Source organism: Procambarus clarkii, chromosome 40 (genome assembly GCF_040958095.1).
Source record: "Procambarus clarkii isolate CNS0578487 chromosome 40, FALCON_Pclarkii_2.0, whole genome shotgun sequence".
Lineage (NCBI taxonomy): Eukaryota > Metazoa > Arthropoda > Malacostraca > Decapoda > Cambaridae > Procambarus > Procambarus clarkii.
Window position 1 is genome coordinate 29,555,609 of NC_091189.1, and position 246,787 is coordinate 29,802,395.

The following is a 246,787-nucleotide window of genomic DNA, read 5'->3' on the forward strand; positions in this document are numbered from 1 at the left end:
ATAACATTACACTACTACCCTCCCACCTCCCAGGAAAATTAAATGGGGTTTGTGATGCTCTTTCCCGCTTACAGACGCTGCCGCCCTTGTTCCTGCGAGAAGCAGGCCTCGCCGAGACGCCGACAACAGTTCCTGCGCACCTCCTGCCCTGCAACTTCACCCTGCAACTGTGAGGACCCTATTCAACTCCCTGCAGCCAGCGACGAGGCGTACTTACAGGGCTAAGTGGGTGGAGTACGCCGCCTACGTCTTGGCAGGGCGGCAAGGAGAATGCCCCTTCGATGCTGCACCTCCGACTCTGGTGAACTTCCTGCAATCTCTGCTCTCGCGGGGCCTGGCTTACCGCTCTCTGCACGCATATCTAGCGGCCATCGCCTTCGTCTGCAAGCTACACGGTAGGAGGGACCCAACTCGGCACTTCCTGGTCACCCAACTCCTCAAAGGGGCACGTAACTCCGCACAGCGGGCCCCTGCGCGGCGTCTCCCAGTGACGAGGAGCCTCCTGCATCGCCTGCTGCGGGCACTGGGAGGCGTATGTAACTCTGCCTATGAGAAGTCCTGCTACAGGGCGCTCTTCTCCCTGGCTTTCCACGCCTGCCTACGCCCGGGTGAGGCGGTTTACGTGGACCATGGACGACACACGCTCAACCTTGAGCAGGTATCACTTACGACGGCAGGAGTAGATATCGTCTTCAACACCTACAAGCACAGTGCAGGGCGCACGCCCACCCTCTCCCTGAGAGCGAACCCTTCCAGCAAGTACTGCCCGGTTCGTGCCCTGTCTAAATACTTTAATCTCAGGGGCCTGCGCCCGGGGCCCATATTCAAACACGCCGCAGGCGCTCCTGTCACCAGGCGAGATTTCTCCAAGATCCTACGCTCTGCCCTCTCGGCGCTAGGCTTGCCTCCAGATGACTACGCGCCGCATTCCTTCCGTATCGGCAGGGCCACTCAGCTGTCTCGGGATGGGCTCGCCACTTCAGAAATAATGGCTGTCGGCAGGTGGAGGAGTAGCGCTTTCACATCCTACGTCAGGCGGGACGTTGTTGCTCTGCCACTTTGAGTGCCTCACGCGGCCAGCTGGCACTCGCCCTTCGGGGGGGGGTCCGGCCGCTGGCCTGCGGTGGGGGTGCAGCGCCGGTCCCCAAGTGTCCCGCTGTCCGCAGCTAATACTTTGCCCAGTCTAGGTGCTAGTAAGCCCTACTTGTAGTCAACCCCTTCTCCTTATTCATTAGGTCTTACCGGCCTCTTGGTCGGGTACATTATGTGTTATGTGGTCTCTCACTTATTAGTTACTCTGTGTCCTGCCTGTTATATCCTAGTGTTATATAATTACTCACATTTGCATTCGGCCTTAATTCTAGTACCAGTTAATGCTTTACGTTTCTGCAGAATTAGTTCCATGTCACTATAGGCTAAGGTCTCATAATTACTACGGGTGTACCTTTTAAGTTAAACCTAGTCCTCGGACTTGCAATTGTTACTGTTAATTCTTACTTTATATATTTACATGTTCTGCAGAATTTAATCTTCAATAAACTTTAACGCCCCATGCTGCCCGTATCTTTCTTCCCCTGGACAGAAAATGGTCACTGCTTGCTTGATTGCAAGCGGGGATGTTTCTGGCGGGGGAGAAGGAAACAATTGCGCAGCGCGTCCCGCGGCGTTGCGCGGGCAGTTTGGGGCCCCTATAAATACGGGCGCACAACGGGGCTCTGCCCTCACTCCGCCTACCCTCGCCGCTGCCCTCGCAAAATCCCACCCTCCACCCCTTTGCAAGCGGCTGCTTTTGTACCCTCGTCATGCTTTGCACAGCGTCCTGTTTGTCTCCCCACTGCTGTGGGAAGGGGGGTGCAGCGCCGGTCCCCAAGTGTCCCGCTGTCCGCAGCTAATACTTTGCCCAGTCTAGGTGCTAGTAAGCCCTACTTGTAGTCAACCCCTTCTCCTTATTCATTAGGTCTTACCGGCCTCTTGGTCGGGTACATTATGTGTTATGTGGTCTCTCACTTATTAGTTACTCTGTGTCCTGCCTGTTATATCCTAGTGTTATATAATTACTCACATTTGCATTCGGCCTTAATTCTAGTACCAGTTAATGCTTTACGTTTCTGCAGAATTAGTTCCATGTCACTATAGGCTAAGGTCTCATAATTACTACGGGTGTACCTTTTAAGTTAAACCTAGTCCTCGGACTTGCAATTGTTACTGTTAATTCTTACTTTATATATTTACATGTTCTGCAGAATTTAATCTTCAATAAACTTTAACGCCCCATGCTGCCCGTATCTTTCTTCCCCTGGACAGAAAATAGCATTGCTTACACCTCTTGCCTTAAAAAAATTCTATTTTCGTAAAAGAATTCGTATTTTCATGTCAATTTAGTGAACGGGAGCCCGCTCCTGTTTTGGTGATTTATGTTCCTCCATCATTAACTATACCCTTACTTAAATCACTTGTTATATTCTTAGTCTTTCAATCATGACGCGTATTAAGACTTGCCTCATTTATTCCTCAAGTTATTCCTCTGTTACGACCTTGGGTTCTTCAGTGGAAACCAGAGGTCAAAATTTAACTAATTAAGCTACATTAGAGTAGGAAATCACAACCCGATGTGGCTTTGTTTGTATATCTTCCCTGCCAGACGTAAGACTTCTTGTTTCTCAAAGAGCATTTAAAGACTGAGCAGGGGTTGATTATTAAATAATAACATAGGCACCAACTATGCTTACTATTACTTTCTAATCATTTGTAAAGTAAACCTGAGTAAACTTGGTATAGGGCTGCGGTACGATTAGTTGAGCAGTCTGCCGGCAGCAGGCCAGCTGGGCGGGAAGGAGAGGAGACCCGGTCTTCTCTGGTTGCTGGCTGTGGTGAAAGGATCTACTTCCTCCTTCCTCTTCGTTTCCTTATTTCTGTGTCTTGTTCAAGATAAGTATATTGAGCACATCATTATTCAATATCTGGCATACTCATGTTCTATGTGTAGGGTATTATATTTTGTGTGTAGTAGGTGTGTTTAGAGTTTATATTACTAGTTATTCTAAAGGGGGTCCCATTGGAACCACATGGTCCCCTACCCTAAGCTGACTCTAACTTCAAGTTATTCAGTAGTAGAGCTTTACCCTAGCTTGTGTTCAGTGTAAAACCTTGTATCCTGTCTATGTGGACCAAGGCTTTTAACGTAAGGTAGTGTGGTAAAGTTATTATTTACACTACACTATTTGTAGTGTAAATTACAGTGTAGTAGTAAATTACACTACACCACGGAGACTAGCAGTCTCCGTGGTGTAGTGGTAAGACACTCGCCTGGCGTTCCGCGAGCGCTATGTCATGGCTTCGTATCCTGGCCGGGGAGGATTTACTGGGCGCAATCCCTTAACTGTAGCCTCTGTTTAACGCAACAGTAAAATGTGTACTTGGATGAAAAAACGATTCTTCGCGGCAGGGGATCGTATTCCAGGGACCATAGGATTAAGGACTTGCCCGAAACGCTACGCGTACTAGTGGCTGTACAAGAATGTAACAACTCTTGTATATATCTCAAAAAAAAAAAAAAAAAAAAATTATTATTATTAGTATTGGTGTGAATGTATATGGGGGGCTGCTAGGGGTTAATAAATAAGTACATGAATTATAGGAGTATCCCTTCTTCCTGTGTGGGAGTGCATTGATCAACCCTTAGACTGACATATATGGTCTAGTAGCAAGGTATTATTACTGTGGATAGTTTATTTTGGGGGCCGGGCCTTTCAGCTCTCCCATATTTGATACTCTGTCTTCTAACTACCCTTACCCTTTAATAGTACCAGTTTCCCCATAGCAAGACCACAATTATTTATAACAAGTGGTTGGCCAGTCCGGGAGGAACTTTATAAATGTAAATAATTAGATTCTTGAGTGCCAAAACTAAAATTTTTTGTTTTCCGCAGAACGGTTGTGTGCTAGCCTAGGGTCCAGCTCATCTAGCAAAGGACATTCTTGCACTGACTGGATCCTTTCACGATTAAGGTTAGTGTGGCCTTGTGTTAGGGGCCGTGCAAATTTTTTTTTTTTTCCAATTTTTATTTTTTAATTTTTTTTTTTGGCTGGGAGCTAAAATTATTAGTGATGTCATCTGAAATGCAGAGACTGGCAAAGGAGCCTTCAGCAGTAGAGATAAAGAAACTTACCAAGTCTAATTTAGTATTGTTAGGCAAGGAATTTGGCCTAGAATTAAATGACGTGGATAAAAAGTGGACTTTGGTGAATTAAATATTACAGCATTGTATTGATGAAGAACTATTGGCAAGTGATAAACCTTTATGCCAGCCTAGCCAAGCAGAAATTGCAACTCATAGGGATAGAGAATTAGCTTTAGAGTTAGCAAAAATAAAATTAGAGGAGCAAAGACTCAAAACCGAGGAGGCTAGAATTAGAGCGAATGCCACTGGACCTCCATATATGCCGGGGATTCAAACCCCAGGCATTATGAGAAAAAGCATAATTTGCCTGAATTTTCCAAGTCGGACCCTGAAAGGTTTTTCAACCATTTTCAGAGATTGGCCATGTCCATGAACTGGCCAAAGGAAGAGTGGGTGAAAATCCTACAGGGAAGACTTAGGGGTAAAGCACAAGATATTTTTATAAACATGCCTGACGACAAGTGTTTTGAATATGATAAAGTCAGGGAACGTATTTTGCGGGCATATAAAATTACTCCTGAAGCTCACCACCAAGTTTATCACAACCAACTGCTCACTGAATTTGCTAATGATCAAATTAGATTGTTTGATAAATGGATTCGCTCGGCTAAAGCCGAAACATACGAGGCACTCAAGAATACTTTGTTAATCGAACAGTTTATAGATAGTATGCCAGACATTGTAGCTCAGTATATTAGAGGAAGAGTAGAGGTAAATTCTAAAATAGGGGATTTGGCCAAGTTGGCAGAAAACTACTAATTGGTGGGCAAAAGGCCCAATAAAAATAATTATACCCCACAGAGTAACAAAACTTATACCCACAGCCAGTCCAGACCAGCTCATTCTAACCCTTTAACTAATGCACCTTCTGTTTCAGACATAACTAACCCTGTTAAAGTGTCTAGCCCCACGGCACCTAAGGGTGAACCGAAGGGTAATTCTGTTAGTAATACCTCTTCTCCCCGACGTTTTTGTGGTCATTGTAAACGTCCAAACCACACTATTAGCCGTTGTTGGCAACTGTACCTGGAAAAGAGACCCAATGCTCTAGTTGTGACACAGGGCTTGAGGCCTTCGGAAGGGTTAGGGAGTAAGACCTCCAACCCACAGTGGTTGGACTTGCTTACCCCATTCTTATCGAAAGGGAGACTACTTTTGTCTGAGGGTTCTTCCTGGAAGGATGTGGTGATCTTCCGAGACACCGGTCCCATCCAGACTTTAATTTTAGAGAGTGCGTTGCAAGGTGCCAACACTCTCAACACTGGAGAGGTGGTACTGGTCGAGGGTGTCACTAGTGATACTCGAGCAGTACCCCTCCATAAGGTTACCCTGGAATCTGATTTCCACAAGGGTGTTTGTACAGTCGGAGTCACTTCATACCTACCGTTCCCTAATGTTGATGTAATAGTTGGTAATGATTTAGCAGGGGATAAGGTAGGGGACGCCAGACTGCCTATTATGTTGCCTACCCCTAAGGTTTGCCTGGATCCACCCGCCGCAGAGGATAATGTTGTGTACCCTGCGTGCGCGGTGACCAGGTCTATGGGACTTAAATGTAAGGGCAGCCCTGTGCTTGCCAAGGTGGTAAATCCCGAGGACACGAGGAACTTTCCGAGTGGTGAAAACCAAGTGGACCTCGCGGACACATTCATGGCCCGACTCGATGACGTGGCTGAGGACATTGTGGAGAGCCTGCCACCGCCATCTACCGAGAGTAGTGGGGAGGTGGAGGAGAACACTGTTGAGCCTCGGCCAATGGCATCTGACCAAGGCCTAGATGCCTCCTTGAGTGAGTTACAGAAAGCTGACCCCACTCTTGCAGATTGTCATGAGACAGCCGTCTCTATGGAGGAAATTGTAGACGCAGCAACTGGGTACTATTACAATGATCGGATTTTGATGAGAAAATGGAATGGCACTCACCATACCAGCTTAGTGGTTCGCTATGGTGAACACAAATGTAGATACTTATATATAACGTGTGTATAGTGAGAGCTAGATAACAGCAAGAGGAGTAGGTTGGGAGCCGCCATTTTGGTGAGGGAGGAGCGTCGTCTGCACGACTTGGCATGGTGTTTACTGATGGCCACTATGGTCTTTGGGTACCATACCAGCTTATTTGTTCAGGTATGGTGAATAAAACAGGTAGATACTTATATATAATGTGTGTATATAGCGTAATAACACCACAAACAATATTGTTGGAGGACAAATATTTGTGAGTAGCTACGTCTTTCTGCCTTTACTCACCATACAAGCTTGGATGTACAGTTATGGTGAACAAAACATGTAAATACGTATATATAACATCTGTGTATAGTGAATAAATACAGAAAGAGTATTGTGGGAGATGAATGAGGGTGAGTGAGGTGGTGTTGAGGGAGTGGCAGTGAGTGGCTCGCTGGTGTTTGTCGATCATTCCTCGTTGCTTTTTGACTCACAAGACCAACTTAGTAGTTCGTTATGGTGTACAAAGCATGCAGATACTTATATATAACCTGTGTATATAGTGTAACAACAGCAAAACTATTTGTTTATTGTTTTATGAACATAATAATTGAATCACTAATATGCACACCATAATTTTGAGTACAGAGATGGTTCACACATTTTATAATATAAATATACCACAATTCACTGTAGGGAATAATATTACTGCAAAAAAACTAAGAAAAAATCAATCAGAGACATTGAAATAATTAGGTAATAATATATTTGTGGCAACTGATGTCTGACAGCTCGGGCGGAGTAGACCTCGTCTGGTGAAGGCTCTGCCAACACCCCTTTTTTGCCACACTTCCCTACCCTATTGCGGCTAAAATATGCCACCTACGATTTTTTTGTTATTTTTTCTGTGATCAGGGAACAAAAATGAACACTTCTATAAGACGAAAGAATTTTTTGGATTTTTTGTTGTTGTTGCGCCTGTGGGTGTGAATTCCATTTGGGCCCCTAGCGGTTTGAGGGTTAAATGCTAAAAAGTGTCATTTTGCCCAAGGCACAGTAACGTACCTCAGTTATGAAGTGGGCCAAGGAAAAGTGTTACCTCGGCAAGATAAAATCAGTGCCATTCTGGAGTATCCAGTACTAAAGTCTAAAAAGGACGTTCAAAGATTTATCGGTATGTGTGCGTACTATCGACGCTTTTGTCAGAACTTTTCCAGTGTTGCCACTCCTCTCACAGACTTGTTGCAGAAAGCCGTTAAATTTAAGTGGTCATCAGACTGTGCAGAGGCATTTAAAAATTTGAAATTTATCTTAGCTTCCGCCCCAGTGCTTGCTAGTCCAAGGTTCGACCGACCGTTTAAAATTCATGTCGACGCGTCTGACTCGGGTGCTGGTGCAGTGTTGTTGCAAACTGGGGATGATCAGGTGGAACACCCAGTATATTATTACTCTGTGAAATTCGACAAGGCGCAACACAATTATTCAGTGGTAGAAAAAGAGGCGTTGGCGCTAGTGTTAACATGTAAAAAGTTTGAAGTTTACCTCACAGGTAATATAGTGGAAGTGTACACGGACCATAACCCACTAGTCTTCCTGACTCAGATGAAGGGGAAGAATAAATGCATCCTCAGGTGGGCGTTGTACCTACAGGACTTCAATCTTTCCATTACCCACCTTCCGGGGCGACTCAACGTGATGGCCGACGCTCTGTCCAGGTTGCCGGAATAACATTCATCTAGGCCACAGGAAGCCATTTACCAACTGTCATGCTTTAGTTATTTTTTTTTTAGTTCTCCTGTGACATTAAATATTCCGTGTCCAATTTATTTACTTCCCTGTTTTTTTTTGTGTGTGTATGTGTTTTTGTTTTTTGTTTTTCAGAGAATTCCTTTGTACTTTTCTTGCAGAGAAATTGTTGGTTTTGATTGATCTTTTTTTTTTTTCTTAGATTTTCCTTTTTATTCTCTGTATACTCTTACAAAAAAAAAAATATGACTACTATTCTAGTAGTCACATTTTTTTTTTCTCTGAAGGGGGGAGGAGTGTTACGACCCTGGGTTCTTAATTTTGACCTCTGGTTTCCACTGGAGTTATTAAACTTCCCTATAGTACAGTTGAACGCATCACGAGCTGAAATTGTTTGTATCTTCCCTGCCAGACGTAAGAGGTACTATTCTTGTTTCTCAAAGAGCATTTAAAGACTGAGCTGGGGGTTGATTATTAAATAATAACATAGGCACCAACTATGTTTACTAATACTTTAATCATTTGTAAAGTAACAATACGTTGCATAGGGAAGATTTTTAATGTGCTTAGCTGCACGATCAATTAGGCTCCTTCCGGCACCACCACATGCGGGAGCCTAAGCTGGTCGCTGGGAGCGTTCTTCTTCTGGCTGGCGTTCCTGGGGACGAGATCTACTCTGTGGCTGCACCCCTACTCTCCTCCCTTCTCCTCTTACTTATTTCCCTTACCTTAAGTTCCTGTACTATTAAGTTAAGTATGGTGTTTTAAGTGTGCCTACTCTGGTAGTAACGATTGGTGAGACCTGGGGGTAGTATTTGCCAGTGTTTTGGGTACCCCTAAGTGTTGTGTTTTGTATTAGGGTACCACGTGGTCTCACTACCCTAAGCTGCATCCAGCTTCAGTGCTTATCCAGTAGAACTTTACCCTAGCTTGTGTTCAGTGTAAAACCTTGCATCCTGTCTATGTGGACCAAGGCTTTTAACGTAAGATAGGGTGGTAAAGTAATTATTATTATTGTTATTGGTGTGAGTGTATATGGGGGGTTGTTAAGGGGTTAATAAATAAGTAAATTAGAACAGAGTATCCCTTCTTCCTGTGTGGGAGTGCATTGATCAACCCTTAGACTGACATAGTCTAGTAGCAAGTTATTATTACTGTGGATAGTTTATTTTGGGGGCCGGGCCTTTTAGCTCTCCCATATTTGATAACTCTGTTTTCTAACTACCCTTACCCCTTAATAGTACCAGTTCCCCCATAGCAAGCCCACCATTTTTTATAACAGTGCATAATAAATGAACTAAACTAACCTATTATAATATAGATATTTTAATGGGTGAAGGGAAAGGAGAAGAGAAGAGAAGAGAAGTTTTCAGGAAAATAGGAAGACTTTATAATTTACCTCATTTATTATATACTCCCATACCCATCTTGTGGGTGTTAGTGGACCCCATACCCATTCTATGAGTGGTAGTAGACCCCATACCCATCCTGTGAGGGGTAGTGGACCCCATACCCATCCTGTGGACGGTAGTAGACCCCATACCCATTCTATGAGCGGTAGTAGACCCCATACCCATCCTGTGTGGGGTAGTGGACCCCAATGGTTGTTTTGCAAGTAGCCCTTTTCACTAGTACAGTGAAAAGTACTTCGTTATATAATTTTCAGAGAGAAAGCGACAGGATGTTTGGAGAGGAAAGAAAAAGAGAGATGTATGAAGGGCGGAAGGAGAAAGGAGACAGGTGGTGAGGAGACAGGTGGAAAGGGGGGAGATGTGTGAGGGGGAATGTTTGCGGAAGATGGAGAAGGGGTATTTAGAAGGGTAAGTTAGAGATGGGGACAACTAAGGCGCATCATTGAAAAGCAAATGAGCATCATTGCAATAGCAGGAGCCACGCACATCTTCAGCCTGCGTTGTTGAGACATTGTCAGTTAAGCGATGTCCAATAACAGTATCTTCGGTATTTAAGCGATACCTTTAAAAATACTGGAAATATTGGAAGATATTAATCCCCTTGTACAACGCACACAAGAGGCAACAGCTTCAAGCTCAACAAGTGGCAATATAAAATAGAGAACAGGCGATTGTTTTTCGCTCATAGTGTAATAAACCCACGGACCTACCCACCCGCTGAAGCCGTAAATGCCAAGACATTACTTCCGTTTAAAATTAAGCCGGAAAAATCCTCAGGTATATGAAGGATGTGGGAGGCCTTTGATCAACCGCCGACTTCCTGCCCCGTCGAGACCATCTGTGGTCGCCCTCAGCCAAATTCACGTAAAACATGTATGTGTGTGTGTATTAAGTATTTTGATTTATTATTTGCAGGATTTAGGTGTTAACTCTTGGACCCCGCCTTTCTAAGCGTCGGTTGTCTAACGTACCGACTCTCGGCCTCTTTTCCTCCATCATATCTAAACAACATATATTTTTATCTAACACACACATCCCCAGGATGCAGCCTGTAGCAGCTTTCTAACTTCCAGGTTCCTATTTACTGCAAGGTGAATAGGAGCATTAGTGGGTGTGTATGTTACAGGCGAGTGTAGGTGTAAATGGGCAGTGTAGACATGGCCTCTGATTTGAAATACAAATTGGAGATGTTTCTGAAGAGGGGGACAAAGAAACAGTTGCGCCCTGTGCAGATGCACGGGAAGCCCGGGGCCATATAAATTCCGGGGCAGAGAAAGGCTCCCTCTCTCTCCACCCGACCGTCGCAGTACTCGAAACGTCAGCTGGAACGCTTCAGCTGGGACTTCGCGACCAGCGGCCTCCCAGGCCGCTGATTTATCCAGACGTGTTGTCTGCCCGGTGTAGCCCGGATGTCAATGCGGCCTACCAGGCCGCTGGTTTATCCAGACGTGTTGTCTGCTCGGTGTAGCCCGGGAGTCACGGCGGCCTCCTAGGCTGCTGCAGGTCGCGAAGTCCCAGCTGAAGCGTTCCAGCTGATGTTGTGCCTATTTTCACTCCTTTTCATTATTGTATTTGGTTGTATTTACCTCGGCTCAAAGTGTTAATCCCGTTTCTCTAACGAGTTATAGTCCAGCTTTATTTTGAGCATACTTTGTTTTGCAATTTATAATTAGTTATAATTAATTATAGTTATAATTGGTTTATAATTTTATTATGTACACCATTTATTTACGATTATTCATATTAATAATCTATTACATTGTTAAGCTTCTTTCCAACGACGTCGTCCCAGCCGGTGTTGTTCCTGCAGAGGATGGGCCAGCTGGTGGCTCGGCCAAAGCTGTTGCAGCGGGCGCCCTCACAGACTCAGCTAGTTTCAGCAGACGATGTTACAGCTGCTAACGCCCCAGTTCCATGTTAGGCTTCCCGGCAGCCGATGCTTCAGTCATGAAGCTCCAGCTGAAGCGTTCCACCCGACGTTGCGCCCATCAATTTATCACTCTTTTCAGTTTTGTAATTCTCGCTTTCCCAGCTTCATGAATTGTTCCCGTTATTTTCTATGACAGTTATATTCCAGTCTTTAGCCTAAATTGTCTTGCAGCTGGCCTTCTACTTACCACTAACGTCTTCCCTGGTGGCCAGTTGCCGCTATTTTCTGATCAGGGGGAGAAAGATACTGGCAGTATGGGGCTTTAAAGTTTATTGAAGATTAAATTCTGCAGAACATGTAAATATATATAAAGTAAGAATTAACAGTAACAATTCTAAGTCCGAGGACTAGATTTAACTTAAAAGGTACACCCGTAGTAAGTATGAGACCTTAGCCTATAGTGACATGGAAACTAATTCTGCAGAAACCTAAAGCTTAACTGGTACTAGAATTAAGGCCGAGTGCAAATGTGTAGTAATTATATAACACTAGGATATAACAGGCAGGACACAAAGAGTAACTAATAAGTGAGAGACCACATAACACATAATATACCCGACCAAGAGGCCGTAAAGACCTAATGAATAAGGAGAAGGGGGGGTGACTACAAGTAGGGCTTACTAGCACCTAGACTGGGCAAAGTATTAGCTGCGGACAGCGGGACACTTGGGGACCGGCGCTGCACCCCCCTTCCCACATGCAGTGGGGAGAAAAGGGAGACAACTGTGCAAAGCATGATGGGGGCACAAAGATAGCCGCTTGCAAAGGGGAGGTGGGAGGGCTTTGCGAGGGCAGCGACGAGGGCAGGCGGAGTGAGGGCAGAGCCCCTCTGTGCAACCTGTCCTCTTAAAAAGAACGTCACTTCTGGCCGTTTGCCCGTATAGCCGAATTTGGACGTAATTTGAAAATGAAAAAAAAATGAAAATAAATTTGGGATTTTTTTTTCAACAACAGTAAGTTAAGGGTCCTCTGATAGGTTAGGTGGGCAGGAAATTCTCATAAAGTTTCAAAACGTTAATTTAAAGTGTCCTCTTATAACCTCTGCGCGTACGCTGGACGACTCAAATAGAAAACGGAACAGAACGTCACTTTTGTGAGTGGATTTCATTTCAAATTACGTCCAAATTTAGCCATAGTGCGCATACCAGCCAAATGTGATGTTATTTTTAAGAGGACGGGTTGCTCTGTGCCCCCGTATTTATACGGCCCCAGACTGCCCGCGCAACGCCGCGGGAAGCGCTGCGCAAATGTTTCTTTCTCCCCCATCAGAAACATCCCTGCTTGCGAAGCAGTGGACATTTTCTGATCAGGGGGAGAAAGATACTGGCAGTATGGGGCTTTAAAGTTTATTGAAGATTAAATTCTGCAGAACATGTAAATATATAAAGTGAGAATTAACAGTAACAATTCCAAGTCCGAGGACTAGATTTAACTTAAAAGGTACACCCGTAGTAAGTATGAGACCTTAGCCTATAGTGACATGGAAACTAATTCTGCAGAAACCTAAAGCTTAACTGGTACTAGAATTAAGGTCGAGTGCAAATGTGTAGTAATTATATAACACTAGGATATAACAGGCAGGACACAAAGAGTAACTAATAAGTGAGAGACCACATAACACATAATGTACCCGACCAAGAGGCCGTAAAGACCTAATGAATAAGGAGAAGGGGGGGTGACTACAAGTAGGGCTTACTAGCACCTAGACTGGGCAAAGTATTAGCTGCGGACAGCGGGACACTTGGGGACTGGCGCTGCACCCCCACCGCAGGCCAGCGGCCGGACCCCCCCCCCCCCCCCGAAGGGCGAGTGCCAGCTGGCCGCATGAGGCACTCAAAGTGGCAGAGCAACAACGTCCCGTCTGACGTAGGATGTGAAAGCACTACTCTTCCACCTGCCGACTGCCATTATTTCTGAAGTGGCGAGCCCGTCCCGAGACAGCTGGGTGGCCCTGCCGATACGGAAGGAATGCGGCGCGTAGTCATCTGGAGGCAAGCCTAGCGCCGAGAGGGCAGCGCGTAGGATCCTGGAGAAATCTCGCCTGGTGACAGGAGCGCCTGCGGCGTGTTTGAATATGGGCCCCGGGCCCACGCCCCTGTAATTAAAGTATTTAGACAGAGCACGGACCGGGCAGTACTTGCTGGAAGGGTTCGCTCTCAGGGAGAGGGTGGGCGTGCGGCCTGCGCTGTGCTTGTAGGTGTTGAAGACGATATCTATTCCTGCTGTCGTAAGTGATACCTGCTCGAGGTTGAGCGTGTGTCGTCCATGCTCCACGTAGACCGCCTCACCCGGGCGTAGGCAGGCGTGGAAAGCCAGGGAGAAGAGCGCCCTGTAGCAAGACTTCTCATAGGCAGAGTTACATACGCCTCCCAGTGCCCGCAGCAGGCGATGCAGGAGGCTCCTCATCACAGGGAGACGCCATGCAGGGGCCCGCTGTGCGGAGTTACGTGCCCCTTTGAGGAGTTGGGTGACCAGGAACTGCCGAGTTGGGTCCCTCCTACCGTGTAGCTTGCAGACGAAGGCGATGGCCGCTAGATAGGCGTGCAGAGAGCGGTAAGCCAGGCCCCGCGAGAGCAGAGATTGCAGGAAGTTCGCCAGAGTCGAAGGTGCAGCATCAAAGGGGCATTCTCCTCGCCGCCCTGCCGAGACGTAGGCGGCGTACTCCACCCACTTAGCCCTGTAAGTACGCCTCGTCGCTGGCTGCAGCAAGTTGAATAGGGTCCTCACAGTTGCAGGGCAGGAGGTGCGCGGGAACTGTTGTCGGCGTCTCGGCGAGGCCTGTTTCTCGCAGGAACAAGGGCGGCAGCGTCTGTAAGCGGGAAAGAGCATCACAAACCCCGTTTAATTTTCCTGGGAGGTGGGAGGGTAGTAGTGTAATGTTATGGATGAGTAAGAGCACTGCCAAGGGCCTGACAATTTGCATTAGTAGGGGGCACCTAGCAGAGAGTGTGTTGAGCACGTTTACCACTGCACTGTTGTCCGATTTGCACACCAACCTCTTATTGGCCAATACCGGGGCGAAAAGTGCTATACCCATGAAGAAAGGGTAGAGCTCGAGCAAAGCAATGTTGAGCCGACCCCAGACCTGCGGCCACGTTCCCCTGAACCAGGCTGCCCCTAGCGTTAGGCCATACCCCTTGGAAGAAGCATCTGCACACATTGAAAGTGAAGGGGCGTTTCCCCATCCGCCATCTGGGGGAAAGACTGTTACTCCATTGAAGTCAGTGAGGAAGGAGCGCCAGGCGACGAGATCCAGCTTAGCCTCGGCGTCCAAATGGCATAGGCGCGAGGGGCGCTGAGGGCCTTGCGTAAGCAGGTGCAGACGACGCAAGAAGGCCCGGCCGCCCGGGATTACCGCGGTGGCGAATTGCAACTTGCCAATGATTGCCTGCAGGTCCCGGAGGGGGATGCGCTCCAGACTCAGCGCGACTTCCACTGCTGCCGTGTACTTCGTTCTCGTCCTCTGGTAGTCTTGTTTCCATCCTTTGAGCGTCAATCTCCAGCCCCAGGAACGTGAGGCAGGAGCACGGGCCCTCTGTTTTGTGAGGTGCCAAGGGGACCCCCAATTGCTCGCAGAGGGCAGTGAACACCCTCAGGCTTCGCTGGCACTCGTCGAAAGTGAAACTGACGAAGAGGAAGTCGTCCAATACCTTCACAACGTCGCGTACCCCAAACTTCTCGGCGAGGATCTATTGCAGGGCACTGGAGAAGGTCTCGAAGATCCGGCAGGAGGGGGCGGCTCCCATGCTGAGCATCTTCTCGTAGTAGTACTTGCCCCATAAGAAAACCCCAGGAGATGGTAGTCGCTCGGGTGTACTGGGACGATCCTGAAAGCTTCTGCGATGTCGCACTTTGCCAGGTGAGCCCCCGGGGACCGGCTGACAACCATTGTCACCGCATCATGGGTAGACTGGTAGGTGACGGACGTCAATTCCCGGGGGATGTTGGCGTTCACACTGTCAGGGGAGTAAGGGTAGCTAAGGTTGTGCAGGAGGCGGTACTTGCCCGGCGTAGACTTCTCCCTCAATGCTATGGGCGAACACTTGAAATTCTTGAAAGGGGGGGCTTTGAAGGGGCCCGCGATGCGTCCTAGACTCAACTCCTTGTCGAGCATGGGCCCAACGATGTGCGGGAGGTCCGTCGTAGCCTGAGGGTTGCGTGAAGTGAGGGGGGTTCGCACTCCTTCAAAGCCAAGTAGGAACCCCCCTCTGAAGCCCCCCACGACGTAGTCTCGCAGGGGGTATCCCACCAGCAAAGCATCAAGGGCGTCGGCGTCCACCGGCGTTGTTACTGCCGGCGTTCTTCTTAGCCTTGTCCTGTGGTTGTCTTCGTGGGCGCTGGTCATGGGTGGGTCCGTCGTGTGTGTGAGCTGGGGGGCACATGGTGTTGGCCGGGTGCCTCCTTCGGCAGCACGGGCAGTAGTGCAGGAAGGAACATGAAGTAAAACTGCAGCCGGGTCCTCTCGTGTGGTAGGCAAAGCAGTAGCCCGGGGGGAGCCCTGTGGCCCGGGCGCTAGAGAGGGTAAGGGCTGCCGGCCGACCTGCCTCCTGTCTGCCTGTCTGAACAGCGACGTGTGCGACGCGCTGTACCGAGCGGAATTCCAGGTCCAGCCTGTAATCAAGCCAAGAACAGTCCGACCTCTCCTTGTCCCATCTGAAGGCCTTGTCGTACCACATCCAGTCGTTTTTAAGGGTTACCTTCATGGTCTTGACGTAGCGGGTGTAGGTGAGCAGGGCCTGAGCCTCGGCCGGGTGCTTCTCGATGTAGATCGTATCATAGATGTCAAAGCCGTGCGCCCACTGGTCTGGCGTCAGGGGCGGCTGCTTCTTACCAGACGCCTGGGGGTCAGTGGAGGGCGCGGGGCGTGTCTCGTAGGGTCCTGCTTCTCGCTCATGAGTGAGCAACTCCCTGAGGTCAACATACTTTTTAACCCAGATCTTTTCCCGGAGGGCCTGTGGAACTTGTACGCCCAGGAGTGGGATGGTGGAAGCCTGAGGTGCCCGAAGGTGTCCCAGCCAAGGACTAGGAGGAGTGGAAGAAGCGCTCACCCTGGGAGACTCACCATAAGAGGACGGGCTGGAGGAGCTGGCACGGCGCCTCGACGTATGCCCCCTGGCCCTGTATCGAGGGCGACGCTCGGAGGGGAAGGGCGAGGGGGCTGGGGCGGCCGGGGGAAAGGCCTAGACGAAAGGGAGGGGGGGGGGGTGCCGCACACAGGCGCGCCCGTACGGGCGCAAGGCAGCCCGAGCCCCGACGTGGGGAAGCCGTGGCGCAAAGCCACGTGGATTAGCACCCAAATAAGGGAACAGGAAGGGCAGAACACAGCCCAGCCGTGGGCTCCACGGAGCGCCGTGCCACGTGGCAGCACGACCAGGCGTGTGCCCCGTAGCAGGCCCGGGCGAAGGGCCGGAACCTGGCCACGAGTCGTCGCCAGTGACGACGCATGTCGGCACAGGGAGACCTGACCCCTGTCTGCGGGGTCAACATGCGGCCCTGGGGGACAGCCCAGGGAACCCGGCAGACCGGCAACAGGGAACACCCGAGGGAAAAACAGGAAAGTCGCAGAAGCACGCCCTGCCGGCCAGGCACGTGACGACCCGGCAAGGCATGGGCCCCAAGGCGGGGCCCGCCATTGGGCCGCCCACGCCTGGCCACGTGTTGCCGCCGCCAAGAACATGTGCCCCGGGCGTAGGACCGAACCTGGCCACAAGCCGTCGCCGACGGCGACACATGTCCTCAGACAAGGAGAAACCTGGCCCCCTGGGACAGCCCAGGGAACCCGGCGGGCCGGCAACAGGAAGCCCCGAAGGAAAGGCGGGAAGGACGCCGAAGCACGCCCAGACGACCAGACACGTGGTCAATGGCGGCGAGGCATGGGCCCCACGGCAGAGCACGAAGGGCGTAGGTCCCACCATGCCTGGCCACATGGCGACGCCGGCAAGGGCACGCCTGGCCGCCGACGGGGCCCCGGGCAGGGCGCGCGCCTGGGCACGCCACGCTGCGGGGCCCCCTGGACACGTACGGGAACGGCTGGACGGTGCCCCACCTGAGAGGAGACCGAACGCAGGCCACTAGGGACGCGGCCCGGCGCACGCCGACCCTAAGCCAGCCACGCGAACTGCACGGCACGGGAGCGCCCGACACGGGGCCAAGAAGGGCGCCCCAGTTCTCCCGGGAACTAACAGCAGAGAGCCCAAAGGACTAACTAAGGCGGCACACATGTACCGCGAGGGGATGGCGCTTGGCACACGCCGCACTGGGGAGGTGCTGACTAGAACTGAACAGAAAAACCTCACCTTGGGGTTAAAAGTGTAGGGCCCCATGATGTCCGTGAGAGAGAGGTCAGGTACCGAGGCAGCTGGCGTGATGTCCATCTCGTGCGAAGTCGGGCGGCCGGGGAGTGGTTGCGAGGGCAGCGGCGAGGGCAGGCGGAGTGAGGGCAGAGCCCCTCTGTTCCCCCGTATTTATACGGCCCCAGACTGCCCGCGCAATGCCGCGGGAAGCGCTGCGCAAATGTTTCTTTCTCCCCCATCAGAAACATCCCCACTTGCGAAGCAGTGGCCATTGTCCTCCCTTTATCAGATGTCGATGCTCCAGTCGTCGATGTCCAGCTGCAGGTGCCCAGCTCCGATGCACCAGCCGCCAAAGGTAGGATATGCAGTTCAACATGCGGCAACGGTCGTTAAGTTAATCCATTATTTTGCACAATTTTGACTATTGGTGTTTGTTATACACGCTACGTTAATGTGGGTTTAAGGTCCAGGTACTACCCACGTGCATAATTCTTTAACTTATAAAACCCGTGCTTATTGTTTTTGAGTTATTAACTAAGCCAGCTAGGTTGTGCTAGTTGCTGTGTCACAGGCCTCATGCCTCTTGCTTCAGTTTCCCTGGCTTCGCATTTACCACTAGCCTACTCACTTTATTTCCGCTCAGGATGCGTTGTCTTGTTGCATGTTTACTTTTACTGTGTTTACAGTATGTGTGTTTAACTTTTGCTTTGCCTTAAGTTATTAAGGAAAGTCAGTTAGGATGTGCTAGTCGCGGTGTTACGGGCCCTTGTCTCCTGCTTTAAGTTTCTGGCCCTGTATTTATGTTTAGTTTCAGTTCAGTTAGTAACAGTTCCCGCGCACCTCCTGCCCTGCAACTGTGAGGACCCTATTCAACTCCCTGCAGCCAGCGACGAGGCGTACTTACAGGGCTAAGTGGGTGGAGTACGCCGCCTACGTCTCGGCAGGGCGGCGAGGAGAATGCCCCTTTGATGCTGCACCTTCGACTCTGGCGAACTTCCTGCAATCTCTGCTCTCGCGGGGCCTGGCTTACCGCTCTCTGCACGCCTATCTAGCGGCCATCGCCTTCGTCTGCAAGCTACACGGTAGGAGGGACCCAACTCGGCAGTTCCTGGTCACCCAACTCCTCAAAGGGGCACGTAACTCTGCACAGCGGGCCCCTGCACGGCGTCTCCCTGTGACGAGGAGCCTCCTGCATCGCCTGCTGCGGGCACTGGGAGGCGTATGTAACTCTGCCTATGAGAAGTCTTGCTACAGGGCGCTCTTCTCCCTGGCTTTCCACGCCTGCCTACGCCCGGGTGAGGCGGCCTACGTGGAGCATGGACGACACACGCTCAACCTCGAGCAGGTATCACTTACGACAGCAGGAATAGATATCGTCTTCAACACCTACAAGCACAGCGCAGGCCGCACGCCCACCCTCTCCCTGAGAGCGAACCCTTCCAGCAAGTACTGCCCGGTCCGTGCTCTGTCTAAATACTTTAATTACAGGGGCGTGGGCCCGGGGCCCATATTCAAACACGTCGCAGGTGCTCCTGTCACCAGGCGAGATTTCTCCAGGATCCTACGCACTGCCCTCTCGGCGCTAGGCTTGCCTCCAGATGACTACGCGCCGCATTCCTTCCGTATCGGCAGGGCCACCCAGCTGTCTCGGGACGGGCTCGCCACTTCAGAAATAATGGCAGTCGGCAGGTGGAAGAGTAGTGCTTTCACATCCTACGTCAGACGGGACGTTGTTGCTCTACCACTTTGAGTGCCTCATGCGGCCAGCTGGCACTCGCCCTTCGGGGGGGGGGGGGGTCCGGCCGCTGGCCTGCGGTGGGGGTGCAGCGCCAGTCCCCAAGTGTCCCGCTGTCCGCAGCTAATACTTTGCCCAGTCTAGGTGCTAGTAAGCCCTACTTGTAGTCACCCCCCCTTCTCCTTATTCATTAGGTCTTTACGGCCTCTTGGTCGGGTACATTATGTGTTATGTGGTCTCTCACTTATTAGTTACTCTTTATGTCCTGCCTGTTATATCCTAGTGTTATATAATTACTACACATTTGCACTCGGCCTTAATTCTAGTACCAGTTAAGCTTTAGGTTTCTGCAGAATTAGTTTCCATGTCACTATAGGCTAAGGTCTCATACTTACTACGGGTGTACCTTTTAAGTTAAATCTAGTCCTCGGACTTGGAATTGTTACTGTTAATTCTTACTTTATATATATTTACATGTTCTGCAGAATTTAATCTTCAATAAACTTTAAAGCCCCATACTGCCAGTATCTTTCTCCCCCTGATCAGAAAATAGCGGCAACTGGCCACCAGGGAAGACGTTAGTGGTAAGTAGAAGGCCAGCTGCAAGACAATTTAGGCTAAAGACTGGAATATAACTGTCATAGAAAATAACGGGAACAATTCATGAAGCTGGGAAAGCGAGAATTACAAAACTGAAAAGAGTGATAAATTGATGGGCGCAACGTCGGGTGGAACGCTTCAGCTGAAGCTTCATGACTGAAGCATCGGCTGCCGGGAAGCCTAACATGGAACTGGGGCGTTAGCAGCTGTAACATCGTCTGCTGAAACTAGCTGAGTCTGTGAGGGCGCCCGCTGCAACAGCTTCGGCCGAGCCACCAGCTGGCCCATCCTCTGCAGGAACAACACCGGCTGGGACGACGTCGTTGGAAAGAAGCCTAACAATGTAATAGATTATTAATATGAATAATCGTAAATAAATGGTGTACATAATAAAATTATAAACCAATTATAACTATAATTAATTATAACTAATTATAAATTGCAAAACAAAGTATGCTCAAAATAAAGCTGGACTATAACTCGTTAGAGAAACGGGATTAACACTTTGAGCCGAGGTAAATACAACCAAATACAATAATGAAAAGGAGTGAAAATAGGCACAACATCAGCTGGAACGCTTCAGCTGGGACTTCGCGACCTGCAGCGGCCTAGGAGGCCGCCGTGACTCCCGGGCTACACCGAGCAGACAACACGTCTGGATAAACCAGCGGCCTGGTAGGCCGCATTGACATCCGGGCTACACCGGGCAGACAACACGTCTGGATAAATCAGCGGCCTGGGAGGCCGCTGGTCGCGAAGTCCCAGCTGAAGCGTTCCAGCTGACGTTTCGAGTACTGCGACGGTCGGGTGGAGAGAGAGGGAGCCTTTCTCTGCCCCGGAATTTATATGGCCCCGGGCTTCCCGTGCATCTGCACAGGGCGCAACTGTTTCTTTGTCCCCCTCTTCAGAAACATCTCCAATTTGTATTTCAAATCAGAGGCCATGTCTACACTGCCCATTTACACCTACACTCGCCTGTAACATACACACCCACTAATGCTCCTATTCCCCTTACCTAGAAATTTCCTAGGTTAATTTCTAGGTTATACCTAGTTCTAATTTAATAATAATCTAATTTCTAGCTACTACCCAAAATCACTTACGTCCTCTAATTACTCAACACAAAGCTGCTATTAGGACAATATCCAACTCTGGCCCCAGACATCACTCGGTACCCCTACTCAAATCTCTGAATATGTTAGACATTAAGTCACTGCACATTCTCTCATGTGTATTATACATATATAAAACGCTAAACTATAATGCCAATCCTGATCTCAAAAGCTTCATAGAAGGTTGTAACAGAACCCATGAGCACTACACCAGAAACAAATACAGTTTTGATATTCCTAGAGTACGACTTAATCAAACTAGAAATGCTCTACAAATCAAGGGGCCCAGAATGTGGAATGACCTTCCCAACCATATTAAAGACTGTACCTCTCTCAACCAGTTTAAGATAAAAACTAAACACTGCCTAATAAATTTCCTGTAACCTACCTTACCCCTCTGTTGTCAACCCATGTCTGTTATTTTTTTTTAATGAACACTGTTTGTCAACCAATTGTATTTGTGCTGCTTTTCAGTCATGTTCCCCCTTTTTTTTATCTTTATTTGTATTTGTTCTCAACACATTTTGTTCTTTATGCTCAATTAGTATTAAGTTCTAGATATTAATGTTTTTCCTGCCCGAAACGCATTGCGTAATAGTGGCTTTAGGCATTGTATGTACTAGCTCTATCTATATATTGATCCATTAATGTAACATCACTTGTATGTATGTACCTTACCTGAATAAACATATTTATATTTATTTATTTATAATTACATTTCTTCTGCCATTAGGTTTCTGCAGAACGTGTTTGCCATGTCATATGCTATGCTTACTACTAAGGGGGTACATTTTAAGTTAATTTAGTCCTCAGACATGGACATGTTACATTTGTTAATTCCTACTTATATTATTTACATGTTCTGCAGAATTTAATTTACTAATAAAATTTAAGCCCCAATCGGCCTGTGTCTTTTTCCCCTTGGTCAGAAAATACTACTGCTCTTGCTTGTCACGCATTACAAGTTTCCCAGAGTTTTGTAACAAACTTTCCTAGTTTCCTGTGCCGTTTTGTGCAACAATATTGAAAAATGGCATACGCTGTGCACGATGAATGTGTACTTTACATTGCTGAAGTGGAAGACACAAATGAAGTGAAAGACGGAAATGTGGAAGGCAACATTCACGAACAATGTGTATGTTATGGATGCCGCAAGGAGGTGAGATCGTCAGATCATGCAATGCTGTGTGCAATATGCCAACAATGGAGGCATAGACAATGTGGTACTGGAGTTTCTAGTGAAAAATACTATCGTTTACGTGAATCAATATTAGAGGAAACAAATTTCCTCTGGTGTTGTCCTGATTGCTCTACACTTACACTGTATGAAGATGACACGTCCAGAGAGATAAATTTAGCAGAAGAAGCAACAAGTAAGTACGAAGCATCTTTCACGGTAGACCATCCGATAGAGCATGTCGCTGTTGTCCAGGACACGTCTATCCGAGACGAATTAATACCATCAACTCTGTCACAAGACGCCCCTCTTACCTGGGACATAATTCCAACAGGCACGAGGCGTGGGAAACCAAGACTACATAATAGTGACGGATATACATATGCTATACGCAAGGAAACGGTTTTCGCGACTTGCTGGTGGTGCAGTATTCGACAGAAGAGCAACCGTTGCTTTGCCACAGTCATCCAACATGGAAAGGATTTCAAGCAAGGAGCCAATTGTCACAATCATTTGGGTGATCCAGGTGCTCTAGCAACGACCAAGGTTACTGTAGCTGCCAAGGAGAGCTGCAAAGCAAATCCCTTAATTTCAGCAGCATCTGGGGGACAACTTGGCTTTATATTGTAACGGTTCTATTGTTACGTAAAGTATGGTGACAAATAAACACAGACACTAAGATACTATATATATATTTGGTCGAATATACAGAAGTACACAGGTGATACTTTGGTGTGAGTTGAGCGCACTGAGCGTCGGTACAGTATCTCGCAAGTGTCTGCTCTAGACCACACTTGAAAGTAGACTCTGGTTAATGTTTGCTATTCTGCTGCTTATATGCCCGGGCAACGCCTCACCTCATTCATCTCCAAAGGTTGACAGGAATATTAACAAAGCATTTGGAGCGAGTATATTATTGAGATAATCTACTCGCTACAGAACTCCCCCTCCCAGGGGATGAAAGGAAAAATACTTGATCAAGGAACTTAGCTGGTCGGTGAATTGTACGCCCTGCTCGCGTTACATAACCATCAAAGTTAACTTCCTCCTCTTCGCTGATGTCATCTAACTGGGGTCGTAGGGTGGGAGGTCGCACAGGATTGTCCGTCGTCGTAGGATCAGGTTGTGGTGTGGCTGGTAACTGGGGTTGTAGGGTGGGAGGTCGTACAGGATCGTCCGTTGTCGTAGGTGGCGGTGCTGCTGGTAACTGTGGTCGAAAAGTGAACTGCGTAGTCGGCGGATGTGTCTCTGGATTTAGCAGTGTCGCAGACGTTTAAGACGAAGCCTGGAGCAGAGCAGAGAGCTGAGTGAGGCCGGAGTCGTGGAGCTCTATGTGGGAGAGCGTGGCGGCTCGATTGAGAATTGTGAGTGTCTGAACTCGGGGAGCGAGAGCGTGGCGGCTCGATGCGGTCGTAGTCTGCTGTCTGCTCTGTGTCGAAGCTGTAGCGTCTTGGGTTTATTAGGACTGTACACGCCGAGTACTACATTGTTGACTGTAGAAATTGTAGTCTGGTACCAAAAGATGTAGGCAGTGTGTGGACAAGCTCGGTGTAGCAGGAGAGAAGAATATGCATAATTGTTGCGTCCTTGGGTCGCTGGTGGAGCATTTAGATCCGGGGCGGATGGGCTCGGGCACCAGGACATTAGGAGGTAATGTAGGCACGTAGTTAGGACAACGAGGTAATCACATCTAGAGCTGAATTATCCTGAAGGCGACGAAGTGTCGGAAACGCAAGCTGTAAATCCTGTACTGCGCAAAGGGCTTGAGTCGGCCGAGTATCAAAATGCAGTGAACGTGTAGATGAATCTGATGACAGAGCAGCTGTCGTGGGCGTAGGACAAGCAGTGCCCTGGCAGCGACGGAGAGTCGGCAGGACAAGCTGTAGAGCCAACATGATGTAATCCTTGATGAGGCTGTCAGATGAGTGAGTAACGATCGTGGAGCAGCAAGCCGTAGTAGATGAAAATGCAGAGATGGACGCGACGAAAATCATAGCTGTGGCGAGGGTGTTGGCAGTGTTCCATCACAGCAAACAGTAGCAGTAGAGGTCCAGTGAGAGTCCATGTTGTAGTCCATCGTGGCTGGGTATCGTCGAAACTCTCTGGGGTCACCAATGTAACGGTTCTATTGTTACGTAAAGTATGGTGACAAATAAACACAGACACTAAGATACTATATATATATTTGGTCGAATATACAGAAGTACACAGGTGATACTTTGGTGTGAGTTGAGCGCACTGAGCGTCGGTACAGTATCTCGCAAGTGTCTGCTCTAGACCACACTTGAAAGTAGACTCTGGTTAATGTTTGCTATTCTGCTGCTTATATGCCCGGGCAACGCCTCACCTCATTCATCTCCAAAGGTTGACAGGAATATTAACAAAGCATTTGGAGCGAGTATATTATTGAGATAATCTACTCGCTACAATATATTTTAATCCCCTTACTGTACCGTGAGGCGTCCCTTGTAACCTTGCAATACCAACTGGTTTCTGAGCTAAAGCTCAAGTCCAGTCGCCGCAAGGGCAATAAAGAGAAACAGGAACATTTGTGGAAACTTTGGGACCTTTACGAGGAAAAACAGATAGGCACCTCACAGTTCCTTAAGGAATGTTCACGTTTTATCCCAGGAAGTTCCTGAACTAGAATTAGAAAAAAGCAGTCTGTTTACTGGTTGTTATTTTACTTAAGTTAGTTGTAAATGATAATGTAAAAATAGCCACTATTCACTGAGTATGGGGTGCATAATAAATTAGCCTCCTTCGGGGGCGCCTTGTTTCTAAACGTGTTAGTCTTAAATCCTTTAATCTCAAATCTTGCTACAATGTATCTCTTATATTAACACTTTCCGGCTCTTGGCGAATGTAAAAAAATAAAGAACACTGTTTCCCAAAAACGGTGGGTTTTCTGAGTGGAAGAAAACGTATGTCTGGAAGCCGACTTTAACCGCCCCAAGCTGCGCGCGCATTGACCCGAGGTTATATAAACCGGGACGGAGACGGCGTGGGCCCCTTTCCCCAAGCCAGCAGCTGCTCTTACATAACCAGGCCAGCTGGCCTGCGGTGGGGTGCAGCGCCGGTCCCCAAGTGTCCCGCTGTCCGCAGCTAATCCTTTGCCCAGTCTACGTGCTAGTAAGAGTAAGGAACCCCTTCTCCTTAATCCTTCTCCCGCTGGCCCTCCCGGGATTGGGGGTGCTCCGCCGGAACCCCCAAAGTGATAAGCCTGCAGATAGCTAAGAAATATTCCCATGAATTGTAATTAGTCTAATTAATGCAACTTTCATTTACTACCTATGGATGTAGTTATTAATTGTAATTGATCTCTACTTTATCATTAAGGATTATTCATTATAATTATTCCTTAATACTTTATTGTTATGCACTAGTCAATAATTATTTATCATTCATCCTAATTAGCTATTTGATGCATTAAAAATAATTGCTTATCATTATACTATTTGTTATTATTATTATTATTTATTATATAATAATAATTTTATCTATTAATTTGTTATTTATTACTTTATATAATAAATTAATTTATATAATAAATTAATTTATTATATATTAATTTTATATATTTATTATTTACCATTATAAAATAAACAAGTCCCCAATCTGAGCACGTTTTCTTCCAACCTCAGAAAATGTTATGTACTCTCGCAACCCAATGTACCTTCTTGTATATAAATAAATAGATTTCAACTGTAAGGGGGTATGGTTTGCACCTTGTTATTCTAATAATGGATAAATAATTCTAATAATGTTATTCTAATAATGGAAGCGCTAATTATATGAACAAATGCCATGTATTTATTCAGACGAGAACAACAGCGAACACAAACCAGCGCATATACGAACTGAATGGTTTGTATGTACAAACTTCTCAGTGAACGAAGTTGTTTCTAGCCCGGTATCCGAAATTGCAGTAGACGACTTGACCAGTCCCCGGCAAGGACTTGGACGTCCGTGAGCCGTAGCTGCCCCTAACCCCACTACCACAACAACAACAGAGGCCCTTGTTTATTAAACGTTATGCTCACCTTTGCACTATGGGTCCATTAAAAAGAAATGGGAAACTTGGAAACATGTCCGATATAAAAGCAGAGAAATTGATGTAACGATGACCAGATTAAGGCTGGGACACACCAAACTAGCAGCACACAGCTCTAAGTACAGAACAGACATCAACGAACTCTGTACTCACTGCCAGGTGCCTGAAACAGTCGAACACTATCTCCTGCACTGCTTCCGACATTATAGTGCCAGAGTAAATTTCAAACAAGTCTTTATCGCACTTAAAATACCCTTTACCATCGAGCATATATTAGGAGGCGGTGACCACTCGTCACAAGAAAAATACCAAATAGTCAGAGCACTGGCTAAATATCTCCAATCGACCAACAAATTGGGTCACATCTGACCCGCGCCACATTTATACCTGGCGCCACCAACAGCTAAACACAGAAAACAACTACCTCGTCGCAACACCAAGGATCAGCTGACGCCATAAACACAACACACCGCCCTACGGTGCGGCAAGTCTCCCTCTAACACACACCTCTGTTTTAATCACCGTTCCTCTATCTACAGCACAAAGCAACAAGCACCTTGGTAGCTCCGATCGTCTTCAACATAAAAGCGTCCAACAACATCAGTACTGGTGCAGTCATCGGGAGGACAAACCCTTCATGCAAACTGCACCTACTATCAACAAGAAGAAGAGAAAGAGGAACTTTGGTGTTGTACAAAGAACATTCTCCTCTCAACCAAGGTAGGACGAGTTCTCCTCATTTGCAAACGTTCTTCATTGCCTTTGATAGCCATATGCTAGCCATATGCTGTATTGTGACTACCAATTTTTGTCAACTACCATTCAAGCTGTCATTGCAATCAATCTTTTATTGTTTCTGCTGTATTGTGCCTACCAGTTTGTTGTCAACTACCATTTTAAGCTGTCATTGCAATCAATCTTAGCTACCTATGTGCTTTAATATACTGTACCTACAATTTTCTCTCATCTTCTTTTTTTTTTCATTTCATGTAATCGGTTATCATTTTTTTGTCTATAAATTTTGCAAGTATTTACCTCCTTAAAATTTTCTTAGATTAAGGACCTGCCCGAAACGCTGCGCGTGCTAGTGGCTTTACAAGACTGTAATTACCATATTTGTATCCTCACATTCCTTATGTACATTCTTGTATATAAATAAATAAATAAATAAATAAATAAATAAATAAATGATAATACATCCGAAGATAGGAGTGTTTTTGGAAATAGCAGGGGGTCCGTCTAATTACCACAAGCTACCACAAGCTACACAAGCTTCACAAAGCTTCCTGGCAATACGTTAGTAATGAATAAATATGATATGTTAGGTTAGGCTAATGTTAAATATGGGAGTGTCTGTACTATGGGGCCTAGTATTATCTGGATGTAGGGGCAATAGTAAGCATTAAGAGTTATCAAATATGGGAGAACTAAAAGGCCCGGCCCCCAAAATAAACTATCCACAGTGATAATAACTTGCTACTAGAGGGTCCGTCTAATTACCACAAGCTACACAAGCTTCACAAGGCTTCCTGGCAATACGTTAGTAATGAATAAATATGATAGGTTAGGCTGACCTAACCTAAACTAACCTAACCTAACCTAACCTAACAACCAAACCAAACCAAACCAAACCAAACCTAACCTAACCTAACCTAACCTAACCTAACCTAACCTAACCTAACCTAACCTAACCTAACCGACGCTTGGATCATCGACTTTATTTGGTGTCACCAGCTCTTTATTTTTGTCTAATTTCTTAATAAAAATATACTTTTTCAGATTAAAATTATGTTTTCTCGTGTTGTACATTCAGCACCAACATTATAATGAGTAAATATATCATATTTATTCATTACTAACATATTGCCAGGAAGCTTTGTGAAGCTTGTGTAGCTTGTGGTAATTAGACGGACCGCTATTAGACCATGTCAGACTAGAGGTTGATCCTAGCACTCCCACACAGGAAGAAGGGATACTCCGTTACTACTTACTTATTTATTAACCCCCTTAATAACCCCCCATATACATTCACACCAATAACAAAAATAATAATTACTTTACCACACTATCTTACGTTAAAAGCCTTGGTCCACTTGACAGGATACAAGGTTTTACACTGAACACATGCTAGGGTAAAGTTCTACTAGGGAAACACTTGAAGCTAGAGTCAGCTTAGGGTAGGGAGACCACGTGGTTCCACTGGGACCCCTCTTTAGAATAACTAGTAATATGAACTCTAAAAACACCTACTACACACAAAGTATACTACTCTACACATAGAACACGTGTATGCCAGAAATTGAATAATGTACACAGTATATACTTAGCTTGAACAAGACACAGAAATAAGGAAACGAGGAGGAAGGGTAGGTGGATCCTATCCACCCAACGCCAGCTCAGAAAAAGATGGAGTCTCAGTCTCCTTCCCCCCAGCTGGCTCGCTGCCGGCAGACTGCTCAACTAATCGTACCGCAGCCCTATACCAAGTTTACTCAGGTTTACTTTACAAATGATTAGAAAGTATTAGTAAACATAGTTGGTGCCTATGTTATTATTTAATAATCAACCCCAAGCTCAGTCTTTAAATGCTCTTTGAGAAACAAGAATAGTCTTACGTCTGGCAGGGAAGATACAAACAATTTCAGCTCATGATGCGTCCAACTATACTATAGGAAAGTTTAATAGTTCAATTTTGACCTCTGGTTTCCACTGAGGAACCCAGGGTCGTAACAGCTAACCTAACCTAACCTAACCTAACCGAAGCTTGGATCGTCGACTTGATTTGGCGTCACCAGCTTTTTATTTTCGTCTAATTTCTTTATAAAAGCATACTTTTTCAGATTAAAATTATGTTTTTTCGTGTTGTACATTCAGTACCAACATTATAATGAGTAAATATATCATATTTATTCATAACTAATGTATTACTAGGACGCTTTGTGAAGCTTGTGTAGCTTGTGGTAATTAGACGGACCGATAGCAGGGCACAGTGTCCCATATCATGTCATTTCTAAGATATTTAAGATCAAAGTACACGATATCAGACCAAATAAACAAAGGAACTTAATAACAATGAACCACAAACGCAGGGAGGAACTAAAGCTTTCAGAACCACAAACGCAGGGAGGAACTAGAGCTTTGAGACGGTCCATCTAATTACCGAAAGCTACCACAAGCTGCACAAGCTTCACAAAGCTTCCTGGCATTACGTTAGTAATGAATAACTATTTATTTATTTATTTATATATATACAAGAAGGTACATTGGGTTTGTGAGAAGACATTGAATAGTACAGTATTTACAATCTTGTAAAGCCACTAGTACGCGCAGCGTTTCGGGCAGGTCCTTAATCTAACAGATACAGTAATTTTAAATAGGTAATTTCTATCAGAATTGATAAATGATAACAAATACATTGCAAGAGAAAAATAAGATGAGAGAGCTTAGTAAGTATATTAAAGCACATTGTTATATTAAAGCTCTGATTGATTACATTGACACCTTGATTGGTAATTTAAACAAGATTAATAGACACCATACAGCAGATTGACAGCACATATAAGACAGCAATGATCACAATGGTAAAGATGCTCAGATTGGGTGCATAAAGATTGGGAGACTGGGTAGCAATAGATACAGATAAACAAGATTAATAAACACCATACAACAGATTGGCAGCACATATAAGAAGACAGCAATGATCACAATGGTAAAGATGTTAAACAATAATAAACACAATACAGCAGATTGGCAGCACATATAAGAATACAGCAATGATCACAATGGTAAAGATGTTCAAATTGGGAACATAAAGGTTGGGAGATTGGGTAGCAATAGATTTATTTATTTTGCTATAGATTTATAGCAATTTGCCCGAAACGCATTGCGTAATAGTGGCTTTAGGCATTGTATGTACTAGATCTATCTATATATCAATCCATTAATGTAACATCACTTGTATGTATATACCTTACCTGAATAAACATCTGAATCTGAATCTGAATCTGAGATACAGTGCAATTTTAAGGCAAAAGGTGAAAAACTATGAAGATGAAATTAGGTACTTTTTAGTATTGATTTTGAATGATGTAAAAGTTGGACAGCTTTTCAATTCAATAGGGAGTGAGTTCCATAAACTGGGTCCCTTTATTTGCATAGAGTGTTTACACAGATTAAGTTTAACTCTGGGGATATCAAAGAGATATTTATTTCTGGTGTGGTGATAATGGGTCCTATTACATCTGTCCAGGAAGAGTTTCAGAGCAGGATTTGCATTTAAGAACAGGGTTTTGTAAATGTAGTTGACACAAGAGAATTTGTGGAGTGAGATTATGTTTAGCATATTTAGGGAGTTAAACAAGGGGGCTGAGTGTTGCCTGAAAGCAGAATTTGATATTATTCTGATAGCAGATTTTTGCTGGGTGATGATGGACTTGAGGTGGTTTGCAGTGGTTGAACCCCATGCACAGATACCATAGTTGAGATAGGGATAGATTAGTGCATAATATAGAGAGATGAGATCAGAGTTAGGTACATAATATCTGATTTTGGAGAGTATACCAATTGTTTTAGAGACTTTCTTAGTTATGTGTTGTATGTGGGTACTGAAGTTGAGTCTCTTGTCTAGGAATAGGCCAAGAAACTTTCCATCATTTTTATTGCTAATGTTTACATTGTCTATCTGAAGCTGAATTGCATTGATATTGCATTAAAGCTGAACTATGATATATTTACTCATTATAATGTTGGTGCTGAATGTACAACACGAAAAAACTTAATTTTAATCTGAAAAAGTATCTTTTTATAAAGAAATTAGACGAAAATAAAGAGCTGGTGACGCTAAATCAAGTCGACAATCCAAGGTCAATGTTGTGGAGCGACTTATCCAAGACAGATTGTTGCTTGGAGAGTGTTTGCTGGCATATCAGCCTCTTGTACACACGTCACAGTTCTCTGCTCAAATTGTCACAAATTGAAATAATGATATAAACTACAATAATGCATATTTACAATAATATTTAGCATAAATAGCCAGAAAACATTGAAATTGTATTAAAAAATAGGTGTCTGGAAGTGAAATTAACTCCATGGGACAATAGTTTTGTTATATAGATGCTGATGATTATTCGCTGGTATGCGTTCGCTACTTGTACTACTATGTACATGTACTTATTTACGTATCCAGAGCTTAGTTCAGAGTAAAACCATGTGTTTCCAAATTCTACATTACATACCATCATTATAATAGATAAATGTCGTATTTTTTCATTACTTATATAATGCAAGGAAATTTTGGGGTATGATTAGGTAGCTATGGGTGGCTTTGGATAAACACATGGACTCACTCTGGGTGTGTGTGTAGAGCCGCACACATTAGCCAATCAATTGTGTAATTAACTTGCATTCATATTAATAATATATTCAATAACATCATTATAGGGGGTAAATATGTCATATATCTTCATTACCTGTGTAATGCTAGAAGGCCGGGGTAGCACTGGGTAACTATGTATAGCTTTGGGTAAGTACATGGACCCACTCTGGGTGTGTGGAGAGCTACACACCAGCAAATCAATTGTCTAATTAACATGCATATATATTCTAATTAACCTTCAAGATTTATATGTCAGAAGAAAGTCAGAGATGTAGCCATTACTGTGACTACATTTCAAGTAGTATATATAATTTACAATTTTTTAATTATTTCAATTTGTGACAATTTGAGCAGAGAACTGCAACGTGTGTACAAGAGGCTGATATGCCAGCAAACACTCTCCAAGCAACAATCTGTCTTGGATAAATGTACCCAAATAAAGAGCAACATTAGAAAAACTTGGAGCACAATTTCACAAATATTGGGATCAAAAAAGATTTTAAATAACAAACCAACACTCCTGTCCAATAACGATGGTCAGCTTTCAGCCTCTGATTCTGCTATTGAGTTCAATAGGTTCTTCTCTTCCATTGGGTCATCCCTTGCAAATGATATTCCATCTTCCAGTACTGATGTTAAGGACTATCTTACAGGTCTCTGTACCTAAAGCCTATTAATTCCACCGACGTCAATGAGATAATCCTTTCCCTTAAAACCAAGTCTAGTGCCCTTGAGGAGATACCAACTTTAATTTACAAAAAAGCCTCCAGATCTTTAGCCCCTGCTATTGCATTGCTCTTCAACAAGTCACTTGAACTCCAAACCTTTCCAGATATTCTAAAAAAAAGCGAGAGTAATCCCTGTACACAAATGTGGTGATCTCACAGATGTTAACAACTACAGACCTATATCAATCCTACCTAACTTGTCAAAAATTTTTGAAAAACTAATCTACAAGCAGCTTTACTCTTATCTAGCCAAACACAATATACTTAGCTCTTGCCAATATGGCTTCAGACCCAAAAAAAACACTAACAATGCACTTATTAGTATGATTAACTTGATTCATGCAGCTCTTGATAAAAATGAATTCCCTGTTGGGTTATTCATGGACCTGCATAAGGCTTTTGACACTGTCAACCACCAAAACCTTCTTCTTAAATTACATCATTATGGAGTCAGAGGACACTCCCTGCAATACCTCAAATCTTACCTTACTGAAAGGCTCCAGCATGTTTCTGTGAATAATTCAATTTCTCCCACCCTACCCATCAACATTGGTGTTCCTGAGGGCAGCATACTTGGCCCTCTCCTCTTTCTCATCTACATTAACCCTTTAAATGCGCGGCCTATAAATATGACATCCCCCCCAGTGCGCAGGAAATGAAACCTTGGGAAAAAATAATTTTTTTCTTTGGAAAATGTCAAAAACCCCTCCCTGTATATGGGTATAGCAACGCAAGTTCGAAATTGTACTTACTTTGGCTGCTATGGGGTCCGAAAGGTGGGCCGTGACGTCATAATTCCCCGTGCGCCAGAGCAGTATGCTCCCAGGGCGGGGCGCGCGAGTTGCCGCGAATATATTTTTGCACATTTTTTGCGCACAGTTCCAAATACATTTTATTTGTTTTTACATGTTAACACTTTCGCGCTCTCGGCGCTCAAAAAAAAAACAATACCCCAGATGCTTTCGGCACTTCGCGCGCCTACGCGGTAAGACCGAAAAGTGTACACTCTTTTGACTGTCCTGACAATAATTGAAGGCGCACGTATTTAAATTTGGTATCGCTGTGTTCGCAATGAAATTGTCTATAAGAGCATACCTATAAAATGCCGCCCAAGCATAAGGAGTATCAACACCAAATAAAAAACTATGCAGATCACTCGCCGAGAGCGCCAAACAGCAACAAAATGTTTCCACTCTCTTAATGGTTGCGAAGCCTACAGTTGTCCTACATCGCTGATTTTGGTATCATTGGAATCGCAATAACATTCTCTACACGGACATATGCATATGAATGTTTAATATAGTTAATTGCCCACCCGCAAGAGTGTGTGAAGTGGAGAGTAGTTAGCCGCGAGCGCACTGGCGAAAACACAGGGGGGAATCATGCTTGGAAAATTTATACGTTTCCTGACCCTACTTTTCTATGTACGTATTTCTTTTTTATACCAATGTGTTCGCAATAAAATTTTCTATAAGATGAACTGTATAACATTTGTACAAAGCATGTGTAAGAGAAGCGCCAAATATAGAACCACCTCGCTCAGTATGCGTTCGTGGCAGAAACGAACGCATTGTTTTCGTTCGTTTGATGTTTGTCATGCTTATACTTGTTGAAACATTTTATAATTTGTATGACAGTGATCGCAGTAAAATTCCCTACACAGACATATACATAACACATACAAATATTTCCCACGTGTTGGATATATCAACGGCTAAAGGGAACCCACTGCCACACGCTCGCCACACCCCCAAACATACTTTGTGTATTTTTTTTTTACTCATAGAAGTTTATGTGATATAATATTCATTCTGGTAACAAAACATTCGCAAATAAATTCCCTACAAAACAAAAGTATCCCCATCCATTTCGGTTAAAAAATGGAATTTATAGAAATATTTTTTCGATGGACGAGAAAACTCGGCTCTTATGCGGAATCGTAAGAGAAAACGGCGACGAGTTATCTCTAATCTAAAGCGCGAAAGTGTTAATCCTATGTACAGTATAATGAGCATGTACACTATATTATGGCAGTAAAACATCTGTACTGTCCCAAGACACTGTGTTACGTGCATGACACTTGTGTACACATATGTTGCACATATTTACCATGTATCATGCTAATTTATCTATATATACAATCTTTTTACTGACTATACACTGTCACACACTATATACATTCACCATCAACACACTCAGAACACCGCGAGTGTGAGCAGCCACACCCAGCCAGCCCTCTCTCACTCCAACATCTTACTCGCCAACATTGCTCCTCCCACCATACTGTTATTGTATTTATTACACAATTTACACATGTTATATATACCTATCTACATGTTTTATTTACCAGAACTATGCAAGTAAGCTGGTATTGTGTCCAAACAGTACAGTGGCCACCATACACTGCATGACAAATCAGACAGCAGACGACGCCACAATTACGACGTCACCTCCCTCACCAAAATAGCTCCTCACAACATACTCCTGATGCTGTTATTACACTATTCCACACACACTGTATATACCCATGTACATGTGTGTTCCCCATAGCGAACCACGAAGCTAGTATGGTGAGCAAAACAAGAGTTACTGCCACACAGTGAGGCTACCTCAATTCTCTCCCTTCCTCCCTCCCTCACCAAAATTCCTCCTTCCTACGCACAACGCTCATTATAACCACAATCCTGGTCACTAATACCTGTAAATGAATAATTGACCACAAGTTTATTTTGAAAAGGAACCTAAATAGTCGTTTGAAGGTTCCTACATGGACGAAATAATGCTGTGGTGCTGTGGCTAGCACTGTGAACATCGTGAACAGCATTGAATCACTGATATTTGAGCATTGTACCCAGTCATTATCACACTCGGGCTCTTCTATAATACTATCATGGCTAAATAAAACAGATTATATATATATTTTGACAATATTAGGCGATGCTGTGGTCACATGCTGAACAGCAGTGCTGTGCGCTCATGCTGCGAGCTCCAGCCTTGGTTGCTCACTCACTACTGAGGCTCTGGTACCCGGCAATGTGGACCATGATTTTTTTTAAATATGGCATCTGTTTACAAGAGCCCTGAGGAAGCTGATGTGAACCCCATGTAGCCGCGGGAGTTTTGAATGGAACGTGAAAAATAAAAACACCCGGAGGCGCGTTGCGCACCTGAAGCCTGGGCCTGCAGGCGCGTTGCACAGTTAAAGGGTTAATGACCTTCCAAATGCCTCCCTACACCTCAAACCAATTCTATTTGCTGACGACACAACCTTCATATACTCCAGTCCTGACCCCCTTGCTCTAAATGCCACAGTAAATACTGAGCTAAATAAAGTCCATCTTTGGCTAACTGCCAACAAACTCACCCTTAACATTGACAAAACTTTCTATATTCTGTTTGGCAATAAATCTCAAAATAAACAATACCCAAATTTGTAACAAATTAGATGGCAAATTCCTTGGCGTTCTCATTGACCACAAGCCAAATTTCCAGGGACACATTCTAAATATATCAAAAAAGTTTCAAAAACTGTTGGCATTCTTTCTAAGATCAGATATTATGTACCCTGCCCTGGTGACTCTCTATTACTCCCTCATCTATCCATATCTCAACTATGGTATTTGTGCTTGGGGTTCTACTACCCAAAATCATTTACGTCCTCTAATTACTCAACACAAAGCTGCTAATAGGACAATATCCAACTCTGGCCCCAGACATCACTCGGTACCCCTACTCAAATCTCTGAATATCTTAGATATTAAGTCACTGCACATTCTCTCATGTGTATTATACATATATAAAACGCTGAACTGTAATGCCAATCCTCACCTCAAAAGTTTCATTGAAGGTTGTAACAGAACCTATGAGCACCACACCAGAAATAAATACAGTTTTGATATTCCAAGACTTAATCAAACTAGAAATGCTCTACAAATCAAGGGACCCAGAATGTGGAATGACCTTCCCAACCATGTTAAAGACTGTACCTCTCTCAACCAGTTTAAGATAAAAACGAAGCACTACCTACTAAATTCCCTGTAACCTACCTTACCCCTCTATTGTCAACCCATGTCTTTTTTTTTTGTAAACGACGCTGTTTGTCGACCTAATTGTATTTGTGCTGCTTTTTCAGCCATGTTCCCCCCTTTTTATCTCTTTTTTTTTTATTTTCTCAACTCATTTTATTCTTTATGCTCAATTAGTATTAAGCTTTAGTCATTTAAGTTTTTCGTACCCGAAACTCTTTGCGTAATAGTGGCTTTAGGCATTGTATGTACTAGCCGTATCTATAAATCCATCATTCTTTGTAAAATCTCTTGTATGTATGTACTTTACCTAAATAAACATTAATTTATTTATTATGCGAACAAGCCTGAATGGTCCCCAGGACTATATGTGACTGATTATTTATTATTTATTTATTTATGTGAAAGGCATTGTATGGTTAAATAAGTAATACTACATAATCGCCGGTATTCGGACACATGAACACTACATTCAATGCCATCATTATAGTTGGTAAATGTCATATTTCTTCAATACTTGTGTAATGCAAGGAGGTTTTGAGGTATGACTGGGTACAGTAGCTATGACTGGCTTTGGGTAATTAGATGGTTTCGCTCTGGGTCTGTTTCTAAACTTTGTTTAGTCACTTAACAGGAGTCATAGGGAGCGTGAGCATGGTGAGCATCATAATGCAGTCCGAGGTAAGCTAAACAATTGTGTTATGCACCAGAAGAAATGTTAAATACCTTTGTTTTCCATTTTTTTATGTTTGTAGTTGGATAGAGTTTTGTGATATGTGTAGTGCGAGATGTGATCATTTCTGTCCGGGCAGGAAAGAAATGGTTTCTGTTTCTTATCACCTAATGCTCTTGTCCACCTAGCAGTAAATAGGTACCCTAGGAGCTACCTTATTGTTGGGTTGCATCCTGGGGAGTCAGTAAATCGACCTTGTGGGGAGGAGGGAACACAACACAACATAACATAACATGTATATTTACACTGGCTGCCATTTCCCTGACACAATGAATTATTATTATTATTATTATTATTATTATTATTATTATTGAATGAAAGTGAAGAAAAGACCCAACACATGTTTAAGTGTAATATTAAATGAAAATAACGGTTGTCGATTTGTGGAACCAATTACCGCGTAATATAATATAATAGGCGGATCCCTTGATTGTTTCAAGTGTAGGTTAGACATATATATGAATGAATTTGGATGAATATAAATAGGAGCTGCTTCGTATGGACCATTAGGCCTTCTGTAGTTTCCTTGATTCTTAGGTTCTTTATTTACTGCATAAAACCAACATCTTTTACCAAGGTGCTGTATACAATATTTTGAACAAAGATTTTTAATTCGTAAGAAGAAATGAAAAATGCTGCAGAGGGGTGATTGGTTAACTGGGAATACGAGAAGAATAGTAGGTGAGAGCAAGCACTTTAGTATGAGGGTTAGAGCCAGGGATTAACCGAGTCTGCATGACGAGTAGTCAGAGCAGTTTTTTTTTATGCGAATACAGGCTGTGGAGGCGGAGCATGGAATGTATTCACCTAGTTGTGCTTGCGAGGTTGAGCTCTGGCTCTTTGGTCCCGCCTCTCAACTGTCAATCAACTTGATGTACAGATTCCTGAGCCTATTGGGCTCTATCATATCTACATTTGAAACTGTGTATGAAGTCAGCCTCCACCACATCACTGCCTAATGCATTCCATCTGTTAACTACTCTGACACTGAAAAAAGTTCTTTCTAATGTCCCTTTGGCTCATTTGGGTACTCAGTTTCCACCTGTGTCCCCTTGTTCGCGTACCACCTGTGTTAAACAGTTTATCTTTATCTTCCCAAATCAATTCCTCTGAGAATTTTGTAGGTAGTGATCATGTCTCCCCTTACTCTTCTGTCTTCCAGTGTCATGAGGTGCATTTCCTGCAGCCTTTCTTCGTAACTCGTGCCTCTTAGCTCTGGGACTAGCCTAGTGGCATATCTCTGAACTTTTTCAAACTTTGTCTTGTGCTTGACAAGGTTCAGGCTCCATGCTGGGGCCGCATACTTTAGGATTGGTCTTATATATGTGGTATACAAGGTTCTGAATGATTCCTTACACATGTCTTTTGATGTGGTAGTGTGGTGTTCATGGTGTATGTGTTTGTCACCTAAGGTTTTCCAGTATATATTGAATGCTTGTATATTTCCTCAATGATGGAGGCTTTTATTGTTGTGGTAGTCCTGCATTGGTAGCTTTGGGCAATTAGATGGACCGAGTCCTGCTAGTGTGTGTTGAAAACGCATTTTAGTGCTTGTGTTGCTGTTACGGCCCTCTCGGGTCGCAACCGGGTTCTTTCTCTGATGTTGTTAGAGGTAGGGTATCCGGCCCCAAGCTAATAGTGGCTTTCAAGGGATGTGATCCGTAACGCAAGTAAATTAAAGGGGAAGGGAAATAAAGGCAAAAACTTAATAATATAATTATTACCGTCACCATAAATATTATATAAAAGGTTACACAGGGGGGGGTTAAACACTATTATATACAACGTAGTCTTCCTCTGAAGACTCTGGACGTTCACGGTGCTCAACAAGGCTAAGCTCTTAGTCCTCTTGTGGCCTTACGATGAATCCTTCGATTCTCTTGAGTCTACCCTGGCCACAGGCCAGCCAAATCACAGTTCCACTGGGGGCACCGTTGTGGAGGCCTTCAACCACAAAATCCAGCCTGTAGCTGGCAGGTTCCAATCAGCAACGCTGGTTAGGCCACTCCACGATCGATACTAAGGTCGCGTAAGGTCCTAATCTCCCTAGTCAGGAGCCTCGTATGATCCCACAGGTCACTCTCCTTTCCACAACACCCCACTGGTTAAGCGTCTCCACCAGTCAGTCCCGGGTATGACAATCCCTCAACTGCCACTTCACAGGCAGGCTAACACCACAGGGGGCGACTCACAGCTGCTGCAGCAAATACTTGGAGACAAGACGGCTGCCTTGGGTAGACTGATCCAACTTCCATTACAGCAGTCCCAGGTTGACTCTGTAATCAGACACGTCATCAGTAATAGGGACACCATAGGGCACCTCACTTACAGGCTTAGACACAAACGCCCACCTATCCACTCCATAGATGGCGTTGCTGTCTAAGCTCCACCTCACCAGAGGTCAGCAGCGGCTGTGTTATGAGCTGATCAGGACGGGAAACTAGCCCTTGTGGCCAGTATTTCCTGTCCTCACTTGATGGCGCCGTCCATTTGGAGGGGGTTTCGGGAGCTGACCCACAGATGGCGTGGTCGTCACTGCTCCGGGCTCGGACGCTGGACTCGGGTCCGTAACAGTTGCATACATTATAGTGTCATTTGGTTTGCTTTGGCTGGTGGGGGAGAGTGCAAGTGGTGAGTGATGAATGGACATATTACAGCTACGTATAGGTGTATCTTTGTATGTGTTTGCACATTTGTTAGTCTGTATGGGTATTTCTGTGTGATAACGTAATTTGAGGCGGTGTATGTGTGTATTCTTAGGATTTTGCCAAGTTGAAGTCCAAATAACTGTTGTTAGTTTGGGCTACTAATGCTAGACCCAGTAATTCTCCATGGGGAGCCACAAGTCTGGCAATGCCATTGTTTTCCTCAATTAGTGATCAAATAATTACAGTACAGTTACATTTCAGATAGTAAATTATATATTATTTATGCACATATAATGTAATGAGTGTAAGTGACAGTGTTGTTGAACAGACCACCAACGGAAGGAGGACTGATCAAACTGGGGCCCCTGGGGACGTTGATCTGCGTAACCTTGGAAAGAAAAAGTAACCGCAAGGTAAAGTAATCCTCCCCAGGGGCGATAGACTTCCCAACCTTAATTGTCATCTTTATGTTTAACATTACCGTTCATGTTTAAGAAATTGACTATTGACTGGGAACCTCAAAAATTGCCCGATTTGACTGAAAGAATCTGCAGTGTTTCAACGCTCCAAATGCTAGATCTGAGGAGGGCGTTACATGGAGAAGGTAATTATGTAATTTCATCCAATTTAAAAAGAATGTCGCTTTTGGCCGTTTGCCCGTATGGCCGAATATGGACGTAGTTTGAAAATGACAAAAAAATGAAAATAAATTTGGGATTTTTTTTTTTTCAACAACAGAAAGTTAAGGGTCCTCTGGTAGGTTAGGTGGGCAGGAAATTCTCATAAAGTTTCAAAGTGGTATGAAAAACGTTAATGGAAAGTTTCCTTTTCTAAGCTTGTCGAGTAAGCCAGACGACTCAAACAGAAAACGGAACAGTACATCACTTTTGTGAGTCGATTTCATTTCAAATTACGTCCAAATTTGGCCATAGCTCGCATACGAGCGAAAAGTAACGTCATTTTTAAGAGGCTGGGTTGATTTCTGGACTGCCAGAAAGCCTACTTTGGTACTTTGACACAGTACCACATAAGAGACTAGAGCACAAACTGGAAATGCAGGTAGGAGTAAAAGGGAAGGTACTCCACTGGATAAGAGAGTACCTAAGCAACAGGACACAGCAAGTCACTGTGAGAGGTGAGGTCTTGGAGTGGCGAGGAGTCACCAGTGGAGTCCCACAGGGATCAGTCCTTGGACTTATACGGTTTCTGACATACGTAACATTCCCAGAAGGAATAGACTCGTTCCTCTCAATGTTTGCTGATGATGCAAAAATTATGAGGAGGATCAAGACAAGAGGAAGATAGTATGAGGCTACAAGATGACCTAGACAAGCTGAAGGAATAGTCCAATAAATGGCTACCAAAGTTCAACCCAAGTAAATGTAAGGTAATGAAAATAGGAGGGGGAAATTAAATGTTACGGCCCTCTCGGGACGCAACGGGGTTCTTACTCTGATGTTATTAGAGGAAGATATATATCCGTTCCCAAGCCAGTAGTGACTATCAAGGGACGTGATCCGTGACGCAAGTAACTTAAAGGGGAAGGGAAATAAAGGCAAAAACTTAATATAATATATTGACCACCACCAATAAATAAATAAGATATAAAAGGAGTACACAGGGGGAGGGGTATTAATGCTATGCAAGGGGATTATTCACTGTAGTCTTCTGTTGAAGACTCTGGTGCCACACCACTTTCGGTGCCGATTCCTTGGTGCTTTCTTCGTGGCCTTAAGACGTGTCCTCTGAGAACGCCGAGCCTACCCTGGCCACAGGTCAGCCACAACACAGGTCCACTGGGGGCACCGTCGTGGAGGCCGTTAACCACACGTCCAGCAGGTCTGCTGGCAGGTACTGAGCCACCAAGGCTGGTACGGCCACTCCACGAACGATAAAAGGGGTACGCCCTAGACAGGAGTCTCGTGTGATATCACCAATCACCCTCCTGTCCTCAATACCCCAGTGGATTATCGTCTCCAACCGTCGGTCCCGGGTAAATCCTTCCACTGCCACTCCACTGGCAGGCTTAACACACCACAGTGTTCTTCCGGGGGGACGACGTCACGACAGCTGCAGCAAACTTCACTGTATGGAGACTGGCTGCCTCGGGTAGACTGACTACACCTTCAACACAGTGGTCCCAGGTTGGCTCTGTAAGCAGACACGTCATTAATAACCGGGACACTAATACACCACACTCACAGGCTCAGATACAAACGCCCGACATATCCACTCCCTAGATGGCGCTGTCGTCGGAGCACCACCTCACCAGAGGTCAGGAGCGGCGGTGTTGAGCGCTGAACCAGACTGGAAACTGGTCCTCGAGGCCAGTACACGCTGTCCTCACTAGGTGTCGTCGTTCGTTTGGCGGGGGTTTCGGGAGCTGACCCACAGATGGCGTGTTTGTCACTGCTCCAGGCTCGGACGTTGGATCCGGGTTCGTAACAAGGAGGCCAGACACTGGATACTGAATGGGAAATGAAGTCCTTCACGAAACGGACAGAGAGAAAGATCTAGGAGTTGATATCACGCCAAACCTGTCTCCTGAAGCCTACATCTAAAGAATAACATCAGCGGCCTGTGCGAGGCTGGCTAACATCAGAATTGCTTTCAGAAACCAGTGTAAGGAATCCTTCAGAACCTTGTATACCACATATGTAAGGCCAATCCTGGAGTATGCGGCCTCAGCATGGAACCCATACCTTGTCAAGCACAAGACGAAGCTGGAAAAAGTTCAGAGGTATGCCACTAGGCTAGTCCCGGAATTAAGAGGAATGAGTTATGAGGAAAGTCTGTGTGAACTGAACCTCATGTTGCTGGAAGACAGAAGAGCTCAGGGAGATATGATCACCACATACAAAATTCTCAGGGGAATTGACAGGGTGGACAAAGATGAATTATTTAACACAGGTGGTACAAGCACAAGGGGACACAGGTGGAAGCTGAGTACCCAAATGAGCCACAGAGACATTAGAATTTTTGCAGTGTCAGGGTACTTAGTAAATGAAATGCACTAGAAGTGATGTGGTGGAGGCTGACTTCATACCAAATTTCAAATGTTGATATGATAGAGCCCAGTAGGCTCAGGAATATGTACATTAGTTAATTGACAGTTGAGAGGCAGGACCAAAGAGCCAAAGCTCAACCCCCGCAAGCACAGCTAGGTGAATACACCTCCGGCGGCAGCTTAATTGTCGAAGGCGGAACTGGAGCCTAGGCCATCTGTCATGATAATTAGTGATGGCTTTTATTTTGATTATGGATTCGTAATTCAGTTACGCTTTTATTCTTAATTTATATTACCATGCTGGTAAAATACACTTCTTGATGATGAATATGGGGTGTAAAATTAACTACCACTCAGGATTAGTATAGGGTACACAATATGAACTACGACTCACAGGATGTGTGTATGGGGTGCACAAAGAACTATCGCGCAGTGGATGAGTATGGAGAGCAAAGTAAACAAAGATTCACACTATGAGAAAGGGTTGCACAATGTATTATGACTCACAGGAGGAGTAAGATGTGCACAATAAACTACCACTCACAGGATGAGTATGGGTTGCACAATAAACTACAGGTCACAGGATGAGTGTGGGTTACAGAAACTACTGGTAACAGGAGGAGTATGGGTTGCACAATAAATTACGACTCACAGGATGAGTATGGGGGTGCTCGTAAACAAACTCTCACGATGAGTATTGGGTGCACAATAAACTACCACTCGCAGGATGAGTCTATGATATTCGTGCTCTATATTAGGGTAACAAAAATACACCTCTGTTTCCAAAATAAATACTTAATGAGAAACATTTAAAAAATATTGTATGTTTGTGTTTTTCTGATGATATAGAACATCTCATCATCATATACTATAGGGGTCCCAGTAGTAGTGTGTGTTCGTTCTCAACGCACAATCAAGAATCCTGAGCGGGACAGAAATGGTTGGGTACATTTCCTTTCACCTAATGCGACTGTTCATGTGTCCAGACACCGGCGATGGTGTGGTATTGGCTGTTGTTGTTTAAGATTTGCTACTTGGAACAAAAAGTCCCAAGGAGCACGAGCTATGGTGAGCCCGTAGTGAAATATTGGCTATTTATTTAACCACATCTTTGCTTTCATTCAAGATATATTTTCCTTGAAAGGTAGTTACATTATCGTCTACATCTATCTTTATTCTGACATATAGACCTTTAACGTTACTTTGCATATATGCAAATTAATTATGCAATTGGTTGGCTTGTGTGCAGACCTTCACACTCCCTGAGCTAGCCATCAAGTAACTATAAAAAGGCATATATCTTCACTTTCACTTCAGTTATATTTATGCCAAAGTATTAACATGCAGCTTATATTTCTGTCTTGATGATGACAGAAAACTTCATTTATTACATTATCTAGAATAAATTAACATTGATCTTCAAAAGGTCGTAGTTCCCATCGATAGGGAGAGCATCGGCCAAGAAACCTAGTTTAAAATATGAATATCTTTCCTCTCTAATAAGGTATAATCTTTGTGAGGGATTTACAAAAAACTGTTTTTATCTTCGCCTTTCTGATAACATATACAAATATATCCTGTATTTTTGAATCTTTGTTAATTAAACAATACTGTCTCCGCTCGATTATCCGGACTATATGGGAAGGACCCCCAGCCGGATAATTACATGTTCCGGATAATGGTACTTTTTCACCTACGAATCCAAAACTAACCATTTCCAACTATTTTTATACTACAAACAACATAATTTGAATTGCCTTGCTACATATAATTATTAAATATTCAACCAGAAACTTCAAATTACCTTGTTGTTGATGTTCGTCTTCTTGATTGATGCCACACATCTTGAAGTTAAGAATTCTTGACAATTTATGTAACCTATACTAACACAACACTAAAATTAACACTTAAAATTACTGTACAGTTCATTAGGCAAAGTTAGTTTTGACTGCCAGCTGTGGAAGCCTGACTGGTTGAAGGTATTTGGCTTGCCTGTGACGCCTCATTTGTTGAAGGCACTGGGCTTGCCTGTAACGCCTCACTTGTTGAAGGCGCTGGGCTTGCCTGTGATGCCTCACTTGTTGAAGGCTCTGGGGTTGCCTGTGACGCCTCACTTGTTGACGGCATTTGGCTTGCCTGTGATGCCTCACTTGTTGAAGGCGCTGGGCTTGCCTGTGACGCCTCACTTGTTGAAGGCACTGGGCTTGCCTGTGACGCCTCACTTGTTGAAGGCGCTTGGGTTGCCTGTGATGCCTCACTTGTTGAAGGCGCTTGACTTGATTTTTTGTACCATATAAGAATCAAGTGTAGCTTGCCTTCTGTGTTCACTGGCCAGTTGTATGATCAGCTCTTTTGATCGCCTGAAGTATTGATACATGTTTCCAACTTCTGGATGAGCACAATTGGATGAAAAATTTATTAATCCATCAACATAGGTCATGAATACAGTGTATTTTGTGGTCATTGATGTTGGTTCTTCACTGCCTTCTTCATCCTCCATCTCTACGTCGATCTCACCTGTAATAGACTTGTAGCGAGTAATCCTTATACTCACTCCATTATCTCATTATCTTAATGGTGTAACTTATTAACACTAACTACACAAGCTATAATCGTATCCCTAATTACAGGTAACAATTCTCACATCCTCCTATCCTAGTAGAGGAAGGTGAGGGGTAGTCATCAAATATAAGGAAGCGGTATGAGAATAGACAACAGTACAATTTCCAGTCACGTATGTAGCACGCGGCGTAGGCAGTTCTAATCGTCTCCAAGACGCTACAGCTTCAACACAGAACAGGCAGCAGACTAAGGCCGCATCGAGCTACAACGCTCTCCCACATAGAGCTCCGCGACTCTGGCTACACTCAGCTCTCTGCTCTGCTCCAAGCTGTCTCAACGTCTACGACACTGCTATATCCAGGACAACTAAATAAATATGAAACTCACTAAACACTGTGTATCTAATCTACCCAACAATGTAACATAATCGTACGTTACATTGGTGACCCCAGAGAGTTTCAACGATACCCAGCCACGATGGACTATAACATACTCTCACTGGACCTCTACTGCTGCTGCTTGCTGTGGACAGCAGCCACCTGTCATGGAATGCTGCCAACACCCTCGCCATAGCTATGATTTTCATCGCGATCATCTCTGCATTTTCATCTGCTATGGCTTGCTGCTCCACGATCATTACTCACTCATCTGACAGCCTCATCTATGATTACATCATGTAGGATCTACAGCCTGTCCTACCGATTCTCTGTTGCTGCCAGGGCACTGCTAGTCCTACAGGGACGCCCACAACAGCTGCTTTGTCATCAGATTCATCTACACATTTACTGCATTCTGATACTCTGCCGACTCAAGCACCTTGCGTAGTACAGGAGTTACAGCTTGTATTTCCTTAGAATTTCTTAGAACTTAGAAATTTCCTTTCCTTAGAATTCTTAGAACTGTCGTCATCGCCTCCAGGACAATTCAGCTCTAGCAGTGATTCCCTCGTTGTCCTACCTACGTGCCTGCATTACCTCCTATTGATCTGGTGCCCAAGCCCATCCGTTCCGGATCTAAATGCTCCACCAGCGACCCAAGGACGTAACAATCAAGCACATTCTTCTCTCCTGCTACACTGAGCTTGTCCACACATTGCCTGCATCCTTTGGTACCGGACTACATGTTCCACAGCGACCCAGGGAACAGTAACCTCGTATTTTTTGTTGTATTCCTTTTCTTTCATTCCCTGGCAGGGGGAGTACTGTAGCGAGTAATCCTTATACTCGCTCCATTATCTCATTATCTTAACCCTTTAACTGCTCCGCCTCCAAATATGACATCCCCAGTGCACAGGAAATTAATTTATCTTGAAAAAATTCTTTTGTTTTTTAAAGTGTCAAAAACCCTTCCCTCAGTATTGGGTATGTCAAAAAATATTTGAATTTGTACTTACTTTGGCTGCTATGGGGTCCGTAAGTTAGCGCGTGACATCATCATTCCCCGTTCGCCCGTGACGTACGTTCCTGGGGCCAGTAGGGCGCCCGGGGCGGGGGCGCGAGTTGCCACGAATATGTTTTTGTACATTTTTTGTGCACAGTTCCAAATTCATTTTATTTGTTTTTACATGCTAATCCTATGTATAATGAACACGTACACTATATTATGGCAGTAAAACATCCGTACTGTCCGAGGACACTGTTACGTGCATGACACTTGTGTACACATATGTTGCACATATTTACCATGTATCATGCTAATTTATGTATATATACAATCTACAGACTATTCACTGTCACACACTATATATATTCACCATCAACACATTCAGAACACTGCGAGTGTGAGCTGTCACACCCAGCCAGCCCTCCCTCGCTCCTCCAACATTGTATTCGCTAACATTGCTCCTCACATCATACAGTTATTCACACCAGTGTTTCATGTTTATTTATGTATATTTACAACATATGTACACATTATACACTGTCACACACTATATACATTCACCATCAACACACTCAGAACATCGCGAGTGTGAGCAGCCACACCCAGCCAGCCCTCCCTCACTCCAATATCTTACTCGCCAACATTTCTCCTCCCATCATACTGTTATTGTTTTTATTACACTATTTACACATGTTATATATATGCCTATCTACATGTTTTATTTACCAGAACTATGCAAGTAAGCCAGTATTGTGTCCAAACAGTACAGTGGCCACAATACACTGCATGAGAAATCACACAGCAGACAGCAGACGATGCTACAATTACGACGTCACCTCCCTCACCAAAATAGCTCCTCTCAACATACTCCTGATGCTGTTATTACACTATATACACACACCGTATATACCCATGTACAGTGGTACCTCGGAATGCGATTGTCCCTGTATGCGAGGTTTTCGGAAGGCGAGGTGTATTTACTCCAAAAATTTGTCTCAGAAGGCGAGGGTTACTTCGGGAGGCGAGTTTGGACGCGAGTTTGTTGATACGCGTACAGCCGACCTTGCGCGTTCGTCGCCCCTCCGCCCCGCCGCCCCTCAGTTTATTATTGTCTCGCGCTCAGTGACTAGCCCCACATCAATTCTTCTCGCGGATTTTCAGTGTTTTGTTGGATTTTTGGTGATTTGTCTATACAATTTGTTATTATATATCTCACCATGGGTCCCAAGAAAGCCAGTGGTAAGGATAAAGGCCAGAAAGCTCATGTGAGGATGACAATAGAGGAGAAACAAGAGATCATTCGGAAGCATGAGAACGGTACACGTGTTGTTGAACTTTGTAGGCAGTACAACAAAGCCACATCAACAATATGCACTATACTTAAGAAGAAAAATAAGATTATGGGTGCTAAAGTGGCAAAAGGAGTAAGAACATTAACGGCACAAAGACCACAAATACTTGAAGAAGTGGAAAAGTTGTTATTAATTTGGATACACGACAAGGAGTTGAGGGGTGATAGTGTTTCGGAGGCCATTATTTGTGAGAAAGCCAGGGTGTTGCACGAAGACCTTCTAAAGAATACCCATGCAACGAGTGATGCAGATAAGAAAGAGTTTAAGGCAAGCAGGGGCTGGTTTGAAAAATTTATAAAGAGAAGTAGTATCCATAGTGTTACAAGGCATGGGGTTATGTGATGTGATTATGGAAGGGGACTCCCCTTCCAAACAGTAACTCCTCTCCTCCTCCCCCCTCCTCACCATCTTCCATACGCCTACAGCACTCGACAGCAAGGTAAGTAATAACTGGAACACAGTTTTGTAGGTTTATTTAGATGAATTAGGTATAAAAATTTAGTTTGATGTGGGGTTTTTGGGGTAGTCAGGAATGGATTAATTCATTTCCCTTTATTTCTTATGGGGAAATTAACTTCGGAATGCGAGTTTTCGGAAGGCGAGGCGTCTCCAGGAACGGATTAAACTCTTATTCTGAGGTATGCCTGTACATGTGTGTTCCCCGTAGCGAACCACAAAGCTAGTATGGTGAGCAAAACAAGAGTGGCTGTCACAAATAGGCTACCTCAATTCTCTCCCTCCCTCCTGCACCAAAATTCCTCCTTCCACAATACTACGCACAACGCTAATTATGACCACAATCTTGGTCACTAATTCCTGTAAATGAATAATTGATCACAAGTTTATTTTGAAAAGGAACCTAAAAAGTCGTTTGAAGATTCCTAGATGGACGAAATAATGCTGTGGTGCTGTGGCTAGCGCTGTGAACATCGTGAACAGCATTGAATCACTGATATTTGAACATTGTACCCCAGTCATTATCACACTCAGGCTCTTCTATAATACTATCATGGCTATATAATACAGATTATATATATATTTTTACATTATTAGGCGATGGTGTGGTCACACGCTGAACAGCAGTGCTGTGCGCTCATGCTGTGAGCGCCAGCCTTGGTTGCTCACTACTGAGGCTCCCACACCCGGGAATGTGGACCACAATTTTTTTTAAAGATGGCGTCTGTTTACAAGAGCCCTAAGGAAGCTGATGTGAACCCCATGTAACCGCGGGAGTTTTGAATGGAACGTGAAAAATACAAATACCCGGAGGCGCGTAGCGCATCCCAGACGTGGGCCTGCAGGCGCATCGCGCAGTTAAAGGATTAATGGTGTAACTAATTAGCACTAACTACACAAGCTATAATCCTATCCCTAATTATAGGTAACAGTTCTCACACCTTCCTATCCTAGTAGAGAATGGTGTGGTGTAGTTAAGGAAGATTCCTAGGTATACAAGTTATCCTAACGTGTATAAGAAAGTGGTATGAGAATAGACAACAGTACAATTTCCAGTCAAGAATGTGGCACGCGGCGTAGGCAGTTCTTGTTGTCTCCAAGATGCTACAGCTTCGACACAGAACAGGCAGCAGACTAGGACTGCATCGAGCTACAACCCTCTCCCACATAGAGCTCTGCGACTCTGGCCATACTCAGCTCTCTGCTCTGCTCCAAGCTCCGTCTCAATGTCTACGACACTGCTGTATCCAGGACTACTAAATAAATATGAAACTCGCTAAACACTGTGTATCTAATCTACCCAACAACGTAACTTAACCATACATTACAGACTGGAGAATCTCGTCTTCACTCAGCACACCATGTCCTGGGTCATTGGCATCTTTTTCAAGCCAATCAACCCCATCCTGTCTTTCTAAGTTTTTGCCGGCATTTCTGAACATTCCATGGATTTCATCTGTAAATCCTTCAAAATTCATTTCTGACTGTAGACGTTAGGATTTTTTTCCAGGAATTTTTCAAAGTCGATTTCTTTACTTCACTTCACACCTTGACCCAGTTATAGATGGCTTCCTTGATTGTATAGTTCTTCAAATTCTCAAGGTTTTTTTTAGCCCTGTTATCCACACCGAGTTCAGTATCTTCCAGAAGAGGCAAAACCACCAAAACTTCATTCAGCAACTTTTTGGTGTACAACCTCTTCGTGGTTCAGATAACTCCCTGATCCATAGGCTGGATGAGAGAGGTTGTGTTAGGAGGAAGTGCCATACATGTTACCTTGCCATCATGTGAGGTTAACGTGTCAATTTTGGGGTGGGCAGGCGCATTATCAAGCAGTAGCAAAGCCCAAACTTCGCTTGGCCTTTACTTTGAGTTTCTTAACTTGATAGGCACGAACTTCCATGCAGAACACGTCATGAAACCAGGAAAGAAAGATCTCCTGTGTAAACCATGCAATTTGTGAGTTATAATATTTGACTGAGTCTGTCCATGCAATGTTGCAAGGCTCTTGGTTTCTTTGATTTCCCAACAATTGCACACGTGATTCTGTCTGTGCCATCGGCATTCGCACACATCATGGCCGACAGCCTGTCCTTGTTGCCATTCGGCCTGGCATACAACCCTCACTCCTCATAGCTAGAGTTTTTTCTGTTGAACTTCTCCACTACAGCCCAGTTTCATCAGTATTATAAATTTGATAAGAAAATTAAATATTTGACAAAATGTATGCTCTTAATTTCTGTTTAAATGGTTCTACACTGCTTTCATCTGCACTCAATTTTTCACTGACAACTTTCCTCTTCACAATATTGTGCTGACCTTTGAACCATGCAGCCCACCCTTCACTGGCTTCAAAATCTTTTATTCGAAGGCTTGCTGCAAACCTGGTTGCAGCATTTTGTATTTCTGGGCTGCGAATTGTCACGCTAGCTGTGCGGTGCTGAGCAAACCACTTGTACACAGCCTCGTCCAACTGTACATGCGTCGAAGTTTTCATAGTCTTTTTACCACACCCTCTGCTAGTGCTTGCACCTTCACTTTCAGAGGTTGAAATGTATTTCAGAATTTTCTCTTTTTGTTTCCTTATATCAGAAACAGTACTAGTGCCTATATTAAATTCCTTGGCAACACTTGAAAGTCGACCGGCCATTTTCACAAAGTTGTATAACATAACTTGTCCTTAATTGTTAGGACAACCTTCTTCCTCTTAACACCTCCAGAACAATTGATGCTGCAACCAGACGTAGTCTTGCCCAAAAATGTTCAAAAGTTACTATGAAAATAAAAAAGTTATTTAAAAAAATATTTCACTAATGGCACGGCACTATGGTATAACATGAGGGTCGAGAGCATATAGCTTGACCAGGCATGGATGAGTCCAGTCGTGGCAAGGAGGCACGTTACGTAGGCTGCCAGCAAGAAAAAAATAACAATATTTTTGAAGGAAACTTCAGCCCGTGCAAATTTTTTTAGGAAACTTGTATGGTATTTTTATTACATAATTACTAGTATTTCTTTTGTTTTTAGCAATGATGAATTGTTCTAAAATTAATGGTAATTCCTGTACTGTAATGTATAGGCCGCTCCACATCCCCCTTATCCCCAAGGTAGTCCCTCCCAACGCTTCCCTCTCTCCTGACACCACCCACCCACCCCACCCCCTCCTCCACCATGCGCCTCGAGCCACAGGCAGACGGGATTAACAAGGTACGGCCCATGGCTTTCATATCCAGACACTTCGATGATTATCCGGCTGACTGTCTGGATAGTGTAACATCGGCAGCAAGTTAACCAGCTCCGATTTTTTATCCGGCTCCCATGGCCATTTTGGCCGGATATTGAGAACTTTATTCAGTCACGATTTTGGCCGTATAAGGGCGTTTTCCAAATGTTTGAATCCCGGATAATCGAGTGGTTACAGAGTATATCAGAGAGCGTGTAGGCTTCGGTGTTCTTTGGAACAAAAAGGACATGAGTAGTTTAAGTAGCGAACTCATACCAACGAATAACGTTAGTATCTATGTAACAAAATGATTGTCCTGTGGAGTTGATTTAACTTCCAGACACATTTTTTAAATAAATAATAAATATTTTGTGGCTATTTATGAAAGATATTATTATAAATACGCATTCTACTTGTTAATATCACCAATTACATTTGCAACAATTTGAGCAAAGAAGTGCGACGACTGGATCACTGTGTACAGGAGGCTAATATGGCAGCAAACACTCTCCAGGCGACCATATTTCTTGGATAAGTCGCTCCACAACATTGTCGCTTGGACCCTCGACTTCCTATGGCATCACCTGCTACATATTTACTTCTAATTTCATTGTGAAATTAGTAAAAATAGAGCAAAAATAGCTTTTTATCATGTTCTGCATTCAGCACCAACATTATAGTGAGTAAATATGCCATATTTCTTCATTACTTATGTAATGCTAGCAGGATTTGGGTAAATTTAGGTGGATTTGGGTTGATTTGGGTAATTCTATGGACCCCCCACTAGGTGACCGATCAACGAAATATGTAATCCGACAATTTGCAGACATTAGTGCAGATGACATCAAAGCACAACTTCAGGCAGATGACATTCCAGTCTTCTGAGTCAAAAAATGTATGTGCAGAACAAAAGGAGAACCGAGTGATACAGGGACTGCCCTACTTACTTTTCTAGACTATTTTCCCTCTTATCGGGTTTGGATTAACGACTTCCTCCGTAAACGAGGGGTATGTAAACACGTCCCACTCAGTGCTTTAGATGTAAAGGTTTTAACCATACCTCAAAAGGGTGCACCAAAGACATCAAATGTGGAAAATGCTCTGGTTCCCATTGCACACAGGTCTGTGTGTCAGGAATATATACAAATCGTTTGAACTGATGCTGGACAAACTCCTAAATAACGTCTTAGCATGCCATACCCAAGTCACTCCCCAAGCTGACTTGCCATAAGAGTAGCTTTGTGGCACTAAGTTCCTCTTGTGGCACTAAGAGTAAGAAATCACAACCACTGGCACTAAGAGTAAGAAATCACAACCACTGGCACTAAGAGTAAGAAATCACAACCACTGGCACTAAGAGTAAGAAATCACAACCACTGGCACTAAGAGTAAGAAATCCCCAGTTTTTCAAACCTTCCAATGACCTGGCATTTTGACTGAAAAGCCACGTAAACCATACTCTCCCACAACACATCCTCCAACCACTCCCAGATATTCAGCATGCTGTATTACTGGCACGTCAAAGAAGACCAATGCAATCACATCCCAGATGTAAAGATCCGAAATAAGACAACATAACCCATCCTCAGCTAACCTACCCCAACCTAACCTAATCTTATATATATTAACCCCATATTACTTACTGTACTCTAACTTACCCTACCTCAATCTACCATAACCTATCTGAACTGCAACTAACTCCCAAACATACTTCAACTCACAAACTTAGTCTCTTGACTAAATCACACACTTTTCATAGAACAGCAACTCTTTGCTATTACCATCAACACAACTCCTCATCTTTGCCATCTTGAGTCCATTTCCACTCATATGTTTGTTTTTGTCTTTATCCTCACGCAAATAGAAGACATCGATAACTTCCAACCTCTGCCAAATCATGAACATTGATGTGCTACTGTGAGTGCCGCATCTATCAACATCACCACTCGTGCAGTCATCGGTGGAAAACCTTCATGCAAATTGCATGTATCGCGAAGAAGAAGAAACATGACAACAGGATGAACCTCATATTAAAAGATGGCGTCCCTGCACGAGTTTTGTGATAGGTGAGGCTTATGTTATTTTCACAGAGTGCTCAACAAAAAAACAGGCAAAAATTGTCACTTGTTTGATTTAGGGGCTACGACGGCAGTGATGATGGATGTGCCCGGCGTACCTCAAGGGTCCATCGCACATTCGACGGATCCCTTGGGTACTTTGCGTTGTACCCTGAAGGGTAAAACACAAAGCCTTGCGGCTATATTAACATCGCCTATTGGCGGAAACAAGCGCACCTTGAGATGAATAAGCACACTTGATTTATTTATTAGTTTAATGGAGTAATGTACGATTTAAAACTAAATGAATTATTCAAAGAGATTTAACAAATGTTTTATAGTTTGTAGGTGATTTGAAAACTGCAGCTTTAACAATATTACAAATATAGTAATTAATGTTCACAATAACAGCAAAAAACAGGTTGACATGTAGGATGAGGAAAGTCAGTATAATGGATTACATAATGTTAATTAGGCAATTCTTAGTTTGTCTTTTAAACTGGCTGAAATACAATTTTTAATCTAATCTGGGAGGTCATTCCAGAGTTTAGGACCCTTAATTTACAAGGCATTTCTGCTTTGGTTTAGTCGCATTCTTGTATTATCAAATAGATATTTGTTTCTTGAATGGTTCCCATGGGTTTTGTTACAGCCTGTCTCTGAGAAATGGGAAGTAGCTAAAAATGCTGAGTAATAATAAAGTCATTTCATTATAAAATATTGGTAATATCCTTAAGAATTAAAGGGTAGCATAGCTAGTATTTTTCTAATGGTCCCCCCTAGTACTGTATTGTCAGTGCAGTATCCCACTCAGTTGACCTTATTAAAAGGTGGGCAGGTCTAAGTTCCAAAAAGACGGAATTCCTGGAAATCGGTCCCTTATGAACTCTTATATTTATAATGGATCGAGTTCCAGAAATTTGGTCCTTTTGCAACTCTGTTCTTCTCACCTTTGTATATTAACCCAAATCCAAGGACATTAGAATGTCTTCAGTGTGCAGCACAGGTGCACCCATATGGTATTTAATAGCAATGTGTTCCATTGTGTTTTGGTTGTAATTTTTTTTTTTCATTTACAGTTCGAGCATTGATAAAACTCTTGGATGGTATAAATTTTGGCTGTTACCAAGAGTATGCTGAAGTAATAGAATAATGCTGTTTTGAAATGCTAAATGTCCCAGTGGAGAAGTGTTAAATATTGCTGTACAGTACAGTATTGAAGTTGTAAACAGTATTTTCCTGCAGTATTTTTAATCATTTTTTTTTCACTGATCACTTCTGTATTTTGCTGCAAAATAGACTAATAGTACTGTGAGAAAATATTGAGGCCATATGATGGAATCGAATCTGCATCCCTTCTCTTCTCTGTTAACCCTTATTTTGTGTTGTGAAATTGAACCCTTATTTTGTGTTGTGAAATTGAGATGTGAGAATTTGTGTATTCTCCAGAGTCAACTAGAGTGAACTGTGAACTTGTACAGCCCAGTGTTCACAGTCCTAATTCTTAGGAGGCCAAAACTTATCACCAAACCTGCATACTGTATTCATTATTCATGGCAGGTTTACCATATTTTCCTGCATTTGACCCAAATGCTGGTCATACCAATGCTTTTCATAGGTGGGTCAAATGGCTGAAAAGATTTGAAAATATGCTGAAGGTTTTAGACATAGAGGAATCTGAACAAAAATGTGCCTTTTTATTTCACTATGTGGGGGAGCAGGTATGTAACATATTTGACTCGCTAGAGGGCACTGGTGATGAAAAAGATTATGATACTGCCAAAGCTAAATTGACTGAGTATTTCAGACCTAGACAAAATACTGTTATGGAAATAATGCAGTTCAGGCAAGCCAAGCAGCATCCAAATGAGACCATAAACCAATACCATGCACGTCTACAGACTCTGTCAACATACTGTGGGTTCAGCAACAAAGATGAAGAAATTAAACAACAAATAATTGAGACATGCACATTGTTGGTTCTACGCCAACGTGCCTTGGAACTCGCTGATGAGGAAAGTACTTTAGCCAAGGTACTGGACATTGCTCGTATCATAGAGATTTGTGGTGACAATACATCTAATGATGTAAATCAGGGTCGTGGGGCTATAGCCAAAATTGAAAGGAGCCAAGGAACTCCGTCAAAACGAAAACAACAACCTACACTAGGGTACAACAGCAGGAAATGTCACAATTGTGGAGGTTGTTATCCACACCATGGTGGTGTAACTGCCTGTCCTGCTTATGGTAGGAAATGCCGTGAATGTGGAAAAGTGGGACATTATGGCATTGTGTGTAATTTGGCAGTGAAGAAATCACTGGCAACTATCAACAGTGCTGCAAAGTTCAAGTAACTGGAGGTGAGGTGGCAAACCATTATAATGTACCTTAGTCCAAGAACATTTCCAATGTACAAAACCACTTCTGACAAATGGCTTCCGATTGCAATGAAAGTGATTACTTATGGAGGCCAGCCCAATGAGGAGTGATTGCACTCATAAGCCTGAAATTGTGTACATTCCATCTGTATTAGGTCTAGTTTGAACATTAGTAGGTACCATTAATGCATTTCAACACTAGATTTTCAGAGCTAGAGAACAAGGATGGCATCACTAGCAAGTATGTCTTTATAGCAGCATGGCTGATGCTGGGAACATTCACAACAAAAATTAGGTCATAGGGTGCAATCTTTTTAGTACAATTTATATCAAGTTTACTAAGGTGCTAATGTTCAGCTTCAGTCAGGTCAACCTAAAGTTAATCTAGCTTTCCAATGTAACCTAGAAGCAACATGGATGCCATTGTCTCCCAATATTTCATGGCATGCTTCAGCGATTTTGCAATAGCCTATTGTCTTTTAATAAACATCAAACTTCACAAAGTGGAAAATTAGAGGAAGTGTAAGTTACTGCCAGACTTGCAATGTTCTTTACAAATTTGCCACAAATGCATTATAAATTTTAAAGTACATAATAATAAGATGCACATTTACTGAAGAAAAGGCTAATGAAACTTTATCATTTAGCTCATGACACACCCAGTCAAGGAATCAACATGAGTTTCACATCTAGGTGGACTTTAAGCAAGTAATAATGACCACAAGAAAAGTTCACACCATGGCTTAGTTAAGTTCACTATATAAATCCATCAACTTTTTGTATCTCACCTTGTATGTATGTACTTTACCTGAATAAATATTTGTATTTGTAAGTGATATACTTAGCTGTTTTTGGCATCTACACTTCAGTGGAACAAAAATATGGCAGAAATGTGTGGAAACCAGTCGAAGAATGCTCTTCGTATGTATGTATATACAGTATATTATATATGTATATTATACAGTGCAGTATATGTATATTATATATATAACAGAAGTCTCCTCACCTCTGAAGGATTCGAACCCAGGCAACCAGGGCTTCATGCACCTTGGGGTGTCCAGTACTTTAACCACTAGGCCACACTGACTGTTCAAAAGAATTAGAAGTCGTCTGACCTTTAACCCGATTCCTGACAGCTCTTGTTGACCATTTTGGGCACAGATATTTCATCAAATCACTTACACATGCTGGGGACATGTGATTTTATATATACAGTGGCACCTCGACATACGATTGCCCATACTTACGATAATTTCGAGTTATGATGTTAATTTCATTGAAAAATGCGACTCGAAATCTGATGGTGTCATCGACTTCCGATATTTGTTGGTACACGTTCCGGTCGACCGAGCGCGTGGTTCCCAGTCACGCGGCCGACCTGCCTCAGTTTACTACAGCTGCCCGCTTAGTAACGATCGCGCCTATAAGAAATTCCACCTTTGTGGTGATTTTTTGCATTTTGAACATTAAAGTAATTATTATAGATCACGCAATGAGTCCCAGGAAAGTCAGTGGTAAGGCTCAACATATGAAAACCCATGTAAGGATGACCATAGAGCATAAACAAGAATACAGAATGTCTCTTCCTCAACAATTAAGAAAATGTGTAATTCTATAATGCAAATTCACTCCCTAATGAATTGAAAAGCTGTCCAACTTTTGCGTCATTCAAAAACAAAACTAAAAAGTACCTCATCTCATCTGCATAGTTTTTTTTTACCTTGTTGCTTTAAAATTGCACTGTATCTATTACTACTCAATCTCCCTATCTCTATGTACCCAATCCGAACACCTTTACCATTGTGATCATTGCTGTCTTATATGTGCTATCAATCTGCTGTACGGTGTCTGTTAATCTTGTTTAAATTACCAATCAAGTTGTCAATGTAATCAACCAGAGCTTTAATATACCATTGTACTTTAATATACTTACTATTCTCTCTCATCTCATTTTTTTCTTGCAATGTATTTATCATTTTATTAATTCTGCTAGAATTTACCTACTTAAAATTATCTGTTAGATTAAGGACTTGCCCGAAACGCTGCGCGTACTAGTGGCTTTACAAGATTGTAAATACTATGCTATGTATTCTCTCTACCCCAATGTACCTTCTTGTATATAAATAAATAAATAAATAAATAAGTTGACTTCAGGGCTATTTTGTTGCCCTACGTTAATATTGAAGTCACCCCCCAGAACTATGTGATTTATGTTGAGGTTGTTGTTTATGATAAGATTACTATGCAAATAAAGGGACCTAGTCTATGGAACTCACTCTGTAATGAATTGAAAAGCTGTCCAACTTTTGCCTCATTCAAAAACAAAAAGTACCTATAATTTCATCTTCATAGTGTCCTACCTGGTGCTATATAATTGCACTGTATCTAGTGCTAACCAATCCCCCAATCTTTATGTACCTAATCCAAACAACTTTACCATTGTGATCATTGTTGTCTTATATATGCCATCAATATGCTGTATTGTGCCTATTAATCTTTGTTAAATTACCAATCAAGCTGTCAATGCAATCAGTCAGAGCTACCGATGTGCTTTAATATACCTACTAATCTCTCTCATCTCATTTTTTTTCTTGTAATGTACCTGTTACCACTTTACAAATTTGGTAGAATTTACCTACTTAAAATTATATGTTAGATTAAGGACCTGCCTGAAACGCTGCGCGTACTAGTGGCTTTACAAGAATGTTAACACCATGCTATGTATTCTCACAAACCCAATGTACCTTTTTGTTTATAAATAAATAAATAATCTTTGACACTCGTTTGTCTTGGTCACCCCATATCTTACCTCCGAGAATGCTCTAACCAACAAACATAGAACGTTTGTAGACGTTTTTAAATGGTGCCACAAAGGTAATACCGTAACTTTTGACATAAATACGTATTTCTGACGTCCTTAAAACCATTAGATATAACTAAAAACATATATTTCAGAGACAGAGAGAGTAAGAATGAGTGAGAAAGAGTGACTGAGAGTAAGAGTGACTGAGAGTGAGAGTGGGTGAGAGTAAGAATGACTGACAGTGAGTGAGTGAAAGTGAGTAAGAGCGAGTATGAGAGTGAGTATAAAGAGTGATTGGGAGTAGGAGTGTGAGTAAGAGTGAGTAAGAGTATATGAGAGCTCTCAGACTACCAGTGTTTGGTGTGAGAGGGTATAGCTGGCCAGGGAGGCAGGATGTGACGGTTGGTCACAGCTAGGCTTATTTGGCCTTGTGATCTCTAATGTTGGTTTTTATATATATGTTGGATTCTTTTGTCCTGTTTTAACTTATTACATTCCTGATAAATAATTATAAGATATTGCACAGTATTAATGTGACAATAATATATGCATTTATTTCTGATCAGGGGGAAAAAGACACTGACAGTATGGGGCTTATTTTATTGGTAAAATAAATTCTGCAGAACATGTAGATATATAAAGTAAGAATTAACAAAAGTTACAATTCCAAGTCCGAGTACTAGTATTTAACTTAAAAGGTACACCCGTAGTAAGTAAGAGTAAGCTTAGCCTAGTGACATGGTAAACGAATTCTGCAGAAACCTAATAGCTTATCTGGTACTAGAATTAAGGCCGTGGGCAAATGTGTAGTAATTATAAAACACTATGTATAACAGTCAGGACATAAAGAGTAACTAACAAGTGAGTAGACCACATAACACTTAATGGAGCCGACCAAGAGGCCGTAAAGACATAATGAATAAGGAGGAGTTCCTGACTAAAGGTAGGGCTTACTAGCACCTAGAGTGGGCAAAGTATTAGCTGCGGACAGCGGGACACTTGGGGACCGGCGCTGCACCCCACCACCGCCCCCCCCCCCCCCCCCCGAAGGGCGAGTGCCAGCTGGCCGTGAGAGGCCCTCAAAGTGGTAGAGCAACAACGTCCCGCCTGACGTAGGAAGTAAAAGCACTACTCTTCCACCTGCCGACTGTGATTATCTCTGATGCGGCGAGCCCGTCCAGAGACAGCTGGGTGGCCCTGCCGATACGAAAGGAATGCGGGGCGTAGTCAGCTGGGGGCAAGCCTAGCGCCGTGAGGGCAGCGCGAAGGTCTGTGGAGAAATCTTGCCTGGTGACAGGAGCGCCTGCGGCATGTTTGAATATGGGCCCTGGGCCCACGCCCCTGTAGTTAAAGTATTTAGACAGAGCATGGACCGGGCAGTACTTGCTGGAAGAGTGAGGGTGGGCATGCGACCTGCGCTGTGCTTGTAAGTGTTGAAGACGATATCTATTCCTACCGTCGTAAGTGATACCTGTTCAGTGCTGAGCGTGTGTCGTCCGCGCTCCGCGCAGACCGCCTCGCCCGGGCGTAGGCAGGCGTGGAAAGCCAGGGAAAAGAGCGCCCTGTAGCAAGACTTCTCATAGGCAGAGTTACATACGCCTCCCAGTGCCCGCAGCAGGCGATGCAGGAGGCTCCTCGTCACAGGGAGACGCCATGCAGGGGCCCGTCGTGCGGAGTTACGTGCCCCTTTGAGGAGTTGAGTGACCAGGAACTGCCGTGTTGAATCCCTCCTACCGTGTAGCATGCAGACGAAGGCGATGGCCGCTAGATAGGCATCTTATCTTGAGGTTATCTTGAGATGATTTCGGGGCTTTTTTTTTTTAGTGTCCCCGTGGCCCGTTCCTCGACCAGGCCTCCACCCACAGGAAGCAGCCCGTGACAGCTGGCTAACACCCAGGTACCTATTTTACTGCTAGGTAACAGGGGCATAGGGTGAAAGAAACTCTGCCTAATGTTTCTCGCCGGTGCCTTGGATCGAACCCAGGACCACAGGATCACAAGTCCAGCGTGCTGTCCGCTCGGCCGACCGGCTCCCGGCATGAAGAGAACAGAAAGCCAGGCCACGCGAGAGCAGAGATTGCAGGAAGTTCACCAGGGTCAAAGGTGTAGCATCAAAGGGGCATTCTCCTCGCCGCCCTGCTGAGACGTAGGTGGCGTACTCCACCCACTTAGCCCGGTAAGCACGCCTTGTCGCTGGCTGCAGGGAGTTGAATAGGGTCCTTACAGTTGCAGGGCAGGAGGTGCGCGGGAATTATGGTTGGCGTCTCGGCGAGGCCTGCGTCTCGCAGGAACAAGGGCGGCAGCGTCTGTAAGCGGGAAAGAGCATCACAAACCCCGTTTAATTTGCCTGGGAGGTATGAGTGTAATGTTATGAATGAGCAAGAGCACTGCCAAGGGCCTGACAATTTGCATTAGTAGGGGGCACCTAGCAGAGAGTGAGGTGAGCACGTTTACCACTGCACTGTTGTCCGATTTGCACACCAGCCTGTTATTGGCCAGTACCGGGGTGAAGAGTGTTATACCCATGTAGAAAGGGTAGAGCTCGAGCAATGCAATGTTGAGCCGACACCAGACCTGCGGCCATGTTCCCCTGAACCAGGCTGCCCCTAGCGTTAGGCCGTACCCCTTGGAAGAAGCATCAGCACATATTGAGAGTGATGGAGCGCTTCCCCATCCACCATCTGGGGGAAAGACTGTTACTCCATTGAAGTCGGTGAGGAAGGAGCGCTAGGCGACGAGGTCGAGCTTAGCCTCAGCGTCCAAGTGGCATAGGCGCGAGGGGCGCTGAGCACCTCGCGTGACCGGGTGCAGACGACACAGGAAGGCCTGGCCGCCCGGGATTACCGTGGTGGTGAATTGCAACTGTCCAATGATCGCCTGCAGGTCCCGGAGGGGAATGCGCTCCAGACTCAACGCAACTTCCACTGCCGCCATGTACTTCGTTCTCTTGTCCTCAGGGAGTCTTGTTTCCATCCTACGAGCATCAATCTCCAGCCCTAGGAACGTGAGGCAGAAGCACGGGCCCTCGGTCTTGTGAGGTGCCAAGGGGACTCTCAATCGCTCGCAGAGGGCGGAGAACACCCTCAGGCTTCGCTGGCACTCGTCGAAAGTGAAACTGACGAAGAGGAAGTCGTTCAATACCTTCACAACGTCGCGCACCCCAAACTTCTCGGCAAGGATCCATTGCAGGGCACTGGAAAAAGTCTCGAAGATCCGGCAGGAGGGGGCGGCTCCCATGCTGAGCATCTTCTCGTAGTAGTACTTGCCCCCATAAGAAAACCCCAGGAGATGGTAGTCGCTCGGGTGTACTGGGACGATCCTGAATCCTTCTGCGATGTCACACTTTGCCAGGTGAGCCCCCGGGGAACGGCTGACAACCATTCCCACCGCATCATGGATAGAGTGGTAGGTGACGGATGTCGATTCCCGAGGGATGTTGGCGTTCACACTGTCGGGGGAGTAAGGGTAACTGAGATTGTGCAGGAGGCGGTACTTGCCCGGCGTAGACTTCTCCCTCAATGCTATAGGCGAACACTTGAAATTCTTGAAAGGGGGGGGCTTTGAAGGGGCCCGCGATGTGTCCTAGACTCAACTCATTGTCGAGCATGGGCCCTACGATGTGCGGGAGGTCCGACGTAGCCTGAGGGTTGCGTGAAGAAAGGGGGCTCCGTGCCCCTTCAAATCCAAGTAGGAACCCGCCTCTGAAGCCCCCCACGGAGTAGTCTCGCATGGGGTATCCCACCAGCAAAGCATCAAGGGCGTCGTCATCCACCGGCGTTGTTACTGCCGGCGTTCTTCTTACCCTCATCCTGTGTTTGTCGTCGTGGGCGCTGGTCGTGGGTGGGTCCATCGCGTGGCTGAGCTGGGGGGCACATGGTGTAGGCCGGATGCCTCCTTCGGCAGCGCGGGCAGTAGTGCTTGAAGGAACATGATGTAAAATTGCAGCCAGGTCCCCTCGAGTGGTAGGCAAAGCAGTAGCCCGGGGGAAGCCCTGCGGCCCGGGCGCTAGAGAGGGTAAGGGCTGCCGGCCGACCTGCCTCCTGCCTTTCTGTCTAAACGGCGACGTGTGCAACGCCCTGGACCGAGCGGAATTCCAAGTCCAGCCTGTAATTGAGCCAAGAACAGTCCGACCTCTCCTTGTCCCATCTGAAGGCCTTGTCGTACCACATCCAGTCACCTTTAAGGGTCACCTTCATGGTCTTGACGTTCCGGGCGTAGGTGAGCAGGGCCTGGGCCTCGGTCGGGTGCTTCTCGATGTAGATTGTTGCATAGATGTCGAAGTCATGCAGCCACGGGTCCGGCGTCAGAGGTGGCTGCTTCTTACCAGACGCCTGGGGGTCAGTGGTGGGCACAGGGCGAGTCTCATAGGGTCCTGCTTCGCGCTCGTGTGCGAGCAACTCCCTGAGGTCGACGTACTTTTTTGCCCAGACCTTTTCCCGGAGGGCCTGAGGGGCATGTACGCCCAGGAATGGGATGGAGGAAGCCTGAGGCGCCCGAAGGTGTCCCAGCCAAGGACTAGTAAGTGGGGGAGAAGCACTCACCCTGGGAGACTCACCATAAGAGGACAGGCTGGAGGAGCTGGCACGGCGCCTTGACGTATGCCCCCTGGCCCTGGATCGAGGGCGACGCTCGGTGGGGAAGGGTGAGGGGGCTGGGACGGCCGGGGCAGGGGCGGCCACGGCACCTCCCCCGTCCCGGTGGCCTGCGCCTAAGGAGGTCCCATGTGTCTGCACAATGAGGGCCTGCAGCGTTGTCCAGTCATCTGCTGAAAGGGGTTGGTAGCTGTGTCACTGTTCCACGCGTTGCTTTGCTAGCATTGCGCAGCTGTGAAGTGCGCCCGCCGTCCGTGTCCGAACCAGCCGAGGAGGCCTCTGTAGAAGGGAAGGCAAAGCGAGCAGGCTTGGTCCGCGCCCTGGCCGGCTGTGTCCTTGCTCCGCTACGTTGCTGTCCTCGCGTTGACGCCGTCCGTGCCCTCTTCCGTTTTCCAGAAGGTGAGTTGTTTCCCACCTCTCACCACTTCTAGGTGGTGAGAGGTGGGAAATTCTTCTCACCACTGCAGAAAGAGGGAACGTTAGTGACAGCCTGACTAACCTGGCAAAAGGCAGGGGAGAAAAAACCCGGTTGCCGCACCTGCTAGCATAACATACACCACTGCAACTAAAAGTAAATAAAGACATGATGCCGGGGATAGTAATAGACAGAAACCCACAGGCACGAAGGAGGGGGGGGGAGATAAGCAGACGTAGGAGAACAGCCCCAAAGGCGCCGAAAGACAAATGCAGGAAGGCAGCGAAAACCCGGCCTAACCAGGCCGAGAGGCCAAAACCCGTGTAACAAATAAGGGAACGGCGTAAACCCAAGGCAACAGGGTAAAAAGAGAGGAAGTTTCGGCAACGAAAGGCACAAATTAAACTTACGGGACTTGAAGCCTAACAAGGGAACTGAAGGAAAGCCTGGTCTAGAGCAGAGAAGGGGTGGGAAAAAAACCATGAGTTTCCCATGATTCACGGCTGAATTTACCCAATAGCTTAAGGCAAAAGCGCTAGTTAAACACCCATAATTGTAGACCAAGAAATAAAATAACTATGCAACAAGAGCGAAGCATATAGCTTGCGGGAGAAATTGCAGAGGTAAACTAATCCTACATGTAGGCCAGAATAAACTTAAGCAAGAGGCCAAAAAGAGGGGGGGCTGAGTACTGCAACTAGCGCGACCTAGTTGACTTTACTTAATAACTTAATGTCGGAAGCAAAAGTTAAACAACCATAAATGTAAAACCAGAGAAGTAAGTTAAACAGTAGCTTGAATAAACAAAGCAAGAGGCCCGCAACACAGCTACTAGCTGACCTTACATAATAGCTTAGAAGCAACAAGTGGAGTTAAACAACAAATGAAACCGGGGGAAGTAACATAATAAACAGCGAGAGCTAAGCTTAAAACGGTAATAAATTGAGAGGAAACTAATCATAAATGCAGGGCCAGAAAACTTAAAGCAAGTGGCGAGGGCCCGCAATTCGTCAACTAACACATCCTAGCTGCCTTGAAATAATACATACGGCAATGCAAAGGGAACAACGAACTGTAGACACAACTAAGGAAATGAACAAGAACGGGGGCAAATGCAACAAAGTAGAAATAAATTAGGTAGGCTAAATGTAACATGTCGCCCTATAACAAATAAATAACAAATTTACAATAACAGACATAAATGATACACAACATAAATGTAACCAAATAAGTAACATGAATATGCTGCAAGAGCTAAGCGTAAAATACTGTAAAAAATTGCTGAGGAAACTAGTCAAAATGCAGGGCCAGGAAAACGTAAAGCGAAAATAAGGGGCCACAATACTGCAAATAGCACATCCTGGCTGACTTTACTTAATACTGCAAATAGCACATCCTGGCTGACTTTACTTAATAACGTAAGTTAAACAAACATACTGTACAACACAGCAAACGTAAAATAAACATGCGACATGAGCAATGCATCATATGTAGGAGTAAATTATGGTAGGCTGCTTGGAAATGCGAATCCGGGGAAATCTGAAAGCAGGAGGCTTGACAATGCTGAAATGTAGAAACATAATTATAGGAATAAGAGCAAGGCATAACACGGTATAACTGCAAGTAAAAAATAAGGATATATAATCAGCCTGTAGAGAAAAGTGAACCATCAAGCCCTAAAAGGAGCTGACTTGTTCAAATGTCAAGGCAAACAATAATTAAAGCACTACCAAAATAACATGGGCATGAGGTGAAAGCCAAGGAATAAAATCCAGGAGTTGAATAAGCGTAAAGGGTACCTCCTGGCCGCCATTCTAAAATGAAGAAATAAGTTTAACGAGCGTAAATAAATAATTAACAACGATAAATATGAGTCGCCCAAGCGGCCGATGTTACAAATAATTGTGTGTGGTGGGCTTCTATGGGGAAACTGGTACTATTAAGGGGTAAGAGTAGTTAGAAGACAGAGTATCGAATATGGGAGAGCTAAAAGGCCCGGCCCCCAAAATAAACTATCCACAGTAATAATAACTTGCTACTAGACCATATATGTTAGTCTAAGGGTTGATCAATGCACTCCCACACAGGAAGAAGGGATACTCTGTAATTCATGTACTTATTTATTAACCCCTTAACAACCCCCCATATACACTCACACCAATAACAATAATAATAATAACTTTACCACACTACCTTACGTTAAAAAGCCTTGGTCCACTTAGGCAGGATACAAGGTTTACACTAAGAACAAGCTAGGGCAAAGTACTACTGGATAAGCACTGAAGCTGGATGCAGCTTAGGGTAGAGACACCACGTGGTACCCTAATACAAAACACAACACTTAGGGGTACCCAAAACACTGGCAAATACTACCCGCAGGTCTCACCAATCGTTACTACCAGAGTAGGTACACTTAAAAATGCCCCGTACTTAACTTAATGGTACAGGAACTTCAGGTAAGGGAAATAAGTAAGAGGAGAAGGGAGGAGAGTAGGGGTGCAGCCACAGAGTAGGTCTCGTCCCCACGAACGCCAGCCAGAGAAGAACGCTCCTAGCGACCAGCTAGGCCTCCTGCATGTCGTGGTGCCGGAAGGAGCCTAATTGATCGTGCAGCTAAGCACATTAAAGATCTTCCCCTATGCAACGTATTGTTACTTTACAAATGATTAGAAATATTAGTAAGCAAAGTTGGTGCCTATGTTGTTATTTAATAATCAACCCCCAGCTCAGTCTTTAAATGCTCTTTGAGAAACAATAATAGTCTTACGTCTGGCAGGGAAGATACAGACAATGACGCATAGGGTTGCGTTCAGCTATACTATAGTTAAGTTTAATAACTCAATTTTGACCTCTGGTTTCCACTAAAGAACCCAGGGTCGTAACACTCCTCCCCCCTTCAGAGAAAAAAAAAATGTGACTACTAGAATAGTAGTCATATTTTTTTTTTTTTGTAAGAGTATACAGAGAATAAGAAGAAAAAAATATATGACAAAAAAACACAATAAAAAACAACAATTTCTCTGCAAGAAAAATACAAAGGAGTTCTCTGAAAGAAAAAAAAACATACACACAAAAAAAAAAAACAGGGAAGTAAATAAATTGGACACGGAATATTTAATGTCACAGGAGAACCTAAAAAAAAATAACTAAAGCATGACAGTTGGTAAATGGCTTCCTGTGGCCCAGATGAATGTTATTCAGGCAACCGGGACAGAGCGTCGGCTATCACATTGAGTCGGCTCGGTAGGTGGGTAATGGAAAGATTGAAGTCCTGTAGGTACAACGCCCACCTGAGGATGCGTTTATTCTTACCCTTCATCTGAGTCAGGAAGACTAATGGGTTATGGTCCGTGTACACTTCCACTATATTACCTGTGAGGTTAACTTCGAACTTTTTACATGTTAAACGGTCGATCGAACCTTGGACTAGCAAGCACTGGGGCGGAAGCTAAGATCAATTTCAAATTTTTAAATGCCTCTGCACAGTCTGATGACCACTTAAATTTAACGGCTTTCTGCAACAAGTCTGTGAGGGGGGTGGCAACACTGGAAAAGTTCTGACAAAAACGTCGATAGTACGCACACATACCGATAAATCTTTGAACGTCCTTTTTAGACTTTAGTACTGGATACTCCAGAATGGTACTGATTTTATCTTGCTGAGGTAACACTTTTCCTTGGCCCACTTCATAACCGAGGTACGTCACTGTGCCTTGGCCAAAATGACACTTTTTAGCATTTAACCCCTTAACTGCGTTGCCTCCAAATGTGACACCCCCCGCAGTGCGCAGGAAATAAATTCTCTGGAAAAAATTCTTTTTTCTTTTTAAAGTGTCAAAAACCCTTCCCTCAGTATGGGTATGTAAAAAAAAAAGTCGAAATTGTACTTACTTTGGCTGCTATGGGGTCCAGAAGTTGGGGCGTGACGTCATCATTCCCCGTGCGCCTGTGCCGTATGCTCTCGGGGGCGGTGGGGCGCGCGAGTTGCCGCGAATATATTTTCGTTCATTTTTTGCGCACCTTTCCAAATACATTTTCATTGTTTTTATGTGCCAATCCAATGTATAATGAACACGTACACTATAATATCGCAGTACAACATCCGTACTGTCCGTAGACACTGTGTTACGTGCATGAAACTTGTGTACACATATGCAGCACATATTTACTATGTATCATGCTAATTTGTGTATATATACAATCTATTTACACACTATACACTGTCACACACTATATACATTCACCATCAACACATTCAGAACACCGCGTAGCAGCTGCTTCGTATGGGCCAATAGCAGCTGCCTCGTATGGGCCAATAGCAGCTACCCCGTATGGGCCAATAGCAGCTACCTCATATGGGCCAATACCAGCTGCCCCGTATGGGCCAATAGCAGCTGCCTCGTATGGGCCAATACCAGCTGCCCCGCATGGGCCAATAGCAGCTACCTCGTATGGGCCAATAGCAGCTGCCGCGTATGGGCCAATAGCAGCTGCCGCGTATGGGCCAATAGCAGCTGCCTCGTATGGGCCAATAGCAGCTGCCTCGTATGGGCCAACAGCAGCTGCCTCGTATGAGCCAACAGCAGCTGCCTCGTATGGGCCAACAGCAGCTGCCTCATATGGGCCAACAGCAGCTGCCTCGTATGGGCCAATACCAGCTGCCTCGTATGGGCCAATACCAGCTGCCTCGTATGGGCCAATAGCAGCTGCCTCGTATGGGCCAAAAGGAGCATTTGGCCATGAACACATTCAGAACATCTCGAGTGAGAGCAGCCACACCCAGCCAGTCTCCCTCACTCCAACATCTTACTAGCCAACATTATTGCTCCTCCCACCATATTGTTATAGTTCTTATTACACATGTTCTATATACCTATCTACATGATTTATTTACCAGAACTATGCACGTAAGCCGGTATTGTGTCCAAACAGTACAGTGGCCACCATACACTGCATGAAAAATCACACAGCAGACGACGCTACGATTACGTCACCTCCCTCACCAAAATAGCTCCTCTCAACATTCTCCTGTTGCTGTTCTTACACTATATACACACACTATATATACCCATGTACATATGTGTTGCCCATAGCGAACCACTAAGCTAGTATGGTGAGCAAAACAAGAGTGGCAGCCACACACACAATGAGGCTACCTCAATTCTCGCCCTCCCTCCCTCATCAAAATTCCTCCTTCCACAATACTACGCACAACGCTAATTATAACCACAATCCTGCTATTATCACAATCCTGGTCCCTAATTCCTGTAAATGAATAATTGACCACACGTTTATTTTGAAAAGGAACCTAAGAAATCATTTGAAGATTCCTAGATGAACGAAATAATGCTGTGGTGCTGTGGCTAGCGCTGTGAACATCGTGAACAGCATTGAATCACTGATATTTGAACATTGTACCCAGTCATAATCACACTCAGGCTCTAATGTAACACTATCATAGCTAAATAATACAAGTTATATATATATTTTGACATTATTAGGCGATGCTGTAGCCACATGCTGAACAGCAGTGCTGTGCGCTCATGCTGCGAGCGCCTGCCTTGGTTGCTCACACACTACTGAGGCACCAACACCCGGGAATGTGGACCACGATTTTTTTTAAAGATGGCGTCTGTTTACAAGAGCCCTGAGGAAGCTAATGTGTACCCCATGTAGCCTCGGGAGTTTTGAATGGAACGTGAAAAATACAAATACCCGGAGGCGCGTTGCGCAAACCAGACGTGAGCCTGCAGGTGCGTTGCACAGTTTAAGGGTTAAGGTAAGATTTGCCTTTTTCAAGATTGCGAACAACTGGCGTAACCTAGCTATGTGGTCAGCCCAATTACTGTCAAAGAGCACGATATCATCTAAATACGCCCGACAATTTGGCACCTTAGCGAGCAGAGAGTTCATGAGTCTCTGGAACGTGGAAGGAGCATTACGCAAGCCGAACGGTAACACTTGATACTCAAAAACACCCTCGGGTGTCACGAACGCAGTTAGTCGTTTAGCACGTTCAGTGAGTGGGATTTGATAATACCCCCTCGAGAGGTCGAATTTCGAGACGTACTTGGCATTTCCCAGCTCGTCGATGCAGTCCTCGAGGAGGGGCAGCGGATAGGCATCCACAATGGTCACCTTGTTGAGCTGCCGATAGTCGGTGCATAATCGCCAGGAGCCGTCTGGTTTGGGGACCAAAAGGCAGGGCGAGCACCAAGAGCCCTGGCTTGGCCGGATGAGGCCGTGCTGGAGCAAGAAGTCGACCTCCTTCCGTACGATGGCCTTCTTTTCTGGACTCATCCGATAGGGTTGAAGGCGAATGGGAGTGTAGTCCGTCAACTCGACATCATGGCAAATGGCATCAGTCTGGGTCGGGACCTCCCCGAACAGACTGGAGAATTCATCAACCAACGACTGCACCTCTTCACGTTGGGCCATCTGCAAATGGGACAGTCCCTCCTCCACAGCATTCACAGAACTAGAATTATTGAAAATGAGATTAGTTGGGTCCCCAGAACAATCATCCCCTCTCTCACTGGAGATGGAAACATTGGTTAGTGCAATGGGCCTGGGGCCCTGGAACTTCTTCAGCCGATTTACATGTACGAGCATTACCTGGTTACGTTTGTCAGAGTGCCTCACTTTGTACGTGAGGTCCCCAGTCTTTTCTGTCACAATGTAGGGGCCTTCGTACTTGTGGGACATAATGTTCCCTAGTCGAGGCTTTAATACCAGGACAGGGTCGCCAGGCTGAAATACCCGTAACTTCGCCGTAGCATCGTTTCGGTCTTTCATCTTTTCTTGGGCCTTCCCAAGATACTTTAGTGCAGCCGCCTTGCAGTCCTTGAGTCTCTGGTGGTGTTGCGCAAAGAAAGCCGAACCTTCGGTTAACGTTACGTTCCCTAACAGATTCTCCTGTAACATTTGCAAGGGTCCACGAACTTTATGGCCAAAGACTAACTCAAAAGGAGAACAACCCAGTGAACTTTGTAATCCCTCTCTAGCCGCAAACAAAACATACGGTAAATTCTTATCCCAGAAGGCGAGGGAACTCTCGCACGATGTCTTCAACATCTGCTTCAGAGTTAGATGGAAACGTTCAATTACCCCCTGACTCTGTGGATGGTATGGGCTGGAAACCTTATGAGTTATTCCATGGTCCTTACAAAATTGCTCAAAAATATCAGACTTAAAGTTAGTACCATTGTCAGTTTGCATGACCCGAGGCAGTCCAAAAGTGGAAAAAAATTGCAACATACGAGCAACAACAGTTTTTGCTCGGATGTTCCTTACAGCAAAAGCCTCTGGGTAACGAGTAGTGATACACATCATCGTGATTAGGTAAATATTACCAGACTTAGTTCTAGGTAATGGTCCAACACAGTCCATTACCACATGAGAAAATGGTTCCTCTGGCACGACAATAGGCCTTAGAGGAGCTTTAGGTGGAGTCTGGTTTGGTTTCCCAACCAGTTGACCGTGAGGGATCTAGATCCCTCAGCTAGTTTTTCCTAGTTTCTAGATTAGGTTAGGCACTCTAGAAACTGAAGCTTTCAAAATAACATATGCTTGTTGGGTGTTGAATGAAAGCTTGGGTTACGAACTATCATGTGTGAGTAGTTAGAAGTCTGTGATTGCTCTGTAGAGAGAATTACAGAGATTTTCCTGTTTCTGTGAAATAGGATGGGAATTGAGAGTGAAGTGGTGTAGGGAGGTACTTGACACTCCCAACGGTTTTACAGGGGGAGGGGAGAGAGTGTGGAGTGAACGTTGCCCCCCCCCCCAACATGGGAGACAATAAGCCACTGTCTTTTTAGGCCTCCCCCTCCTTGTGACGTCACAGGACGCCGCACGGCGAGGCCATCTGTGATTGGTTTAGGCATGAGGGAACAGTGCCGGCTTCAAGCTGATTGGTCTAGGCATGATAGTAAGGAGGTATGGGCATCTTGAGTTCCCTTAGCCGCCAAATCTTCAGTTTGAATTGGGCGGCCAGGGAAAGGAGACGTCTTTGCGTGGAGGTGGCACCCTGCCACCTCCACCCCCTGTTAATCGCTTCTGTCGTCCAAATTACTCGATTGACGGCACTCCTGCCATCAGGGGTTGTGTCAAGGCCTAATTAAGTGAATTGGGGCCAGGGATTTACGGAAGAAACAGTAAAAAGCTAAGAGACAGTTGACTGTGTGAACGCATGAGGCACGCTGGCAGAGCCTCATGGTGTAACAGGTGTGTCGAGTATCCTGTCTAGTGGCAATGGACAATGGATGTTGGGCAGTGTATGCGTATGTGATATTACAGGCCCATGTTGGACTTTGCATTCCGCCAGGCTGCGTCAGTATGGGGACGCCGCCAGCCATTGTCACCACAGTGCAGAGCAAGGCAGGCTCAGCCGCGTGGGTGCTCCTGTAGGCGGCACCCATGTGCGCGCCCGCCCGCGGGTGGAGGCCACCCACCACCCCGCCCGCCAGCCCGGCCGGTGGGGTGTTATGACGTCATGCGCCACTCAGGCCACCCCGCGCACCAGCTCAGCCCGGGTGGGGTGCTGTGACGTCACGCGCTACCCGTGGCTACCCCCCCTTAGGGCCACGAGGTGGCCACATGCCTTGGCCACTTTCCCGGGACAGCCTAGGGCCACATCTTGTCGACGCATGAGGAGCAAGCCAGCTAAGTCCGCAATGCCCGAAATGCCCGAAAATGACAGTCCATTACCACATGAGAAAATGGTTCCTCTGGCACGACAATAGGCCTTAGAGGAGCTTTAGGTGGAGTCTGGTTTGGTTTCCCAACCAGTTGACCGTGAGGGATCTAGATCCCTCAGCTAGTTTTTCCTAGTTTCTAGATTAGGTTAGGCACTCTAGAAACTGAAGCTTTCAAAATAACATATGCTTGTTGGGTGTTGAATGAAAGCTTGGGTTACGAACTATCATGTGTGAGTAGTTAGAAGTCTGTGATTGCTCTGTAGAGAGAATTACAGAGATTTTCCTGTTTCTGTGAAATAGGATGGGAATTGAGAGTGAAGTGGTGTAGGGAGGTACTTGACACTCCCAACGGTTTTACAGGGGGAGGGGAGAGAGTGTGGAGTGAACGTTGCCCCCCCCCCCAACATGGGAGACAATAAGCCACTGTCTTTTTAGGCCTCCCCCTCCTTGTGACGTCACAGGACGCCGCACGGCGAGGCCATCTGTGATTGGTTTAGGCATGAGGGAACAGTGCCGGCTTCAAGCTGATTGGTCTAGGCATGATAGTAAGGAGGTATGGGCATCTTGAGTTCCCTTAGCCGCCAAATCTTCAGTTTGAATTGGGCGGCCAGGGAAAGGAGACGTCTTTGCGTGGAGGTGGCACCCTGCCACCTCCACCCCCTGTTAATCGCTTCTGTCGTCCAAATTACTCGATTGACGGCACTCCTGCCATCAGGGGTTGTGTCAAGGCCTAATTAAGTGAATTGGGGCCAGGGATTTACGGAAGAAACAGTAAAAAGCTAAGAGACAGTTGACTGTGTGAACGCATGAGGCACGCTGGCAGAGCCTCATGGTGTAACAGGTGTGTCGAGTATCCTGTCTAGTGGCAATGGACAATGGATGTTGGGCAGTGTATGCGTATGTGATATTACAGGCCCATGTTGGACTTTGCATTCCGCCAGGCTGCGTCAGTATGGGGACGCCGCCAGCCATTGTCACCACAGTGCAGAGCAAGGCAGGCTCAGCCGCGTGGGTGCTCCTGTAGGCGGCACCCATGTGCGCGCCCGCCCGCGGGTGGAGGCCACCCACCACCCCGCCCGCCAGCCCGGCCGGTGGGGTGTTATGACGTCATGCGCCACTCAGGCCACCCCGCGCACCAGCTCAGCCCGGGTGGGGTGCTGTGACGTCACGCGCTACCCGTGGCTACCCCCCCTTAGGGCCACGAGGTGGCCACATGCCTTGGCCACTTTCCCGGGACAGCCTAGGGCCACATCTTGTCGACGCATGAGGAGCAAGCCAGCTAAGTCCGCAATGCCCGAAATGCCCGAAAATGCCCGAAACGCTTTGCGTAATAGTGGCTTTAGGCATTGTATGTACTAGCTATACCTATAAGTTAAACAATCCTTGTAAATATTTATTGTATGTATGTACCTTACCTAAATAAAATTGTATTGTTGTATTGTATAAGTGTGTCAGCTAGTGTGGTAGTAACTTTGGTAATGAGGAAAAATAAGGGAAAGAGGGCAGTAGAAAGGAGCCATGAGTAAAATAAAAGTTGTTACATTGAGGAAGCAGCTGAGAGACAGTTGTCTGTACTGTCGTCCAGGTGACTGGTTGGGATGTACCTGGAGATGGATGTTGTACACGGTACCACACAAGTAGTTATATATATATATTTATATAAGTGTGTAGACTGACTGGAGTGTGTGACCAGTCAGTGTAGAGATTTACCATATAAGTGATCCAGCCTGTCGATTCTATATAATCGTTCAGGCTAGATTAATGCCATAGAGTACAGTAAAATTATAATCATTAGAGGTAGGCAGGGATGTCTGTGGGGACCCCTGAAGTCTGTGTAGGTAGTTGCACATTACTTGATGATTAATTTTCATTGATTATGTGAATGCCATTTCTATGTGTTCATTTGCATGTCTATGTACTGTGTTGTGTGGTAAGTCAGTAGAGGTGATTGCTGACTGATTGCCTAATGTTGTCATTAGCATGGGGGGCATGCTGACGGCATCATTATGTTGCAGGTTTGTGCAGTGTTGTTATCAGTTTATACAATATTATTGCCCCAGGAACTGTGTTGAGGGTTTAAGGGACCTCTAGGATTATTCAGGGGAATTCACAGTACTTATTGAGAGCAGGCAATTGATGGGTTAATTGCCTGGCTGAGGTATGTGTGTGTTCACAGTATTCCTTTGCAATCAGGTGCAAGAAGTAAAAGAGGGGGAGGGGCAGTAATATTAGTATACTTTGGCGTGTTGCACAACCGTGTGTTTTTATTGTGTGGGCACAGTAATTAGCGAGTTGCAGTAGCCGCAACCATATGTGGGCAGTGCTGTTATGATGTTGCATGCCATTATAGTGTGACCTATGTAACGCTGGGGTTACTTTGTTTCTTTAAGTTATGTTGAGGACTTAAGGATTCAGTGAGTTAATTAAGGGGTAATTAACTGGATAAGGGGTGCACACTTAGTATTGTGGAGTGAGTGAGGGCTGTTATAAGAGAAACAGTGTTGAGCTAGAATGAGATACGTCTCGGGAGCAATTAATTGTCCATGTGACAGTTAATTGACCACTCTAGCTAATTATGTAATTAGCCTTCTCATCATGAATTCACGTAGTGGGAGAGGTTCTGTCAGAGTCTGTCAGTATTTGTGTTAATGTAATATGCTCAAGACTAATTACCTTTCAGGGGTATAGCAATTAGTGGCTCATGTTAATTAGTGGAGTAATTAGCATTGGAGAGCTCCGGTGACTCGGTAAAGCGAGGTCATGGAGCTAGCATAAATCGTTGTATTAATCATATCCTGTCTGAGGACAGCGGATTATTGGCACATCTTGTTAATTAGGGTAATTAACTCCTTTCCCGTGAATTCACAGTGTTTGATGAGACCTGCTTAGGCAGTGCGGAGTGAGACGTATTTATGGATGATTAATTATCGGTCCTGGTGACCGTTAATTAATGGCTCAAGTAATTAGTGGCTTAATTAGGGTAATTAACACTCACTAGTAATTTTTTTGACACAGACTGTGGAGAACCTACCAAGTTAGGGTAGGCTTAGTTAACGTAACTCAATGGGGATGTAATTAGTGGTCCGTTTGACCTTAATTGAGAATTACTCACTGAATACTTGCAAGGAGTCAAGTGTGGTGTAATATGTTGAGTTATTGTTAACAAGAGAGAGACAAGTGTTAATGATTAACGTAGGGACGTGTAAAGGCAACAGTCACAGTGAAATTCACGCAGTGGAGGAATTGTCAAGTGAAGACTAACGTAGTGTTAACGATTTAACGAGCTGTCGTTAATTGAGTAATTAACGTAAGAGGTTGACGGTCTATTATGATCGGAGTCAATTGCGCTGTAATTAAGCTTCCGTAATTCATTGGACTGATCAGCTCTGTCTGCGGACAGAGTGATTAAGCACTCGTAGCTAATTAAAGATAATTAGTAATCGCCACTTAGTGAATTCACCAGGTATTGATGTTGTTGTTTACACGGAGTATTTGAACATTTGTTTGTGATTACCGTAGTACTTTGTTGCTGACTGCTGCGATCAGTCAATTAACGTAATTAATCACTTCAGGCAATTTCTTTTGGTTGTCGTCTGGTGATGAGAGTAGAGTCATTTAGGGATCTGTGGAGCTGTGTCCCAGAATCCCGCCTTGCCTGTCTGTGTATCGGGTTACAACAGGGCAACTTCTTAGTGGGAGTTGCAAAGAGTGTTCACACGGGGTTGTGATAGGGGGAAGTCACTGTTAGACTTCTGCCTAGTTACGTGGGTCTCTCCTGGGGGGCGGGAGGACCCCTAAGTTTGTGATTATAGTAGCTGTCAGGGAAACCGTGACACTATTGATTGCCTGCTTGTGTCTTTGTTTCAGTGGATCCTTCATTTGTTTAGTTAGCTCATGTTGTCAGCCCAAAGTGTCAGCAAGATGGAGCCTGCTGTCACTTCTCGAGGGGCTGTTGAATAGCTGTGTTGCAAATGCCACTTGATGTACAATAACGTAACCATTCGCTGTGGTGTAACTTAGTCTGTGATATTTTTCTTTGTTTTGCAATATTGCGTCATCAGTGGGCACACCTGTGTTCAGGTTAGTTCAGTATGCAGCCTCACAGCAAGGGTTGCTATTTAGCTGTTTGTTATCGTGCCACTGGATTGACATTAACGTAATGTAAACTCGGTAATGTAGTAGTTAGTCTCTTGTTATGAATAAATTGTTATGTTATAGAAAACAGTCTTTGATGTAAACCCTTCAACCATATTATTCCACCATATTTCTGCATATTATTAAATGTTGATGTGATCTTGATAAGGCGGCTGTTCTTGGGAATTCGAATTCCAATTCATAGCGCCACATCAAATATAAATATTTGATTGTGAGAACCCATCGGTTACCCTTTATTAGTTTTAACGTCCTGTTTAACTAGGAGGAGCCAGCGGCCTATTGTGGACAGGTTTTCACCCTTGGTGGTGGAGGCCTGGCGGTTTGCTCCCGCTTTTCCTTTTTCTACTGGACTCATGCTTAACTGCCGTGAGCAGACTTTAAACTTGTAGTCCACCTCTTAAGGGAGGTAGGCGTAGAAAAAAATCTCACATTGACAAACAATACACGCATTACAAAATTTTGCCACATCGCTTTTCAGCATGGGCCAGAAAAAATACTTTAAAATTTTGTGATACATAATATTTATACCTTGATGTCCCCCCATAGGATCATCATGAGCAGCTGCCAAAACTCTTTCTCTATAGCAGGTCGGCAACATAACCTGGTGGACTACCTCCCACTCATTTGACAAGGGAGCACTCTGTGGTCTCCATTTTCTCATCAAATTCCGATCATTGTAGTAGTACCCAGTTGCTGCGTCTACAATTTCCTCCATAGAGACAGCTGTCTCATGACAATCTGCAAGAGTGGGGTCAGCTTTCTGTAACTCACTCAAGAAGGCATCTAGGCCTTGGTCAGCTGCTATTGGCCGAGGCTCAACAGTGTTCTCCTCCACCTCCCCACTACTCTCGGTAGATGGCGGTGGCAGGCTCTCCACAATGTCCTCGGCCACGTCATCGAGTCGGGCCATGAATATTTCCGCGAGGTCCACTTGGTTTTCACCACTCGGAAAGTTCCTCGTGTCCTCGGGATTTACCACCTTGGCAAGCACAGGGCTGCCCTTACATTTAAGTCCCATAGACCTGGTCACCGCGCACGCAGGGTACACAACACTATCCTCTGCGGCGGGTGGATCCAGGCAAACCTTAGGGGTAGGCAACATAATAGGCAGTCTGGAGTCCCCTACCTTATCCCCTGCTAAATCATTACCAACTATTACATCAACATTAGGGAAAGGTAGGTATGAAGTGACTCCGACTGTACAAACACCCTTGTGGAAATCAGATTCCAGGGTAACCTTATGGAGGGGTACTGCTCGAGTATCACTAGTGACACCCTCGACCAGTACCACCTCTCCAGTGTCGAGAGTGTTGGCACCTTGCAACGCACTCTCTAAAATTAAAGTCTGAATGGCACCGGTGTCTCGGAAGATCACCACGTCCTTCCAGGAAGAACCCTCAGACAAAAGTAGTCTCCCTTTCGATAAGAATGGGGTAAGCAAGTCCAACCACTGTGGGTTGGAGGTCTTACTCCCTAACCCTTCCGAAGGCCTCAAGCCCTGTGTCACAACTAGAGCATTGGGTCTTTTTTCCGGGTACAGTAGCCAACAACGGCTAATAGTGTGGTTTGGACGATTACAGTGACCACAAAAACGTCGGGGAGAAGAGACATTACTAACAGAATTACCCTTTGGTTCACCCTTAGGTGCCGTGGGGCTAGACACTTTAACAGAGTTAGTTATGTCTGAAACAGAAGGTGCATTAGTTAAAGGGTTAGAATGAGCTGGTCTGGACTGGCTGTGGGTATAACCCTGGAAACACAAACCGAAACTGTCTCTATTTTCCGCTTGTTACAACTTGTAATAAAGTTGTTACATCTTGGCTTAACGTGTTTATGACGTAGTAGAACGTTGTTACAACTTGCTATATTGGTTGTTATAACTGGTTAGGTGTTAAAACTTGTTCGAACGTTGTACCAACGTCGTCGTTTCGGTGTGTGTTTGGCGGGAAGTTTTGCTATTCTGTGGGGTATAATTAATTTTATTGGGCCTTTTGCCCACCAATTGGTAGTTTTCTGCCAACTTGGCCAAATCCCCTATTTTAGAATTTACCTCTACCCTTCCTCTAATGTAATGTGAAACATTCTCTGGCATAATATCTATAAAATGCTCCATTAAAACTAAGTTTCTGAGAGCCTCGTATGTTTCGGCTTTCGCTGAGCGAATCCATCTATCAAACAATCTAATTTGGTCATTAACAAATTCAGTGAGCGGTTGGTTGTGAGTAGGCCTAAGGTTGCGATAAACTTGGCGGTGAGCTTCAGGAGTAATTTCATATGCCCGCAAAATACATTCCCTGACTTTATCATATTCAAAACACTCGTCGTCAGGCATGTTTATAAAAATATCTTGTGCTTTACCCCTAAGTCTTCCCTGTAGGATTTTCACCCACTCTTCCTTTGGCCAGCTCATGGACATGGCCAATCTCTGAAAATGGTTGAAAAACCTTTCAGGGTCTGACTCGGAAAATTCAGGCAAATTATGCTTTTTCTCATAATGCCTGGGGTTTGAATCCCCGGCAGGTGGAGGTCCAGTGGCATTCGCTCTAATTCTAGCCTCCTCGGTTTTGAGTCTTTGCTCCTCTAATTTTATTTTTGCTAACTCTAAAGCTAATTCTCTATCCCTATGAGTTGCACTTTCTGCTTGGCTAGGCTGGCATAAAGGTGTATCACTTGCCAATAGTTCTTCATCAATACAATGCTGTAATATTTCATTCACCAAAGTCCACTTTTTATCCACGTCATTTAATTCTAAGCCAAATTCCTTGCCTAACAATACTAAATTAGACTTGGTAAGTTTCTTTATCTCTACTGCTGAAGGCTCCTTTGCCAGTCTCTGCATTTCAGATGACATCACTAATAATTTTAGCTCCCAGCCAAAGAAAAAATTAAAAAATAAAAATTGGAAAAAAAAACAAAAATTTGCACGGCCCCTAACACAAGGCCACACTAACCTTAATCGTGAAGGGATCCAGCTGGGTGTCCAGTCAGTGCAAGAATGTCCTTTGCCAGAAGAGCTGGACCCTAGGCTAGCACACAACCGTTCTGCGGAAAACAAAAAATTTTAGTTTTGGCACTCAAGAATCTACTTTTTTACACTTATAATTTTCCTCCCGGACTGGCCAACCACTTGTTATAAATAATTGTGTGTGGTGGGCTTCTATGGGGAAACTGGTACTATTAAGGGGTAAGAGTAGTTAGAAGACAGAGTATCGAATATGGGAGAGCTAAAAGGCCCGGCCCCCAAAATAAACTATCCACAGTAATAATAACTTGCTACTAGACCATATATGTTAGTCTAAGGGTTGATCAATGCACTCCCACACAGGAAGAAGGGATACTCTGTAATTCATGTACTTATTTATTAACCCCTTAACAACCCCCCATATACACTCACACCAATAACAATAATAATAATAACTTTACCACACTACCTTACGTTAAAAAGCCTTGGTCCACTTAAGCAGGATACAAGGTTTACACTAAGAACAAGCTAGGGCAAAGTACTACTGGATAAGCACTGAAGGTGGATGCAGCTTAGGGTAGAGACACCACATGGTACCCTAATACAAAACACAACACTTAGGGGTACCCAAAACACTGGCAAATACTACCCCCAGGTCTCGCCAATCGTTACTACCAGAGTAGGTACACTTAAAAATGCCCCGTACTTAACTTAATGGTACAGGAACTTCAGGTAAGGGAAATAAGTAAGAGGAGAAGGGAGGAGAGTAGGTCTCGTCCCCACGAACGCCAGCCAGAGAAGAACGCTCCTAGCGACCAGCTAGGCCTCCCGCATGTCGTGGTGCTGGAAGGAGCCTAATTGATCGAGCAGCTAAGCACATTAAAGATCTTCCCCTATGCAACGTATTGTTACTTTACAAATGATTAGAAAGTATTAGTAAGCAAAGTTGGTGCCTATGTTATTATTTAATAATCAACACCCAGCTCAGTCTTTAAATGCTCTTTGAGAAACAATAATAGTCTTACGTCTGGCAGGGAAGATACAGACAATGATGCATAGGGTTGCGTTCAGATATACTATAGTTAAGTTTAATAACTCAATTTTGACCTCTGGTTTCCACTAAAGAACCCAGGGTCGTAACAGCCGACCTCACGACAACTAGGTGAGGACGCTTAGGGTACAGGGCTGAGCGGAGAGGGGGAGGGTTGGGGTGATAAGCCTCCTCCCGACGACGCTTCGACACAGCCACCCACTGGAGGAAACCGGGCCCTAGGCAACAGTGAGGGCCACCACCCCCGTCCAGGGCTACTGCCCCTGGTTCTGGACGCCGAGGACTTAACGAACATCGAGGGGGACTACTCCTCCTGGCTTGCCGGCTGCAACGTCGACGCCGAACCCTGGACCTGTGACGCTTACCGTTAGACGAAAACCTACCGTAGTGGCATCCGGGACGCCTACAGACGTCGTCAGGCTGATCTCAGGACCGTGCTCCGACGCCAGCGGGCCCACCCCGACGTTGAAGAACCACTGATGATGCAAGACAAACGCTGAACTTGCAACGGAGAAAGGAATCCGTGCTACAACGTACGGGCAAGGCACTTGTGACGAATGTGCCGGGCTACACCGGCCAGGCAGAAACGCCTGGGAACCAACCTGCCGGGCAACACCGGCCAGACGTAAGGTCTGGGAGCAACGTACGGTCCTGGCTACCCCGGCAGGCAAAACTGGACACGTGCCTGTGGGGGGGCCCGGACTGACGAAAACAGCTTGTTATTAACGCACCGGGCTACACTGGCCAGACGTAACGTCTGGGTACAATATGCCGGGCTACACCGGGGCCAGACGGACGTCTGGGGACAACGTGCCGGGCGACACATCCGGGGAAAACGTACCTGGGGACTCCAGGCCGACAAAGCTGCCTGGGACTAACTCTCCGGGCAACACCGGACGGGCGAGTCGTCCGAGGACGAACGTGCCTAGCTGAGAGCAAAACGGGCACGCCATGAACCCCCGTGGCCAAGTACTGCCCACCAAGCACTGCCACAAGGCATGACTCTTGGCCTAGGGCGAAGGGAGCCCCCACAGCTAGCACGCCCAGACGGGCGCAGGGCAGCCCTAGCCTTAACGAGGGAAAGCTGCGGCGCAAATTAAGCCACGTGGATTAGCACCCAAAGAAGGGACAGGAAGGGCAGAACACAGCCCAGGCGGGCGCTCCACGGAGCGCCGTGCCACGTGGGCATCAGACGTGAGCCCCAGAACACTTCGCCACTGCCCTCGCCTCTGCGAGGGCAGGCGAAGTGAGGGCAGAGCCCCTCTTTACCCCAGTATATATATATCGTCAACTGATTTAGAAATGGCAAATGAATTTAATAGTTTCTTTTCATCGGTTGGTGCTAATCTTGCCAGTAAAATCCCACAGACTCAGACACATATTAACACATATCTCTCAGGCAGCTATCCAAACTCTCTTCACCTTTCACCAATCAGCCCGGCAGATGTTGTGTCCATCATACACTCTCTAAAAACCAAGGCAGGGAACACCAGTGAAATTCCGTCCATTGTATACAAGAGAGCCTCCCATGCCCTTGCCCCACCCATAGCCCTACTATTCAACAAATCTATAGAGTGTCACACCTTCCCTGATATCCTCAAGAAAGCAAGAGTAACGCCAGTCCATAAAGGAGGCAATCCGGCGGACATAAACAATTATAGACCAATATCAAATCTACCCATTCTATCAAAAATATTTGAAAAAATTATTTACAAACAGCTCTATTCCTACCTCGTAAAATTCGACATACTCACCCCCTGCCAGTTTGGCTTCTGGTCTCAGAAGAACACCAACGATGCAATCATTAGTCTCCTTGACGTAATCTACTCAGCCCTTGACAAAAGTGAGTTTCCGATTGGACTCTTCATTGACCTAAGATAAGCCTTTGATACTGTTTATCACAACTACCTCTTACTTAAACTCCAGCATTATGGAATCTGAGGCCTTGCCCTTGACTACATACGATCCTATCTTAGTGACAGACACCAATATGTAACCATCAATGATACAACTTCTTCCACTGTACCAAATACCGTTGGAGTGCCACAGGGCAGTATCTTAGGACCTCTTCTATTTCTTATATATAAACGATCTGCCTAATGTCTCTAATATTCTCAAACCTATATTGTTTGCTGATGATACTATTCTTATCTATTCAGACCCCAACCCACATACACTAAATAATGTTGTGAATAATGAATTAAAAAAGTCCACTTATGGATGTCAACGAACAAACTAACATTAAACATCGAAAAGACTTACTACATTTTATTTGGAAGCAAATCATCAAATGCAATCCAGCTACAGATAGACAACATTAACATCAGTAATAAAAATGATGGCAAATTTCTTGGCCTATTCCTAGACAAGAGACTCAACTTCAGCACCCACATTCAACACATGACCAAGAAAGTCTCTAAGACAGTTGGTATCCTCTCCAAAATCAGATATTATGTTCCTAATTCTGCTCTCCTCTCACTATATTATGCACTAATCTACCCCTATCTTAATTATGGTATCTGTGCATGGGGGTCTACCACTGCAAACCACCTTAAGCCCATCATCACGCAGCAAAAATCTGCTATCAGAATAATAACTAACTCTGCTTTCAGATAACACTGTTTAAATCCCTAAACTTACTAAATATTAACTCCCTCCACACATTCTCTTGTGTCAACTACATTTACAAAACCCTGTTCTTAAATGCAAATCATGCTCTGAAACTCTCCCTGGACAGATGTAATAGGACCCATTATCACCGCACTAGAAATAAATATCTTTGATATCCCCAGGGTCAAACTTAATCTGTAAAAACACTCTATGCAAATTAAGGGACTTAGTCTATGGAACTCACTCCCTAGTGAATTGAAAAACTGTAAAACTTTTGTCTTATTTAAAAGCAAAACCAAAAAGTACCTAATTTCATCTTCGTAGTTTCCTACACTGAGCTTTAAATTTGCTCTGTACCTAGTGTTACCCAATCTCCTAATTTTTATGTATTTAACCCAAACAACCTTATCATTGTGTTCATTGCTGTCTTCTTTTATGTGCTAGCCATATGCTGTATTGTGCCTACCAATTTTTGTCAACTACCATTCAAGCTGTCATTGCAATCAATTTTAGCTACCTATGTGCTTTAATATACTGTACCTACAATTTTCTCTCATCTTTTTTTTTCTTGCCATGTACAATACAATACAATACAATACAATTTTATTTAGGTAAGGTACATACATACAATAAATATTTACAAGGATTGTTTGACTTATAGGTAGAGCTAGTACATACAATGCCTAAAGCCACTATTACGCAAAGCGTTTCGGGCATGATAAACTTAAATGACAAGCTTAATACTAATTGAGCATAATGAGTAGAATGAAAACAAGAAATGAAAACATAGATGAAAAAGCAGCACAAATACAATTATGTCGACAAACAGCGCTCTTTAAAGAAAAAAACAGACATTGGTTGACAATAGAAGGGTAAGGTAGGTTACAGGGAATTTATTAAGTATAGCTTCGCTTTTAACTTAAACTGGTTGAGAGAGGTACAGTCTTTAACATGGTTGGGAAGGTCATTCCACATTCTGGGCCCCTTGATTTGTAGAGCATTTCTAGTTTGATTAAGTCGTACTCTAGGAATATCAAAACTGTATTTATTTCTGGTGTGATGCTCATGGGTTCTGATACAACCTTCTATGAAGCTTTTGAGATCAGGATTGGTATTATAGTTTAGCGTTTTATATATGTATAATACACATGAGAGAATGTGCAGTGACTTAATGTCTAACATATTCAGAGATTTAAGTAGGGGTACCGAGTGATGTCTGGGGCCAGAATTGGATATTGTCCTAATAGCAGCTTTGTGTTGAGTAATTAGAGGACGTAAGTGATTTTGGGTAGTAGAGCCCCAAGCACAAATACCATAGTTGAGATATGGATAGATAAGGGAGTAATAGAGAGTCACCAGGGCAGGGCGTGGTACATAATATCTGATCTTAGAAAGAATGCCCACAGTTTTTTAAACTTTTTTTGATATATTTAGAATGTGTCCCTGGAAATTCAGCTTGTGGTCAATGAGGATGCCAAGGAATTTGCCATCTAATTTGTTACAAATTTGGGTATTTTTTATTTTGAGATTTATTTGATTAGAGGATTTATTGCCAAACAGAATATAGAAGGTTTTGTCAATGTTAAGGGTGAGTTTGTTGGCAGTTAGCCACAGATGGACTTTATTTAGCTCAGTATTTACTGTGGCATTTAGAGCAAGGGGATCAGGACTGGAGTAAATGAAGGTTGTGTCGTCAGCAAATAGAATTGGTTTGAGGTGTTGGGAGGCATTTGGAAGGTCATTAATGTAGATGAGAAAGAGGAGAGGGCCAAGTATGCTGCCCTGGGGAACACCAATGTTGATGGGTAGGGTGGGAGAAATTGTATTATTCACAGAAACATATTGGAGCCTGTCAGTAAGGTAGGATTTGAGGTATTGTAGGGAGTGTCCTCTGACTCCATAATGATGTAATTTAAGAAGAAGGTTTTGATGGTTGACAGTATCAAAAGCTTTACGCAGGTCCACAAACAACCCAACAGGGAACTCATTTTTATCAAGAGCTGTATGAATCGAGTGTAACTGTTATCATTTTTTTCTGATCAGGGGGAGAAAGATACTGGCAGTATGGGGCTTTAAATTAATTGAAGATTAAATTCTGCAGAACATGTAAATATATAAAGTTTCAAATATATAAAGTAAGTAAATATATAAAGTTTATATTAAACACGGTTTATATTATAGACATATAAACAAAGTTTATATTATATTAAACTTAATATTGAACATGTAAATATATAAAGTTTCGAATATATAAAGTAAGTAAATATATAAAGTTTATATTCAAATATTCAGATTCAGATTCAGATTCAGATGTTTATTCAGGTAAGGTATATACATACAAGTGATGTTACATTAATGGATTGATATATAGATAGAGCTAGTACATACAATGCCTAAAGCCACTATTACGCAATGCGTTTCGGGCAAGAAAAACATTAATATCTAGAACTTAATACTAATTGAGCATAAAGAATAAAAAGTGTTGAGAACAAATACAAATAAAGATAAAAAAAAGGGGGAACATGACTGAAAAAGCAGCACAAATACAATAGGTTGACAAACAGTGTTGATTAAAAAAAAAAAAAAGAAAATAACAGACATGGGTTGACAATAGAGGAGTGAGGTAGATTACAGGGAATTTATTAGGTAGTGTTTAGTTTTTTTCTTAAACTGGTTGAGAGAGGTACAGTCTTTAACATGGTTGGGAAGGTCATTCCACATTCTGGACCCCTTGATTTGCAGAGCATTTCTAGTTTGATTAAGACGTACTCTAGGAATATCAAAACTGTATTTATTTCTGGTGTGGTGCTCATGGGTTCTGTTACAACCTTCTATGAAGCTTTTAAGATCAGGATTGGCATTATAGTTTAGCGTTTTATATATGTATAATACACATGAGAGAATGTGCAGTGACTTAATATCTAACTTATTCAGAGATTTGAGTAGGGGTACCGAGTGATGTCTGGGGCCAGAGTTGGATATTGTTCAAATAGCAGCTTTGTGTTGGGTAATTAGAGGACGCAAGTGATTTTGGGTACTAGAACCCCAAGCACAAATACCATAGTTGAGATAAGGATAGATAAGGGAGTAATAGAGAGTCACCAGGGCAGGGCGTGGTACATAATATCTGATCTTAGAAAGAATGCCCACAGTTTTTGAAACTTTTTTTGATATATTTAGAATGTGTCCCTGGAAATTCAGCTTGTGGTCAATGAGAATGCCAAGGAATTTGCCATCTAATTTGTTACAAATTTGGGTATTGTTTATTTTGAGATTTATATGACTAGAGGATTTATTGCCAAACAGAATATAAAAAGTTTTGTCAATGTTAAGGGTGAGTTTGTTGGCAGTTAGCCAAAGATGGACTTTATTTAGCTCAGTATTTACTGTGGCATTTAGAGCAAGAGGGTCAGGACTGGAGTAAATGAAGGTTGTGTCGTCAGCAAATAGAATTGGTTTGAGGTGTTGGGAGGCATTTGGAAGGTCATTAATGTAGATGAGAAAGAGGAGAGGGCCAAGTATGCTGCCCTGAGGAACACCAATGTTGATGGGTAGGGTGGGAGAAATTGTATTATTCACAGAAACATATTGGAGCCTGTCAGTAAGGTAGGACTCGAGGTATTGTAGGGAGTGTCCTCTGACTTTACATATATAAAGTAAATATGGTCACTGCTTGATCGCAAGCGGGGATTTTTCTGGCGGGGGAGAAAGAAACAATTGCGCAGCGCGTCCCGCGGCGTTGCGCGGGCAGTTTGGGGCCTGTATAAATACGGGCGCACACTGGGGCTCTGCCTCACTCCGCCTGCCCTCGCCGCTGCCCTCGCAAAACTCACTGCTGCTCAGCGAGTCGTAAACACAGAAGTTTAGCCCGCTCAACTGTTCTCACAGCATGGACCCTACAACAGTTCCTCGCGACAACGACTCGGAGTGACCCGTTAGGGGCGTCCTGCCCTTCTCAGCATTTAAGGTAGTTTTTGTGTTTTGTTGGCGCGCGGGACCAGTGTTTGTGTTGGCGCGTCAGACCAGTGTTTGTCTCTTTGTTGGCGCGCGCGCCCTGAAGCACGCCTGTTGGTTCAGCGTTGGTGACCAAATGCAGGTGCAGTGGTCCTAGAGGGGAAGGTGACCCTCGGTGTTATGGGGCACTGGGTTTTTCTCCAGTAGGTGGCTGTTATTTGAACCACACTCGGGAGGAGGCCTGTCCACCCCTACCCTCTCCTTCCCCTCTGCTCAGCCCTGTCCTTAAGCTCCCCACCCAGTCGACGTGAGGTATGCTGTTGGGCGACTTCTGTTATGCCGTTATTTATTATTTACGTTCTTTATATGTCCTTCCTTACAGTCTGACTGTTAGTCAGGGTGTGTTTCCTCACGCTACAATATTTACTGTAATTTTACCTTTGCTTTCGCCCCTAGCTTTAATTTTCATGGATTTGTATTTTCATAAGTTCCTTAATTTATTAATGAATTTAATGGTGGCAAGCTGCATGTTTCTTTTGCAGACTTTTCATTCAGGTCTGTTTTAACTTTTGCTTATTGCCTATAAGTTATTAGGTAAAGTCAGCTAGGTTAGGCTAGCTGCCGAGTCACAGGCCTCTGGCCACCAGCTTTAAGTTTAATGGACTAGTTTTTCCATAAGTTTCCTTAACTTATTAACGAATTTATTGCAGTGTCAAGCTCCCTGTTTCTTTTGCAGGTTGTACATTTAGTTTTATTTAACTTTAGCTTATTGCCTTTAAGTTATTAGGGAAAGTCAGCTAGGTTAGGCTAGCTGCTGTGTCACAGGCCTCTGGCCCCTAGCTTTGTTTTCATGGACCTGTTTTCCCACAAGTTTCCTTAATTTACTACTGAAATTTATGCAGTGTTAAGCTGCATGTTTCTTTAGCTGGATTTAAATTTAGGTTTGTTTTAACTTCTGGTCATTGCCTTTAAGTTAGTAGGTAAAGTTAGCTAGGTTAGGCAAGCTGCTGTGTCACAGGCCTCTGGCCCCTAGCTTTGTTTTCGTGGACTTGTTTTCCCACAAGTTTCCTTAAATTTACTACTGAAATTTATGCAGTTTTAAGCTGCATGTTTCTTTAGCTGGATTTAAATTTAGGTTTGTTTTAACTTCTGGTCATTGCCTTTAAGTTAGTAGGTAAAGTTAGCTAGGTTAGGCTAGCTGCAGTGTCACAGGCCTCTGGCCCCTAGCTTCGCTTTCTGGATTTGTTTCCATAAGTTTCCTCATTTTATTATTGAATTTTATGCAGTGTCAAGCTGCGTGTTTCTTTAGCTGGTTTTACATTTAGGTTGTTTTAACTTTTGGTCATTGCCTATAAGTTATTAGGTAAAGTCAGCTAGGTTGCTAGCTGCTGTGTCCCAGGCCTCCGGCCTCTAGCTTTAAATTTTCTTGGACTTGTGTTTTCCATAAGTTTCCTTAATTTATTGAATTTAATGCAGTGTCAAGCTGCATGTTTTCTTTTGCAGGTTTTACACTTAGGTTTGTGTAACTTTGCTTGCCTATAAGTTATTAGGTAAAGTCGGCTAGGTTAGGCTAGCTGCAGTGTCTCAGGCCTCTGGCTCCTAGCTTTGTTTCATGGACTTGTTTTTCCATAACTTTCCTTTAATGAATTTTATGCAGTGTCAAGCTGCATGTTTTCTTTAGCTGGTTTTACATTTGTTTGTTTAACTTTTGCTATTGCCTTTAAGTTATTATGTAAAGTCAGCTAGGTTATGCTAGCTGCTGTGTTCACAGGCCTCCGGCCTCTAGCTTTAAGTTTTTATGGACTTGTTTTCCATAAGTTTCCTTAATTTATTAATGAATTTTATGCAGTGTCAAGCTGCTAGTTTCTTTGCTGGTTTTACATTCGTTTGTTTAACCTCTGCTTCGCCTTTAAGTTATTATGTAAAGTCAGCTAGGATGTGATAGTTGTCGGGATCGGGCCCCTTGCCTCTTGCTTTAAGTTTCTTCTGGCCCTGCATTTATGTTTAGTTTCCTCAGCAAATGTCCTGCATTTTACATTGCCCTTGCTGCATGTTTTTACTTTACTGGTTTACAATTGTTTAACTTATGCTTCACCTTTAAGTAAAGTCAGCTAGGATGTCCTAGATGCTGTCTTCGGGCCTCATGCCTCTCCCTTTAAGTTTATCTCGGACTCGTATTGATTAGTTCCATCAGCAATTTATTACTAATTATGCATTGCCTAAGTGCATGTCATTCTACTTACTGTTTACCTTTATACTTGTTTCCTTGACTTTGTCAAAGTTATTAAGTACTGACGCTAGACAGTACCAGTTTCGTTTACCAGTACCAGTAAACGTTTTTACAGTCTTTTTGTCTGCCCGGTGTAGCCCAGAAGAATCTGCAGCCTCCCGGCTGCTGGCTTATCCAGACATGTGTGGCCTCCCAGGACGCTGGTTATCAGACGTATTGTCTGCTCGGTGTAGCCCGGAATATACTGCGGCCTCCCAGGCCGCTGGTTATCAGACGTATTGTCTGCTCAGTGTAGCCCGGAAGATACTGCTGCTTCCCAGGCCGCTGGTTTATTCAGACGTTCAGTCTGCCCAACGTAGCCAGGAAGGTTGACAGCCGCTGCCGTCTTAGCTGACTGCGTTCAGGGGCTGCTCCCCAGCCGACGTCCTTCCTGCGATGAGTTAAGCCGACGTCCTTCCTGCGATGAGTTAAGCCGACGTCCTTCCTGCGATGAGTTAAGCCGACGTCCTTCCTGCGATGAGTTAAGCCGACGTCCTTCCTGCGATGAGTTAAGCCGACGTCCTTCCTGCGATGAGTTAAGCCGACGTCCTTCCTGCGATGAGTTAAGCCGACGTCCTTCCTGCGATGAGTTAAGCCGACGTCCTTCCTGCGATGAGTTAAGCCGACGTCCTTCCTGCGATGAGTTAAGCCGACGTCCTTCCTGCGATGAGTTAAGCCGACGTCCTTCCTGCGATGAGTTAAGCCGACGTCCTTCCTGCGATGAGTTAAGCCGACGTCCTTCCTGCGATGAGTTAAGCCGACGATGTTCTACAGGTATTATAATTATATTGGTCATATAAATACACGGCCTTCCTGGCCGCGGGTTTATCCAGACGTGTTGTCTGCCGGTGTAGCCCGGAATCTACTGCGGCCCCCCAGGCCGCTGTTTTCTCCAGACGTTTTGTCTGCCCAATGTAGCCACGAAGGTTGGCATAGCCGCTGCCGTCTTCGCTGTCTGCGCTCGGGGGTTCATGTCCAGCCGACGTTCTTCCTGTGGTGAGTTAAGCTGGCGATGTTATCCAGGTATCTTATTTACATTGGCCATATAAATATGTGGTCTTTCAGGCCGCTGGTTTATCCAGACGTGTTGTCTGCCTGGTACCCCGGAAGTCACAGTGGGCCCCCCCCCCCCAGGCCGCTGGTTTATCCAGACGTTTCATCTGCCGGTGTAGCCCGGAACGTTTCCACAGCCACCGACTGTGGAAACTTACAAGTGTTAATCCCGTTTCTCTAACGAATTATAGTCCAGCTTTATTTTGAGCATACTTTGTTTTGCAATTTATAATTATTTATGTTATAATTGTATTAATTGTAATTGTTATAATAGCACAGTTTGCCTAGTTTCCTCAGTAGTTACAGTACTTTCGTTTGGCTCTTGCAGTTATTCACGTTGCTTATTTGGTTATATTTGTTATGCATCTCCTCCGTTCCCTTAATGTAATATGGCTATATATCCACACCGATTGTATACCCTTTTTGTACTTGCAGATACCACGTGCCATGCCTTGCCCTATTCATAATTATGTTCTACATCTCGGCGCTAACATGCCTCCTGTTTCAGGTTACCTCGGACTTTCTTTCCCAATCAGCCTCCTTAATTTACTCCGACAGTTGATGCGTTGCTCATGTCGCATGTTTATTTTTGCGTTGCTGTGTCCAGTATGCTTGCCCACTTTTACCCTGCCTTACGTCAAGTAAAGACAGCCAGGATGTGCTATTTGCAGAGTTACCAAGTAATTTATTAAGTAAAGTCAGACAGGCAGTGCTAGTTGCAGAGTTACTAAGTAAATTATTAAGTAAAGTCAGCCAGGATGTGCTATTTGCAGAGTTCCTAAGAATTATTAAGTAAAGTCAGACAGGATGTGCTATTTGCAGTATTCGCGGGCCCTTATTTTAGCTTCACGTCTCCTGGCCCTGCATTTTTGCCTAGTTTCATCGGTAGTTACAGTAGTTTATGCTTAGCTTTGCAGTTTAGTTTCCTCAGTGGTTACAGTATTTACGCTTGGCTCTTGCAGTTTATTCACGTTACTTATCAGGTTATATTTGTTATGCTTTCCCTCCGTTCTCTTAATGTAAAAATGGTTATATATGCACGCCGATTGTATACCCTTATTTTGTACCTGCAGACTTCACGTGCCATGACTTTCCCTATTCAGGTGACCTGGACAGGGGGGTGGCCCCCACGTTGCCTGGGGCACGGTACACTCCAGCAGATGGCGGCGTCGAAGCGTCGTCGGGAACGTCGTATATTTAATGATATCCCGTTCTTTGCCTTCCTAAGACAATGTAAATTAAGATTTTATACGCTTATATGGAAGGTTTTTCTTATTTTGTACTGGCAGACATCTCGCGACATGCCTTGCCCTTCCTCTTAATTACGTTCTACATTTCAGCACTAACATGCCTCCTGCTTTCAGATTACCACGGATTCCTTTTCCCAAACAGCCTACCTTAATTTACTCCGACAGTTGATGCTTTGCTCATGTCGCATGTTTAATTTTGCGTTGCTGTGTTCAGTATGTTTGTTCATTTTCCTTGCCTTACGTCATTACGTAAAGTCAGCCAGGATGTGCTATTTGCAGTTACTAATTAAATTATTAAGTAAAGTCAGCCAGGATGTGCTATTTGCAGAGTTACTAAGTAAATTATTAAGAAGTCAGCCAGGATGTGCTATTTGCAGAGTTACTAAGTAAATTATTAAGTCAGCCAGGATGTGCTATTTGCAGAGTTACTAATTACTAATTACTAGTCTTTTGCTGGGCTACCTTTATGCTTCTCCCCTTCCTGTCTAGGTATGTTTAGGTATGGCTAGCGGTGCGCGAGCCGCGGCTTATCGGTTCCTCCTACGTCTGCGTGTCTGTTAATTTTGTTATTGTTGGACTCGCAATTTGATTTGTATTTATTACGGAAAAATTTTTCTCCCGCAATTTACTCTTTGTTTAAGTTTCACGTTCAATTTGTTATTAAGGGACTATCAATTAGGATTTGTATTAATCTATTGCTTTGCCTCTGTGCCTTTAAGTTATTTTCAGCTAAGGTACGCTAGTTGCAGTGCATTCGGGTGGCCCCCCCCCCCACAATTTTTTTTTTTTTTCTCCGGTTATTTCGTCCTGTTACACTCGTTTCCTTCATTATATATTCTATTCTGAATTTGTGCATTATATCTGACCACCCATTCTTCATCGTATCGACAGTACATTAAGTTACTTTGGATGCTACCGAGAAGTTTAGCATGGCCTCGCGCACGGTGTCATGCAAAAAACTGGCCATTCAGCCTTCCTTTCGGCAAGCTCAAGCCAGTCAGTTAGCATGACGTCGGCCAGCTTGTGGTTGGCCAGCGCAGCCAGCATGCTGTTGGCCATAGGTCGCTAACGTTCTTTGGCCATCCGGCCTTCTGGGCTATTTTACTCTTCTTGTTCCTTCGCCTTTGTTGTTTCCTACTACGTAATAGTATTCTATTTAATTTTACCTCATCTATCATTAGGTTAGGGGCCCCTTACCTCCAACCGCTATTCCTTCCACTGCGCTCTGCCCGCTTGGCGCTCAATGCCGGTTTCTTCTGTTCCCTTTATCCGCAGCCACGACAAGCCGGAACCCCCCCTCCCCTTCACACCCTACTGCGGCGAGGAAGAGAACGCGAGCCGGATATTCCTCTGATCACCATCAACGCACGCAGCGGTGCCGGGATGCAGCCGCCCAGGGCCTACGTTAATACTATTATCTTCTCTTTATTTGCTGGGCTATATGGCAGTATTAATATTACTCCGTACCGTTACTGTCATTCCAGTATTATTTTATTAAAATATAAATTATTATGGTTTGGCGTTGCTTTCTTAATTTCTTCCATTCTGCGGCACTTGCCGTCATCTGTTATTTACGATATTACATTGTATTCTTCATTGTACGATTATTTACGACATTGTATTCTTATTATTATCCTTATTACAGTTACTGAATGGCAGCTCCCTGCCGTCGATTTCACTTTGCTCCTGTTCTAAAGATGTTGCCGAAGTTCACGGCGTACTAGCTGCGGCTCGCAGACGCTCATTGACAACACAAGACTACACTCAGCGGCCACTCAAGGCAGACTCCTTGGCTTCTATCCAGCCCAATCACCCGTCTGGAGGCAGAGATGGGATAGAGACCAAGGGTAATGTTCCCCGCTCACATTCTACATCCGATTAGGACACAAGCATGTTATAGATTTGGCTTTAAGAATTGGTTCTTATTCCATTTTATTGTTTATGTATATGTTGCTTAGTTGTTATACCCTTTCTTGGTATATGTATTGTTTATATTCAAGATTTATAGTGTTTCGTCTTACCCTGTTATAGTTGCTTTGTGCCTCCTTGCTGTTCTACCGGTTTTCCCCCACCTTTGCTCTTAGCAAAGGTACTTCCCCCTTCCGTTTGCTGGAAGATTCTTAGATTTGTTAGCCCCCCTTCATTGCTACAGTATAATTATTCGGATGCTCTTTATTCATCCAGGATTGTTAATTAAGGTTTCTCTTAATTCCTGCTGCCGGGCTCCCTCCCCCGTTTTTCGTCTCCGTATTGATTCAGCTAGGGTTTCCCTCTCGTCTGTGCTCTTGCCCGTCTCGATAACACTGCACGCCGCTTCTGCCCACCCTTACTGCCTTATATCTTTCAGCCCGGGGGAGGTGAGCTACGCGACAAAAAATCGACGCACGCTCCGACTGGACCAGGTATCGCTTACATGGTCAGGAATCAACACTCTTCGGATCCTACAAGCACAGATCCTACAAGCGCTCCTGTCACCAGGCGAGATTTCTCCAGGATCCTACGCGCATGCCCTCTCGGCGCTAGGCTTGACTTCAGATGACTACGCCCCGCACCCAGCTGTCTCGGGACGGGCTCGCCACATCAGAAATAATGGCAAACGGCAGGCGGAAGAGTAGTGCCCACATCGTACGTCAGATGGGACGTTGTTGCTCTGCTACATTGAGTGCCTCACGCGGCCAGCTGGCACTCGCCCTTCGGGGGGGGGTCCGGCCGCTGGCCTGCGGTGGGGGTGCAGCGCCGGTCCCCAAGTGTCCCGCTGTCCGCAGCTAATACTTTGCCCAGTCTAGGTGCTAGTAAGCCCTACTTGTAGTCACACCCCCTTCTCCTTATCCATTAGGTCTTTTACGGCCTCTTGGCCGGGTACATTACGTGTTATGTGGTCTCTCACTTATTAGTTATTCTTTGTGTCCTGCCTGTTATATCCTAGTGTTATATAATTACTACACATTTGCACTCGGCCTTAATTCTAGTACCAGTTAACCTTTAGGTTTCTGCAGAATTAGTTTCCATGTCACTATAGGCTAAGCTAGGTCTCATACTTACTACGGGTGTACCTTTTAAGTTAAATCTAGTCCTCGGACTTGGAATTGTTACTGTTAATTCTTTCTTTATATATTTACTTTATATATTTTAATATAAACGTTATATAGTCCTTAAATTATATATTTTGAAACTTTATATATTTACATGTTCAATATTAAGTTTAATAATATCAACTTTGTTATAAGCCTATAATATAAACCGTGTTTAATATAAACTTTATATAATTACTTACTTTATATTTGAACTTTATACATTTACATGTTCTGCAGAATTTAATCTTCAATAAACTTTAACGCCCCATACTGCCAGTATCTTTCTCCCCCTGGTCAGAAAATGGTCACTGCTTGATCGCAAGCGGGGATTTTTCTGGCGGGGGAGAAAGAAACAATTGCGCAGCGCGTCCCGCGGCGTTGCGCGGGCAGTTTGGGGCCTGTATAAATACGGGCGCACACTGGGGCTCTGCCTCACTCCGCCTGCCCTCGCCGCTGCCCTCGCAAAACCCCACCCTCCCCCCCTTTGCAAGCGGCTGCTTTTGTACCCCCGTCATGCTTTGCACAGTTGTCCCGATTGTCTCCCCACTGCATGTGGGAAGGGGGGTGCAGCGCCGGTCCCCAAGTGTCCCGCTGTCCGCAGCTAATACTTTGCCCAGTCTAGGTGCTAGTAAGCCCTACTTGTAGTCACACCCCCTTCTCCTTATCCATTAGGTCTTTTACGGCCTCTTGGCCGGGTACATTACGTGTTATGTGGTCTCTCACTTATTAGTTATTCTTTGTGTCCTGCCTGTTATATCCTAGTGTTATATAATTACTACACATTTGCACTCGGCCTTAATTCTAGTACCAGTTAACCTTTAGGTTTCTGCAGAATTAGTTTCCATGTCACTATAGGCTAAGCTAGGTCTCATACTTACTACGGGTGTACCTTTTAAGTTAAATCTAGTCCTCGGACTTGGAATTGTTACTGTTAATTCTTTCTTTATATATTTACTTTATATATTTTAATATAAACGTTATATAGTCCTTAAATTATATATTTTGAAACTTTATATATTTACATGTTCAATATTAAGTTTAATAATATCAACTTTGTTATAAGCCTATAATATAAACCGTGTTTAATATAAACTTTATATAATTACTTACTTTATATTTGAACTTTATACATTTACATGTTCTGCAGAATTTAATCTTCAATAAACTTTAACGCCCCATACTGCCAGTATCTTTCTCCCCCTGGTCAGAAAATATAAAGAATTAACAGTAACAATTCCAAGTCCGAGGACTAGATTTAACTTAAAAGGTACACCCGTAGTAAGTATGAGACCTTAGCCTATAGTGACATAGAAACTAATTCTGCAGAAACCTAAAGGTTAACTGGTACTAGAATTAAGGCCGAGTGCAAATGTGTAGTAATTATATAACACTAGGATATAACAGGCAGGACACAAAGAATAACTAATAAGTGAGAGACCACATAACACGTAATGTACCCGGCCAAGAGGCCGTAAAAGACCTAATGAATAAGGAGAAGGGGGTGTGACTACAAGTAGGGCTTACTAGCACCTAGACTGGGCAAAGTATTAGCTGCGGACAGCGGGACACTTGGGGACCGGCGCTGCACCCCCCTTCCCACATGCAGTGGGGAGAAAAGGGGACAACTGTGCAAAGCATGACGGGGGTACAAAGACAGCCGCTTGCAAAGTGGAGGTGGGTGGGCTTTGCGAGGGCAGCGGCGGGGGCAGGCGGAGTGAGGGCAGAGCCACTCTGTTTCCCCGTATTTATACAGCCCCAGACTGCCCGCGCAACGCCGCGGGACGCGCTGCGCAAATGTTTCTTTCTCCCCCATCAGAAACATCCCCGCTTGCGATCAAGCAGTGGCCATTTTCTGATCAGGGGGAGAAAGATACTGGCAGTATGGGGCTTTAAATTTATTGAAGATTAAATTCTGCAGAACATGTAAATATATAAAGTTTCAAATATATAAAGTAAGTAAATATATAAAGTTTATATTAAACACGGTTTATATTATAGACATATAAACAAAGTTTATATTATATTAAACTTAATATTGAATATGTAAATATATAAAGTTTCGAATATATAAAGTAAGTAAATATATAAAGTTTATATTCAAATATATAAAGTAAATATATAAAGTAAGAATTAACAGTAACAATTCCAAGTCTGAGGACTAGATTTAACTTAAAAGGTACACCCGTAGTAAGTATGAGACCTTAGCCTATAGTGACATGGAAACTAATTCTGCAGAAACCTAAAGGTTAACTGGTACTAGAATTAAGGCAGAGTGCAAATGTGTAGTAATTATATAACACTAGGATATAACAGGCAGGACACAAAGAATAACTAATAAGTGAGAGACCACATAAGACCATTGTTTGCTGACGATACTACCCTTATCTACTCAAACCTCAACCCACATACACTAAATAATGTTGTGAATAATGAATTAAAAAAAAGTCCACTTATGGATGTCAACGAACAAACTAACATTAAACATCGAAAAGACTTACTACATCTTATTTGGAAGCAAATCATCAAATGCAATTCAGCTACAGATAGACAACATTAACATCAGTAATAAAAATGATGGCAAGTTTCTTGGCCTATTCCTAGACAAGAGACTCAACTTCAGTACCCACATTCAACACATAACTAAGAAAGTCTCTAAGACAGTTGGTATACTCTCCAAAATCAGATATTATGTTCCTAACTCTGCTCTCCTCTCACTATATTATGCACTAATCTACCCCTATCTTAATTATGGTATCTGTGCATGGGGGTCTACCACTGCAAACCACCTTAAGCCCATCATCACACAGCAAAAATCTGCTATCAGAATAATAACTAACTCTGCTTTCAGACAACACTCAGCTCCCTTGTTTAAATCTCTAAACTTGCTAAATATTAACTCCCTCCACACATTCTCTTGTGTCAACTACATTTACAAAACCCTGTTCTTAAATGCAAACCATGCTCTGAAACTCTCCCTGGACAGATGTAATAGGACCCATTATCACCACACCAGAAATAAATATCTCTTTGATATCCCCAGGGTCAAACTTAATCTGTGTAAACACTCTATGCAAATTAAGGGACCTAGTCTATGCATGGAACTCACTCCCTAGTGAATTGAAAAACTGTAAAACTTTTGCCTTATTTAAAAGCAAAACCAAAAAGTACCTAACTTCATCTATTTAGTTTCCTACACTGAGCTTTAAATTTGCTCTGTACCTATTGGTACCCAATCTCCTAATTTTTATGTAATATCAAACAACCTTATCATTGTGTTCATTGCTGTCTTCTTTTATGTGCTAGCCATATGCTGTATTGTGACTACCAATTTTTGTCAACTACCATTCAAGCTGTCATTGCAATCAATCTTATATTGTTTCTGCTGTATTGTGCCTACCAATTTGTTGTCAACTACCATTTTAAGCTGTCATTGCAATCAATCATAGCTACCTATGTGCTTTAATATACTGTACCTATAATTTTCTCTCATCTTTTTTTTTTTTTTTCATTCCATGTAATCTGTTATCATTTTTTTTGTCTATAAATTTTGCAAGTATTTACCTCCTTAAAATTTTCTTAGATTAAGGACCTGCCCGAAACGCTGCGCGTGCTAGTGGCTTTACAAGACTGTAATTACCATAATTGTATCCTCACATTCCTTATGTACATTCTTGTATATGCATAAATAAATAAATAAATAAATAACACGTAATGTACCCGGCCAAGAGGCCGTAAAAGACCTAATGAATAAGGAGAAGGGGGTGTGACTACAAGTAGGGCTTACTAGCACCTAGACTGGGCAAAGTATTAGCTGCGGACAGCGGGACACTTGGGGACCGGCGCTGCACCGCCACCGCAGGCCAGCGGCCGGACCCCCCCCGAAGGGCGAGTGCCAGCTGGCCACGTGAGGCACTCAAAGTGGCAGAGCAACAACGTCCCGACTGACGTAGGATGTGAGAGCACTACTCTTCCACCTGCCGACTGCCATTATTTCTGATGTGGCGAGCCCGTCCCAAGAAAGCTGGGTGCGGGGCGTAGTCATCCAGAGGAAAGCCTAGCGCCGAGAGGCAGCGCGTAGGATCCTGGAGAAATCTCGCCTGGGGACAGGAGCGCTTGTAGGATCTGTGCTTGTAGGATCCGAAGAGTGTTGATTCCTGACCATGTAAGCGATACCTGGTCCAGTCGGAGCGTGCGTCGATTTTTTGTCGCGTAGATCACCTCCCCCGGGCTGAAAGATATAAGGCAGTAAGGGTGGGCAGAAGCGGCATGCAGTGTTATCGTGACAGGCAAGAGCACAGACGAGAGGGAAACCCTAGCTGAATCAATACGGAGACGAAAAACGGGGGGAGGGAGCCCGGCAGCAGGAATTAAGAGATTCCTTAATTAACAATCCTGGATGAATAAAGAGTTTTCCGAATAATTATACTGTAGCAATGAAGGGGGCTAACAATTCTAAGAATCTTCCAGCAAACGGAAGGGGAAGTACCTTTGCTAAGAGCAAAGGTGGGGGAAAGCCAGCAGGAGAACAGCAAGGAAGCACAAAGCAACTATAACAGGGGTAATACGAAACACTATAAATCTTGAATATAAACAATACATATACCAAGAACGTGTATATACAACAAAGCAATATATACATAAACAATAAAATGGAATAAGAACCAATTCTTAAAGCCAAATCTATAACATGCTTGTGTCCTAAGCGGATGTAGAATGTGAGCGGGGAACATTACCCTTGGTCTCCATCCCATCTCTGCCTGCAGACGGGTGATAGGGCTGGATAGAAGCCAAGGAGTCTGCCTTAAGTGGCCGCTGAGTGTAGTCTTGTGTTGTCAATGAGCGTCTACAAGCCGCAGCTAGTACGCCGTGAACTTCGGCTACATCTTTTAGAACAGGAGCAAAGTGAAATCGACGGCAGGGAACTGTCATCCAGTAACTGTAATAAGGATAATAACAAGAATACAATGTCGTAAATAATCGTACAATGTAAGAATACAATGTAATATCGTAAATAACCGATGACGGCAAGTGCCGCAGAATGGAAGAAATTAAGAAAGCAACGCCAAACCATAATAACAATTTATATTTTTAATAAAATAATACTGGAGTGACAGTAACGATACGGAATAATATTAATACTACCATATAGCCCAGCAAATAAGGGAAGATAATAGTATTAACGTAGGCCCTGGGCGGCTGCATCCCGGCGCCGCTGCGTGCGTTGCAATGGTGATAAGAGGAATATCCGGCTCGCGTTCTCTTCCTCGCCGCAGTAGGGTAAGGAGGGGGGGGGGGTTCCGGCTTGTCGTGGCTGCGAAAAAAGGGAACAGAAGAAGCCGACGTTGTGCGCCAAGCGGGCAGAGCGCAGGCGAAGGAATAGCGGTTGGAGGTAAGGGCCCCTAAAATAATGATAGATGAGGTTAAATTAAATAGAATACTATTACGTAGTAGGAAACAACAATGGCGAAGGAACAAGAGTAAAATAGCCCAGAAGGCCGGATGGCCAAAGAACGTTAACGACCGTATGGCCAACAGCATGCTGGCTGCTGCTGGCCAACAACATGCTGGCCGACATCATGCTAACTGACTGGCTTGAGCTTGCCTAAAGGAAGGCCGAATGGCCAGTTTTTGCATGACACCGTGCGCGAGGCCATGCTAAACTTCTCGGTAGCATTCCAAATGTATCTTAATGTACTGTCGATACGATGAAGAATGGGTGGTCAAATATAATGCACAATATTTAGAATATAGAATGAGGGAAACGAGTGTAATAGGACGAAATAACCGGAGGAAAAAATGTGGGGGGGGACAACCCCACCCGAATGCACTGCAACTAGCGTACCCTAGCTGAAATTAACTTAAAGGCACAGAGGCAAAGCAATAGATTAATACAAATCCTAATTGAAAGTCCCTTAATATAACCAATTGAACGTGAAACTTAAGCAAAGTGTAAATTGCGGGAAAAATTTGCCGTAATAAATACAAATCAAATTGCGAGTCCAACAATAACAAATTTAACAGATAAGCAGACGTAGGAGGAACGAAGGGGACGTTTCCCATAGGCGAGCCCGCAAGGCTGGGGGGGGGGGGCGGAAATGACAGAGGGCCGAAAGAGAAGATAACGTCGCCGAGGCGCGCTGGACGGCACACAACCCGGTCTGAGAAAGGACATAGGCCCAAAAGCGAGAGGCGATAACGTAGAATGGGATGGAAGAATGCGGAAGTAAGAGGGCGAGACCGAGTAAACAGGGAACCAGGGGGGGGGGGGCAACCGATAAGCCGAGGCTCGCGCACCGCTGGCCATACCTAAACATACCTAGACAGGAAGGGAGAAGCATAAAAGTAACCCAGCAAAAGAGACAAGCAGCTGTCAAAGCATAGCCTGCAGGAGGCGAATGACTGGGGAAGGCTGACGAACAGGCCCCAATAACTTAAAGCAAGAGCAAGAGGCCCGTAACACAGCAACGAGCCCGACGCGACTGAATTTACCCAAACCATAAAGGCAAAGCTCAGTAAACACCAGAAGAAGACCAAGAAAATATCTAAGCAACCGAAAGAAAGTTAACCAACCCAATGAAAAAAACCCAGAGGAGGGGGGGAAAAAGTAGCCTGAATAAACAAGCAAGAAGCAAGAGGCCCGCAACACCGATAGCAAGGCAAGCAGCAGACCTTACGGACGTAGTAGCAGCAAGCGTAGTTGAACGACAGAGGAACCGGGGGAAGAACATAACTAACAGCGAGAGCTAGGCGTAAACGAAAATAAATGAAAGGAACCCAACAACTGCAGGGCCAGAAGCGTAAAGCTAGAGGCGAGTGCCCACAACTGCACCTCGCGCATCCTGGCTGCCCTGAAAAACAACGGCGAAGGAAAGGGGACTACTGACTGTAGACACTGCCAAGGAAATAAACAAAAGATGGCAGAAACAAAATAACGTAAGGCAAATATAACATTTCGCCCTATAGTAAAAATTGTTTATAACAAACATAAAGGATGCACGACACAAATGTAACCAAATAAGTAACAGGGATTAAATAGTGGTAGGCGAATGGGACAATTCGCCCTATAATAAATAGATAACAAATTTAATGACAAACATAAAATGATGCACAGCACAAATGTTACCAAATAAGTAAGATGTATTAAATTGTGGTAGGCTAAATGGAACATTTCGCCCTAGAATAAATAAAACCATTTTTACATTAAGAAAACGGAGGAGAAGCATAACATAAATATAACTATATAAGTAATGTGAATAAACTGCAAGAGCTAAGCATAAACTACTGTACCTACCGATGAAACTAGGCAAAAGTGCAGGGCCAGGAAACGGGAAGCTAAAAGGGGGCCGCGAATACTGCAAATAGCCCAGCTTGGCTGACTTTACTTAATAATTTACTTAGGAACTCTGCAAATAGCACATCCTGGCTGACTCTACTTAATAATTTACTTAGTAACTCTGCAAATAGCACATCCTGGCTGACTTTACTTAATAATTTACTTAGTAACTCTGCAAATAGCACATCCTGGCTGACTTTACTTAATAATTTACTTAGTAACTCTGCAAATAGCACATCCTGGCTGTCTTTACTTAATGACGTAAGGCAGGGTAAAAGTGGGCAAGCATACTGAACACAGCAACGCAAAATTAAACATGCGACATGGGCAACGCATCAACTGTCGGAGTAAATTAAGGAGGCTGTTTGGGAAAGAGAGTCCGTGGTAACCTGAAACAGGAGGCATGTTAGTGCTGAAATGTAGAACATAATTATGAATAGGGCAAGGCATGGCACGTGGTATCTGCAAGTACAAAATAAGGGTATACAATCGGCGTGGATATATAGCCATTTTACATTAAGAGAACGGAGGAGATGCATAACATAAATATAACCAAATAAGCGACGTGAATAAACTGCAAGAGCCAAGCGAAAGTACTGTAACTACTGAGGAAACTAGGCAAAATGCAGGGCCAGGGAACGTAAAGCAAATTAAGGGCCCGCAAATACTGCAAATAGCACCTCCTGGCTGACTTTACTTAATAAATTACTTATAACTCTGCAAATAGGACATCCTGGCTGACTTTACTTAATGACGTAAGACAAGGAAAAATGAACAAGCATACTGTAACACAGCGAAAGCGAAAATTTGAACATGCGACATGCACAAGGCTACGAATGCCTGAGTAAATTAAGTTAGGCTGGTGGCAAAATGAATCCGAGGTGATCTGAAAGCAGAGGCATGTCAGTGCTGAAATGTAGAACATAAATATGAATAAGGGCAAGGCATGTCGCGAGATGTCTGCAAGTACAAAATAAGAAACCTTCCATATAAAGTGTGAGAAAGTCTTAATTTACATTGTCTTAGGAAGGCAAAGAATGGGAATCATTAAATATACGACGTTCCCGACGACACTTCGACGCCGCCATCTGCTGGAGGATACCGTGCCCCAGGCAACATGGGGGCCACCCCCCTGTCCAGGGCACGGCCCCTGGAACTGGACGCCGAGGACTTAACGGACATAACGAAGTCATCCTGGATTGCCGGCGGCAACGCCGAACCCAGGGCCTGTGGTGCGTACCGTTAGATGTAAACCTGCCGGCGTCGTCGAGCTGATCTCGGGTCCTTGCTCCAACGCCGGCGTCTCCCTCCGACGATGAAGAACAACAGACGACACAAGGCGGACGGGCAGGCGGACGAACGCTGAACTTACAACGTAGGAGGAATCCCTGCTACAACGGACGGGCAGGGCGCTTAAGCAAACGCACCAGGCTACACCGGCCAGGCGGAAGCGCCTGGGAACCAACCTGCCGGGCAACACCGGCCAGACGGAGGACATGGAGTAACGGTCCTGGCTACCCCCCAGGCAAGCGGGACACGTGCCTGAGGGCCTGGACGGCGGAAAGCTTGAAATAACACACCGGGCTACACCGGCCAGACGTACGTCTGGGGACTACATGCCGGACTTACACCGGCAGACGGACGTCTGGGGACATCTTGATCGGCGACAACTCTGGGGAAGACGTACCTGGGGACTCCGGGACTCCGAAGGGGCCTGGGGCTAACACCCCGGGCAACACGGCCGGGCGAGACGTCCGAGGGCGATGTGCCTAGCTGAGAACACACCACACACGGCAAGGACCCCGTGGCCTACCAACCACGCGCTGCCACACGGCATGCTCAGGGCCTAGACGAAAAGGGGAGGGGGGGGCCGCACACAGGCGCGGCCGTACGGGCGCAAGGCAGCCCGAGCCCCGACGTGGGAAGCCGTGGCGCAAAGCCACGTGGATTAGCACCCAAATAAGGGAACAGGAAGGGCGGGACACAGCCCAACCGTGCGTGCCACGGAACGCCGTGTGCCCCGTAGCAGGCCCGGGCGAAGGGCTAGCACCTGCCCACGAGTCGTCGCCAGGGGCGACGCTTGTCCGCTCAGGGAGACCCGATCCCTGGGGACATCCCAGGGAAGCCGGCAGACCGGCAACAGGGAACGCCAGAGGGAAAACAGAAAAGACTCAGAAGCACGCCCTGCCGGCCAGGCACGTGACGACCCGGCAAGGCATGCATGGGCCCCAAGGTGGGGCCCGCCATAGGGCCGCCCACGCCTGATCACGTGTCGCCGCCGCCGAGAACATGCGCCCCGGGCGTAGGGCCGAACCTGGCCACAAGCCGTCGCCGACGGCGACCCATGTCCTCGGACAAGGAGAAACCTGGTCCCCTGGGACAGCTCAGGGAACCCGGCGGGCCGGCAACAGGGAGCCCCGAAGGAAAGGCGGGAAGGACGCCGAAGCACACCCAGACGACCAGACACGTGGTCGATGGCGGCGAGGCATGGGCCCCAAGGCAGAGCACAAAGGGCGTAGGGCCCACCACGCCTGGCCACATGGCGACGCCGGCAAGGGCACGCCTGGCTGCCGACAGGGCCCTGGGCAGGGCACGCGCCTGGGCACGCCACGCTGCGGGGCCCCCTGGACACGTACGAGCACGACTGGACGGTGCCCCACGTGAGAGGAGACCGAATGCAGGCCCCTAGGGACGCGGCCCGGCGCACGCCGACCCAAAGCCAGCCATGCGACCTGCACGGCACGGGGACGCCCGACACGGGGCCAAGGAGGGTGCCCCCAGCTCTCCCGGGACTAACAGCAGAAAGCCCAAAGGACTAACTAAGGCGGCACACACGTACCGCGAGGGGATGGCGCTTGGCACACGCCACACTGGGGAGGTCTTGACTAGAATTGAACAGAAAACCTCACCTTGGGGTTAAAAGTGTAGGGCAGGAGGCCCCTGGCGGAACGGTCTGGGGTGTCGAGGGCCCCATGATGTCCTTGAGAGAGAGGTCAGGTACCGAGGCAGCTGGCGTGTTGTCCATCTCGTGCGAAGTCGGGTGGCCGGGGAGTGGTTGCGAGGGCAGCGGCAGGGGCAGGCGGAGTGAGGGCAGAGCCCCTCTGTTTCCCCATATTTATACAGCCCCAGACTGCCCGCGCAACGCCGCGGGACGCGCTGTGCAAATGTTTCTTTCTCCCCCATCAGACACATCCCTGCTTGCGATCAAGCAGTGGCCATTTTTTTATAAATTTTGCAAGTATTTACCTACTTAAAATTTTCTTAGATTAAGGACCTGCCCGAAACGCTGCGCGTACTAGTGGCTTTACAAGACTATAATTACCATTTTATGTATCCTCACATTCCCAATGTACCTTCTTGTATATGCATAAATAAATAAATAAAACTTAAAACACAAGGAGAACATGCTGTCTCGCCCCCGGAGGAGGAGGGAAGTCGTGCTGTCTGTGAGCACCATACCCGATGCTGTGTGCTAACCAATGCTGTGTGCTAACCGATGCTGTGTGCTATCCAGTGCTGTGTGCTAACCTGTTACGGACCTGAGCCCAGCGTCGTAGCATGGAGCTGTGACGACAACGCCATCTGTGAGTCAGCTCCCGAAACCCCCTCCAAATGGGCGACGCCATCTAGCGAGGGCGAGATATACCGGCACAGGGGCTGGTTTCTCATCTTAATCAGCTCGTAACATAGCCGCTGCTGACCTCTGGTGAGGTGGCGCTTAGACAGCAATGCCATCTATGGAGTGGATAGGTGGACGTTTGTGTCTAAGCCTGTGAGTGAGGTGCCCTAGAGTGTCATCAGTACTAATGACGTGTCTGATTACAGAGTCGACCTGGCGGGACTGCTGTATTGGACGGTGAGGCAGTCTACCCAAGGCAGCCATAGTCTCTCCACGTGTTTTCTGCAGAAGCTGTGAGCCACCCCCGGACGAACACTGTTGAGTGTGTTAGCCTGCCTGTGACGTGGCAGTACCAGGAATCGTCTTATCTGGGGGCTGGCTGGTGGGAGAGACTGGCCACTGTGGTGCAGAGAGAGGAGAGTGATCTGCGGAATCACACGAGGCTCCTGCCTAGGGCTCGCAACCCTAGTATCGATCATGGAGTGGCCTACACAGCGGAGCTGATCGGAACCTGCCAGCTACAGGCTGGATTTGTGGTTGAAGGCCTCCACGACGGTGCACCCAGTGAGACTGTGATTTGGCTGGCTTGTGGCCGGGGTAGATTCGCCGAAAGAATCAGAGGATTCATCGTGGGCCACGACGAAGAGAACCAAAGCTACTCATCGTGAGCACCGTGGAGCATCCCGTGTCTTCAGAGGAAGACGATTCTGTACATTGTGTATTTATACCCCCGTGTGACAGTTTATATATTTATTTATGGTGATGGTGATTATATATACAAAAGCAGTGTATTTGTATCCCTTCCCCTTTAATTTACTTGCGTTATGGAACACACCCCTTGAAAGCCACTACTAACTTGGGGCCGGATATCTAAACTCTAATAACATAAGAGAAGAACCCAGTTGCGACCCAATAGGGCCGTAACATAATTGGCATCCCAGCGGGATCCGACCCCTTGTCAAGTATGATTGACAGGGGTGGTGACGTAGCGCAATCCCCTGTAAATAATTCCCCCTGTGTGTAACTATTAGGACGTTATACGTCCTGTGCGGTGCTCGGTGTGATTCAGTGCAATATTGTAGAGTGCGGTGCTCGCTGTGATTAAGTGCAATATTGCGTAGTGCGGTCCCGGTGTAATTACGTGCAACAGTGGCAAGTGAAGTGCTCGGTGCGTTAAGTGCTAAAGTGAAGCGGTGTGTTAAGTGCTAGTGCTCCATCTCAGTGACAATGGCAGAAAAAGCGACCATCGACGATCTGGACGATGTTCAGGCCTTTCTGAACAGGGAGGACTGTCTTGCCAGATTGAAATATCTGGGGAAACAGGAACTTGTATTAGTAAGTGCCTGTCTGGAGATAAAGATACGTGCCAGTGATTCCCGTGTGGAGATCTTGTCCAAAGTTTACAAGCATTTGAAGGCCGAGGAGAAAAAGGAAAGCGAGGCACATAGTATAAAGGAAGGTGAGGAGATAGCTTCCACTGAAAAGGAAGGTAAGGGTAGTGATGTCAAAAGTGATGAGAGTGAACTGGATATAAGTTTACTTACTGTGAAAATGCGTGAACTAGAGATCCACCGTGAAATAGAATGGTTAGTTAGTTTAGTTCATTTATTATGCACCCCATACCCATCTTGTGGGCGGTAGTGGAAAGGGTTACAGAGGCATATAATGGGCTAAGGGACTGAACCTCACAATTCATTTAGCTAAGCAAGTTACAATCTTGATGAGCTAGTTACAAAATTCAATATAAGTCATCACATCAACAATGGGTTCGAGATCGACCTCAAGTACAGGTTCTAAATTAAGCAACTGACATATGTGGAGAGCTAGCGTCAAAATTTATATGTTTGTCCTGCACACCGCCCCCCCCCCATCCAGTGAGCAGCGGTGGATAGGTTACAATCACTCAGTTACTACCTACTGGGGATATTAGGCTAAAATTTATGGTAGCAGATCATTTTGAATGAAATATTCACACATCGCTGGAACATTGGTTATAGAATTGTCTCTAAATTCACGTATCTTTCGCACTCCATCACATAGTGACGGAGGGTGTGCGAATAATTTTGTTGACACAGTTTACATTTGGTCAGGTCTACATCAGCAGATAATGAGAATTCCCAGAGATACTTGTAACCGAGTCTAAGCCGAGCAGTAGTAACATTTAGAAGTCTGCTGATTTTATTGGATGATCCATAGATGTGTGACTCCTCTTGCATGATAATATGATGATAGATGGAATTACTGGTGTCAATTTCACTTTGCCTCAGATCTACAAGATCTTGTTGAGGTTCTCGGTGTACTGATGCTCTCAGATTGCTCATTGACAATCCAAGGTTACACTCAACGGCTCCTTTAAAGGCAGATTCTTTGGCTAACTTATCAGCTCAATCATGCATTCGGAGGCCAACATGAGATGGAGACCACATGAAATGGACTCTGTTACCATCCTTAATAATTTTGTTGTATTTGTGTCTAGCTTCGGACACGAGCATGTTACAGTTATGTCTTAAAGAGTTGAGAGCATTTAAGGATGATAAGGACGATCAACAACGATTGATCAACGAATGATCAACAACGTTGATCAACGAACGATCAACAACGAATGATCAACGATTAAGGACGATCAACAATGCTCAGAATATTAAGTTCCTTTCTCATATTAAGTATCTTTGTGGTACGACCTCTGCCCGAAACGCTTTGCGTAATAGTGGCTTTAGGCATTGTATGTACTAGCTCTATCTATAAAGCCAACAAACTTTGTAAAATCTCTTTATGTATGTACCTTTGCCTAAATAAAAATTATTATTATATTATTATTATTATTATAAGGAGTAACTTACAATTAATGTATCAAGTTTTGAGACTTGTACACATTTCAGTGCAAGGATCAAGGCAAATAGTTCAGTCTGAAGGGTAGAGGCCCAGTTGTTTATACGGACTCCCCACTCAAAGTATAGGCCATCGCCCATTGTCAGGACAACTGCACTTCCAGCTGCACCCGTGGTGCGGTTTAGGGAACCATCAGTGTATATAATTTGAGAGAGAGAATGCTCTGTGGACAGAGCATCAATATGGCTTAAGGCGTTGAGCTTTGCCTCAAGACGAAGCTTGGGCTGATCTCTAATTTGCTTCTTGGGTGGAAAGAGAGGGATTAAAACTGGAAAGGGTGTAACCTCCCACGGTGCAGGAAAGTGCCGTTGTTGTTTCTCTTGGTACAAATCATGAACCCCATACATTCTGAGTTGAGTTCCAGTTTTTGTTTTCCATTTGGAACAATGCTGATCTTCAATAAAGAAATTCTGGAGGGCTTCTTTGCAAGGATTAGGATGAGTTAGCCTAAGCATTTTTATACCAATTTGACAGTTAATTTCAGTAACACGATCAACAATGCTCAGAATATTAAGTTCCTTTCTCATATTAAGTATCTTTGTGGTACGACGGCACCCAAGGATTATCCTCAAGGCTTCGTTCTGCAATTTTTCAAGCCCTCCAAGCTTTCTTTCAGGCATCAAGACAAGCAGAGGTGCAGCATAATCCACTAAAGATCTGATGTATGCAAAGTACATCATTTTGACAATTCTGACATTGGCACCATAGCCTGAGTGATAACCTGCAACAGCCTTGAGAGCTCGGAGCCTCTCTTTATACTGACGACAGAGTCTGAATACAACAGGACCATACAGTGGCACCTCAAGGCCAAGGTATTTGAATCTGTTTACATAGTCAAGCTGGGAGCCATCAGACAGTTGCATCTTGCGAACAGCTCCTCCCTGCCTGGGTGGGCGCCGATTGAGTATCTTTGTTTTCTCTGCTGAGATAATTAAACCTAGGTCCTGGCATGAGTCTAATACAGAGTTAAGAGTGTTCTGCGTGTTAGCATAACCAGTGGTGTGTATCATTATATCATCAGCATAGCTAATGATGTGGACGTTGGGTTTGCTCGGTATAGAGTTTAACAGCGTGTTTATTAAGATATTAAATAAGGTAGGACTGAGGACCACCCTGCGGGGTACCTAGTTCAAAGTCTCTTGTTACACTCCAGAATGCTTTCCGCCCAAATAGAATGGAAAAAGCTAGAAATCGCTAGAGAGAGAGAAGAGAAAGCGAGAGAGAGAGAAGATAAGAAATTAGAAATGGAAAGAGAGAGACTAGAAAAGGAATTGGAGATGAGGCGTTTAGAATTAGAAGAAAGAAGAGAAGAGCGAGAAACGAGAAAGAGAAGAGCGAGAGAGAGAAGAAAAAGAAAAAGAGAGACAACATGAGCTAGAAGTATTGCGATTAGGCGGTGGGAGGCAAACAATGGAAACAAGTATTTTCAATCCGGTAAGGAACATCAAAATGGTCCCGAAGTTCAACGAGAAGGAAGTTTCAAAGTTCTTTGCGGCCTTCGAGAAAGTAGCAGCCTCTTTGGAGTGGCCAAAGGAGAATTGGGCCATCATGATACAGTCTGTCTTGACTGGGAAGGCCCAAATCACCTACTCCACGTTGTCCCTTGAAGACTCCGGCGATTACGACAAGGTGAAGAAGGTAGTGCTCATGGCTTACCAATTGGTACCTGCAGGCTTACAGGCAGAAGTTTAGAAACCTGAAAAAGACCTCGGAGCACACGTTCACCGAGTTCGCCACAATCAAGGAACGGCTTTTCCAAGAGTGGTGTGCCTCTCGGAAGGTGGAGACCAAAGAAGACCTCGAGCAGCTCATACTGTTAGAGGACTTCAAAGACTGTCTGTCTGGAGATCTGAAGACGTACTTAGAGGAACAGCAGGTGGAGACCTTACGTGCGGCAGCCACCATGGCTGAAGAGTACATCTTAACACATAGGTCTTCCACTAGGTATGTCCCGAAGAATTACCCCCGTCTGTTTGGTAAGCCTCGTCAGGAAGAAGAGAGACCTGTCCCACAAAGCGCTGTGAAGACGCCCCCAAGTAGCCCTCGAAGGACCAGTCCTAACAGCCCGAAACACCGTAGTCCGAGGAGGAATATGGTGTGCTGGACTTGTGGGCAGAAAGGGCATGTAGCTGCTATGTGCCGAGGCAGAAGAGGTAGCGGTCCACGTAGGGAGGTGATGTTGATGAGCTGTGTGACACCACCAGAGGGAACCCCGTCCCTGATGACTAGTCAGGAAGAACCAAGATTGTTTTCCCCTCACACTTCAAGCGGGTATGTATCGAGTGATCATACTGGTAGATCAGTAGTAGTGCTCAGAGATAGTGGAGCAGCCCAGTCCCTGATCGTGAGAAACTCGTTACCCGAGGGAGTGAGTGTGGACGGGAGACAAAAGGTAGTCCTGGTTGGGTTTCCTAGGACGCAGTACGTCGCCCCCTTAGTGCCGGTACATCTCGACTCGCCTTACTTCAGCGGCACATGTGTGTTGGCAGTAGTCGATACCTTGCCTATAGCTAGGATTAACGTGATACTAGCCAACGACTTGGTGACAGATTGGAGCAACGATCATCCCAAGATTGTGGACGAGTCAGCCGGAACAGCAAGGTCCGAGGTAACAGCAGGCATTGGTAATATCCAGGTACAGACAGACCCGGAATTAGATAACATGTTTAATCCTTCCTCTCACCAACAGGTTGACAGTATTCTAGCAGTCTCCTGATTCTTCTCCCGACCGGAAGCATGAGGTTATGATGGCAGAAGCGACTGAGCGAGAAGAGAAGCCTCGTGTACAAACACCCACGGATACCCCAGAGTCTGGAGTGAAGGCACCCGAGTACTTGCGGTATGGCAAGGTACAGCGTTCATTGAACCGGCCAGAGATTCCCCGGACGTCGGAGGTACGTGAGGTATGTGCGAAAGTTCTAGTGGCCTCTTTGGTCCAAACCAGGCTAATGGATATAGCCGGTTATGGACATTACAGGCTCAGGAAACTTGTCCCTAAGTTAGCCAAATGTTTCTTGGTGGTATTTTGTTTTATTCTTATTTGTGTTCTCAGTAAGGACCAGTGGAGGACCCGACAGATGATGGCTCCCTTGAACATCGTGAAGAAATCCCAGGGATTAGAGACGTGCACTGTGAGTGTTGCAGTCAAAGAAGGGACCTGGAAGGTGATGGTAGATACAGTAGGTATGAGATGTGATATTATGAGTGACTGTTTCCGACAGGTTGACACCCTCCGCGTGATTGCTGAGCCTGGATTCAGCGTTATACGGAACGTTGGTCGGCCTGACGGTGGCAGAGCGGACACCATCTTCAATGTACGAACAGCCCTGTTGGGACTAGGTGTGGGCCTAGTAGAGGCGTATGCTGTGAGTACTGATTTAACTATCGCTGTCACTCTAAATTATCAGACCCCTGTATTCCAGGTTCCCGTCTCCCTGAAGGACTACCGGACCGGTACCAGAAATGCCGTCTGTGACCAGCCATCATCGGTGCCACGACACAGGGAAGTGTCGATTCACCCCAGATCGAGTCTATACCAATCCTTACTCGGGACACGTGAGATTATGCCCCTGCTTGACATCTTAGTGGAGGTGTGGAAGATCACATCAGGCAGGTCATCGCCTTCCATCTGCAAGTTTCCTTTGTGCCAGAGTTTCGTATTAGAACAGTTCTGCGGACAAGACATCCTCGTCACTCCAGTTCATCGTTTACGTGAAATTTTGGTTTTGGTACTAATTTGGCTTTTTTTTTTTCTTTTAGAAACCCAAACCAAATTCTTTTTGGTGGGGAGGTGTTACGGACCCGAGCCCAGCGTCGTAGCACGGAGCTGTGACGACAACGCCATCTGTGAGTCAGCTCCCGAAACCCCCTCCAAATGGACGACGCCATCTAGCGAGGGTAGGATATACCGGCCACAGGGGCTGGTTTCCCGTCTTAATCAGCTCGTAACATAGCCGCTGCTGACCTCTGGTGAGGTGGCGCTTAGACAGCAACGCCATCTATGGAGTGGATAGGTGGACGTTTGTGTCTAGGCCTGTGAGTGAGGTGCCCTAGAGTGTCATCTGTACTAATGACGTGTCTGATTAAAGAGTCGACCTGGGACTGCTGTGTTGGATGGTGAGGCAGTCTACCCAAGGCAGCCATAGTCTCTCCACGTGTTTTCTGCAGAAGCTGTGAGCCACCCCCGGACGAACACTGTTGAGTGTGTTAGCCTGCCTGTGACGTGGCAGTACCAGGAATCGTCTTATCTGGGAGCTGGCTGGTGGGAGAGACTGGCCACTGTGGTGCAGAGAGAGGAGAGTGATCTGCGGAATCACACGAGGCTCCTGCCTAGGGCTCGCAACCCTAGTATCGATCGTGGAGTGGCCTACACAGCGGAGCTGATCGGAACCTGCCAGCTACAGGCTGGATTTGTGGTTGAAGGCCTCCACGACGGTGCACCCAGTGAGACTGTGATTTGGCTGGCTTGTGGCCGGGGTAGATTCGCCGAAAGAATCAGAGGATTCATCGTGGCCACAACGAAGAGAACCAGGGCTACTCATCGTGAGCACCGTGGAGCATCCCGTGTCTTCAGAGGAAGACGATTCTGTACATTGTGTATTTATACCCCCGTGTGACAGTTTATATATTTATTTATGGTGGTGGTGATTACATATATACAAAAGCAGTGTATTTGTATCCCTTCCCCTTTAATTTACTTGCGTTACGGAACACACCCCTTGAAAGCCACTACTAACTTGGGGCCGGATACCTAAACTCTAATAACATCAGAGAAGAACCCAGTTGCGACCCAATAGGGCCATAACATAACCCATGCTGTGTGCTACCCAAGCTGTGCTGACTGAAGCTGAGTACTGAGGAATCTGCCGACGCTGTGTACGAAATGACGCTTTGATGCTGTATACAAAACTCGATGTTTTGTATACGAAACGCTCTATGTGCTACAATTCTTCACGCTGTGAACTGACTGCTGTACCAACTGCTGACACCTGCTGTGTTGCTGTGAGTAGGAACAACACATGTACACAAGGGCTAGGTAAGAAGTCAGTTGCTGCTGTATTGTGCACTGCTGTGAAATTTTGCATTAAAATTCTTGTGTGCTTTGCAAAATTAAAGTAATTACAGTGAATTCATAACTAACACATACAGTGCAGTAAGTGTTTAATATTCTGAGGAACATTTAAGTGATAGGTTTACATTTATTCAGTAAAAATGGCAAATATACCTCAGTTTCCTGCATTTGATCCTGACTGTAACCAGACAAACCTGTCACAGAGGTGGATCAAATGGCTTAAAAGGTTTGAAAATTTGTTGATAGTTTCTGACATCAAAAGTGCGGAAAGAAAGCGTGCCTTTCTACTTCATTATGTAGGTGATCGAGTTTGTGACATCTTAATTTGACACACTGAAAGACACTGGTGGTGCCAAAGATTATGATATTGCCAAAGCCAAATTAACTGAACATTTCAAACGAAGATAAAATACTGCAATGGAAATTATGCATTTCAGGAGAGCAAAACAACTCTCTAATGAAACCGTAGATCAATACCATACACGGCTGCAGGGTTTAGCAGCCCATTGTGAGTTTGCTGATGTTGACAAAGAAATCAAAGAGCAAGTAATTGAAACATGCACATCTACACTTCTTCGTCGAAGAGCTCTAGAACTTGCTGATGATGAAAGTTCTCTTTATTCTTTATGCTCAATTAGTATTAAGTTCTAGATATTAATGTTTTTCTTGCCCGAAACGCATTGCGTAATTAGTGGCTTTAGGCATTGTATGTACTAGCTCTATCTATATATCAATCCATTAATGTAACATCACTTGTATGTATATACCTTACCTGAATAAACATCTGAATCTGAATCTGAATCTGAAACATCTTACCAAGATACTGGATATGGCTCGTCGAATGGAAGATGCTGCACGTGATGCTCGTGTCATGGAGTGCAGTGCCAATAACGGTTCTGCCACTGTTACTAACAGTGATGAGGTACATAAGGTTGTTACTAACAGTGATGAGGTACGTAAAGTTCAGGGAGGACACCGTGATCAAAGAAGATATCATGGCAAACCTAACAGCAAATTGAGCCGAGAACCACATCACAAATGGGGTCAAGGAACAAGACTTAAGCAGTCACAACGACCCACATCAAAAGGTGTCAACAATAAATGTTACAATTGTGGAGGAGACTACCCACACCAAGATAATGTTTGTCCTGCTCAAGGTAAGAAGTGCTATGAGTGTGGAAAACCAGGTCATTTTGGTGCTATGTGTCGGTCTGCACTAAAGAAACCACAGTCAGTGAATAAAAGCACTATACGAGGATCAGGTCATAGGTGTCGAGGTGGTAAACACAGTATTGCACCTCATATCCAGAGTGTTAATAATGTACAAGACAACATTTCATTACAATCAGTCTCAGATGACAGTGAATGTGATTACACTTATGGAGTACAATCAATCACAGAATGGAATGATCTTCCAAACAACCCAGAGACTATAGTATACATTGCTGGTATTTGTCTTAAAGTTCTCATTGACACTGAATCAAACATTGACACCATTGCTGAATGCCACTATGAGAAATTTAAAAAACAGTTCCCAAAGCTTGAGAACTACAATGGTAAAGCCACTGCCTATGCTTCAAAGGTAGCCTTGCCAGTGATTGGAACTTTCACTGCAGAGATTAAGTCAAAGAATACAATGCTCATTACTCCATTCCATGTTGTTAGGAATGCAAAGGAGTCTCTACTCAGTTACAAGACATCAACCAAGTTGGGGCTGCTTCAGCTTTCTAATGCTGTAGCAGTGGAATCTGCAAACAATGTTGATGGTATTGTTGCTGAATTTTCTGATCAGGGGGAGAAAGATACTGACAGTATGGGGCTTTAAGGTTTATTGAAAATTAAATTCTGCAGAACATGTAGATATATAAAGTAAGAATTAACAAGTAACAATTCCAAGTCCGAGGACTAGATTTAACTTAAAAGGTACACCCGTAGTAAGTATGAGATAATCTTAGCCTAGTGACATGTAAACGAAATCTGCAGAAACCTAAAGCTTAACTGGTACTAGAATTAAGGCCGTGTGCAAATGTGTAGTAATTATATAACACTAGGATATAACAGGCAGGACACAAAGAGTAACTAATAAGTGAGAGACCACATAACACATAATGGACCCGACCAAGAGGCCGTAAAGACCTAATGAATAAGGAGAAGGGGGGTGACTACAAGTAGGGCTTACTAGCACCTAGACTGGGCAAAGTATTAGCTGTGGACAGCGGGACACTTGGGGACTGGCGCTGCATCCCCACTGCAGGCCAGCGGCCGGACCCCCCCCCCCCCCCCCGAAGGGCGAGTGCCAGCTGGCCGCGAGAGGCACTCAAAGTGGCAGAGCAACAACGTCCTGTCTGACGTAGGATGTGAAAGCACTACTCTTCCACCTGCCGACTGCCATTATTTCTGATGGGGCGAGCCCGTCCCGAGACAGCTGGGTGGCCCTGCCGATACGGAAGGAATGCGGCGCGTAGTCGTTTGGAGGCAAGGGGGCAGCGCGTAGGATCCTGGAGAAATCTCGCCTGGTGACAGGAGCGCCTGCGGCGTGTTTGAATATGGGCCCCGGGCCCACGCCCCTGTAGTTAAAGTATTTAGACAGCGCGCGGACCGGGCAGTACTTGCTGGAAGGGTTCGCTGTCAGGGAGAGGGTGGGAGTGCGACCTGCGCTGTGCTTGTAGGTGTTGAAGACGATATCTATTCCTGCCATCGTAAATGATACCTGCTCAAGGTTGAGCGTGTGTCGTCCATGCTCCACGTAGACCGCCTCACCCGGGCGTAGGCAGGCGTGGAAAGCCAGGGAAAAGAGCGCCCTGTAGCAAGACTTCTCATAGGCAGAGTTACATACGCCTCTCAGTGCCCGCGGCAGGCGATGCAGGAGGCTCCTCGTCACAGGGAGACGCCGTGCAGGGGCCTGCTGTGCGGAGTTACGTGCCCCTTTGAGGAGTTGGGTGACCAGGAACTGCCATGTTGGGTCCCTCCTACCGTGTAGCTTGCAGACGAAGGCGATGGCCGCTAGATAGGCGTGCAGAGAACGGAAAGCCAGGCCCCGCGAGAGCAGAGATTGCAGGAAGTTCACCAGGGTCGAAGGTGCAGCATCAAAGGGGCATTCTCCTCGCCACCCTGCCGAGACGTAGGCGGCGTACTCCACCCACTTAGCCCTGTAAGTACGCCTCGTCGCTGGCTGCAGGGAGTTGAACAGGGTCCTCACAGTTGCAAGGTGAAGTTGCAGGGCAGGAGGTGCGCGGGAACTGTTGTCGGCGTCTCGGCGAGGCTTGCGTCTCGCAGGAACAAGGGCGGCAGCGTCTGTAAGGGGGAAAGAGCATCACAAACCCCGTTTAATTTTCCTGTGAGGTAGGAGGGTAGGAGTGTAATGTTATGAATGAGTAAGAGCACTGCCAAGGGCCTGACAATTTGCATTAGTAGGGGGCACCTAGCAGAGAGTGTGTTGAGCACGTTTACCACTGCACTGTTGTCCGATTTGCACACCAGCCTCTTATTGGCCAATACCGGGGCGAAAAGTGCTATATCCATGTAGAAAGGGTAGAGCTCGAGCAAAGCAATGTTGAGCCGACCCCAGACCTGCGGCCACGTTCCCCTGAACCAGGCTGCCCCTAGTGTTAGGCCGTACCCCTTGGAAGAAGCATCGGCACACATTGAAAGTGATGGAGCGTTTCCCCATCCGCCATCTGGGGGAAAGACTGTTACTCCATTGAAGTCGGTGTGGAAGGAGCGCCAGGCGACGAGGTCAAGCTTAGCCTCAGCGTCCAAGTGGCATAGGCGCGAGGGGCGCTGTGCGCCTCGCGTGAGCAGGTGCAGACGACGCAGGAAGGCCCGGCCGCCCAGGATTACCGCGGTGGCGAATTGCAACTTCCCAATGATCGCCTGCAGGTTCCGGAGGGGGATGCGCTCCAGACTCAGCGCAACTTCCACTGCCGCCGTGTACTTCGTTCTCTTGTCCTCCGGTAGTCTTGTTTCCATCCTACGAGCGTCAATCTCCAGCCCCAGGAACGTGAGGCAGAAGCACGGGCCCTCGGTCTTGTGAGGTGCCAAGGGGACTCTCAATCGCTCGCAGAGGGCGGAGAACACCCTCAGGCTTCACTGGCACTCGTCGAAAGTGAAACTGACGAAGAGGAAGTCGTCCAATACCTTCACAACGTCGCGCACCCCAAACTTCTCGGCGAGGATCCATTGCAGGGCACTGGAAAAGGTCTCGAAGATCCGGCAGGAGGGGGCGGCTCCCATGCTGAGCATCTTCTCATAGTAGTACTTGCCCCCATAAAAAAAACCCAGGAGATGGTAGTCGCTCGGGTGTACTGGGACGATCCTGAATGCTTCTGCGATGTCACACTTTGCCAGGCGGGCCCCCGGGGAACGGCTGACAACCATTGCCACCGCATCATGGATAGACTGGTAGGTGACGGACGTCGATTCCCGAGGGATGTTGGCGTTCACACTGTCAGGGGAGTAAGGGTAGCTGAGGTTGTGCAGGAGGCGGTACTTGCCCGGCGTAGACTTCTCCCTCAATGCTATGGGCGAACACTTGAAATTCTTGAAAGGGGGGGGCTTCAAAGGGGCCCGCGATGCGTCCTAGACTCAACTCCTTGTCGAGCATGGGCCCGACGATGTGCGGGAGGTCCGTCGTAGCCTGAGGGTTGCGTGAAGTGAGGGGGTTCGCTCCCCTTCAAAGCCGAGTAGGAACCCCCCTCTGAAGTCCCCCACGACGTAGTCTTGCAGGGGGTATCCCACCAGCAAAGCATCAAGGGAGTCGGCGTCCACCGGCGTTGTTACTGCCGGCGTTCTTCTTACCCTTGTCCTGTGGTTGTCTTCGTGGGCGCTGGTCGTGGGTGGGTCCATCGCGTAAGTGAGCTGGGGGGCACGTGGTGTAGGCCGGGTGCCTCCTTCGGCAGCGCGGGCAGTAGTGCAGGAAGGAACATGAAGTAAAACTGCAGCCGGGTCCCCTCGAGTGGTAGGCAAAGCAGTAGCCCGGGGGGAGCCCTGCGGCCCGGGTGCTAGAGAGGGTAAGGGCTGCCGGCCGACCTGCCTCCTGTCTGTCTGTCTGAACAGCGACGTGTGCGACGCGCTGTACCGAGCGGAATTCCAGGTCCAGCCTGTAATCAAGCCAAGAACAGTCCGACCTCTCCTTATCCCATCTGAAGGCCTTGTCGTACCACATCCAGTCACTTTTAAGGGTCACCTTCATGGTCTTGACGTAGCGGGCGTAGGTGAGCAGGGCCTGGGCCGGGTGCTTCTCGATGTAGATCGTGGCATAGATGTCAAAGCCGTGCGCCCACTGGTCCGGCGTCAGGGGCGGCTGCTTCTTACCAGACGCCTGGGGGTCAGTGGTGGGCATGGGGCGCGTCTCGTAGGGTCCAGCTTCTCGCTCATGAGTGAGCAACTCCCTGAGGTCAACATACTTTTTAGCCCAGATCTTTTCCCGGAAGGCCTGTGGTACGTGTACGCCCAGGAGTGGGATGGTGGAAGCCTGAGGTGCCCGAAGGTGTCCCAGCCAAGGGCTATAAGGTGCAAAGAATGCAATGCTCATTACTACATTCCATGTTGTTAGGAATGCAAAGGAGTCTCTACTCAGTTACAAGACATCAACCAAGTTAGGGCTACTTCAGCTTTCTAATGCAGTAGCAGTGGAATCTGCAAACAATGTTGATGGTATTGTTGCTTAATTTTTTGATCGATTTGAGCCAATGGATTGTTCTACTGATAGCAAAGTTCATCTGCACATCAACCCAGATGTAATTCAAGTTGCCGAGGAATATGTACACTCTGTAACCTGTGATGCAGTCCCTAAGGCTCTCACTCTTGGTGAAATACGTACTGCAACCCTAGAGGACCCAACTCTGCAAGCAGCAGTGGATGCATTGACTAAGAAAAAGTTTCCACGCATCCCACTCTCAGGAGTTGACCAAGATGCATTCAAAGCACTTGAACGCATCCAGACAGAATAAGTGTTACGCAACAACGCGACACCGTACTGCGAGGTACTCGTATTGTCATTCCAGCTGTTCTCCAGCAACGTGCTCTGAAGCTTACACATCAAGGACACCAAGGTCTTGTTAGGACCAAACAGCTGCTACGAGAAAAGGTGTGGTTTCCTGGCATTGATCGTCAAGCAAAGGATATGCATGATGCCTGTGTCCCTTGCCAAGCTGCAGTGGATACTTCAAGACCAACACCTCTACAACCTTCACCACTACCTGCTGCACCATGAACGGAAGTATCGATGGACTTCTGCGGACCACTACCAACTGGAGAGTACTTGATGGTAGTCATTGATGATCACTCACGTTATCCTCACTCACTCAAATAAAGAGCAACATTAAACAAACTTGGAGCACAATTTCACAAATATTGGGATCAAAGAAATCTTTAAATAACAAACCGACTCTCCTGTCTAATAACGATGGTCAGCTTTCAGCCTCTGATTCTGCTATTGAGTTCAATAGGTTCTTCTCTTCCATTGGTTCATCCCTTGCAAATGATATTCCATCTTCCAGTACTGACATTAAGGACTATCTTACAGGTAACTATCCACAGTCTCTGTACCTAAAGCCTATTAATTCCACTGACGTCAATGAGATAATCCTTTCCCTTAAAACCAAGTCTAGTGCCCTTGAGGAGATACCAACTTTAATATACAAAAAAGCCTCCAGATCTTTAGCCCCTGCTATTGCTTTGCTCTTCAACAAGTCACTTGAACTCCAAACCTTTCCAGATATTCTAAAAAAAGCGAGAGTAACGCCTGTCCACAAATGTGGTGATCCCACAGATGTTAACAACTACAGACCTATATCAATCCTGCCAAACTTGTCAAAAATTTTTGAAAAACTTATATACAAGCAGCTTTACTCATATCTAGCCAAACTCAATATACTTAGCCCTTGCCAATATGGCTTCAGACCCAAAAAAAGCACTAACGATGCACTCATTAGTATGCTTAACTCGATTCATACAGCCCTTGATAAAAAGGAGCTCCCTGTTGGGTTATTTGTGGACCTGCGTAAAGCTTTTGATACTGTCAACCACCATAACCTTCTTCTTAAATTACATCATTATGGAGTCAGAGGGCACTCCCTACAATACCTCGAGTCCTACCTTACTGACAGGCTCCAATATGTTTCTGTGAATAATACAATTTCTCCCACCCTACCCATCAACATTGGTGTTCCTCAGGGCAGCATACTTGGCCCTCTCCTCTTTCTCATCTACATTAATGACCTTCCAAATGCCTCCCAACACCTCAAACCAATTCTATTTGCTGACGACACAACCTTCATTTACTCCAGTCCTGACCCTCTTGCTCTAAATGCCACAGTAAATACTGAGCTAAATAAAGTCCATCATTGGCTAACTGCCAACAAACTCACCCTTAACATTGACAAAACCTTCTATATTCTGTTTGGCAATAAATCCTCTAGTCTTATAAATCTCAAAATAAACAATACCCAAATTTGTAACAAATTAGATGGCAAATTCCTTGGCATTCTCATTGACAACAAGCTGAATTTCCAGGGACACATTCTAAATATATCAAAAAAAGTTTCAAAAACTGTGGGCATTCTTTCTAAGATCAGATATTATGTACCACGCCCTGCTCTGGTGACTCTCTATTACTCCCTTATCTATCCTTATCTCAACTATGGTATTTGTGCTTGGGGTTCTACTACCCAAAATCACTTACGTCCTCTAATTACCCAACACAAAGCCGCTATTAGAACAATATCCAACTCTGGCCCCAGACATCACTCGGTACCCCTACTCAAATCTCTTAATATGTTAGATATTAAGTCACTGCACATTCTCTCATGTGTATTATACATATATAAAACGCTAAACTATAATGCCAATCCTGATCTTAAAAGCTTCATAGAAGGTTGTAACAGAACCCATGAGCACCACACCAGAAATAAATACAGTTTTGATATTCCTAGAGTACGTCTTAATCAAACTAGAAATGCTCTGCAAATCAAGGGGCCCAGAATGTGGAATGACCTTCCCAACCATGTTAAAGACTGTCCCTCTCTCAACCAGTTTAAGATAAAAACTAAACACTACCTAATAAATTCCCTGTAATCTACCTCACTCCTCTATTGTCAACCCATGTCTGTTATTTTCTTTTTTTTTTCTTTTTTGTAATCAACACTGTTTGTCAACCTATTGTATTTGTGCTGCTTTTTCAGTCATGTTCCCCCTTTTTTTTTTATCTTTATTTGTATTTGTTCTCAACATCTTTTATTCTTTATGCTCAATTAGTATTAAGTTCTAGATATTAATGTTTTTCTTGCCCGAAACGCATTGCGTAATAGTGGCTTTAGGCATTGTATGTACTAGCTCTATCTATATATCAATCCATTAATGTAACATCACTTGTATGTATATACCTTACCTGAATAAACATCTGAATCTGAATCTGAATCTGAATCTGAATCTGAATCCAGAAGTAGAAATCATCACTTCCACATCTGCAAAGGCTGTCATCCCGAAACTCGACAAGATCTTTTCAAATTTTGGCATTCCTGAAGTTGTCAAGACGGACAATGGACCGCCATTCAATGGACAAGACTTCGTCAATTTTGCTGAGCATATTGGATTCAAACACCGCCGTGTGATGCCATTACATCCTCAAGCAAATGGAGAAGTTGAGAGATTCATGCAACCTCTCATGAAAGCGGTACGCTCTGCTCATGCTGAAGAACGATCCTGCAAACAAGCTATGTATGCTTTTCTCAGGAACTACCGTGCAACACCACATGGAACACTGGGCAAGTCGCCTGGTGAAATCTTATTTGGACGTCCTATGAGAATCGCACTACCTGTCATGCCAGCCGTGATAACGCATAAACGTCTTGCTGAGAAGGATGCACTAGCCAAGGGGCAAAATGAAAATTGCTCATGATCAACGTGCAAAGGAACAATTCATAAAGGTTGGAGATACTGTTCTCGTTAAAAAGAAAAAAGAGGGAAAGCTAGATATGCCGTATGATACAAAACCATATAAAGTGATTAGTGTAAAAGGAACTATGGTAACAGCTAGTAATAGAGATCATAGTATAACACGTAATATGGCCTATTTCAAAGTGATTCCAACTAGTGTAGAAAATGATAAAGTGCAAAGTCGTACAAACGATAAACAAAAAAACCAGTTATAACCCGACAAACAATTCATCAAGGGATGTTATTGTGTTTAGGGACTCTCGTCCTAAACGTCATGTTAAACGCCCTACACGATTTATTTTATTTATTTATTTATTTATTTATTTATTTATTTATTTATTTATTTATTTATTTATTTATTTATTTATTTATTTATTTATTTATTTATTTATGCATATACAAGAATGTACGTAAGGAATGTGAGGATACAAATATGGTAATTACAGTCTTGTAAAGCCACTAGCACGCGCAGCGTTTCAAGCAGGTCCTTAATCTAAGAAAATTTTAAGGAGGTAAATACTTGCAAAATTTATAGACAAAAAAATGATAACAGATTACATGAAATGAAAAAAAAAAGATGAGAAAAAATTGTAGGTACAGTATATTAAAGCACATAGGTAGCTAAGATTGATTGCAATGACAGCTTGAATGGTAGTTGACAACAAATTGGTAGGCACAATACAGCAGAAACAATATAAGATTGATTGCAATGACAGCTTGAATGGTAGTTGACAAAAATTGGTAGTCACAATACAGCATATGGCTAGCACATAAAAGAAGACAGCAATGAACACAATGATAAGGTTGTTTGATATTACATAAAAATTAGGAGATTGGGTAACACTAGGTACAGAGCAAATTTAAAGCTCAGTGTAGGAAACTAAGAAGATGAAGTTAGGTACTTTTTGGTTTTGCTTTTAAATAAGGCAAAAGTTTTACAGTTTTTCAATTCACTAGGGAGTGAGTTCCATAGACTAGGTCCCTTAATTTGCATAGAGTGTTTACACAGATTAAGTTTGACCCTGGGGATATCAAAGATATATTTATTTCTGGTGTGGTGATAATGGGTCCTATTACATCTGTCCAGGGAGAGTTTCAGAGCATGGTTTGCATTTAAGAACAGGGTTTTGTAAATGTAGTTGACACAAGAGAATGTGTGGAGGGAGTTAATATTTAGCAAGTTTAGGGATTTAAACAAGGGAGCTGAGTGTTGTCTGAAAGCAGAGTTAGTTATTATTCTGATAGTAGATTTTTGCTGTGTGATGATGGGCTTAAGGTGGTTTGCAGTGGTAGACCCCCATGCACAGATACCATAATTAAGATAGGGGTAGATTAGTGCATAATATAGTGAGAGGAGAGCAGAGTTAGGAACATAATATCTGATTTTGGAGAGTATACCAACTGTCTTAGAGACTTTCTTAGTTATGTGTTGAATGTGGGTGCTGAAGTTGAGTCTCTTGTCTAGGAATAGGCCAAGAAACTTGCCATCATTTTTATTACTGATGTTAATGTTGTCTATCTGTAGCTGAATTGCATTTGATGATTTGCTTCCAAATAAGATGTAGTAAGTCTTTTCGATGTTTAATGTTAGTTTCTTCGTTGACATCCATAAGTGCACTTTTTTTAATTCATTATTCACAACATTATTTAGTGTATGTGGGTTGAGGTTTGAATAGATAAGGGTAGTATCGTCAGCAAACAATATAGGTTTGAGAATATTAGAGACATTAGGCAGATCGTTTATATATATAAGAAATAGAAGAGGTCCTAAGATACTGCCCTGTGGCACTCCAACGGTAATTGGTAGAGTGGAAGAAGTTGTATCATCGATGGTTACATATTGGTGTCTGTCACTAAGATAGGATCGGATGTAGTCAAGGGCAAGGCCTCGGATTCCATAATGCTGGAGTTTAAGTAAGAGGTAGTTTTGATTAACAGTATCAAAGGCTTTTCTTAGGTCAATGAAGAGTCCAATCGGAAACTCATTTTTGTCAAGGGCTGAGTAGATAATGTCAAGGAGACTAATGATTGCATCATTGGTGCTCTTTTGGGACCGGAAGCCAAACTGGCAGGGGCTGAGTATATCGAATTTTACGAGGTAGGAATAGAGCTGTTTGTAAATAATTTTTTCAAATATTTTTGATAGAATGGGTAGATTTGATATTGGTCTATAATTTGATGATTAATTGTGTTCCTATGTAATGCAAAGTATTTACTTATTATGCTAAACTAAATTTAATATTGTTTGAATAATGCAGATCTCTCATTCAATATTTTGTAACTTTGTATTACAGTTTCTTTCATGTTTGTTTAACATTGCATATGTATTTTTAACATTGAAATCCTTTGTGGTAAAGATTAAGTTGTTTAAATTCTTTGTGTGCTTAATTAATGTTAAATGTATGCAATATCTCTTGATATGTTAATAACTTACTTTGTGTCAATAACTTTGCTTTGTGCTACAAGCATGGTAGACATCCTGTATTCATTCTTTTTAAAGAAAAGGAGGGATGTCATGTTCACAGAAAACGGTACCATCCGTTTTCTATGTGTGGCGGCTCAGACGCCAGAGGAAGGTATACAAAGAGCGTACAGGACGCCCGCCAAGCTTGGTAGCTACTAGTCATGTAATCGCTTATATATGGCTTCAGACCCAAAAAAAGCACTAACGATGCACTTATTAGTATGATTAACTTGATTCACGCAGCTCTTGATAAAAAGGAGTTCCCTGTTGGGTTATTTGTTGACCTGCGTAAATAATAAATAAATAAATGTTTATTTAGGTAAGGTACATACATAGAAGAAATTTTTATAAAGATTGGTGGACTTATAGATAGAGCTAGTACATACAATGCCTAAAGCCACTATTACGCAAAGCGTTTCGGGCATGAAAAACTTAAATGACAAGCTTAATACTAATTGAGCATAAAGAGTAAAATGAAAACATAGCTAAAAAAGCAGCACAAATACATTTATGTCGACAAACAGCGCTCTTTAAAAAAAACAGACATTGGTTGACAATAGAGGGGTAAGGTAGGTTACAGGGAATTTATTAGGTATAGCTTCGTTTTTATCTTAAACTGGTTGAGAGAGGTACAGTCTTTCACATGGTTGGGAAGGTCATTCCACATTCTGGGCCCCGTGATTTGTAGAGCATTTCTAGTTTGATTAAGTCGTACACTAGGAATATCAAAACTGTATTTATTTCTGGTGTGGTGCTCATGGGTTCTGTTACAACCTTCTATGAAGCTTTTGAGGTCAGGATTGGCATTACAGTTTAGCGTTTTATATATGTATAATACACATGAGAGAATGTGCCGTGACTTAATGTCTAACATATTCAGAGATTTGAGTAGGGGTACCGAGTGATGTCTGGGGCCAGAGTTGGATATTGTCCTAATAGCAGCTTTGTGTTGAGTAATTAGAGGACGTAAGTGATTTTGGGTAGTAGAGCCCCAAGCACAAATACCATAGTTGAGATATGGATAGATAAGGGAGTAATAGAGAGTCACCAGGGCAGGGCGTGGAACATAATATCTGATCTTAGAAAGAATGCCCACAGTTTTTGAAACTTTTTTTGATATATTTAGAATGTGTCCCTGGAAATTCAGCTTGTGGTCAATGAGAATGCCAAGGAATTTGCCATCTAATTTGTTACAAATTTGGGTATTGTTTATTTTGAGATTTATTTGATTAGAGGATTTATTGCCAAACAGAATATAGAACGTTTTGTCAATGTTAAGGGTGAGTTTGTTGGCAGTTAGCCAAAGATGAACTTTATTTAGCTCAGTATTTACTGTGGCATTTAGAGCAAGGGGGTCAGGACTGGAGTAAATGAAGGTTGTGTCGTCAGCAAATAGAATTCGTTTGAGGTGTTGGGAGGCATTTGGAAGGTCATTAATGTAGATGAGAAAGAGGAGAGGGCCAAGTATGCTGCCCTGAGGAACACCAATGTTGATGGGTAGGGTGGGAGAAATTGTATTATTCACAGAAACATACTGGAGCCTGTCAGTAAGGTAGGATTTGAGGTATTGCAGGGAGTGTCCTCTGACTCCATAATGATGAATTTAAGAAGAAGGTTTTGGTGGTTGACAGTGTCAAAAGCTTTACGCAGGTCCACAAATAACCCAACAGGGAACTCATTTTTATCAAGAGCTGTATGAATCGAGTTAAGCATACTAATAAGTGCATCGTTAGTGCTTTTTTTGGGTCTGAAGCCATATTGGCAAGGGCTAAGTATATTGTGTTTGGCTAGATACGAGTAAAGCTGCTTATAGATTAGTTTTCAAAAATTTTTGACAAGTTTGGCAGGATTGATATAGGTCTGTAGTTGTTAACATCTGTGAGATCACCACATTTGTGGACAGGCGTTATTCTCGCTTTTTTTAGAATATCTGGAAAGGTTTCGTTTCGGGCAGGAAAAACACTAAAGACTAAAACTTAATACTAATTGAGATTAGAGTATAAAATGTGTTGAGAAAATATAAAAATTAAAAAGGGAGGAACATGGCAGAAAAACAGCAAAAAAAAAAAAAAATACATTTGGTCGACAAACAGCATTTTTTAAAAAGAGCAGACATGGGTTGACATTATAGGGGTAAGGTAGGTTACAGGGAGTTAATTAGGCAGTACTTAGTTTTTATTTTAAACGCCCTGAAGCTACATAAACACCCTATATCCCCCCGAAGTGGCAAGGGGAATTAGGGGACAAGTAGTTGAGACGTACAGTCTTTAACATGATTGGGAAGGTCATTCCACATTCTGGGACACATGATTTGTAGAGCATTTCTAGTTTGATTAAGTCGTACTCTTGGAATATCAAAAAGGTATTTGTTTCTGGTGTGGTGCTCATGGGTTCTGTTACAACCTTCAATTAAGCTTTTAAGGTCAAGATTTACACTACAGTTCAGCGTTTTATATATATATACAATACACATGAGAGGATGTGCAGTAACTTAATATCCAACATATTGAGATTTGAGTAAGGGTACCGAGCGATGTCTGGGGTCAGAGTTGGATATTGTCCTAACAGCAGCTTTGTGTTGAGTAATTAGAGGACGTAAATGATTTTGGGTAGTGGAACCCCAAGCACAAATACCATAGTTGAGAAGGATAGATGAGAGAGTAATAGAGTGTCACCAGGGCAATGCGAGGTACATAATATCTGATCTTAAAAAGAATGCCTACAGTTTTTGAAACTTTTTGATATATTTAGAATGTGTCCCTGGAAATTCAGCTTGTGGTCAATGAGAATGCCAAGGAATTTGCCATCTACTTTATTACAAATCTGGGTATTGTTTATCCTGAGATTGATTTGATTTGAGGATTTATTGTCAAACAAAATATAGAAAGTTTTGTCAATGTTGAGGGCGAGTTTGTTGGCAGTTAGCCAAAGATGGACTTTATTTAGCTTAGAATTCACTGTGACATTTAAAGTAAGGGGGTCAGGACTGGAGTAAATGAAGGTTGTGTCGTCAGCAAATAGAATTGGTTTGAGATGTTGGGAGGCATTTGGAAGGTCATTAATGTAGATGAGAAAGAGGAGAGGGCCAAGTATGTTGCCCTGAGGAACACCAATGTTGATGGGTAGGGTGGGAGAAATTGAATTATTCAAAGAAACATACTAGAGCCTGTCAGTAATGTAAGATTTGAGGTAATTATTTATTTATTTATTTATTTATATACAAGAAGGTACATTGGGTTAGAGAGAATACTTAGCATAGTATTTACAATCTTATAAAACCACTAGTACGCGCAGCGTTTAGGGCAGGTCCTTAATCTAACAGATAATTTAAAGTAGGTAAATTCTAGCAGAATTAATAAAATGATAACAGATACATTGCAAGAAAAAAATGAGATGAGAGAGAATAGTAAGTATATTAAAGCACATTGGTATATTAAAGCTCTGGTTGATTACATTGACAACTTGATTGGTAATTTAAACAAGATTAACAGACACCGTACAGCAGATTGATAGCACATATAAGAAGACAGCAATGATCACAATGGTAAAGATGTTCGGAATGGGTACATAAAGATAGGGAGATTGGGTAGCAATAGATACAGTGCAATTTTAAAGCAACAAGGTAAAAAAACTATGCAGATGAGATTAGGTACTTTTTAGTTTTGTTTTTGAATGACGCAAAAATTGGACAGCTTTTCAATTCATTAGGTAGTGAGTTCCATAGACTGGGTCCCTTTATTTGCATAAAGTGTTTACACAGATTAAGTTTGACTCTGGGGATATCAAAGAGATATTTATTTCTGGTGTGGTGATAATGGGTCCTATTACATCTGTCCAGGGAGAGTTTCAGAGCAGGATTTGCGTTTAAGAACAGGGTTTTGTAAATGTAATTGACACAAGAAAATTTGTGGAGTGAGATTATGTTTAGCATGTTAAGGGAGTTAAACAAGGGGGCTGAGTGTTGTCTGAAAGCAGAATTTGTTATTATTCTGATAGTAGATTTTTGTTGGGTGATGATGAACTTGAGGTGGTTTGCAGTGGTTGAACCCATGCACAGATACCATAATTAAGATAGAGATAGATTAGTGCATAATATAGAGAGATGAGAGCAGAGTTAGGTACATAATATTTTTTTTTTTTTTTTTTTTTTTTTTTTTTTTTTTTTTTTTTTTTTTTTTTTTTTTTTTTTTTTTTTTTTTTTTTTTTTTTTTGAGATATATACAAGACTTGTTACATTCTTGTACAGCCACTAGTACGCGTAGCGTTTCGGGCAAGTCCTTAAACCTATGGTCCCTGGAATACGATCCCCTGCCGCGAAGAATCGTTTTTTCAACCAAGTACACATTTTACTGTTGCGTTAAACAGAGGCTACAGTTAAGGAATTGCGCCCAGTAAATCCTCCCCGGCCAGGATACGAACCCATGACATAGCGCTAATTTTGGATAGTATCCCAACTGTTTTAGAGACTGTCTTAGTTATGTGTTGTATGTGGGTGCTGAAGTTGAGTCTCTTGTCTAGGAATAGGCCAACGAACTTTCCATCATCTTTATTGCTAATGTTTACATTATCTATCTGAAGCTGAATTGCATTTGTAGACTTGCATACAAATATAATGTAGTAGGTCTTTTCTATTTTAAGTGTTAGTTTATTGGTTGACATCCATAAGTGGACTTTTTTTAGTTCATTATTAGTTCATTTTAGTTCATTATTTAGTTCATTAACAACATCATTTAGTATATGTGGGTTGGGGTTAGAGTAGATGAGGGTAGTATCATCAGCAAACAAAATAGGTTTCAGAATGTTAGAGACATTAGGCAGATCATTGATGTATATAAGAAATAGGAGAGGTGCCAAGATGCTGCCCTGTGGCACTCCAACGGTTATTGGTAGAGTGGGAGAGGTTATATATTATTGATGGTTACACATTGGAGTCTGTCACTAAGATAGGATTAGATATAGTCCAGTGCATGGCCTCGGATTCCATAATGATGGAGTTTATGTAAGAGATAATTGTGATTAACAGTGTCAAAGGCCTTTCTCAGATCAATGAAGAGTCCAATCGTTTAGTTTAGTTCATTTATTATGCACCCCATACCCATCTTAAGGGCGGTAGTGGAAAGGGTTACAGAGGCACATAATGGGCTCAGGGACTGAACCCCACAATTCATTTAGCTAAGCAAGTTACAATCTTGATGAGCTAGTTACAAAATTCAATATAAGTCAACAATCATCAACATTCAAAGTCATCAACAATGGGTTCGAGATCGACCTCAAGTACAGGTTCTAAATTAAGCAACTGACATATGTGGAGAGCTAGTGTCAAAATTTATATGTTTGTCCTGCACACCGCCCCCCATCCAGTGGGCAGCGGTGGATAGGTTACAATCACTCAGTTACTACCTACAGTTAGCAAACTGGTGATATTTGGCTAAAATTTCTGGTAGCAAATCATTTTGAATGAAATATTTACACATCGCTGGAACATTGGTTATAGAATTGTCTCTAAATTCACGTATCTTTTCGCACTCCATCACATAGTGACGGAAAGTGTGCGAATAATTTTGTTGACACAGTTTACATTTGGTCAGGTCTACATCAGCAGATAATGAGAATTCCCAGAGATACTTGTAACCGAGTCTAAGCCGAGCAGTAGTAACATCTAGAAGTCTGCTGATTTTATTGGATGATCCATAGATGTGTGGCTCCTCTTGCATGATAGTATGATGATAGATGGAATTTCTGGTGTCAATTTCACTGTGCCTCAGATCTACAAAATCTTGTTGAAGTTCTCGGTGTACTGCTGCTCTCAGATTGCTCATTGACAATCCAAGGTTACACTCAACGGCTCCTTTAAAGGCAGATTCTTTGGCTAACTTATCAGCTCTATCATGCATTCGGAGGCCAACATGAGATGGAGACCACATGAAATGTACTCTGTTACCATCCTTAATAATTTTGTTATATTTGTGTCTAGCTTCGGACACGAGCATGTTACAGTTATGTCTTAAAGAGTTGAGAGCATTTAAGGATGATAAGGAGTCACTTACCATTAATGTACCAAGTTTGGAGACTTGTACACATTTCAGTGCAAGGATCAAGGCAAATAGTTCGGTCTGAAGGGTAAAGGCCCAATTGTTTATACGGACTCCCCACTCAAAGTACAAGCCATCGCCCAATGTCAGGACAACTGCACTTCCAGCTGCACCCGTGGTGCGGTGTAGGGAACCATCAGTGTATATGATTTGAGAGAGAGAATGCTCTGTGGACAGAGCATTAATATGGCTTAAGGCGTTGAGCTTTGCCTCAAGACGAAGCTTGGGCTGATCTCTAATTTGCTTCTTAGGTGGAAAGGGAGGGATTAAAACTGGAAAGGGTTTAACCTCCCACGGTGCAGGAAAGTGCCGTTGTTGTTTCTCTTGGTACAAATCATGAACCTGATACATTCTGAGTTGAGTTCCAGTTTTTGTTATCCATTTGGAACAATGCTGATCTTCAATAAAGAAATTCTGGAGCGCTTCTGTGCAAGGATTAGGATGAGTTAGCCTAAGCATTTTTATACCAATTTGACAGTTAATTTCAGTAACACGATCAACAACGCTCAGAATATTAAGTTCCTTTCTCATATTAAGTATCTTTGTGGTACGACGGCACCCAAGGATTATCCTCAAGGCTTCGTTCTACAATTTTTCAAGCCCTCCAAGCTTTCTTTCAGGCATCAAAACAAACAGAGGTGCAGCATAATCCACTAAAGATCTGATGTATGCAAGGTACATCATTTTGACAATTCTGACATTGGCACCATAGCCTGAGTGATAACCTGTAACAGCCTTGAGAGCTCGGAGCCTCTCTTTATACTGACGACAGAGTCTGAATACAACAGGACCATACAGTGGCACCTCAAGGCCAAGGTATTTGAAACTGTTTACATAGTCAAGCTGGGAGCCATCAGACAGTTGCATCTTGCGAACAGCTCCTCCCTGCCTGGGTGGGCGCCGATTTAGTATCTCTGTTTTCTCTGCTGAGATAATTAAACCTAGGTCCTGACATGATTCTAATACAGAGTTAAGAGTGTTCTGAGTGTTCATACCCAGTGGTGTGTATCATTATATCATCAGCATAGCTAATGATGTGGACGTTGGGTTTGCTCGGTATAAAGTTTAACAGCGTGTTTATTAAGGTATTAAATAAGGTAGGACTGAGGACACCACCCTGCGGGGTACCTAGTTCAAAGTCTCTTGTTACACTCCTATGCCCCTGGAAAAATACAGATGACTTCCTGTTGGATAAGTAACCCCTGATCCAACAAAGAAGCCGACCACCAATATTTATTCTTGCAAGCTCACTCAAGATAACATGTCTATTTGCAATATCAAAGGCAGACTTAAGATCTAGGAAGGTGGTATATGACTTTTCAGTGTGCAGGGTAAGAAAGGTGGTGATGCAATGATGCACACTCCTTCCATGCATGAAGCCATATATCTGGGGGGATAGCATGGTTCTTATTCTATGGAGGAGACGGTTTAGGACCATTCTCTCGAATGTTTTGCAAATGCAGCTAGTAAGGGAAATTGGGCGGAAAGCATTCTCTTGATTTGGCTTGGGAATTGGAATGATTATACTGTTGGTCCAAGAGATAGGAAGTTCCCCAGTAACATAGCTCATATTATACAGCTCAAGCAGGGGATTCCCTGGTACTTTATTTATTTATTTATTTATTTATTTATTTATTTATTTATTTATTTATTTATTTATTTATTTATTTATTTATTTATTTATTTATGCATATACAAGAAGGTACATTGGGAATGTGAGGATACATAATATGGTAATTACAGTCTTGTAAAGCCACTAGTACGCGCAGCGTTTCGGGCAGGGGGCTCCCGTACTAAAGGGAGCAGACGTAATATGTCATAAGTGATACCATCTTCACCGGGGGATGTGGCTTTGCCTTTGTTTAGGGCCGCGAGTAATTCAAACTCAGTAAATGGCACGTTGCATTCATCTTCCTTGTGGAGCATGAAGTCAACGAGCCTTTCTCGATCTCCGTAACCAGCATTTAATCTGAACTGTATGTCTGGGGGAAGATTATTGAAGCTAGAGGTGGTTGCCCAAGCATCGACTAACTCGTTTGCTCTGTGTAGAGGGTGAGGGTGTGCTACTTGGCCGGTCTTATCGCCTTTAATTCTTTTAATATCCTTCCATGCCTGGCTGAGGGGTGTGTGAGAGTTGAGACTGTTAACAAAAGTTTCCCAGTTATCTTGCCTGAGCTCTTTGAATTGAATTTTTGAATTTGGAATTTGCTGTATGGTGCCTATTAATCTTCGTTTAAATTACCAATCAAACTGTCAATGCAATCAGAGCTTTAATATACCAATGTGCTTTAATATACCTACTAATCTCTCTCGTCTCAGTTTTTTTCTTTTTTACAATGTATCTGTTATCATTGTATTAATTCCGCTAGAATTTACCTACTTAAAATTATCTGTTAGATTAAGGACCTGCCCGAAACGCTGCGCGTACTAGTGGCTTTACAAGATTTAGATCTAGATTTAGATTTTTGTATTCAGGTAAGGGTACATACATTTAGTTACATATATAATGTTGGATTTAAAAATAGAGATAGTACATACAAAACCCAAATTAAGCCTCTAGTACGCATAGCGATTCGGGCAAGGTGAGGGGGGGGGAACACTTATAGTAAAACTTAATAGTAATTGAGCTTAAGGTATAAATTGTTGAAAAAATAAAAAAATAAAAAAGAAGGGGAACAAAGCAGAGAATAGCAATTATGCAAGTTGTTCAACGAGATTGTACAAGTTGTATTTACAAGATTGTAAATTCCATGCTATGTATTCTCAGAAACCCAATGAACCTTCTTGTATATAAATAAATAAATAAATAAAAGATATGCTGCCTTCAGGTATATTTTTGTAAGATGGACGGCCGTGACTCTGGTCTCCATGGCAACGGAAGAACGTAAATACACAACTCTGCTCAAAATTGACGAACAGTGTAATTTTTCAACTTAAAACTCGACCGCAATCATGGTAGGGCTTTCTTAACTTAAGTTTTTTTTTTATAAAAACTGTTTGTGATTTCCGGTATGTTGCATCAGGATTTATTCTTTATTTATTCTTTTTAAACATTTATTTATTTACACTCCCTGCAATACCTCAAATCTTACTTTACTGACAGGCTCCAGTATGTTTCTGTGAATAATTAAATTTCTCCCACCCTACCCATCAACATTGGTGTTCCTCAGGGCAGCATACTTGGCCCTCTCCTCTTTCTTATCTACATTAATGACCTTCCAAATGCCTCCCAACACCTCAAACCAATTCTATTTGCTGACGACACAACCTTCATTTACTCCAGTCCTGACCCCCTTGCTCTAAATGCCACAGTAAATACTGAGCTAAATAAAGTCCATCTTTGGCTAACTGCCAACAAACTCACCCTTAACATGACAAAACTTTCTATATTCTGTTTGGCAATAAATCCTCTAATCAAATAAATCTCAAAATAAACAATACCCAAATTTGTAACAAATTAGATGGCAAGTTTCTTGGCATTCTCACTGATCACAAACTGAATTTCCAGGGACACATTCTAAATATATCAAAAAAAGTTTAAAAAACTGTTGGCATTCTTTCTAAGATCAGATATTATGTACCACGCCCTGCCCTGGTGACTCTCTATTACTCCCTTATCTATCCATATCTCAACTATGGTATTTGTGCTTGGGGTTTTACAACCCAAAATCATTTACGTCCTCTAATTACTCAACACTAAGCTGCTATTAGGACAATATCCAACTCTGGCCCCCAGACATCACTCGGTACCCCTACTCAAATCTCTGACTATGTTAGATATTAAGTCACTGCACATTCTCTCATGTGTGTTATACATATATCAAACGCTGAACTGTAATGCCAATCCTGACCTCAAAAGCTTCATTGAAGGTTGTAACAGAACCCATGAGCACCACACCAGAAATAAATACAGTTTTGATATTCCAAGAGTACGACTTAATCAAACTAGAAATGCTCTACAAATCAAGGGACCCAGAATGTGGAATGACCTTCCCAACCATGTTAAAGACTGTACCTCTCTCAACCAGTTTAAGATAAAAACGAAGCACTACCTAATAAATTCCCTGTAACCTACCTTACCCCTCAATTGTCAACCCATGTCTGTTTTTTTGTTTTTTTAAACAACGCTGTTTGTCGACCTAATTGTATTTGTGCTGATTTTTCAGCCATGTTCCCCCCTCTTTTATCTCTATTTTTATTTGTTCTCAACACATTTTATTCTTTATACCCAATTAGTATTAAGCTTTAGTCATTAATGTTTTACCTGCCCGAAACGCTTTGCGCAAAAGTGGCTTTAGGCATTGTATGTACTAGCTCTATCTATAAATCCATCAATCTTGTAAAATCTCTTGTATGTATGTAACTTACCTAAATAAACATTTATTTATTTATTTATTTATTTATTTATTTATATTATTTATTTATTCATGGGAATGAAAGCATCTGATGATGATATAATGAGTGAACGTATCATGGTTTCAGGACAAGTCACCCCTTTTCCAACTCGCTTCTGTCAACAATTCGCACTAACGTCTAGCATGGCATAGATTGTTGTAATATTCATCTTAAGATTATATACAGGGTTGGGGTAAGACTGTCCCTTGTATTTTATTAACATTTTCTAAAGAATTAACTCTTAAAAAGTTAAGTATATTTAGAGTTAATCATATACTGTACTATGGTTATAATGTATATATAAAATGCATATAGAAAAGGTATTTGATTTAAGTAGTTTCGGGCAGGAAAAACAATTAATGACTAAAACTTAATACTAATTGAGTATAAAGAATAAAATGTGTTGAGAACAAATAAAAATAAAGATAAAAAAGGGGGAACATGGCTGAAAAAGCAGCAGGTCTGAGTTCACATTATCAATGCAAGCAGAGATATGGAGGCTGACTGTCAATACCTTTATAGTTAAAATTAAATGCACTAAACATCCCTTCATATTTCATATTTTATTTGATTGTACAGTAGTGTATTAGAATATCATTGTCAGGGACAGATAACCTGCTATGCTTGTTAAGTTTGCCCTAGCTACGGGTGAGCCTATCCACATGGTTACTTGTCTAGTTACTGGCAAGACCTAGGAGGCTTAGTATATCTGTCCAAGTGGTGCTTACTTCTGAGATTGTAGTCTCTAATTATTTAATTACTGCTACCACCACCTTTTCATGATCATCATATCGTCATATCTCTTCAACATACAGTATCATGTATCTTTAGACATACCTGTGCTCATTACAGCTACTCATTGTACTCATCCACACACTACCACCACATCATCACACCAACCATCACCATTACAATGATAACCACTCACATTTTTACCAACAGCACCATTATGTTTCCTAACATTACCAAAACTATCACCACTACCTCACGACCATATCATAACATCTTCATTTAATCATTATCATCACATAATTCATAATAATTTAATTAAATTTTCATATGCCAGCCTATGCTTATTATGCTGCCTCAGTGCACATATGCAGTTCAGGTGTGCTAACTAGGCTCCTCATGTCTCATGAAATGAGCTGTGCTCTCCTCATTCATCTTGCCTGGACAACCTTATACAAGCAAATCACAGATGATAAATTTGTTAATCTAGAAATCTGGCATCTGGAAATAACATGTTTGCTTGTATATCATAATAACGCTTATTCTGAATGCATTTCCTGTTGCTCTTGTAATTAATTTACCTAAAGTTACCTGAGGCCACTATCTCACTAGTGGCCTTGACAAGGACAGGAAACTTGCAGCTTATCAAATGTCCCTCCATTTGTCCTGATGATTTTATCGAGCTGGATTTTGAAATTCAGCAGTGATTTGGTATTTATGCTTTGGTGGGTAGCCACTTCCATGAGTTTATAGCCCTATGGATGAAAAAGCATTTCCTGTTTTGTCTTGCATTATGGCTTGTAGAGCTTGAAACCATTGCTCCTTGTCTGTGTTTTATCTGATCTTTTTAAGAAGTAGTCTGGATCAGTATCCTCCAAATTGTTTAGTACTAGTACTGTACTTTAAAAGTTTTGGCAAAATCAGCCCTGTCATGTCTGGTTTGTGTTGTTAACCCTGTGGCTTGCAACTGTTCGTGGTATGAGAGTCGATTTAGTTCAGGAATGATTTTTATACCATTGGATCTGAAATAAATGCATTACATTTGATGAATTGATATTATTTTGTTCAATATTTTAGTTTTCTTATTCATTTTATTGATATTTTGGCAGCCTCCAAAAAAGAAAGGAGAAAAAGGTAAAGGAAAGCGTGGATCCAAAAAGACAGGCAGTGGGCGTGCACAAACTTTAATAGATGGCATCCCAATTAATACTATGAGCAAAGAGCAACTGGAAGGTCATGTAATCAGGTAAGAAGCAAAAATTATATTGCTCACCATTTTGAAATTTGTTAGATATAAAACCCTATCATGATTTGTCATATTTTTTATTTATTTATTTATTTATATATACTGTAAAAGAGTTCTTACATTCTTGTACAGCCACGAGCACACATAGTATTACGGGCAAGTCCTTAATCCTAATTTTCACACACACATTCCCAGGAAGCATCCTGTAGCAGCTGTCTAACTCCCTGGTACTGTACCTATTTACTGCTAGGTGAACAGAGGCATCAGGGTGAAAGAAACTCTGCCCATTTGTTTCTGCCTCCGATGGGGATCAAACCCGGATCCCTTAGGACTACGAACCCCGAGCGCTGTCCACTCAACCGTCAGGCCCCCATCTGGAAAAAATAATAAAATTGATGGCAAAGCAAATACTATAGTAAATAATCAGGCTTTGATTCTATTAAAAAGGCCCTTCTGACCAAGTCATTCTGCTGCTTTCAAAGGTATATGATCCACTGTATGGAAAAAGATCATGCATAATGCAAAATGATGTACATTATCAATGCCAAAGGAATCTTTTCAAAATGTTTATATCCCCACAACATGGGTGGTGCTAAATAGTCCCTCCCAGCTTTGTATTTTTTTCATTATTACCCATTTTTCAAAATGGCCCTGCAACTACATATATGGTCATAAAATGTGCTAGAGAGTCACTGGAGAAAGTATCAGTTGAGTTAAGAATTTTTTTTTTATTTTTTTTTATTTTCTACCACAAACGTGGCCACACATTTACAATGCTAACCAGCATATATACATTTTCTTCTGTCCTCCATGGACAGGGTTAGAGATGTGTTAAACATATAGTTCAAGGGATTATTGAACAATCAACCATTGAAGGTGATTCGGTGCTTTTTAAAATGCTAAGCTAACCTACATACGTAAATACATAGATACACAGATTTACGTATGCCCTACATAAAGTGTTCGATGTGTCTTTTACATAGTGTCATTAATGTGCATTTACAAAGGTGAAATGTAATTCTGATCAGCTTCCATATGTACTTTATACACATACACACACACATATATATGTACACATACATATATACATACATGTATACATACATATATACACACACACATGCATTCACATACATTTGTCTCTTTTACTCTGTCAGAGTGAGATACCTGATAGAGAAACTAGTGTGCAATTAAGCACTTAATCACTGAAGGTGATGAAGGTGCTTTTACAAGCTCAGGCTATATAGTTACATCACATACATACATTATATAACTGATACATTACATGGTTAATCTTGGGTACAAGTCCAATATATCATCAAGTGTTCCAGTACTCATATAGTAATTACACAGTTCAGCATACCTTAGCCCAGGAGGGCGAAAGTCAGTCAATATGGGACATTCTACAATATAAGAAAATTACATTATAAGAAAATTATAAGAAAAATTCTACAAATTCAAAGAAGCAAAAGGCAACATGAAAAGCACATGGAAGACCATCTCTAATATCCTAGGAACTAAACAACACTCCCACAACCAGATAATACTCTCTAAGGATGGCCTTACACCGTCATCTGATTTAGAAATGGCGAATGAATTTAATACAGTAGCTTCTTTTCATCGGTTGGTGCTAACCTTGCCAGTAAAATCCCACAGACACATATCAACACATATCTCTCAGGCAGTTATCCAAACTCTCTTCTCTTCTCACCAGTCAGCCTGACAGATGTTGTGTCCATCATACACTCCCTAAAAACCAAAGCTGGGAACATCAGTGAAATACCATCTATTATATACAAGAGCGCCTCCCACGCCCTTGCCCCACCTATAGCTCTGCTGTTCAACAAATCCCTTGAGTGTCATACCTTCCCTGATATCCTTAAAAAAGCAAGAGTAACACCAGTTCATAAAGGAGGTAATCCGACAGACATAAACAATTATAGACCAATATCAAACCTACCCATACTATAAAAAATATTTGAAAAAATTATCTATAAACAGCTTTACTCCTACCTTGTAAAATTTGACATTCTTAGCCCCTTGTCAGTTTGGCTTCCGCTCCCAAAAGAGTACCAATGATGCAATTCTTAGTCTCCTTGATATAATTTACTCAGCCCTTGACAAAAATGAGTTTCCGATTGGACTCTTATTGACCTGAGAAAGGCCTTTGATACTGTTAATCACAATTACCTCTTACGTAAACTCCATCATTATGGAATTCGAGGCCAAACACTGGACTATATCCAATCCTATCTTAGTGATAGACACCAATGTGTAGCCATCAATAATATAACCTCTCCCACTCTACCAATAACCGTTGGAGTGCCACAGGGTAGCATTTTGGGACCTCTCTTATTTCTTATTTACATCAATGATCTGCCTAACGTCTCTAACATTCTGAAACCTATTTTGTTTGCTGATGATACTGCCCTCATCTACTCTAACCCCCAACCCACATACACTAAATAATGTTGTTAATAATGAACTAAAAAAAGTCCACTTATGGATGTCAACCAACAAACTAACACTTAACATAGAAAAGACCTACTACATCTTATTTGGAAGCAAATCTACAAATGCAAATCTATAGACCTCAGGTGAGTGCAGCATATTAGAAAGTTTAGCTTGAAACTTCATGTGTTGTCTAGATCTACTCAATGCCTTCACGCCAAAAACTGTGCTAATAGACAAAATTATCTCACTTATGGTAGGTAATTTTAACGATGCTCTCATATTAACTGTTCTCGTGGACTTTGGAGCCCCAAGGATGAGACGCATAGCTTCATTTTGCAAGATTTCAAGAGATTTCAGCTCTTTGTCAGTATACAGTGTGAGGTGTAGAGCATTGTAGTCAATCACAGAGCGTATAAATGATACATAAAACATTCTAGCAAGTCTCACGTTGATTCCATGATTGACACCAACAAGGACCCGCAAGGGCTTTAATCTCTCCCACAGTCTCCTCTTGAGAGAAGAAAGGTACCCAGGGTCGTTAATGGGGACACCAAGGTATCTGTAAGACTCGTAGTTCTCAAGTGCTCGCCCATCTATATGATAATTGGCTGGTGGAATACCACATGGAATGAGGGCACGAGTTTTCTGTACAGAGATAAGGAGGCCACATTCCTCAGCTCTAGTAGCAAAAGCATCGAGCAGAACTTGCATTCTAGGCTCGGAGGCAGCCTGTAAACATATATCATCAGCATAACAAATGACAGTGTCTTCATTATTAGTTGGAAGATCCTTAATAAGTTTATGCATCAGAACGTTGAACAACAAGGGGCTGAGGACCCCTCCTTGTGGAGTTCCCAGTTCAAAGTGTTTGCTCTCTGTGCTTTTAACACCATTAAACAAAACATATGCTGTTCGATTAGACAAATAGCCCTTTATCCATTTCAGTAATTTTCCTTGTATTCCCAGCTCGGCAAGCTGTTCCAATATGATTTCTCTGTTTGCTGTATCAAAAGCTGCTGCTAGGTCGATGAAGACTGCTTGAGGGGAAGCTTCAATATGTGCGAAGTACTCAGCAAAACAGTGTTGTGTACTGAGGCTAGGCATAAATCCAAACAGTTGGGGTGACAGGTGCCCCTGTATACGATACATGAGTCTGTTAAGAACAATACGTTCAAGCACTTTACAAACACACGATGTTAGAGATATGGGTCTATAATTATCTGAGTGTGGTTTGGGGATGGGAACAATGACACTCTTTGTCCAAGCATCAGGTAATACTCCTTCACGTAAACTCATTCTGTACATCACTAATATTGGATTACCTGGTACATGTGAGACTAATCTCAGTAGACTGTAAGTAAGTTAAGAATGGCAGACAGAAAGTCTATTCATAAAAATCAGGCCTTACAGAATCCTTTCCCCTTGATGTCACTGTGCAACTGCCAATGAGTCTCTGGTTAACAAACAATTAACACATCAGTTTGGCTTTGTTTGCCACAACAGGTGGCAGGACTGTACCCAACCTCCACATATTTGGAGGTGGGTGAAGTCCTAGAAACTCCACCATGTCTTAGACAACAGCATTACTGGAAGTAGACTAACTCGTCTTGCAGTGAGTTCACAACCCAAAGATCCCAGGTTTAATTCCCATGCAGTTCAAAGATGATGAGGGGATGTTTCTTTACATCTGAAGTACTGTATATGTTCACCTAACAATAAATAGATACACAAAAATTAGACAACTGTTGTGGGTTGGATCAGCCATTGGCCTAGAAGGGGGATCTTGATAAGCTTAATAGGCTTTCTATCCCCCAACAATGTAAAGCTATATCATCATTATTTGTTTCCCTTTTGGATGTGGAATTTATTAAGATATTAGTTATTTCCTCATTAATATTATGTACATTTCTGGTATTGGCAAGGACTCATTAGTGAAGTGATACCTGAAATTCGAAAAACGTTTTGGGTTACAGCTTAGTATATACAGTACATTTAAATTCCTAGCCAGTGATCATAAGAGCAATCACTGTTTAATAATAATTACTCATTATATTTATGTGAGAGGAGATCTTTTGGGGTTGTATTTCTTAATATATTTTTATTGTATGAATTAAACAATCATCTAGTTCTCTTCTGTATTAATGATGAGAAATCAAATGATTCTGACATGTAGTGTAGATAAAAGGGAGCACCTGAAATGGGTTTTGTTAATCTTTTGTCTTGCCATGACTTTAGAGATAGTTCTTGAGAATTCCAAAGACAATAATGCACCCCGCCTCTCTGACTGGCCGTAGTACTGAATTCATGTTTTTATGTTCTGTTGGTTTGGATTCAAGAAGCTTTGTCAATGAGAGCTATGTCAATGTGTATTAATTTTGTTGTTTCATATGTCTAATGGGTTTTCTTTTTTTGTGTGTGTATAATATTACTTTTACTAGGCTTCGTAATGAGTTGGAACGAGAAAGAGAAGAAAGAAACTACGTTCAGAGTGAACTGGAACGTGTACAGAGACTGTGGCAAGTTGCTGCAGAAAACTTGGATAATTTGCGCGCAGAACTTAGGTAAGCTCATTACACTGTTCAAAGTACAGTTTAAAGTACACTGTTTAAAGTACGCGTAGTGAGTTAGCAGTTCAGAGAGCAATATTTGGCAGTCTCTCTGAAGCTACATACTGCTTATAAAAGATATTTTGCATGTAGGCATGAAAATTATCCAATCTTCCTTACTCCATGCATGGTCTTCCAGGAATAGCTTGCATGGCCTTGCAGGAACAGCTTGCATGGCCTTGCAGGCAGGAACAGCTTGCATGGCCTTGCAGGCAGGAACAGCTTGCATGGCCTTGCAGGCAGGAACAGCTTGCATGGCCTTGCAGGCAGGAACAGCTTGCATGGCCTTGCAGGCAGGAACAGCTTGCATGGCCTTGCAGGCAGGAACAGCTTGCATGGCCTTGCAGGCAGGAACAGCTTGCATGGCCTTGCAGGCAGGAACAGCTTGCATGGCCTTGCAGGCAGGAACAACTTGCATGGCCTTGCAGGCAGGAACAGCTTGCATGGCCTTGCAGGCAGGAACAGCTTGCATGGCCTTGCAGGCAGGAACAGCTTGCATGGCTTTGCAGGCAGGAACAGCTTGCATGGTTCTCTACCTCCCCCATCCTTTCCAATCCCTTTGGACATCAAAGCAAAGCGAAGCTTGCATGGCCTTGCAGGAACAGCTTGAAAAAGTGTAGGTTTAGCCCAGAAGATTCTATTGTCTGCTGTTCTTCCTCAGAATCTTCTCAAATAAAGTTGGACAATTCATTTCATGCAACAGGTTTAGTGGAGAAAGACTGCAAAAGTGAACAGGTGAAAGCCATATCTTTGTTTCTTCCAAGGAAGGGAAATAAACTTTCACATTCTGTTCATTCTAAATAAAAGTACTGTAAATATTGAAGTATTAGATGTACCTCATTAACATCTTATTTAGTGAATGAATGGAAAAGTGTTGTAAAGTTTTTTGCATTATGAAAGTTGCTATATAATATGTACTTCCAAATGATAGAAGCTCCAGTTATATCTTTGACTAACAAAATGTAAGAAATATAATATACAGATATTGTAGCTTTCTTACTCTCAAGAATTTCTATATATCAGTATTGTATTGCATAATTTTGAGGTTTATGAGGGTATGAGAAAGCATTGAGGCTGTTTAATAGTATCAAACCTGCATCCCTGAATTTCTCAGATACACGACTTCAATAATTTCTCATAGATAAATCACATTTTTGTGATTTCATTGTGCTTTAAGAGGTTATCTTTAAACCTGTAATAATCGTCGCAGGTATAATCTAGTGTTACACTACTTTGTGTTGACTTCAGGATATGGCCAAACACAAAATACTGTACTACTGTACCGGTGATCTGATAATGGATTATACTCTTGAGAACTTCAAGAGATAACTTACATCAAACAGCAGGTAATCACACTCGGAATTGCAGATTTAAGCACTGTACTGTACAGTACATTAAAATCCTTTTAATGGGTCAATATAATTGCAGCCTCTAACTGATAACTAGCACTGGGATGCTGACCACCAGGTTCACATCGTAATACCAGTCACTGGTAATTTGATTCATATTCAAGTAAATACTACATATACCAACTAAATTCTGGTGTTATTTTATAGATAAACATATCTTTTAATTCAAACTCTAAGTTTTCCCAAAAGTTGATACAGCTAAAAATTGGTAGTTTTTACAAATATAATTTGTCATAGCACATTTACCATACTGAAGCATTGATTAATAGTGAACACATTTCTCAGACACAAGGATGTTGAGATAGGAGAGGCTGAGGAGAAGCATCAGCAAGAGATCAGTGTATATCAACAGAAGATGAAGCATCTCATGTTTACCCAGGAAAACACCCTCACACACCTTCAGGTAAGTCTGTTTACATTAAAGTACTTCCTGTAAATATTTTAGACCATGAGTGAAGCCATTAAAATGGTAGTTACAATGTGTGTGTAATTACCTTAGTGTAATTACCTAAGTGCAATCACAAGACAAGAGCTACACTTGTGATATCCCTTCTTCCCTGTACTTTGTCATGACATTTTGAAACTACTGACAGTTTTGGCTTCCACCACCCTCTCACTGAACTTGTCTTGCAATGATTTTGGGGCTCAATGTCTCCGCAGCCCAGTCCCTGATCAGGCCTCCTCTTGTTCCAACTGTCTACCACTCTGTTTGCAAAAGTGAACTTTTAAATTTTTTTAATTTGTGTGCATATACAAGCACATAAACACACACCCACTCATATTATAGAATAGATGGCTGGAACAATGTAAGTGAGGAGATGGTGGATGCCAAAAAAATATTAGCAGTATGTTTCAAAGCATCATATGATAAAGATTGTAGGGAAGACGGGACACCACGAGCATAGATCTCCTCATGTAACTACACTAAGGTAATTGCAGACACACACACACAGCAGATGCTTAATCCTGCAAGAACAACTAGGTGAGTATTCACTCAAAGTAAACTGAAAGGAGGAGCATTATATTAACCTGACACATGAAGGGTATTCATTTATGGTAAGAGAAAGGGAAAGAAAAGAGGTGAGAAATGATACCCCTTACAGACCTCAAAGAGCATGCATAAAAAGAAAGATGGGAGCACACCAGAAGGAACAAGTGATACGACAGAGATGGCCAGGTCAGTACAGAATGGAATATACAGTGCAGTATATATGATATACAGTATACCAACAGCTGGAAAGAGCAGTGTGGGCTGGCTTGATTATATTGCCACACTGCTAACGCTAAACATTTTCTTTCAGCAAATCATGAAAAATTTTTAAATTTATAATTAAGATTTAAAAACTGAGAACAAATACACTTGTAACGTAAGACTATGTATACGTATTTGGTTAATTAGACACACAGAGTTTAGTGTTTTTCATATTTATTTAGTAGTCTTGGCTTCAGCAGTCGGTTATTGGCAGTGAGTGAAGTGTTGTAGAAGTTAAGACGAAACCTGGAGCAGGGCAGAGCTGAGTGAGGCTGTGGGCAGAGAGCTCGGATGCAGGGTGAGAGTCGTAGGCGTGGTGCTCTGAATGCAGGCAGAGTCGAGGTGCTCCTTGAAGGTTGAGAGCGTGGAAGCTTGATGCGGCTGGAGTCTGGCTGTCTGCTCTGTGCCGAAGCTGAAGCGTCTGGTGAGGGTAGGAACTGGACACACCGAGTGGTACATTATTGTTAGTGAATATTGAAGATGTGTTGTATTTCTCAAGCGTCTGTACTGAACCACACTTGAAATTAAACTGATGATTATTGATTGATTGATTGATAAAGATTAAGCCACACACAAGAGGTGGCATGGCATGAACAGCCCGTAAGTGGTACAATTTTTTGTTCAGTAAATCTATTCAGTGTTCTGAGGTCGCATTTAATCGTCAGGCTGGTATTGCGGGTAAGGATACTGTTTGACAGTATTTATGAGGGGTGTCCAGCTGCTGGACACCCTTTTTGACCAGAAGAGTGGCTGTGTTGATAGCTTCATGGTGATTACTGCAAGATTCGGGAACTCTTAAAGCTCTTCCAAGGTCGTTGGTTGCTTCACATTCCAGGAGCTAGTGAAGTAGTAGCTTTTCTGTGACAGTTTAGCAAAAGATGCATTCTCTCTGTCGGGGTTCACCAATCTGATGATTATTTGCCATAGATTGCTTATATAATCAGTCCACACCTCACCTGACCGTCTACTAGTAGGTTAGGAAGGAGTATTAACTGTAATTAGGGAAGAGGTATGAATTCGTTATTAGGGGACTAAGTAGAATTAACAAACCCATCTCATTATCTGCACATAAGCTAATGAGAGTTTGGAGCAAGTATATTATTGACATAACTACACACTATTATACTATTAATACTATATGTTAAATCTTTCATTGTTTTTACTACAAATGTTACTTTTATTTATTAAAATAATCATTATTACACAGTGCAAACAATGGAAGGAAGTGTTGTAGTGTGTTGCAAACTTAGCACTGGCTCCTGAAGTATACCTGTCACAGATGTTCATCTATCATTCATGAAAGTAGCAAATTGCAATAGTGCCACAAGCAGGCAAGACAGCAATCTTCATTTAATTTGATTTCAGGTGAGCAGGTGTTACTAAATCTTCATAAATATACTGTTGTGGAGGAAATGTGTGTTGTGTTGGAGGCCTGGTCGAGGACCGGGCCGCGGGGACACTAAAAAGCCCCGAAATCATCTCAAGATAACCAAGATATTGTCCAATTATATTTCAAAATGAAATCTTTCATTTCAGGTGGATAGTGAACAGGCATTGCTGAACCTGCATAAAGACTCTCTTGCAGAGGAAACTCGTGTTGTCCAAGAGCGAGAAGATTTGAGGGCACAGTTGAGAAATACTGAAAGTAACTATCTTGCCATCATTGCCAACATGAAAGTGGTAGGTGAAAAAAAGTTTTTTACTTATGATCTATATGACCTTAAATTCAGCAGTGTGAATAATCATGCTCTACTTCCTGAATCTCCTGCTCATTTGTAGTTGGATAAATCCTGACAGTGGTGCAGCTTTATTCCTGTTGATACATTGATTTCCACCATCTCATACTGTGACTCAGAAGCGTTGAATTTATAAAATATCACTTGAAACCAATTAGAAAATATTTAGTAATAATTGTATATATTTTATCATGTCTAATAAAAGAATGAAATTGATATCGACACAAAGAAAAAATGCATGTCTGGGAAGGCTTCCTGATGCCAATGGACTGTCTACATTAAGCCTAAGGAGTCTCAAGTCTCTGAGACTCCCACAGATGCTGAGACTCCCACAGACCTAAAAGAGCCAGAACCAGATTTTTATTTTCTCTATAAGAAGAGAGGAGATTGAGGATCACCAAAGCATGAATCTCAGTTTCCAAATAAATTTCAGAATAGGGGTTGGGTGTGTTGAGTTGACTTTATTATAGGTGTTTCATCCTGGAAGTGGGTTAATTTCTGGTTTTCATGAACTGCCTTGCCTCATCTTAGTACAGTAGTACGTATATTGATCTCTGATCCCTCAAGAGCTTCCCTCACTTATCTCCTTTAATGGGTTGAACTCTGGTCCCCACAAACTTTCCCTCCATATCTCTGTAGTGGGAGGGAGGGAGAAAACTATCAGGGAAAAGTGCCAAGCCATTATGACTACATAGCACTGAGAGGGGGTCAGGATAAGGATTTGGGATAGGATGGGGGAAAGGAATGGTGCGCAACCACTTGGACAGTTGGGGATTGAATGCCGACCTGCATGATGCGAGACCATCACTCTACCGTCCAGTCCAAGTGGTTGGGCACAATTGGGGTGATCTCTGATCCCCATGAGCTTCCCAGCCACATGGAGGAGACAAGACAGCTGGAAAAGGTTCTTGTACACTGTGTCTTGAGTTACTGGACACCTGGCATGGTCAGTATCCTGCATGTGCCGTTGGCATAGACTAAGAGGACCTAATGAAGTTCAACCTAGAAAGGAACAGTTCATTACACTCAATACTCTATTTTTTCAAGTTTTATGTTTTAATATCCATAATTTCCATGTCTGCATACTTTCTGATCTTAAGAGAAAATTCCAATGAAATAACACAGAAACCAGCCATTGAATAATTATGAACTGAACCTGTTCCCCTGATTAATCAGGCACACACTATCAACTGGACTGCTTCAATTTATTGTTTTCAATGATATGATTGTTTCATCATATTATTGTGATAGTTCTCCATGCATGAAAGGCTACTTTCTGAGCATAACACTCAAGTGCTTATACTTCATCCCACGAGTCCCCGATTCTTATTTGTGGAGTGTTGTCGTTTGTCAGTTAAAACTATGATAGGACTTGAGTCAGGGGACTATGTGTTGGCTAAGGTGCTACTATCTAGTGGTAGTCAAAGAAAGTGGTTAGTTGGAAAACTAGCACTTGGGTCAGAGTGCTATTTAGTGGTCCCTCTGATACTGAGTATTTATGAGCATACTTTCTATGCTCATTCAGAGTTTGGTTGAGCTCTTTTACTGTGCCACCTTAGCACTGTGGAAGGTACATTTTAAAAATACAAATACAAATATTTATTCAGGTAAAGTACATACATAGATACAAAACGTTGACGGATTAATAGATAGAGCTAGTACATACAATGTCTAAAGCCACTATTACGCAATGCGTTTCAAGCAGGAAAAACACTAAGACTAAAACTTAATACTAATTGAGATTAAAGTATAAATTGTGTTGAGAAAATAAAAAAAATAAGAAAAAACCCAGCGTTGAATGTAATGAAACGCCATTTTCTGGGTGAGTCCTGGAGGCTCCCCGGAGCTTTCCCAAGCTGATATGCTAATGTCAGACTTTGGCATCAGTCATGTGTATGGAGTTCTTAGGCCTAATGGGGACCACGGCCAGAACCAGGTCCCCTCAGAGAGGTAAGGGGAGCAATGGCCTATAGAAACCCCCGTGTGGTAGGAAGCATTCTATGTCTGCCATTGACCGGAACAGGCACCCAGAAAGGTAAGCGCCTCAAAACAAACCCCTATTCTTGTGAAAATTGCTACTAAAAGCCGAACTAGTGGATAGAACTCCCCAACAGAAATCAAGCAAACTAGTGTGACGTCACACGTCACCGCGCCGCTGACTGTGCAGCTCTCCCCTTCCCTGGGAGGGGAAAGGGGAAGCTCCAGATCCTTCACGCCAGCTACCCATACCTCAGTTCTGAGGCTGGGTGTCAAAAACACGAAAAAAATGCCGACCGGAGGGAGGGAGGGAGGGATGCTGAGGAGCCTCCAGGACTCGCCCAGAAAATGGCGTTTCATTACATTCAACGCTGGTTTTCTGGGGGGAGCCCTGTCGGCTCCCCGGAGCTAACTACTCACAGATGGAAAAAGAGAGACTTACCCGGGAGGTGGTCGTCGCTCACTCCTTAACTCGAAGTCGAGACAACTGGCTGCAACCGCCGACCCAAAGCAAAGCCCGACGAGGCCCAGGGACATTTATGAGGTAACGAGCAGCCAGGACCCTGTTCAACCGCTAAAAACCCTGCACCCGAATATCAAACCAAGACATATTCCCAAAGACGGCAGCCAGAGCTGCGAACTTACTGACGTCATGGGCGTGGGGATAGACAGCAGGCTGACTGGATTTGATAACCCTGCGGACGACCTGGGAGACCCGAACCCACAATCAGGGAAGGGAAACTGGATCTGTCCAAAGCGTGTCCCCGGACACAGAAGCCGTGGCACGCAAATAAAGGCGAAGTGCCGCAATCGGACACAAAACATGATGCACCCCCGGCCGTACCAACCAAGCATCAACCACCCACGGACCTCTCTGGAACGCAGCGCTCTCATTCTTCGCCAGAAAAGGAGACGGCTGCAAGCGAACAAAACAATCACTACGACCAAAAGAGCAGAAACCCCTGCGCCGGAGGAGAGCATGAAGCTTCCCGACCCGACCCCCAGAGGCTAATGCCAACAAGAAAAGAGCCTTGGAGAAACAATCCCGGACCGAAGGGGCAACAACAAAACGAGGAGAAGAAAGGCAAGCGAACACTCTGTCTAAAGACCAGGACGGCTCAGGCGGAGCATGAGCAGGCCAGAGGTGAAACAAAGCAAGAGACAGCTTGCAAAACGGCGCAGACATAACATCAATACCGAAGGCAAGCTGAAGCGGCTCCGCCAGCACTGCACGATACGAGGTGACAGTGTTAGGCATAAGATGATGGTCCTGGAACAACCAAGAGAGAAAGGACAAGACCACCCTAACAGACAATGAACTAACACGACAAAGACGCAAAAAGAAACAGAAGGACCACCAGGAAACTTCATACTGCCGCCGAGAAGAAGCCCTCAGGTGGGACACCAACAAACAGGCCACCTGATCACCATAGAGATGATGATAGACTCGAGTCAAAGAATCCATATGCGAAGACTCGAGGAGAAGATCGAACCAGCCACGTAACGGACCGGCTCAATCTGCTGAAAGAGGCGTAGCCGCGGGAAAACCCTTGGGTTCAGACACCGAGCAAGCAGTGCCTGAAACCAAGGCTGGGCCGGCCACTAAGGGGCCAGAAGGACAACTCTCCCCTGGTAAGTCTCCAAGCGAGTCAGGACCTGGAGTAACAGCTGAATTGGGGGAAAGAGGTACTGGAACCCCCACCTTGACCAGTTCAGCCGAAAGGCATCGACCCCGACGGCCTCGCAATCGGGGAAGGGCACCACATACACGGGAAGGCGCCTTGACCACGCTGATGCGAAGAGGTCCATCTCGGGGCTCCCGAACGTCAGGCAAGGCCAACAGATGGAAGCATCGTCGACTGTCCACTCTGTGGAGAGGGGAACGAAGCGAGACAGGCCGTCAGCCAAGACGTTGGACACTCCCTGTACGTGAACCGCCAGGCGAGCCAAACCCCAGAGAACTCAGCAGACGATTCACCCGAAGCGACCAACCCCAAAGAGACAAGGACCGCATCGAACCCCTGCGGTTCAGGCAATGAACCACTGGAGAGCAGTCCGCATGGAGCCGAATCCTCCTAAGAGCAAACCACACTGCCGCGAACTTCTGCACTGTGCTGTGAGCTCGAAGGAAGGACGGACCCCAATGCCCCTGGCCGGCCTGGTGAGCACTGGTCACAAAGCCCCAGCCGAGAGGCGACGCATCCGTGTACACATCGAGCAAGGGCTCGGGTAGGCGCCAAGGCACTGAACTCCGAAAAACCCAAAGAGGAAGCCGGCGACGTAACAGCCAACGCAAGGCCCTTGGGGGTCGAACCCAGCGATTGCGAGAGAGGTGAAAGGGGCGACCCGGAAGGAACCAGAACAGCCAACGAAGCCAAACCCGACCCAGCGGGTAGACTACCATCGCGAAGTTCAGGCTCCTGCACAGCCCCTCGAGCAACTGCCGGGTGACCCGAGGACCCACCAGAAACAGACCAAGGTGGGACCACAGCCACAGGAGAAACTCCGGAGGGAGAGACAAGGAGGTGGTCCGAGAGTCCCAAACGAGATCCAGCCACGTCCGAACCTGAGAGGGGACCAGATAGGACTTCCTCTAGTTCGCCAAGAACCCGAACCCGGCGAGCTGGGAAAGAACCAGGTCCCTGGCTAACAAGCAAGCCGACCGGCTGGGAGCCCAAACCAGCCAGTCGTCGAGGAAGACCAACACCCGAACACCTAGAAGACGCAAACGGGCCATCACGACCGGCGTAAGGCGCGTGAACACGCGAGGTGCCAGGTTCAACTCGAACGGGAGACAACGAAAGCGGTAACTCAGATGCCCCACAACAAAACCGAGCCAGTCCCGGAACCTCGGATGAATCGGGTCATGCCAATAAGCGTCCCGGAGGTCCAGCGCAGGGACACCATCAGAATTTCAGAATGAACCGCAAGTCTGCGCAGTCCCGTTTCGGGACCGGAAACAGACGGGAAACCCATCTGAGGGACGACGTTGTTTTGACGATGCCCAAGCGAACCCACTCCAAGATGACCTGACAGAGCATAGGGGAAGAAACCTGCCCTGCCAGTCCCGACCCCCCTAAAGGAGGGGGGGCGCCACTCAATGCCACCGCAGGTCGACAGACACGACCCGAATCCACGGGATTGAATCCACGCCCACGAATCGTGGGACCAGGCATGGGCGAACAGCGCAAGCCGCCCCCCCCCCTTCATCGCCCCATCAATGGGGCAAACCGCGAAAGGGCCGGCGCCCCTTATAAGACCTAGAACCCTACACAGAGCGAACACTGCGCCGACCAGACGAGGGCGGGTCCGAAGCAGGAGCCGAACCCGAATTTGACACCAGTGGCCTACCATGATGAGAGGAACCCCTAGCCCTGGCACGACCCTTCCGGGAAGACCCACCCTTGGACCCCCGGAAAACCAACAACTCCGATATCAGACGACAAGCCGACGACGCAGCCTGGTTAAACTGCTCCACGGCCGACTCCGCAAACAGAAGCGGACGAAAAGGCGACGAAAGCCTAAGAGCCAGAGCCCAAGCAGATTCCACGGAGGAACCCAGCACCACCTGCCGACACACGAGACAGGAAGCATAAAATAGGAAAACCGCATCCCGCAAAATCGGCGTGAAAACCTTCAACAAGGCAGCCGTCGAACGCGCAGCCAAGGACAAGACGCCGGACCCCGGGACAGACCCAAGCGTCCTCACATCCTCCACGAGCCAATCCGAGGTCAGCTCCAGGAGGGAAGACCAAGGTCGAAGCTAAAAGGCCCCGGGCGCGTATGTCCTCCGCCACGAACGCCGCCAAAAGGGTGAGAACCTGCACATGGAGCTGAACAATGCCCACATCGCAGGGAAGGGCAGGGGCAAACAAGCACTCGTTCATTTACTCAGGATCGCCCCCCAAGAAAACCTGAATCACCGTGGAAGCTTCCCGCCACTCCAGTGTGCAGGAACGACAGAAGAAATGCCAGGAATCCAGAACAAACAAGTGGCAGTCCGCTAGCCAGGAAGACTCCGGAACCGTAACGGAGCCAGAAAGGGAACGAAGTCTCAAACCTGAACTCTGACGGATCCATTTCCGAGGCATAATCTGGGTCATGCAGGAGGTAAGCTGCAAGGGCCGCCTAGGGAAACCGTGGAAGGGCAAACACCAGTGGAATAATAGGGCAGAACCCCCCACAGGCAAAAACAAAAAGAAAAACAACCCTGCAAGAGGACAGCGAACCCCAAGGAACAGAGCCGGCCGCTATGTCGGGAATACAAAGCTGTGCAGCACCCTTCGCCCCTACCAGTGCAAACTGCCTGTTACCTGAAGGTAACAAGGGCGAACAGAACACCCAAGAGCCCAACAGGCGGCCGACAAAATGAATGGTAAAACGGACCAGCAGAGACAGACCCCGAGGAGCCTGTGGAAGGTGGCCCCAAGCCCCAAGGGCAGTACTTACAGGGCACCTAGGGAAGGCAGCCCTAGGCGCATGCAGCCCAAGTACTGAAGATAACTCCTGGCTCTCGCACCCAAAAAAACAAACACCACACACGAAGCACAGTGCTGTAGCGGCACCGGAGCCAGAGCACACGACCTTCGCCTATAGCATCAGCCTCAAGAACCGAGGTGTGGGTAGCCGGCGTGAAGGGTCTGGGGCTCCCCCTTCCCCCTCTCGGGAAGGGAGGAGCTGCGCAGACAGCGATGTGTGACGTCACACTAGTTTGCTTGTTTTCTGTTGGGGAGTTCTATCCACTAGTTCGGCTTTTGGTAGCAATTTTCACCAGAATAGAGGTTTGTTTTGAGGTGCTTACCTTTCTGGGTGCCTGTTCCGGTCGATGGCAGACATAAAATGCTTCCAACCACACGGGTTTCTATAGGCCATTGCTCCCCCTTGCCTCTGAGGGGGCCTGGTTCTGGTCCCCGGTAGGCCTATGAACTCCATACACATGACTGATGCCAAAGTCTGACATTACCATATCAGCCTGGGAAAGCTCCGGGGAGCCGACGGGGCTCCCCCCAGAAAAGGGGGGGGACATGGAAGAAAAAAATAGCAAAAATACAATTTGGACAACAAACAGCATTGTTTAAAATAGTAGACATGGGTTGACATTTTGGAGGTGAGGTAGGTTACATGGAGTTAATTAGGTAGTACTTAGTTTTTATCTTAAACTGGTTGGGAGAGGTACAGTCTTTAACCCTTAAAGTGCACATCACGTCATGCATCACGTCATATGACGTTTTGGAAGTTGTTCCAGTCAACTGCGCATCACGTCATATGACGTGTAGGAGTACTATGCAAGATTTAAACGGCCCGCGGATGCGGGGTTCACCACACCTTCATCAGGGCTCTTGTAAACAGACGCCATTTAAAAAAAAATCGTGGGCCAAACTCCCGGGTGTTATTGGCCTCAGTATTGAGTGAGCTACCAAGCCTAACGCATGCAGCATGAGCTAACAGCGCTGCTGTTAAGCTTGTGACCACAGCATCACCTAAAAATGCCATAATATACTTGTTCATGCTATTATGTAGCGATGATATTATTACAGAAGACCCCTGACTGATAAAACTGACCAGGGTTCTGATAATAGCAGGATTGTGGTGATTTTTAGCGCTGTGTGCCATGGAGGGAGGAGTAATGCTGTGGGAGGGAGGGTGGTGGCATTGTCTTCTGACTGTGTGTGGCCACCTTTTATTGACTGCTTTCACCATACCAGCTTAGTGGTTCGCTATGGTGAACACAAATGTAGATACTTATATATAACGTGTGTATAGAGGGCATAAACAGCAAGAGAAGGTTGGGAGCCGCCATTTTGGTGAGGGCGGTGACGCCACTGTGCAGACGACGATGTTGTTTACTGGTTACCACGATGGTCTTTGGGCACCATACCAGTTTACTTGTACAAGTATGGTGAATAAAAACAGGTAGATATTTATATATAATGTGTGTATATAGCGTAATAACACCACAAACAGTATTGTTGGAGGAGAAATATTAATGTGTCTGGCCTTGAGGGCGGCAGCCATCAGCTGACTGTGAGGTCCTACGTCTTTAATTGTGCCTTTACTCACCATACAAGCTTAGATACAGTTATGGTGAACAAAACATGTAAATACTTATATATAACGTCTGTATATAAAAGCAAAAACAGTATGGTGGGTGGAGAATGGTGGCAAGTCAGGTGAGGTGAGGGAGGGAGGGAGTGGCAGCCAGTGGCAGGCTGCCACTGCCACTCAGCATACCAACTTAGTGGCTCGTTATGGTGAACACAAATGTAGATACTTATATATAGCGTCTGTATATAGTGAATAAAAGCAAAAACAGTATTGTGGGAGGAGAATGTGGGTGAGTCAGGTGACTTGAGGGAGGGAGGAAGTAGCAACCAGTGGCAGGCTGCCACTGGCACTGCCACTCAGCATGCCAACTTAGTGATTCGTTATGGTGAACACGAATGTAGATACTTATATATAACGTCTGTATATAGTGAATAAAAGCAAAAACAGTATTGTGGGAGGAGAATGTGGGTGAGTCAGATGACTTGAGGGAGGGCGTGAGTGGCTGGCTGGTACACGGCGGTCACTCTTCGTTACTTTTTGACTCATAATAGCTACTTAGTGGTTCGTTATGGTGAACAAAACATGCAGATACTTATGTATAACCTGTGTTTATAGTGTAATAACCGACAAAGTATTTGTTCACTGATTGATGAATATAATTGAATCAACAATATGCACACCATATTTTTGAGTACAGCGATGATTCACTCATTTTATTATATAAATATATCAAACTACACACTATTGAATAATATTACAGCAAAAAAACTATGAAAAATCAATCAGAGACATTGAAATAATTAGGTAATTATCTCTTTGTGGCAACTCCGGCCTGACAGCTCGTGATCAACAGACCGCCTGGGACGCACGCTGAGTCAGCGCCTATTTTTTGCCAGACTTCCCTGCCCTATAGCGGGCAATATATACCACTTACGATTTTTTTATTATTTTTCCTGTCATCAGTGAACACAAATTAACAGGTTAGGAAGAAAAAATATTTTTTTTTTTCAAAATGACATGCACCTGTGGGGAAGAAAGGATATTATACCCCTAGCATGTTAAGGGTTAACATGATTGGGAAGGTCATTCCACATTCTGGGTCCCTTGATTTGTAAAGCATTTCTAGTTTGATTAAGTTGTACTCTTGGAATATCAAATAGATATTTGTTTCTGGTGTGGTGCTCATGAGTTCTGTTACAACCTTCTAGGAAGCTTTTAAGGTCAGGATTGACATTACAGTTCAGTATTTTATATATATAAATTACACACGAGAGTATGTGCAGTGACTTAATATCTAACATACTCGGAGATTTGAGTAAGGGTATCGAGTGATGTCTGGGGCTAGAGTTAGATATTGTCCTAATAGCAGTCTTGTGTTGAGTAATTAGAGGACTTAAATGATTTTGGGTAGTAGAATTCCAAGCACAAATACCATAGTTGAGATAAGGATAGATGAGAGATTAATAGTGTCACCAGGGCAGTGCGAGGTACATAGTATCTGATCTTAGAAAGAATGCCAACAGTTTTTTAAACTTTTTTTGATATATTTAGAATGTGTCCCTGGAAATTCAGCTTGTGGTCGATGAGAACACCAAGGAATTTGCCATCTACTTTGTTACAAATTTGGGTATTATCCTGAGATTTATTTGATTTGAGGATTTATTGCCAAACAAAATATAGAAATATTTGTCAATATTGAGGGTGAGTTTGTTGGCAATTAGCCAGTGATGGACTTTATTTAGCTCAGTATTCACTGTGACATTTAGAACAAGGGGGTCAGGACTGGAGTAAATGAAAGTCGTATCGTCAGCAAATAGAATTGGTTTGAGATGTTGGAAGGCATTTGAAAGGTCATTAATGTAGATGAGAAAGAGGAGAGGGCCAAGTATGCTGCCCTGAGGAACACCAATGGGAGAAATTAAATTAATCACAGATACATACTGGAGCCTGTCAGTTAGGTAAGACTTGACGTATTGGAGGGAGTGACCGCTGACTCCTCAATGATGTAATTTAAGAAGAAGGTTTTGGTGGTTGACAGTGTCAAAAGGCTTACACACTCCCACAAATAACCCAACAGGGAACTCATTTTTATCAAGAGCTGCATGTAAAATGGTCCCAACTGTGCCAGTGTAGTATGCCTCCTAGTCTTGGCTGTCACAAACTTCATCAGTGTCAAGCTCATAATGTGCCTTTTCATATTCACTCAAAGCCCGATTCATATATTTGCGTTGCAGGATATTTTTATAAAATACAATCTTAAATATGAGAATTCCATTTTTCCATTTCAGGCTCAAAGCAAATCTCTGGACTCATTGCGTCAAGAGTTTGAAACAGAGGCAGCAGCGATGGAAGCGAAATCTGTAAAGAGAATAAAAGCACTACAGAATCAACTAGACCTAAAGCGCAAAACAGAACTCATTGCACAAGAAGAAAAAAAGAATAATTTTCTGGCTACAATCATATCCAACCATGAGAAAACGTTTGAAGAGATGAAAAAATATTACACAGATATCACTGCAACCAACCTTAAACTCATCACAGAGCTGAAGGTAAGCTAGATATTTTTCAGCTGCATCCAAACAAGAAAGGTATCATCAGTTTCCTAATCTAGGCATATGTCACAAGACAAACAATGCTTGTGCTATGAAACATTGTACTCTTTGTAATACAAATCCTCCTGCTCTCATGGTACAAACACTATTATGTAATACAGTATTCATAAATACAGCTGACCCTCCTCACTCTCCCTCAAAAAATATAATTACAGTTAAACACTAAAAATATATGTAAAACCCAAATATTAAAAAATGCCCACACTCTGACAGAATAAAAAACACATAAATATGATGTAATAATTACCAATCAATCATTTTCTGAGCTAGGACCCCTCAGGTGCTCTTATAGGCAGCTCCTATATGATCCACTCGGACTTATATCACTTGCCAAATTCTTAATCATTTTTCTTCCCTTCATGACCGAATCTTTGCATGTGGTCTTTTGACAGCCTTAATCAGATATTCAAGAATAATCTGGACATAAGTAGTTTAGTACAAAATTAGTAACATAAAATAATTTTCTGATAACGGAGGAATGAGACACCGACAGCATTGGGACCTATTTTATTTAATTTTTTAGTAGAAACAAATAAATAAATTTTTTCAGACCATGTTAATGAACAGGATAACTTGTATAATTTTTCAACAGCATAAATACATGTATAACTTGACTACAATGACTTAATAACATTAATACCTATGCTTATATCCGGTAACTAAATAGAACATGGTCTGCAGAACGCGGAATCCTTATTAACTATTGGTACAAGTAAGGCAAACGTTTACATAATTTTCAAGTAGAATCAGGGCTTATAGAGTATCATATAGTGGCCTAACACATGACAGAAATAATGCGCCAATCCCAGACATAATGTGAAATGGTAAATTACTAGTAGCTGTAGAATACACCTATAGGACAAATTTAACAATACTCTTACAAGTGAGAGTAAGTAGCTGCGGACAGCGTAATACTTAGGGGCCGGCGCTGCACCCCCACTCGCAGAGCCAGCTGGCAGGACCCCCCCCCCCCCAAAGGGGCGAGTGCCTGCTGGCCGCGTAATGTTTTCAATGTGGAAGCATGAAGACCTCTTGCCTGGCGTAATAGTGAAAAAAAAAAGTCACTCCTCCACCGTCCGACGTCCTTAATTGTTGCCTGTTCATGCCCGTCAAGTGACAGCTGCGTGGCCCGTCCATTGGGCGGGCGCTGGCCGCGTAAGGAGCATCAGCGTGTAGGGGCGTTGTCTTCTCATCTGACGTTGGGGGCCGTGCCACCAGGAATGGCGTAGCCGCAAGTTCTGCGTCGCGTGGTGTCATTGAGTTTTTCCTTGTCTGCGTCCACATCCGTGCCCGTACACCCGTTACCTCTGCCGTTAAAAAAACAGTCAGGAATTTCCAGAACTGAAAAAAGGTACAGAGTCGGGCGTACATGGCTGTTAAATGCTGCTAGGTAAGCAGCGTCCTGGAAGTGTCCAATGGAGCCCCTTCTGGTGCATGGGTATACAAGGCGGCCGTCTTGATGTCCGTGTGTAGTGGGCGTATTACCTCGTGCCTTCCTCGCGTGCTATGCCCCGCCGCGCCAGGACATCCTCGTGTCGTCGTCATTGCTGTATCCCGCCCTTGCAGAGACTAGCCCAGTGAGGTTGACCCCAGGATGGGTGAGTAGGTCCTGCGTGTGCCAATCCGAGCAGTCCGTCGGGAGTGTTCATCGTGCGCGATCCTATGCTCTCCGTCCATGAGGTGTTCCCCGATGGTCTGTAGTCGTTCTCGTGCATGCTTCGCGTGCTGTGCACCGCCACGCCAGGTCGTCCTCGTGGGCGTCGTCGTCGCTGTATCCCGCCCATGCGGAGGCTAGCCTAGCGAGGCTGGCCCCAGTGCAGCTGAGTAGTTCCTTCATTCGCCCATCTGTGCAGTCCATTGAGAGTGTTCTTCGGTGGCAAACCAATGTTCCCCGTCCATTAGGTGTTCCCCGATGGTCTGTAGTTGTTCTGGAAATATTACGGCAGTAAGAGTTGGCAGTGGTGGACATGTGGCATAAGTAGGACAGTGTGGTAAAGCAGGGGGGGGAGGAATTAAAACGCTACAAAACCAAACGAACAGTGCTCCTTGCAACAAGTTGAAAACAACATGGTAGAAGATTCACTAACACATCAAGTTGAGCTAAATAGTATTTGTGATGGCAAAAACTTGTCAGATGCAGTTTAATGCTGATTAATGTGAAGTTTTGTGGCTAGGTAATGATGAAAAAGGATTACTAGTCACAAGCGGATGATGTCAGGATTGCGAAGGGAATGCGTGAGGGAACTGGGAATTGCAATTAGTAAGATGGTTAAAACCAAAGGAGCGATGCATGCTCGGTCGTAAATGAGGCGAATAGGACACTGGGCAATATTAATAAAGCATTAGTAACAAGACGCCTGGAGTTGTTCTTCCGTTAATCTTGCACTGAATTTGTGCCTTAGTTAGAATAAGCAATTCTGTATGTTGCGTCATACTATGGACGTAAATAAATTCCCTTTAACATGTACAGCGTAGGAAATTAAAAACTGGTTCGATAACATGGTTTGTTAAAATTGTAGACCAATTACCACGAAACGTAGCGGAGGATGGGACCTTCCACTGTTCCAAGCATGTGAAGACATGTACTATAGAACGTCATTAAATTCGCATGAACGTGTAATATACTGCAATTAATGCGTGAAATTGCGAGAACAACCCACACCCCCAAAAATGCCAAGGGGGCACCTCATCAAGCTTGATATTGCGTCAATGCGGGCTGTCGACCACATTTTTCGAACTGGTCGTTAGTCAGAATAAAATGAGCTGTATAATGTCATACGATGTTTCTGGCGAAGCATGCCCGTGCCACCCCTTGAGTTGCTTAATCCTTAACAACCAACCAACAACCGAGCCACTAATTCTAACCACAAATGGGCTGTATAAGAATACCATAAAGACTATCCCCAACAGTCTGTGGATAGAAACAAATTAATAATTGATAGAATAAGCGTCCCAGACTGCTACAAGTAAGCGGATTAATGAATATTAAAAGTCGTTAACATAACTAAGTACTTTTCATCTACGGCTCACCATAGCCCGTGATGCCCGGAACCCCCCGTTCCAGGCAGCGAACTTTTAACAACAACAATTAAGTACTTTAGAATGTCAGTAATAGTAATTCTCAATATCATTTGTATAGATATAAGTATAAAAGTAACAAATATAAACTTAGAAAAACCTTCATAATTATAGTTTTTTAAATATGTTCCGGAAAACCAGTGACCGATTAATTAAAAGGAAGGCGCGATTGTGAACAGTATTTAATTACGGTAGGGTAGGCCAAGGTGTGACGACGAAATAATGACTAAAAGGGGAAGCAGCAATGTTTAAGGTTTATCGTTAATCAGTGATAACAAAACCAATAAGAACACATCCCAAACTGAGAGAAAAAGCAGCGTGATTAATTAACTATTGTGATTAAAGTTTTAATAAAAATAGGTAAGAGTAAGAATGATTGGGGTTGTGAGAATACATGGCAGCGCGTAGTATTTACAAACTTGGAAAGCCTCAAGACCATAGCGTTACAGGATGAGGGAAATACCATCAGCAAACAAAAGGGGGTTTCAGATTTCCAGAACAGAATACCTAATTACCCCAGTGATAACAGGGATAATAATATAATCGATGTAACATGGAAGTACAAATAACGAATGACCATAATCCTTAAATAATTACTGTATATAAATATGTAGCGTGAATAAGTTAATGAATATGTGAAGGGAAAATTAGCAAGAATTAAATGCCTTAAAGAAGTACAGGATGAAATTTGTAACGTGAGACCCAGCGACCGACAATAAAAATTTCCGCACTTGACTGGCCGAAAATTCCTAAGTAAAGAAAACATGCAACTACAGAATTACCTAAAGGGAAGCACTGAAAAATATATAAAAAACTTCTCTACTTCGCAGAAACAGAAAATAACGTTTGATAAGTAACTGTGTGAATGAGATAAGTCAGTGAAGAGAAAAAAAAAAGAATTAAAAGAGTGTAGACCGCTTGACCTGTAAGTTTTTTAGCTTAAATTCTTAAAGAGTATGAATAGACTTGACTTTAACTGTAATCCTATTGGGACGTGACATAATGATCTCACGTGCCAATGCTACCGAGGACTGAAGAAGGATTAACGTAAGGTACCCACTAAATGAAACGCACGAGACTGAGAAAAGTTAAGTACCAGTTAAATTAAGCAGCTTAAATATTTAACTATTGTGATTTAAAGTTTCAGTTAATTTATTGAAGGACGAATTGAAAGGGTGTGGGAGAAATGTAACAACATATGTTATTTACAAACTTATAGATCCACGAGGCCCCAGCGTTTCTAGAAGAGGGAAGTATCGTCACCAACAAAGGAGTAGCCGAAGTAATACAGAACATAGTACCTAAGTACCTCCGAGGTAACAGGAATAATAAAGAAATCCATGTACAATTAATAGAAGAGCTAATAACGAATGACCCTAAGCCTTAGTAAATTAAGGTCTATAATTATGTATCTTGAGTAAGTAATAAGTGTGTAAAGTGTAATTTTGTAAGATTAAGTGGGGATAGTCCGTTTAACCTGAAAGATTTAGGCTTGAAAGCTGAAAGGGGAAAATTAATACGTTATCGTAGCTGTAAACCAACGGGAACGTGGCTTAAAAAGCTCACGCGTCCCTGCACCCAAGGTCAGGGGAAGGGAGTAACTTAAGTTACCAGTTGTCTAAATGAATACTGCACGAAAAACCCCATCCACTGTAAAACTTATATTGAAGAGTAAAACCTTAATATTAACATTAATTCAAAAGGAAAGACTGCAATATCCTGCCCCGAAGGGATTTGATTGGCTTGAACGATCGTGCGCAGGTATTAATTATATTCAAATATAATCCAACATAATAATACAAAGAGAATACTCCGAAGTAATCAATATAATAACTATATGACCCAAATAAAATACATATCAACGTAAAAGTACCGGATAAAATGAATATAAGGAAAAACGGTTCTTTAACCATAACTGAGACCTGCTTGTCTCCGGAGAGACACACACAACAATTTAAAATTGTGGTAACTGAGTCCCGAACAGCCCGCAAAGAACTGCGTCCATTACTGTCTAAAATTAACTGAGTCGATTACATTGAAGTCCATCATAGGTTGTCCTCCGTATGCAGGCCGACAAATAAATTAGTTTACCTATTGCGATTAAAGTTTTAATTAAGAAGCGTTAAGTGTAAGATAAGTATAAGATTGGATTAAAGAATAACCACTTAATGTGTAAAACCTCAGCTTATAATCTTAATGCGGGAGATTAAATGCTTAATCTCGTCCGAAGGGAGTTAAATCATGACTGTGACATGCATGTGTCCGTACGGCACTGACTCCATAAATATAAGGATGATAATAAATATAAGAAATATAAGGTCCAATACAGCGGTTTCCATAGTAAGTTACTCTCCGAATGCGTGGTTCATTTATCAGCCTCGTGAATTTGCTGATTGCAGATCAGCTGGAACGGCAGCAGTCGGAGGGTCGTCACCTGTTGAATAAAACAATTTTTTGGGGGGAATGTAAAAGAGATATTCATTTCTGGTGTGTTGAAATAGGGTCCTTGCGTCTGTCCCGTGAGATTTTCGGTGCAGCAAATTATAAAATTTTTGTTACCGAGTCCATTGCAATGATCTCCAGCTTCTGAAGTCGTTGTTGGTGGGACTTCCTGCTACACCAGCGGTCAAACTGGTACAGCCAGCGTCCTGGGACAATCCACGGCCAAGGCAAACCATCAGCCAGTGAGGCTTCATAAGATAATTTTCAGGCTTAACCGTCAGACAATAGATCTGTCAATCCAGCAGCGAGGCGGCCGCATAATAATTCCGGGCTTAACCGGCAGACATTAGGTCTGGCAATCCAATAGTGAGGGCGGCTGCATAACAATTCCGGGCTTAACCGGCAGACATTAGGTCTGGCAATCCAATAGTGAGGGCGGCTGCATAACAATTCCGGGCTTAACCGGCAGACATTAGGTCTGGCAATCCAATAGTGAGGGCGGCTGCATAACAATTCCGGGCTTAACCGGCAGACATTAGGTCTGGCAATCCAATAGTGAAGGCGGCTGCATAATAATTCCGGGCTCAACCGGCAGACATAGTTCTGGCAATCCAATAGTGAAGGCGGCTGCATAATAATTCCGGGCTCAACCTGCAGACATAGTTCTGGCAATACAACAGTGAGGGCGGCTGCATAATAATTCCAGGCTCAACCGGCAGACATAGGTCTGGCAATCCAATAGCAAAGGCAGCTGCATAATAATTCCGGGCTCAACTGGCAGACATAGGTCTGGCAATCCAATAGTGAAGGCGGCTGCATAATAATTCCGGGCTCAACCTGCAGACATAGTTCTGGCAATACAACAGTGAGGGCGGCTGCATAATAATTCCAGGCTCAACCGGCAGACATAGGTCTGGCAATCCAATAGCAAAGGCAGCTGCATAATAATTCCGGGCTCAACTGGCAGACATAGGTCTGGCAATCATAATAATTCCGGGCTCAACCGGCAGACATAGGTCTGGCAATCATAATAATTCCGGGCTCAACCGGCAGACATAGGTCTGGCAATTCAATAGCGAAGGCGGCTGCATAATAATTCCGGGCTCAACCGGCAGACAAAGGTCTGGCAATCCGATAGCGAGGGTGGCAGCTAGGGCGGCTGTATAATAATTCCGGGCTTATCCGGCAGGCCAGAATCTAAAAAATCCGGCGGCGAAGGAGGCTGCATTAAAATTTTTATGCCTAACCCGTAGACAATATTTCTGGCCAATCCAACACGAGGGCGTCTGCTGAAAAAAAAAAAAACCCGCGTCATTGCTAGTTGATCTAGCTAGTTAAAACTAGCATCGTTGATACTGAATAGATAAAATTCCCCGGCTTAACCGGCAGACTATAATTCTGGCAAGCTAGCAGCTAGGGCAATGGTATATAAGAATTCCGTATTAATCGTCGTACAATCGTCTGTCAATCCAGCAGCGTGGTGAGCTGCATAAAATTTCCGGGCTTCACCGTCAGACAATAGGTCTGGCAATCCAGCAGCGTGGTGAGCTGCATAAAAAATCCTGGCTTAACCGACAGACAATAATTCTGGCAATCCATCAGCGATGGAGGCTGCATAAGAATTCCGTCTTAAACAGCGGACAATATGTCTAGCAATCCAGCAGCGTGTTGAGCTGCGTAAAAAGGTTCCGGGCTTAACCGGCGGACAATATTTCCGGCAAACCAGCATCGAGGATACTGAATAAAAATTCTCAGGCTTAACCGGCAGACAATAATTCTGGCAAGTTTAGCGGCGCGGGCAAGGCTGTATAAGAATTTCGTCGTAATCAGCGGACAATAGGACTGTTGGCTGCATAACATGTTCTGCCTAGGCATGACCTAGCTGGCCTGGCTAGAGCGGCTGCAGGCCGCGTGGGAAACAGCGCTGGGCACACGCCGACACTTGGGAGGAACCTAGCTTTTACATTTAGGACATAAGATAACACATTACCTTGGAGAAAGTTGAGTACTGTAGACCGACCCTAGCTTTTCAGCTTGTGAGGTTGAAGGGCCCCCGGAGATAAACTCAACCAGGGTGGGGCTGTGATCGTGGTACAATCGTAGTTTTCATGGCTTCTTGAAGTCCCAAGAACACAAGAGTCCTAAGTTATTCCTTTTTCTTGCGAAGCGAAGCGTGTTTGTAGCGTTTGTAGCAAAAAATTTTTCTTTGACTTGTGAAGCGGGGCGAGGCTGTAGCAAGAAAGAACGCATGTCCCCTCCTCTCTTCTTATATAGGCCCCCCGCGGCGCTCCGCACGCTGCGCTCCGCACGCTGCGCTGCGGATCGCGCTGTGCAACTGTCTTCTCCTCCATCAGAAATTCCTCCGCATTCCTACGTAATGCAGCGGTTATATTTCTGTGGGGGATCTCTGGAGCTATCAGGCTAATATGCGATACATTAGACCAAATTTTTTCTTTGACTTGTGAAGCGGGGCGAGGCTGTAGCAAGAAAGAACGCATGTCCCCTCCTCTCTTCTTATATAGGCCCCCCGCGGCGCTCCGCACGCTGCGCTGCGGATCGCGCTGTGCAACTGTCTTCTCCTCCATCAGAAATTCCTCCGCATTCCTACGTAATGCAGCGGTTATATTTCTGTGGGGGATCTCTGGAGCTATCAGGCTAATATGCGATACATTAGACCAGGGCATTAGTCAATGGAGTTCAGCCTAACGGGGACCACAAGCCAGAAAATGGCCCCTCAGAGAGGTGCAGGGAGCAATGACCCCTGGAAAACCCGCCTCTGTGTTTCGGGGTTTTCCTTATCTGCCATTGACTGGGGTTAGGCACCCAGATAGGTAGGCATAACAAAGCAGATCCCACATTGTAAGAAAATTGCAACTGAAAACCGAACAGAGAGGCAGAACTCCCTCAAATCCCAAGGAAACAAACAAACAATCAAACATCACACCTCGCCACCATGCAGCTCTCATCCCCCCATGAGAGGGGGAGGAGGGATCCCAGGACCCCCTGCGCTGGCCACCCAGCAACTCCAGTTCGTTGGCTAATGCGATCTGGGGTGGTCGTCAACTCTGGCCTCAGTTTCCTGGCAGTGTTTTGTCTTAGTGGTGTCCTCTGCTGTTCGTGGTGTGGTGGCCAGGTATACTTAAGTGTACTGGGGCTGCATGCACTTAGGGCAGCCTTCCCTAAGTGCCCTGTGAGTATTACCCTTGGGTGTCAGGGTTATCTTCCCTGGTACTGTAGGGACGCCATTTCCTCTGGGGACGTTGTATTTTTGCTGGGTTTTTCTTTTATTTTTTGTTTTGTTTGCCTGGTGGGGGTCTGCCTGTTGTGGCTATAGGACCACTTATAATATTTTGGTGGCCCTCTGCTAGACCTCCTGTGATTGTACACATTGCAGGGGTTTCAGTGTTTTGATCCACTGAAGCTTACATCCAAAAGCTAACAAGGTGTTGTTAGCATTGTTAACAAATCCCCCTTGGGATTTGTTCAAGAGGGTTGTTAGCTCTGGGTGTAATGGGTTAGCAACACCTTGCCTGGGCTTCCCGTAGCAGTCAGCTTACGGGCCCTGGAAAACCCTGTCGGGACTCGGTGGACCTATGGCTGCATCTTCTGATTTCCAGCTCGTCTCGCGCGAGTTTGAAGGTTGCTGTGTGCCATTGTCTCCGTGTGACAGTCACCGCTTATGCCTCTGCCATGTTGCCTGTTGGGTCAACGACACCTTTGACCCAGAGTCTTACAAGTCGTGTTCTCTGCATGTTCTCTAGTTAACCCATTCTGATGACATTGATATTAGGGTACAGGCAGCATCCGCATTCCAGGTTTAGGTTACTGCAACGCGATAGGTTGGTTGCCCAACCAGATGCCCTGGGGCTGTCCCGTTTTGGTTATAGGGACCTGGACTTGGGGCGTAAGTCGCTTCAACTTTGGTTCAGTCGATGCTCCCTGGTCCTTCCCCTGTTGTTCGTCATCCTCCTGCTTCCAGCTCCCAAATGTCTGAGGGTTTCAGAGTCGGAGTGGGGTATAGTTGGTGATGAGACTTGCACAGCTTCGGGGGCTGCCCTATTCACGTTGGGGACGGAGGCATTCGAGGCAATTCCTCCTGCCGAGGCTTCTGGGTCTCACCAGCAGGCCCCCTTCTTTTCTGCCTGTCCCCTGGACTCTGTCTTTTCTTCAGTGGTGGACGGTATGGAGGACTGCTCTGCCCTGGGTCCCAATTTGGAGGATCCCAGGGCTGGGGAGGAGTTGACCTGAGGGACTTAGGCCCTCCTTTGACCCCGCTTGGGTGTTGGTGCCCTCTTCGCGGGATTGTTGTTGCAGGGGAAGGGGTTTTCTTACCCCCCTTCCCTGTGTGAGTATGATTTGGGGTTGGCTCCTCCCCAAGTTCGGTTCCAGGTTCTCTTGGGTTCCTCGGCTCCTTCCTTCCAGAGGTTTTCTGAGATAATCAGAATATCTCAGATAATCAGAAGCGAACAGGGTCCTATCCGCCTGTTATTTGGTTAACATTCCTAGTCCTGGACGTTCGTGTGTGGCTTTGGGTCGCAGGTTGCAGCCAGTTGTCTTGCCTTCAAGTTGAGGAGTGTGTGGCGGCCGCCTCCTTGGTAAGTCCCTCTATTCCTTATCTTTGGTTATGTAGCTCCAGGGAGCCAAAGGGGCTCCCCCACAGAAAACCAGCATTGAATGCAGTGAAACACCATTTTCTGGGTGAGCCCCGGAGGCTCCCTGGTGTAACGAATATGAAGTAAAAAAAAAAAAAGGAAAATAAATGACTAATGATATAATAGGTGAGGGATTTGGGGTGAAGGAGGTAGAGAGGAGGGAGAAGTAGGTGGGAGGAGTAAGAAGTATGGGGTCTGGCTGAAAGAGAAAGTTTGAAAAGAGGCAGAGGGGGAAACTGAGGACACAGAGAGGAGTAGAAGTAGAATTCGAAAAGTAGACAAGTAGAGAGTAAAAGTACATACAAAACAAGGAATGGAATGGAACTTGTCTGAATCACAAAATTATCAAAGATGTTATTAGCATGTATTACCTAGAATCATGTACTTTGTAACGATTCTATTGTTACGTAAAGTATGGTGACAATAAACACAGACACTAAGATACTATATATATATTTGGTCGAATATACAGAAGTACACAGGTGATACTTTGGTGTGAGTTGAGCGCACTGAGAGTCGGTACAGTATCTCGCAAGTGTCTGTTCTAGACCACACTTGAAAGTAGACTAGTTAATGTTTTGCTATTCTGCTGCTTATATGCTCGGGCAACGCCTCACCGTGTTGCCAGGGAACACCTCACCTCATTCATCTCCAAAGGTTGACAGGAATATTAACAATGCATTGGAGCGAGTACAGTATATTATTGGGATAATCTACTCGCTACAGAACTCCCCCTCCCAGGGGATGAAAGGAAAAATACTTGATCAAGGAACTTAGCTGGTCGGTGAATTGTATGCCCTGCTCGCGTTACATAACCATCAAAGTTAACTTCCTCCTCTTCGCTGATGTCATCTAACTGGGGTCGTAGGGTGGGAGGTCGCACAGGATCATCCGTCATCGTAGGCGTTGAGACGCAGCCTGGAGCAGAGCAGAGAGCTGAGTGAGGCCGGAGTCGTGGAGCTCTATGTGGGAGAGCGTGGCGGCTCGATTGAGAATTGTGAGTATCTGAACTCGGGGAGCGAGAGCGTGGCGGCTCGATGCGGTCGTAGTCTGCTGTCTGCTCTGTGTTGAAGCTGTAGCGTCTTGGGTCGTTGGTGGAGCATTTAGATCCGGGGCGGATGGGCTCGGGCAGCAGGACAATAGGAGGTAATGTAGGCACGTAATTAGGACAACGAGGGAATCACTGCTAGAGCTGAATTGTCCTGGAGGCGACGAAGAGTTGGAAACGCAAGCTGTAAGTCCTGTACTGCGCAAGGTGCTTGAGTTGGCAGAGTATCAGAATGCAGTGAACGTGTCGATGAATCTGACGAAAGAGCAGCTTTCGTGGGCGCCCCTGTAGAACAAGCAGTGCCCTAGCAGTGACGGAGAGTCGGCAGGACAGGCTGTAGATCCCACATTATGTAGTTACTGATGAAGCTGCCAGCTGAGTGAGTAGCGATCGTGGAGCAGCAAGCCATAGTAGATGAAAATGCAGAGATGATCGCGATGAAAATCATAGCTGTGGCGAGGGTGTTGGCAACGTTCCATGACAGGTGGCTGCGCTCCACAGCAAGCAGCAGCAGTAGAGGTCCAGTGAGAATCCATGTTGTAGTCCGAACTCTCTGGGGTCACCAATGTAACGGTTCTATTGTTACGTAAAGTATGGTGACAATAAACACAGACACTAAGATACTATATATATATTTGGTCGAATATACAGAAGTACACAGGTGATACTTTGGTGTGAGTTGAGCGCACTGAGAGTCGGTACAGTATCTCGCAAGTGTCTGTTCTAGACCACACTTGAAAGTAGACTAGTTAATGTTTTGCTATTCTGCTGCTTATATGCTCGGGCAACGCCTCACCGTGTTGCCCGGGCAACGCCTCACCTCATTCATCTCCAAAGGTTGACAGGAATATTAACAATGCATTTGGAGCGAGTATATTATTGGGATAATCTACTCACTACAACTTGTACATGCAAGATTCTTTAAAACAGTAAACTCAGGAGTGCTATACACCACTCTAGTTTGCAATATATCAGGGGGCATATTCCTTCGTATTATTTTCAATAATAATAAAATAAGAGATATTCACAGATATTCCCAAGATCTAGGGAACACAATTAAAGGCAATTTAAACAAGTTAATTAAATATATATTTAACATATGTATCATAATTCAAGCAATTTAATGTAATGTTCACTATGTCCAGATTAATATGCAATGTGAGTCACCACACAAGCCATTGAGTACACTACGGCTGTCTGCCCCTGATAATCACACAACACTTTAAGTTTGGAAAGCACAAAGTAAGTCACCTTAACGTTCAACTCACCAAGGACTGAGCCTAAATCGTATAGAGAGGGGGGGTGGAAGGGGATGACAGGCAGAGTCTCCACTCAGCCTGACAGCCTGGACTGGCTGCTGTTCAATCGTTCAGCCTCTCTGTCTGCTCTTTCCTTTGCTGATGCTCTATCCTATGCTCTCGAATGTACAGTTCCATGGGTATTATGCGGGAACTCAGTTCAACTCCACCCACAAGTAAGATAGCCTAAGGCTCTCTACCTACCACCTTAAACAGTGGCTTATTTGATGGGCCCAACCCAGCCAGCCGTCTGCAATTATCGGCTTAGCAGAAGCAAGGTCAATTCACATGACCTGATCACTGGTCAACTTGTGGTCATTAACACTCTAGAGCAGGGGTCTCCAAACTTTTCAATGTAAGGGCCACATTATATATTTCCCATATTTATGCGGGCCGGAGGAATAAAAAATGAAATTGCTATTTTGTATAACTAAGATAAAGGCTTTGTCAAAGTACAGAGAAAAGAATATTGTACAGTGTTTGTGCTCCCTGAAACGGAAGCAGCGAAGCCCCACTCGCCCTCCATCCCCACAATATACAGTTATACACAACTGATTGGTTGTAATGCACAACACATACCTACCAGTATTAGTATCTGTGCGTCACACTATCGAGAGAGAGGAAAACTGACTCGGGTTGAGCGTCAGCAGCCCCAGCTTTGAATAATTCTGCGATGCCATTCGTACGATAATTATTTTTTCAAGGCCACCACACAGGGATTTGTTTGGAGGGCCGGATGAAATTATGTGGCGGGCCGGATGTGGCCCGCGGGCCATAGTTTGGAGACCCCTGCTCTAGAGGTGAGAGTTTTTACTTACTATGGGTCGACAGTCTGGCACCTCTCAAAACTTGTCTGACTGACTCATGTTGTAAGTAAAATATTTAATAAAACACAACAAAACATCTTTATGGTGTTACACTGCCACCCTACCTCCCTCCGGTTGGCAGTTTTCGTGTTTTTTTATGCTTAACCACCAAACTGGAGTTGCTGGGTGGCCAGCGCAGGGGGTCTGGGGCTCCCCCTTCCTCCTCCTGGGGCGCCGCCTTCCTCCTCCTGGGGCTCCCCCTTCCTCTTCCTGGGTAGGGGAGGGAAGCAGAGGGCTGCACGGACAAGCGGCACGGCGGTGGGGTGTGACGTTTGCTTGCTTGCTTGCTTGTTCCCTTGGGATTTGCGGGAGTTCTGCCTCTGTTTGGTTTTCGGTTGCCGTTTTCTTACCATGTGGGGTCTGTTTTGTTATGCCTTCCTTTCGGGGTACCTAACCCCGGTCGATGGCAGATAAGGAAAACACCCAACCACATGGGGGGTTTTCAGGGGCCATTGCTCCCTGTGCCTTTCTGAGGGGGAGCCAGGTTCTGGCTTGTAGTCCCCGGTAGGCTGAACTGCAATGACTAATACCCTAGTCTAATGTATCGCATATTAGTCCAATAGCTCCAGGGAGCCTCCGGGGCTTACCCAGAAAATGGCGTTGCATTACATTCATCACTGATTTTTTTTACTACCATTCCCATTTAGTGATGTAGTTAAGAAACATGTATCTGTAAATTGTCATCCTTATCTATCTAATATCTCAACAGGCTGAATTATCAGAACAAAAGGAACGAGAGCACAAGCTGGAGCAAGAGATGGGTGCTGCCATTACAAGTCGGTCACGTTTGGAGGACGAGGTTGCTAACCTGCGTAAAAAATTATCCGACACACAGCGCTCTGTTCAGCGTTCACAAAGGGACAAGGAGAGTTACCTGGTAAGATGTAGGTGGAATGTAGTGCTAGACTTTTATGATAGTTGCCCTACCTGCAGGTGTAAACTTTTATGTCAGTTTCAGGAAGCCAAATGGACTTTTTCCTTCTCCCTTCCACCCATTTCTTTTCTCTTCTTTTTCCTAAGGATGAGGTAGTGAAGGTGCTATTGGAAGTTTTCTGTCTAGCCATTGACTCACTCACTTTTGGAGCAGAAGGTTGAGACTGCTGGAGCTCCTCCTAGCGAGATAAATTGAAAATCAGCCTTATTACCTTTTACTCAGGCAGAGGTTCTGATGTTCAGGTCTCTCACTCCAGTGTGACAGTGTGTTGTGGGAATGTCTCCAGGTATTCTCCCCATGCCTGGATCAGGGATACCTGGATTTGGACTGTGATATCCAAGGGTTTTGCTTGGACACACTCCAAACAATGTATAGTACTGTAAAGTATTTAAATTATGTAACTCTCAGTTGACTACAGTACTTGCAGCATAATAAAATTTCTAATGTCATATGAAGTTATTTTAGAATTTTTTGTTTTAAAACATTTGTTCCTGTCAAGAATAACATTATCCCTCTCTTTACAAAGCATGAATTAGATTTTTTTAATATTTCATAAGAAACAGCCAGTTCAACACTTTGAAATCAATTGTGGGCGTGTTCCAGTGTTCAATTTTGTCAGAGTTTGGATATGTTATTCAGAATTGGTTCCTGAGCTAGAAACAATTTAGGAGGCTTCTGAAACAATTTTCCCCAGGGTTAAAGGGATATTTGTTCTAGATAGCCTGGACTATCCATGTTGTTGTGCCCTGACTTATTTGTTCTCTATTTTCTTTATTAAGATAGGGTTCATGTGAGGAGAATTGGGTCTTTGGCTCCTCGGTGGGGCAGGTTGCCAGACAAGGAGGCTCTTTTGGTGGTGTTACGTCAACAAGAGAAGGCTTGGAATGACAGAGTTTTATGAATTGCACAGTTCCATCAGTTAATCTGTGCTGGACTGCATGATCTGCAGTGACACTCCATCACCTTGTTTTTCCCTTGTTTTCCCATTGTCAGGGACAGGCAGTCTGTTAGTTATTGTGATCCACTTATGCCAACTAGTGACTTTTCCCAGGATGCAGCCCACAACTGTTGCCTAACTTCCAGGCACCTATTTACTGCTTTGTAAACAGAGGCACAAAGTGAAAGGAAACATGCCCAAATATGTGTCCTGCTATGGGAATCAACTCTGACACCTTTTGGTTGTGAACCGGCTGCACTAACTACTACTGTACTGCAGGATCCTATGATCTTGTATTCTTATTGAATATTGCCCATACACCAATCCAAGCTGCATATGCTGAAGCTGTTCCTTTCACAATTTATTTTAATTTCAATATAATAAGATATTAATATACCAGTAAGTGCTAGATTTGCTTTAAAAAGTTTTCATTTCAGACGAGTCAAGCACAGGTGAAAGTATTGACAAGTGAGAAAGAAGCTCTACAATGGGAAATGGAGGTGCTCAAGAAAAAAACTGAAACGGTATGTATTGGGTTGTCTTCTGCATGAAACTTTTATTTTATTAGCACTTAATCTTTCATTTTGCTTTAATAGCACAGACTAAAGTACTGTATCAAAAACATTTTTGAATATAAATTTGATTATCTTGAAGATCCAATGGCCCTGGATTTAAGAAATGTACTGTACCCTTGATTTTTAGACAAAAGTAGTTTTCTGGGGGGAGCCCCGTCGGCTCCCCGGAGCTATCCCAGGCTGATATGCTAATGTCAGACTTTGGCATCAGTCATGTGTATGGAGTTCTTAGGCCTACTGGGGACCACGGCCAGAACCGGGCCCCCTCAGAGAGGCAAGGGGAGCAAAGGCCTATAGAAGCCCCCATGTGGTTGGAAGCATTCTATGTCTGCCATTGACCGGAACAGGTATCCAGAAAGGTAAGCACCTCAAAACAAACCCCTATTCTGGTTAAAATTGCTACCAAAAACCGAACTAGTGGATAGAACTCCCCAACCGAAAACAAGCAAACTAGTGTGACGTCACACACCGCCGCGCCGCTGTCTGCGCAGCTCCCCCCTCCCCGGGAGGGGGAAGGGGGAGCCCCAGACCCCCCGTGCCGGCTACCCACACCTCAGTTCTTGAGGCTGATGCTATTGGCGATGGTCGTGTGCTCTGGCTCCGGTGTTGCTACTGCACTGTGCTTTGCGTGTGGTGTTGGTTTTGTGGGTGCGAGAGCCAGGAGTTATCTTCAGTACTCGGGCTGCATGCGCCTAGGGCTGCCTTCCCTAGGTGCCCTGTAAGTACTGCCCTTGGGGCTAGGGGCCACCTTCCACAGGCTCCTCGGGGTCTGCCTCTGCTGGTCCGTTTTACCTTTCGGTTTTTCGGCCGCCTGTTGGGCTCTTGGGTGTTCTGTTCTCCCTTGTTACCGGTAGGTAAGAGGCAGTTTGCACTGGTAGGGGCGCAGGGTGCTGCTCAGCTTGTATTTCCCGACATCGCGGCCGGCTCTGTTCCTTGAGGTTCGCTGTCCTCTTGCGGGGTTTTGTTTTTCTTTTTGTTTTTGCCTGGTGGGGGGGTTCTGTCATTTTATTCAGTTTGTTTTTGCCCTTCCACTGTTCTCCTCGGTGGCGCCCCCTGCTAGGTCCCCGTGAGTGTACACGTCCCTGGGGTTCAGCTTTAGAAGTTTGCTTGGTAGTTTTGGGTGCCGGTTTGCAGCACCCTGCCTGGGACTACCTGAGCGCGAGTCCTCTTAAAGTAAACGCTCAGGACCCTGGGAATCCCCTAGGGGGCGCGTGGGTCCAATGGATGTGACCCCGGAGTCCCCACTCGCTGTGTGCGAGTTTGAGGGTTGCTCGGTCCCCTTGTCTCAGGGTGACCCTCATTGTTTTTGCCTCTGCCACGCTGCCTGTTGGGTCGGTGATACTTTCGACCCCGAGTCCTGTGAGTGTTGCTGCTTGCTTGTGACTCAATTTACCCAATCCTCTGATGATTCTATTTGGGTACAGGCAGCGCGTGCGTTGCAGTCTAGGTTTCGTCTGTTGCAACGCGCTCGGTTGGTTGCTCCCCCGGATGCCCCGGGGCTGCCCCGCTTTGCTTTTCGAGACCCGGACTTGGGGGTGGGGGTCGCATCGATCCTGGTTCAGTCTGCACCTCCTCGTCCTTTCCCCCCTCTGCGTACGAGTTGGATTTGGTGTCGGCCCCTCCCCGGGTTCGGTTCCGTGTTCCCCCGGGTATGTCGGTTCCGTCCTTCCGGAGGTTTTCGGCTTATCGCATCCAACCTGGTGTGGTGCGAGCGGCCTTTGCAGCTTACCTCCTGCGTGACCCGGATTATGCCTCGGAAATGGATCCGTCCACGTTCAGGCTTGGGACTTCGTTCCCTTTCTGGCTCCGTTACGAGGTTCCGGAGTCGTCCTGGCTAGCAGACTGCCCCTTGTTTGGTCTGGATTCCTGGCATTCCTTCTGTCATTCCCGCATGCTGGAGTGGCGGGAAGCTTCCAAGGTGCTTTAGGTTTTCCTGGGGGGCGAACTTGAGTACCTGAATGAGTGCTTGTTTGCCCCTGCCCTTCCCCGCGATGTGGGCGTTATTCAGCTCCATGTGCAGGTTCCCTCCCTTTCGGCGGCACTCGTTGCGGAGGACTTGCGCGCCCGGGGCCTTTTGGCTTCGGCCTTGCGGTCCTTTTCCCTCCTGGAGCTGTCTTCGGATTGGCTCGTGGAGGATGTGGGGACGCTTGGGTCCGTCCCGGGGTCCGGCACCTTGTCCTCGGCTGCGCGTTCGTCGGCTGCCTTGTTGAAGCTGTTCACGCCGATTTTGCGGGATGCGGTTTCCCTGTTTTATGCTTCCTGTCTCGCATGTCGGCACGCGGTGCTGGGTTCCTCCGTGGAATCTGCTTGGGCTCTGGCTCTTAGGCGTTCTTCACCTTTTTGTCCTCTTCTGTTTGAGGAGTCGGCCGTGGCGCAGTTTATTCAGGCTGCGTCGGCGGCTTGTCGTCCGATGTCGGACTTGTTGGTTTTCCGGGGGTCCCGGGGTGGGTCTTCCCGGAAAGGTCGTGCCAGGGCTCGGGGTTCCTCTCGTCGTGGTAGGCCACTGGTGTCAGGTTCGGGGTTGGCTCCTCCTGCGGACCCTCCCTCGTCTGGTCGGCCCGGTGTTCGCGCTGTGCGGGGTTCTGGGTCTCGTAAGGGTCGCCGGCCCTTTCGCGGTTTGCCCCCTTGACGGGGCGATGGGGGGGGCGGCTTGCACTGTTCGCCCGCGCCTGGTCCCACGATTTGTGGGCCTTTCGGGTCGTGTCTCACGGCCTGCGGTAGCGTTGGGTGGCCCCTTCCCCCTTTGGGGGGTCGGGGCTGGCAGGGCAGGTTTCTTCCCCTGCGCTCTGTCGAGTTGTCTTGGAGTGGGTACGCTTGGGTGTCGTTGAAACGTCGTCGTCAGACGGGAAACCCATCTGGGTTTCCCGTCTGTTTCCGGTTCCGAAACAGGACTGCGCGGACCTGCGGTTCATTCTAGACTTGTCCCGTCTGAACCCCTGGGTTCATTGCCCCTCCTTTTGGATGACTACGCTGTCTCAGGTTCGGCTCCTCTTGGAGCCGGGAGCTTGGATGGTGTCCCTGGACCTCCGGGACGCTTATTGGCATGTCCCAATTCATCCGCGGTTCAGGGACTGGCTCGGTTTTGTTGTGGGGCGTCTGAGTTACCGCTTTCGTTGTCTCCCGTTCGTGTTGAACCTGGCACCTCGCGTGTTCACGCGCCTTACACGGGTTGTGGTGGCTCGTTTGCGTCTCGTAGGTGTTCGGGTGTTGGCCTACCTCGACGACTGGCTGGTTAGGGCTCCCAGCCAGTCAGCTTGCTTGCTAGCCAGGGATTTGGTTCTTTCCCAGCTCGCCGAGTTCGGGTTCTTGGTGAACTGGAGGAAGTCCCATCTGGTTCCCTCTCAGGTTCGGACTTGGCTGGGTCTCGTTTGGGACTCTCGAACCGCCTCCTTGTCTCTCCCTCCGGAGTCTCTCCTGCGGCTGCGGTCCCGCCTTCATCTGTTTCTGGAGGGCCCTCGGGTCACCCGGCGGTTGCTCGAGGGGCTGTGCGGGAGCCTGAACTTCGCGATGGTGGTCTACCCGCCGGGTCGGGTTTGCCTTCGACGGCTGTTCTGGTTCCTTTGGGGTTCCCCCTTCCGCCTCTCTCGCGATCGCAGAGTTCGACCCCCAGGGGCCTTGCGTCGGTTGCTGCGTCACCGACTTCCTCTTTGGGTTTTTCGGGGTTCAGTGCCTTGGCGCCTACCCGAGCCCTCGCTCGATGTGTACACGGATGCGTCGTCTCTCGGCTGGGGTTTTGTGACCAGTGCTCACCAGGCCGGCCAGGGGCGTTGGGATCCGTCCTTCCATCGAGCTCACAGCACGGTGCGGTAGTTCGCGGCGGTGTGGTTTGCTCTGGGGAGGATTCGGGTGGCCCGCGGATCGACGATTCGGCTCCATTCGGACTGCTCTCCGGTGGTTCATTGCCTGAACCGCGGGGGTTCGATGCGGTCCTTGTCTCTTTGGGGTTGGTCGCTTCGGGTGACTCGTCTGCTGAGTTCTCGGGGTTTGGCTCTCCTGGCGGTTCACGTATGGGGCATGTCCAACGTCTTGGCCGACGCCCTGTCTCGCTTCGTTCCCCTCTCCACGGAGTGGACGGTCGACGACGAGTCCTTCCGTTGGCTTTGCCAGACGTTCGGGCGCCCCGAAGTGGACCTCTTCGCGTCGGCGTGGTCGCGGCGTCTTCCCGTTTATGCGGCGCCCTTCCCTGATCGCGAGGCCGTCGAGGTCGATACCTTTCGGCTAGACTGGTCGAGGTGGGGGTTCGTGTACCTCTTTCCCCCGGTTCGGCTGTTGCTCCAGGTCCTGACTTGCTTAGAGACTTTCCAGGGGAGAGTTGTCCTTCTGGCTCCCTGGTGGCCGGCCCAGCCTTGGTTTCAGGCGCTGGTTGCTCGGTGTCCAAACCCGAGGGTTTTCCCGCGGCTCCGCCTCTTTCAGCAGATCGGGCCTGTACGTCACGTGGCTGGTTCGATCTTCTCCTCGAGTCTTTGCGTATGGTTTTTTGACTCGAGTCTATCATCATCTCTATGGTGATCAGGTGGCCTCCTTGTTGGTGTCCCACCTGAGGGCTTCTTCTCGGCGGCAGTATGAAGTTTCCTGGCGGTCCTTCCGTTTCTTTTTGCGTCTTCGTCGTGTTAGTTCCTTGTCTGTTCGGGTGGTCTTGTCCTTCCTCTCGTGGTTGTTTCAGGACCGTCATCTTATGCCTAACACTGTCGCTTCATATCGTGCGGCGCTGGCGGAGCCACTTCAGCTTGCTTTCGGTATCGATGTTACGTCTGCGCCGTTTCGCAAGCTGTCTCATGCATTGTTTCACCTCCGGCCTGCTCATGCGTCGCCTGAGCCGTCCTGGTCTTTGGACAGAGTGCTCGCTTTCCTTTCGTCTCCTCGTTTCGTTGTTGCCCCTTCGGTCCAGGATTGTTTTTCCAAGGCACTTTTCTTGTTGGCTTTGGCCTCTGGGGGTCGGGTAGGGGAGCTTCATGCTCTCCTCCGGCGCAGGGGTTTCTGCTCTTTTGATCGTGGTGATTGTTTTGTTCGTTTGCAGCCGTCTCCTTCTTTTCTGGCGAAGAATGAGACTGCTGCGTTCCGAAGGGGTCCATGGGTGGTTGATGCTTGGTTGGTCAGGCCGGGGGTGCATCATGTTTTGTGTCCGGTTGCGGCGCTTTGCCGTTATTTGCGCGCCACAGCTTGTGTGTCCAGGGACGCGCTGTGGGTTGATTCGGTTTCCCTTCTTCCCTGTTCGCGGGTTCGGGTCTCTCAGGTCGTCCGCAGGGTTATTAAGTCCAGCCAGCCTGCGATCTATCCCCGTGCCCATGACGTTCGTAAGTTCGCGGCTCTTGCTGCCGTCTTTGGGAATATGTCTTGGTCTGATATTCGAGCGTGGGGATTTTGGCGGTCGAACAGGGTCCTGGCTGCTCGTTACCTTGTGAATGTCCCTGGGCCTCGTCGGGCCTGTGTTGCTTTGGGTCGGCGGTTGCAGCCAGTTGTCTCGGCTTCGAGTTGAGGAGTGAGCGACGACCGCCTCCCGGGTAAGTCCCTCTTTTTTCTGTCTGTGGGTAGTTAGCTCCGGGGAGCCGACGGGGCTCCCCCCAGAAAACCAGCGTTGAATGTAATGAAACGCCATTTTCTGGGTGAGTCCCGGAGGCTCCCCGGCATCCCTCCCTCCCTCCGGTCGGCGGTTTTGACATCCAGCCTCAAGAACTGAGGTGTGGGTAGCCGGCGTGGGGGGTCTGGGGCTCCCCCTTCCCCCTCCCGGGGAGGGGGGAGCTGCGCAGACAGCGGCGCGGCGGTGTGTGACGTCACACTAGTTTGCTTGTTTTCGGTTGGGGAGTTCTATCCACTAGTTCGGTTTTTGGTAGCAATTTTAACCAGAATAGGGGTTTGTTTTGAGGCGCTTACCTTTCTGGGTGCCTGTTCCGGTCGATGGCAGACATAGAATGCTTCCAACCACACGGGAGCTTCTATAGGCCTTTGCTCCCCTTGCCTCTCTGAGGGGGCCCGGTTCTGGCCGTGGTCCCCGGTAGGCCTAAGAACTCCATACACATGACTGATGCCAAAGTCTGACATTAGCATATCAGCCTGGGATAGCTCCGGGGAGCCTCCAGGACTCACCCAGAAAATGGCGTTTCATTACATTCAACGCTGTTTTTTTGTAAACGTAATATAGTGTTGTGGTACTATTTCACTCCTTGTTACTACAATACTGTACTATAAATTGTCCACAGATTGAACGTGAACGAAGAGAGCTGTATGATCACTTCGTCGCAGTGGTTGGGGAAGTGCAACAACGAAGTGAGCTTAGAAATATTGTGCTGGAAAAGAGATTAAACCAGGCAAGTCGTACATTAATCATTTCAATTATTATTAATATGTCTACTCTCAGGTAGGCTTTTAACCTTTGAAATGAAAATAAGAGACAATGCTTAATTTATCCTAAGTGCACAAACAATAACAATTCAAAACAATCTGTTTTTTCTTCCTATTTTATTAAAAACAATGCCTTAAACATTGTTAAAATGTCAATATTTAAAAAAAAATCAAGACGGTGGTTGTATGCTTATTGGATGATGCAAATATCGACTGAGAACCCAGTGTACCACAGGGAAATTTCAAGTGTTACAAAGTACCTAAAACATCATAGGATGATATGCACACCATGGCTTGATCTTCTTAAGATGATATGAGCATTTCAAGAGTTAACAAGTAAATAAAGATACCTGGTTCTCCAGGCATCAGTGTCCAAGTGCTGCCTCCACCATCTCTAGATTTCTTGGTCCCAATAGGTCACATTTTACTGGAATTTCATATTCAACATACTGGAATACTGTATTTTCATGTTCTAGCGTTATCCACTCAAGATGAAAATCTGTTTTCTATCTGAATCAATCTATTATATAAATTGCATTTATTATGAGAATGAAGCTCTTTAGTGTACTAATCAATGGAAATAACAACACACTAGTTTGAAAACACAAGGAAATGTAGACTGAAGAAAGTCCTGGTTTGGGACCAAAATATTTGGTCTACAGTTCCTTATTAAAATAGTGGGTTCTTATTTCCATTGTATTTATAATGCTTAGCATAGTAAATACTTCTTTTTTATTGTTATTATTACATTAAAATTTTTAGTGCACAAATGTATAAAATCTTAAGTTTCATTTAATTTTCTTTTAAGCAGGTGTCGGAGCATTTAGAGAAGAAGGAAGCTGTTCTCTCAGAGGTTCTATCAGCAGCAAATTTAGACCCAACCTCATTTAGTCATGTCAGCCATCAGTTGGAGGTAAATATTGGGTCTTTTATCAAAATTAAAAGCTTAAATAAAATTGTATTTATGAAAGTTTATATAAATTCAAATATTATAAGTTTAACAAGGTGTTAATTTGATCATCTACCAAATGGGGTGCATAATAAAGAAAGAAAATACCAAACAGGCAATAGTTTATTATCTTTCTACTTCTTAGTTGTGTACAGTAGTAACACTATGTAACACACTAATTACAGTATGGTACTGTATAAAATATGCAGTCTCCAAGGCACAGTGGTAAGACACTCGCCCTGCTTTTAGCAAACGATTTGGCCTGGGTTCGTATCCTTGCTGGGGAGGATTGACTAGGTGCCAATTCTTAACTATATGCCTCTGTTCACCCAGTAGTGAATGGGTACCTGGTTGTTAAACGATTTGGTGGATCGTATTCCAGGAAAAATTAAGATTAAGGACCTGCTTGAAATGCTATGGGTGTTTGTGGCTTTACAAGAATGTAAGGACTTGTATATATAAATAAAAAAAATAAAAAAAGGTATCTTGCACCAATGGTGAAAGATACCACCAAAAAACTTTGGCTTTCAGAATTCACTGAACATTTTGAATGGTTTGATTATCTATTTTTGAGGACAGGAAGCCTTATTGAGGTTTCCCAAGGCCAGCAACCGACCTTCCTCAGGACGGAACTCACAGCTTTTGCCTGGTACAATACATATTTACTACTAGGTAAACAGAGGCATCAGGTGAAAGGAAATATGCCAAAACATCTCAATCTTGTTCAGGAATTAAACTTGGGACCTTTCTGCTATGAATTGACTGTGCTAACCTCTGCATTAAATATTGTTATGCAGCTTGTAGTACAATGCTTAATGTTCTTGGCTCGCAGCCAAGAGACTGGGTTCAGTCCCCAGGCAGAACAGAAATGGTTGAGCATTTTTCATTTCACCTAATACCGCTTTTCACCTAACAATAAAATAGGTACCCAAGAATTAGATAACTTTTGTGGGTTGCATCCAGGGTAAGGTCGGTTGGTGGCCTAGAGGGACTACGAAAGGCCTAAGTATGTAGCCTGAAACACTGTGCGTATTAGTGGCTTTAGGTACATATTGTATGTACTAGCTCTATCTATAAATCCAACATTATGTTTGTAACTCAACATTCTATGTATGTACTTTTACCTGAATAAACATTTTGATTTTGATTTTTTTAAGTAGATATATGTAAGTGTATGGGAGTGTAAGTACAGGCTTCATGTCCCTAACAATGGAAATTAAAAGTTGATGGAGCTTAGCAGGCTATGCAGTGAGCAGAATGCACTCACCAGTGCCCCACAGAACTGCTTATTAGCATTATCATCTGTACCTTTAATACTGCTGTTTCTAAATACAGTATCATAAAGAAATGCAGGCGATGAGTCACAATAACGTGGCTGAAGAATGTTGACCAGACCACACACTAGAAGGTGAATGGACAACGACGTTTCGGTCCATCCTAGACCATTCTCAAGTCGATTGTCGACTCGAATCAATCAACTTGAGAATGGTCCACGATGGACCGAAACGTCGTCGTCCTTTCACCTTCTAGTGTGTGGTCTGGTCATTATAAAGAAATGTACATCTTTTCTGGGAGGAGCCCCTATGACTCCACGGAGCTATCCAGGCTAATAGGGATAGTCCTAACTTTTGGGATCAGTGGATCCCAGCGGATGTGGGTGGAGTTCTAGGCCTACCGGGGACCACGGCCAGAACCTGGTCCCCTCAGAGAGGCATGAAGAGCAATGACTTATAGAAATGCACATGTGATTTTGGAGTATTCTGTATCTGCTATCGACCGGGACAGGCACCCAGAAAGTTAAGCGCCCCAAAACAAACCCCTATTCTGGTGAAACCAAAGAAAATAATGAAACAAGTGGACAGTACTCCCCCAAGGGAAAACGAGCAAACAAGTATGACATCACACAAGCCGCGCTGCATGTCTGTGCAGCTCCACCCCTCCCCGGGAGGGGAAAGGGGGAGCCCCAGACCACCGCCCCGGCGATCCTCACCTCCAGTTCCTCGGCTGATGGGATAAGGCTTAGTCATTGTGGCTCCAGCTCCAGATTCTCTTTGTGCTGTGCCTGGGTTCAGTACTTCTCTTCGGTGGTGTGCGAGCTGGGAGAAATATTCCAGGGTACTCGGGCTGCATGCGCTTAGAGGCTAACTTCCCTAAGGGCTTTGTAAGTACTGCCCTCGGGGCTTGGGGTTACCTTCCACAAGTCACCTAGCTTTGGTCTACACCTGTTGGTATTTCGATGCTTGGTGATTGACTAACCCAAGTGTTTGGGGGTTTCCTCCTTTGCCTTGAGGTAAGTGGTAGTTTGGTGGTACCCCCTGCTTTGCCCTCGTGAGTGGACACGTCCCGAGGATTCAGCTTTAGCAGTGTTGGTTGGTAGCTTGGGTGCCGGTTAGTAGTACCCTGCCTGGGATTACCATTAGTAGACCCAGTCTAAGGGCCCTGGAAAGCCCCGCGGGGTACTCGGGTCCAATGGATGTGACCCCTGAGTCTCATGCTTTTTGCGAATTTGAGGGTTGCTCTGTCTCCTTGTCTCAGGGTGATGCTCATTTTTTTGCCTCCGCCATGTTGCCTGTTGGGTCGGTGACACATTTGACCGAGTCCTGCGAGCTTTGATGCTAGTATGTGACTCAGTTGACCCAATCTGATGATGATATAATTCAGGTGCAGGCAGCTCGTGCATTGCAGGATAGGTTTAGGTTGCTGCAGCGTGCTAGGTTGATTGCTTCCCCAGATGCCCCGAGGCTGCCCAGTTTTATTTATTGGGACCTGGACTTGTGGGTGTTGGTCGCTTCGGCCTTGGTTCCGTCCGCACCCCTCCCCCTCGTTCTTCCCCTGCTGTGGTTCATTTAGTTCCCCCCCTCCTGCTTCCAGCTCCTAAACGTCTGAGGGGCTTCGGGGTTGGGGCAGGATTTAGAGGTTTCTGAGACTCGGGCAGTTTCAGGGGTTGCCCCTTCTGGGGTGGCTGAGGAGGCATTCGAGTCGGTTTCTCCTGCCGTAGCTCTAGGGTCTGACCAGTGGGCCCATCTTCTTCCTGCTATTCCAGCTGACCGGCTTTTTCCTGGGGTTGGGGAGGAGCTGACTTGGGGAGGCCTTGGGCCCCATTGGACCCCACCTGAGTTTTCCAATCCTCCGAGCAGGGCTTGCTGTTACAAGGAGTGGGGTTTTCCTTTCCCTCCTCTGGGTACGACTTGGATTTGGGTTTGGCTCCTCCCCGAGTTCGGTTCCGTGTCCCTGCGGGTCCTTCGGTTCCATCCTTCCGGAGGTTTTCGGCTTCCCTGCATCTCTCCGCCTAAGGTGCGGGCGGCCATTGTGGTTTACCTCCTGTGCATCCAGGATTATGCCTCTATAATGAGTCCGTCTTCCTTCAGGTTTGGTCTTCGTCTCCATACTGGGTTTGTTATGAGGTTCCAGAGTCATCCTGGCTAGCGAACTGCCCTTTGTTTTCGCTGAATGCTTGTGACACCCTCTGTCGTACCAGCACTCTGAAGTGGCGTGAGGTGTTGACTGTAATCCATGTTTACCTTGGGAGGGCGACTTTGCGCACCTTAATGAATGCCTTTTCGCTCCGGCTCTTCTGCGGGATGTTGGTGTGGTTCAGCTTCACGTACAGGTTCCCTCCTTGTCGGCAGCACTTGTGGCTGAGGACTTGCGCGGACGAGGCTCGTTAGCTTCGGTCCTGCACTTCTTTTCCTCCCCTTGAGCTGTCTTCGGATTGGCTTACAGAGGATGTATAGGCACTTGGGGCCGTTCCTAGGTCTAGAGCCTTGGCCTCGGCTGCTTGTGCGTCATCTGCCCTTATGAAGCTGATTGCGCAGATCCTGCAGGATGTGCTGTTGCGGTTTTTTGCTGCGCACCTCGTGGGTCAGCAGGTGGTGCTCGCTTCCTCCTTGGAATCCACTTGGACCCTGGCTCTTAGATTGTCTTCGCCCTTTTGTCCTTTGCTGCTTCTGTGGTCGAACAGTGTATGCAGGCGGTTTCTTCCAGCTGCAGCCCAATGTCTGACCTTTTGGTTCTCCGGGGGTCCACGATGGGTTCCTCCCAGAGGGTCGTGCAAGGGCCCGCGGTTCCGCACATTGAGGAGGGCCACAGGTGCCATTTTCGAAGCCGGTGCAGCCTTCGTTCCCGGCTGCATCTGGTCGGCGCAGTATACACTGTGTGTGCAGGTCAGGTTCTCGTAAGGGAGCATCAGTCCTTTCGCAGTTCGCCTCATTGAGGGGCCATGGAGGGGAGGCTTCCTCTGTTCGCTCATGCCTGGTCCCACGATTCGTGAACTTTTCAGGTCATTTCTCGCGGCCTGTAGTGGCATTGGGTGGCTCCTCCTTCAGGGGGTTCGGGGCTGGCAGGGCATGCCTCTTCTCCTGTGCTCTGTCGGGTCGTTTTGGAGTGGGTGCGCTTGGGCATAGCCGAAACGACAATGTCCTTCAGGTGGGTTTCCCGCCCGTTTTCAGTTCCGAAATGGGACTGTGCAGACCTGCGGTTCATTCTGGACTTGTCCCATCTGAACCCCTGGGTTTTTTGCCCCTCCTTTTGGATGACCACTCTGTCCCAGGTCTGGCTTCTTCTGGAGCCGGGCGCTTGGATGGTGTCTTTGGACCTCAAGGACGCATATTGGCACATCCCAGTTCATCCGAGGTTTAGGGACTGGCTCGGTTTTGTGGTGGGGCGTCAGAGTTATTGCTTTCGCTGTCTCCTGTTCGGGTTAAACCTGGCACCTCGCGTGTTCACACGTCTCACATGGTTCGTTGTGGCAAATCTGCATCTGTTAAGTGTTCGGATGTTGGCTTACCACGACGACTGGCTGGTTTGGGCTCCCAGTCGGTCCACCTGTCTGCTCGCCAAGGGTGTGGTGTTTTCCCAGCTAGGCGGGTTCGTGTTCCTGGTGAACTGGCGGAAGTCCCATCTGGTTCCCTTCCAGGTTCGAAACTGGCTGGGCCTTGGGTAGGACTCTCGGACCACTTCCTTGTCTCTTCCTCCGGAGTCTCTTCTTCGGCTGTGGTCCCACATGCATTAGTTTCTGGGGGGCTCCCAGGTCACCCGGCGGTTGCTTGAAGGTCTGTGCGGGAGCCTGAACTTTGTGATGATGATCCACCTGCCGGGTTGGGTTTGGCTTCGTCAGATATTCTAGGTCCTTCTGGGACATCCCTTCCACCTTTCTCGCGATCGCTGGGTTCGACCCCCGGGGGGACCTTATATTGGCTGCTGTGTGCCTGCTTCCTCTTTGGGTTTTTGGGGGTTCAGTGCCTAGGCGCCTACCCGAGCCCTCGCTCGATGTGTTCACGGATGCAGCTTCTCTCGCCTGGGGCCTTGTGACCAGTGCTCACCAGACCGGCCAGGGGCGGTGGGGTTTGTCCTTCCATCGAGCCCACAGCACAGTGTGGGAGTTCGCGGTGGTGTGGTTTGCACTTCGGAGGGTTCGGGTTACCCACAGATCGATAATCCGGCTCCATTCAGACTGCTTCTCAGTGGTTCATTGCCTGAACCGAAGGGGTTCGATGTGGTCCTTGGCTCTTTTGGGTTGGTCGCTTCGGGTGACTCGTCTGCTGAGTTCTCGGGGTTTGGCTTTCCTGGCGGTTCACGTCTGAGGGGTGTCCAACATCCTGGCAAACGGTCTGTCCCGGTTCGTTCCCGTCCACAGAATGGACGGTTGATGCCGACTCATTCAGTTGGCTCTGTCAGATGTTTGGGCACCTGGAGGTGGACCTCTTCACATCAGCGTGGTCGAGGCATCTTCCAGTATATGTGGCCCCCCTTCCCCGACCACGGGGCTGTCGGGATCGACGCCTTTTGGCAGGACTGATCCAGGTGGGAGTTCCTGTACCTCTTTCCTCCGGTTCAGCTGTTGCTCCAGGTCCTGGCGCGCTTGGAGACTTACCAGGGGCGCGTTGTTCTCTTGGCCCCATGGTGGCCTGCTCAGCCGTGGTTTCAGGCGCTGCTTGCCTGGTGTTAGAACCCGGAGGTTTTTCTGCGGCTCTGCCTCTTTCAGAAGATCGGCCCAGTTCGTTACGTGACTGGTTCGCTCTTCTCCTCGAGTCTACGGGTTTGGTATTTTTTACTGAGTTTATCACTATATGTATGGTGATCAGGTGGCTTCGTTGATAGTGACCCACCTGTGGGCTTCGTCTCGGCGGCAGTATGAAGTTTCCTGGCAGTCCTTCTGTTACTTTTTTGACTGTCGTTGTACTTCGCTTTCGGTTTGTGTGGTGTTGTCCTTTCTCTCGTGGTTGTTCCAGGACGGTCATTTTATGCCGAATACAGTACTGTCGCCTCGCATCGTGCGGCGTTGGCGGAGCCGCTTCAGCTTGCTTTTGGTATAGATGTTACTTCTGCACCATTTAGCAAGCTGTCTCGTGCATTGTTTCACCTCCGGCATGCTCATGCGCCGCCTGAGCCATCCTGGTCTTTGGACAGGGTGCTCTCCTATCTCTCTTCTCCTCTGTTGTGGCTTCATTTCAGGATTGTTTTTCGAAGGCTCTTTTCCTGTTGCACTGGCCTCTGGGTGTAGGGTCAGGAAGCTTCATGCTCTCCTCCGGCACAGGGGTTTCTGCTCTTTCGGTCGTTGAGATAGGTTTGTTCATCTGCAGCCGTCTCCTTCTTTTCTGGCAAAGAATGAGACTGCTGCTTTTTGAAGGGGGTCCTTGGGTTGTTGATGCTTGGGTGGTCAAGCCGGGGTGCATCATGTTTTGTGTCTGGTTGCGGCCCTCCGCCGTTTTTTGTGCGCCATGGCTTCTGTGTTCGGGGACACGCTTTGGGTTGATCCGATTTCCCTTCTTCCCTCTTCGCGGGTACGGGTCTCTCAGGTCGTCCGCAGGGTTATTAAGCCTTGCCAGCCTGTGGTCTATCCCCATGCCCATGCTGTTCGTAAGTTCGCTGCTCTTGCTGCTGTTTTTGGGAACACGTTTTGGGCTGATATTCAGGCATGGGGTTTTTGCCGGTCGAACAGGGTCCTGGCTGGACACTACATCATGAACGTTCCTGGGCCTAGTCGGGCCTTTGTCGCTTTGGGTCGGTGGCTGCAGCCTGTCTCAACTTCGAGTTGAGGTGTGGAGCACCGACCACCTGCCGGGTAAGTCCCCTTTTTCCTTAATCTTTGGTGAAGTAGCTTCGGGGAGCCGTAGGGGCTCCCCCCAAAAAAACAGCGTTAAATGTAATGAAACGCCATTTTCTGGATGAGTCCCGGAGTCCCGGTTGCTCCCCGGCAACCTTCCCTCCCCCCAGTCAGCGGTTTTTGTGTCTTTTGATATCCAACCTCGGAACTGGATCTGTGGATCGCCGGCGCGGGGGTCTGGGGCTCCCCCTTCCCCCTCCTGGAAAGGGGAAAGCTGCGCAGACTTCTGGCGCAGTTCGTGTGACATCATGCTTGTTTGCTCATTTTCACCTTGGGGGAGTTCTGTTCATTTGTTTTGTTATTTTCGTTGGTTTCACCAGAATAGGGGGTTTGTTTTGGGGTGCTTACCTTTCTGGATGCCTGTCTCGGTTGATGGCAGATATAGAATGCTCCAAAATCACATGTGCATTTCTATAAGCCATTGCTCCTCGTGCCTCTCTTGAGGGGGCCAGGTTCTGGCCATGGTCCCCGGTAGGCCTAGAACTCAGTCTCCGTGGTGTAGTGGTAAGACACTTGCCTGGCGTTCCGCGAGCGCTTTGTCATGGGGTTTGTATCCTGGCCGGCGAGGATTTACTGGGCGCAAATCCTTAACTGTAGCCTCTGTTTAACTCAACAGTAAAATGGATACTTGGTTATAACAACCGATTCTTCGCGGCGGGGGTTGTATTCCAGGGACCTGCCCGAAACGCTACACGTACTAGTGGCTGTACAAGAATGTAACAGCTCTTGTATATACAGTATCTCAAAAAAAAACACAAAAAACTCCACCCACATCAACTGATGCCAAAAATTAGGACTATCCCTATCAGCCTGGATAGCTCTGGGAAGCCTCCGGGACTCACCCAGAAAATGGAGTTTCATTACATTCAATGCCGTTTTTTTATAAATCTTGTCTACAGTTTTACAATCAGTAACTTGTGTATTGTTGAAACAACTACTGCTTGTAAATGTCTCATGTAATTACCTACGGGTAGTTACAGGATGAGAGCTATACTCGTGGTGTCCCGTCTTCCCAGTACTCTTTGTCGTATAACACTTTGAAACTACTGACGTTTTGACCTCCACCACTACCTTACTTAGCTTGTTCCAACTGTCTACCACTCTGTTTGCAAAAGAAAATTTTCTAATTTTTTGGGGCACCTTTGTTACCTTAGCTTGAATCTGTCCTCTTGTTCTTGATGTTGCTTGTTTCAGGAATTCTTTCTTGTCAATTTGGTCAATTCCTGTAATAATTTTGTATGTGGTGATCATATCACCTCTTTTTCTTCTATCTTCTAGTTTTGGCATGTTTAATGTCTGTAGTCTCTCCTAGTAACTCTTGTTTCTCAGTTCTGGAATCCATTTTGTAGCATGCCGCTGCATCTTTTCCGGTTTCTTTATGTGCTTCTTGAGATTTGGGCACCATACAACTGCTGCATATTCCAGTTTAGGTCTCACAAAAGTCATGAACAGTTTCTTAAGTATTTCACCATCCATATAATTAAAAGCAAGTCTGAAGTTGGAGAGCAACGCATACACTCCTCTCACAATGTTCATGTGTTCCTTTGGCGACACCTTACTATCCAAAACCAAATCCAAATTGTCAATTGGTTTCAAAACTTTCAACAATCCAAAAAGTTACCATTTCTAATTTTATTTAAAATATTACCCCATTACACATTCATTTCCTCCAAATATTTGTGTGTGTGTGTTATGGCCTCTTTAAAAGATGTAAAAGAAATTTGCTAAATTTCTTGAGAACTTTGTTAGTTTTATGATAGTTTTATGTGTCTACCTCATCTAACCTTTAAAGATCATTACTGTATTTTAAGGTGTACCTGAAACACTTTGTATATTAGTGGCCTTATTAAATATAGTACTGTACAGTGGTACCTCGGAATGCGATTGTCCCTGTATGCGAGGTTTTCGGAAGGCGAGGAGTATTTACTCCAAAAATTTGTCTCAGAAGGCGAGGGTTACTTCGGGACGCGAGTTTGTTGATACGCGTACAGGCCGACCTAGCGCGTGGTGGTTCGGAGATCGTCGCCCCTCCGCCCCGCCGCCCCGCCGCCCCTCAGTTTACCATTGTCTCGCGCTCAGTGACTACCCCCACATCAATTCTTCTCGCGGATTTTCAGTGTTTTGTTGGATTTTTGGTGATTTGTCTATACAATTTGTTATTATATATCTCACCATGGGTCCCAAGAAATCCAGTGGCAAGGATAAAGGCCAGAAAGCTCATGTGAGGATGACAATAGAGGAGAAACAAGAGATCATTCGGAAGCATGAGAACGGTACACGTGTTGTTGAACTTTGTAGGCAGTACAACAAAGCCACATCAACAATATGCACTATACTTAAGAAGCAAAATAAGATTATGGGTGCTAAAGTGGCAAAAGGAGTAAGAACATTAATGGCACAAAGACCACAAATACTTGAAGAAGTGGAAAAGTTGTTATTAATTTGGATACACGACAAGGAGTTGAGGGGTGATAGTGTTTCGGAGGCCATTATTTGTGAGAAAGCCAGGGTGTTGCACGAAGACCTTCTAAAGAATACCCCTGCAACGAGTGATGCAGATAAGAAAGAGTTTAAGGCAAGCAGGGGCTGGTTTGAAAAATTTAGAAAGAGAAGTGGTATCCATAGTGTTACAAGGCATGGGGTTATGTGATGTGATTATGGAAGGGGACTCCCCTTCCAAACAGTAACTCCTCTCCTCCTCCCCCCTCCTCACCATCTTCCATACGCCTACAGCACTCGACAGCAAGGTAAGTAATAACTGGAACACAGTTTTGTAGGTTTATTTAGATAAATTAGGTATAAAAATTTAGTTTGATGTGGGGTTTTTGGGGTAGTCAGGAACGGATTAATTCATTTCCCTTTATTTCTTATGGGGAAATTCACTTCGGAATGCGAGTTTTCGGAAGGCGAGGCGTCTCCAGGAACGGATTAAACTCTTATTCTGAGGTATGCCTGTACTTACTAACAATTACTATACCATTGTATCATATTTTTCTATATTGTATACAGTGGCACCTCGACATACGATTGCCCCTACTTACGATAATTTCGAGTTGCGATATAAATTTCATCGAAAAATGCGACTCGACATCCGATGGTGTCGTCGACATCTGATATTTGTTGGTACACATTCGGGTCGACTGAGCGCGTGGTTCCCGGTCACGCAGCTGACCTGCTTCAGTTTACTACAGCTGCCCGCTTAGTGACGATCGCGCCTATAAGAAATTCCGCTTTTGTGGTGATTTTTTGCATTTTGAACATTAAAGTAATTATTATCTATCGTGCCATGAGTCCCAGGAAAGTCAGTGGTAAGGCTCAACATATGAGAGCCCATGTAAGAATGACCATACCTTACCTTGAGGTTACCTTGAGGTGCTTCCGGGACTTAGCATCCCCGCGGCCCGGTCGTCGACCAGGCCTCCTGGTTTCTGGACTGATCAACCATAGAGCAGAAACAAGAGATCATTCGTAAATATGAAGATGGTGTGCGGGTAGGTGAACTGGCTAGGCAGTACAACAAATCTCAGTCAACAATATCCATCATACTGGCTAAGAAAAAGAACATTATGAGTGCTAAAGGGGCAAAAGGCATATCAATAATCACGAAACATAGAACACAAACACTTGAGGATGTTGAACAGTTATTATTAATTTGGATACACAACAAGGAGTTAGTGGGTGATAGCGTTTCAGAGGCCATCATTTGTGAAAATGCAAGAAAATTGCATGAAGACCTTTTAAAGAAAACCCCTGGAACGAGTGATGCAGAAGTGAAAGAGTTTAAGGCGAGCAGGGGTTGTTTAAGAAATTTAGAAAAAGAAGTGGAATTCAGTGTTGTGAGGCATGGGGAGGCTGCCAGCGCAGACAAACCAGCGGCTGAAAGATTCATTGGCGAATTTAAAGATTTTGTGCAGAGTGAGGCATACCTACCACAACAAGTGTTTAATTGTGACGAGACAGGGCTATTCTGGAAAAGATTGCCAAAGAAAACATACATTACCAAGGAGGAGAAGTCATTGCCTGGACACAAGCCTATGAAAGATTGGTTTACTCTTGTGTTGTGTGGTAATGCGAGTGGCGATTTGAAAATTAAACCCTTGCTTGTGTATCATTCTGAAAATCCAAGGATTTTCAAAAAATATAATGTGCAGAAACACAAAATGTGTGTGATGTGGAAGGCTAATGCTAAGGCATGGGTGACTAGGCAATTTTTTACGGAGTGGGTGAATATGGTGGTGTGCCCTGCCATCAAAAAATATTTGCAGGAGAACAGTTTGCCACTCAAGGCCCTGCTTCTCCTTGATAATGCTCCTGGCTTGGAGTATTCATTGGATGAGGAATTTAAGTTTCTTACAATAAAGTTCCTTTCTCCCAACACCACTCCTCTACTTCAGCCTATGGACCAGAAAATCATTGCCAATTTTAAGAAACTTTATGAAAGGGCACTTTTCCGGAGATGTGTCGAAGTGACGGATGCCACAAACCTCACCCTCAAAGAGTTCTGGAAAAACCATTTTAACATTTATAGTACTTTAAAACTTGTTGACAAAGCATGGCAAGAAGTGACTGTAAGAACCATGATCTCTGGCTGGAGAAAACTGTGGCCTGAATGTGTTGCAGAACGAGACTTTGAGGGGTTTGAGCCTGAACCTGAAGTGCCTCTTGTTGAGGAAATTGTTTCTCTGGGTCGGCAATTGGGTTTGGAGTAGGATGGTGCTGATGTGGAGGAGTTGGTGGAAGAACACAATGAAGAACTGACCACCGAAGAACTCCAAGCCCTTCAAAAGGAGCAGCAAGAAGAGGTAGCTGAGGAAATTTCTTCAGGGGAGGATGTGCCAGTAGAGGATGTTTCTTCCTCAAAAATTAAGAAAATGTGTGCAATATGGGAAGAATTGCAAACCTTTGCTGAAACGACTCACCCAAATCAAGCTGCAGTATGTCGTTGCCTTAACCTATTCAATGATACTGTGATACATCATTACCGACTAACGTTAAATAGAAGGGAAAAACAAATGTCTCTTGACAAATTTGTAGTGAGACAAACAAGCACTGAACCACAACCAGGTCCTAGTGGTATTCAGGCAAAACGTAGGAGAGAGAGAGTACCCCCGAGAAAACATCACTGCCTGATGTGATAATGGAAGGGGACTCCCCTTCCAAACAGTAACAACTCTCCTCTTCCCCGCCTCATCACCATCTTCCATACTCCATAAAGGTAAGTGAAACTTTGGTACTGTATTGTAGTTAGAAAAAAACATTGTATTCAGTATAAAATGTATTTGTATGTTAATATTTTGGAGGGTGGGGAACGGATTAATTCAAATCCCTTTATTTCTTATGGGAAAAATCGCTTCGACTTACGATATTTCGACTTACGATCCGTCTCTGGGAACGGATTAGCATCGTAAGTCGAGGCCCCATTGTATTTCTTAAATAAAATTATTATTTAAATTAAAAAATTTGTATTTAAATTGATATCTTTGTAAATGATTTTACTATAATATAGTAAAAAACTACTCTGCACTTATTTTGGATGGGTAGAAATCTTAAGTACGGTATATACAGTATACCAGTAATGCAGTCTGGAAACTTGTTATTTTGCAGTCTCTATTTCAAGGATAAACTTCTAGAGGAAATAAGTCATGAGATAAAGATATTTCTGATAATATTTTTGTTTTCAATGAATATGAATTATGTGTGTTGACAGTATCTCTTGTTACAGACAATTGTTGATGAGAAAAACCAACTAGTAGGAGGCCTACGTGAAGAAGTGGCAACTTTGCGTCGCATGTACACAGACCTCATGGATAAGTATAATTCTGTTCTTAGAAACAGTACAAAGCCAAAGAAAACCACTAAACTCCCAAATATTTCAATATAAAACTCAAATATATGTGTCATCAATGCTGACAGTTGTGTCAACAATAACATGAATCTGGTTGGGTGTTTTTGTTTTTCAAAATATGTATGATGGGCAAATTAAAGTAAAAATATTATCATATACAGTTTCTATATTACCTGACATGTTTAAGAAACAAATATTCTCCAAAAAATATACAACAGCTTTCAGGTGAGTAACGTGCATAATTTGCAGGCTTTCAATTAAAATTAGAATCTAGTATCAACAAATATTGCAATAATTCTTAAAGGCATCAGCCAGTCCATTGTTAATGTTAATGTAATTAACTTATGATACAAGTTGGTAGATTCTGTATATGCATCCCACTTTACCTCTAATTTCCTGTATGAATTAACAGATTGCTACTTTGTAAACTCCAGGAGGATGGGTCATTCAGACTCTCCACATTGAACAGATACACTATTCTTCCTTGCCTGCATTTATTTGGCTTAAAAGACCTTCTCTCTCCACCCATTATCAATATTCACTTTGATATTTCTCCCCTCCACGTCCCACAACCTGCTCCCAGCATTCACTGTGAGTCCTCTGTCTCTTTCCTACCATCCAGTATCTTATCTTTCCCTATTACTGCATGGTACTAATTTTCATGCCATGCCCACTAATTTTCTACACTGCTCTTTAGGTAAATATTGGCTTTGTTTACTACATACTGTATCTAATTCTTTAATTTATTAAAATCACTTTAACAACATTCTGCATATCGTGCTTTCGAACCAACCACAGTTCATTATCTTCCTTTTGGAGGATACAACCACCATCTTCAGTCAAGTTGATTATTGCTGCCAGGCATAGGCATCCTCAAAGGCAACTGCTCTCCAAAGATGAAAATCATTCAAAATAAAACATGTGCATAATAAATGGAGCATTTTGTTTCTGAAGTCAAAGAGTTAAAGTCAAAGTGCTGTAAGTTGCTTAGCTAAATAAATTTTGAGGTAGAATTCCTGAACTCATTATGTCTGTAATCTTTTCCCACTCCTGCTTACATATGAGTATGGGGTCCACTACCATTCACAGGATGGATATGGGGGTCCATTACAACTCACAGGATGGGCATTAGGTCCCCAATTGCTCACAGGATAGTTATGAGGTCCACTGTAGCTCGCAGGATGGATATAGGTGTTTATTACAACTCGCAGGATTTGTATGGGGGTCCACTACTGCTCACAGGATGGGTATCAGGGCCACTGCTGCTCACTTGATGGGTATGGGGTTCACTACTGCTCACAGGATGTGCATCGGATCCCCTACTACTCACTGGATAGGTTTTTGGTTCCACTGTAGTTCACAGGATGGATATTGGGGTCCATTATATTACAACTCACAGAATTTGTATGGGGGTCCACTACTGCTCACTTGGGTGGATATCAGGTCCACTACCACTTACAGGATGGATATGGGGTCCATTACAACTCACAGGATGTACATTCATTACAGAGTATCATTGATGTAAATGACAAAAAAGGGGGTTGGCCCCTTGATGGAACCTTGCAGTACCCAACTCACCACATTTCTCCAGTCAGATTAATTTCCATTTTGGGGAACCTTTTGCTTTCTTTGTTTTATCCATTGTTCTATTCATTCTAGTACTCTACCATTTATTTCACATGCTTGTAATTTCCTTGCCAGTCTTTCATGTGAAACCTTATTAAAGGCTTTAGAGAAGTCCATGTATATTTGGCCTACTGGATGAAGGCCTATATAAGGTAAGAAGGCCTACTGGAAATCCTTTGTCTGAAAAGCTGGTTACTGTTTCCAAAAATGTGAGCAGATGAACATTCATGCAATTAGGAGATTTATTTACAAATTTAATGAGTTAATACTGTACTTAAAACTAAATGAGAAGTGTTAACATATATGAATGGGGTGCATTATTTATGAACTAAACTAAATTAAGCCCTATAGTTGACATGGCAATCAACCACAACTTTGAGAGCCATGGTACATCTCTAAAGTACAACAGTCTATGACACAGTTGTTTGAATTTGGTTACGTGCGAGTCCTGTAATACAATGCACTATGTACTTGTCTCAATGAGAGATCCCGGGTTTTATTTCTGTGTGGGGCAGAAATGGATAGGCACATTTCCTTTCAACTGTTGCCTTTGTTCACCTAGCAGTAAATAGGTACCCGGGAGTTAGACAACTGTTGTATTCACCTAATTGTGATTGTGGAGGGTTGAGCTCTGCTCTTACGGCCCGCCTCTTAACTGTCAATCAACTGTTATTAACTACTACTAATTATTTTTTTTTCACACACACACACACACAGACACACACACACACACACACACGCACACTCAGTAGTTTCAAAGCGTTATATGACAAAGAGTGCTGGGAAGACGGGACACCACGAGCGTAGCTCTCATCCTGTAACTACACTTAGGTAATTACACTTAGGTAATTACACACACACAGGGAAGACCCCCTCAATTATAGACCTGTATCATTGACAAGTGTAATAGTGAAAGTATTGGAAAAGCTAATCAAAACTAAATGGGTAGAACACCTGGAGAGAAATGATATAATATCAGACAGACAGTATGGTTTTCGATCTGGAAGATCCTGTGTATCGAATTTACTCAGTTTCTATGATCGAGCCACAGAGATATTACAGGAAAGAGATGGTTGGGTTGACTGCATCTATCTGGACCTAAAAAAGGCTTTCGACAGAGTTCCACATAAGAGGTTGTTCTGGAAACTGGAAAATATTGGAGGGGTGACAGGTAAGCTTCTAACATGGATGATAAATTTTCTGACTGATAGAAAAATGAGGGCAGTAATCAGAGGCAATGTATCGGAATGGAGAAATGTCACAAGTGGAGTACCACAGGGTTCAGTTCTTGCACCAGTGATGTTTATTGTCTACATAAATGATCTACCAGTTGGTATACAGAATTATATGAACATGTTTGCTGATGATGCTAAGATAATAGGAAGGATAAGAAATTTAGATGACTGTCATGCCCTTCAAGAAGACCTGGACAAAATAAGTATATGGAGCACCACTTGGCAAATGGAATTTAATGTAAATAAATGTCATGTTATGGAATGTGGAATAGGAGAACATAGACCCCACACAACCTATATATTATGTGAGAAATCTTTAAAGAATTCTGATAAAGAAAGAGATCTAGGAGTGGTTCTAGATAGAAAACTATCACCTGAGGACCACATAAAGAATATTGTGAAAGGAGCCTATGCTATACTTTCTAACTTCAGAATTGCATTTAAATACATGGATGGCGATATACTAAAGAAATTGTTCATGACTTTTGTTAGGCCAAAGCTAGAATATGCAGCTGTTGTGTGGTGCCCATATCTTAAGAAGCACATCAACAAACTGGAAAAGGTGCAAAGACATGCTACTAAGTGGCTCCCAGAACTGAAGGGCAAGAGCTACGAGGAGAGGTTAGAAGCATTAAATATGCCAAAACTAGAAGACAGAAGAAAAAGAGGTGATATGATCACTACGTACAAAATAGTAACAGGAATTGATAAAATCGACAGGGAAGACTTCCTGAGACCTCGAACTTCAAGAACAAGAGGTCATAGATTTAAACTAGCTAAACACAGATGCCGAAGAAATATAAGAAAATTCACCTTCGCAAATAGAGTGGTAGACGGTTGGAACAAGTTAAGTGAGAAGGTGGTGGAGGCCAAGACCGTCAGTAGTTTCAAAGCGTTATGCTGTATGACAAAGAGTGCTGGGAAGACGGGACACCACGAGCGTAGCTCTCATCCTGTAACTACACTTAGGTAATTACACACACACACACACACACACACACACGTCAACAGGTCAAGAAGACCTGGACAAAATAAGTATATGGAGCACCACTTGGCAAATGGAATTTAATGTTAATAAATGTCATGTTATGGAATGTGGAATAGGAGAACATAGACCCCACACAACCTATATATTATGTGAGAAATCTTTAAAGAATTCTGATAAAGAAAGAGATCTAGGGGTGGTTCTAGATAGAAAACTATCACCTGAGGACCACATAAAGAATATTGTGCAATGAGCCTATGCTATGCTTTCTAACTTCAGAATTGCATTTAAATACATGGATGGCGATATACTAAAGAAATTGTTCATGACTTTTGTTAGGCCAAAGCTAGAATATGCAGCTGTTGTGTGGTGCCCATATCTTAAGAAGCACATCAACAAACTGGAAAAGGTGCAAAGACATGCTACGAAGTGGCTCCCAGAACTGAAGGGCAAGAGCTACGAGGAGAGGTTAGAAGCATTAAACATGCCAAAACTAGAAGACAGAAGAAAAAGAGGTGATATGATCACTACATACAAAATAGTAACAGGAATTGATAAAATCGACAGGGAAGATTTCCTGAGACCTGGCACTTCAAGAACAAGAGGTCATAGATTTAAACTAGCTAAACACAGATGCCGAAGAAATATAAGAAAATTCACCTTCGCAAATAGAGTGGTAGACGGTTGGAACAAGTTAAGTGAGAAGGTGGTGGAGGCCTAGACCGTCAGTAGTTTCAAAGCGTTATATGACAAAGAGTGCTGGGAAGACGGGACACCACGAGCGTAGCTCTCATCCTGTAACTACACTTAGATAATTACACTTAGGTAATTACACACACATCATCACTGAAAATAGCGATAGTGAAAATAGTGAAAATATTGGAAAAACTAATAAAAACTAAATGGATAGAACACCTGGAGAGAAATGATATAATATCAGACAGACAGTATGGTTTTCGATCTGGAAGATCCTGTGTATCTAATTTATTCAGTTTCTATGATCGAGCCACAGAGATTTTACAGGAAAGAGATGGTTGGGTTGACTGCATCTGTCTGGGCCTAAAAAAGGCTTTCGACAGAGTTCCACATAAGAGGTTGTTCTGGAAACTGGAAAATATTGGAGGGGTGACAGGTAAGCTTCTAACATGGATGAAAAATTTTCTAACTGACAGAAAAATGAGGGCAGTAATCAGAGTCAATGTATCGGACTTTAGAAACGTCACAAGTGGAGTACCATAGAGTTCAGTTCTTACACCGGTGATGTTCATTGTCTACATAAATGATCTACCAGTTGGTATACAGAATTATATGAACATGTTTGCTGATGATGCTAAGATAATAGTATGGATAAGAAACTTAGACGATTGTCATGACCTTCAAAAAGGCCTGGACAAAATAAGTTTATTGGAGCACCACTTGGCAAATAGAATTTAATGTGAATAAATGCCATGTTATGGAATGTGGAATAGAAGAACATAGACACCACACAACCTATAAATTATGTGAGAAATCTTTAAAGAATTCTGATAAAGAAAGAGATTTAGGAGTGGTTCTAGATAAAAAAAACTATCACCTGAGGACCACATAAAGAACGTTGTGCGAGGAGCCTGTGCCATGCTTTCTAACTTCAGAATTCTCCATGGTTTTAAATACATGGATGGTGAAATACTAAAGAAATTGTTCACGACTTTTGTTAGTCCAAAGCTAGAATATGCAGCAGTTGTGTGGTGCTTCTTAAGATATGGGAACATCAACAAACTGGAAAAGGTGCAATGACATGCTACTAAATGGCTCCCAGAACTGAAGGGCAAGAGCTATGAGGAGAGATTAGAGGCATTAAATATGCCAAAACTAGAAGACAGAAAAGAAGGAGGTGATATGATCACTATGTACAAAATAGTAACAGGAACTGATAAAATCGATAGGGAAGATTTCCCGAGACCTGGAACTTAAAGAACAAGAGGTCATAGATTTAAACTAGCTATCTTCTTGAGAGGTTATCTTATCTTGAGATGATTTCAGGGCTTTTAGTGTCCCCGTGGCCCAGTCCTCGACCAGGCTTCCACCCCAAGGAAGCAGCCTGTGACAGCTGACTAACACCCAGGTACCTATTTTACTGCTAGGTAACAGGGGCATAGGGTGAAAGAAACTCTGCCCATTGTTTCTCGCCAGCGCCTGGGATCGAACCCAGGACCACAGGATCACAAGCCCTGCGTGCTCTCCGCTCGGCCGACAGGCTGCCCCCCGGTAGCTAAACACAGATGCCGAAGAAATATAAGAAAATTCACTTTCGCAAACAGAGTGGTAGATGGTTGGAACAAGTTAGGTGAGAAGGTGGTGGAGGCCAAGACTGTTAGTAGTTTCAAAGCGTTATATGACAAAGAGTGCTGGGAAGACAGGACACCACGAGCATAGCTCTCATCCTGTAACTACACTTAGGTAATTACACCCATACACAAACCCAGGAAGCAGCCCGTAGTAGCTGTTTAACTCCCAGGTACTTATTTACTGTTAGGTAACAGGTGCATCAGAGTGATAGAAACTCTGCATTTTGTTTCTCACTGGTGCCGGGAATCGAACCCCAGTCCACAGGATTACGTGCCCAGTTTGCTGTCCACTCAGCCACAGCGCCTTGTACAATGCAACCTGGACAAAGGTCAGTAGCTGACTTAAACCTATAAATAGGTGTCTATAAACCTATAAATACAGGCTTCCAGTACCAGACAATGGCAATTATAAGCCTTTATAATACAGTATTTCTTGCCCAAAATGCTGTGCATATTAGTGGCTTAGGCTTAGTATATATTAGGTCTATCTGGAAATCCTGCATTCTGTTTGTAACTCATTTTGTTCATTTGATTTACCAGAGGGCCACTAACCCTAGTGGCCTCGACGAGGACAGGAAGCCGGCAGCTTGTCGAAGGTCTCCCCCCCCCCCTCCTCTCATTTGCCTTGATGATCCTGTACTGTAGTGATCCTTGGCACTGTATATTTTAAAACTAGACAAGATTTTGCTAGTTACGGCTGCGGTGGGTAGGTGGTTCCACGGATTAATAACCCTTTGGGTGAAAAAGCATCTCCTGTTCTCAGTCCTACATTGGGGTTTGTTGAGCTTGAAACCGTTGCTCCTTGTTTGTGTTACATCTGAGCTTCTGAAGGAAATCTCCAGACCAACATCCTCTAACTTGCACAGTATTTTAAATGTTTCAATGAGATCCACCCTGTCATGCCTGGTTTGCAGTGTTGATAGCCCTGTGGCCTTCAAGTATTCTGGATAGGGGAGATGACTTAGCTCTGGAATGACTTTTGTTGCCTGGTGTTGCACCTTCTCCAGAGCAGCTATGTCCTGAAAATGAGGTCTCCATGCTTGGATACAGTAATCCAAATGGGGGCGCACCAGAGATTTATATAGTTCAACCATTACCTTCTTTTCCTTATAGTCAAAAGTACACTTGATTATGCCAAGAGTTTGGTTAGCTTTTCTGACTGCTACACCCACCTGTTGTGCAACTTTTAATGAGTATTGGATTTAGACTCCAAGGTTCTTTTCATCATCAATCTGCTGTAATGTAATGCTATTAATTTGGTAGTCGAGGCGTGGGCACCCCGGCCTAACTAACCAAGCATCAACAACCCTAGGACCCCTCCAGAAAGCAGCAGACTCATTCTTCACCAGAAAAGGAGATGGCTGAAAATGAACAAACCTACCATCAGGACCAAAAGAGCAGAAAACCCTGTGCCAGAAAAGAGCATAAAGCTCCATGACCCGACCCCCAGAGGCCAATGCTAACAGAAAAAGAGCTTTAGAAAAACAATCCTGAACTGAAGGGGCCACCACAAACCAAGGAGAAGAGAGAAAGGAGAGCACCCGGTCCGAAGACCAAGACGGCTCTAGCGATGCATGAGCAGGTTGGAGGTGAAACAATGAGAGACAGCCAGCTTGCAGAATGGAGCAGAAATAACATCAACACCGAATGCAAGCTGCAGCAGCTCTGCCAGCACCACACGATACGAGGCGACAGTAAGTATTCAACATAAGATGACGGTCCTGGAACACCCACGAAAGGAAGGACAAGATAACCCTATCCGAGACAGAAGTACGCAGAGATAAGAAATAACGGAAGGCCCACCAGGAAACTTAATACTGCCACCGAGACGAAGCCACCTGCACACCATATAAGTGATGATAGACCCGTGTCAGATAGCCCATATGCGAAGACTCGAGAAGAGTAAACCAGCCATGTACCAGGCTGGACCGATCTGCTGAAAGAGGCGGAGCCGCAGGAAAGCCCTGGGGTTCGGACACCGAACAAGCAGCGCCTAAAACCATAGCTGGACTGGCCATCAAGGGGCCAGAAGGACAACTCTTTCCTGGTAGGTCTCCAAGCGAGCCAGGACCTAGAGCAACATCTGAACTGGGGAAAAGAGGTACAGGTAACCCCACCTCACCCAGTCCTGCCTGAAAGCATCGACCCCAATGGCCTCTCAGTCGGAGAAGGGCGCCACATATACCGGGAGATGCCTCAACCACGCCGACACAAAGAGGTCCACTTCTGGAGGCCCGTACGTCCGGCATAGCCAATTGAACGAGTCAGCGTTGACCGTCCATGCTGTGGACAGGGGAATGAACCGGGACAGGCCGTCAGTCAGGACGTTGGATACCTCCTCCCACCCACCCCCGAACATGAACTGCCAGGAAGGCCAAACACCAAACCTTGCAGACGAGTCATCAAAAGCGACCAACCCCATAGAGACATGAACCGCATCAAACCCCCGCGGTTCAGGCAATGAACCATCAGGGAGCAGTCCGAATGGAGTCAGATCGTCGATACACAAGCGACCCGAACCCTCTGAAGCGACGGGTCTAGGATGGACACCCACTGTCCCGGGCCGGCCTGATAAGCACAGGTCACAAAGCCCCAGCCTAGAAACAACGCATCCGTGAACACATCGAGTTAGGGCTCAGGGAGGCACCAAGGCACTGAACCCAAAAAAAACAGAAGAGGAAACCTGCAACACAGCAACCAATACAAGGCTCCTGGGGGCCGAACCCAACGATCGCACGAGAGGCGGAAGGGACGTCTCCGAAGGAACCAGAACAGCCAACGAAGCCTAACCCGACCCGGCAGGTACACTATCATGGCAAAGTTCAGGATCCCACACAAACCATTGAGCATCCGTCTGGTGACCCAGGAGGCCCCCAGGAACAGGTAAAGGCGAGACCGCAGCCAAAGCAGAGAATCTGGAGGGAGAGACAAGTAAGCAGTCCGAGCGCCCCACACAAGACCGAACTTAAGAGGGAATCAGATGGGACGTAATCCAGTTCACCAGGAACCCAAACCTGGTGAGATGGGAAAGAACCAAAACCGTGGCGAGGAGACACACGGACAAGCTGGGAGCCTACACCAGCCAGTCGTTGAGGTAGGCCAGCACCCGAACGCCTAAAAGATGCAGACAGACCACTACGACCTGGGTAAGGCATGTGAAAACGTGAGGTGCCAGATTTAAGCCGAACGGAAGGCAACAAAAGCGGACGTAACCCTGTCATCCCACAACAAAATCAAGCCAGTCCCTGAACCCTGGATGAATCAGGACATGCCAATAAGCATCCTTGAGGTCCAGGGATGCTTATTGGCATGTCCAGACCTATCCAAGCGCCCAGCTCTAACAGAAGATGGACCTGGGACAGAGTAGACATCCAAAAGGAGGGGCAATAAACCCATGGATTCAGACAGGACTAGTTCAGAATGAACATGAAGTCCGCGCATTCCCATTTCAAAACTGGAAACAGGCGGGAAACCCACCTGAGGGATGAGGTCGTTTCGACTACGCCCAAACGAACCCACTTCGAGAGGACCCGACCAAGAGCAGGAGAAGAGGCTTGCCCCGCCAACCCCAAACCCCCGAACCCCCCGAAGGAGGAAGGGCCACCCAACGCCACCACAGGCAGTACAAAACGACCAAAAAGGCCCACGAATCATGGGACCAGGCGTAGGCAAACAGAGCGAGCCTCCTCCCCATCGCCTCGTCAATGGGACGAACTGCAAAAGAGCCAATGCCCCTTATGGGAACCCAACCTTCGCAAGAGCGATCACCGTTCCGACCAGACAAAGATGGGACTGAAGGCTGCGCCGGCACCGAAACTGAAACCACTGGCCCACCACGACGGGAGGAACCATGAGCCCTGGCATGACCCTTCTGGGTCATGCCCCTGCATGGGCTCCCTGGGAAACCAACAAGTCCGACATGGGACGGCAACTAGATGAAGCTGCCTGCAGATATTGTACCATTGCAAACTCTGCAAACAGCAACGGGCAAAAAGGCGAAGAAATCCTAATCCAGGGCCCAAGCGGACTCCACAGAAGAAGCAAGCACTGCCTGCCGACATGCGAGACGGGAAGCAAAAAACAGCGACACATCCCTCAGGATCGGCGCAAACAACTTCGAACGAGCCGACGATGCACCAGACCCAGGAGCGGCCCTAAGCGCCTCCACATCCTCAAGCCATTCCAAGGACAGCTCGAGAAGGGAAAAGAATTGCAAGGCCGAAGCCAACAGGCCATGGGTGCGTAAGTCCTAAGCGACCAGTGCAACTGAAAGGGAAGGGAACTGCACATGAAGCTGCACCACACCGACATCCTGAGGAAGTGCAGAGGCGAACAAGCATGCTTTGAGGTGCTCAAACTCGCCCCCAGAAAAACCTGAACCACCGTATGAGTCTCGTGCTACTCAACCGTATGGGACTGACAGAACAAGTGCCATGCCTCCAACAAGAAAAATGGGTAGTCTGCAAGCCAGGATAACTCTGGAACCTCATAACGAGCCCAGTAGGGGACAGGAAGTTCCATACACGAAAGAAGTAGAATCCATAATGAAGGCATAATCCGGGTTGTGTAGGAGGTAAGCCACAATTAATGGCCTCCCGCACCATATGGGGTGGAATGCAGGAGGCCAAACACCTTCAGAAAGATGGGACTGAACCCAACCAGGCAAGAAAAATAAAAAGGAAAATAAAACCCTGCAAGAGGACAACGTACCCAGATGGAACAGGGCCAGCCGCTATGAGAGGTGATAACTAGCTGCACAGTATCCTGCTGTAGCGAGTAGATTATCCCAATAATATACTCGCTCCAAACACATAAGCCTAATGAGAGAAGCAAAGCTCTTCTAAGTACTAGTTTTGGAACTCAAACATTTCCCTACTTCCAGTTAATATTCCTGTCAACCTTTGGAGAACGGTGAGGTGTTGCCCGTGCATATAAGCAGCAGAGTAGCGAATAATAACTAGTCTACTTTAAAGTGTGGTCTAGAACAGACACTTAATTGCGAGATACTGTACCGGCTCTCAGTGCGCTTAGCTCACACCATTGCTCGCCAAAGTATCACCTGCATACTTCTGTATACTCGACCAAATATATATATATTCTCTTAGTGTTTGTGTTTATTGTCACCATACTTTACGTAACAATAGAACCATTACATTGATGACCCCGGAGTGAAAAGAACACCTAGTCACAAACTAGATCTTCGTCATGGATTTATCTACTAGGTTTCCAGCATACAATGCAGATGAACCAGAATTTTAGTTCATGCAGATGGAGGCTATTTTCGATCACCACGAAATTACCTCTGAGAAAGCCCGATATGCCTGTACCCTGCCAACACTTCCCTCGGAGGCTGTGCACACTGCCTCCGCTGTCATCACTGCACCATCACCAGACACCATGACGTACACTGCATTGAAGGCTGCTCTTCTACAGGCAGTGATGAAACGCCGTATTCAACAAAGGGATCAACTCCTCACTGACAAAAGATTATCGGACAAAACACCAGCCCAACTTCTGCGGCATTGTTACGGCCCTATTGGGTCGCAACTGGGTTCTTCTCTGATGTTATTAGAGTTTAGGTATCCGGCCCCAAGTTAGTAGTGGTTTTCAAGAGGTGTGTTCCGTAACGCAAGTAAATTAAAGGGGAAGGGATACAAATGAACTGCTTTTGTATATATAATCACCACCACCATAAATAAATATATAAACTGTCACACGGGGGGTATAAATACACAATGTACAGAATCGTCTTCCTCTGAAGACACGGGATGCTCCACGGTGCTCACGATGAGTAGCCCTGGTTCTTTTCGTCGTGGCCCACGATGAATCCTCTGATTCTTTCGGCGAATCTACCCCGGCCACAGGCCAGCCAAATCACAGTCCCACTGGGTGCACCGTCGTGGAGGCCTTCAACCACAAATCCAGCCTGTAGCTGGCAGATTCCGATCAGCTCCGCTGTGTAGGCCACTCCACGATCGATACTAGGGTTGCGAGCCCTAGGCAGGAGCCTCGTGTGATTCTGCAGATCACTCTCCTCTCTCTGCACCACAGTGGCCAGTCTCTCCCACCAGCCAACCCCCAGATAAGACAATTCCTGGTACTGCCACGTCACAGGCAGGCTAACACACTCAACAGTGTTCGTCCGGGGGTGACTCACAGCTTCTGCAGCAAACACGTGGAGAGACTATGGCTGCCTTGGGTAGACTGCCTCATCATCCGATACAGCAGTCCCAGGTCGACTCTGTAATCAGACACGTCATTAGTGTTGGGGACACTCTAGGGCACCTCACTTACAGGCTTAGACACAAACGTCCACCTATCCACTCCATAGATGGCGTTGCGGTCTAAGCGCCACCTCACCAGAGGTCAGCAGCGGCTATGTCACGAGCTGATTAAAATGGGAAACCAGCCCTTGTGGCCGGTATATCCCGCCCTCGCTAGATGGCGTCATCCATTTGGAGGGGGTTTCGGGAGCTGACTCACAGATGGCGTGGTCGTCACAGCTCCGTGCTACGACGCTGGGCTCGGGTCCGTAACACCTCCCCACCAATAGAATTTGGTTTGGGTTTCTAAAAGAAAAAAAGCAAACCAAATTAGTACATGGGTATAACTCCAAACGGACTCACGTACACTAAGAACTGGAATGGCCAGGATGTCTTGTCCACAGAACTGTCTTAATGAGCAACTCTGGCATAAAAGAAACTCGCAGATGGAAGGCAATGACCTGCCTGATGTGACTTCCCACACCTCCACTGAGATGTCAAGCAGGGGCATAATCTCACGGGTCTCGAGTAAGGATCGGTATAGACGCGATCTGGGGTGAATCGACACTTCCCTGTGTCATGGCACCGATGATGGCTGGTCACAGACGGCATTTCTGGTACCGGTCCGGTAGTCCTTCAGGAAGACGGGAACCTGGAATACAGGGGTCTGATAATTTAGAGTGACAGCGACTGGAGGTAAGTCAGTACTTACTGCATATGCGCCTACTAGGTCCACACCTAGTCCCAACAGGACTGTTCGTACATCGAAGATGGCATTCACTCTGCCACCGTCAGGTCGACCAACGTTCCGTATAACGCTGCATCTAGGCTCAGCAATCACGCGGGGAGTGTCAACCTGTCGGAAACAGTCATTCATAATATCACATCTCATACCTCCTGTATCTACCATCACCTTCCAGGTCCCTTCTTTGACTGCAACACTCACAGTGCACGTCTCTAATCCCTGGGATCTCTTCACGATGTTCATGGGAGCCATCATCTGTCGGGTCGTCCACTGGTTCTTACTGAGAACACACACAAGAAGAAGACAAAATACTGCTAAGAAACATTTGGCCAACTGAGGGATAAGTTTCATGAGCCTGTAATGTCCATAGCCGGCTATATCCATTATTTATTTATTTTATTTATTTATGCATATACAAGAATGTACATAAGGAATGTGAGGATACAATTATGGTAATTACAGTCTTGTAAAGCCTGTGGGAACCGACCTGTGAGATTTATATTTATTTAATTTATATGAATTTATATTTACGTTAATTTATATACTTCGGTAGCAATTTGTATAATGATAAGTGGACTGTATTTCTGCAATAATCTCATAATCTCACAAATCGATCCTCTACACATTAGGGGGGGGTTATATTTATATGTATGCAGCCAATCAAACTACAGTAACTACATACATTGAAGAGGTTCCTTATCTTATAGTACAGCAGGTTAGTCCACCAGGTATAACTAGAGTGTAGACACCAAATTATCCTCTTTGAGGTAGCTTCTATCACCCAGTAACTGGTGCACATAATCTTGCATCCTCGTCTTGACCTGTCAAAAGTGCGCTAGCTGTGAAGCCAGAATCCTATATATGACAAGCTATATCAGAGAAAACACTATACAGTACATGGAACATTAAAGACCTGGCTTAATTACCTTTAGTATGAGGCGATTTCGCGTTCTAACCGGCTAACCCTATATCCTGACATTAATGGCCATAAATGAATGATAAACGGGTTTCGGATAGACACTTAACTTGTATTTGTAGACAGCGTGTTGACAATGGTACACCTTTGGGTTCCATAACACTACGTCCAAGTAAATTTAACAGGAGCCGAATTTGCTCCCGTGTGAGCCTCTGGTCTCAATAAAACAAATGGCTGCCCTCCTTCCCCACTGACGCCTGGCCTACTTTGTCCAGATTTCAGAAAGTGATAGAAGGGTCACATTTACTCTACTTTAATATTGATAATTAAGTTAATTTATATAAGATGTTTTTATGATGGTAAAGTCCAAAGACTAATGTATTTAAGAATAAGTCCCACCATAATAGGTGGTGAATTATAATAGTATGTGGTGATGACATCCCGTTTTCTTTAGACGGTAATTCCACTACAAGTTACGTTTTCTATGGGTAACTTGTTTATACAACACAGCTCTTATCTGTCTGTATGATATATTAAATGGTGTCGGATTTTCCGACATAATTCCCCAGGGGCTGCTCACGGGTCGAAGTCCTAATTAGAACAGACGAACACCGATACTCCTCCTTCGAATTATTAGATTAATTTGATGTTAGTAGTTAGTAATCACACATTTGTGTGTCTGTTCGTACAGGACGGATGTCCCGTACTAGAGTTGCAGGGGTTAGAAGTCTAATGCGATTTCATTTCCCTGTCAACTCTTGAAAGGCTAATATTCAAGCCTTATTACATATTATTTAACCCAGAAGACTGAATGTGATCAAGTACTACAGTCAAGTATGATTCAGGGACTGCAGTGAGATCAGTGACATTAGATATAACTTGAAGTTTCTTCAGGTAACTGGTCACTGCTATATAAACACTGAGGCCCATGGAATACATCTTGATTAAATAATAAATGTATCAAATCAGTCATCAGATTTATTGGGGTTTAATTTAATTAATTGATTCAGAAGATTGAATAGCTCATCATTAAAGTAAAGTATGGTTCTGAGACTGCAGTGGGTTCAGTGACATTGGTCGCAGTGACTTGTAGCTGTTTTAGGCTACTGTTCACTGATTTGCCACTGAAGCCTCATGAACTCATCTCCAGCTTTAAATGATGATACTAACATCAACCTCTGTTGGTATAGTCAGCTGTAATCTCCTTAGTATAATGCTACTGGAGAAATATAATCAGCTGACAAATTTAGATTTCTATTGGTATTGTTTATCTGCAGGCATAGGTCTCCTCAGGCTTGATACTGGGCCTGAGAGTAATTTACCTCCTGCAGAGTTTAACATGGTTATGCCCTGATATTTAGTAGGGCTACCGATGAATCGATGGTAGTAGTCTGTCCCCACAAGGACAGCCATTTGGCATTTGATTTGCTCAAATTTACCTGCAGCTGCTTGATAATAGCTTTCCAGGTCAGCATAATCAACTGTTGATTGTTGTGACAAATCTTCACATTTCTTGATCTGTCTTGTTAAGTGGCCTTTAAGACCTGCAAGGGTTCTTTTCATTCTCCCTGCATTATCCATACTGGCTAGTTGGTAAAGCCTTGTGGGACTTGTACTTGGGCTGCTCATAATACTGAACAAACTCTAATGGTAGCCTAGGGTAAATTCTGAACTCACTAGGCAATAATCCTACCTCTACTAGAGGTTAGCACTTAAAATTAATACACATTATATATATACAATCATACACACTAATGATTTGAGTGATAAACCAGTGTCACTGGAAGTACCTTTAGGTTAGCTCTTCTATATCACCCTAGGATGGTAGAGACACTAATTAATCACTCAAAGGTGTAATGATCATAAGTAATTTATTATATATACAACTCAACTCGAGTTGATAAAAATTACACCCAAAATAGGGTCTGGACCATTCATTAATGGTGTTAGGTTGTTCAATATAGTACAACTGACTATTGTAATAATGGGACTAGGATGAACGATAATAGTTCAACTAGTCATATCCTACCCTGTTGTGGGTTGGCAATTAGTAAATATTATACTGTAATCACTAGTGCAATATATATTAAATAATTCTCTATTTGGAGAAATAATATACACAATTATTGATAATAGCCTCTTAATTAGCCTCTATGAAACTTCTAATATTATCTAGAAGTATTAAATATTATTAGTGACCTCGCGAAATAAACTCCACAAAATTCGTAGATAATCTCTCGCGAAATGTAACACCACGAAATCCGTGAACAATCTCGCGAAGACACAGTCACTAATTTGGCTGGATTCTATATTAGCGCTGTCATTTCACGAAATAACACGCCACCAAATCTGTGGGTGTGCATGAAACCGCTGACTAAGGCTGATCTGGGCTGAGGGAGGCTCCTGAGCTCCCTCGAGGCTACGCTGCCGTCTTGACTGCTGGCTTTGTTTAAATAACACTGCACTAGTATATTTAATGAATCCACTGGATAACTGGTTCATCCGGTACTAAGATGACCAAATGTGGGTTCATAGGACCGAATAATCCGGTTCGAAGGACCAAATAATGTGGGAACCGACCTGTGAGATTTATATTTATTTAATTTATATGAATTTATAGTTACGTTAATTTATATACTTCGATAGCAATTTGTATAATGATAAGTGGACTGTATTTCTGCAATAATCTCATAATCTCACAAATCGATCCTCTACACATTAGGGGGGGTTATATTTATATGTATGCAGCCAATCAAACTACAGTAACTACATACATTGAAGAGGTTCCTTATCTTATAGTACAGCAGGTTAGTCCACCAGGTATAACTAGAGTGTAGACACCAAATTATCCTCTTTGAGGTAGCTTCTATCACCCAGTAACTGGTGCACATAATCTTGCATCCTCGTCTTGACCTGTCAAAAGTGCGCTAGCTGTGAAGCCAGAATCCTATATATGACAAGCTATATCAGAGAAAACACTATACAGTACATGGAACATTAAAGACCTGGCTTAATTACCTTTAGTATGAGGCGATTTCGCGTTCTAACCGGCTAACCCTATATCCTGACATTAATGGCCATAAATGAATGATAAACGGGTTTCGGATAGACACTTAACTTGTATTTGTAGACAGCGTGTTGACAATGGTACACCTTTGGGTTCCATAACACTACGTCCAAGTAAATTTAACAGGAGCCGAATTTGCTCCCGTGTGAGCCTCTGGTCTCAATAAAACAAATGGCTGCCCTCCTTCCCCACTGACGCCTGGCCTACTTTGTCCAGATTTCAGAAAGTGATAGAAGGGTCACATTTACTCTACTTTAATATTGATAATTAAGTTAATTTATATAAGATGTTTTTATGATGGTAAAGTCCAAAGACTAATGTATTTAAGAATAATTCCCACCATAATAGGTGGTGAATTATAATAGTATGTGGTGATGACATCCCGTTTTCTTTAGACGGTAATTCCACTACAAGTTACGTTTTCTATGGGTAACTTGTTTATACAACACAGCTCTTATCTGTCTGTATGATATATTAAATGGTGTCGGATTTTCCGACAAAGCCACTAGCACGCGCAGCGTTTCGGGCAGGTCCTTAATCTAAGAAAATTTTAAGGAGGTAAATACTTGCAAAATTTATAGACAAAAAAATGATAACAGATTACATGGAATGAAAAAAAAAAAGATGAGAGAAAATTATAGGTACAGTATATTAAAGCACATAGGTAGCTATGATTGATTGCAATGACAGCTTAAAATGGTAGTTGACAACAAATTGGTAGGCACAATACAGCAGAAACAATATAAGATTGATTGCAATGACAGCTTGAATGGTAGTTGACAAAAATTGGTAGTCACAATACAGCATATAACTAGCACATAAAAGAAGACAGCAATGAACACAATGATAAGGTTGTTTGATATTACATAAAAATTAGGAGATTGGGTACCACTAGGTACAGAGCAAATTTAAAGCTCAGTGTAGGAAACTAAATAGATGAAGTTAGGTACTTTTTGGTTTTGCTTTTAAATAAGGCAAAAGTTTTACAGTTTTTCAATTCACTAGGGAGTGAGTTCCATAGACTAGGTCCCTTAATTTGCATAGAGTGTTTACACAGATTAAGTTTGACCCTGGGGATATCAAAGAGATATTTATTTCTGGTGTGGTGATAATGGGTCCTATTACATCTGTCCAGGGAGAGTTTCAGAGCATGGTTTGCATTTAAGAACAGGGTTTTGTAAATGTAGTTGACACAAGAGAATGTGTGGAGGGAGTTAATATTTAGCAAGTTTAGAGATTTAAACAAGGGAGCTGAGTGTTGTCTGAAAGCAGAGTTAGTTATTATTCTGATAGCAGATTTTTGCTGTGTGATGATGGGCTTAAGGTGGTTTGCAGTGGTAGACCCCCATGCACAGATACCATAATTAAGATAGGGGTAGATTAGTGCATAATATAGTGAGAGGAGAGCAGAGTTAGGAACATAATATCTGATTTTGGAGAGTATACCAACTGTCTTAGAGACTTTCTTAGTTATGTGTTGAATGTGGGTGCTGAAGTTGAGTCTCTTGTCTAGGAATAGGCCAAGAAACTTGCCATCATTTTTATTACTGATGTTAATGTTGTCTATCTGTAGCTGAATTGCATTTGATGATTTGCTTCCAAATAAGATGTAGTAAGTCTTTTCGATGTTTAATGTTAGTTTGTTCGTTGACATCCATAAGTGGACTTTTTTTAATTCATTATTCACAACATTATTTAGTGTATGTGGGTTGAGGTTTGAGTAGATAAGGGTAGTATCGTCAGCAAACAATATAGGTTTGAGAATATTAGAGACATTAGGCAGATCGTTTATATATATAAGAAATAGAAGAGGTCCTAAGATGCTGCCCTGTGGCACTCCAACGGTAATTGGTAGAGTGGAAGAAGTTGTATCATTGATGGTTACATATTGGTGTCTGTCACTAAGATAGGATCGGATGTAGTCAAGGGCAAGGCCTCGGATTCCATAATGCTGGAGTTTAAATAAGAGGTAGTTGTGATTAACAGTATCAAAGGCTTTTCTTAGGTCAATGAAGAGTCCAATCGGAAACTCATTTTTGTCAAGGGCTGAGTAGATAATGTCAAGGAGACTAATGATTGCATCATTGGTACTCTTTTGGGACCGGAAGCCAAACTGGCAGGGGCTGAGTATGTCGAATTTTACGAGGTAGGAATAGAGCTGTTTGTAAATAATTTTTTCAAATATTTTTGATAGAATGGGTAGATTTGATATTGGTCTATAATTGTTTATGTCCGCCGGATTGCCTCCTTTATGGACTGGCGTTACTCTTGCTTTTTTGAGGATATCAGGGAAGGTGTGACACTCTATAGATTTGTTGAACAGTAGTGCTATGGGTGGGGCAAGGGCATGGGAGGCTCTCTTGTACACAATGGACGGAATTTCACTGGTGTTCCCTGCCTTGGTTTTTAGAGAGTGTATGATGGACACAACATCTGCCGGGCTGATTGGTGAAAGGAGAAGAGAGTTTGGATAGCTGCCTGAGAGATATGTGTTAATATGTGTCTGAGTCTGTGGGATTTTACTGGCAAGATTAGCACCAACCGATGAAAAGAAACTATTAAATTCATTTGCCATTTCTAAATCAGTTGACGGTATATCCCCATCCTTGTAGAGTTTTATTTGGTTATGTGAGTGTTGTTTAGTTCCTAGGATACTAGAGATAGTTTTCCAAGTGTTTTTCATGTTGCCTTTTGCTTCATTGAATCTATTCACATAATATGCAAGTTTTGCCTTTCTTATGATACTGGTAAGCATTGATGAGTACCTTTTAGCTACTTCCTTTGAAACTAGGCCAATCCTAACTTTCTTTTCATATTCATGTTTCTTGTTGATTGAGTTGAGAATGCCATTTGTGAGCCATGGATTGTTTAATCTTTTGTCAGTTACTTGCTTTGTAAGAAGGGGACAATGAAGGTTGTAGAGGCTTAGAGTTTTGGAGAGGAAGAGGTTAGCTAATGAATTTATATCATGGGTATTATTGAATTCAGAATCCCAGTTAATATTGTGAAGTGCCTCTGTAAGATTGTCTAAAGCTGATTCACTGTGTAGCCTAAATGAAAATTTCTTGCTTTTTGGTGGTGTTATGTCCATGTTCGCTATGAGAAAGGTAGGATAGTGGTCAGTTGTTCTGTCGTTGATTATACCAGATACAAGGGGAGCTGTTATGTTTGTCCATATGTGGTCCAAGGTAGTGGCTGATGTTTGAGTGACTCGGGTAGGTTTGATGATAGTGGGGATTAGCATACAGGAGTTCATGCTGTTAAGGAAATAGTCAACTTGAGAGCAGTTTTGTTGACCCAGGTCAATATTAAAGTCTCCTCCCAGAATGATGTGGTTTTTGTTGAGATTGTTGTTTATAATAAGATTCCTTAGGTTGTCTGAGAAAGAAGCTATGTTAGTATTAGGAAATCTATAGATGGCTCCAATAGTCAAAGAGGATTTAAGGGATTTAATTGTAAACTGAGCAAAAGTATATTCACAGTAGTCATCTCTGTCACTAATAACACTGTTGCAGATAAATGTATCTCGGTAATATATAGCTGTGCCACCACCTTTTTTATTAGGCCTACAGTTATGAATGGCTTTATAACCAGCTAAGTTGTAGAGTTGGGTATAGTCTTTATTTAGCCAAGTTTCTGTTAAAATAATGAACGATAGGTCAGTACCTAGTGCTGTGAGTAGTGCATTTAAATCGTCAAAATGTTTACCAAGTGATCTAACATTTTGGTTATAAACTGATAGATAGGTGCTATTTTGGAGTTTGTTTTTAGCCTGGTGTGCTGTGAAATACTTACAATAATGATGATCAATGTGCTGGTTGGTATAGATATGAGACAGAAGATTTTGATCAGGATCAATATCAGTGTGCATAGAGATGCAGAGGGATCACGATACAAGATACACGATAAAGCAAAACACAAGAATAAGAGCAGATACAATAAAATAGTAACAATTTAGAAGTAAAATAAAGATCCAATAGATAGCCAGGGAGGACACAGAAGTTACATAAAATAAAACACAAAAAATCAGTAGAGACTGACAATATAAATGTAAAATAAAAAATAATAATCATAAAAAAATGATCTTGAAGATAATTAGCTTAGTAATGGTTAATTAACAGGGTAATAAAAAGCCCTAGGTTAAGTGACAAGGGGATTAACTAAGAACAAATAATTAAGAGTATAAAACAGGCAAAGATGACAAACAAAAAATAGAGTAAAAATTAAAATAAAAATAAAAATAAACACCTTTGGAAAGGAAAGGCAGAGCTTAAGTACACTTTGGTTGTATGTGAGACTACAAATTATGTTCTGGTTATTCAGCTGATATCCCACAGTCATCCAGGAAAGAAGTGAGGTGTGCTTCAGTGGTTATGACATAAGTTTTTCCAGAGTCAGTCTTCCTAGCTATTATTTTACCATCGCGCACAAAACAATGTTTAATAGCAGTGGATCTATTGCGAATTCCACGTAGTTTAAATAAGAGATTTTGTCTGAATCTGGTAAGACATTCGTTCACATAAACCTTGGATTTCCTAGCGACTGCAGCAGTGATAAGGTCTGACTTGCGGGAGCAGCTATCCAACTTCACGCGTATCCTTCTGTTGTTTGCACCAGATGATTTGGTACCCACTCTATAAGCTGACTTAATGTCTCTTGCTTCGATTGAATAATTCAACTTAGTACGCAATTCCTGGATCACGATGGCAGTACAGTCTTCTCTGTCAGTTTCATGGGGAAAATCCTGTGATGAGATGATGACAGAATCAAGGAGCTTAAGTTGGTCTGATTCGTCTTGGGTTGCAGTTTGTTGCTGTTGTAGGGAGTTAAAGTGGTTCTCTAACTTTTGTAACATCTCTTCTTGCTTCTTAGAGGTTTCTGCTGGTTTAAAGTTAGTAACCGAGATCCGAAGAGAGCTTAATTCATGTTCGAGGTGGCCGACTCTGGCAGACAGATCTTGGTTAGCCTTGTGCATTGCCAAAGCATCACTCTGAAGCTTCATTATCAGGTCCGACTGCTCTCGGATTATAGACTTTTGGTCATCATGTATTTGAGTCAATAATCTGAGCCATGGATTATCAGCGGGACGCTTAAAGTCAGTACATGGGGAGGCAGCTCGTTTAAGTTGCTCCATATGGTTACATAACTGTTGTAAGGCTCGAGTCAGTGACGACGCTTCAATCAGCTGAGAAGGTTTGTTATTGTTGACGCAGGGAGGGTCGGTACTCCCCCCGGTAGCCCCTAAGGGGGAGACAGCCGCATTATTCCTGTTGCTAGCTTGGCTGGTTGGGTTCATCCTGATAGGTGTGCTATCATTCTTTACGGCCTTGCCGAGCTTAGAATTGTTTAGCATGGTAGCAGCAGAGATGTATACAGCAGATGGGGTAGACTTGTTGATATGGCAGCTGCAAACGTCAGGTTAGCTTCCTCCAGGGAGCAACACTAATGAGGTCGAGATGAGGTAGTAGGTTAGGTTTTGTCGAATATTTCGGTCACATTTAGGTCACTGGGTACTTAGCTGCCTTCTGGGGTTGTTACATCATGTTAGGGATGTTGTGGGCTCAAGGAGCAGCTGATAAAGTTGGAGGGGGAGCAGGGTCGTCAGGAGCGGATGAGCGTTCGAGCGAAGTTTGATAATCATTAGCCTGGTTTGGACCGAAAAGGGCACTAGAACCTTCGCACATACTTCACATACCTCTGACGTCTGGGAAATCTCTGGCCGGTTCAGTATACATTGTACTTTGCCATACCGCAAGTACTCGTCCGCCTTCACTCCAGACTCTGGGGTATCCATGGGTGTTTGTACACGAGGCCTCTCTTCTTGCTCAGTCGCTTCTGCCTCCTTAACCTCATGTTCCTTGTTGGGAGAAGAATCAGGAGACTCTGCTAGAATACTGTCAATCTGTAGGCGAGAGGAAGGATTAAACACATTATCTAATTCCGGGTCCGTCTGTACCTGGATATTACCATTTCCAGCTGTTACCTCGGACCTTGCTGTTCCGGCTGGCTCGTCCACAACCTTGAGATGTTTGTAGTCCCAACCAGTCACCAAGTCGTTGGCTAGTATCACGTCAATGCCAACTATAGGTAGGGTATCAACTACTGCCAACGCACATGTGCCGTTGAAGTAAGGTAAGTCTAGATGTATCGGCACTAAGGGGGCAACGTACCGCGTCCTAGGAAACCTGACCTGGACAACCTTTTGTCTCCCATCCACACTCACTCCCTCGGGTAACGAGCTTCTCACGATCAGGGACTGGGCTGCTCCACTATCTCTGAGCACTACAACTGATCTACCAGTATGATCACTCGATACATACCCGCTTGAAGTGTGAGGGGAAAACAATCTTGGTCCTTCCTGACTAGTCATCAGGGACGGGGTTCCCTCTAGTGGTGTTATACAGCCTATCAACATCACCTCCCTACGTGGGCCGCTACCTCTTCTGCCTCGGCACATATCAGCTATATGCCCTTTCTGCCCACAAGTCCAACACACCATATTCCTCCTCGGACTCCGGTGTTTCGGACTGTTAGGACTGGTCCTTCGAGGGCTACTTGGGGGCGTCTTCACAGCGCTTTGTGGGACGGGTCTCTCTTCGTCATGACGAGGTTTGCCAAACAGACGTGGGTAATTCTTCGGGACATACCTAGTGGAAGACCTATGCGTCAAGATGTACTCCTCAGCCATGGTGGCTGCTGCACTCAAAGTCTCTACCTGCTGTTCCTCTAAGTACGTCTTCAGATCTCCAGACAGAGTCTTTGAAGTCCTCTAACAGTATGAGCTGCTCGAGGTCTTCTTTGGTTTCCACTTTCCGAGAGGCACACCATTCTTGGAAAAGCAGCTCCTTGATGGTCGCGAATTCGGTGAAAGTGTGCTCCGAGGTCTTTTTCAGGTTTCTAAACTTCTGCCTGTAAGCCTCAGGTAACAATTGGTACGCCATGAGCACTACCTTCTTCACCTTGTCGTAATCGCCGGAGTCATCAAGGGACAATGTGGAGTAGGCGATTTGGGCCTTCCCAGTCAGGACGGACTGTATCATGATGGCCCAATTCTCCTTTGGCCACTCCAAAGAGGCTGCGACTTTCTCGAAGACCGCGAAGAACTTCGAAACTTCCTTCTCGTTGAACTTCGGGACCATTTTGACGTTCCTTACCGGATCGAAACTACTTGTTTCCACTGTTTGCCTCCCACCGCCTAATCGCAATACTTCTAGCTCATATGTTGTCTCTCTTTTTCTTTTTCTTCTCTCTCTCGCTCTTCTCTTTCTCGTTTCTCTTCTCTTTCTCGCTCTTCTCTTTCTCTTTCTCGTTCTTCTCTCTCTCTTTCTCTTTCTCGCTCTTCTTTTCTTTCTTCTAATTCTAAACACCTCATCTCCATTTCTTTATCTTGTCTTTCTCTTTCCATTTCTAATTTCTTCCATTCTATCTCGCGATTTATTTCCAAGGCACGCATTTTGACTGTAAGTAAACTTGTATTCAGCTCACCTGCATCACTGTCAATGTCACTGCCCTTATCTTCCTTTTCAGCTACTTCCTCACTTTCTTTCGTAATTTGTGCCTCGCTTTCCTGTTTCTCCTCGGCCTTCAAATGCCGGTGAACCTTGGACAAGATCTCCACACAGGAATCACTGGCACGTATCTTGATCTCCAGGTAGGCACTTGCTAATACGAGTTCCTGTTTTCCCAGATATTTTAATCTGGCAAGACAGTCCTCCCTGTTCAGAAAGGCCTGAACATCGTCCAGATCGTCGATGGTCGCTTTTTCTGCCATTGTCACTTAAATGGAGCACTAGCACTTAACACACCGCTTCACTTTAGCACTTAACGCACCGAGCACTTCACTTGCCACTGTTGCACGTAATTACGCCGGGCACCGCACTACGCAATATTGCACTTAATCACAGCGAGCACCGCACTCTACAATATTGCACTGAATTACTCTGAGCACCGCACAGGACGTATAACGTCCTAATAGTCACAAACAGGGGGAATTATTTACAAGGGATTGCGCTACGTCACCACCCCTGTCAAACATACTTGACAAGGGGTCGGATCCCGCTGGGGATGCCAATTATGTTACGGCCCTATTGGGTCGCAACTGGGTTCTTCTCTGATGTTATTAGAGTTTAGGTATCCGGCCCCAAGTTAGTAGTGGCTTTCAAGAGGTGTGTTCCGTAAAGCAAGTAAATTAAAGGGGAAGGGATACAAATGAACTGCTTTTGTATATATAATCACCACCACCATAAATAAATATATAAACTGTCACACAGGGGTATAAATACACAATGTACAGAATCGTCTTCCTCTGAAGACACGGGATGCTCCACTGTGCTCACGATGAGTAGCCCTGGTTCTCTTCGTCGTGGCCCACGATGAATACTCTGATTCTTTCGGCGAATCTACCCCGGCCACAGGCCAGCCAAATCACAGTCCCACTGGGTGCACCGTCGCGGAGGCCTTCAACCACAAATCCAGCCTGTATCTGGCAGGTTCCGATCAGCTCCGCTGTGTAGGCCACTCCACGATCGATACTAGGGTTGCGAGCCCTAGGCAGGAGCCTCGTGTGATTCCGCAGATCACTCTCCTCTCTCTGCACCACAGTGGCCAGTCTCTCCCACCAGCCAACCCCCAGATAAGACGATTCCTGGTACTGCCACGTCACAGGCAGGCTAACACACTCAACAGTGTTCGTCCGGGGATGACTCACAGCTTCTGCAGCAAACACGTGGAGAGACTATGGCTGCCTTGGGTAGACTGCCTCATTGTCCGATACAGCAGTCCCAGGTCGACTCTGTAATCAGACACGTCATTAGTGTTGGGGACACTCTAGGGCACCTCACTTACAGGCTTAGACACAAACGTCCACCTATCCACTCCATAGATGGCGTTGCGGTCTAAGCGCCACCTCACCAGAGGTCAGCAGCGGCTATATCACGAGCTGATTAAGACGGGAAACCAGCCCCTGTGGCCGGTATATCCCGCCCTCGCTAGATGGCGTCGTCCATTTGGAGGGGGTTTCGGGAGCTGACTCACAGATGGCGTGGTCATCACAGCTCCGTGCTACGACGCTGGGCTTGGGTCCGTAACAGGCATATTCAGTATGTAATGCATACTGCAACTGGCCCGGCCCACAGCGAGATTGTGAGATCACTCTGGATACAACTCTGTCCAAAACACGTTCAACCGGCCCTATTCAGTATGGTTGACGACACCCCATTAGCCCAGCTGGCTACACTGGCAGAATGGCTTCATACGACGTCTGATAACGCTACGCTGTCCCACCTCGGTAATACACCTTTTTTTTCTGTAGTAGAAAAATTCAGGGTAGAATACACATTCTTCCCTGAATTTTTTTCAGTGTCAGGGTGGTTAACAAATGGAATGCATTAAGTAGTGTTGTGGTGGAGGCAGACTCCATATCCAGTTTCAAATGTAGATATGATAGAGCCCAATAGGTTCAGGAATCTGTACACCAGTTGATTGACAGTTTAGATGTGGGACCAAAGAGCCAGAGCTCAACCCCGCAAGCACAACTAGGTGAGTGTTACGAACCCAAGTTCATCGCCAGAGCACGGAGCAGTGACGTCAACTCCATCTGTGAGTCTGCTCCCGAAACCCACACAACCTGGACAACGCCATCTTGGGGCGACAGGAATATACCGGCAAGAGGCGCTAGATTCCTGTCCTAGTCGGCTCGAGAGGTAGCCAGTGCTGACCTCTGGTGAGGTGGCGCTTAGACAATGAGCGCCATCTATGGAGTAAAAGGTGTACGTAGGTGGCTAAGCCAGTAAGTGATATGCCCTAGTGGTCCCATGTAGTGTCCCAGTGTACTGATGACGTGTCTGTATTCACAGAGTCAACGTAGGGCTGCTGTGATGTAAGAAGAGTCAGTCTACCCAAGGCAGCCAAGGTCTCTACACCTGTCTGCTTTACAGAAGCAGTGAGCCGCCACCGGACGAGAACTGTAGAGTGTTCAACTGTCTGCCTGTGGAGTGGCAGTGACGGGATTCGCCGTACCTGGGGCTAGCTAGTGGAAGAGACGACCGACTGTGGTGCCGAAAGAGGAGAGTAACCAGCGAGTTACACGAAGCTCCTGCCTAGGGCTCACAACCCTAGTATTCGCTCGTGAAGTGGCCTAACAGCATGAGGCTGATTGGTACCTGCCAGCACCAAGCTGGACTGTGGTTGTGGGCCTTCACGAAGAGGCACTTAGTGGGATTGTGGCTTGACTGGCCCGTGGCCAGGGTAGACTCATTGTTTCCCGGTACTTGCTGAGAGTAGTACCACGGATGGGGAAACACGGTACAAGACTGCACGGATTGAGCTTCGCCGAGTGTTCAGTGTCTTCTGAGAGAGACGATGATGTACATAGTGTAGTAATATTTCCTTTTAAGAGTTTTATATATATATGGTGATGGGAAGAATAATTATATATGGATAAAGTGATGAACTGTTGTGTTTAATGTTTCTCCCCCTTTGTTGTACTTGCATTACTGAGCTCACCCCGTGAAAGTCACTACTTGCTTGGGGCCGGATACCAGAACTTTCGTACCACCTGAAAAGAACCCGGTTGCGTCCCATTGTGGCCGTAACAGTGAGTACAACTGTTGGACGCCAGTTAGTTGCCATGGACATACATATAGGGTGACCTAATACCCTCTTAAGCTAAACAACTTAATAGATATCAACAACATCGTCAGCAGATTTGAATGCAATCTACTCTGCGCCTGCAGACCTCAGACCTTCAGACACAGCCTGGGCATCAGAGCGTCTACACGCGCTCCCCTAGACACTCTAGCTAGCTCCTGGCCCGGTGTAGAAAATATATATATATTCTTATAATAAAACTAAGAAAAGCAGTGGATGTTTGGTACTCCAATTCCTGCCCATTACCGAGTAAACTCCAGACCATCCTAATCATTCTACAACAACATCAACCGATGTAACACTGGTGGCAGCTTACTGGGATTCACCCCAGTACCACAGCAGCACAACAGTGCACAGCAACACAGCAGCTCACAGCAGCACAGCAGCACAGCAACATAGCGGTGCACAGCAGCGCACAGCAACACAGCAGCGCACAGCAGCCAGCATCGCAACAGTTCAGCGTGCGCCCGTGGCTGACTCACCCAGCGTGCCCCCGTGCCTCGCTCACCCAGCGCGCCCGTGCCTCACTCACCCAGCGCGCGCCCGTGCCTCACTCTCCCAGCGCGCGCCCGTGCCTCACTAACCGCACGCCACCAGCTGACTCGCTGTGACTCAACGAGCCTTGGGGCCTGCCTGACGTCACCTTACTACCCTCCGCTGTCTGGCCTGACGTCTCCAGGCGCGCCAGACGTCTCCTGCCTCCTGACGACTTCTGCCGCACCTGACGTCTCCTGCCGCCTCCCGACGCCGACGACGCCGCAGCACGACGCCGGACCTGTGACGACCAGATCATCTCTGCCCCATTGAACGGATTGCAGCCCCAGCGGCCTTTAGCTCTAGTTAAGTACCCTTTGTTATTTGTGTAGTAGAGTAAACTGTGGACTTTCGTGGGCACAATGTAAACTTACTTTATGGATAACCGATACTCGCTCAGGCCTCGCTCGCGCACTTACCCCTACAGTCTACGGTCTCATTCACTATCGGAGAGTAACTTACTCTTAACTAGTGAGTTCCCTACGCTCGCTCACTTATCCTTAGCCAGTGAACTCCCACCCCCAGCTCTCAGTAGCTTATCCTCATTAACCATGCAACCAGCAGCGAATCAGTAATCATGACTCAAGCCCTGAATACTGCGGGTTCTAAATCGAACACCGTTGCAGTTCTTACACAGTCTGTTGACATTCGCCTGTTTAGTGGAAAGGAGCCAACCCTTTTGGAGACATGGTTCACTAGTGTAGAGGCTAGAGCGAAGAGCAAGGGTACTGCTGTCACAGACGCGGACTATATCAGTATGGCGACGTCCACACTTGACTATAAATCTGGAGATGCATATCTCGTAGCAGGAACACCTGACTTAAAGAAAATTGTAAACTGGGAAGAATTTAAGAAATTCTTTCGTAGGAGATATATATCGGTAGTTGATCGTGATCCCTTTGGCATTGCTCGCCAATTAGCTACTGCGGTAATGCGTCCTGATGAAACACGCAACGCTTTTGCCACGCGTCTAGCTACACTACAGGACTCACTGGAGAAAGCCTTGATGGGTTCTAGACGCTAGTGGAAGCCTCACTATACAGAATGTGGGTAAACTATTGGCGTTCGGTGCCATGCAGAGTCATGCCCCCGAGGCCATACAGAAAGACATCGAGGCTAGGAATTTTGGTCCTACCCACACACTTTGGGACTTAATGGACGTCATGGTAGAGTCCACAGACAGGCTAAAGTCCCGGGATTCTGCCCAGCTTTCTGCCGTTTTTCGTGCAAACAGTTCCCATACCACTGTGGACGTTGTCACGCGTTCTACCCCTAGACATGTTCAGACTCATGCTAGGTCTCCTCCGCCTTCGTATGGCCCCAGGTCATACTCTAGGACAGGCTCCCCTCAATACCCTCAGCGACCTCGAACGCCAGAATGTTTTAACTGTGGCAAACCAGGACACCATAAGGTAGAGTGTACATCAACTAACACTCGTTACCAACAGCATGCTAGACATAACTACACAGGCCGATCACATGATTACACCCGTTCTTATTGCACATATCACCACCGACCTGGACATGACACTGCTGACTGTAGAGCCCGCCACGGTACTAACCAGGCTAACCATTCTAGTCCTACTCCTTCCCGTAAGCAACCGCAGGCTGCAACAACTAACCAGCACCGACCAAGCCCTACACGTAGCCCTGCAACCCGACCAACTGCCCATGTTAGGTATGCAACAACTGACAGTCGCGACACAGATGGACACCGTGACTCGCGCGTGACAAACGGCGCCACGGCCGTCAAGGATAATGCAGACACGACCTACGAACACACAGATCAGCCCTATGACTTTCGGTCGGGGGAAGGTATAGCAGCCTGGGTAAACGGTATGACGTAGGGAAGCGAGACGACCTCCCTGTATACTCAGTGCCTACCTGTAACAGGTACGGTACCTTAGCAGAGGAGGATAACATGGACGAACTACACACTGACGGTACTCGTGTACATGTACTCCAGACACCACGTCGACCATGTCAGTCCCGTAATAACATGTTTAACAGGATGCCTATCAAGGACACAGAAGGTCCTCTGATTTCAGCCACTCTGAAGGGTCGACATGTTAAGATTTTCCTAGACACAGGAGCTCGAGTCAACATCATTAAACAAGACGCCCTTCATGGCCTACGCGACCGACTCGATATACGCCAGTCATCTGTTTCCAACCTTGGTGGACTTACTGGAAGAATGACTCCAGCATTAGGTGAAGCAGACATAGAGTTAATAGTTAATGACAGATCACTCACCGTGCCATGTGTAATAGCCGGTGCAGTACGATTCCCTGGAGACATCCTACTCGGATTAAACACCATGAGAGACTACCGAGTTACTATCGATGCTTACCGTTGGGAAGCAACAATTGGTGATACAGTGGTACCTCTTTGCAGTGTGTACACCATGGGACATGAGTTCACCAACCATTGGGACTATGTCAGGTACATACAAACCAGGGAAGACCAGGGTGCACTTAACCAGTCACGCCCAAACAAACCTGCCACTCAGTCACTTACTGACACCAGACCAACGCACGTTTCCACAGTCTCGCAGGTCGGTGAGGTCAATGAATCTTTGCAAGGGGCCCCAGCGAGTGTTCATTACCTTACTTGCCTGGAGTCTAACATCAGTCAGGTCAGAGGTATCTTACACCAAGACACAGTCTTACATTCTCATGCACTAAAAAGGTTATTAAAATAAAATAAATAAATGTTTATTTAGGTAAGGTACATACATACAAGAGATTTTACAAAGTTTGTTGGATTAATAGATAGAGCTAGTACATACAATGCCTAAAGCCACTATTGCGCAAAGCGTTTCGGGCAGGAAAAACATTAATGACTAAAGCTTAATACTAATGGGTATAAAGAATAAAATGTGTTGAGAACAAATAAAAATAGAGATAAAAGAGGGGGGAACATGGCTGAAAAAGCAGCACAAATACAATTACAAATTATTACAGACAATTACAGACAAACAGCGTTGTTTTTTAAAAAAAACAGACATGGGTTGACAACAGAGGGGTAAGGTAGGTTACAGGGAGTTTATTAGGTAGTGCTTCGTTTTTATCTTAAACTGGTTGAGACAGGTACAGTCTTTAACATGGTTGGGAAGGTCATTCCACATTCTGGGTCCCTTGATTTGTAGAGCATTTCTAGTTTGATTAAGTCGTACTCTTGGAATATCAAAACTGTATTTATTTCTGGTGTGGTGCTCATGGTTTCAGTTACAACCTTCTATGAAGCTTTTGAGGTCAGGATTGGCATTACAGTTTAGCGTTTTATATATGTATAATACACATGAGAGAATGTGCAGTGACTTAATGTCTAACATATTCAGAGATTTGAGTAGGGGTACCGAGTGATGTCTGGGGCCAGAGTTGGATATTGTCCTAATAGCAGCTTTGTGTTGAGTAATTAGAGGACGTAAATGATTTTGGGTAGTAGAACCCCAAGCACAAATACCATAGTTGAGATATGGATAGATGAGGGAGTAATAGAGAGTCACCAGGGCAGGGCGGGGTACATAATATCTGATCTTAGAAAGAATGCCAACTGGTTAAGTTATGCTTGGATCTCCTGCCAGACTGGTACATCAACTTGTTATTCCTGCATCGATAGTTCCTACCGTGTTAAAACTTGTTCACGACGCCCCACACAGTGCGCATCCTGGCAAGGATCGCACCATCAAGCAGGCTCGTTTTATGTACTACTGGCCCAAAAATGGCCAAACATGTTGAACGTCACGTGGATCAATGTCTAACCTGGTACTCTGGCAACGGGTACTCTGAGAGAGAACTCTATCAACATCAGAGGTCCGAGACTGTTCAACACGCTTCCACTACACATAAGGGGCATAACTGGCCGACCCCTCACAGTGTTCAAGAGAGAACTGGATAAGCACCTCCAAAGGATACCTGATCAACCAGGCTGTGACTCATACATCAGGCTGCGTGCAGCCGCGTCCAACAGCCTGGTTGATCAGTCCGGCAACCAGGAGGCCTGGTCGACGACCGGGCCGCGGGGACGCTAAGCCCCGGAAGCACCTCAAGGTAACCTCAAGGTAAGGTAACCTGCCTAGCTCACAGAGGCCATGTTGCTGGCCCGAACCCGATTCAGACTTACCCTACAACTAATGCACCTTAGGATCGTGTTTCTATGGATTTGTTAACAAATTTTGCTGAAACTTCCAGAGGAAATAAACATCTAGTTATGGTAGATAACTTCTCTAGATACTGTGAACTGGTTCCAATTCCAAACAAGACTGCAGAAACTATAGCTAGTGCCTTTCATGATCATATAATTGCAGGTATGGTCCACCTAGGGTTATACTCTCTGACAACGGCCCGGAATTCAACAATTCTCTTCTGGAACAACTGGCTGCATTGTACAACATCAAAAAGTGTAATATAATGCCTTATCAACCGGCGAGCAATGGCCTTGCTGAATGAACTAACAAGAAGGTCCTTGACGCACTCAGAGTGACAGTCAATCGGGACAGTCACAAATGGGATGAACTTATGCCACTCGTCCAATGTTCTATAAACTCCTCTGTCAACTCCTCCATAGGAGACACACCTCACTTTGTGCTATTTGGGACAGACATGAGATTTCCAAATGCTATCATCTCCTCGCCGCCCGCGCCACTCTACAACTATGACGACTATGTTACGGTAAAACGGAGAGACACTCAACTGGTGTTCCAGAGAGTCAAGGGACATCTCTCTAAAGCTACTGACGATTTCATGCGGTTTCAAAACGCTCATGCTAAACCTACGAGAATAGGACCTGAATCTTTAGTAATGATCCTCTACCAGCGACGAGATGGTCCCATGTACAAACTGACTGAGAAGTTCCTTGGTCCTTACAGAGTTCTTGAGCGTATCACAGGTAATAAGTACAAGCTGGAAAACCTAGCCACTGGAGAACAAGTACATGAGCATCTCAACCACATGAAATTAGCCCGTCTGACTGTTGACGATGACACCCCGACTCCTGTCCCTGACAACGTACTGTGTGACCCTACCATTGTGACACCCACTTCGGTCTCAGACACGCCCAGCGATACTACCCCACCACGTACTCACACATACAATTTTCGGTCCAGACCTGTTATTTCGACAGTACACCAACAGTCTGATGATTCATCTTCGTGTGACTGTGGTGTTCCAGTCTGTAAGGGACAATGGATGCGTTTTATCTGCTCCCCTCTCCCTGCCTGTTCGTACATGGCAGAGGGAGACTATGTTCGTGATGGATTAGCACCTGAGAATTCATAGTTTTATGACTAGATTTAAGAGTGATTGCAACAATCGTTTCGCACCCTTCGGTTCAATGTATATAGACCCTTCCACCTCAGGTATCTTTGTTCGTAGTTTATTGATCTTGTCGTGTCTCTATACACTATGTAGGCCCTCGTGTTCCTGCCACGTTCATGCTCTCCATATTTTAGTGGAAATGTATTGCCATGTAATATATTGTTCCTACTTTGATGTCTGCCGTTTATAATCTACTTAACAGGTAACACTGTGGCTGAGCATCATGAATTCCTACGCGCAACTTCTGGTCCGCTGACTCTTCAACTATCACCTCTACGTGCAGCCGGCCCTCCTCCCTCCAGTTTGCCCAGACATTTAGCTAGTTAGTCATGATGCTCCATGGATAGCTTAGTTTGAGGATTATATTTACGCAATGTACTCATTATTCATGCATGTCCGAGACGGTGTTGGACGTCTCAAAACTTGTTTGTTTACGGCCACTATAGGTAAATCACTGTATATAATGTTAGTTAGGTACACGCCCAAGGGTTGTCAAATTTTTCAAGCAGATCGCCGATGATAGCGTGCCGAGCGGTGTTGGACGCCAGTTAGTTGCCATGGACATACACATAGGGTGACCTAATACCTTCTTAAGCTAAACAACTTAATAGGTATCAACACCGTCGTCAGCAGATTTGAATGCAATCTACTCTGCGGTTGCAGACCTCAGACCTCAGACACAGCCTGGACATCAGAGCGTCTACACACGCTCCCCTACACACTCTAGCTAGCTCCTGGCCCGGTGTAGAAGATATATCTATATTCTTATAATAAAACTAAGAAAAGCAGTGGACGTTTAGTACTCCAATTCCTGCCCATTACCGAGTAAACTCCAGACCATCCTACTCATTCTACAACAACATCAACCGATGTTACACAACTAGGTGAGTACAGCAGACTACAGACACCCAACAACTCGACGTCCTCCAGAGCCGGTGTTTCTTCCGCCCAGGGAGGATGTACCACGCGAATCCAGTATAAGGATCTAGGCGACAGCGAGAACACCGAGGAGAGCTTTTTCTTGCCACCAGAGGTTTGGACACCAAGCCCACAACTGTAGGGCTCCTTGTTCCTGGTCGGGAAACTACTTCAGCGGGGACTGTTAACGGCCAGTAACCCCGCCATTTTAAACACTACACTGCTCTACATATCTGACATTATAACCAAACACTGTTTCCTCATTGACACAGGTACAGCAGCTAGTGTGTTGCCTTCCCCACTCGTCAAACTGGCCTGCACTCCTGGTTTGGACTTACGGGCCGCCAATGGTACGTCCGTCCGTATATGTGGGACCCGCGCCCTGGTTCTCGATTTCGCCTCTCTGGGCTGCTTTACGTGGACTTTCCTCATAGCGGATGTGGAACAACCCATTCTTGGATGGGATTTCCTGCAATACCATCGACTTATTGTGGATCCCACAGGTGCAGTACTTCGAGACTCCCCTAGTACCTCTACACAGGTTAACACCGTCACCCCAGTCGCATCTACGGAACTTCAAGCACTCCTGGATGAATTCAAATATGTGACCCAACCCACCAGCCCTCGACCAGAAGTGCAACATACGATTACGCATCACATTACTACAACGGGAGCACCTACCTTTGCCAGACCATGCTTCCTGGCACTGGAACGATTGGCGGTACCACGTGCTGAATTCAACAAGCTACAGGAGGCAGGAATAATCCGCCCTTCGAACAGTCCATGGGCTTCACCTCTCCATATGGTCCCAAAAACAGCCCCAGGGGAATGGCACCCTTGCGGGGACTACAGGGCTCTCAACGTTTGTACTCTGCCGGATCGCTACCCAATACCACACATCTAGGATTTCTCACAGGGATTGAGCAACACAACCGATTTTTCGAAAATTAACCTTGTGCAGGCGTTTCACCAGATCCCTGTGGAACCGGTAGACATTCCGAAAACAGCGATCACAACACCTTTTGGACTGTTTTAATTCGTCCAGATGCCTTTTGGTATACGGAATGCAGCCCAGACATTCCAACACTTCATCGACCAAGTAGTTAAGGACCTTCCTTTTTCTATGCCTACATTGACGATCTGCTGGTGGCCAGTACATCACCGACAGAACATCTGCTACACCTCCAACTCCTTCTCACCCGTCTGCGCAACTTCGGCTTGCAGCTCAACTCCGAGAAGTGTATTTTCTCTGTTCCAGAGCTGGATTTCTTGGGACACCGTGTGTTAGCAGCAGGGGTCCAACCACTAGAGAAGAAAATCGAGGCAATCAAGGAATTCCCGTGCTCATCCATTCCAAAGAAGATGCAAGAATTTCTTGGTGTGGTGAATTTTTACCATCGATTTATCCCACATTGTTCGGACATCTTGCGACACTTATACGACCTCTTACGTGGTCGGAAACACACGTCCCGTCTTCCGTTGCAGTGGACTTCCCAGGCAGAGACAGCATTCACCGACATAAAACACAAGCTGGCGGAATTCACCTTACTCGTACACCCAGTGGCTGACGCTTCCACCAATCTCTCTACCAACGCTTCAAACACAGCAATTGGTGCTGTACTACAACAGCTCATTGAAGGAGAATGGCGCCCAATTACATTCTTTTCAGCGCGCCTGTCATCCACTGAAGAGAAGTACAGCACTTTTGATAGGGAACTGCTCGCCATCTACGCAGTCATACAACATTTCCGGCACTTCCCCGAGGGGCGGAACTTCCACATCCTCACAGACCACAAACCCCTCACGTATGCACTGGCGGCCAAGGGTGATGCTCACTCTCCTCGAGTAGCCAACCACCTGGGATTTATCTCCCAATTTACCTCCCCTTATGCGCCCCTTATGTGTAGTGGAAGCGTGTTGAACAGTCTCGGGCCTCTGATGTTGATAGAGTTCTCTCTCAGAGTACCTGTTGCACCTGTGCTTTTCAACGGGGGTATTCTGCACATCCTGCCATGTCTTCTGGTCTCATAAGATGTTATTTCTGTGTGCAGGTTCGGGACCAGCCCCTCTAATATTTTCCACGTGTAAATTATTATGTACCTCTCCCGCCTGCGCTCAAGGGAGTACAGTTTTAGGCTCTTTAGTCGGTCCCAATAGTTTAGATGTTTTACTGAGTGGATTCTAGCAGTAAAGGATCTCTGCACGCTCTCCTGGTCAGAAATTTCTCCAGCTTTGAAAGGGGCTGTCATTGTGCAGCAGTACTCCACTCTAGAGAGCACAAGCGTTTTGAAAAGTATCATCATCGGTATATCATCTCTAGTGTGAAAAGTTCTTGTTATCCAACCTGTCATTTTTCTTGCAGTTGTGACGGCTACTTTATTGTGTTCTTTAAAGGTAAGGTCTTCCGACATGATTTGATTGTTGCCGCCGAAGGCGGCTAGTTTATTGTGCACTCCATACTCATCCTGTGAGCGGTAGCGTAAAAGCATTACAGAGGGCACAAAAGGTCTTTATCAGACCTCATCTTAGATTATTACATAAACAATTTCTTCAATCCTTCACACCTTATAGATACAATGTCAGCTAGTTACAGAGAAAGTGCTATTACAAGAGCTACATATTTACAGTAAGTCATCATACATTAATGGTAGGTCTTGTCGTTAATACATAATAGTTTGGCCAATGAGGATATTACAGAGTCATAGGGGAGCTTCTGTTTATTATTAGTCCTCACAATACACTACTTGTTTCTGAATCTCATATGTCGTTCATCTACTGGAAGCAAAATGTGGGTACAGTGCAAGGATTTCAGGTAATTTATCCATGGTAATAAGATAGGTTGCCATATCATACAGAGTGAGCTTAGACTTATCTCTAAAAGGCTCAATTTTACAACAATCCAAGATATAGTGTTCGAGTGTGTGTCCCTGCCTATGTCCACACACTTTACACTTTACTTCATCTAGATCCCTATACAAGCCGAACTGCCAGAGATACTTGTAGCCAAGTCTTATACGAGCTGTGACAACATCTGTTAGTCTACTGACTTTGTTACTTGCCCCATACACATGTTTTACTTCACACATTTCATTGTGATGAACAATGGACCTGCTAGTTCCAGTTTGCACTGTTCTACTTTCTTCAAATCCATCTATTAGTTCTCGTCTAATGACACTTTTAAGGGACCTATTTGATAACTCAAGATTTCATTCAATACTGTCTTTATTTACTGCAGCCTTAGCAAGGGCGTCAACTTTGTCATGTTCCTGCGTGCCACTGTGAGAAGGAATCCACAACATTTTTATATTTACCCTCTTACTAAGTATTCTTACATATCTACGTCTAGCTTCCAAGACAAGCACGTTATTACTTGATTGCAAACTGTTTATTGCTCGTAGTGAGGAAAGGGAGTCAGAAATAATTAAGCTGTCTACTTCAGTGTTGTCAATTTATTTATTTATTTATTTATTTATTTATTTATTTATTTATTTATTTATTTATTTATATATATATATACAAGAAGGTACATTGGGTTTGTGAGAATACATTGGATAGTACAGTATTTACATTCTTGTAAAGCCACTAGTACGCGCAGCGTTTCGGGCAGGTCCTTAATCTAGCAGATAATATTAAGTAGGTAAGTTCAATCAGAATTGATAAATGAAAGATACATTACAAGAGAAAAATGAGATGAGAGAGATAAGTAAGTATATTAAAGCACATTGTTATATTAAAGCTCTGATTGATTACATTGTTTAGTTTAGTTCATTTATTATGCACCCCATACCCATCTTGTGGGCGGTAGTGGAAAGGGTTACAGAGGCACATAATGGGCTCAGGGACTGAGAAAAATGAGATGAGAGAGATAAGTAAGTATATTAAAGCACATTGTTATATTAAAGCTCTGATTGATTACATTGTTTAGTTTAGTTCATTTATTATGCACCCCATACCCATCTTGTGGGCGGTAGTGGAAAGGGTTACAGAGGCACATAATGGGCTCAGGGACTGAGAAAAATGAGATGAGAGAGATAAGTAAGTATATTAAAGCACATTGTTATATTAAAGCTCTGATTGATTACATTGTTTAGTTTAGTTCATTTATTATGCACCCCATACCCATCTTGTGGGCGGTAGTGGAAAGGGTTACAGAGGCACAAAATGGGCTCGATTACATTGACAGCTTGATTAGTAATTTAAACAAGATTAATAGACACCATACAGCAGATTGACAGCACATATAAGACAGCAATGATCACAATGGTAAAGATGTTCAGATTGGGTACATAAAGATTGGGAGACTGGGTAGCAAAAGATACAGATAACAAGATTTATAAACACCATACAACAGATTGGTAGCACATATAAGAAAACAGCAATGATCTCAATGGTAAAGATGTTCAAATTTGGAACAAAAAGGTTGGGAGATTGGGTAGCAATAGACACAGTGCAATTTTAAGGCAAAAAGAGAAAAACTATGAAGATGAAATTAGGTACTTTTTAGTATTGATTTTGAATGATGTAAAAGTTGGACAGCTTTTCAATTCAGTAGGGAGTGAATTCCATAAACTGGGTCCCTTTATTTGCATAGTGTTTACACAAATTAAGTTTAACTGGGGATATCGAAGAGATATTTATTTCTGGTGTTGTGATAATGGGTCCTATTACATCTGTCCAGGAAGAGTTTCAGACAAGGATTTGCATTTAAGAATAGGGTTTTGTAAATGTAATTGACACAAGAGAATTTGTGGAGTGAGATTATGTTTAGCATGTTTAGGGAGTTAAACAAGGGGGCTGTGTGTTGTCTGAAAGCAGAATTTGATATTATTCTGATAGCAGATTTTTGCTGGGTGATGATGGACTTGAGGTGGTTTGCAGTGGTTGAACCCCATGCACAGACCCCATAGTTGAGATAGGGATAGATTAGTGCATAATATAGAGAGATGAGAGCAGAGTTAGGAACATAATATCTGATTTTGGAGAGTATACCAACTGTTCTAGAGACTTTCTTAGTTATGTGTTGTATGTGGGTACTGAAGTTGAGTCTCTTGTCTAGGAATATGCCAAGAAACTTTCCATAATTTTTATTGCTAATGTTTACATTGTCAATCTGAAGCTGAATTGCATTTGTAGATTTGCTTCCAAATAGGATGTAGTAGGTCTTTTCTATGTTAAGTGTTAGTTTGTTGGTTGACATCCATAAGTGGACTTTTTTTAGTTCATTATTAACAACATCATTTAGGGTATGTGGGTTGGGGTTGGAGTAAATGAGGGTAGTATCATCAGCAAACAAAATAGGTTTCAGAATGTTAGAGACATTAGGCAGATCATTAATGTATATAAGAAATAGTAGGGGTCCCAAGATGCTGCCCTGTGGCACTCCAACGGTTATTGGTAGAATGGGAGAGATTATATTATTGATGGCTACACATTGGTGTCTATCACTAAGATAGGATTGGATATAGTCCAGTGCATGGCCTCGATCGGATTCCATAATGATGGGGTTTACATAAGAGGTAATCGTGATTAACAGTATCAAAGGCCTTTCTCAGGTCAATGAAGAGTCCAATTGGAAACTCATTTTTGTCAAGGGCAGAGTAAATTATATCAAGGAGACTAATAATTGCATCGTTGGTACTCTTTTGAGAGCGGAAGCCAAACTGACAGGGGCTAAGAATGTCGATTTTACGAGATAGGAGTAGAGCTGTTTGTAGATAATTTTTTCAAATATTTTTGATAGTATGGGTAGGTTCGATATTGGTCTATAGTTGTTTATGTCTGACGGATTACCTCCTTTATGAACTGGCGTTACTCTTGCGTTTTTAAGGATATCAGGGAAGGTATGACACTCAAGGGATTTGTTGAACAGCAGAGCTATAGGTGGTGCAAGGGCATGGGAGGCGCTCTTGTATACAATGGATGGGATTTCACTGATGTTCCCAGCTTTGGTTTTTAGTGAGTGTATGATGGACACAACATCTGACGGGCTGACTGGTGAGAGGAGAAGAGAGTTTGAATAGCTGCCTGAGAGATATGTGTTGATATGTGTCTGAGTCTGTGGGATTTTACTTGCAAGGTTAGCACCAATCGATGAAAAGAAGCTATTAAATTCATTCGCCATTTCTAAGTCAGATGACAGTGTAAGGCCATCCTTAGAGAGTGTTATCTGGTTGTGGGAGTGTTGTTTAGTTCCCAGGATGTTAGAGATGGTATTCCATGTGCTTTTCATGTTGCCTTTTGCTTCTTTGAATCTTGTCTCTTTAATCTAGTCTAATCTCTTTAATCTAGTTCTTTGAATCTAGTCTCAATAATTTCGAGTGCTACCAGTATCGCTACCAACTCGGCTTGCATTGTGGACGCCCAGTTACTAATTCGGATATTTCTTTGAATTGTGCTGCCATCGGGCTGATGAGCAATAACAGCACTTCCTGCCCTCCCTGTAGCTGTATTGAGTGATCCGTCAGTGTATATGGTCTGTGCAATGTTGTTTTCAGCTTGTATATTGTGAATGTGTTCTATGGTGCTTAATTTAGCAGCAAGCTGAGCATGAGGGTTGCTTGTGATTAGTTTCTTGGTGGGGTATGCAGGGGTCAGGATGTCAAAAGGTACTATCTGCCAGGGTGGAAGGAAGTGCTGTACTCTTTCATCTGTATATACATCGTGCAGTCCCATCATTTTAATATGAGTGGCAGTTCTTTGAATCCATTTAGACTCGCTAGTTCCATTTCGTATGTTTCAGATTCAGATTCAGATTCAGATGTTTATTCAGGTAAGGTATATACATACAAGTGATGTTAAGTTAATGGATTGATATATAGATAGAGCTAGTACATACAATGCCTAAAGCCACTATTACGCAATGCGTTTCGGGCAAGAAAAACATTAATATCTAGAACTTAATACTAATTGAGCATAAAGAATAAAAGATGTTGAGAACAAATACAAATAAAGATAAAAAAAAGGGGGAACATGACTGAAAAAGCAGCACAAATACAATAGGTTGACAAACAGTGTTGATTAAAAAAAAAAAAAAGAAAAAAAAAAAAGAAAATAACAGACATGGGTTGACAATAGAGGAGTGAGGTAGATTACAGGGAATTTATTAGGTAGTGTTTAGTTTTTATCTTAAACTGGTTGAGAGAGGTACAGTCTTTAACATGGTTGGGAAGGTCATTCCACATTCTGGGCCCCTTGATTTGCAGAGCATTTCTAGTTTGATTAAGACGTACTCTAGGAATATCAAAACTGTATTTATTTCTGGTGTGGTGCTCATGGGTTCTGTTACAACCTTCTATGAAGCTTTTAAGATCAGGATTGTCATTATAGTTTAGCGTTTTATATATGTATAATACACATGAGAGAATGTGCAGTGACTTAATATCTAACATATTAAGAGATTTGAGTAGGGGTACCGAGTGATGTCTGGGGCCAGAGTTGGATATTGTTCTAATAGCGGCTTTGTGTTGGGTAATTAGAGGACGTAAGTGATTTTGGGTAGTAGAACCCCAAGCACAAATACCATAGTTGAGATAAGGATAGATAAGGGAGTAATAGAGAGTCACCAGAGCAGGGCGTGGTACATAATATCTGATCTTAGAAAGAATGCCCACAGTTTTTGAAACTTTTTTTGATATATTTAGAATGTGTCCCTGGAAATTCAGCTTGTGGTCAATGAGAATGCCAAGGAATTTGCCATCTAATTTGTTACAAATTTGGGTATTGTTTATTTTGAGATTTATAAGACTAGAGGATTTATTGCCAAACAGAATATAGAAGGTTTTGTCAATGTTAAGGGTGAGTTTGTTGGCAGTTAGCCAAAGATGGACTTTATTTAGCTCAGTATTTACTGTGGCATTTAGAGCAAGAGGGTCAGGACTGGAGTAAATGAAGGTTGTGTCGTCAGCAAATAGAATTGGTTTGAGGTGTTGGGAGGCATTTGGAAGGTCATTAATGTAGATGAGAAAGAGGAGAGGGCCAAGTATGCTGCCCTGAGGAACACCAATGTTGATGGGTAGGGTGGGAGAAATTGTATTATTCACAGAAACATATTGGAGCCTGTCAGTAAGGTAGGACTCGAGGTATTGTAGGGAGTGTCCTCTGACTCCATAATGATGTAATTTAAGAAGAAGGTTATGGTGGTTGACAGTATCAAAAGCTTTCCGCAGGTCCACAAATAACCCAACAGGGAGCTCCTTTTTATCAAGGGCTGTATGAATCGAGTTAAGCATACTAATAAGTGCATCGTTAGTGCTTTTTTTGGGTCTGAAGCCATATTGGCAAGGGCTAAGTATATTGAGTTTGGCTAGATATGAGTAAAGCTGCTTGTATATAAGTTTTTCAAAAATTTTTGACAAGTTTGGCAGGATTGATATAGGTCTGTAGTTGTTAACATCTGAGGGGTCACCACATTTGTGGACAGGCGTTACTCTCGCTTTTTTTAGAATATCTGGAAAGGTTTGGAGTTCAAGTGACTTGTTGAAAAGCAAAGCAATAGCAGGGGCTAAAGATCTGGAGGCTTTTTTGTAAATTAAAGTTGGTATCTCCTCAAGGGCACCAGACTTGGTTTTAAGGGAAAGGATTATCTCATTGACGTCAGTGGAGTTAATAGGCTTTAGGTACAGAGACTGTGGATAGTTACCTGTAAGATAGTCCTTAATGTCAGTACTGGAAGATGGAATATCATTTGCAAGGGATGAACCAATGGAAGAGAAGAACCTATTGAACTCAATAGCAGAATCAGAGGCTGAAAGCTGACCATCGTTATTAGACAGGAGAGTCGGTTTGTTATTTAAAGATTTCTTTGATCCCAATATTTGTGAAATTGTGCTCCAAGTTTGTTTAATGTTGCTCTTTATTTGAGTAAATTTATCTTCGTAGTAATTAGTTTTGGCTCGTCTAATTATCTTAGTTAGCAATAATGAGTAATTCTTTGAGAATTCTTTGGAGACAATTCCTAACCTATACTTCTTCTCAAGGTCGTGTTTTTTGTTAATGGATTTCAGTATTCCCTTTGTAAGCCAAGGATTGTTAAGCCTTTTGCTTGTGACTTGTTTTGTAAGCCTAGGACAGTGGGTGTTATAAAGGCTAAGAGTTGTTTGTAGAAAAGATTGCACTGCTAGGTTGATGTCCCCTATGTTACCTAACTCGGACTCCCAGTTGACATTATCAGCAGCAGTTATAAAATTGTTTATAGCAGTTTCATTGTGCAGCCTAAAGCTTAACTCCCTTGTTTCTAGAGGTGGTTTGCTAATGTTAGTTAAGAGAAATGTGGGGTAGTGGTCTGTAGTGCTATCGGTGATTATACCTGAAGTAAGCGGAGAGGTTATGTTGGTCCAGATGTGATCTAGAGTCGTGGCAGTGCTATCAGTGATTCTAGTAGGTCTAGTGATTAAGGGTATGAGGAGGCAGGAATTCATACAGTTGAGGAAGCTAACAGCAGTAGGGTGTTCTGGCTCGCAGAGGTCAATATTAAAGTCCCCTGCGATAATTAGGTGGTTTTTGTTCAGTCTGTTATCAAGTATTAGATTTCTAAGGTTTGAGTTGAATACAGACACATCAGTGTTGGGAATTCTATAGACTGCACCCACAGACAGGACAGACTCGGCACCCTTGACTCTGAAGCTGGCGAAGATATACTCCCCATAGCAGTCTCTAGTTCTAATTTCTTTTAAGCATGTTAGTTCTTGGTGGTAGTAAAGAGCAGTGCCACCACCTCTCTGAAGTTGACGACAGTTGTGAATTGCTGAGTAGTTAGGCATGTTAAAGAGTTGAGTAGTATCCTCTTTCAACCATGTTTCAGTAAGTATAATAAAAGAGAATTTGTTGCCAATAGTTTCAATCAAGGCACTAACATCATCGAAGTGTTTACCTAGGGATCTAACGTTCAAATTGATTACAGAGATATTGTGATTATGAGTTAATACATTGTTTACATCATGTGCTGCAAAATATCTGCAATTTAGATCATTAAAGTGATTATTGTCATAGATAGTGGATAAGAGGTTAAGTTCTGGGTCTATACTTGACTGCATAAAAGAAGCTGATTGTAGAATCAGAAATAAGTAGAAAAAAGCTATAAAATAGGGAAAAATATATACACAATACTGTACAAAACAAACACAAAAGGGGCTTACAGGGGTACAATGGAGTAAGGGAGTATGGCTAGGCTAGGCAACCTAGGCAATTAATGAGATTAAAGAAAAACATGTAAACATGGACTATACAAAACACAAGATATGGAAATACAAAACAAAAAATATAAGCAAGACTAAGCAATACAAAAAAAAACAAAAAACCAAATTGAGCAAAAATGAGGTAGATTGCTTACGAGTACTCACAGGTACACTGTAAGTAACAATTTGCAATTTGAGATGCAGGCAAAGCCAGGGGTACAATGGAGTAAGGGAGCATGGCAAGGCTAGGCAACCTAGGTAATAAATGAAATCAAAGAAAAGTTGAATAATAAACATAGGCAAATTTGAGCTAATGATTAATAACTATAGATAGTTCAGTAATGACTGTATAATTAAAAAGACCTGAAGAACTACTTTAATAACTCAATTAAATAATTTCGGTAAATGACTAGGTAAGAGTAAGTTAAAAATTAAGTCAGAAAATGAACCAAGGAGACTTAGGAAACCTAGCCCCACTAGTTGACAGGGGGTTAATTAAGTTAATTCATTGGGAGTGATAAGGTGAGACAAACCACATTGGGAGAGGAAAGTGTTGAGGTTTTCTTCTCTAGTAATAGTAAACATTTTGCCCTCTGCGGTTTTTCTCACCTTTATCAGACCATCTCTAACGAAGCACTGATGAATAGCATCTGGGTTTTGTTGCCGGATTTGACGCAGGCGGTAGAGGATTTGCTGTCTGTTCCTGGTCAAGCACTCGTTGATGTATAATCCCTTCCGTAGGGATGCAGCTGTCCGGACTAGATTGGATTTCGTGAACTGGGAAGACAGCTTCAGGCGAATTTTCCGTTGATTTAGACCCGATGGATTCTTTTTGCCTACTCTGTAGGCAGCAATAACGTCAGTTTTGTTTAGATTGAGCTGCAATTTGTTTTTTAAGAGATCCTGAGCTATTTCGAAACAATTTTCACCTTCATGTTCCACAGGTATATCTTGGGACGACACGATAACAGAGTCTAGCAGCTTTTGCTGGTCTTGTTCCTCCTGGGAGACGGAACGTTGAGCTGAAAATGTACTGATACATGCAGTCATTTTGCTGAGAGCTTCCTCCTGCTTTTTTAAGGCTTCATCAGTTTTCCGAAGGTTGTTTTCCTCATGGAGATCATTCAAATCATGCTGTAGTTGGTCTTGGCTAGCCTTGTAGTTTCTAATATCCTCGCGGAGGAGGGTTATTTCTTGTTGTTGTTGTTGGAGATTAGCGCGGTTCGCTAGATTCTCGTTGAGAAGACTCAAGATGATAGAATTTTGTGACTCGAGGACTAGGCACAACTTTTTGAAGTGTTCTGTGAAGTGCACTGTGTTCTAACAGTGCAACTGACTCAATGTTGTTTTTGTTATCACGCAGCAGCTTTAGTCCCATCATAAGATTAATTTCAAATATTCTATCTCGAATGCTAAGTATATTTAATTCTTTCCGCATGTTGAGAACTTTGGTAGTTATAGGACAGCCAAGTATAATTCTGAGTGCTTCATTTTGCATTTTTTCCAGTCTATCAATACTTTTGCCATTCTGCAGGACCAAAGCTGGTGCATGATAGTCTATCAGAGACCTTATATACGCTAAATACATCATTCTTGCTATTCTAATATTAACACCATATTTCGGGCTGTACCCCACTACAGTTCTGAGAGCCTTGAGTCTGTCTCTACATTGTTGATGTAACTTATTGACTGCAGTTGAGGTACAAGGGACAGAGACTCCAAGGTATTTGAAAGAAGAGACATAGTCTATTGATATGTTGTCTATCTTAAGTTTTCGTGGTCCACTTTTGCGGTTGCCAATTTGTCTGTTAAATACCTTAGTTTTAGCAGCGTTGATTACAAGACCAAGGCTCTCACAAGCTGTATGTATACAATTTAAGACTGTTTGCATTTCGCGGTGGGTTTTAGTATGCACAAGGATGTCATCTGCATAGCTGATAGTGATGTTTGCCGGACTAGTTGGGATTGATTTTAGTAAAGCATTAATTAGAACATTAAACAAGGTAGGACTAAGTACTCCTCCTTGTGGGGTGCCTAGTTGCATTACTTTAGTTTCACTCTTGTAGCCTTGGAACAGTGCAGAGGACTTCCGGTTGGTAAGATAGCCTCGTATCCATTGTAATAAATGTCCCCCTATATCCATTCTCGCTAATTCATACATAATCACTTCCCTATTAGCAATATCAAAGGCATTTTTTAAATCAAGAAATGTTGTGTACTTGTGCCTTTTATCTCCATGAACAGTAAGAAAGGCTGTGATACAGTTGTGTACACTTTTACCATGTGTGAAACCATTGATATCAGGTGACATGTGCTCTTTAACTCTATACAATAATCTATTAAGCACCATTCTCTCAAAGGTTTTGCACATGCAACTGGTCAGTGAGATGGGACGGAAAGCATCAGGTTGGCCAGGCTTTGGTACAGGTACCGTAAGACTGGTGGTCCATGATACAGGCAACTGCCCAGTGACATAGCTAGCATTAAACAATTCTAATAATGGGTTACCGGGTACACGATGTAGGAGTCTTAGAATATCATAGGTGATGCCGTCCTCACCAGGAGCAGTGCTACTGCCCCTGGAGAGGGCTGCATCCAATTCATAATCTGTATATGGAACATCACATTCATCATGTTGCTTGCTCAACATGAAATTTATGAGAGCATTTCTGTCTGTGGACCTCTCCTGCAATTTCTCCCTAGTGCTAGCTGGTAACATTCCAAGGCTGGAAACCTGAGCCCATTTTGCAATTAACTGATTGGCTTTCTGTAGCGGGTTTGGGTGTGAAAGTTGTCTACTATTTTTACCAATAATTTTGTTTATGCCTTTCCAGGCTTTGCCCAGGGGAGTATGCAGGTTAAGTCCACTAACAAAACCCTCCCATTCATTTTGTCTCAGTTCAGTCATTCTCTCCCTTGCCGCTGCAAGCGCGGCCTGAAACAGTTTTAACATTTGAGGAGTTCTAAGGTTCTTATATGCTTTACCTGTCTGTCTAGCAATTGATTTAAGCTCTTTCAGTTTAGCATCATCATAGTACTGGTTGTGTCTGACCTGTTTACCAGTACTTCTTTTTGTTTGGCGTGACTCACTATTTTTGATGGCCTCATAGGTATTATTTATGAGGTCATCATAAAACTGTTGTACATTCTCAGGCTCATAATTGTTATACCAATGTTCTATGCTGTCTATAAAGAATTTTTCTTGCTCTTTCCTTACTGTTAGCCTGCGTCTACTCAGCTTAGTGCCAGGTAGGTCAACATTAGCCACGTGTATGTTAGCTGTTATGGCTAAATGGTCAGACATTAAGTCATTCATAATATCAGTCTCATGAGTTGTGTATGACAGGTTAAAGCCAATGCACCTATAAATAAATAAATAAATAAATAAATATGTTTATTCAGGTAAGGTACATACATACAAGTGATGTTACATTAATGGATTGATATATAGATAGAGCTAGTACATACAATGCCTAAAGCCACTATTACGCAATGCGTTTCGGGCAAGAAAAACATTAATATCTAGAACTTAATACTAATTGAGCATAAAGAATAGAAAGTGTTGAGAACAAATACAAATAAAGATAAAAAAAAGGGGGAACATGACTGAAAAAGCAGCACAAATACAATAGGTTGACAAACAGTGTTGATTAAACAAAATTACAGACATGGGTTGACAATAGAGGAGTGAGGTGGGTTACAGGGAATTTATTAGGTAGTGTTTAGTGTTTATCTTAAACTGGTTGAGAGAGGTACTGTCTTTAACATGGTTGGGAAGGTCATTCCACATTCTGGGCCCCTTGATTTGTAGAGCATTTCTAGTTTGATTAAGTCGTACTCTAGGAATATCAAAACTGTATTTATTTCTGGTGTGGTGCTCATGGGTTCTGTTACAACCTTCAATGAAGCTTTTGAGGTCAGGATTGCCATTACAGTTCAGCGTTTTATATATGTATAATACACAAGAGAGAATGTGCAGTGACTTAATATCTAACATATTCAGAGATTTGAGTAAGGGTACCGAGTGATGTCTGGGGCCAGAGTTGGATATTGTCCTAATAACAGCTTTGTGTTGGGTAATTAGAGGACGTAAATTATTTTGGGTAGTAGAACCCCAAGCACAAATACCATAGTTGAGGTATGGATAGATGAGAGAGTAATAGAGAGTAACCAGGGCAGGGCGGGGTACATAATATCTGATCTTAGAAAGAATGCCCACAGTTTTTGAAACTTTTTTTGATATATTTAGAATGTGTCCCTGGAAATTCAGCTTGTGGTCGATGAGAACGCCAAGGAATTTGCCATCTAATTTGTTACAAATTTGGGTATTGTTCATCCTGAGATTTATTTGATTAGAGGATTTATTGCCAAACAGGATATAAAACGTTTTGTCAATGTTAAGGGTGAGTTTGTTGGCAGTTAGCCAAAGATGGACTTTCTCTAGCTCAGTATTTACTGTGGCATTTAGAGCAAGGGGGTCAGGACTGGAGTAAATGAAGGTTGTGTCGTCAGCAAATAGAATTGGTTTGAGGTGTTGGGAGGCATTAGGAAGGTCATTAATGTAGATGAGAAAGAGGAGAGGGCCAAGTATGCTGCCCTAAGGAACACCAATGTTGATGGGTAGGGTGGGAGAAATTGTGTTATTCACAGAAACATACTGGAGCCTGTCAGTAAGATAAGATTTGAGGTATTGCAGGGAGTGACCTCTGACTCCATAATGATGTAATTTAAGAAGAAGGTTTTGATGGTTGACAGTGTCAAAAGCCTTACGCAGGTCCACAAATAACCCAACAGGGAACTCATTTTTATCAAGAGCTGCGTGAATTAAGTTAATCATACTAATAAGTGCATCGTTAGTGCTTTTTTTGGGTCTGAAGCCATATTGACAAGAGCTAAGTATATTGTGTTTGGCTAGAAAAGAGTAAAGCTGCTTGTAGATTAGTTTTTCGAATATTTTTGACAAGTTAGGCAGGATTGATATAGGTCTGTAGTTGTTAACATCTGTGAGATCACCACATTTGTGGACAGGGGTTACTCTTGCTTTTTTTAGAATGTCAGGAAAGGTTTGGAGTTCAAGTGACTTGTTGAAGAGCAAAGCAATAGCAGGGGCTAAAGATCTGGAGGCTTTTTTGTAAATTAAAGTTGGTATCTCCTCGAGGGCACTAGACTTGGTTTTAAGGGAAAGGATTATTTCATTGACATCAGTGGAACTAGTAGGCTTTAGGTACAGAGACTGTGAATAGTTACCTGTAAGATAGTCCTTAACATCAGTACAGGAAGATGGAATATCATTTGCAAGGGATGACCCAATGGAAGAGAAGAACCTATTGAACTCAATAGCAGAATCAGAGGTTGAAAGCTGACCAACGTTATTGGAAAGGAGTGTTGGTTTGTTATTTAAAATCTTCTTTGATCCCAATATTTGTGAAATTGTGCTCCAAGTTTTTTTAATGTTGCTCTTTATTTGGGTAAATTTATCTTCATAGTATTTAGTTTTGGCTCGTCTAATTATTTTAGATAGCAATAACGAGTAATTCTTTGAGAATTCTTTGGAGACTGTTCCAAGCCTATACTTCTTCTCAAGGTCGTGTTTTTTGTTAATGGATTTAAGTATTCCCTTTGTAAGCCAAGGATTGTTAAGCCTTTTGCTTGTGACTTGTTTTGTAAGCATAGGACAGTGGGTGTTATAAAGGCTAAGAGTTGTTTGTAGAAAAGATTGCACTGCTAGGTTGATGTCCCCTATGTTACCTAACTCTGACTCCCAGTTGACATTATCAGCAGCAGTTATAAAATTGTCTATAGCAGTTTCATTGTGCAGCCTAAAGCTTAACTCCCTTGTCTCTAGAGGCGGTTTGTTAATGTTTGTTAAGAGAAATGTGGGATAATGGTCTGTAGTGCTATCGGTGATTATACCTGAAGTAAGCGGAGAGGTTATGTTGGTCCAGATGTGATCTAGAGTCGTGGCAGTACTATCAGCGATTCTAGTAGGTCTAGTGATTAAGGGTATGAGGAAGCAGGAATTCATACAGTTGAGGAAGCTAACAGCAGTAGGGTGTTCAGGCTCGCAGAGGTCAATATTGAAGTCCCCTGCGATAATTAGATGGTTTTTGTTCAGTCTGTTATCGAGTATTAGATTTTTAAGGTTTGAGTTGAATTCGGACACATCAGTGTTAGGAATTCTATTGACTGCACCCACAGACAGGACAGACTCGGCACCCTTGACTCTGAAACTCCCCACAGCAGTCTCTAGTTCTAATTACTTTTAAGCATGTTAGTTCTTGGTGGTAGTAAAGAGCAGTACCACCACCTCTCTGATTTTGACGACAGTTGTGAATTGCTGAGTAGTTAGGCATGTTAAAGAGTTGAGTAGTATCCTCTTTCAACCACGTTTCAGTAAGTATAATAAAACAGAATTTGTTGTCAATAGTTTCAATCAAGGCACTAACATCATCGAAGTGTTTACCTAGGGATCTAACGTTCAAGTTTGTTAGAGACATATTGTGATTATGTGTTAATACATTGTTTACATCATGTGCTGTAAAATATCTGCAATTTTGATCATTAAAGTGATGATTGTCATAGATAGTGGATAAGAGATTTAGTTCTGGGTCCATACTTGTCTGCATAAAAAGGCTGGTTGTAGGAAAACAAGGCAAGAATGGCAATTACAAAATAGAATTTTGATTTAGAAGGGGGAAAAATATATAAACAAGACTATACAATACAAAAACAAAATGAACAAAAAAAAGAAAAAGAAAAGAAAAGATTACCTAAGGAATCTTATTATAAACAACAATCTCAACAAAAACCACATCATTCTGGGAGGAGACTTTAATATTGACCTGGGTCAACAAAATTGCTCTCAAGTTGACTATTTCCTTAACAGCATGAACTCCTGTATGCTAATTCCCACAATCACCAAATCTACCCGAGTCACTCAAACATCAGCCACTACCTTGGACCACTTATGGACTAACATAACAGCTCCCCTTGTATCTGGTATAATCTACGACAGAACAACTGACCACTATCCTACCTTTCTCATAGCGAACATGGACATAACACCTCCAAAGTCGTGGCAGTACTATCAGTGATTCTAGTAGGTCTAGTGATTAAGGGTATGAGGAAGCAGGAATTCATACAGTTGAGGAAGCTAACAGCAGTAGGGTGTTCAGGCTCGCAAAGGTCAATATTAAAGTCCCCTGCGATAATTAGATGGTTTTTGTTCAATCTGTTATCTAGTATACTATTGACAACAATTTCTCTTTTATTATACTTACTGAAACATGGTTGAAAGATGATACTACTCAACTCTTTAACATGCCTAACTACTCAGCAATCCACAACTATCATCAACTTCAGAGAGGTGGTGGCACTGCTCTTTACTACCACCAAGAACTAACATGCTTAAAAGAAATTAGAACTAGAGACTGCTATGGGGAGTATATCTTCGCCAGCTTCAGAGTCAAGGGTGCCGAGTCTATCCTGTCTGTGGGTGCAGTTTATAGAATTCCTAACACTGATGTGTCCGAATTCAACTCAAACCTTAGAAATCTAATACTTGATAACAGACTGAACAAAAACCACCTAATTATTGCAGGGGACTTTAATATTGACCTCTGCGAGCCAGAACACCCAACTGCTGTTAGCTTCCTCAACTGTATGAATTCCTGCTTCCTCATACCCTTAATCACTAGACCTACTAGAATCACTGATAGCACTGCCACGACTCTAGATCACATCTGGACAAATATAACCTCTCCGCTTACTTCAGGTATAATCACCGATAGCACTACAGACCATTACCCCACATTTCTCTTAAGTAACATTAGCAAACCACCTCTTGAGTCAAGAGAGATACGTTTTAGACTACACAATGAAACTGCTATAGACAATTTTATAACTGCTACTGATAATGTCAACTGGGAGTCCGAGTTAGGTAACATAGAGGACATCAACCTAGCAGTTCAATCTTTTCTTCAAAAAACTCTTAGCCTTTATAATACCCACTGTCCTATGCTTACAAAACAAGTCACAACCAAAAGGCTTAACAATCCCTGGCTTACAAAGGGAATACTTAAATCTATTAATAAAAAACATGAC

The 246,787-nt window shown here is 44.3% G+C and overlaps 5 protein-coding genes and 1 long non-coding RNA gene across 7 annotated transcripts in view; 5 read left to right on the plus strand and 1 right to left on the minus strand.

Moving 5' to 3' along the window:
* LOC138372960 (uncharacterized) overlaps positions 1–2,277 on the plus strand; it is a 9,850-nt gene extending 7,573 nt beyond the window's left edge. The window contains exon 3 of the mRNA XM_069338913.1: positions 75–2,277. Coding sequence (XP_069195014.1) covers positions 75–1,063 — 989 coding nt within the window. The 3' untranslated portion in view covers positions 1,064–2,277. The remainder of the gene's footprint in view (positions 1–74) is intronic.
* The window catches only part of LOC123757999 (uncharacterized), a 312,326-nt gene extending 307,381 nt beyond the window's left edge, over positions 1–4,945 (plus strand). The window contains exon 15 of the mRNA XM_069338915.1: positions 3,930–4,945. The gene's annotated coding sequence lies outside the window, so the exon portion shown is untranslated. The remainder of the gene's footprint in view (positions 1–3,929) is intronic.
* A 21,060-nt stretch (positions 4,946–26,005) lies between these two features.
* Positions 26,006–194,087, plus strand: LOC123757997 (Growth arrest specific protein 8). Of its 2 annotated transcripts, XM_069338917.1 has the most exons (12): positions 26,006–26,165; positions 26,864–26,907; positions 137,636–137,772; positions 142,665–142,787; positions 144,527–144,644; positions 147,030–147,173; positions 157,540–157,800; positions 171,957–172,124; positions 173,556–173,642; positions 179,891–179,998; positions 180,844–180,945; positions 193,809–194,087. In XM_069338917.1, the coding sequence occupies exons 3-12, from the start codon at positions 137,738–137,740 to the stop codon at positions 193,965–193,967; spliced, it is 1,305 nt and encodes a 434-aa protein (XP_069195018.1). In that variant the 5' UTR covers positions 26,006–26,165; positions 26,864–26,907; positions 137,636–137,737; the 3' UTR covers positions 193,968–194,087. The 2 variants fall into 2 exon arrangements, with proteins under 2 accessions (XP_069195018.1, XP_045598058.1); XM_045742102.2 differs by lacking the exons at positions 26,006–26,165; positions 26,864–26,907 and adding an exon at positions 134,215–134,357.
* On the plus strand, positions 55,289–56,089 carry LOC123757998 (uncharacterized). The gene has a single exon (XM_069338522.1). The coding sequence runs from the start codon at positions 55,289–55,291 to the stop codon at positions 56,087–56,089; it is 801 nt and encodes a 266-aa protein (XP_069194623.1).
* Positions 61,644–62,297, minus strand: LOC138372854 (uncharacterized). Its single transcript, XM_069338523.1, has one exon. The coding sequence runs from the start codon at positions 62,295–62,297 to the stop codon at positions 61,644–61,646; it is 654 nt and encodes a 217-aa protein (XP_069194624.1).
* On the plus strand, positions 87,064–96,177 carry LOC138372961 (uncharacterized). The gene is made up of 2 exons (XR_011231027.1): positions 87,064–90,394; positions 93,569–96,177. It is a non-coding gene; the product is annotated as an uncharacterized lncRNA (long non-coding RNA).
* Positions 194,088–246,787: the final 52,700 nt, after the last annotated feature.

What these genes read in the sequence shown, in the direction of transcription:
- LOC138372854 (XM_069338523.1), bottom strand. Translation starts at nt 62,297, where the DNA reads ATGGTTGTCAGCCGTTCCCCGGGGGCTCACCTGGCAAAGTGTGACATC.
- LOC123757998 (XM_069338522.1), top strand. Translation starts at nt 55,289, where the DNA reads ATGGCAGGTTTACCATATTTTCCTGCATTTGACCCAAATGCTGGTCAT.
- LOC123757997 (XM_045742102.2), top strand. An exon ending in ACACCCTCACACACCTTCAG is followed by an intron (nt 144,645 to 147,029) that starts GTAAGTCTGTTT and finishes CTTTCATTTCAG; the next exon opens with GTGGATAGTGAACAGGCATT. An exon ending in TCAAGAAAAAAACTGAAACG is followed by an intron (nt 173,643 to 179,890) that starts GTATGTATTGGG and finishes AATTGTCCACAG; the next exon opens with ATTGAACGTGAACGAAGAGA.